Below are 288358 nucleotides of genomic sequence, written 5' to 3'. Positions count from 1 at the left end.
ATTCAATTGCTAGTATTGAAAAATAAATCAATGTGACAGCCAGATGAAGACTATCCCTGCCATAGCTTAGCAAAGCAGTCACGAATAGACTAACCACCCCACCTCTGAATCATGCATAATAGCAGTCCCAATATTTATGAAGTAGGGGATACTATTTTTACAAACCCTATATCTTTTGATGTGAATTTCTTTGATCTCCTGGTATAGGAAGCATTATGGGTGGAATGAGAAAATAAGCACCTTTCTTCTCTTTTCTAGGCTTATTTCACTGAACTGTACACAATGGAAAAAAGTAGATGTCATCTACCATTAGTGGGAGATTCTAAGCTTTATTGCCTCATTCTGAAACATCCCATTCGAAATTAAAACATCAGTTAATCAGGCTACTCAAAACAAAAGTGAACTCAAGAATAAAAATATAAATAATAACAGTATGGATTATTCTAGAGTTATGTATAATTTTCTATATTAAAGTACAAAAATTTGTAGCATTACCTTTAAGTGAAAAACATCCACATATCAACCCCAGAGAGGGTTTAAATAGCTTAACAGCTGAGAAAATACTTCATGCACTGTTTAAAACACACACACACACACACACACACACACACACACACACATAACATATTGGTTCTTTCTCTCTCTCTCTTATTTTTGTAAGTTTATTTGTTTTTTATAGTAATCTCTACACCCAGTGTGGAGCTTGAACTCACAACCCCAAGATCAAGAGTCACATGCTCTTCCAACTGAGCCAGCCAAGTGCCCCAAAACCTGTTTTGTTCTATTTACCTATATTTTATAATAATGTGGTATAGGAAAAAGGATAATGTTCTGTTAAATCCATAGAACAGATCTGTTTCTGTGGGAGCTATTTGGAAAACAAAAACTTGTCTATAATATAAAATATATTACAAGAGAAAGGAGCACATTTGAATAAATAATTGAAATTTCTTTTAAATTGGGGGAAAAAAGCATACCATATGACTTTTTTTTTAGGAAACTGTTGAATGTTTAAACCATAATAAACTTCAGCCAAATTATGTTTAACCTTATCATTTCATAAATGAATTTATGCTGAGTGGCTGAATGATTTGTTCAATATTAAATTATAATCTCTTTAAGGCTAAGGGTTGTACATTACTTTTCTGTTTTTACCCTAATAAACAGTGCAGTGCCTTGCACACAATAGGTATTTAAGTAGCGTGATTAATTAAGCAAATGGAAACTGCTGGAACCACCAATTAGATGCCACTATCCACCTAGAGGCACTTACGTGAGTTGCTGGAAAGTAATTTGGAGGTAAAAATGTAGAAAGTGAATAATGTCCTTGAAAATCCAAATCTATAGACTGAGAGGAAATGGCACATCTGTCAAATGATTAAAGTACAAAAATGAAATAAAATTAAAAAATGAAATAAAATAAAAATTGGAATTTGGTTAGCTGCTTTAATTTATTTAACTGTCAATCCACAGTTGTCTCCCAGTTTAACTGTCTTAACGTGTTCTTCAGTTGCTTCTTGTCACTAAAAAAAAAAAAAAAAAAGTACATCAAAATAAGAATTTGTCTGAAGGAAAAATTTTCTTTGAAGAAACTGAAAATTAACCAAACTCTGTTTTGAAAAAATGATAAAGAGAGAAAGTGATAAAGAGAAGGTCAAGTTGAGAAATGTTGGAAAAGTCTAGCAAATAGTGTTCTAAAGAAAAACCTATGATCCTTTGGAAATATTTGTCTCAGGCTGTCATTTTGGGACAGCTCCCGCCACATATATAAGTTTTGTTGGAAACTGTGTTCATTTCTGCACTGTCAGGAAGGGATCATCTTGTAAAGTTTACAACGTGGACAGGGCCTGAGGAGAGGGAAAGCCTGATTTTTCAGTTTCTGGTTTTGCTTGGCTAATCCTAGCTTACTATTGACTACCATAAAACGTGGACTGTCCTACGAGATTCTGAGCAAAACAAAAATAGGATTAAAAATATATAATTTAGTACAGGACAGGTTCTACTCACAGACTACTCATTGTACAGACCTTTGCATTCCAAAGTATATTCACACCATCTCAATTCAAGGTACTAGATTTAAAGGACTCTTAAGTTGGCTTTTAAATTCCACAGAGTACTAAGATTTTTTTTTAAATCCTTTTTATTCTTTTCTTTTTACTAACACAACGGAAAGGATACATCTTTGACTCTACCCTCACATTATTAAAAAAAGAAAAACACTTTTGGATCTCTTCTATGGAATTGCCTTTGGAATCATTTTGCGAGACATGCAAGAAAATTGGAACTATTACCTTATATTCACATTTTGTTTTTTTGATGCAATTTCACTCAACTCGTTTACTCCTATTTATTCATCAGAAATTGCAGCAAATCGTTTTCGGTAGTCTAAAAAATCTAAGTATACCCTTAATGGCTCTGCCAATAGAAACATTCAATATATTTCAAACAAGTATGCAGTTCAGAAAAAAAAAAAACTGAACTAAATATAGACACACAAAATATTTTATGGAAGATGAAAATGCTCATTTGAATATAAAGTTTCTCATCAGTTTAAAAGAATTTAATGTTGGGGCGCCTGGGTAGCTCAGATGTTTAAGGGTCTGCCTTCGGCTCAGGTCATGATCCCGGGGTCCTGGGATCGAGTCCTGCATCGGGCTCCTTGCACAGCAGGGAGTCTGCTTCTCCCTCTCCCTCTGCCTCTCCCCCTGCTTGTGCTCTCTCTTTCTCGCAAATGAATAAATAAAATCTTTAAATAAATAAATAAATAAATAAATAAATAAATAAAAGAATTTAATGTTATGAAATTCAACATAATATATGGACATTAAAAGAATGCCTTCTAGAACCAAACTTCTCAGGTTTGAATCTTGGCTCTGCCATTTACTAACCACGTGATCTTTGGCAGGTCGTTGTACTCATTTGTAAAACAGGTATAAAAGTATATGCACATAGGGTGGTAGTGAGGATTAAGTGAAATATATCTATAATTTTTTATATATTATGTATTTTTAAAGATATTATTTATTTATATGAGAGAACAAGTAGGGGGTGAGGGACAGAGGAAGAGGGAGAACAGACTACACTGAGCAGGGAGCGGGCTGTGGGGCTCAATCCCAGGACCCCGGGATCATGACCTGAGCTGAAGGCAGATGCTTAACCCACTGAGCCACCCAGGCACCCCTATATATTCAATTTTAAGCATATTATATTAAATATATATATAAGAATTGCTATTATTATTATTGTTTTGCTGTTATTAAGAAAGGCTTTGTTTATTGTTTTAATTATGGACAATCACCCACCCACAATTATTTTTCTGTGACAATACCCTTCTTCATACTAATAAAATCAAAACCTGTAAACCCACTTCATAATTCATTCATTAAACATACATTTACTAAGCACCTTACTTGCCTGGAGCTGCATCAGGTATTAGGTATTTAATATTTTTCAGATTTTATTATGAGATGATTGAAGCTCTCTGCCTAACACTTTTTAGGGCTGAGTGCTTAAATGCACAGTCAAAAACAATTTCTGAGAATATTTTAATTGAGGGAGACTCTCTTCTTCACTCAACCCCGTTCCTTGCCTTTATCTATGCAAATTAGCATTTACAGGCCAATCTTTTTTTTGTAAGAATTTTAAAAAAATTATCTGTTGGATAGCGATCCAAAATAAACAGTTCAAATAGGATAGGCTTTGGGAAAATGTTAATAAACTTGCCTCAGGCAAATTATTTGAGTTTCCTTGCATTTCTTTCATTTGGCAGGGATTTCACTTGGGATTAAAAAAAAAAAAAAAAATGAAGAAAAATGTCACCAGATGGATACTTTTATTCTAAAGTGATGATTTTCTTATAAAACCCACTTTTCAAGATTGAGAATTGGGAGGTCTTCAATTTAAATTTAAATTATATAAATTAGACTGGAAAACAATGAAATCACCAAAAAGCTTAGAATCCTTGGTATTGGATTAGATTCTCAACATCTCATCAGCTGGCAGGTCTTTAGTGAGGGCCCGCTCTTTGAGGTCTGGTGCTAGGTGGTAGAGAAAAGGTGACCACCAGAATAGGCACAACCTTTTCTCCGTGGAGCTTAGCCTTACAGGAAATTAAAATAACTATGAGTGATCAAGTAAATTACCTAAATAAATAAATATACCAGACAAGAAATTAAGCAGTTTGGGAATGTGTCCATTCAAGATGGCCCATATTTGGGCATTCTTTTTCAATACCTCAAAACCCTGTGTCTTACGATTTTTTACCCCAAACTTTTGACGCCCATTTCCCCCCCAGTTCTCAGCCGTTGAAGAGAGAAAATGCGAAGCGTTGCCTTTATCTTTTTTTAGCCAAGGAGAAGAAAATTTAACGGGCACCAGTGTAGTGCTAGGAACAACACGCAGGAAAGCTAACACCATGATGGGCACACAGGTAGCTGTCACAACTGCTGTTGTTTCTTCCCATTCACTTGTCACCCTTTCTTCTTGTGAACAGCCAGGAAGGATTTTGCTAACTAGTATTGGCTGCATCATTAACAATTTGGTGAAGTTCCAAAATCCACAGCCCCTAGAAATTTTCCTGGATCCCCTACTTGGAGAAACACTGCAAGCATCTTACAGCACACTAAATCAAGAAAGGTTGGCCTGGAAAACCATTTATGTAATTTCTCTGCTTTTGTTTTGGGGAATCTTCCAAAGGAAGTGTCTAGAGAATCAGATATAATTTTGAGCAGGGTATGCTAACGTGGCTTCAACAATGATTTTACTTTTCTTGTAATTTTGCACTCGACATCATTTTTTCCAGTGGTGTGTCATGCTGTCCCAATTGACTGTCTGGCCATATTTTGCTCTGTTGTTTGCTATAGCAAAAAGAACAGATACAAAATTACCATTTTTCAACATGGTGTTAATTTCAGTGAAATCTCCCAAGATGCATCCTCTCCCATTTTCCCCTCCTGAATCTACATGATTTCAAAGAGTCCATCCGTTCTTGATTATATTTTGAATAGGAAATAATAACTCTTTGGTATTTAAAAATAATCCAAGAGTCTTATATTAGCTATGGATTTCTTTTTAATTAGCTAGTCATCATAAACTAGCAAACATATTTCTTTCTTTTTTCTTCCTTTCCCCAGCATAAAAATATGTTGCTTACACCACTTCAACTTGGGAGATGGGGAGAATCACGCAATTTTCACACAATCCTACCAGTTTGATCACACACTGCCTCCAGCTCCTAACCTTTAGCTGTTGGCTTCCCATTGCCTGTCACACCCTAATTGAAGTTTTAGGAGTGACTGCTTGAGCTCACACCAATCAAGACTGATATAACCCTGATGCTGAATCTAGGTCAAAGAAGCCGCCCACTTTGGAACTAACCTTGCCCCTCACAACCAAAAACTGGATTCCAATTTCAACACACAAAGGACCTCTTGAGAATACCATTACCCGACTTCTCTATATTCTTCGGCATGCTCAACTAACCAGACTGGTTTCCACACTGCTCCATGGCATTTAAATCAATAGAGCAAACAATATAAAGCAAAGCACTAAACAGTTGTTTTACATTATGTGTGGAGTGTTTGTGTTTGTGGAAGGGAAGGGAAATTTCAGTATTTTGATTTGATATTTTACACTTTTTTTCCTTTTTAAAATTGTAATTGCAAGGAAATTGAGTCAAGGGACGTAAAAGAGTTCAAACAAAAAAAGTGTGAGAACTCTTCAAGTATTTTGTTCTCATGATACTCATTTATACGTCATTTTTTTTTTTGGTTTGTTTTTAACACCCCCCCAATAAAACACATTAAAATTATGATGCGTTTCTAGTTCAGTTATTTAAATTCATTGTGAAATGAACTTTTGGCTTTTCTGTCATTCTCTCTTACAATCCTTGGTAAATTACCTCTTTCTTTCCATTGTGCAAATTACTTTTTTTTTTTTTTAGTGCTCTGTCTCTTACTTGTGATACTTGTGATAAACACAGAGTTTGGTTGCTTTTAATTTGTTTGCTAACCACTTCTATTGTTTATTTTTTCTTATTCTAGAAATAAATTAATAACATCTGGAAGTTTTAAAAATCCATTATAAATCCAAAGACTTCCTTTGCTGGAAAGAGTGACCTTTCTTCTTTCAGAGTGACAGAAACACTGGGAGTTATTAACTTATTGAAAATTACATGGATTCTAAAGAATACAAAGGAATTAGATTACTTTATATGTATTTTGTATATTTTAAATCACATGCCACTTGATATTTATTAATCACCTACTATATGCAAGGCCCTATAACAACTACTATGTGGTATAAAAAGATGAATAAACCTGAATCTTACCCTACAGTAGCTTTCTTCTTAGTACAGGATATAAAAAGCTATAAATCAAAAGAAACTAAGAGCCATGGGAAAGGTAAGGAAAGTTAGAGGAGGAAGAAACTATTTTGACAGGGAATATCAGAGAGATTTCCCGCATTAGGTGATCCGTGGGTTGAGTCTTAAAAATGCAGTAGAGAAAGATTATATAGAGATGCATATTCAGGTAGAAGAAAGATAATTTCAGACAGAAAGGCAACACAAGGAAAGGCATGGAAACAAATAAATATAAGTTAGATATTAGAAAAAGGGAGCTATTCGATTTAAGAAAGTAGCGCCTAAATCAGGATGAATTGCATATCAGAAATTATCTAAGAGTGTTTAGCCTCTTATCAGGGAGAGGATGGAAAATGGAAAGGGTGGATGGACACGAAAGAATAAGAATAAAGTAAGATTCGTCTATTCAGTATCATCATCCAAAGATTAGTGCTTTGCATAACCAAGATGGCATAATTTTTGTGTGGTAACTTTCTACTTGCAGTGGTTATTTTCATTAGTCAGATGTTTGGACTTAATCACCACATGAAATGTATCTAACATCTGTAAAATGGTGAAGGGTAGAAGTGAATTCTTGGTGTGGGTCCTGTAAATTTGAAGAAATATCTATATTATTAAGTGCCTAGTATTTTTTCTACACTTTTATTTATTTACTTTTCAATAAGTTTAAATCCTTAAGGGATGCACCATCATACAGATTCTATGTCCAACGGCCTTAGCAGGAAGATTGCTTCAGAATTTGGCATGAACCATGCCCCTGTTCCCACTGGCACCTCTCCCCAGATCACTTTGGTTTTATTTGGGTGGCCACCAGGAGTCACTGTGTGTCCTTTGTATGCCTAAGAACAATTCTTGCCCAAACAGAAATCAGGTGCATAAGTACCTTGAATTTTAACCAGTGTGTGTTCCCACTGGTTATGGAGACCCCACTGAAGCCAGCAAAATTGGACCACACTCTTCCAGACATACCTGCATTTTAGAAACCCCATTCCCAGCAGGCCTCCATCGGCCTCAAGTTGGCAAGAAAGAGAATGCCTAATATTTTAAATATTCCATTCTAATCCTGTAATCTTTTTTCACATTTACCAATACCTATTGCATTCGAGGGACTGTGCTTGCTGTTGTGCATGATATTAAAAAGAGGGTGAGGTAAAAAATAAGAATGACTTATGAGCAGAAATAAAATAAATACATAAATAAGTATAAATAGAAAGCAAAGCTATTAAAATGGACATTGCCACATGAAAGCTAAGATGCCAGAGGGTGACACGTAGGTCCTTGGAAACAAAAGGAGCCCATTTGCCATAGCCCCCTTCCACCAAGAATTTTTTTTTAAAGATTTTTTTTATTTATTTGAAAGAGAGAGAGTGCATGCACATGAGTGGGGAGGGGGATGGGCAGAGGCAGAGAGAGAGGGAGAAGCAGACTCCCCACTGAGTGCAGAGCCTGAGGAGCTCAGACGCGGGGCTCAATTCCAGGACCCCAAGATTATGACCTGAGCTGAAGTCAGCCGCCTAGCCCAGGTGCTCCCACCAAGAATTCAATGTTGGTATTGTTTCATAGATCAATAAATACCTAAATGCAGAGCTTTTTAAAACTTGATTTAATGTACAGACAAAAATAAAGTCTTCAAACCTAAGACAGAATATTTTTTCATGAACAATAATACTAACTTGAGATGGGTTAGTTGTATAAAATAATAGTCACAATAAGTTAAACGTGGAAAGGCTGCATTTTCATTTATTTTGGGAGAGGGAGTCAGATGGCTCTAAATTTCGGTGTCCTAAAGAATTATTTGGATTAAAAGACCCTAAATCTGGATGCCCCCCCACTGAATATCTGAATACAAAAATATTGATAGGAATTAAAGTCAGTCTCCATTTGAAACATGCAAATCCAATGAGTTTGGCTTTGGCCTATCTACTGCTTCTATCTGTAGATGGTGACTGGGGCCTTCTTTTTATCTGCAGACAGAATTGGCTATGTTTGAAAAGCTATTGCAGCTGTGTTGGATATTGCTGAAAATTCCTAAGTATGACTCAGATGACAAATTATATTTGATATAGAGTCTAGTGGGATTTGCAGAGAAGAGCTTCAATCCTGAGAGTGATTAAGTTAACTGAAGACCCAACAGGGAACTCCTAAACTCCTACAAGATGTTGCATCCAAGCCTCTGTGTCACCTTTGTGGCAAAATTTATAAAGTAATTGCACTGTTCTGGGATGAGCCAATGTGTTAGGTAATGAGATGAACTTCAGTTTTCTATGAATTTTCAAATCTAATTACAATAATAATTATGATGGCAAATGAGTCATCACTGAAACACAAGTATATAAAGATGTCATTCAAAAGGACATACTGAGAATACTTCAGAAACTTCTACAGTTCAAGCGTGTACATTAAGACAGTTTGCAGGAAATTGTACTTGCTCAAATTTTTGTCAATCTTTAAAGGTGTATGTGTGTGTATATATATATTTAAAAGCATACAAATATTTAAAAGTGTATATATGCATATACACACATATGTATACATATAAACATACACACAAACACACATATAAACACACTCAAACACATATGTGAATTCTCCTGCGTGTCCTGAATTTGGACTCCATCATTCAGTATAAATTAATGAGTATTTCAAAAAAAAAAAATTTAAATTACAGCAATACTGGAAATTACGTAAAGATTAATGGTAAGCCAAAAATCAGAAGAATGGTGTTTTTTTTAATTGACCATTAACTCTAAAACTTTGTTCTTTCTCTTCTCTCCATCATTTCACAATCCCCCATTAAAAGACATACAAAATTAAGTGCCAAATTTGCATTCACCCAATTCTTAAATTGCACAAAAATATCTTTACCACAATCAGTGACTAATCCAAGTGGAAAACAGCTGAAAAAAAAATTGGAAACTGTGCTATTTAATTCCAATCCCAATGAGTAATTTGGAGAGTCATGTAACCTCTTTGAACTTGGGGTAATTTTCAGCTGAAAAATACAAGGGTAGAAATGCAGAACCTCAGTAGTCCCGGCACATGATAAAAAAAGAATAGATGGGAATAAAGATATTTAGTGTTTCCAAAATGAGTACACTGTAGCACACTTCATTTTACTAAATGTCAAGGAAATGTGAGTCTTGTCCGAAAGTAAAATTTCTAGGCTAGAGAGAAGTGGTTAGCAATATAGTTCTTTGGAAACAAAAATAAGAAGACAATCAATTCTACCTTGTGGACTAAGAGGAAATTAAAGAAAGGGGTTTTGAAGAATTGGTCATAGTAAATCACTCAAATATTTGCCTATCATGGCCACTACCAATGTCATTGTCTCAATCTTGGATCTGTCTATGGTTAGATATGCCCAAATTTTCTAACTACAACATATTTTCAACCATATTTCTAGCTCAACTACACACATAGTGGTATTTGTCCAAATTCTTTTAGAGGGAACACAACTCTTCGAGCGTGTTTCACACACGTAAACTAAGTGAACTCACCCATTCCTCTATGACTAGCAAAGAAAAGCTGCCTTGTGTTTTACAGTTGTAAATTACCCTATTTTAGGCTGCAATTCTGCTATGGATTCAGTATATGTTTAAGTGAATCTTATCACAGATACATTTTAAAGGCACTTACAGTGATTTGAAAGCATATAGAAAATGTCCATAAAAAATACTGCATCCCCTTGGCTTAAAAAAGAGAATCATACATGCAGCAGTAGAAAGGAGAGCAAGAATTCTCCTTCCATGTGTTTCTCATGATGGAGATAATTGCTTTTCTTACTGCTATTGTAGAGAGCGGTGCTGACATTCACTGGCCTACTGAGTCCATCACAGCTGTGCTCATGCATCTCCCCCAAGCTGCGCTTTCCACTGAACTGGAAAAGATTGCAATTGTTGGTTGATAATTTGCCACACCCTCGTTTTGCCTCATCTTTCCAGTCACTCTCTTTGTGAAAGGAGAGCCAGATTACTCAGTGCTTTTGCTGGTGCAGGTGTGTAGATTTGTGTTAAAACTCCAAATGCAATCCAGAGAGCAAAATGACATGTTGGTGTGAGCTGGTTAACGTCAGGGCAGCCAGGGATGTATAGAAAAGAATAACAAAACACAACAGAAATTATATGTGCAATGGCTGAAATAAAGCATAAAAAGCATTATTTAAAAAATAATCTATCTAACTTTTCACACTGCAAAATGATTTTAATGAAGAAATTCAACAAACTTCAACTTTTATCGACCATCTAAAACAATAAGATAATAGAGATACCTGAATTTTTTTATGCAAGTGTCAAAGACACTGGAAGAAAGACGAATCATATTTCTGGAGTAGTTCGAAAGCAAGGTTTTTTTTGTTTTGCTTTGTTTTGTTTTTGTTTTTGATTTTTAAGTATAGGATGAAGATAATTGGAAGACAGAAAGATGTATGTAACGGTCTTTTCCCCCAACATCTCCACTATGATCCAGTAAAACGGCTTAATTTCATGACTGTCCAATAGTTACTTTTTTTTTTCATCAAGTGGTGACTCCCCAATCTAAAATCAGAAGACTCACAAGAGATTGGTCCAACTGATTCTCTTTTCCTGTCATCAGATGATGTCATCTACATTGAGATATCTTTGTGCTTTTTGTAACTGGGCCCCGGGAAGCAAGCTAACCACCATCCATCCCTACTGAGTAGATACATATACCTGGGAATATGTGCATAACATGTGACTTAAGTAAAAATTGAATAACATGAATTGAGAGAAAGAGAGAGAGGAAAGCAAGTTTAAGGAAGGACAGTTTTGAACTGGGTCTTAGAGAAGTGACTTCCATGAATTGGTGTGAGGCGGAGAGAATTTTCTGTGTACATGCACACATGGAAATGGGCACAGTTGAGTTAATGTGGAAAAAGTGAAATAAATGCAAGTGACGTTGACTAGACTTGACCAGAATTGAAGAGCCCAGGTAGAATACACGGATGATTGAGCAAAGTGTGGATTGATGATTAAGGTGTAAAGAAAGACTGTGCTTACTAGAAATATCTTGTTCTGTGGACAAGCGTGTTTCTCTGGCCAAGATTTATCAAAGACTTACAGATGGTATTTGTCCCTCTTTCAAATATGACCCAGAAATCACTCCTTAGATCCAGAACTACATTGAAAAGCTATGTTAATGTGGCTTGGAAAATATACATATGAACATCTAAATTTATAAATATTTATACTAATCTTTATACCAATCCAGATCACATGAGAGCTTCTTCTGGGACTCATTTGATATTCCATGTAATAAACCCTTTCCCTTCCTGTTTCTTACAAAGCCAAGACATGAAAAAGCTAATTTCTTCTCTAGAAAACCCTGTCCTGGCTTTCGCAAGCAGCATACAAATTTAAAATCTCACAAGAAACCACACTTTGGCTGGCTAAAGAACTTTGCTGAGAAATAGGAATAGCTATTGATGAGTATCTAAACTTTAAGATGCCATTCAAACATAGCTTAGATATCTAGTCTTTTGACATTTGCCTGAAATTGAACTTCTAGGACCCAGAGTGGGTGGATGAGAAGAACAAACAGAGGCTTTTCTTTCAGTTAATCTCTTACAGTTCCTTATTTAAATTGAGTTAGGGTGGATTCTGGCAAAATCCCAATATAAAGAACTTCTAGAAAGATAAGATTTGCAAATTAGCCATGCCCAAGACAAGGGCATCAAGCAATTTCTCAAAATCAAACAGTTGTTAATGTTGTCAGAGGAAATGAAAAATATATACATTTAATTCTTTTATGAAAATGCAAGGCAGAGCATTTTGACATATTTTCTTAAGTTATGCAAACATGAATGTAAGGAAAATATGTTACAAACTTAGACACAAACAGATGCACACAAACTCCAGATGTGTTTTTTCTTACTTTGTGGGTTGTGTCTTCTATAAGGGAAAAAGACATATTAATCATTTCTTTTACTGCTGAGGGGATGGGTGCTGCTCTCATATTTCAGAAAGGGGCTGGAAAGTGAGGGAAGCCAAACTTTTTCCTATTTAAGGCCAAAGCAAAGGAATCTCAGTGGCTGAGTTTTATGACGGGCCCGGTGCTGAAGGGCAGGGGACATCTGATGGTGCTACTTTGAACTGCTTTTCTTTTCTCCTTTTTGCACAAAGAGTCTCATGTCTGATATTTAGACATGATGAGCTTTGTGCAAAAGGGGACCTGGTTACTTCTTGCTCTGCTTCATCCCACTGTTATTTTGGCACAACAGCAAGGTGAGTAGGTCTTGCTTTCAAGAAACTTTCTGGGGTTTTTGTCTTTCCTTCTCCTTACAAACAGGGATAAAGGGGAAATTAGCCTCCGCAAAGTTAATTTCCTCTGTAAGCTCCCAACTGGGGAACATAGAACTGAGTGTGATGGTGTGTTTTGTTTTTGTTTTTTTCACATTTGCATAGAAAGAATATTGTCATTTTTGTATTTGAAAGTTTTCTGGTTGTTTAAGATAAAGATGTTCTTGTACTAACTTGTTTTCATGTTAGCGGCACTGGAAACTTTTTAAATGGCTTTTAAAAAGTTCCCCTCCTAGACTGTTAACATCTTGGAATGCTTTCCTAGGCAGTCTGGAAGTTATTGGTCTTTTGTAACAATTTTATACTCTCTTTTGTATGCTGGATTCTTTGTAAGGATAGACTATTGAGCATTGTTTTCTCAATAAGGTAATGCATTTTAAAAACAACATGAATTAAGGGAAATACACATTATTAGAATTATGGAATATATTTCTATAGAATGGCAACAAGCAGATACCGTCGTGTTCTTTAAATGGATACAAACTGCTAAGAATGTTTCATCGTCCTTATGTTTATTCTGTTTCAAACACTTCCATGGTTGATTAATACATATTTCTAATAGTTTATTGTTAAGGGTCTAGTGTTTTTCACATGTTCTACATTTTAACTGTATTTGCATTAATGAAGAGAATATTTAAAAAGTGTTTCCAACAGGGATGTTTGACTTTTCTGCAAACAAGGTAAAATGATGCTGGTACTGTTTGACTTTAGAAGGTTGATTTGTTGTGTTTTCAAATAACTGTAAACAATGGTTTTCATGTTCTAATTTCCCCCAAACCATGCTTGTTTCATTATCTGGTTATGTGAAAACATTTCTTTTAACTCATATGTTTCTCATAGTCATGAAAATGCCAGACACATTGGAGTACAAACTTTTATAGAAATAAATATTTAAATGTTAAATTTAAAGATGTTAGAAGAAATCATTTACACATCAGTTTCTATTTGCACAGAATCAAAAATGTTTACATTTAAATTCAGTTTTGGCAAGTGTGCCTGAAAATAGTTTTCGTTTATTCATATAAAATCTTTGATGTCCTTTAAGGTCATATATGAGTGGGGGGGTAGGGGGGACACCCACTGACATTGCTTCGGTTACCATCAGCCCATGGCCACGAAAGAAAAGAAACACCCATATTGCTTGTTCCCCATATACCCTCCCCCACATAGTCCTCTTTTCCCTTCCTGTCTCCTCCTTCCCATCTCTCCACCCGTTGGCTCTTTTGAACCTCCTCTCCCTTTTCATTCCTTCCCCCCTCAGCCCCCTTTCTGAGGCAAGCCCATTTCCTCATCTTTCTTCCTCTTCTTCCTCTATCACTCCCTCCCTCGTCCCCAAGTGTCCTCCCTGTACCTCCATCTCTTTTCTTTCTTCTTGCCTCCTCCCACTCTCTTCTCCTAGAACTCTTCCCTCTCCCTTCCCATTCCGTCCCTCCCAGAACATGCTACAACTCCCAGTCCTTGGCTAGGGTACCAAATGCCTCCAGCATACCCGCACCTCAATAAAGACATTTGCCTTTTTTACAGTTTTTAAGTTCTCCTGCTTTCGGGGCGGGGGCGACGGGTAGGGCCAGAGTTGCCATTTATTGGAAAGACTACAAAACTTTGGTGTTTGGTTCAAAAGACTGACAAAATATTTGTAGTTGCCCGGTGGTTACAATCTTTTATAAGCACTATGGCTATTTTTCTTCTTGATCCAACTTTAGAGGGGAAAAAAGTGTTTAATACCTTCATTATTTGTACATTACAGAAGTTCTTTTTATCTTTGTCTTTAGCTATAGAAAATAACAGTTATGAAATTTTGCTGATACATTTGTGTGCTTTTAAACTCAAGAGAAGCTGAGAGGGATTTTGTTCAGCTTACTATTTTCATTTGTCATGAAAAAAGGTTGAGTATTTTAAGATAGTACTTCTTGTGTTCCCTATAAATTTTATAAGGAAATTCTGTAGGCGGATTAACTTTGGAGAGGTTACAGAAGGTGGCTGAATATATAGCACACTAAGAACAGTCCAATATAGTTCTGGGAATGTCTTGAGAATCCCAGAGAGAAATAGCACAGACCTCAGGAATACTCACTTCTAGTCTACGCACACAAGTTTTCTGGAGCTTAAAACACGTCTTCACAAAGTATTCGGTCCTTCTACAGATTTCTGAAAGTTCTATTTAATTCACGTATTTTATTCCACCAATGGAGAGATGTGGTCTGTTTTATATTTCCTGTAGTTTATAAACATGCCAAATCTTAAGCACAAAGACTCGCCACCTAGTGGCTGACAGGGTTACCATTTACACGACCAATGCCAACATAAATGTTACACAGCTGGATTCCATATTTTAGAATGAGATTTAAAAATATTACATGTGTGAATTTTAAATATTAAACACTACTTTCCTAAGGAAATAAGTATATTAGTTATAAAATACTGCCCAACACACATACATACACACAAACACATGGTAACCATATTCAGAAACTTTGGAAATGAGCTTGAATATTATGGCCATTTTCAAAATTCCACAGTAACTATTCCACATATAACATGTAACTATCTGTTTAATATTTGTCAAGTATTTTTATGTAGTCCTTATTTGACATAAGTATTCTAGCCACTGCTTATTAGATAGATGGATAAATAAATAGATCGATATTATTTAGTGATATTGCTTCATTAAGGGCAAAGAGATAAACTTTGTTTTCATTAAATGTTTTGTAATGTTTTTGCTTATATTTTGCTACCCCGATAATTTCACCATGATAATGGACTGCGAGACTTTAATTGTTTTAGAATTACAAAATAAATGGACTTAAGAGAATCCGTTCCTTATTACAGGTCATGAGAGTCTATTTTCCATTATGCTTAAGGAGATAATTTGAAATCCATCAAGTAGCAATCAAGTTTTCGGGTTTGTGTTGCCCCCAGAATTAAACATACTGAATGAAGAAAATATAGCATAAAATCACTGGAAACAATTGTCCCTTCAAGAGGAGAGAATTTATAATTGTTCATGTATTTCAGTGTCAGCACCCCACATGGGTTCAGGGCTTTAGTTGAGATTATACAACCCAGAAGTGACAGCGTTAAGACTAGGACCGAAATTCTGTTAAATCCTAAGTAATTAGAGAACCCAAAACATACACTAAATCTAGAGTACCTGACTTTTCTTATTTTTGTAATTGTTTCTCACTGGAAGGGAATACTAAAAAATTTTTCTATTGTCTTAGAAAATATATCCATGAATGCATTTCTCAAGGTGAGAAAAGGTAGATTTTTCTCTGTTTAACACTCAACTTTGAATTGGTAAATCTGTTCTTTAAACAAGAGAAACAAAATGTTCAGTTGTGATTTAACCAGAAATTATCTTCAGTTCTGTAAAAATATAAACTTTAAGTAAATAAAGTATTGATACAAAATTTTGTGTTTTTCATTCATGATACCTTGCATATTTTACCACCCACAGAGTATTCAACATCATATGATCTAAAGACCTATAGGTAAATAGTTATTCTGATTAAATTCTGGAATTAAACATCCCACTATCATAAATGGAAAGAATAAAGCCACTGGAACAATTCTGGGAAAGAAGGAAAGACTGTGGTCATGTGCCTTTTAACTAATTCAGATTCCTGGGTTGATGCCTGATCTACAGGTTTATTTTAAAAAATCAAGGACCATTGGCTATGAGTTTTCAAAGAGTAGAGTTGAGACAAAGTAAAAGAAAAGTCCCTGTTTCACACCTACAGTCACTTGCCAGACCTTGAGTGGTCACTCAGAGAAGAGTGCCATCTACTGAAACCTCATGGTTTTCATTGTGGATGACTCTGGTGCAAAGTTCCAAAGATTTTGTAGTCCAGTCTTTTATTTTGTAACATCAAATGATATCACCGCCTTGAAGTCATTAAAGTGGATTGCTTAAGAGTTAAAGGTTTAAAGATGAAAGATGTTATTGCCTTTGCTGGACATGAAGAACATTTGTAAAATTTCCAGGTCTGCAATAACTTTTTGGAAACGTCTCAGCGGACTGTTTCTTGTAAAACGGTTTTCCCTGGAAAAAAGCTTAGTCCCATTGTTTTCCACACTCCAAAAAAAAAAAAAAAAAAGGAGAAGGAGAAGGGGAGGAGGGAGGTGTAGTGTAAAAAAAATCCAGAGTTTTCAAAGAGGGAAGCTTTGCCTGTTTTGTATCAAAATGACAACGGAAAAAAATGAGATAGCTACTCTTCCACAAATCATTTGTTAACTGCAGTTTGGGGAGTTACATTAACCACTAGAATGTCTGTCTGTGCCTAACGAAAACACAGCAAAAGTGGATTCCTTTCAGATTAACTAATAAAACCCTTGTATTTTCCATGACTGAGGTCAAGAACTGCCATTTAAAATGTACAATTAATGAACAAAACGAAAAGTTCAAAGAGGAAAGCAAAACTTAGAATGCCCAAAAGATCTAAAAAAATCAAAGACAAAGGATCCAGAACCTATTAAAAATTAAATTCGTTTTGAAAACTTGCATTGAGAAAGTCCTGGTTCAATGAAATGTCATTTACTTTTCTGAAACTATACTTTCTATAATATTTGGTGTGGAAGAAGGCAACCAGGGACTGTGTTTCTCAAGTTAATTAAAATCGGAGAAACACTCTTTGGAACTGCAAATTATGTCCATAATGTTCAAAGTTAGAAGGGAGGCTTCTAATGAAGTTAGAAGATCATTAACATGAGTCATTTAGTAACTAGAACTCCGAAGTCCTTACTACACTATATAGCTATGATAGTTGAAAACCAGTATCTTAGTGAGACATCCTAAATACGCTTTTTTGTGTGTTCAATACCTAAGATACTTAGGTAGATACTTATCTGTTTGTTGTTGCTGCACCAGAGTTGCTATGAGAATCAGGCTTCTCTGGATATAGTAAAATGTATGCTGAGTTTCCCAATCACACACTAATTCTGTCGGTGGTCTGGATGTCATTAGGGTGGCCTTGGAGATATGTCTCTTTTTCATAAGGTCAGGAGAAAATAAACAATAGAACTCAACTCCAGATGCTATCTTCTTGTTTTGAGACCAGATAGAAAAAATATTCTGTAGGCGACTGTTATCCCTTAAGACAACAACCAAAAAAACCCCACTGTCTTTTTAGACTCTGATTCTGAGCTTGCAGGGCTTAGAAGCCCTAATGGGGTAGAGCTTTGAAGTTGGCTTTTTTAACCCTATCCTGACCTCGAAACTGCAGAAAGGAATACAAGGCAGTAAAGTGTCAAATTTAGAGTTAGCTTTCTCAGGTTCTAATCGTAGATTTACTCCTACCACGTAACCTCAGGAAAATTTTTCAACGCCTCTGTATCTCAGATTCCTCATCTATAAAATGAAGATGATGACAGCACTCACTCATAAGGAAGATTAAGTAAAATAGGTGTACGGAGCCTTCAGAAGAGTGCCTACAACATAGGAGACACTCTACCAGTTCTGCCCAGTATTACTTTTACTGCCAGTGCAAAATAAAATTGCTGTAGGGAGTGAAAGTACTTAGTGACCTAGCGATAAGGAAAGTAAGATGTATAGTTTGGTGATCAGACGTAAAATTTTATGTTTACCAACTGCCACAAAGCAGGTAGAATATATTTTCTTCAGTATTGCTACAATTTGTCACTAATCAGTTTATATTATAATGCAATTGCTGATTGTTAGATATATGATACTTTTAATTCTAATTCTCTAATTATTTTTATTTTTCGCAGGACAAAATGTTAATCACCTTAAAGGAAATTTCTAATTGGAGGCATAAAATCATAGATCTATAAAGAATAAAGCAAGGAAACATCTAGACTTGATTCATAAAGTTTTTTGTTTTTTGGTTTTTCTGGTGGGGACAAGAATAATCAGAATCCACCTTGTCCATGTAAAACAACATTTTGAAATTGAAGTTATCCACCTATATAGGTCTACAGATATTTCCTTGAAGTTCTTTTAGTCAATTCATCTAATGTATTTTAAAATATTCTGATGAATATAAGCAGCAGAAATGTATTTAACCAAAATGTTTGTTTTCCAAACAGTGTCATTTAAAAGCAAAACATACTTCAGTTGGAAGCTATATACATTCTATATACTCACACTTACAAAACATTCAACTTCCTAAAGAAACAGGAAAATAATATTATGATAATTTGCATTTCATATCTGTTATTTTTAATTTTCAGATTAAAGAACACCTTTTCCCTGAAAAGGATTCAGTAAGAAGAGAAGAAAAAAAATTGAAACCTATCACTCAGGCCAAATGAACAATTTGATTGGATGCTTTGGGGCATATTATTTTTACTCCAAAAATGGATTAAGACAAACATAATTTATACTATTTTTTAGTCACAACAATAAAATTCTATCAGATCAGCATAAATTAACACTTAAAGAATGGAAACAAAAACAATAAAAAGGAAAGTGTTACGCATATCTAAAAATACTAGATTATGTTACTTGGTTTTATTTTTCTCTGAAGTTTCAAAACAGAGAGCTAAGAAAGAAAAGCTCAGAATGGATTATGTCATAGACTAGCTTCATTTTGTTTTATAATTTAGATCCCAGTGAGGAGATGATTTAGTCTAATGCATTGCTTGTGTGGTCACAAATAAATTTATTTCAGGACTGTACTTTGTAATAAGGAACAGAAACATCAAGTGACATGAGGGGTGGGGTTTAAAATTAATTATGTATTGGAACAGGGAGACTTCATTTTAGCAATAACAGTAAAGGAAGTAATTGGAAAAATCTATTTCTTGTCCAGTAGTAAAAATGAGATTATTTGCCTTTATTTAACATTTTTGAATTTCTGAATCCCATTTTTAAAACCATTTCTAAATGCTGCAAGTGGCAAACTAAAATGTTATTCCTCTTGAGAACAAAACATTCTTCTTCTTGACTTTCCCATGATTTTCCCACAGATCATTAGACTATGGTACTAAAACTGAGGGCCATGAGACATCTGTGTAAGAGGTTTAGCTTCTGGGAGAACATATTGCCAATCGTATTTTGTCATGCACAGAACAAGAAATTAGAGGAAACTGCCTTTCAGCAAAGGTGATTGAGATAGAGTAACAGAGAACAGTCTGACTCTCAACTACAAGTTTCTACAGAAACTGACTTTTCAGGAGAGCCAAACTTCTTTTAAATGGATGTGAAATAAGTATGGCAATAAACAACCTGCATTAATTCTTATTTTTCAAGCATTCCAACTTGCTTCTTTTCCTTAGAACAACATCACTTAAAAAAAGATGTACAATAAAGTGACTCAACCTTTATATTGAGACCTCTGTGGTTTAAGAGGCATAATACATATGGTTTCTAATAAAATTTGGACACAAGAGGCTAAGTAACAATTTTCATTTATGTAACATTGGTTTTAACCCAACTCTAATGAATTCATTTACAATTTTTTAAAAAAGTAAATATTGTGCTCACTTAATAGTTTACAAAACAAATGGAAAACACTATTTCTAGTGATGTGGTGATACTTTCATTGAGACATAAACAGAGAGGATGAATATACAAGGAAAAAATTATGTTAATTTTAGGGCAGATTAAGAACAAAGAAAAGATATTTAAAGTATGAAATACTTGACTCTCCCTTTAACTTTTTAATCATTTGTCTTTAGTAAATCATCAATATTCAATAGCTAAGTTTTGTAACAGAGGTCCTGTGTTAAACGTAGAAAGATATTCCCGACCCAGAGACAAAGAGCTGAAGGAATCCTTAGTATAAATTAGTACTATATTTTCTCCCCCTCCCAGCTTTACTGAACTATTATTGGCAAATAAAATTGTGTATATTTAAGGTGTACAACATGATGATTTGATATACATACACATTGTGAAATGATTACCACAATAGAGTTAACTAATAGTCACCCACAGTCACCTTTTTGTGTGTGTGCGGGGGGAGGGGTGTAAACACTTAAAATCTACTTTCCTAGCAAATCTCTAGTATACGATACAGTATTATTACCTGTAATCAACATTCTGTACCCTGGTGGTATTTTCAGGAAGGCTGGGGAGCCTGAAGTCCACATTATTAATGGGCAAATCTTGAGCTAAAAATAATCTGTTGGAACATTCCCCATAATGTTAATTTAGAGAAAGCTTTAAAATGTTTCATTTTAAGAATCAGAAGCTAATCCAAAGACTGAAGAATGTATTTCATGCAATTTATTAAACTATCTTCCATCTCATTAAAACATTCAGACCTCTTCTGAAGAACAGTGAACTTATTTCCTAAATATAAAATGTCAGTTCTGCTCAGAGAAAAATGAGTTTGATGCCTCTCCCCTCTCATATTATTATTGTTCATAACAATGTGAAAAAGATTGGGCTTCTCTTAAGCATATCTTTCATAATACTGTTTAAATAGACCTACTTCATTTGCATTAGGTAAGCCTTCTGGCATTCAGCTTTTGTGCTCACTAAGTGGAAAGGAATTCTCCTCCGAAAGCTTGGACAGTATTTCTTCCCAGTGTTCTCATATATCTATTTCAAACATGGAGGAAGAATGAGAATAACTTTTTAAAATAAACAAATTCTTGCCTTCTTAAAATTGCAATAAAACAAGCTTTCTTTTATTAGCTGTCGACCACTTTGGGTGATGGTCACACACAGAACAGACTTGGAAACTTCCTGAATCGATGGAGGGTATTACAATAGTGCAAGACCGTTAAAGTCATATCTGTGTGCAATAATGGAAAAGAGGAACAGAGTCCATGCCAGTCTGCAGGTTCTGCAATTACCCCCCTTTTGTGAACTTTTGCTAAACCGGCTAAACGTCTAAACACAAAGTATATAGCATGAACCTAAATCATTGTTACTTCAGATATGAGAGGATATAGAAATGGGAACTTATAAACGTGATCTTCATGGTCATATGCAACCTCCAGATGGAAAAATTTTAGGACCCACTAAAAAGGCCTCTTGGCCACAAGGCAGCAAAAAGTATGGTTATTAAACTCCTTGCTTCCTCCCAAGCAGGCCTCTCTCAGGAGACATTTTAAAGATGTTGGCTCTGAGAAAATAAAATTTCACTGTTTCACAAAGATATAAATACTGAACAGCACATCATTTGTTGTTTACAAAAATTTTTGCAGATGTTTAGAAACATCTTATTTATTTACTCAATTACTGGCAAACTATCATAATAATCCTTAGGAACTAAAGTTGTATTTAACCACAATTCACAGCTAATGCTTTAAGAATTGAGACCAGGTTTTGTTTTGGCAACCCCTAAGCTGATTCATTGTTAATATCTGCTGAAATTTGAGTACCTTACATATAATTAGGAAACAAGTTTAAAATTTTGGTTGAAGCAAATTTTTGACCATGTTAAGCCACAAATACACATGGCCATGATTCATATTTTTCCCTATTATTTTTACTTATTCCCTGCCCGTATTTATTTTTTAAAAACACCATTTATTTTTAGTGATTTGGAACTCTCTTTATATCCATATGGGCTCTACGATATATTATGTCATATCATGTTGACCTACTAATGCCCAGTGGAGCTGACAGTGATATTCAATACATACAGTCAGCTTTGCTAAAGCTTTTCCAGGAATCTGGAAGAGTTTTATGCTGCCAAGAATAGCTGTTTTCCCCTGAATTTCCCAATTAGCTTAATAAAATCCAGAAAGTCTTAAGAGTTAGTGACAAAATCATCATAGTTTAATGCTCCTGTCTACTATTAAAGCAGAGGATAATGATTGCTAGAAAGGCTTGTTTTCAATTACACAATTAATAAATAAATGTTTAAGTGTTGTGTGATTTCCATTGGTGTTAAATTCTTACTATAATTGAAATTAAAATTCTTATTGGCCTTAAGGAAAATTTACTATGGTGTGCCATTTTGAAGCTAATAAACAGATTTGGTATTTTAAGCAAACTTTTACCAGTTAGCAAATTATGTATAGAAAATATGATATTCTTGGTAATTTAATTTGTGGATTTTTTTTTTTTGCATAAGTATGCTTCTAAGAACATACAAATTAGTTTAATAAAAGGAAGAACTTATTGGTTTCAAACTATCTCCACTTTGGTTATTGGAAAGTCATGACAGCATAACAAAAATCATATTTCAGCAAAACCTAAGACAACATCACACCATCTAACTTACTTTCCAGCTGTTGATGGAGGATGCTCCCATCTTGGTCAGTCCTATGCGGATAGAGATGTCTGGAAGCCAGAACCTTGCCAAATATGTGTCTGTGACTCAGGATCTGTTCTCTGTGATGACATAATATGTGACGAACAAGAATTGGACTGTCCCAACCCAGAAATCCCATTTGGAGAATGTTGTGCAGTGTGCCCCCAGCCTCCAACAGCTGTGAGTTTAAAGAAAATCTGTACATCCTCAAGATTTATATTTTAACACATGAATCATTCCTATACCATAGGAGCCTGAAAGGAGAAGAAAGTAATGTCTATCAACTATGTTGGAATTACAAGTAAAAGATGAACATTCTGGTTTAAAACTAAGGATTGGATGTAATTGGGGATAAGAAATAAATATGCAAATTGGGACACACTTCATGGGAAAGTTGCTCTTATGTCTTATTTAATCTGTATCTTTTCCATTTATTAGCCTCCTCGCCCTCCTAATGGTCATGGACCTCAAGGCCCTAAGGGAGATCCAGTAAGTAAACATTCTTCAGTAGAATGAAATGAGTTACTTAAGTAGTCTGCTTTTTTTTTTTTTTTTTGCTTCTTCTAATAGCCTTTTCATATTTGGGCCTTCATCATTCAGACATTTCCTTGACTACTACATTATTTAATGACACAAGAGAACTCAAACTGAGAATCCATAATTGTACATGTGAATACTTAAATTTCCCCAACATTATATAATGTCTTCATCCCATTATTAGTTTGAAAAATAAAATATAGGTCAATCTACAAATAAATAAATCACGCTGAAATTATTCACATGATTTAGATAAAAAATGTATGTATTCTCAAGAAAATTTATCACTTATATTGGTTCCTCATATTATAAAGCAGAGAAGCTACAATTTGATGATAATTCTGAATCACAAGGCCTTTTCACTGTCTTATGAATTTTTGTCTTTGATTCTTTTAGGGCCCACCTGGTATTCCTGGGAGAAATGGTGATCCTGGTATTCCAGGACAACCAGGTTCCCCTGGGTCTCCTGGCCCCCCTGGAATCTGTGAATCATGCCCTACTGGTCCTCAGGTAATAAATTCCAGGACAAAAAGATCCCCTCCCTTTAAAACTACCTACTTTCTTTTTCTTTTCTTTAGCCTATAAAACATTTCACTTTTGTGGATTCCTTATATCTATTCTCTGATTGTATGTATTTAACAAATCCTTATTTAGTGCTTGTAAGTGCTGGACACTATTTTAAGTGCTTTATAAATTTTACTTTTCCTCATAATGCCAATGCTATTGTTATTATATCTTGGCAACATTTCCCAACTTCTCAGCAGACATAGAATCTATCACTATGTTTGAGAAATGAGCCATCAACTCCCAAATGAATTAACCTGGAGTGTCTAGGAACTGTTGTAACTGTGCCTTATTTTACTTATAATCCCAATGGTAGAGCCTCTGAAAGTTTAGACAAAAAGCAGTTGAAGAGCTGTGAGTACTCCTTATTGACTTTAAGTCAACAGGATTATTCAAGCCTAGGCAACTAACTCTTGCCAAGCCTTCAGGGCACATCCTGCTCCTCTTAAAAAGCATGGCAGCGCAATAACCCTGCATGTAAAACAACCAACCGAACAAATAAATAAGATATAATTTCTGCTGCATGGGGTTAGGCGAAATTAGAAGCCACATATCTACAAATCACTCTGAGTTTTAAAAAATGCTATTCAAAAAACAATTCGACAGAAAGCAAAGCATACCATCTAATTTATTCTTATCCTGGTACCAAACATAACCCACTTGTAGGCCTGGGATTCAAAACAAAATAATCTCCAAAGAAATCCGATAAGCACATGAGCTTTTCTATTATTCTTGTGCCTATTTTCTATGCAGATGCTTATTTGGAGGGTAAATTTGTTAGACATATTAACCGGAAGCCAAGGAATACAAATTTCACTTTCATCATTAAATGTTCGTAAAGTAATTTGACTTTTCCATTTTTTTTTTCTGCTCAGCATGACACGATCAGATTATATGATTTCAAGGCTCTTTCAGCTTCAAACAGTCCATGATCCTATGTTTCTAAAGCTGCGCGTATCCCTTAGAAATGATGTTTTGAGTAAGATCATATAGGAAATAATTATTTGGGAATAACATTGCACAGAGTTAGTTGAAGGGGGTGTGTATTACATAAACAAGTATTTCTGTAGAGTATCTACTACCTGAAGCAACACAGAGACGGGATAAGCAAGATGATGAAATAATGCATATACCACATCTTCTGGCATGCAGAGACTCTCCGTCAGTGAGTGGTAGATGTTGCATGCACCTCTTCTAAATGCTTTTGGAAAGAACTATGACATATATATCAAAATGATCGTATCTATTTGGTCTCTTTGCTACAGAACTATTCTCCCCAGTTTGAGTCATATGACGTCAAGTCTGGAGTAGCAGGAGGAGGAATCGCGGGCTATCCTGGGCCAGCTGTATGTACAAGAGTTTCTCAGCATTCTAGAGCATGATGTAGTTTCCAATTTGTTAATTCTTGAATGGTGGTTTTCCTAGTAATATGGTATTATTACATACGCTTACAAAATAGCTTATTCTCCATTAAGGCTGGGAAAGCAAATGGTAGGATTATCATGATCTTTCTTATCCTAACTCCTCTTTTCCTCACCGCCTCTCATCTCACGCCTGTTCTGCCTCGCCTTCCTTCTTTATACAACCACCTATCCCAGGAGCCCACCTGCCTTCGTGCTTAGGTCTCACACCCATATATTCCCTAATTTTAACAAAAATTTGCTATTTTTCACTTCCATTTTTCCTCGTTCTCCCTAAGTTGTTCAGAATCTTCTTTTTTTATGTGCTTTCATCAATTAAGTGCTACTTGCTAGATGACAATCCGAGTGATGAATGTCCAATATTACAAGCTGCCCCACCTCAAACCCTGAAATCAAATACAAATATTTCCAGAATTTATTGAGTCTTTAAGTTTTCCTATTACAAATGCTAGCTATTCACATTGTACCCAAAAGGTTTCCCTTAATGTAAATGACCTAGAGTTTTGATAGAAGAAAATAGAAAAAAAAAATCACTGAAATCTGGGCACCTGGGCATGATGCATGGTGTCCCATGTAAATGACCCTAATTGTAGACCAGGCTCTCGGGAGAAGCAATGTGGGGAAGATTATCGCTTCACTGCCAGTAACAGGTATGTAAGTGTAAAGGAAACATGACGCTGGATTCTCAGGGATTATGGAAGTTTGCCAACCAGATCATTAGACACCATATTTGTGACTTCCGAAACTAGAGAGAACAAAATTTAGCTCGTAGATCCAAATGGCCAGTTAAAGAAAGACCCTTAAAATTGATGTAAATTGTAAAAAGAGAATTTTACAAATCCCTAAAGTTTTCAAATCTCTAAAGATGTGATTTTTTTTCTTTTAAAGCCAGAAGGAAAATTATATTAACAATGTAAATATCTGGTCTTATGCAACTAGATTCAAATTATGAATCTTATTTTTCAATCCTATATACAGTTTTTACTAAAAAAAACAAAAACTAAAAAAACAAAACAAAACAAAAAACCCACTACTTAATATTCCAGAAAAGAGGTTACGAGAGAACATTTAATTACAAACTGTGATTTTATAAATTTGTTATCAGTATGTAGAAACAGCATGCTATAAAATGGAAGATTTTCTAGTGTAAGCTGTATTTCTGAGCAATGATAAATCAGTTGGTTCTAACTGTAATTTATCATCATCCCATGTACGCTGATTTTCTTAAGCACATCTAAATCTTCATGTTAACATAACTCAGTGACATAATTAAGAATTTCTGGGTTGATTTACATCATTGTTTTTAGAAACCGGGATTAACAGTATGTAGATATGTTTCCACAGGAGTTTGGCTGGCAGGCAAAAAAATGCTTCTTCACCAGGACAAATATCATTCTAATTGCAGGGACTTTCATAGCATTTTGCGTGGTTTTTCCAGATTTTAAACCCCTTTTTATGGAGGGTTCAGGCTAACATTTTATAGCATTTACTAATAATTTGTATTGAGTCTGTGGGAATTCCATTTAGAGTGATGTTTTTGTAGTGAGATCTTTATTGTATATCTAATAAAATTAATCATATCTGTGAATAGTTACTACATAATGAGGCATGCTGTTCTCATTTATTTTTTAATGTCAGTATCATTTCTGAACAGAGGCATCTCTTTGATGCCTGAAAAAAGTGTATTTCAAATGCATCTATTTTGTATTTATCCTTTACATTTACGTTCCAGGGTCCCCCTGGCCCTCCCGGTCCCCCTGGTACATCTGGTCATCCTGGCTCCCCGGTAAGTGTAGCCATTAGTGGTGCTTTCTTTTTCATGAATTTTATATAAATTGAGTTTACACAGATCTTGCTGTAATTTAGCCATTCCAACATGCATAATCCCAATTAAGGAGAGAAATCACACCCAAGAAAATTCAAAGATGGAATTTCATACCTAATTCCTTTCCACAAACAACTATTCGTAGTGAAAACCTTGGTAAAATTAAACCATAGACTTAATTTGCATGTGATACGGCTTCAAGTTCAAAACAATTCATTTTCAATGGAATAACGTGGATTAATGGAATAAATTTGCTTTATTCTGATCTGAAAAATTTTGGCTTCCGTGTTTATAAATTGGAATAAGATTTACTGATTGCATTCACAAATCCTGATTTCATGCTGTCTTCAAGAGGTAAATGCCTAATGTGAATATTACATTACTTTTAAAATATTTGCACATTATTCTACTCACTAGGGTTCTCCAGGATACCAAGGTCCCCCCGGTGAACCTGGGCAAGCTGGTCCAGCAGTAAGTAACAATTATATCTGTATTTAATATATTGACAATTCTATGTAGAAATCACTTTCATTTTCTAAAATATCATCATAGGTCCTATAATGTATAGATTGTTTATGCTCAAAATTTAAAATAATAAATAATATTTCTTATGATAATTGAACTGGTTTCAAAGATCTTTTGGACTCTTTAGTGGTTTAGATTTCCTAGAGACACTTGCTATTGAATCTAGGAATTCCCTGGCTAATTAGCCACCATCATAGTTCACTTCCTAGTGTGGATACAAATCTTCTTTCTCTTAAATATAGATTTAATTTTCCTGTAATCACTCAGTTCACCTGCATATCTGCTTTTCTGACATACAATTTTTAAAACTTAATTTAGTAGAAATAAGTATAATTTAACAGAGTCCTCCAAAAAAACCCCATGCTGTATAAACAAGCAAGTGAGGTGAAGTTAGTTCAATTTAATATTTCAAACTATTTGGAAATACCTGTATATTAAAAAATTCAATATCTCACAAAATGTAAAAGTGCCTATGGGTTTATGAATGCATATGATATAAAATATAGATACATGATATTTTTAATTCCTATTAAAAATAAGTTCATTAAACAGTGAAAACTAGATATAATACAAGCATAATATTAACTTAAGGTGTCATTTTCATCATGAAAAATATTAAGAGTATTTTCTAAAAGGAGATTCCTTTCAGGAAAACACGTACTATATAACAATAAGTTGTTGTAAGAGAAAAACCTATAGATACATTTGTTTTTTATTTTCTTATTTTCAGGGCCCTCCAGGACCCCCTGGTGCTCTAGGTCCATCTGGTCCTGCTGGAAAAGATGTAAGTCTTTAAAGATTGAATGGAGATATGGCAAAATCCAAGTTGGAATATACTGTATGCTAGGCTCACGGGAAAACCTTACCAAAAAAATCATTGCTATCCTAATGACATTTTAGCTCATATTAATTTTTGAATGTATAGTGTTTGTATAACCGTAAATACCATAATTTGAATTCCAGACTAACGAAACCCCTAAATGTCCTTCTTCACTGTCAAGAAGGTACACCCACTGAATAGATCACTTAACTGGAGGAGAAACAAGTAGCTTCTTTCTTCCTCTTGTAATGAAGAAATTGATATCAATACTTTATAAACTTGAAAACTTAAAAACACCTTTAATATTGTGTCCTTCTTCCTTTCTCATTTGATTTCCAATGGCAAATTCTTCTCAGTGGATTGAGAGAGCATCATAATATTTCAGTGAAGAGTGATGCCTGTGTTCATAAGTTCATATTGAGATGGGAGAAGTCCTCCCCATTCCTTCTACTAGGAAAGCTGTTCTAACAACTAAATGTTTAGCCTACCATTTTCATGAGTCCTTGACAAGAAAAATGCAAAGTCATTAGTTTGCTAACTAAGTGCAATGTGCTTTCTTTTCCACAATCACCTACGTATTTTTTATTTTTCCACCTAGGGAGAATCAGGGAGACCCGGACGACCTGGAGAGCGAGGATTGCCTGGACCTCCAGTAAGTCTTTGGCATCCAGTGAATTACATGGAGTAGTCATGATGATCTTAGCTTGAAAATTATTCTATAATTAAATTGAATAAACTTAAAAATGGAAGGCATTTTACAACTGGGCTGTGATTCTATTTGAAAATTCATTAATATCTGTTCTATTCCTTATTTTTAGGGTATAAAAGGTCCAGCTGGTATGCCTGGATTCCCTGGTATGAAAGGACATAGAGTAAGTAGAGTTTCTAGATTAACAAAAAGCTATTTCATTTGGCCATGTTTACTTGCCTAACCAATTTTATTGGGCAATTTGAGTATGTGCCAAAAATGGTTGATTTGATTTTTTAACAGTCAGTCGACTTTGTTGACCAAACCAACTAGTAATTTTACAGGTAGTAATGAGACTGATTTTAAATATGTGAAAAGGCTTGGGAAAAAATTATTTAATTTTCTTATCATCATCGCCAGAAAAAAATGAAAATGTGTTATTGAGAGCCATGCGTTATTCACTGGCTTAGTCAATGTGATTTGCAATTGAATCAAGCAACTTAGTCTATGCAAATCATTAGGTAGATTCCACCAACTGACCCCCAAATCTATCAGTTTAATAGAAATAAAATCTGTGAAGGTCATATTTGCTATTGCTAAGGCAACTTCCTAATTGAACTAGATTGTACTTGCTAATTCAGATTTTTTACTATAAAATCAATGTCAAATGTCTTCAATCCATTTAAAAGAGTTTTAAATTATTCACATCAGTGTTGAAAATAGTACTATGTGGTAAAAACTAGTTATGAAAAATACAATGTAAAGTTCTCAATCATTCTGGATTGTTAACAGATCTTTAATATTTTTACTATTTTTATACGTTTCCTAGGGCTTTGACGGACGAAATGGAGAAAAGGGTGATACAGGTGCTCCGGGATTAAAGGTAAATCAAAACAAAAATCATATTTTTGTAAGTAAATTCCTTTAAATGTTATAGCTATATTTAAGATTTATACTTTGGGGTTTAACCTTTTCTGAAATTTACCTGAATTTTGCATTCCAGGAGCTAAATAACAGTAACTAATTCAGATGTTCTATTGGAGCTTCCATGAAAGCTGATAGCTTGAACTGTCTAGATTAGAAATGATTGTGCATCCCTGAGTAACTCACTGATTACTTCTGTTTCATCCTCAAGTTTTTAAGATGCAAAAATTGAGAATTATGGTAAATAAAATGCTACCGAAAATTTGATATTGCTAAAACATATCTTTTTCTTAGGTTCTATAATAGTCTTCATAATGTGCTGCATTTAAAAAACTATACATTCCTCTCTCTGTTCTACAAATGGTAACATATTTTACATGTTTCTAGGGTGAAAATGGCCTCCCAGGTGAAAATGGAGCCCCTGGACCCATGGTAATTACATTTCTTATGTAATTTTCAGTTTTAGTTTATTAACCTCCATCTAACCCAAAACTTGCGTTGCTCCTTCCCCAACTGTTCTTACACATGGCAAGGTTAAAGTTAAGACCATTCCTTCAACTGTGTTCTGTAGGGTCCCAGAGGAGCTCCTGGTGAGAGAGGACGGCCAGGACTGCCAGGAGCCGCGGTGAGTCTTGCTACCAACACTGCATAGTTCCAGCCAGAATCCCAGATAAGGCTCTCATCCAGGTTTGCAGGCTGTGGCAATCGTCAGGAAAATCCTTCCCATGAAATAGCATTTAACGATGCCTCCATAAAAGTGTAGCTATGACTGTAGGGAAACAAATAAGGGTTTATAGTTATTATCTCTTTTGAAAATTTTTTTAAGTGTTAACTTTGCATACGTTACTAGAACGATTAATTCACATTTAGTTCTGTTAAACACAGAACCCAGTTCTTCTACATCAGATCACCGTTGTATACATTGGAATTTTAACAATTTGACTCTAAAAATGTATTTTTAGCAGATTTCAATACACTGGAGGAAAAGTCAACTCAATGGAGTCAGAATTTTAGTCAGGGGGCACTTGGGTGGCTCAGTAGGTTAAGCTTCTGCCTTTGGCTCAGGTCATGATCCCAGAGTCCTGGGATTGAGTTGCTCTCTCTCTCTCTCTCTTGCTCTCAAATAAATAAATAAAATCCTTTAAAAAAAAGAATTTTAGTCATTACTCGTGACTGACTTTTCAGAATTAAGAAGATATTTGAAACAAACTTCTCTTTTTAGGGGGCTCGAGGTAATGATGGTGCTCGCGGAAGCGATGGACAACCAGTAAGTAACTTTTTATCTAACCCTGAGTTGCTTCAGGGTAGTGATTGATTATGTGGTATGGGATGTTGTAATAATATGGATTATAGGCCTAAAACTCAATATTGTCCATAAACATTTCATTCAAACTTACACCAGGTCCATAAACTAAATCTAGACACAATCTAGAAACACTAAACCCATAAGTGAAATTCTGATACTCCTCATTACACTTGGCCAATTACTAACATCTGTATAGTGTTCACTATGTCAATTAATAACCAGTACCGGACATGGCAATTAAAAGTGCTCTGCAAAATAGATAATAATCTTACCTCCATTTTATAAACAAGAGTACAAGAGTTCGGGCTAAGTAAATTGCACAAATCACAGAATTTGTGGTGGAAGGCAGGGGGATCCTACTTTTCTAACTTTAGATTTTACTCTCTTGTATTTTGCCACATCGTTTCTCTACATAATATTCACCCATGGATGAAAAATACTATTTTATCTGCATAATTGTCTTCTGTATTGTGTATGTGCTAACTTATTATTTACTAGTTAGTGTTATGTTAGCTTCTGTTTACTTGATTAAGAACTTTTGAAATTGTCTTTAATTTTTTTCAGGGTCCTCCTGGTCCCCCTGGAACTGCAGGATTCCCTGGTTCTCCTGGTGCTAAGGTAAACATGCATTTCTATAGAAGAATATAAAATAGATCTTGGAACAACAGAAAGTCATTGGATTGTTTCTTGAAAATAATATATATATATTTTACCCATCAAGTAGATATCTTTTTACCTATCAGATCTTTAAAGCCTTATTTCTAATTCCCTGGCATTCAACTATTCTGATATCTCTTCGTCTTTTCCTAGTCTCTTTCTGAAAATCAGATCACATAATCACACACATAGTTAGCCTTTTTCTGTGCCTACGTGATTCATGATTCTTCGCTTATGATAGAGCATATCATCATATTATTCCAGCCTTTGGGAGATGGGTTTAAACTAGCTTAGTGATTAGAAATGGCGAGAGACACTGAGTACTTAGGGCTTTCTACCTTAGGGTGAAGTTGGACCTGCTGGATCTCCTGGTTCAAGCGGCTCCCCCGGACAAAGAGGAGAACCTGGACCTCAGGGCCATGCTGGTGCTCCAGGTCCTCCTGTAAGTAGCAAATACTGCCATTGAGGAGTGTTGCTACACTTCTTTCATGAAAGCATACATTTTAATGTTGCTATCAACTGAAATATTTTTTGAAAAAAAATCGTTGCTTGGTGCTCTGAAATGACTCTACTGTGATAAATACTGATTTGGTTAGCACTAAAATTCGTGGGTCTTGAGGTTTACCCTCTTCAAAATTTATGAATTTTGTGTTTATTTGACGAAGTGAAGTAGAGGATGGATAGTTATCTGATACTTCAAAGAATGTGTTCCAACTGATCACTGATCATAAAAATTCAGAGAAGAAACAGGATTAAACACCTTTTCTATTTATTACTTAATAATTTAGACCAAGTGCATATTATCTTTAATGTATTTAGATAATGATAGTTCTTTTGCCTACATTTTATGTGTTGTGCTCTAATTGGAGGAATCACTGAAGCTCTACAAAACCCGACACCCATCAATAAATTTACTTTGCAAATGTATATTCACTAGTTACATTATTTTTACTAGGCTCTTTTCCCCTTCTAGGGCCCTCCTGGGAGCAATGGTAGTCCTGGTGGCAAAGGTGAAATGGTAAGTTGCCCCACCACCCCCCCTCATTTCATCCACACCAATTATTGGCTTCCTTTGCATTTTGCATGACAATCCATTTGTGAAGTCTAAGTTAGCTCTTCAGCAAAGAGAGTTCAAGTTTAACTAATGTTAGTGTTCTTGGGCTATTTTTAGGGTCCTGCTGGCATTCCTGGAGCTCCTGGACTGATAGGAGCCCGGGGTCCTCCTGGACCACCTGGTACCAATGGTGCTCCTGGACAGCGAGGTGGTGCAGTAAGTTGCATATTTTTTCCCTAGTTGCCTGAAAGGTGTGGCTCAATTTCCACAACAGAAATATAAACAACAGACTTTTTGCACTTGTTCATTTGATTTTATGTTGGTTTCCCTCTGGTTTTATCATTGGATCAGCAGTTGCCACTGCTGATTTTGTTAGTCTGTACTCCCTGTTTTTAAACCAACATTTTATTTCATTTAGGGTGAACCTGGTAAAAATGGTGCCAAAGGAGAGCCAGGGCCACGCGGTGAACGTGTAAGTGTTACCCCAACAGAATGGGTTATTCTTTATTTCCGCTGAAAATTTTGCAACCAAATGTATCCCTTTATTGGCATCCTTTTTAGGGGGAAGCCGGTTCTCCAGGTATTCCAGGACCTAAAGGTGAAGATGGCAAAGATGGTTCGCCTGGAGAACCTGGTGCAAACGGACTTCCAGGAGCTGCAGGAGAAAGGGTACGTTTCCCATAGGCATCTCCAAGGAGAACAGTTATCACTTTCATCTACACAGAACTTGACCTTCAGGGTGAGGAAACCATGCTTTTTCTTAAGCTGAGTACTCAATCCCAAATGTGTTTCGGGGGCATTGTATAACATGAGAACATCTCTATTGTCACTCAGAAATTATGAAAAAATTTTCATGTTCTGGGCTGAAACGTTTGCCTTTCACTATCTCCAGGGTGTGCCTGGATTCCGAGGGCCTGCTGGAGCCAACGGCCTTCCAGGAGAAAAGGTAGGTAACTTTAATTTCTATTTTTGTAAATGCTGGTACTACAAATAGTTATATTCTTCCACGCAGTTTCCCATTAACTAAAACCTAAATATCTGAAGGAAATATATTGGAGTTTAAAAATAATAATAATTCCCAGTACACAACAATGATTCTAGCCCCTGCTCAGTCTTTCTAGCTTTGCAACTAAAGCAAGTCACTTGTCACTTAACTTCTATGAGAATTCATTAACTTATGTGTCAATAGAGAATTATTTATTTCAGCATCATTGCAAGAATAAAGTCAATTAAAATGCCCAAAAGTTCTTTGAAAACTCTAAAGTACTACCCAAATATGATTTTATATCATCAAAGATATTTGACTTTATATGCACTGGAGTATATCGTGATACCCACTGAATATTGCTGACATGTGATGTTCATCAAAGTTGCCTCAAAACACTCCCAATATGATAATCCGAGCTAATAGATAACAGTGATTTTATGGCATGTCAGCAGCATACCAACTCTCTTTAAGAGACAAAAGGAAGTTTTCTAATTGTAACCTAAAGGTGATCAATGTCTAGGTCAATGAAGGTTCTTCTACAACTTTGTTGATTTATTTCACCTTGTAGGGTCCCTCTGGGGAACGTGGTGGTCCCGGCCCTGCAGGGCCCAGAGGAGCTCCTGGAGAACCTGGCCGAGATGGTGTCCCTGGAGGCCCAGGAATGAGGGTATCGAGAAACGCTTGCTTGACACTGCCATTTAATAAGAAGAAGGGCAAATAAAGGAGGATCAAAGACAACTCAAAGCAGACTATACTTTTACAGCCTCCAAATAAAACAAAATACTCTTAGATCACTTAAGATTAGAATTGATTGAAGAAAAACAGAATACTTGACTGAGACATAGACAGGAAAATGTGCACAAATAAAAGGCTACCTATGAAATCTCAAAATTTTACAGATACATATATATATATTTAATTATCATTTTAAATCACCTGACTGACTGACTTCTTCAATTTAGGGTATGCCCGGAAGCCCAGGAGGGCCAGGCAGCGATGGAAAACCAGGGCCTCCCGTATGTACATTTTTAACATCTCATTTTATAGCCCAGTGAATAATGGAATGCACAATTTGGCCTAGCGTTGATTCATATTGTAATATATATATATATATATATAGACACACACACTCACACACACATATATACATATATGTGTGTGTCTATATATATATATATATATATTGCATATTTTGATGAGATCTTTATCAAACCCCTGTTAATGTAATTTTTTTTCTCATTAGGGAAGTCAAGGAGAAAGTGGTCGACCAGGTCCTCCAGGCCCATCTGGTCCCCGAGGTCAGCCTGGTGTCATGGGTTTCCCTGGTCCTAAAGGAAATGATGTGAGTTCCTTCCTTTATTTCATCAATAAATATTTGACAGAAGCCTTTTCTTTTCCATATGTGAGTTCAGAGACGGCCAAAATTTGATCTCCACTTCAAAGCACAGTAGAATATATGAAAATCAAAATACCACGTGAGACAGGGAGTTGTTGTTGTTGTTTGGGTTTTTTGGGTTTTTGTTTTTTGGGGGCGGGGAGTTCTGGGGAAAGAGTGGCAAACTTTATGAAAAACTAGTTCTAGAAAGTAGTTTTGGGTTGTGGATGCATGTATGTGTGTGTGGAAGAGGCAGATCAAAACCATCAGGGAATAAGACAGTGAATGATTTCCTTTTGAGAGTTAGTAAATACTGGCTACTTCTTTAGGGTGCACCTGGCAAGAATGGAGAACGAGGTGGCCCTGGAGGTCCTGGCCCTCAGGTACACAGCTTTCATTAACTTATTTCCAGCTTTCTATAGATGCATTCATTTCCGGCCTATGGCTTCTATTATCTCCGTTATCTCTGTTTCCCTAACTGCTTTTGGTTTTTTTAGGGTCCTGCTGGAAAGAATGGTGAAACTGGACCTCAGGGTCCCCCAGGACCTACTGTAAGTTTGCTCACATAACTTGGAGATGGAAGTTAGTGGGAGTGGGGCAGAGGAAAGACTTTGGGAATCGTAGTTACGTCATCATAGTTCACCAAAGCAGTTTTGAAGCATGGTTACTTAGCTAGCTAAGTGCTGACTAGTTAGAAGTAAAGACTATATTGTCCATGTCTCCGTTGCATCAGTTCTGTAGGCCAGACTCTGCCTTCCTTCACACCATTAAGTTTTCAACTAAGCAATGAGCCTGTTGAAATGAAAACTGTGTGGACTAAATAGGGAAGGATGTTTTATAACAGAACATCTCATTATATTTTTCTACATTAGGGGCCAGGTGGTGACAAAGGAGATCCAGGACCCCCTGGTCCACAAGGATTGCAAGTAAGAACTTCTTATTTAAATATCACTGGGTTTCTGCTTCTACTAGACAATTCAGTCTTACCCTTGAAAGTTGTATTTGTTGAGCTAATTGAGTTCAATTTTCTTGTGACACTACTAAATTATAATTAATCTTAAGCTTAAAATTTGTGGGTCTGTCTTCCACCTTGAAATAAAATGACAGGCAATGCCAATAGACATTGCTATTCCAGAATGAGTGCATTAGTCATTTTTTAAATTCAGCATGCAAAATTTTTGATGCTTATACGTATTTTTATTATAATATAAATCCACATAGCTAAATCCATTTTACCATATTCATCGATTTATTTTTATATACAACAACAGAAAAACTAGAGGAAGAAAAACATTAAGTTTGGAAGATATGATTGTCACATCTCTGTCACTGGATTTTGAGAGCCACAAATTTTCTAGTCTTAAAAAAGACTACTAGGACCAGTTTGAATACCTTGCAGAAACATACATGTGAGAAGCTTTCCTGTAAGCAGTGTTTGAAGTGGTTATACAATCCAAATACGATTTTTTTTTTGTAGGGTTTGCCTGGAACCAGTGGACCTCCAGGAGAAAATGGAAAACCTGGTGAACCAGTAAGTTGCATGCCCTTTTTTTTAAAAAACTCAGAAACCAAAAGAATAAAACGTAATCATTTATTGGTTATTAACTTTTGCATTTTCTCATGCATGGTTTCTGAGTTTTAACACTTAGTTTTTAAATATTCAATAACAAAACAGAGAAAAATTATTCAATCATAGGTATTACATGGAAAGTTTCAATTTTACCATAAAATAAAGAGTACATAGCTCAAGACTGAACAAATTGTACAAAATGCAAAGAAGTCAAATGTGTTATTTTGCTTATATTCCTATAACATGCATTCTGATAGAGACCTAACATATAATGCCAATCTTCTAGGGTCCAAAGGGTGAATCTGGTTCACCTGGAACTCCAGGAGGCAAGGTAAATATTTCCATTTATTTTCTAATTTCTTCAGCATCTTATAGAGCAATTGACTAGTGATTCAGTTTTAGTATATCAAACCAAAATTGTCTTTCTTTAGAAGCACAACATTGCAACTATTTGGTGAATACACTTAGGGTAACTCAAGACATTTTAGTAGATAAGATGTGCTTCATCTGGAAAATCACATCTTCTGACATGAAAAAATACTACAGAAGCAACTATGGGCCTGCAATTGCAAAAGACAAATCTTTCCAGGGCATTGATTCTGCATAGGAAAACTGTGTTGGTAGGAAAACTGTGTTGGTAGAAAAACTTAAAAAAAAAAAAAAAAATGCCCTCGTGAATAAAATAATAACAGTGTCAGAGGCAGCTTATCAGACCAGGTATCAAAGTTTCCTCCTTTACACTGACTCTTTTTCTGTTTCCATCTCACTCCGTTGATCAAATGTCTTTTATAAACTCCCGACATTTCCAAATTGTTCAAAAATAGAAATTCCCCCAGTGACCCGCACCAAAATGAATACAATTTCGCATGTTTTTGTTTTGTTTTTAGCCTTGGGTTGGCTAACAGGGCTGTTCCGTATTCCTACCCCCAGGGTGATTCGGGAGCCCCGGGCGAACGAGGACCTCCGGGAGCCGTGGGGCCCGCGGGACCGAGAGGTGGAGCCGGCCCCCCTGGTCCCGAAGGAGGAAAGGTAACTCCGCACAGTTCAGTTCACCTAGATTTTACAAAATGCACTCCATTTCCTTCTGGAGGTTTACTATTTGTCCTTTAACTTCAGGGCGCTGCTGGACCCCCTGGGCCACCTGGGTCTGCTGGGACTCCTGGTCTGCAAGGGATGCCTGGGGAAAGAGGAGGTCCTGGAGGCCCCGGGCCAAAGGGTGACAAGGTACCAACTAATGTGCTGTTCATTCTAGCATAAAACCAACTTCCTAGGTTAAAGGCAAGAAACGTTGGCGCCAGGGCGCCTGGGTGGCTCAGTCGTTACGCATTTGCCTTCGGCTCAGGTTATGGTCCCAGGGTCCTGGGATCGAGCCCCGCATCGGGCTTCCTGCTCGGCGGGAAGCCTGCTTCTCCCTCTCCCACTCCCCCTGCTTGTGTTCCCTCTCTTACTGTGTCTCTCCCTGTCAAATAAATAAATAAAAGTTAAAAAAAAAAAAGTGAGGCTTAATGTTACCATTTTACAGGAAGTGAAATTTGAGATGTATTGCTAGAGGAACTATTAATGAGAACACCTACTACCTACCCATCACAGCACATCTTGAGTGTTGCTCTTCTTTTTGGCAGAATCTCACTGAGGATGCTTCTAACCTGATGACTCTGGCTTTTGTTTGACAGGGCGAACCAGGCAGCGCAGGGGCGGATGGTGCTGCCGGGAAAGACGGGCCGCGGGTGAGTACTCCCGCTTGGGGAAAGCAGGTCTTACCTGTCGGTGACGTGGAAAGAGTTCCTCATCTCAACTTCTATTGTTCTAAAAACTCATCATGATTACTTAAACCATGTTTTGCCATTTTCTGACCATTAAGAAGACCCAAATGACTTGATTGTTAAAATTCCTGGTTTATATCTATCGTTACCTGATGGTTCAACAGTGATGTGAGCATAGAAAAAACCCTCAAAAGTATGATAAAGGTTACAAACTAAATCATAATGAGTCACTAAAATCCAAGATAATCAATGCTGTTCAGAAAGAATTTTTTTTTTATTTTATAAACATCGTAATCCTGTGATGTAGTCATACTACGGAATACTCCTTCACAATAAAAAACACATGCAACAACTTATATAAACCTCAAGGACACCAGACTGAGTGAAAAAAGTCAATCTCCAAAGGCTACATACTGCATGATTCCATCCATGTAACATTTGTGAACTAACATAATGAGTGATTGCCAGGAGTTAACATGAGGGGAGAGGAAGATGCATGTGACTAAAAGAGGGGGCGCGACGGAGTTTCCCAGTGATCGCACGTTTGAGCACCTTGATTATGGTGGTAGTCATGCCAGGCTACACTTCATAAAGGGGTCTAGAGCTTATACATACACGCTGGCGCAAATGCGTGCATGTATAACTGCTGAGACCTGAATCAGCTCTATGGGTTATACCAATGCCAGTTGCTTGCTTTTGCTATTGCACCATAGTTGTGTCAGATATTAACATTGAGGGATGCCAGGAGAAAGGTGCATAGAATTTTCCTGTATCTTCTTTTGCAACCTCCTGGGAATCTATAACTATTTCAAAATAAACGTTAAAAACAAACCAAATGAAAAAACATTCCCATCAATTGTATTCCCGTTTGCAAACATCTTCCAAGTATGACTGCAGCCAATAAGCATGATAGTTAAGTCATTACACAGATGTTATATTTACCAGAGTTGCTTTAAAGAAATTCATACAAATTTCACTTTTGACAGATTTGATGGGTAGGCCATCATCCAATTTTTTAAAAAAACACCTAATATCTCATTTATGTGACATAGGTAAAACTTTCATATTTGAAAATGTCAATTTGAAAATTTTAATATGGGTATTTATATTCTGAGTAGTTAAATTAAACATTTTGGACTATCAAGCAGTTGAATAAGACAATGCACTTTAATTTTTAAAAAGCTACTACTGTAAGATCTTACATCATATCATTTATCTTCAGCAATGGAAAGAAGAATGAATCGATAAATTGCCACTGACTCTTATAGATTCAGTCCTTTAGAGGCATCTCCATAGAGTCTCATATTTATTAGGCTCTGCAGTATTTATACACCAAGTGAAGCATATCATTCCAGCCATAATAGAAGTCATATTATCTAGTTTATTAGATGAATGCTATGTCTATATACTCTGTTTGACTGATAGGAAAAAGGATGCTTTTTATCTTTAAAATTAAAAATGTATTTCTATTTTCTTTAGGGTCCTACTGGTCCCATTGGCCCCCCTGGCCCAGCTGGTCAGCCTGGAGATAAGGTAACACTTAATACTACTTAGAAACAACAAGAAAGTATCCCTAGTTTTTTGGATGCAGGCAATATTTTTTTCCTCTTTTTTCAGGGTGAGGGTGGTGCCCCTGGACTTCCGGGTATAGCAGGTCCTCGTGGTGGCCCTGTAAGTGTTATAGTCATCTTCAGTGTGCTTTTTAACTCCACCTGGGCAGCGGCTATCCCTGCTTCCTTCTTTAACAATTCTGCCCCTGGGCCCCGGGTCTCAATGGCAGGATGCCATTTTCAGGAATCCTATGACATGCAAAGGAAGGTCAAAGTTCTTAAATCTAAAATTCACAAGAGACCATTTTAAATCATGCCTTCTCTCCTAAATAATTCTGGAAAAAAAATTTAAAATGCACAAATAATATGCGTTTGTAAATAATATTTCTTAAACCTGCAGGATCTTTGCCTGAGGCACCTTCTAGATCTAAAAATTTCTACCTTCAGGGTTTGCAACTCAGGACAGATACATAATAAATGGTCCTACTTAATTAATTGATTGATTTCTTAATTGACCCTTTTAGTATATTTTTAAATGCTTACATTTGTTAGAAGTCATATGATTGCATGTGTTAAACACTTCAAAATTCTCAGATTATTTTTCTTGTAAATAATATCACAATCAGAGGCAGAAAGAACCAAAGGTTCTGGTGTTGTCCACTGCTGATTTTGTGGAGAAGTGGAAAAGTCTTCACAAGTTTCACCGTGTTGGTTAGCTTTGCATACTTCCTGCAGAAGGAAAGATGAGATGATGCAGAGGATGATACATCATTGTCCCTGTGGGAAGGTGTCTTCACCGTGACCAATGAGAATGTTTTTCACTTCAGGGTGAGAGAGGTGAACATGGGCCTCCAGGACCTGCTGGCTTCCCTGGTGCTCCTGTAAGTATGAACACACAGCCCAGAATCACTCTCTTGCTGAAAAACAGACATTTGAATCCGGATTCTAGTCAAGCCTCTGCTGCTCATTCCCTATAGGGTGACTTTACCCACCCCTCCCTTTTTTTCTGTTTTTTTGTTTTGTTGTGTTTTGTGTTTTGTTTTTTACTTCACTCTTACTCTTTAAAAGATGGAGATGAAAACACTTGACTTGCCTTTATGCTTCATTAATGAGGCTCACATGTTACCCTAGATTTTAAAACACTCTGAAAATTTAAAAACTTATTCCACTGTAAGATGATACTAATTAAAAGTTGCTCTAGGTCTTATCTTTCTCCAGTGAATTTACTGGAGCTCATTTTCAAAGCACAATCCTTGGAGAGGCTTTCTCCCTTAGGACAAATAACATCCATTTTAACATTTTCTTGATAGTTTTCTTTTATCACGAAAGCATTTTGATTCACTTTGGTTTGGCCTCTTTTCAGAAAACCTCGTTTTCCAATTTTATTTCAACATCTTGCCACCTGAAGAATTCTATTTTCTGAAGGAAGAGTCTGATAGGCCAAGTGTATTGGGAAGGACGTCAGCTCACAGGTCATTGTCATTTCTGAATGTAGGGACAGAATGGTGAACCTGGTGCTAAAGGAGAAAGAGGTGCTCCTGGTGAGAAAGGTGAAGGAGGGCCCCCTGGCATCGCAGGACCCCCTGGGGGTGCCGGGCCTGCTGTGAGTATTCTCTTTCATTCAGTTTTCAAATGGAAAGCACTTAGATGTATCCATAGTCCAAGACTTCATACTGAGAGAGCCTGTCAAGGTGAGGAGAGTATCCTCTGCCTAGGAGTACAGTTCTGACTTTGAAGCTTGGCTCTAATAGTCTAGATATGACCCCAATCAGGTTGTTCTAACCACTTCCTACCTAGAGTTACTGGTTTGTTGATTTTTGTTTGTTTGTTCATTTGTAGGTCTGTTGTAGTTTTTTTCCCCCAGTTTTATTAAGATACAATTGACATATAGCATTGTACAAGTTTAAGGTGTATGACATAACGATTCGATATATGTATATGTTGCAAAACGATTATCACAATAAGTAGAATTCCTGTTTTTCAAAGGCTGAATGCTTCTTTCAAATTTTGAGTGTGGTGGAATTCTGATGAACCATTTCTACCTCCATTCCATTTAGGGTCCCCCTGGGCCCCAGGGCGTCAAAGGTGAACGCGGCAGTCCTGGTGGTCCTGTAAGTATCCATTCTCTTAACTAGCATTCTCTAAACTGTGATTCAAAAGCAGTAATTAATACCAATCTGTATAAAAACTGCCTTGAAATCACTAGATCCTGAAAGAGAGTATAAAAACTATAATCCCTTAATTCTATGTTATATGTAAATTCTAAAAGAAAAAAAAAATAAACCAAACCATAAATGATCCCAGGGTAGAATGCAGATCACATTTCTTAGCCTTTATATTTGTTTTTAGTAGTTTATTATTCATTCTGCTTCACTTTTGAAATTCAAAAATATATTATCATTTCCCAGGGTGCTGCTGGCTTCCCTGGTGGTCGTGGTCTTCCTGGTCCTCCTGGTAATAATGTAAGTATTTTTTTAAAATATTTTTTCTTTATTCCATAAAGAACATTCAAATATGCATAGGAGGAGAAACCTACCAATTGCTACTTTTCTTTGTGATTAAATCCCATCCAAAATGCAGGTAAAAGAGGGAAGAAATATTCACTTTTCATTATAAAGCACTCCAACTTCCATAAATGCCTTTGTAGGGTAATCCAGGCCCCCCGGGCTCCAGCGGTGCTCCAGGCAAGGATGGGGCCCCCGGTCCACCTGGCAACAATGGTGCTCCCGGCAACCCTGGAGTGTCTGGACCTAAAGGTGATGCTGGCCAACCCGGTGAGAAGGGATCCCCTGGCCCCCAGGGCCCCCCGGTGAGTGGCTGTGGTGCCCTATGGATTGACAATACTCTTTTATTTTGAATTATGAATTCAACAGAGGAAAACCTAGTCACAGAGAGAAGAACTAAGGCTTTCTTATTTGTTCAACAGGGACTTCCAGGCCCCCTGGGAAGTGCCGGGATTACCGGAGCCAGGGGTCTCGTGGGACCACCAGGCATCCCCGGTCCTAGGGGAAGCCCAGGCCCGCAGGGCATCAAGGTGAGTGTGGCCATCTTGCCCTGGACTCTGGTTTCCTTTGATAGCCTTCAGAGATCACTTAACCATAGCAAGCACGTCATGAACAAATTTTCCCGTAAAAGATGCAAATTCTTGATATGTTCAGATTTTCAGGAAGCACATGTATTATCAAAAGACTGCCGAACACAAAAACAATGCACATCATAGAGCAGCCTTGAACATAAACACTAAGAAATTGGTAACACAGAAAATATCTTGCCACCTTAAGTACCTCCGTTAGGAGATGTGTGAGCATTCTTTACTTTGTTGACTGTCAGTTTTGAAGAGGGAAATAGTCAGTTTATAGACCTGTGAAAGCCTTTAATTAATACGAATTTTCCATCAACTCAATTTGTTTCACACTTCTAGTTTTCTTTCCCTAATATTACTGTAACATCCTAACATGTTATAGTTATTTGTCTTAAATATCCATTTAGCAAAAGGGGTAATAAAATTCTGTATCATTAGGGCTCACATTTTGACACTTTGAGCACCTCTTTAAACAAAAGGCCATATAATATTGTAACGAAATGAAGATATAACATTTAAGCATATTCAATTTATATGAACATACCTGGTAAATGTATATTTTTTAGATAGAGCCAGATGTCCAATATAAACTAATTCCAATGGTCACCATAAACCTATAATTTCATGATGGTTAATCATTATTTTTTTCTCACAATGGCCATGTCTTATTTATGTATCTCATATTAGAATGTATTCCTAAATAACAATCATTGTCATTACTTAGCAGTTTTAGTATCCAGAGTCACTGGGAAAGTTGGAAAATCCAAGAAACTGGCTCTTCCTCAATGATAGGGATAGTTTTAGGAACAAATTCAATAGAATTTTTAATAAAACAGAGTTTTTCCACGAAAAATAAGAACATCTCATAACATACTGATTGCTAAGATAAGTTAAAAAAAGTTAAAAAAAGGTAAAATAATTTAAAATAAAATGTCTTTTATTTCTTTATGCACAGGGTGAAAGTGGGAAACCAGGACTTGCTGGTCACAATGGAGAACGTGGTCCTCCTGGACCCCAGGGTCTTCCTGGTCTGGCTGGTACAGCTGGTGAACCTGGAAGAGATGTAAGTACTAGTTCTTAGGAAATATGCAAATATCCTGGTAGTGTTTGGTAATCTATTTAAGCAAGGGTCAAATTGCGCCTTAATATCTAAGGGTGTAAATATTGCCACATGCCAAAGTTCTCCTTCTTTCTTTAATAAGATATCCCTTCTATTACAATTTAGAATAATTTTAAATGTTCTTGTTCATTAATATTTACCCAATGAATGATCATTAATGGAGAAGAATCTGAATGCTAGCTAAAGAAAGACACAAGTTGGGGATGGGGAATGCCCCAATTTATAGCATTCCTCCTACATGAAAATGTGCTGCATGTTATCTGTGATTAAGCCTTTTCTTAAATTGTAGATTTCCATTATCAGCTTAAATTACTGTTTCTTAAGCTTTTATTTGTTATCTCTTCCCGAAGGATTTTTTTAGACATTTTTCTTTCCTAATCACTTCTCCCTCTCTCACCTGTGAAATTTTAGTGCCATTGGTATACTGCTTATCTATTTAGGTATTTAGGTACACAGCTGTTGTAATAGCTAAGATTTTTTAGTCCTAAGAACCAATTTTTATCCTCTTTAGGATGCTATTGCTACCGCTGAGAATACATGGCTTAGCTTATATTTGAATGGTTCGAAAGAGCTTGATTTCTTTTCTCCTTGTTTTTTTAATCAGGGAAACCCAGGATCAGACGGTCTTCCAGGCCGAGATGGCGCTCCCGGTGGCAAGGTATAGTGAACATAGATACAGTGGGTCTGTGTACTTAAAATAATAACTGCTGATCATATTTATGTTGGATTTGTGAATTTGTCCTCAGGGTGATCGTGGAGAAAATGGTTCCCCTGGTGCCCCCGGTGCTCCTGGTCATCCAGGCCCCCCTGGTCCCATTGGTCCAGCTGGAAAGAGTGGTGACAGAGGAGAAACTGTGAGTTTTTCTTTGCTTACCTATTTTCCTCAGTAAAGGGATTAAGAGGTGGAAGATAGGATGTCAGATCTGCTAACCAAATGATCTACTATCATTTCTTTTTGTATTTATGCTACTCTTTCCTTAGGCAACCGGGGTAAAAAAGGTATCTGCTGAGTTTCTGGCAGTAGTTAATGCAGAAGTCATTACTAAATTCAAAGCAGCATTAATCAGTCTAAGTGTATATTCCCTGGGTAAATGCAAGGCTGAATTAGCAAGACTCTCTCAGCTTTCCTGTTTAGACCCCTTGGTAAAGATAAAAACAGAGAAAGCCCTTTGAAGGAGAAAATGGCACTAACTTTCAATAATCGTGTGCATACTATTAGTCCATCATAGTGAAATTAACTTCTAAATAAAACAAAGCTTTATCAATAAATAAACACTTCCCTGTGTGTTTGCTTTTATTTCAGGGCCCCGCTGGTCCTTCTGGTGCTCCGGGTCCTGCTGGTTCCCGAGGTCCTCCTGTGAGTTGTTTTTTAACTCATTCTAGAGTCTAAGAAATGTTCTATTTTCTGGCATGTTCAGGAAAAAGGGATGACAACATACACCACTATGGAGCAGAATTTTAACTTTCCTTTGATGATACAGAAGGCAATTCAGGATCTAAAATTCCTTGGGGCCAAGGACCTACGTAACAACTACTGGGGTTTCATGCAATTATCAGTCCAAAATCAAAACTACAAGAACAATCTTTAGTGTTGCATGTATGCAGTGTCCCTGGAATTTCTAGCTAATAGAATGTCATGGACTGGATTTAATTGCTATCAGTTTTATTTTGTTTTACCAATATGTATGTGTGTTTATGACCTTAATTTGAAATGTGTCTGTAAAGGGTCCCCAAGGTCCACGTGGTGACAAAGGTGAAACAGGTGAACGTGGTTCTAATGGCATCAAAGGACATCGAGGATTCCCCGGTAACCCAGGTGCCCCAGGTTCTCCAGTAAGTGCATCCGCTTTGTTAGAAAATCCCCTTTGGTGCGTGTTAAGTGATGAGCTAGGCAAATCTGGGAGACCAAAAGTAGAAAAGTGCTCATCTTTAAAAGTTTATGTTAAAAGAGATGAGACATGGATTCGAGGGCTTGGTTGAAAGAGTAGTTGGCATGAGGCAATGGGGAGATTAAAGAAAAAGGCAATCATATTCCATCATGACCCCCATGTTTCTTGATTTGATCTTGAATGTACAGTTTCCTAAATCTTTGAGAAGTCTTCCTTCATATTTACCCTTCTTTTCCTCTCAGGGTCCCGCTGGTCACCAAGGTGCCGTTGGTAGCCCAGGACCTGCAGGCCCCCGAGTAAGTGGCATAGAAAGATACTGGAAGATCCATATTTTTCAGACATTCTAGCAGGAAGATATCTTAGCATTGTGATATCATGATCATTTTCTAGGGACCTGTTGGACCCAGTGGGCCCCCAGGCAAAGATGGCACAAGCGGACATCCGGGTCCCATTGGACCGCCAGGGCCTCGAGGGAACAGAGGTGAAAGAGGCTCTGAGGTAAGACCGCACTCACAAATATGCGGGTTTAATTTGCTACAGTCTTCAGGTTTCAGAAACACTTTGTAGGGTTTGGAAGCTAGATAGTGAGTTCAGTACAATACAAACACCCAACTTAATTTAGAAAATCAACAATGACTTTTAGAGATTCTCTACTCTTTCTCCGTCACAGTATAACAACAAGAGAGAAAAAAAAAACCGAAGTTTTTTTACCGTTTGATGAGAGAGCAGTCATTATCCCCAGAATAAAGACAAAAGCCCAATTAACCAAATGAACTCTGCAAGCATTGATCTCACGCTGGAGATCGCACAATTATGACCATTGTAATGACTGGCAAGCATGTAGCACATCTTCTCAAACAGCTTCCAAGATTCCTGTTTTGCGACCAATACCATCATTCCCAATACCTTCCTATCCCACATCTTTGGCATAAACGGAATAAAAACCATTATCCCCACGAGTTACACATTTGGTAATTGAAACACAAATAGTGATCAGCCCAAAGACACAAAGTTAATGACAAATCTGGGATCAGAATCTAGGTTTCCTGATCAGATTCCCTCTGGCATGTCAGAGTTAGAAGTGTTTATATCATTTATTCCGAAGGAAACATGCTAGAGTAAAATTTGTGCTCTCACTCCACTGATTTGTACCCAGGGGAATGCAATAAATTTCATGGCAACGAATTTATTATCATTGGTTATCATTTGATCACAAAACGACTCAAGTAAACCTTTCTTAAAATAATTATGATGACGTATTGGTTGGTTCTGATGCATTGTATTGACCCAGCAACGTATTCTTTCCGCAAAGAGCGAGTACACCTCCGTGACGCCTGTTCTTACCCATCCCAGGGCTCCCCAGGCCACCCAGGACAACCGGGCCCGCCTGGACCTCCTGGTGCTCCTGGTCCGTGCTGTGGTGGCGGGGCTGTTTCCCTGGGTTCTCTCGGAGGGGCTGAAAAAGCTGGTGGTTTTGCCCCGTACTATGGAGATGAACCGATGGATTTCAAAATCAACACTGAGGAGATTATGACTTCACTCAAATCAGTCAACGGACAACTAGAAAGCCTCATTAGTCCTGATGGGTCCCGGAAACACCCTGCTCGGAACTGCCGAGACCTGAAATTTTGCCATCCTGAACTCAAGAGCGGTATGTGGGGGAGTCTTTCAGGCTTATGGCAACAAGATTACAGAGAAAGCTGCTTAGATGAGAATTGGGGAAAGAGAAAAGTTTCACTGTGCATAGAAAATATTTTATAGCAGAAATAGTACTTAAAGAATGTTGGTTGAATTGAAACTGCTTGATATATCCAGAAAGTATACACTGCAGGTATCCTTAAGATGGAACATAAATAACCCAAATATTCCAAATGTAGGAAAATTTCAAGACAGTCTTGTAGAAATTTTAAAATAAGTCAGAGTTTGGGATGTTTCTGCATATCATTCCAAAGTTGTTTGAGTGATAAAGCAACATAGATCATTGTGTTTTCGGGACAAAATTTATATAACTTGATACAGACATAATTTGTAACTTAACTTTTGCAATCTTTATTTAATGAGATTAATTTTTGTGATAAATCTAATTATTAGCTTTTTCATATTAAGAAACAGTTAAATGAAACACCCCAGACTTATATAAAATTAAATCAAATATTGTAATACTGTAAGATTTTACACATATTGGGTTAATTCTTTCTGAAAGGCAAAAATTATTTCAGGCTTTCAGATACCTTGACATGGAACATTGCCTTTGTTAGGAGTCATTTCTGAAAATTACTTAAGAAAGAGAACAGCATCAGTCACGGGGACTTTGGGTTAAACTTACTGGCACAAATCTAGATTAGACAGAAAGCTTACATTATTTAGCAAAACCACATTAAACAGATAATCATCTTAAAAAGAGGGAGAGATTTCAACAAATACAATACACCAATCAAAATGTCTTGGCTAAGTATATCATCATTGTTCCATATCAAGAAGCTATATTTTACTTCAGTATTTTCTAATTATTATACCTAACTCTTTTTAATCTCCACAATTTCAGTAAAAAGTTTCTGTATTATATTGTACTATAAAATACAAATAAATTAGCAAACAACATTATGAATGCTTTACCAGGTAAACAAACAAAATAATTCTGGCCCAAACTTCACTACTGGATTTTGTAACCAATTCCCATTATTCTTTTTTGTGACTATTCAGGAGAATATTGGGTTGATCCTAACCAAGGTTGCAAGCTGGACGCTATTAAAGTATTCTGCAATATGGAAACTGGGGAAACGTGCATAAATGCCAGTCCTTGGACTGTGCCACGTAAGAACTGGTGGACAGATTCTGGTGCTGAGAAGAAACATGTTTGGTTTGGAGAATCCATGGATGGTGGTTTTCAGGTAATAATGGATATACCACTTGTTAACCAAGTCATTCCTACTTACCTAACTTTTTTGATTCCTCCCAGTTTTTCATCACAATGTTAAATTAGTTACTAAATAGGAGAACCCAAATGGCCTTATATATTCAGGTAACTACCTTTATAACTTTTATACCTTCTCTCCCAAAGCTAAGTTAGATCGAATTATTTGTTGTATGCAACCACCTTTCTTTCAATTCTTAACACCTCTTACTCTAGCATTAATATGTTACACATGCAAAAGAACATATTCACATATAAAATATTCATACATAAAATATATGAATAACCTGCATTATAATGACCATACTATACTGCATGAATCCTTCAGGACACATGGTTGCAACGAAGATGTTTGATCAGTTGTGTTTTTCACCTATCACAGTTTAGCTATGGCAATCCTGAACTTCCTGAAGATGTCCTCGATGTCCAGCTGGCCTTCCTCCGACTTCTTTCCAGCCGGGCCTCCCAGAACATCACGTATCACTGCAAGAATAGCATTGCATACATGGATCATGCCAGTGGGAATGTAAAGAAAGCCTTGAGGCTGATGGGCTCAAATGAAGGTGAATTCAAGGCTGAAGGAAATAGCAAATTCACATACACAGTCCTGGAGGATGGTTGCACTGTAAGTAATAACATTTTTAAAGGCATGGATCATAATGATCTTAGCATTTCTAGTTTAATCATGCTATTTTGAAAAGAAGAAAAAATAATGAGGGTGAACAAAAGATAACATTTGGTGTGAGTTATGTAGGATCTACTGGTTCATTGCAGGGAATATTAAATACCACACACAAAAATATATATCTTCTCAACCTCCAGGTGAAAGGAGTGGAAATGAAATCAGTAGAAATTTAAATTCATAATATAAACTTTATCAGATAATCTGGGTGGTTACTATACATTCTCCGTAATAGCTATCATATGGACTCAATCTAAAAATCTCTGCTTTCTCTTTAATTTTAAAGGTTAGCTTTAAATCTTTTCTTTGTTATCATTTATAAGCAAAGGGAGAATTCACTTCTAATATTAGCAAATTCCATCATGAGAGACTTATTCACTTTTTAGTAAACCAACTGTATACCTGGTAGCAGTGACCAGACAGAACCAGGCCTCCTGAAAATGGGCTGGCTATTGGCAATCTCTACTGAATGCACCTTAAAGCTCTATAATGCTTTTGGTTAACAATATGGTTTATTAGGGTGCCTGGGTGGCTCAGTCGGTTAAGCGTCCAACTCTTGATTTCTGCTTAGGTCATGACCTCAGGGTTGTGAGATCAAGCCCCATGTGGGGCTCTGCACTGGGGGTAGATCCTGCTTGAGATTCTCTCTCCCTCTCCCGCGACACCTGCCCCCTCATGTGCACATGCTGTCTCTCTCAATCTCTAAAAAAGCCCAATAGGGTTTATTATCTGGGATGATTATAACTTTAAAATGGAAGAGGTCTCATATGCATGGAAGATAGCATGGCAAGTTGGCAATACCTTTAGGGCACACTATGCTTTTAAACTTGGTCAGTCAGAGGAAGTGTCTAAGTAATTGTAATGTCATGATACCTCACATTTTTTTCCTCTTTTTTACAGAAACACACTGGGGAATGGGGCAAAACAGTCTTCGAATATCGAACGCGCAAGGCTGTGAGACTACCTATTGTAGATATTGCACCCTATGATATTGGTGGTCCTGATCAAGAATTTGGTGTGGACATTGGCCCTGTTTGCTTTTTATAAACCAAACTCTATCTGAAACCCCAGCAAAAAATTTCACACTCCATATGTGTTCCTCTCGTTCTAACCTTGTCAACCAGTACAAGTGACCAACTCAATTCCAGTTATTTATTTCCAAAAGTTTTGGAAAAAGTATAATTTGGCAAAAAAGGATATTTTTTTTTTTGCTGTTACACCAAATACAGTTCAAATGCTTTTTGTTCTATTTTTTTACCAATTCCAATTTCAAAATGTCTCAATGGTGCTATAATAAATAAACTTCAACACTCTTACAATAACACTGTGTTATATTCTTTGAATCCTAGCCCATTTGCAGAGCAATGACTAGGCTTACCATTAAAAGATAATCTTTCTTTCTGAAATAGTCAACATGAAATTAGAAAAGACCTCCCTGTTTCAACTACCTCAACCGGGTCAGAAATACAGAGGAATTCTAGAAGTCCCAGAAGATGAAGAAATTTATATAATTTCCTAAAATATTGGTAAAAAGTATAGTACAAGAATTTGAAGAATTATTTTAAAATCTACAATTATTTTAATCTTGGATATCAACTGCTTTTAAAGGTGCTTTTCTCTTTTCTTGTCATTGCTGAAATGATCAAGATTACCGATATTTGGGAAGGCTTTAAAGACACATGTTATGGTGCTAATGTATTTTCACTTTAAAAACTCTAGGTCAGAATTGTTGCCTTACATTCAAAACATAAATGCACACCATTTGTACATGTCTCCTGTCAAAAAAATCTATTGGTGTGTCACTTCGGGGAACTCTCTCCCTTGATCCTGTAAAAGTCAACAACAACAAAAAACAAATAATGGGGCTTCTTTTGTCACAGTAACACAGAATGTGTTGAAATTTAACTTTGTGAGCTTGTATGTGGTTGTTGATCTTTTTTTTTTTTTCCTACAGACACCCATAATAAAATATCATAATAAAACATTCCTGGTTTTTGTCACTTTAATAGATATAAGAAATGCATGTGTACACTCTAGAACTCTGGTGATCTTCTTGAAAAAAACGTATTGAATTCGAACTCTCTAGCTTAATAATGCAACGACCTCAAGAATATGAGCTATGTTCAGAAGAGAGAGAATGCTCAATGGGGAATCTTGAGGATTTTTAGATCATATTCAGTGAAAACTGAGGACATGCTCTTTGAATCAATCCCTGGAAATAATAACATAGTAAATTCAGTTGTCCCCAAAAGGGGAGGAATCAGGGAGGAAGATGCCAGTAATCTATTGGAAGTAAGCAGTATCTAGCAAAACAATTAAGAAAAATTGCAAGTTGAGGCTTTTCTACCACTGCTACACACTCTCTCATTGCCCTCTTGGCCCTTTTCTACCTTCAAATTCTTATTCTTTTAGTTACTGTAAGTATGGTCTTGCACATCTGACTTTATAGTTTGATGTTTGCTTACTCTGTATGGTTTATAACAATAATACTACTTTCAAAAATAAAAATTCCATCAGCCAAATGTCACGTCAAGACGTCCACTTACCCTCCATGTTAGAGGAAACCAATGTTAACAGCTTCTTGTGCATCTTTCCAGAAATATTACATATACACACACACACACATATGGAGATATGGAGAGAGAGAGAGAGAGATAGAGAGAAAGACAGAAAGAAAGCCAATTTGCATTATGCATTAAAATTAAATTACTTGGAGTTTTAAATTTAGGCATCTTCAAAGCCAGAAATATTTGTCCAAGTCTTCCTCACATTGCATCACACTGACAGTGGCTCTCCTGTCTCCCTCTTTCATTTATAAGGACCTTTATAATTACATTGGATGCAACTGGACAATTTAGGATAATCTCCTCATCTCAAGGTCATTTGATGACCAACCTTAATTCTGTCTGCAACCTTATACCCAAAATAGCATCTAGTGTCCAGTGTTACGATGATTTCACCAGGTTGCTTTTGGGGTATGATTTTGAATATGGCTCTGAAAGTGAGCATTCTCTTCATATATCTTTATTTTATGAGCCTGGGTTCTATAGCTTTCTCTGAATTTCCCTGAACTTAAGACAAAAATCTATATATTACATTTCTACTTAAAACAGCCAATGTTGATTTAGGTGGTTTGTAACAAAGAACCCTGACTAGGCCAGCAACTGATAATAGCAGTAATGGCAGTGAGCAGAAATTCGGGAAAATGGAAAAACTCTGGGATCAAATATTTGTACTGGTTAGGGGTAAATATAGGAAAATCCAATTTGCATTCAGAGATGGGAACGTGTCAGTCTGTGGAGATAGGGCTCACATCTGTAATCACCTGGAATGATTTGCACTGTGAAGCTAAGGCTGAAGAGGATGAGTGACTTCTGCTACACAACAGGTTATTTAAATTTCATGAGAAATTGCAGGACAGCATGTAGGTGTGTCTGCTTTATTGTTGATCCACAGGAAGAGAATGACAAGTTCAGATCCATACCTTCTTGGCTCGAGGTGCAGAAGGAAAGTTATGGCCTTTCCCTGACTGTGCTAAAATAAATATATTAACATGAAAAAACATATTTTAGAACTCATCTCTTTGCAAAGTTTTGAGATAACCAAAGAGCAAATATAGATCTTAATTTATTGCAGATAAGCAAACTTCAACAGAAATCTAAATGGGTTTTTGAATTCTTTGTTTGATTGGTACATAACTAGGAAATAATAGGACCCCAGAAATTTGCATGGGGTTTTTGAAAGAATTCTCTTCAAATATTCCTCTTTCACATTAAATTACTCTAGCCATTTAAAATAGGACCCTTTATTTCATGCCTGCTAATATTTCTGCCTTTCTTGAAATGCAAGATGCCTACAAGAAAAGACTAATTCTCCTCATACTTCACTCCCACCACTGCTTATTGTCTCCAGATTTATAACTAGAGTCAGATCCCAGACTGCATTGTGTAACAATTATGAAGTCAATCTCAGGAGGAGGCTTACACATAAAAAGAATGAAAAAAAATTCATTAAATAATATTTGCCAAAATCTGGGCAATATGTGTGGAAGAATTGTGCAATTCAGATTAGACAAAATTCACCAATATGTGAATGTTAACAAAAAATTCGAGAAAGGCTACATTATTAACATGGTTGGTTGACTGAACCAGGCCTCAGAGGCGGTGCAAATTAAATGAACAAATGATCTGAGACATTGCAAACATCCTGCCAGATGGAAAATTAAAGAAGAATTAAGATAGAAACGTTGGAATGGCTTATCCTATGTGAGACATAACTTACCTTCTAACTATATACCTAGGATGGAACACCAAGGTCTTAAGAAATACATAGTGAGATGTTGCCAGCACCTTTGAAAACTTCTTTGGAAGTGTGTCTTTAGTCTAGAGATGGAAGTAAAAAAAAAAAAAAAAACAGCTGAAATAAGCTTCTTGGTTTCAATGGAGATGACAGGAGTGGGCAGAAGCCAAAGAGCATCTCTAGATCACCAGAAACAAAGTGAGAATAACTATAAGAGACAACAGGGCTAGAATGTTTTGTTTTGTTTTTTTTTTTAAAAAAGGCCTAACTCAGAAATATCATATCTTTGGTGGTGGCTAATTAATAAAGGGTCTACTATTTGGGTCCTGCTAGATGGGCTGACTGTGACAGCTGTACTTAGTTTTTTTATAAACAATAGTGAGAAACAATTCTAGTGCTGGTAGAAAGAGAGCTTGGTTGAACAATCATACAAGACATGACTTTCCCCACAGTTTCCAGTCTATGAGACAGTTCATAGAGGCAGCGCCCTGCAAGAAGTTCAGAGCTTTGGAGGAAGTCTCCTACAATAACAACATAACTGATGAGCCAAGCATTATTAATATGACCAAGCATTTTTCTAGTCACTTTAAACTTATTAATGTACAATTCACTTCAATCCTCTGAGGTACTATTATCTTCATTTCACCAAAAAAAAAAAAAAACCCCACAAATTATGAAAGACTAGGTAAATTGTCAAAGGTCACCTAGCTAGTAAGAGGTTAAAATTTGGGGTTAAGATTTTAACCCAAACAATCTGAATTTAGAGCTAATACTCTAAGCCATGACAGCAAACAGTCTAAAAGTTACCATGTTAAGGATACATCCTCTTGCCAATTATTAGAGTGTCATTAGTCTCCCTAATATCTCCGCTAGACAATCTCCGCTATGTCCAAAACTTCAGTCGGCAATTTCACTCAGGATAACTCTCAAATTTACATCTGTATTTTGTAGAGCAAGCGAACCATGTTTTCAATGGCCTAACTGAGATCCCCACTAAAGTTTCCAAATGTCTTTCATGAAGCAAGCAATATGGAGATCTTGAAGAAGATCATACCAGACAGAGGGAAGAGCAATTGCAGAGGTCTTGAGAGAGGGGTGTTCATGGTGTGTTCAAGGAAGAACAAAGGAAGACTGATTGGAGCAGTTAGCATGCAGGAGAGTAGTACAAGAAAAGACCACAGAAAGAGACAGGGGGATAGATTGTATGGAGTCTTAGAGGAAGGGTGACCATTTGTCTAGCTTTGCCTGGGAGAGCACTATTTATGGGTGCTTTCTTGATGTCTCATGACATTCAGCATTTTAGAACTCTCTAAATATTCTGATTTTATGATATTAAATGGCCACCCGACTTTTATTTGGTCGCTGTGAAGATCTTGGCCTTTGCTCTCAGTGGAATAAGAAGTCATTGAGCAAATGGACCGCATGATCTGGCTTAGAGTTTTAGAGTGTTGCTGTGGTTGCTCTTTTGAAATAATAGCGTAGCTTCCACCAGGATGGTAATAGTGGAAATGATGAAAAGTAGTTGGGTTCTAGATACATGTTGAATATAGAGGCAACAAGAATTGCTAATAACGTGGATGTGTGGTCTAAGAGAAAGGGAGATGTCAAGCATGAATCCAAAGCTTTCGGCCTGAGTAACTGGAAGAAAAGAGTTGCCAATATCTGAGATGGAGGAAACTGTCAAGGTTAAAGATTTGAGGGGTTCAAGATGTCAGGCTGCGAAGGTTACGTTGGGGATACCTCGCAGTCCCCTAAGTAGACTTGCTGAGTTGGCGGTTAGACAAATCTAGAGGTCAGAGGAGAGGTCCAGGCTAGAGAAACACACTTAGGAGTTTCTGCATATGCATGGCTTCTACATCCATGCAAGCAGATGCAATCATCAAGTAAGTGAGTGTAGAAAGAAAGGAGAAAGTGAAGAAGGACTGAACTCTGGGGTAGTCCTATATTTACAAGTTGGAGAAATGAAGAGGAAACAGCAAAGAAGATGGAGATGTAATGAAAGGAAGCCAGAAAAGTACAGTGACCCAGACAGCAAGTAGGAAAAAAGTTTGTTGTCTCAATGTTAAATTCATAGCATATTACAAGGATAAGTAAGCTTAGAGTTGATGTATTCCAAGGCCGCTAATCACAGATTTTAAAAAGTGAGATCAAGTGAGGTTATATCAGTTTTCCAATGTCCTATAAACTACAGACAGTGATGTGATGCAATCCCCCAACTTATATTATCACTTTAAAGCCATATTATCACTTAATTATCTCTTACTTGTTGGAAGATTGAACACAACTCTCTTTACCTTCAATCTGGCATTTGACAACATTTATTTCACTTCCTTGTTTTATTTTTATTATTATTTATTTATTTTTTAAGACTTTATTTATTTATTTGACAGGGAGAGACACAGCAAGAGAGGGAACACAAGCAGAAGAAGTGAGAGAGGGAGAAGCAGGCCTCCCGCTGAGCAGGGAGCCCGCTGCGGGGCTCAGTCCCAGGACCCTGGGATCATGACCGGAGCCGAAGGCAGATGCTTAATGACTGAGCCACCCAGGTGCCCACATTTCCTTGTTTTAAAAAAAAAAAATTATTTTATAAGTCTTGAGGATGAAATTTATACAGACATTATAACATATCTGGAAAATGCAGACAAGTAAGAAGGAAAATTGATTAAGCTTGTCCCATATCAGTGGACACTTCCTTATTCTATGTATATTCTAACATAATTGGTACAATACTATATATGCAATTTTGTATGCCACTTATTTCATTTAATGGGACACTGCTTTATTTAATTTTTTTAAGTTTCTTAATAATTAGGAAAAACAGAAGAAGCTATTTTTTAAAAGTAATGGCTATGAAGTTAGAAATCACACTAAAATATCCTTTCTTTTGTCTAGTTTATATTAAAATTTTACTTGTCTGGGTTCTTTCTTAGAGAAATGTGCTTATTTTTAAAAGTGAGTCATAAACTGTGAAAAATATTTTCCTTTCAGACATAATTCTCCATTGAGTCATAACTCACTAAGTGAGCTTGATAGAATACTGAAACATTCTATATGACAGTGCACAGATGAAAGTTCTCACCAAATCTTTGTGTTCCCCAGTCTGCCACATTATAGTTTTCACAGATCTTATAAAAGAATCACTTGCTGAGGGCGCCTGGGTGGCTCAGATGGTTAAGCGTCTGCCTTCGGCTCAGGTCATGATCCCAGGGTCCTGGAATCGAGTCCTGCATCAGGCTCCCTGCTCCTTGGGAGCCTGCTTCTCCCTCTGCTTCTCTCTCTCTCTCTCCCTCTGTCTCTCATGAATAAATAAATAAACTCTTAAAAAAAAAAAAGAATCACTTGCTGAGTTCATGCCACAAAGAAAAAAAAATGATATCATCCATGGCCAATATTTTTTAAACAAATTCTTCTCTGATGATAATTTTTCTCCTCTTTTTTCTTCTCATCTCTTTAAACATTGACCAAAGACATTTTTCCTTTTAAAACTCCTTAGTGTTTTACTAAGATGTACAGAATTACTTGGCATTTTTCCATCATATCTGATAATGATTCTTATTAACAGAAGTCAGGCTACCCTTTGCGGTCCATAAAATTTATAAATGGGAATTACCATATTTCACACAGTTTAATGATGATGTGAAAACAATGATATGCTCATTGTAATGTTGAAAATGAGACGTTTCATAATGAAATAGGTGGGAGAAAGAAAAAGATTTAAGCTCTGTCTTAGATTGGGTCCTCTGGAATCAGACTGCAAGGTAGCAACTTGTGAGCAGAAGCTTCATTAAGGAGTCATTTCAGAAAATACACAAAGGCAGGTTTGGACCGAAGGAGATGACCCACATGCAATTGACACCGAGGTCTCATACAATCCTATAACAAGTTCTGGAACCGAGATGACCTTTCTGAGTTGTTATAATTCACAGTAAGGGGGATGGGTCTGTGCATCCTTGACTCAGACAGGCATTGACTAGACCAGAACATGCAAGGGGTAGGAGGTACGTTCAGTAAGGGGCCAGGTGAAATCATGAGGGAGCAAAACTTCCAAAGGAAAGAGTCTTGGTGACTAAAAGCAATTCTCAATGAGGGGAATGGTGGTGAATCTTCAATAACAGGCATTCTGAGGGGCTGTCAAAGCTTTGGCTTTGAAGAAAAAATCTGAGTAGAACAACATACTATCTACTATGAGCCCCTACTCTCCGCTCAGCGCTCTACTAAACACTAGAGGGGGATATAATATATAATTGCTCCTCCTTAGAAATGTGTTGTCTATCGAGAATTGGTAAGTTGAACTCATATGAAATAGTACAAAAGCATTCAAGATGGTTAGCAATTAAGTGCCAAATGGTGCTGGACCAACCAAGGAGATATAGATACTACATCAGAAAAAAAGAAATGGCCAATGATGATTATATTGTCAGGACAGACTTTAAGATGAAACTTGAGTTGTGGAATAGAGTATGATTTGGGCAAATGGTGGAGAAAAGGAAAGCCATTTCAGACTAAGAAACAAAAGAAGAGAAATAGAAGCAGGAATGATTAGTCTATGCTCGTGGAATAGTGAAGAATCCAGCCTACCTGAATGCATTCATTTCAATTCAGCGACATTATTGAGCAATTATTGAATGCAAGGCCCAGAACCAAGTGCTCAAGAAAATTCAAGGAGAATGCGATACTGTGCAATTTAGAAAATAACATGTCATGGGACTCACCATGATAACTTGTATTAGAGAGGTATGAGGTACTAGCAAGACACAAGGAAGGAACAATCATGTCCACTTAAAAGGCTATATGCAGAGAGTGGCCTTTGAGGCAGACTTTAAGTAACAACATTTTCAAGGGGAAAGAGACAGGAGGTTCACCGAAAATACTGTAAAGAAAGAGGGGCAGAGTTATGAGGTATATTTGGTGTTTAAATTAGCCCAGTTTCAGACGGAGCATAGGTTTCACCGGTGGTGTGATAAGACAGGGGTAGAAGTATAGTCTGGCCCAAAGAGCTGACAAGAGTAAGGTGACAGGGTTTTTGTTTTTGTTTTTGATCTGATTCTTAATGTAGAGCCATTTAAAAGTTTTAATTATTGGAAGATTCTTGCTTGCGGAGAGTCCAAGGTCGAGGAAAGTGTGGGGAGACAAGGTCAGATTAACAGGCAGTGAAGACATATCCCTTGTGAAGAAGGAAGAATGAATCACCATTTTAGGGAGGAAGTGGATAAGACAAAAAAAACTTGGCAAAAAAATCAGGGCACTTTTTTCCCCGAAGACTAGACTAAGGACTCACAGAGTGGAGATGTCCTTGCTGGGAAAATTAGGTTAAGAGGGGAAAATGGGGTCAGCGAAAGGAGGACATCAAGAGTCACGCAGGAGCTGTTGCTGTTTAAAAAAGGACTGAGTGGAAAGTTACACAACTCCGGTCTTACAGCTTTCAGCTTTCTACGTGGCGGTTCAACACAACAGTGATTCACTTGGAAGAGTGGTTGAACATGATAAAATGTGTGACTGATTGGAGAATACGAGGTCAGGGGCGGCTAAGCAGATCTGGAAATTACCCTTCTACAGATGGTGGATGAAATCATCTGGCTCCAGATGAAATCATGAGGGAGCAAAACTTCCAAAGGAAAGAGGGAAAAGGCCAGCGTGGTGTTTGTGTGGTGGGAGGGAGGCTGTGGAGGGAGCAACGGCAGGAGTCTCATTTGGCATCCTGTAGCTTTTAGTGGCTGAAGAAAGGAGGTTAGTTTAATTTTGAGCGCTGGATTGTGATGACGTCAAGGGCTATGAGCACGGAGAGGAAACTGAACGGAAGGAAGGTATCATTAGCGCTCTTGATAAAAATGATTCGGGCCTGATTTTCAAATTTTGTCTTGAATTTAAACCACCTGGAGACTGTTCTCTGTAGAGGTGGCAAGAGCACAGATGTGAAGGGGTGCAGGCATTCACTGCCTGGGAGAACCCACAGAGCAGAGAGCACAGCAGCCTGCGGGGAAACATGTCGGACGTCCCGGGGAGGAGCAGGGCCTGCAGGGCCACTTCCTTATCTGAATCTTTAGGGCTTGCATTTTGACTACAGATGTGTTCCTTTCCTGTTACGTTGTTCTCACTAAAGTGGCTAATAATTGTGACCATTCTGTATCTCCAGCTGCCTTTCGTTGTATAGCTTATCACCGTTTCAGCTGCTGGGAAAACTGTTCACACTGACGTTACAGTTCTACCTTCCTCTGTTGATTACCACCGAAGCCACCCGATTTACTTTACATATGTACAGACCAATCTCTTATAATACTGATGGCATTTAACCATCATTGCTTATGTGCATAGGCTTTTGGTATGCACTCCCTAAATTGTGGTAAATCATATTCTTTGACAAAAATAAATGCAATTTGGGTTTTTGGTTTTTTTTAACTTGTAAGTAGCCACATGGTAAGGTTCTAATGTGCATTGCATATCATTTGAGATGTTTCTTGATGGCAGCAAAATAAAATCCAGCAGAGAATTATAAGCATAAATTATATAGAATTATGCTGAATTAGTGCAATTTCATCTTTAGGGCTTCTTTTTAAAAAAGATTTTATTTATTTATTTACTTATTTGAGAGAGAGAGAGAGAGAGAGGAGCAGAGGGAGAGGGACAAGCAGACTCTGTGCTGAACGAGGAGCCCAGTGTGGGGTTTGATCTTATAACCCTGAGATCAGGACCTGAGCCAAATCAAGAGTCCAATGCTTAACTGACTGAGCCACTCAGGCACCCTTTTAGGGCTTCTTATTATAATAATCTCACTGGTATCTTTGCCTAGATTGATTTTCCAACCAGAATTTTCATCTTCATGTTTTTTTTCTATTCGTCTCCTTCATTTTAGTCATGAAAGTGTAAAGATGAGAACACGAATGCAGGACAGCATCAGAGGTGGCTTTCAGCTCTCTTTCCAAAGTCTGTGGTTACCTTTAACAACTAAGGTTCAGGATTCTATAACTGAGAAGTACTACTCCTAGTAATAGGAATATAACTTTTCTTTTTCTTCTTTTTCACCCTTAAACATCAGCGCTCCTGGTGATCTGTCCTAGCTCACTGCTCTCCTTTTAATTCCTTCTTGAGAGATCGCATTCCCACTTGAAGCTCTAACAGCTCCTCCATGGGATGGCTAGAATGTCTTTAAGTATAACTCCAACCTGTGTCCAGCTGGATGCTCCACAGGTACTTTCCGTATGTCTTCAGCCTCTCCCCAGTTCTGCTCCCCATTTTAGGAAATGCCACCATCTTCCATCCAGCTACCCAAGCCAGAAATGAGAATTATTTGAAATTGTTTGCTGCCTCACCCCCTTCTTTTTCATCATATTCTGTTGATTCTATTTCTTAAGCATCTCCCCAGTCCATCCCTCTTTCTCCATCCTCAATGGCCTTGACTTCTTATTCCTTGTTTCTTTTTCTCCAACATTGTTATAACTAATCTATTTTCAGTCACACTCACTTTAAAAATTCTGCCAAGGTGATGTTTCTAATATGCAAATCACAATACGTGTCTTACTTGCTTAAAACACTTCATTCAGTATTTTGCGGTAAAAGTCCTATTTATATTTTGGATGCTCCTGATTTCGTTCAAAGGGATTAGCCCTGCATGCAAAATATTCAGCATCTTTGGCCTATCCATGAAACGCCTAGATTATTTCCCAATTTTTATGCTAACCACAAACACCCTCCTCACACATTTCTGAGGACCCTCTAGAAGGTATGGTTACGCTCTCAGCTGAAAACCGAAAATTTCCTAAAAGAAAGTCCTCCAGAATTATTTTCAATCTTTAGCTTGACATACAAGTCCCTTCCTGACACCTCTTTCTGCTTCTTTTATTTACTTCCCTGTAATGCCCTGCATTCAGTCCTAGTGCCCTGCCTTCTCACTTGGGGTTCCCCAAACAAACCACATCTATTAAGAGCTCCATGCCTTGATCTACGTCATTCTTTATGTCTGGTCCCTTGCTCAAGACATATTTTCATTGTTCAAGCCTCAGGTATTCTTCTTTGCTTCCCCTCCTTTCCAAATCCCAGTCTAGTTTAGATGATGGCTCAGTCCTGTGGTTCCACTGTGAATACTTCGTTAAAATCAGTTATCATCACATATTTATTCAATTCAGTTGGTGGTTTGTTCTGTTTTACCCACTAAATGGTAAATATACAAGAGTGGTTTCCTGTAGCATTGATTGGATAATCATTTTACATTCCAAATAAAAAATGCCAATATTCTTACATGAAATACACATGCAAATCAAGCACCCACACCTGATTCCTAGGCTATGGTCTAAATCAATCTGCCACCATTGTGAAATCGGTTTTGTCATGTGTATTTTAAGTTCCACTCTGTTTAATATCTGTTCTTGTAATTTTTACAAATGATATTTTCAGTTACTTGTCATTCTGTAAAATTAATGGTCCTGGAATATACCCCATTATATCTTGCTCTTTCTCTTTCCCACAGCTCACATCTGGTCACAGCCCCTCCTCATACTAATAGGAATCTGAATAAACCAATTTGAGAAAATGACTTTAACTACACCTTCCACATGCAGTGAAAAAAAAAAACAGGCAAAAAATATATGTTTCCTTGCATCTTCTTTTATACCTAATACAATCAGACATTTTAAAATCTGTCAAATTCTGATAGAGTTTAATTTCTTATTGTTTTGGTTGCATTTTTTTTCTAATGATATTAAATATCTTCTACATGTTTATTGGCCTTTATACTATGGCTTCTGTGAATTATCTATGTAGGATTTTCATATTTTAATTTTTTTCCTTCCTGATTCCTAAGGAATTTTTGCAAATAAATCTATTAAACATTTTCTGTCATATTAAATACAAAAATTTTCCCAGTTTGAACATGCTTGTATGATCTAGATTTGAAATTCATTTTAGAATCTGATCTTCCAACATTTTAATTTATTATTTATATATTTGTTTCATTCTCATTCCAAGATTATTAAACTGCTCAAAGTATTTTATACTAATACATTTAGAGGTTTCTTTTCAAATGGAAATATTCAATCCATTTGGGAAATGCCTTGGTACGAGGACTAGAGAAGGAAACATGCTTTAAAATGATAAATGTTTATCAAGTTTCTGTAATATAATTTACTGACTACATGAGAATTAATTATATATTAAATTGTAATATACATGCATAGATTCATTTCTAAATACTCTTCTTTCACCATGGCCAGTAGCTTTTTATTATATTTTTTTCATCTAATTTTATCTAGTAGGGCCGGTGACCCAACTTTACACATTTCTGTTTTTTTCAGGGGCGGGGCATGCTTTATCATTTTTCTTGCATATTTTTTACTCCAATTAACTTAGAATGATTTTGTCATGTTCCACGTTTTTAAGATCCTATAGGGATTTTGAGTGGGGTTGTATTTAATTTAGGCATGCTTTTAGGAAAAAGAATTACATTTTTCAAACACTGAGCTTCCCTATGTGAGAATAAGGCACATTTATTCCCATTTTTATCTTATTTTACATATCTTAGTGAAATGTTATAGTTTTTTAGTCAGGTTCTATAGACTTCTTGTCAGATCTAGTCTTTGGTGTTGTATGCTGTTACTGCAGCACTGGGGATAGAATCATCTCTTCTATTGTGTTTCCTATCCACTAATACAAATAATACATAGTAATAAGGATACATGCTTCACACTAATACATATATCAAGTATTAACACTCTCTAAATGTACTTTTCCAGTTACACAGTATATAATTTCTCATCTTCACTCAATGAATATATTTTGAACAAACACAAATATACCAGGCAGTATGTTGGATCCTTAAAAATAGCCCCTGCCCTTGTAACAAATACAATAGAGAAGACTGACCCTAATCAAATAATCATAAAACTGTGTAAAGCATTGTAATTGTGCTATAAGGGAAAAGTACAGAGAGCCAAGAAAATTTATAAGAGGGACTTTATATAACCTGGGTGGTGGCGAAGGGTGAGGATGTCCTTGAACAGAACTCTAAAAGATGAGTACAAGTAAACTGGGCAAAAGGAATACATACACAAATAGACTTTGGCAGGATGGGGAACCCTGTTTTTGGGAAATGGACAGAAATCCATTGTGTGTGGAGCAGAGAATAGGGCAGACAATGACAACATGAAGCTTCAGGAGTCAGGTGTCAGGTCACGGCAGAGACTCTGAGCTTAAGGACTTTTATCTTTATCCTGGAAGATACCATTGAAGTTTTTTAAGGTGTGTGTGTGTGTGTGTGTGTGTGTGTGAGATGGAGCGGAGGAGAGTGAGGTGACATATTCAGACTCGTATTTCAAATTGACCGCTCTAGCTCTTGGGGAAGAAGGCCTCCAAAAAGAGCAAGAACGGATGCCTGAAAACCTGTTAGAAGGCTATTGAAGGAGCCCAGGAGAGAGGAAATGATAATGTGGACTAGTGTCATGGCAGAGGAGACAGAGAGAAACATTTATTAGGCTCACGACTTCAAAAAAAAGCGAAAGTGCGTTATTGCACCCGCAAAATGAGTTTATTTGTGAATAGCAGAGGCATTGTGATTTGGGACCCGCACACTATGGCGAATCATACGCAAGTCTGGAGAACAGAGGAAAGGGGCTTGCTTTTATAGGTGAAGGGAGGAAGCTGGCCGGGACTGTTGCACTGAGTTCTCATCAGCTGGGCTGTTGCTGGGCAAGGAGAAATCCTACCTCTTGCTGGGGTATGTAAAGTATGCTTCTTTTCTGTTGGGAAATTCAAGTTACGTTTCTTTACAGCAAGTGGTACTTTGTGAGAGCTCCCCCTTCAGGGCTTTCCAACTCCGTTTTAAATTAGGTTTCTTTTATTTTCACAAGGCAAAATTGAAAATACTTAGCCATGCCAGAATTCTGGCATGGTGAGGGAGAGAAGTGTCAAGAATGACTCACAGTTTCTGGCCTGATTAAATGGTTGGATGATGAGACTATTGCCTTGAGATGGGGGACACAGAACATAAACCAGCTTTCAGATAGAAATAACGTACTGAGCTACAAGTACCTTTGAAACTCAAATGAAGATGGTGAGTTAAACATTTATGTATGCATTTCTCGAGCTCCAAGGAGAGATTTGTGCTATGTTATGCATCTTTTTAAGACTTATTTTTTTTTAAGATTTTATTTATTTATTCATGAGAGACAGAGAGAGAGAGGGAGAGAGGGAGAGAGAGAGAGAAGCAGAGGGAGAAGCAGACTCCCAAGGAGCAGGGAGCCCGATGCGGGACTCGATCCCAGGACCCTGGTATCACGACCTGAGCCAAAGGCAGACGCTTAACCATCTGAGCCACCCAGGCGCCCTATGTTATGCATTTTGGAGCTACTGACACATAGTAATTACAACTGTGGGCATGGATAAAGGCGGGTGATGACAGAGTATTGAGTGCGAAGGTAAATAGGAAAAGACTGATCCCTGGGGAATGCTGACACTTAAATTTGGATAAAATGATGCATTGATAAAGGAGGTTAGGAATAAAAGCTGCTCTTAGGTAAGCCACCCATTTTGATAAAAAATCAGCTTACTGACACATCTTGTGCTCCATAGACTTGTGGTTGTCATACCATATCATGGCCTTGGTTTACCATTGTTGGAACTCAGCCCCAAAATTAGTTTTTAAGAGGTTAATAACATACTATATGTTAATTAATCAAATTTAAATTAAAGGAAACAAAAGCAAAACCAGAAAAGAAAGAGATTATTCTTAGTCCCTCCTGAAATCTTCGTAATTTCAAAGAAAAACAGTTAGCTTGACATGCTCTTTATTCATAGTGGGATAAGGACTCTGCAGTATTTCTTTTTTTTCCCCTCAGAATTGTTTGCACTTGCTCCCAGCCATATAACATGATTCTGTTGAGAAGGGATGTTGTCTACAATTTCCCTGAATCTCTTGTCAATTTGGAATAAATTACATTCAACTTGGCCATGATTTGCCAAATTTTATGAGTTTGGGATTTTTTTCAGCATTCTTTATGCTTTCTTTGCTATTTTTCTTCTTTTTCTTAATTTCTGTTAATTTTGGAAGTTTGCATTTGTATTTTTAATAAATTCATAATCAATGAATGTCACCATCCTCCCCAGATGTAGATTATTTCAACTTTTGATCATGTAGAGTTTGAGGTATCAGTTAGGAAGGTAAAGAAGTCCACTAGTCTAGTCTAGTGGGACCTACGGATCTAGATCCCAGACAAGTAATTTGAGGGTCTTTGGAATTGCCTAGGTCAACCTTTCATTCCTGAGCTCCAAATAAGAGCTGGTATTTCTATAGCTAGAGATTATTAGTGTTTTTGACTTAGCAGAATCACCACATATTTCTGGTTCATCTATCTGAACTTGTACAACCTGTGTAGGTTGGACCTTAAGGAAGTTTTAATACAAACCAAACTCACAAATGTCTTCAGGTACATAAATATTCAAATGGAAGATGTGGAGCTCAAATAATAACCAATTTGGGAAAAAGCAATGTTGTGAAATAAATATTGAAAATAAAACACTGAAATCATTTAGGTTAAATTCGTATGTGATATACTTTGAAGCATACATTTTATTATCACAGTTTAATCAACCATGAAAAATCAGTTGCTTTTCTCTTTTTATCAATAATACTACCCTGAGATTTTTAAGGGCATAGACAGTGATAATTAGTGTCGTGTTGCCTTTGCGGGTGATGTTGAAAATTGATTTTCGTTTCTGAGCCATTATATACACAATGGAATGTACTTGTTGTTTTATCCTTTAAACAAATGACAAAAAATGATACTACAACACTTTAATTTTCACCATTGGAAGTAAAATGGATCTAATATGTTCAAAGGAACTTCACAAAACGAAAACCATTGACATGACAAAAGCGTGCATTTAATTTGATGTTTTGCAGAGATACATGACTAAAGTTGTGTGCATGGCTTGGCCTTTGGGAATGTCCCAGCTGTTTATTTTTAAAGAAAAAATAAAAATGGAGCCAACAAATGCAATTAAGGGCGAAAAAAACCTTGAGACACAAGGGGACCTACATGTTCTGGTCTAAGAAACATGCAAGTATCACAAAACATTCCAGATACAGTATGACAGATGAACAATGAAAAGGCACTGGAACAATGCTCCTTCTTTCAGAAATGGGAATTCTAACAATTATTTTTTCACAAATGGTATTGATGAAACCATCTTTATTTTTAAAGAATTTTATAGAAGGAATTTTAGCACCATCATTAGAGGAAAAATAATAATACATTTTAGCCCTGCCTATCTCCAGTCTTGGAATAATAACAGAAGCATAGCACCTTTTAGTATCTAAAATATAAACAAGAATAGTAAGTCCATCCCAGCTTCTAGAGATGAGGTAGCTCATGCTAAGAAATGTTGGGTCACTTTTCCTACGAGAGTTCAAAGGCCAAATGTTCTAATTCCAATCATCACATTTGATTAGAGTCAGCTCCACAACTTGAGTTTCTAAATCTTTTTCTTCATTTTAGGCTTCAGGATGATGAGATTGTACATGTGGAAGACTCTCGACTTTGGGTCCTGGACATATGTTTATAAAGTTGTACGTGTAAATTATTTTGCATTCAATGTCTTCTTAAACAAGAAAGTGCAAATGTATTCAATGGTATACTCATGTAACTTCTATCTACATTGATAGAGTCAAGAGGGAAAGATACCTTTAAATTTGAATGACAAAAAAGTCTGAACTTACCACACTTTACAAAAATTTAAGATCACTTTGTTTTCCAGAAATTCCACTGAATATATATTACTTAAAAATTCCATTTAAGACACTGAGAAACTGATTTTTTTCCCCAAAGTTCTCTTTAAAGAGTTTTTATGGTAGTTAAACAATATCAAGACATGCATGTGGGTTTCAATCACAAGGATAAACATTTTGATTTCATTTTTAATTGATAATCTGGGAATGAGAGGTCACAGAAGGGCACTACTTTCTATTTTTCAAACTACAGCCAAGTGAAATAAACATGTATTGTGGTTTTACATACCCCACTCTTTAAGCTACCTGCCAGGAAGAAGAATTTTCTCATAAATACTAAGCAACTTTGTCATTACATTGAAATAAATTGAAGAAAACGGAGATTCATTTATTCAATCAGTTTACTTTTTTAAAAGGTGGTCATTGTCATTGGTCATCTTAAACCTAAACTGTTGTATTGAAAAATATTTTAAATCAATTAAAACTTGAGGATTGTAAGTAAAATAAATATTCTGAAGGATAAGGAGGCCAGGCACTTAAGACCATATATACAATGCTGATGCAGGATCAGCCATTATTTCAAGAGTCTCAGGATCAGCTTCAAACAGTCAAAATTCTTGTGAATGGGGTGGTCATTGATGGCGGGGGTGGTGCTCATAGTCAATGTATCTTGGCTTGCTTTACACAAAACAAACTGGCCCAATTTCGATGCCAAATTCTTGGTCTGTGCTGCCAACATCCACAGGGGCAAGATCTATGATGGGTAAGCGTGCCACGTTCTGCGTTCTATATTCAAAGATGGTCTTGCCCACATTTCCATTTCGTTTCTGGAATTAAGTGATGCAACAGGTTAATGGTATAGACAAGTTATTCCAAAGATGTTAGATATAAATTTCCAAGCCAAATTTTATAATGTGAAAGTAATGATTTTTAGAGCACTACTTAAAATTAAGAGTACTGCTAACGTCAAATTAGGTCCTGGCATGGTTGGCAGGCATTTCCCTCATGTTTAAATTGAGGAAATGCCTTTTGTTCTTTTACAGCTTCATACAAAATGGTCACTAACATAAATTATGAAAGCCTTTTTGCTCTTCACAAATGAAACTATAATTCATCAATAAATATTTTCCCTTTTATATCTATATATGCAAGTGAGGAGACATACAAATCAGTGATAAAGGTAAAGGGTATCTCAGAATGAATATGTTTTAGAATCGAGGAATTTTAGGCCTGGAACTGAGATTAAATAAAGTGACTTGCAGAAGAACCACCAAAGAGTTTACAGAAGAGCTGGGTTAAATCCCAAGGACCCAGTCCTTTGTTAGTTATTTTGTATTAAAACTTCTACTGTGCTTCATGGACTAACACACATTTATGTTTACCCTAAAGAACAAGTATAAACAAAGTGGGAGTAAGATTGCCCCCACTTCTGCCATGACAGTATTTTTATCAAAAATATATTTCTTCTTCAACCAGATCAATATAAGTCAAAAGTACTTACAGAGCAAGTATCATGAAGAACGATATATCTGAATCTAACATTTCCTTCTGCTTTGATTTCCAAGTCATTTGACCCTTTGAGAACCACAGCTTTCTTGAGGTTCTTGGCTTGATCATCCATGTATCCTACACTGTTTTTACAGATGTAAGTAATGTTCTGGGAGGCTTCTTTTGATAGAAGGCGCAAGAAGGTCATTTGAGTAATGGCTGCATTAGGTGACTGATGATCTCCATAAACAAACTACAGAAACAAAGAGTCTTTGTTATATGGGTTTCATAGTGCCCTCTGTGTGTGTGTGTCTGTTTTTATTTCAGACATCAGTTTTGAGAAATATTACTTTTATTTTTTCATATAACAACATACTTTACCTATATATAAAAATATTTTGGAACTTCTATGAATATTCACAAGGACCTCTGTCCTTACAATCCCAAACAAAAGGTAATGAAACCAATGATAATTATAACTCATCAGAGAAAATCTAAGTATTTTTGAAATCTGCTTCTCTATTTGTTTAAAAATAGAGAGTCTTGGATATTGCTTTTTAGAAGTTATACTTGAGCACTGACTTAATTGTGTATCAAAAATAACTCCCTGTTTTTATTGCTACTTATAATAAGAACTGGGACTCAATTACTGGCTTAAAATCTTTTAAAACCCACTGTTACATACTTAGAGGAAATAAGAATTACAAACTTTCCATTAGCTAACAAAAACAGATAATCAAAAATATTTTCCTACAGGTTCTTTTCTACTTATCTTCTATTTCGAATTTTATTTTCAATGCTCCTATTTAAGCCTTTTATATATTATATTAATTAAGTTATATTTCAACTGGGTATATTTAAATTTTAAAATTTCCTACTCATTAAATAAGGGTAGAGTCTAGTATATCCTATACACATCCATAATGTCTCATTATGTTTGCTATGAACATGTGTTCTGAGGAAAGATCAGAAGCAGAGGTGAGAGGAAAATTGTAGTTAGGCTGCCATAAGGAGATCCAGAATGAAATATTCATATTACAATAGGAAGTGGCAAGGCTGGTTGAGAATCAAAATACAGGACCATGAAAGAAACATAAAGGAGAATGGACTTAAAAATATTAAAAGAATTCATATGCAGTTGACCCTTGAAGAACTTGGGTTTGAACTGCCTGGGTCCACTTACACACCTAATTTTTCAGTATATACAGTATACAGTACTACAAATGTATTTTCTCTTCCTCATGATTTTCTTAATGCATTTTCTTTTCTCTAGCTTACTTTATTATAAGAATATAGTATGTAATACATACACCCTACAAAATATGTATTAATCATCTGTTTATGTTATGGATAAGGCTTGTAGTCAACAGTAGACTATTAGTAAACTTTGAGGGCAGTCAAAAGTTGTATGAGGATTTCTGACTGCATAGATTTTTGACTGATTTTTCTTCCTAACCCCTGTGTTGTTCAAGGATCAACTGTAACTATAAAAATGCCTTAAGTTTAAATAATACAACAAAGTTTACATAGTGATCTAATTATTAAAAATACTATTATGGTAATTATCTAATATTTTTTTGTAGCTTACCAGGTACTAAATAATATATTAAGCTTATTATAGTCACACAGAGACTGTGAGATAAATATTATCACTTTCACTTTATTTTTAAAAATTTTTTAAAAATTTATTTATTTATTTGAGAGAGAGAGAGCATGCATGAGTGGAGGGAGGGACAGAGGGAGAGGGAGAGAGAGAGAGAGATCCTCAAGCAGACCCCCCCACCCCGCCCCAGCTGAGCATGGAGCCCAACACAGGGCTCGATCCAGGACCCTGAGATCATGACCTGAGCCAAAACCAAGAGTCAGAGGCTCTACCGACTGAGCCACCCAGGCGCCCCATCACTTTCACTTTAAAATGGCAAAACTGAGCCTCCAAAAGCTTAAGTGACTTCCTGAGGTCACAAAGTCAGCAAGAGATCCAGGTGCTAGTCATCAAGTTCTCCTGATGCTAAATATAATCCATGTCTTTCAACTGTGGCAAGATCCTTTTAAGTATACTCCACAGTCAGTGTCACAAGCATTAAAAGTACTAATAGTAAAAACAATTACTTTTCCACATTCCATCAGTGGGAAAATTATCATTCAAAATTTATGTTAATATAATTCATAGTAAAATTTATTTATGTAATAATAAACCTGGTCAAAAATAATAGCATAGTCCTAAATAAATAATAAAATACAATAAATAATGAAAAGCAAAGAATATAATTTTTAGAAAGTATATTAAATTACCTGAGATCCTCTATTCATATCAAGACCATACCAAACAGGTTTATGGTCAGAAGACTTGCTGGCCCACCAGGTCTTACGCGGAATGCTGGATGGGTTTGCTGAAATACATGTTTCTCCTGTGTCCATGTTGCAGTAAACTTTGATTGCATCTTCAACAGATCCCTGGTTAGGATCAATCCAGTACTCACCTATTTTCCAAAATAAAAGTACATGCTAAATAAAGAGAATTTCAAACATGATGATGAGTCTCAAAGAATTAACAGAGGGTTTGAAGATATGAACTCACTGATGAAGGACTCTTTTAAGAGAGAGTATCTCAGTTCAGGAAATACTCTGCAGCTAAGGAAAAAGTGTTACACATTTGAGTGCTTTCTATTGCCAGACACTGTTCTTTTTTTTTTTTTTTTTTTTAGATTTTATTTATTTATTTGACACAGAGAGAGACAGCGAGAAAGGGAACACAAGCAGGGGGAGTGGGAAAGGGAGAAGCAGGCTTCCTGCCGAGCAGGGAGCCCGATGCGGGGCTCGATCCCAGGACCCTGGGATCATGACCTGAGCCGAAGGCAGTCGCCTAACCAACTGAGCCACCCAGGCGCCCCGCCAGGCCCTGTTCTAAGGCACTTTGCCACATCATGTGCTGAAGGCTCAAAACAGACATGGGAAGGAAATATCACTATACCCATCTTACAGATTAGAAAACTATACCAAAAAGAGATAATCCACAATAATTACATGGCTTTGCCAAAATGGATGTGTTCTCATTAAATTTAGAAAGCCAATATTTTAAAGGAAAATATAATTGGAATCTAATAAAATAGCATATTGTCAAAATTATGAATAAAGTAAGTAAATGAGTTGAACTATAATTAGAATGCTATAACTTATCTCTGGAACTACATGAAATGGGATCAGTAATAAAGTATGCCCTCTTTTATAATACTTATCATCTCATCCTATAATTTTGCACGTCATTGACTGTCCCCACCACTAAAGCATAAATTCTATGACAGGTTTGCCATTTTACTTCTTGTGTCTGTCACTTAAGTAGAGACTCAGTAAAATATTTAGGGATGCAGTTGAGAACACAATCAGAAACAATGCACCTTGCTCAAATGGGGAGGTGTCTACTCACCGCTCTGCTTTGCAGAATGGCAAAGCTTTAGGTCATCACACGTCCGGGCTGGATGCTTTTTAGAGCCATCAGGACTGCGCATGGTTTCAATCTGACTACTGAGTGACTTCAGGGTAGCATGAACCCCGGGGTCAGTTTTGTTTTTGTCATCCGGAGCCGCCTGATCTTCGGTAAACTCTGGAAGTGGATCCGGCATGCTCTCATCGTAGTGACCCATGATATCTCCAAGAGCAGCTGTAAGGTGGCCTGGGGGACCGGGGGGACCAGGTGGACCAGGCTCACCAGGAGGACCCTAATTTTTAAAACAACCAGAAATGCAGCGAATATATATTTTTTGTTTTTGTGTTTCAACTGGACACAAAGGCACTGATGAGACTTGTATGTGGGGAGTTACAGTGCGATACCCCAGTTTGATGGTACCAACAGATCTGTGACCTCATGACTTTTTTTCTTAAGATTTATTTATTTATTTATTAGAGATAGAGCGTGAACACAGGTGAGTATGAGCCAGGGAGAGGGGCCTCTAGAGGGAGAGGGAGAAGCAGACTCCCCACTGAGCGGTGAGCCCTAATGGGGCTTGACCTTGGACCCTGAGATCATGACCTGAGCCAAAGTCAGAAGCTTAACCCACTGAGCCACCCAGGCACCCCTGACCTCATGACTTTTTTAAAACTAGATGCCTCTGGTCTGCTCCTGTAACTTTCCAAGCATGAGAAATGATGCATAACTTTTATCAGGCAGCATATCTGCAAGCCAGCATCTGAGACCAATAAAAATCAAAGCATAAAATATTTGCTCCGATGTTTATCTTGCAGATGCAATATATTTTATGTTAAGAATGTGTAGATATGTACATTCATTTCCAAACTGGGGCAAGGCAAACTAAAATATGTCAAAAGGACTTAAGGACAGAAGCTGGAGGAGGAGATGCAGAGGAGTTGTGGGTGCTAGTTCTTTAAGACCTCACATCTATGTCAAGGAAATACCCGTAAGAAACACCCTGAATTTTCCCCTACTTCCAAATACAGAGGAAAGTACAGGAAGTCTTTTTATGTGCATTAATTAATGTGTAGATCAAACTTCTCTGTACTAAACAAAATTGAATAAAGTTCTCTTTAGCCTTTTTATTAACAAAAATAAACAGCTTTCTTACATTTCTTGCCATATAAGAACTATTGGAGTAATAGGGACATAAGCACAGAAAGTGCTTAGCAGTGGATCCTCGCTATCAGTTGCTTCCCAGGGAAGAGCTCAGCAACTTGAGGGGATCGGGGCACAGCCTGCAGGGGTGTGTAGTCCACCTGTCAGGTGGGGAGCACAATGCTGGCTGTCAGAGGGCTGGAGCTCTATACTAACCTCACTGTGTTAGGTGGCTCTGAACAAGTTGCTTCACACTGCCAACCTGGCCTCACCCTCAACAGACTGGTAAATCCATTGGGTTTTTTCCCTTTAAGGTCATAGCGTGATTCTACGCATTCCTTTATGCTAATCGGGGGGAAGAGATTTTTTTTTTTCTACTAAGGACCACCGAACCACAGAATAAAGTCAATCAAAAGCCACATAAGTCAGAGGTATTCCAATTCTGCAGCTGTTTTCCATTCCCAGAGAAATAGATAGGAAACATTCCTCTTGACCATGGGAAAAACAAGGCTGTTCCATCCATATAATAAATAATAAATATTTGGTTTAGTGGTAATATCAGTAAAGGGAAGAGACAGAATAAAAGGGGAAAGATAAATAAGACCAAAGAGGAAGAAACAGCACAGAGGGATGCGTAAACTCACATACACACACGCACACGTGTGCATGGCAGAAATAGGAGCATGTTTCCCAAATTCCTGATGTTTCCCAAGTTGATACTATTGGAATTTTTTATAAGAAGTTCTAATTTAAATCCTTTCTGAATGGCATTTTCCTTAGAGCAAAACTTTAATTTCATGCTTTTCCCTTTCCAGAATTTTCCTGAATGACTATACTTATCAATCTCACGTTTAGTATATTGCCATTTAAAGCAAAGTGACATTTTTGTAACTTTAATTATAAATACAATCATAACCTGCTATTTTCTCTCATCGGTGTCACACAAAGTCAAGGCTTCCATAGCTTGGACTCTAATTTAATATGCTCTGAATAATCTGTAAAATACTTGAAATAGTTACTCATATGGACAAGTAAGTTCTTGCGTGACTTCTAGGTTTGTTTCCAGAGTCCTTTCGATCTCTTGTCCACCATGCTGCACAGATGTTCCTTGGGTAGAGTCCAAGCTTTGGCAACCAACAGCATTTCTTGCATGCAAACCCCTGTGATTACCTCAGGTCCTGCTTCTCCAACACTGCCCCGCACACCAGGAGGCCCGATAGGCCCAAGTGGTCCAGGGTTTCCTTCTTTACCTGAGGGACCGACTGGACCTGGAGGACCCTGCCAGAAACAAGGTCTGTATTTTAGATTCTATGAAGAGAACTTTTTACAATGACTGTCTAATCCAAGAACTGTTTTCCTTACAGAGCTATCACAGTGGTTTCTCATTCATTGTCCTGCTGACTAATCAATGGAGTTCTGGTTCCTTAATGTTCACTGTTTGATCACACTTGGATTCTCCAACATCCATACATGGTAAAAGACCAGCATCAGTCAAAAACTTTACTGGACTGATCATCCACTTTTATGGGAAGAAGGCTGTTTCATCAAATCTCATGTATTATAAAGTTAATTAGAAATTTAATTAATTAGGACTAAGAAAATGGCAGAGGTATGAGTGATTAATATAAGTTAAATTTATGTGCTTATTCCCCAGGATTTCATCACGTCCTAGTTATATTAATACTACTCTTCTCAATGTTATGTATGATTTATTTACACTGTATTTAGACATAGCAGAAATTCTTCCCACGATTGTCCTAAGTAATTATGTGTGTCAATTGTCTTGACATTAATGACCTATTGGAGGCAGCACTGATACCAATGCAGAATTTTGAAAAGCTTCAAATATTGGTTTCATTTTATGATTTGCTTCTGAATTAGCCTTACGCAAACTACTTCTGAAAAAGTATCTCAATTACTTAAAGGAAAAAAAAAACATATCCAGCTTCAAAATCTGTTTCTACCTCATAGTAAGTCCTATTATATCTTCTTAAAGAGTTCAGTGAAATTTCAATGAACACAAACTAACAAAATCAAGTAACAGAACAGTATATACATAGTAGGTAAAAGGTTTTAATGTGGGCCCCTGAAGCAATGTTTCAGAATATTTCTACTTAAAGGTAATTGCTGAATGGTTTGTCTCATACATTTGCTCTCAGCTTCAGAAAACCTGGGCCAACTCCAGCTTCAATGCTATAAAAATGATACTCAAGCCCTAGCACTATGTTACCAAAAGCATTGTGGTTATTTACATCTGCAACTTAGTAGCTTTGTTACTTACTCTTGGGCCAAATGGTCCAGGAATTCCAGCACTGCCTTGTTCACCATTTGGACCCTAAGTAGGAAAAAAGTAAAAACTGTTGCCAAAATATTTACACCTACATTTTGCCATTCCCAGCTTTTAAAAATGATTAAAAATGTGCGGTCATTGACTTTAGCAGGATAAACTAATTTCCTGAAGTCATCAATCTCTACGACGTCTACATGAGTTGACTAATACTAAACTGTAGAGTAATGGTACATACGTCCTTTTGCTTTATTTCTTCCTACAAAATTACAGCTGATATATGGCAAATTACAATGGGTAACTGGGTAATTAAATATTCAAGATATGCTTTCAAATTAAAAATAATATATAAGAAGTCCAACCATTTTATGGACAAATAAATATTCCTGTCAAGATACCTGTGTATTTTCACATGGAAGGCAAATAATACTTAAAGGAATAACTTACAGGAGGTCCAGGAAGACCTTGAAGACCAGTGAAGCCCCTGTGACCCTTTTGACCTCGGTCACCTCTGTCACCGTGATCACCTTTGTCACCTCGAGGTCCTTGGGGTCCCTAAAAATTGGGTCAGGACATGGTATTGCTCGGTGAGACTATAATTTACTGCAATGTTAATTTTTACAGTTGTATTTACTACACTTTTGAATCCTGTACAGCAGCCCCCCCCCATCCATGGGGGATGTGTTCTGTGACCCACAGTGGATGACCGAACACTACATACACTATGACTTTTCCTCTACATACATACCTATGATAAAGTTAAATTTATAAATTAGGTATAAATTAAGAGATTAACAGTAATGAATAACAAAATAGAACAATTACAACAATATACTATGATAAAAGTTATGTGAATGTGCTCTCTCTCTCTCAAAATATCTTATTGTATTATATTCACCGTTCTTCTTCTTGTGATGATGTGAGATGATAAAATGCCTACGTGATGAGATGAAGTGAGGTGAATGACATAGGCATTGTGATGTAGTGTTAGGCTACTACTGACCTTCTGATGATATGTCAGAAGGAGGATCATTAGCTTCCTGACTGCAGTTAACCGCGGGTAACGGAAACCCCACAGAGTGAAATGACAGATAAGGTGGGGGGGGGAACTACTGTATGAACTAACATAGTTACTTATCTAAATAGAATTAGACCTAGAAGTTTTTGTCTATTTTCCCCAAGGAATGAAGGTGATCACTAAAAACATAAGATATATAATAATGCTTTCCAAAAGATTCAGTTTTTTAAATGCCTACCCTGCATTCATACTAAAATGATGTATTAAGTTTGATTTAACCAATATGAAACATTTTCCAAAGACTGTATTTCACATACTATGCTGATATTATTATGTAAAAATACTGCCACCATACATAGATTCTTTTAAACTAAAACATGAGTTCTTATTTACTTATGTTACCTCTAAGAAAGGAGTGTTTATTAAATTTGCACATGTAGATAAGCTAACTGGATATGACAGCTGGGAGTATATTAAAGAAGTTGGCCATATTTGAAAGTTGCTAAGAGAGTAGACCTTAAAAGTTCTCATCGCAAGAAAATAAAATTTGCAAATATGTGAGATGATGGGTGCCAATTAAACTTACTGTGAACTTGTGATAATCATTTCACAATATATACATACATCAAATCATTGCACTATGCACTGTAATAATGTTATATGCCAATTATATCTCAAGCTTGGGGGGAGAAATAAAAAATTGGCAAACCCTTGTTTAAGCAAATGGAAGAGGAATATCATCATTAAGCCACTCTCCTCTAAAGAGATGCTTGTTATCCTTATATGTGCAGTATCTGTACCCAAATCCATCAATCCTGATCCTGAGAAACTAAAGAGAAAAGCAATAATTAAGCATCTTCTTGTAGGATAGAAGCTATGCCTAGAGAAGAGGTAGAAATTATCAGATTAATCTGATCAGTCTTGGGCTGCCTTTTTCTCTGTTTTTTTTGTTTGTTTGTTTTGTTTTGTTTTGTTTTTTAAAGTCTTAGAAAATAGGAGCAACTTCAGGAATCCAGTGGTTCACAGTAAACAGACAAGAGGCCTACATAGGGTCAACTACTATAGGGACAGCTTCTGTTGTATTTAGTTTTCCTAAAAGATAATTGAAACTCTATCAATCTGACTTTGGAAAATGGAAAATATCATCAAATAGACTGGCTCTCAGGTTAATTATTTTCTTATTAGTTTCTTGCTTTTTTGTTTGGTTCTCTCTCTATCTTTTTTTTATTTGGACATCCTAATTGTCAAACAGTACGGGAGTCTTTTTATAATAAAAATAAGAGTAGATCTTAGTTACTTTTACATATTTTATATAGTAATGCAAATTTATTTTTTTAATTTTTTATTGTTATGTTAATCACCATACATTACATCATTAGTTTTTGATGTAGTGTTCCATGATTAGTAATGCAAATTTAAATACTAAAATCAGCCTGAATGTTTTCACAGCAGAGAGGTTCTTTTGTTTTGGGGTGTCCTAAAACTTCATAATTGAAAATAAACTAAACCAGAAAGCACCTATTTAAATTACTAACTAAAGTTCACTTAATCATGAAAAATAAACCACCTCGTTTTTGTAACTAGTTAGAAAATCATTCACTTGACATGCCATAGAACTATGAAATCTTCTCCAGTGAGGCTCAAATCAAAGCTGAGAATTATGATTTAATAATAGCCATGAATTTAAGGCTATAATTTTTCTTCATAATATAGCTATTAATTTATATAATGAGTGTGAAAGGAACATGGCCTATTAGGCTGCCATCAGGGATGATTCATTCACAGTAAAACATCTATATGATAATCATTAACCTGGAAGTAATTGCAAATAGCAAAAAGATCAGAACATGAGCAGGGTAGTCTAACTGAAAATAAAAAATATTTGACTAGCACTTTTCAAGTTTACAAAGAGATTTCAAACCCATTTTCCTATGTGATTTCTAGAAAATCTCTGAAAAGGGCACTAAGATTACTATTATTTTGAGAGAAACCTATGACTCTAAAGGTCTTTATTGATTATTGAAAGAATTCACAGTGAAATTCAGAGGACATATGTTAAAATTATAAAAACAAATACAAACTTCTGGATATTAAATTAATATTTTTGTCCACAGTTTGAGGAACTTGCCAATCTTCATTTATGAATCTTAGATTGTGCTTCTTTGAGAGTATATATATTTTATGTGAGAAGATTTTTATTTTTAAAGAAAAACAGAGAACTTACAAGTAAGCCACGTTTTCCAGTTCGACCAGGTGGTCCTATAGGACCCCGAGAACCCTAGAAGAAATTTTCACAAAAATTAGTGTGTAAAAAATATGCATATACTATATAGATACAGGATTCAAAAATATATAAGTTGGATACTTACATATGTTTATGTATATCTATGTGCACATTCTTGTGTCTAATTGATTAAAATCAAGCTACTGTCCTTAGGCATGGGATGTGCTCACTACAACCTCAATGACACTTCTTTAGTCAATTTCATTAACTGACTTCACTGACTGAAGATCCCAAGTGCATCGCACTGACATTATTTGTTTAAATCTACCATGATGCGTCCTGACTACCTTTCCCATCAATCGCAACATCTTTAGATGATGAAATTCAAAGCATCGGGATTTTTGAATATCCATTAGAAGCCCAATGTTTTCCATTAACATTAAAGCAGTTTAAGTCATAAGTGGCTGTTTATCATTCTTTGTTTAGAGTCCTTAACCAAGTGTGCTTGTATGATGCTGTGCGGGCACGCGTGTGGCTCACAACGTGGCACACCGATGTTCGTAACTGTCAGGAGGAGACAGACTCTCCTTACCGCATCTCCTCTCCGTCCTGCGTCTCCTGGGGCACCCACTGGGCCGGGAGTTCCAGGGGCACCCTGAGAGCCTGGCAGACCTGCAGGTCCAGGGTCTCCACGATCACCCTGATGAGGATAACCACGGCATTATTCTTTTCATATTTATCCTAAACCAATGGCATTCTATATACTCACACTATTCATGGTAAGAAAATATATACCTTTTTTAAACCTGATTTTTATTATTCAACTTATATTTTACTTAAATATTTTACTTATATTTACTTATAAATCAAACTGAAAAGAATATTTCCCCCAATTTCAGATGTCCTCCCTCCCCTCACTTTTACCCTATGGCTCCCACAGTCAAGATTACTGGAGTATAACAGTGTCACCTCCAGAATTTAGCATGTTTCTTACACCAAGCAGTCTTCAAGTGTATCCTTTCACTTGGGATAAACACTTTCCAGAGTGTGAAAACTCAGAAAATTTTAAGGAAACCACTGTCTTGATTTTCAACTCCATATGTGTTCTCTCAGAGAACTGATCTGAAGTATCCTTCCCTACTACCTCTTTAATAATCACCCCTCTCCCATTTTATGAAAGGAAAAGCATTCTTATCTACCTGCAATCTTATTATGGTGTAGTGCCCCCAAGGAGTGAACACCTTTGGCCACCAAACTAAGGACTTTTCCAGAATGCACAGTTCACTTGAGAATAAAGCAATGAGGTATTTGGAAAGAAAGAGGCTGCTCCTTATTTTATCCAGGTGACCCAACTATGACAAGGCTCCAAATCTTATTGTCTCCTTAGGAAGTCAGAGGTGAGATTATTGTCATATGAACAGGTATTATCATAATTATTTGACTTGAAAAATAGAGTCAGACCTATTCTGCTGCAGAAGTTCTTATTTGACTGATCAGTTTGGCAACCAGGATAAACCTTGGCAATTAGGCTAGAGAATGGGCATGTAATACACTGGATAAGCTAAATGGGCAAATACAAGATTTTGAAAAAATATATATTGAAAGCACATTTAGAATTTACCAACGATTACCTCCTTCCCAACTATGTAAACCTATGACTAAAATAAAATATGATGGCAACTTAAATTGTGCATAGGTGTTCTTAGATTTTCAAAATTATACCAGGGAATACATCTGCAAAATCTTTGAAGACTACTGCATTGTACAGTGTATACTGACGAAGGGAAAAATCCACATGCCAAGAGAATTTGCATTCCCTGGCTTTATGATAGATGGGGGGAGGGCTTATTCCAAGATTCCTCAAAACTCTTTCTTTCTCTTCTTTTGAGTGCCTACTAGATACTCTAAACATGCTATTTAATGCACAAATGTCCAGTGGAATAAGTAGTAATCCTATTTAAAGTATTTAAAAACTGAGGTTTAGAATATTTGTTCAAGGCTGCACTGCTGGTTACTTAAGGGAATCAAGATTCCAGTCAAAGTCTGTCTGACTTTAGAGCCCATTCTGCTACATGATGACCTTTCAGAGTGAAAAGAGTCATTGTGTCATAATAGACATTAGACTGGGGGACTGATTTTTTGCCTTCTGTGGACTGATATGAGACAACTGTGTGACTAACCCAAAGGGACTGGGACTTCAGAAAAAGTTGGGGATATTTTCACAGTTCAGCATAAGTCATGAGATTTAGAACACATCGTAGGATATACGATATGTAGAAAGCCACATGGTTTATTTTCTCATGGGGCATTCCCTTGAGGAGAGGAGTAGAGAAATTTAGATATCACCCAGCTCTATTTCTGCTTCCATACTCTTGTGAATGAGTTTGAAATTTAGGCTACTTCATCTGTATCCTCATCAAAAGCCTTCATGTTGCACCAGATATGAAAGCAATGTGCTTTCCTACAATTAATAAGAAATGCCATCTCACTTTGCTCTGTACTCAAATCTCATTTCATTGACAAGATCTATCTAAATTATGACACTACAAAAAAGGTAGCTACTATCAGGAAAATCGGGGCTGCCCCAGAGCTCTGAAAGAAAGGGTAAATTTTACTCTTTAGTATTACAAAGATTTCAAATTTACATTACTGCTGATTTTCTAATCAGTGAAACTGCCCTTACACGTTCTCCAACAGCACCGTCCCGTCCTGGAGTACCATCATTACCAGCTGGACCCTATAAAGAATCATGTTTGAAAAATGAGTTAACTGAGTAATGAAAAAAATCTCATTCCAATTGCCAGAAGAATTACAGCATGTTTTCCACCTCTCTTCCATAAAGTATAAATTAGCACTTATGGAAATTTTAGTAGAAGAAAGTCTTCTGCCATGTTTTCTATTACTTGGAATTGCTTGTAAAATTATTAACACGTTCTTACGGTTTTTGGTGCCAATTTTAATACAGTTTTATAGAAGACACTGCATTTTCCACTTACAATCCAGTGCTTAGAAAGTGCAATGTTACTTCCTTGCCCTGTGCACATAGTCCGTATTCAAGCATTAAGAATGCCCGGTTATTTACTATGGCAGCTCAACTTTAGAACTATCATGGAATTTGCTATAAATTTGGGTCCTTCAGTGCTTTGGTGGAACAATACTAAATCTATGCTCAGGTTGGCTTAATCAACCTCTTCAATGGTGGGCCCAGACCAGGCAGCACCAGATGGAAGAGTCCCACCACCAGGGAAGCCCACCCCAGGCACTGCCAGAATGTGTCCTGCATTTAATCTAAATTCTTCATTTCTATTTTTTATTTTAAAACAGGGGGAAAAAATCCTCAAATCCTTTGAAATACATAGGCAATAATTTTATTCTTCGAATTTTATGTTTTGTTTGTATCACCAGTGAGTGGTTTTCCTCCCTTTCATATCTTAAGCTTATCGAAACAAAATTCTTGAAGTTTAAAAATAAAACAACTGGGTTTAGATATGAAATAACTTTTTACAATGTACATTCTTCTCTTCCTGCATTACTTTGATTTTTTTCAGAACTATGTTTTTATCATTTGATGAAAAATTGCCCTGAAAGGTATTGATTATTTCAAGAAAATGTGACACTGTCCGGTGATTTACCCATGAAAGCACTGAACGGAGGAGATTCCAATGTATAACTTCTCAAATCACTTTTCAAAAATTGATTTCCTCTCAAATGAGACTCAGGGAACACGACATGCATAATGTTACTTCATAGTGATATTTAAGTAGAATGATCTCTCCTTACGTTTCTCTTTTCACAAGCTGTAATTGTCATATTAATCCTATTACCACAAAACTTGGCAATTTTGAGAAATATGCCATTATAGAGTGAAATAACAAGGAAGAAGATGGATGAACGTGTCCTTTCACCTTCAAAATAATTTGGCAACAACCTAAATCAACTAAAATCCTTGGCTCCAGACTAGATGAAGTCAGTGCTTATTACCTTCTCTTTCTGTCCTCACGTAGACAACTCTCTGGGGAAGTAAAGTACATCAAATAACATCACTGAGAAACTTCCAGTCAAATGCACCATCGATTTCTAAACTTCTAAATTTCTAAATTTCTAAATTGATTTCTAAAAAAAAAAAAAAAAAAAAAAAAAAAAGCTGTTCCCATGACACCCAGATGACAAGAGGAGAGTTATTTTGACTCACTTCGGGTCCAGGCTCCCCTACAGGGCCATTTGAGCCCGGGGGTCCCACGGGGCCAGGTGGACCTTTATCCCCTGGTGCACCAGTAGGTCCTACTTTTCCTGGTGTGCCCTGAAATAAGCATATAAATATGTCAACCACTTCTGAAGAAATGTAAGAAAGCCAGTTTACATAAAGTCTACGTTTATTCAAATGGCACCTCAGTCCCTCCTTCTATAATATTAATTATCCATTATCCCACAATACTCACTTTATTTCTGTATCCCGGCACTTGGGTTTCACTATCTCATTGGGAGATTGTACTTCTGGGTGCTGGGCTCACTTCTGGTAACAGTAAAATCTTCCCTAACTCCGAGTTTGCTGGTTTCAGATCTCTACCCACATTACCCCAGTTCCAAGGTCCCAGCAGTACATCTCTCTGTCTACATTCCGTATAAAAACATCATTCCCCCCCCCCCACAAGCATGTAAACTTTTAGTGGTAAAATTTAATCTCTTCAAAGCTAAGAGTAAGTCAAACTTTTATCCACACTCCAGGGAATGTGAGGTTCTTAGCACCCTCCAGGGAACAGGAGTTTACTTTCAGAGTCTATCTTTATCGCTCACCCCGCTTTCACCTCCAATATTACTTTGGCTCAACTACTTCTTCCCTTTGATGATTTATGAAAGCGTGCCCTCTGAACTGTGAAATATGGATGTTTTGGTTAGGCATGTTTATTTAAAAAGAGGCTACCTACTCACCAGAGGAGATTATCCCCTTTCTCTAGCTCCATGGGTATTTTTAATCTTTGAGGAAAGATTTTGAATCACCCAAAATCCATATCCTTATTTGTCTACTTCTCTGGTCCCCGGGTTAAATAAAGATATTTTTCAAAGACTTTGCAAGGTGCTTAAGTAAAGAATTTGACATTCAAAGTCAAAGGTTTTTATGATACTCAGAATTTGTGTCTAAAAAAGACTTTAAATCTACTAAGAAATAAGAGATAAATTCTCTCTTTCCAAATTATATTGCACATAATCAGATGAAATGTTGACCGACATGGCCACGCACCGCTGGGCCCGGCAGGCCGGGCATGCCTCGCTCTCCACGCTGTCCTGGCATGCCCACAATTCCTCTCTGTCCAGTGGTTCCAGCTGGGCCCGGGGGACCGTCAGGACCCTAATTTTGAAGACAAACTATAATTAGAAATCCTCCAGGATAAAACCATATGCAAGGACCAGATCACAGCTTTATAGGTTTTTCAGACCAAAAAAACAATTCTGTTTCATAAAAGCATACTACATAGGAGTAGTCATAATTTATACTCCACACAGAGCCTCTAACATTGTTTAAAGGTGAAAGCAGCTCATTGATTTCCAAGAAACTTGAAGAGTAATGTGAATACTGAAGGAATGAAAGAGGTAACTATTCAGGCAACTATTTTTCCTCTTTTTAAAAAGACAAAGAAACTTTTTAAATAAAGAAAAGAAATAGTAACCTAACACATTAGTGTTTCGAGACATTTAGATATCAAATAAAATAACGTATTTTAAAAAACTGTCTTTATGCAGCACAGATGTTCTCTTTAGTTTTTGAACACCACGCCCATTACTGTTATGTTTTACACTTCTACAAATACTTTTTTTTTTCTAGAGCAGAGAAGTGTAAATTTAAAACATATAGGACCTAAGGATTTATGAAAGCACCCAGGTTAATGTATACAGTTTCTTTTCAGCAGTGAATATTATGGATTTCTATCAGTAAATATCTCTAATAGAGGTGGCCGCAAACCAAGATGCCAAACTTACAGGTTGCCCATCTTCTCCTGGGTCTCCTTTATCTCCTGGGCCACCAGGGGGGCCAGCTGGTCCTCGATCTCCCACTCGCCCATGAGAGCCAGGGTCCCCACGAAGACCTGGCGGTCCCTCCTTCCCAGGTTCCCCTAAGGGCCCCGCAGGTCCTGGAGCTCCCTAGTAAAGACAGAAAGAAACCCAGGATGGCAGAGTGGAAGCCACATTAGAAGACGTGATGCAGTGGCCTCTCAGGTCCATTTTTCCTGTTAGATAATCAGTCATTGAGTGGATTTAAACAAAATTAAACAAAACACAGCTGCAGATTCATTTCCCAGGAGGAAATCTAAATTATTTGCAGACAATTACCTTTGACTCAATATCAAAAGTGTGTTGAAATTAACTTGAATTTTTAAACTTCTTAAGCCTCTGCTCCATCAGTGAATATATAACATTTTATTCTGTCTGACCTGATCTTATCATGAAAGAATAACATTTATTAAACAAAGTTTCAGAGATGCTTCCTAACTGAAGGAAATGGTTATTAGCACACAATACCATTAGAATTTAGTACCCAAATGGAATAATAGTCAAACACTGGGGCTAAAAAGGACTTGTAAATAAGTTCCTCCAGGAAACACTGGATGATTAAAGGTGAATTTACTTTGACAGGATACCAGTGTGTATGAATTACTAGGATAATGGTTGTTAACATGGGTTAACAAGTCATTAAGAGATTAAATAAAAGAATAAATAGTAACTCAAATATATATGTGTATCTATATAATGTGTATATATGTGTGTTTGTGTGTATTTTCATGTGTTTGTATGGGTGATTACTCCACTACCAATGATTTGAGTTACTGAATTGACTTACAGGAGGGCCTGGAGGTCCAACTCTGCCAGCAGAACCAGGAAACCCTGTAGCACCCTAGAAATACAATATCATATAAACAATTTTAAAATAACTATTAATTACATATACTTTCTGGGATCTATTTTTTTTCACAGGGATGCTTAGGCTTTAGATTCCCTTCCTTGTTATAAACAATAGATTTTTTTTTTCTTACATACTATGTTTTTGGGAATGGATCTGCATTAATCAGTAGGAAGGATGCTATTTTTCTCTTTCTACTTTCCATTTATCTTGAACACATACAAGTATGTTCAAGGCTCGTGCTAGGATCACATTAATCTTTCGCATCACAGAGTCCTGTAGAGTGGTTCCCCATTATTCCTCACCTCTTCCATAGGTAATATATTCTTTATGTTATATGGGAGGCAGCTGGGTCTCCAAGATCATAAAACTAATTGTAACCCAGATCTCCAATTAAGTGCCCTTTCCACGACAGTTTACTTATACAAGTAAAAACCTGTTGTTACAGCTTCAGATTAACTTTAAAATGGCCATGAAGTGCCAAGTGTCTATGACTAGCTGTATGTAATTCCCAAAGTTTCAAAGCAACTTACGGGTGGACCCTGAGTTCCTCGGCCACCTTTGAGTCCAGGAACACCATTAGGACCCTACATAGAAAGACATGAACAAAAGGTCACTATAAGGAAAGCAACATGGGCTAAACACAAAGTCTCACCATTGGGCATGTGACTCAGGTTATTGGTGTTTGCTTTGCTTTCCACTTACATGAGGGCCTGGGGATCCTGCTAGACCTTGTGGCCCAGGAGAGCCTGCGTCTCCCTTCTGTCCTGGCTCTCCGGGTTCCCCTTTTACTCCAGGCTGCCCATCGGGACCCTACATCAATTGTTTAAATAAACAATCAATTATAACACTTATAGACAAGCTATTCGACAGTAATTATTACCAACATATCATTTAACCATATATTGTTAAATGGTGCTTTGTGTTCAGTATTAGAGCACAGGAGAAGAAAATGCCCTAATGAGGTCTTTGAAGGCAGTCTGAGAAAATAAGTTATCCTACCACATTTTTATTATACCAAATAAGTATAGAATTTGAAATAGTGTGAACCCATCCATTTTAGTGCCAGTTGTGGAAGAATGTATGAAAGAATGTATTGAAAATGAGAATATTGCCTAGAAAACTATAAACTTTCCAGCATCTTTAATATACCTTCAACACACAGGACAATGATAATTAATTAAATTTATTGCTATCACAAGAAGAGTGTTCACTGTAAATTAGAGATATTTGAAAATTATACCTGAGGTCCAGCAAAACCAACAGCCCCAGTGGGGCCATTTTCGCCGCGAGAACCCTAGGATAAAACAAAGATTACTGTAGCTTTCACACTTTATTCTAAATGGGAACAGTATTTAAAAATACAATTATGTAAACCTACAGTGTTTTGAAATGTAGAGATAGATGATTAGATGTATTTCTTGAGGAAGACTTTTAAGGGTGATATAGAGATAAGGGCCATAGAACAAAATTTCCAAGGTCTGAAGTCTCTAAAAAGTTTCTTAATTATTTAGTAAATGAGTTGCTTACCAAGATTTAATAGGTTGCATACAAATAACAAGACTGGTAAGTGTTTGAGTTTAATGAGTGAAATAAACTCTGAAAACTAAGAAGTTATAAATAGCCTGAACCAACAGGCATGGTTTTATATAAATATCAGGACAAAATGATGAATTGTTTTCCTGCTCATTGCCACTCTAAAAAAGAAAAAACAATCAAAATACTGCCACTTACAGGATTGCCACGGGAGCCGGGAGGGCCAACTAAACCTCGAGGGCCAGGTTCACCCTAGAAAGCAGACGTTAGATGGTTATTGTCCAAAGCAGGAGCAAAACATAACGCACCTGGAGGGCACTGAGTGCTATGTGTAGGGCAGGTGGTGGGGAGAACTCTGAGATGATCTTGCGCAACGACCACATGTTATGAAAGAGAAAACAGCATGAGAAAGAGCGATCATCCAGACTTCCTGACTCGGAGCCCACATAACATCAGTTTACCTTTTCTCCAGTGGGACCTGCAGGACCCGGCGGACCCAAGGGACCTGGAAGACCCTGTCAATGAACAGAACATAGACATACTGAAGAAGAGAAGGACTGAAGTCCTCCATGATTAAACAAATAAGGTACCATTTTGTTATAGCTTAGCTGCTTTTGCAAAACATTGTCTATAATAAATGATATAATTTGTATATTCTTAAGATTTTTCTATTTACTCTAAGACAATTTCCTGGGTGTTCTCCACAAAATGTTCTAAACTCTTTCATCCATCTCAACTCATCCCTACATGATACTGTCTTCAAACATTAGTTCCAAATTAATGCTACTCTTCTACAATGTTTCTATGTTTCCTGGCCTATTTAATTTTGAAATTCGAGTGTTGAGTGAAAAAAGCTTTTCTTCTTTTGTATAGAATATTATATTCTTAAATTAGATGAACGAAGTACCACTCTATTTTTTTTTAAGTGAAACTGTGATAGAGCATTGAGTTTTCTACATTCTCTTAAGATTACAAGGAGTGTGACTACCCAACTACACTGAGGTTGGGGTTCCTTATGCTCAGAGCTTAGGGAGCTATCACATGGGGGTTCAAACTGGGTCTTCTTGACATGTGGTCACAATCTTTAAACTGGACTATAGTGGAGTCTTTTCTGGAACAAATTTTCTATCTGATATTTGTGCACGGCCTCTTCATATGCAGCCCAACTATTCTTTTGTTACTTAACTTTTGTATGTATTATGGTAGGAATTTAAGGAACAAAAAGGACTTCTGAAATTTATATTCTTATAAGAACATGAGAAAACTGTGACCATATATTCTCTAGATCTATAATAGAACAATATTCTTCCAATAATTTATCTAATATATTTCCTTAAAGAATCAGATTAAACATAAAGATCACTTCATTAAATTCACCCCCCTTTTTTTTTCTTACAGAGAAAACATGTTATTCATTTTTTTTCCCTTTACTATGGGATTACAGCAAGTGGTCTGCTCTGCTTCCTCCTTAAAGCAATGTACTGTCTTTACTGAAAATAAAGCAGTCATTGCTCGAGTCCTGTTTCTATTACACTGCATTTTAAAGTTAGTTCATAGGAACAACAGATACGTATTTCAGATTTCACCTTAAAATAAACTGTCAATGCAACACTCCCTCAAATAGCACTGCACTACTTTACTACTCGCTACAGACCATCTATGACAGAAGATACAAACAACCTGCCAGATTTGCTTAGACCTTTCTTGAAATACAAAATCAAATATTAGAGCTAACTACAAGGCAAGAAACATCTCATGTTCATAATTTGCTAAGTTAAGCATGTCACTCTTAAGTAGATTTTCAGAAAAAAGAAAAAAGGGATAATTACCACTCAGACTAAAACTTTTCTTTATTTTACTTTATTGTCTTTATCAAAAATTAATATAATCAGTGCATTAACAGTGGCTCAATGTGCCAAATCAATATGTTAACAACGGTTCGATGTGAGCTCTTTTTTATGGTACAAGTGCTCTTACCAGGGCACAGAATGACAACTACCAGCAAACCATGTCACACTGAAACAGAAGTTATTCCTCAAATATCGGGAATTATTCCAGGAAATGCTGAACGTCTGAGCAGCTGTATCTATCTGCTCTTACATGAGAGAATAATTTCATTAACGTCTAAAAAATTATATCCAGTCTGTCCTTAGAACTGCAAATGTATTCTATGCTCGAGAATGAAAAGCTTGTTAAAGGTCAGCTTCTGCCATGACATTAAACAATGCCTTGGGGTCGACCATCCTTCTTTACATTTCACTTCTTCATCCTCTTTACGGATGAAAGCATTAATGACGATTCATCGTGCAGTAATTTTCTCACCCCTAACGTCCAGCCAACTCAAGCCTCAACTTGGCTACTCTGCAAACCTCTACATGCCTGCCCTGGAATGAGGTCTAGAACAGCTCATCAGACTAACCCTCAAACAAAAATAAACATTGCATATGAAATAAAAAAAGAAGATGGAGAAAGATAAAGAGGGCCCTACTGCTTAAAGCACTGTTCTCATATGCGTGGTAAAATGTGTTCTATTTCATTCCCTCAACAATAACCACATTTTGGCTTGCTCTAATTCAAAGTAAGCAAAATGAGTATCCGTGATTGATCAACATCAAAGCTCCAAATTCATCATGTTCCAAACCCTGACCATGTGTGAACACAACGAACTTTATTTTGGAAAGTTCCAGCAAATTCACGTAAGAATGATGATGTTGATTCCCAGCTTAGCCGGGAAAAGAAATGGTCTCACTTACTCTCGCTCCGTCGTTTCCAGCTGTGCCTTCAGCACCTTTCTCTCCCATGCCACCCTGGGGAGACACACAAAACGCCATTCATTCACTTAATTATCTTTTGCTCCCACTTTGTGGAAGCTTTGGGAGGCCAGGGGCTGATCTCTCTTCTTCATAGTTATATCCCCTTGAGCCTAGAGCAGTGCCTGGCATTGTGTATTTTTTTCAATAAATACAGATATTGAACAAAAGAAAGAGAAAGAGAGAGAGAGAGGGAAGATTGACTTGTGACTTAGGATGGTAGATGTAAAAGCCTGGCCAAGAAATAATTTTCAGGAGGAATTGAGAAAGCCTAAATGAATGAACTAAAACAAAACAAAACAACAGACTTACTCTGTCACCCTTAGGGCCCGGAGTTCCTGCAATTCCTCTCTCTCCTGGCATACCCTGAAGTCCTGGTGGGCCTGTATCTCCAGGGGTCCCCGATGGCCCTGGACTGCCCTAAAATGAACCAACAATAAGTGACCTCACCAATACAGTATTAAGACGGAGCCATATGAAATTTCTCTGCTGGTAAGTCAAAAAGAGTGGAATATCAGCGATTTCAAATGGTTCAGCTTAGTGCTTATATTTTTCATTTGTGAAAATTGCCTCTGAGGTCATTTTTTGAAATAAAAACGACTTGGCCTTTCTGTTGGTTGATTTATGTTTTCAACTTTTTTCTTTGGGGAAATTGAGCATCAATTCAAATAATAATAATAGTTGCCTTCCTTTTTCTTTGACAACATCATGGGGATCCTGATAAAGTAAGAAGACATTACTTTTTTTTAAATTTTTTATTGTTATGTTAATCACCATACATTACATCATTAGTTCTTGATGTACTGTTCCATGATTCATTGTTTGTGCATAACACCCAGTGCTCCACGCAGAATGTGCCCTCCTTAATCCCCATCACCAGGCTAACCCATCCCCCCACCCCCCTCCCCTCTAGAACCCTCAGTTTGTTTTTCAGAGTCCATCGTCTCTCATGGTTCATCTCCCCCTCCGACAAGAAGACATTACTTTTAGCCAGTATTTCACTCTCGCTAATGAGAGTTAGTGATATTAAGCTTGATATTAAGCTTGCTTATAGGCTAAGTCAGTGATATTAAGCTTGCTTATAGGCTAAGTCAGTGATTAAATTGAAGCAGATACTATGTAATCACTCTGGACCTTAAAAATGGTATGGGACCTAAAGTTATATGATCATGAAAAATTCTACTTTGTTTATACCGAAATTGACCACCCTGTCTTCTACCACTCTTAAACGGCACCCAAAGGAAATGGTACTGATATTTGCCTTATGATGTATTTTACTTTCCGATTTCAAAAATGACATACTTTCTTATGGTTAGTAAGCAGAACCTGAGACAAAAAAAATGGAGCGTATAATTAGGAATATCTCAATAAATTATATGGTTTTCTATTTACTGCCTCTCCTTATTAATGGAATTATCCAATTGTCTATTTATTGCCTCTGCTTATTAATGGAAGTCACTAGTAAAAGTTGTATAAATAAATATTAGGAATGGGTTTCTATATGAGAATGTATCATTATGTGCACTAAACCCTAAATCCCATCACAGAAAAGAGACTTCTTTTCAGCTGACTCTTAAGTGCCAAGGAGAAATCCTAGTAGATGTTCACTGAACCCTTGTTGAAGAAGAAAATTATATAATCGAATTATCTTGCAACAACAAGAGAACTACATTTTAGTTCCATCATGTGTTTATTGGGTTATAACTCTTGGAACATCCTGAAGCGCCCAGCTCACCGCCATACTCACTTTTGGACCATCAGGGCCGTGGCCCCCAGCCATTCCCTTCTCCCCAGGGAGTCCGGTTATTCCTGGTTCTCCTCTCTCACCTGGATTTCCGCGTTCTCCCTAGTGCAACATTGGGATGTCAAGCAAGCTTAGCGACTGTTCGGAAAGTGGGTTAAAATGTTTCTGGAAATCTGCAAAACTGCTTCTACTGGATAAAAACTGAGAAATTAGCCACTAATGAGGCTCAATTTTCTAATTTAGTGATAAGAAATGAACTTGAAATAAGAATATACTAGTTTCGCAGCACAGGATTTTCTCACAAGATTTATTTTCATCAAGGGAAATAATTTCAATTCTTAAAGCCCAGTTTATGATAAAAGTTTTTGTGTTTTTTTTTTTTAAACTGAAGGCAGTGGAAACAAAGTTAATGATGAAGGAGAAAGTACTCACTCTAGGTCCTAATGGGCCAACTGCTCCAGGATCTCCAGGAACTCCCTATAAAATATAATTTAAAAAATTTTAAGAAACACTTTGAGCTAATTTTTAGGTATTTATTAGAAATCTTTCCATACCACACACCTAATTTCTTTTAATGTACTATTAGAAGTTTGAATAAGCCCATAATACTGAAGAAAGAAAAATACGTATGCTTTTATAAATGAGGAGATATCCCATACATGGATGGAAATTATTTTTTCAGAAAAAAATGTTTATTAAAGCTGAATCCTTGATTTTAGGCAATGAAAACATGCAAATGAAAACATGCAAAGTATTATGTCAGAGTGCGCTGGTTTTTTTAAAGACAACAAAATATATAGTAATTTTATTTCTTAATGTGAGAACATTTTAATAAAGGAAACTGTAATAAAAAGCCATAAAGAGCTGATCTCAATTCAATTTAGTAAATATTTCTTTTTTTTTGACCATATACTATGGACAGTGCAGTCTACCAGGAATTGTGGGTTCTAACTAGTGCAGTCATGGCTATGTTACAAGTTTCAGTTTATTCTTAACTAAAAGAAAGTCTGCCAAAAAGTTCAAAATCTCTCTGTTTGATTAAAAATAATAACTAATGACAAAGAAAGCTGTTGTGTAGAAAGTCATGGTCATCAAAGACTGGGATGAAAACTAATTTAGACTTTGGGTTGGTCCTGAATGTCAAGTTTTAAGAATGATTTAATCAAATTATTTACCTCTCATTTTCCTTTTTATTTATGCTAATGAGTCATATGTGGTTTAAAAGAAAACCTAAATATAAATATATCCGAGAGTTCTTTCAATAATATTTTATCTCGTAAGAAAACATCGTGGTAGCTTTATCAGCATCATGTGGTGTTTTGTAGTGATATGTAAGTAATGGTACATCTTGCAATTTCTAAATATGATGAGGCTTGCAATTTTGTGGCAGATAGTGCACTATTCACAGTGTCTTGATTTGCACTATAACACCCTGCAATATTCTGAATAGAGTATATTTTCGACAAAGTAGCATATGTCTGATAGTTTGGATGGTAACAGATAACAATGAAACCTAAAACCACTACCGTCTATGTTTACAAAATCACAAATGTTAATCTCAATATACTCAATAGGTTTGCTTCCATTGTAATCCTCCATCATGAGAAATTTTCACTAGCGTGATAGAAGAGTTCTCTTGGGCACATGGATACATGTCTTCACTTTAGAGGCATCAGTGTCTATCCTCCATCCCCAACCCAGGATGATGCCAGGGGAAGTGAAACATGAAGAAGCATGTGCTGTCCTTGGACAGTAATGTCACGTCCTCTAAAGTGGAGGGCTAGCATTTCCTCTGCATGTAGCACCTGCACACAAGCTGGTGGCAGTCACACTAGAACATCACTGCTGCTAGTGACTTAGTGACCCACCTTTTATGTCAGTTCCTCAAATAAGCCTTGCCTTTTACTAAAAAAAAGAAACAAAACAAAAAGTGTATCAAGTGGGCCTCCAGTTTTCTCCCCTGCAATGTATTGTCCTCCACATGGTGTGATCTTCCTAAAACCCAAATCTAATTGTACTACTCCCTACTTAAAAGCCCTTCATCATCTTCCGTTAGAAGAATCTGAACAGGGGGCCTGGGCAGCTCAGTTGGTTAAGCATCTGCCTTCAGCTCAGGTCATGATCCCAGGCTCCTGGGATTGAGTCCTGCAGGCTCCCTGCTCAGCGGGGAGCCTGCTTCTCCCTCTCCCTCTACCCCTCCCCTCTGCTTGTGCTTGCTCTCTCTCTTATGCTCTCTCTCTCTCAAATAAATAAATAAAATATTTTTTAAAAAAGAAGAGTCCGAACAAATTACACTCAAATTCAGACTTTCCATAATCTGACTCCTGATTCACCGTCCAGCCTCACCTCCACATCAACCTATACTATGCATTCCTGACTTGCCAACTTTTTCAGTGCCTTCATTTGATCACAAAACCTTTGCACCTGCTGTTCACATTTTCTGGAGTATTTTACTACCTTCCTTCCTCCCTCCTTACTCATAAAAGATATTACTTTGTCTGGGAAACTTTTCCTAAATCTCCAAGTCTGAATTCGGTGCATCTTCTATGTTTCCACACACACAGTCCCTCCCCAGAAACTCTCTATCTCCTACTATGATGTAATATAAAGGCTAGGTTCGTGTCCATCTTGTTCAATTGGTTAGGGCCAGGGCTTAATACAGCTAAGCACAGAGTGCTCAGCAAATATTTGTTGAATGGTCAAATGAATGAACAAATCACTCATAGAAAAATAAATTAACTGATGTCCTGGTAAAATAATAGAAATAAAACAGTATCTGTTTATAACCATTTATAAAGCCTCCAGTAAAACTCTGTAATTATAAGAAGATATATATTTAGTGATTAAAAACACAGTCTTGGGAAGCAGGCCACCAGGATTCAAATTATACCAGCTGTGTGACTTTGGGAAAGTCACCTAACATGTCTGTGCCTCATTTTCCTCATCTGAGAAACAGGCATCATACTAGTACCCAGATATATAGGGTTGTTTTGAGAATTAAAAGAGAGACCATTTATAAAGCAAACCAGGACAGTACTTCACATGTAATAAGTGATGTAATGGCCCAGCAACTTTTATTATTGTTATTATTATTATTATTTTAAAAGAACTCACCTGATCACCTGGCTTTCCACCTTCCCCAGGAGGCCCTGGAGGACCAGGAAGCCCCTAAAGGAAAAGGAAGAAAATGAAATTGTGAATTGGTGAAAGTTTAATAGGCCACTAGGGTTAATAGTTTACCTTTTATAATTCATAGGGCCTCCATGACTATACTTTCAAGCAAAAGATACTGTTTAAAGACAAGCAAAAAAGAATAAGAAAACTCTATCTTCTACCATAATGCAGCAACCGGTCAGTTTATAGGTTTAGATTTTCATTTGGACACCACTTAGCAAAAAGAAAAAAAAAGATAAGAATCTAACTGGAGATTCTTAACATCTGTCAAGTTTTTATGGGTCTGAAAGCAATATTTTAGGTTGCCAGTATAGTACTGAAAGTCACTCCTGAAAGTGTTTTTCTTTTTTACCAAATTATCATTATCCATTATTAAATAATTTCCCATACAATATATTTAGATAAATCTTAAAAATTTGTTTAACAAAAATTTTAAGATATTGTGTCTGTAAAACTAGATAAACCTTAAAACAGTTCAATAAAGCTTAACAAAAACATTTTATAATTTTTAATTTGTTAATAATTTTGGATTTTGATCAGTTTTTCAGGGAAGTCTGTTCCTTCTCTCTGAACAAAAATGTTGGGTTTTATCCATTTTATCTATTTACTAGAAGAGGGATGACTTTTTTGAAAATTGTGGAATTTCACATCATTTGACCATATCTTTTCATATTTTAAAAAAGCAGTTTAATTAATGGTAGAAGAAATGGAAAAATGAATTTGTGCATACCTGAAAGCCAGTGGGGCCTGGAGGCCCCTGTTCTCCTCTCTCCCCAGCTAGACCCTAAGTCAGGAAGGAAAGAAAATCATGAGTAGAACCAATCTTTATACCTGCTTCCTGCTTTTGTGACCTACCAGAAGTATTGATATTTGCCTTTTTTCTAATCACATGTTTTCACTTTAACCAGATAATGAACTAGCATTATAATGAAATAGTTGAATGGTATTGGTGGAAGTCCCTGCTGGTGAGAAAATATCTTCCAAAGCCAGCAAAGACACTGATGACATATGTTTATTTTTGATCCAAACAAAATGTCTAGAGCCAACCATAAAATTGTGGGAAATTGGATAAGTTGAACATGGAAAAATTCATTACTTTCTTATATCTAATCTAAGCAGGTAATACAAGTATCCCCTGCTCTTCCAAAGTTCGTGTTCTAGCACTTCACTTTTATGGACGGTCAATATTAGCTTTCTGCTAACTGTAAGGAATCTGAAGAGAATTTTTGCTTTCGTGAAAGAAGGCAAAAAGCAAAAAAAGCATTCAGCATCTTTTTGCAGTGAGCTGTCACAGAGGCAGTGCACCCCTAGGACCAAGAGTGGCCGGTACAAGCTCCTCCTTCCTGGGGAACCACACTCAGCATCTCAGCATCAAGCCACCAGAGCGCTGACCTGTGTCTGTGAGCATCTGTGTTTTACCTACATTTATTTTGTGCATGTGTTAGAACAAGATACGTCCTAAGGTATTAAAAAAGCCTAGGAGAGGTTCTTTTTGGAGTCTGGGAATTTTAAGAAAATTTTCCATATAAATTACTGATAATTGCTTCTTTGCTTTATACCATTTCAGCTTATAAAAGTTTTCCCAGGAACACTCTACTTTCAGATAATGGGGGAAACCTGTATTTCTCTTCCAATTTATTTCTCAGCGTCGTAAAAAGTATTAATCAAGGTTTCAAGCACTACAACAACTGAAGAAAGCAAAGCTAACATTTTAGAAAGATATCTAAATTGCTCCATTGCAAACAAATAAGTAGGCCAAAATATTTCTGATAAATATTTCATTTTCGAATCCTCGGATGCAAATGTACCTTAAAGGATAAAAAATTTTCATTTTTTAGTCCTCCAAAAAAAAATAAGTCAGCTTAAATAAACTTCTATAAGACATCACTAGAAGAATATAGGTATAATTCAGTATTTGTATATTATTAATAAAAGACAGTACAAAATATTTGTCAAAACATTTGTCAAACTGATTTTCCTCAGTTGACATATTCTTCAACACATAAAGATGACGAGGTTGCTTTTACCATCAACATTTTAAATAAGTTTAAAATAAAAAGTCCAATCACTCCATTTAAAAAGGCAGAAGGTACCAGAACAGGAATCAAAAGAAAAGATTATAACTGAAATTCTTCAATCCTGTACTTTCTTATTTACTTCCCCTGAAACTTACTCAAAGTCAGGCTGTAAACAAACATCAATGAAAAATGCAATGTGAATACCTTCTCGTTGAAAGATCACCTACCGGGGGCCCCACGGGACCAGAAGGACCAACTTCACCATCCTTTCCAGGAGCTCCCTAATATCACACAGACATAATATGTGAAGTGAGGCCACAAGACACTTGGATAATTGCATACATACATACATATATGTATATTTCTTCCTCTTGGCAGAAAATGTATAGTTACCCTCTGCCCAGGAACACCAGCATTTCCTGCCTCTCCAGGTTTTCCAGGGTCGCCCTAAAGAAAAATTAGAAACTATTTTAAAATTCAATCAATTTGCTCAAAACATGGCTGCTTCAAGTGAGGATTACGATGAGATAGCAAACCTGTTAGACACTGTACTCACACTGCTACCTTTGGGGCCTGGAAGACCCATACTCCCAGGTTGCCCTCTGATTCCTATGGAGCCTGGAGGACCCGGCCGGCCATCCTCCCCTGGAGCACCCTACAAAATTCACAGGAGCAAAGGAAGTTTTATGTGAATTCTCTCTGAATATCGTATCGCCCAAAACATCACTTGCCTTTCCTTACTTTTATACAAGTTCCATAAGTTTTAGATTATCCTTCACCTTTTACTTAGTGCATCAGAATAGTTGAGGGTTTAAAAAAAACTGCTGAAGTATTTTGAGTACTTAGAACAGAGATTTCACTCTTTCTCTATACACAAACCTCATCTTCACAACTCCTTACACTCTCATATTCATAGGGAAAATTTTCTTCTTTAATTTACTCGAGCTTGTGATAATGAAAATTTGGTACTTCTGTTTCACATTTTTGGCATAAAGGAAGGGCCCAGAATATATGAGCTGTCAAAAGTCATACCTACCTGTCTCTTAAACCTATACAATTGGGAGGACATCAAGAAATGAGAATGTTTCTAACAGACATATTTGACCAATACTGGAAGAATACATAATTTCAACTTTTGCCACTGATATCAGAGAAGCAATTTCAATCTGAAACATTTGTATCAATTAAATTTGATCAATTTTTGGTGAATTTTAAAATATGAAGATCCTATGAATTTGCTTTGGCATTTTAAACATGTATATATCATCCACCCTATTAAAAACATTAACCTCAAATAAACATCTTACCATTTAAATTGTAGGTCTACTGAGCAATATTAATGGTTGTGGAGTTGTGTTTATTTATTTATTTTAAGTAGGCTCCACGTGGGGCTTGAACTCATGACCCTGAGATCAAGACCTGAGCTGAGATCAAGGGCTGGATGCATAACTGACTGAGCCACCTAGGCACCCTAAGGAGTTTTATGTAAAATACTTACCAAAGGCCCAAGTTTTCCTTCAGGACCTTGAACACCAGGATTTCCCGTCAGACCCTGAAAATTAAAAGCAATTGTCATTTTGTTACTGACTTGCAACTGAAGTAAAGATTCTAGAGAGTAAAAATAGTACTATGTTAAAAGGATCCAGTTCCACTTTGCAATGCCCATTCTCAGTGGCCTTAGGCTCCTCTAGACAAACTCAGGCCAATCATGGACCTCAGCTAGGCTGGCTTTGGAAGGAATGCAGGGCAGAAAACACAGCGTACCAACAGACAGCACCACGTGGGACTCTTCACTTGGTGGGGGGAGCCCTCACAGCACAGCCTCCCACACTGGAGAGGTCACATGGGAGGAAATGAGTCTACATGGTGGGCACAGGAGCCACTCTGGCTGAGAAATCTCATGTAACCAGTATTTGTGAGAGTACCTTGAATGTAGTATACTGATCCTGGCAAGGTGAATGTGCAGGTACTAGTTACTCCAAACTCATGGCACCCAAAGCTATGCCTCCTACCAGGTTTTTATAATTCATAGTCCTCCCAGTCCAAATGTGGTCTACAGTCAGGTGTCATTTTTTATTATAAGCAATATTGACTGCTCTTTCAGCTGGTATACAACTTTATCAGGTATCTAGGGAAGAATTTCTAAGAAAATGTTGGTTTCCTACGTAGAAGGAGGAAGGGCTATAATAGACTTTTACTCATATATTTAACACTGTGTTCAAGATTATGTGGAGCCAAATGTACATTTCCATCCAACAACTTTTTGTATAATTCCTTTCTCTTTGGGGAGCATTGTTGACAACTGAATATGAGTGGAATTCCACAATCCAAATGAATTTTTAAGTGACATTTGGTCAAGAGGAAATTTATCAGGAATTCTCTCTGCCAAAACCAATAAATTATTTGTCAGCAAGTAAAGAAAAAAATAAATATTGACAAACGGGATTTTCTTTCATGTCAAGTGGCAAAATGATTAATGCATACTCCTTTGAGAAAGGGAGACTAGAAATGGCTGTATTTTATAAACATGATAAAAATAACAAACCAGTATTTTAAAAATAGTGAGTCAGGTCAAAATTGTAAAAACAAAGACATGCTCCCACTTGTCAAGACTAGCTCAATTAAAAAAAGTCCTTTCAATGAGTTCTCAGGAGCAGTTCTCTTGGGTTGATGTAGCAAACGGCTGTGTTCTTACCCGAGCACCTGGCAGCCCAGGTTCACCTGGCCGTCCTGGGTCCCCCTGACCTCCTTTAGGTCCTGAAGAACCCACAGGACCCCTTTCTCCTTGAGCCCCCTGTTCCAATGCAAAGCAGAATGTGTCAGAAAACAAGAAAATAGTGCAGGAAATAAAAGCAAGGAAATATAAAATTTATGTTTTACAAATCAAAGCACTAGTATACCATACAAATACTTTATCAAGTAGTTACAAAGTTACAAAAAGTATCACTACATATTCTATTCTCATTTGTCTTTCTTAAAGAATAGTGGTTTTTCATCATTAACTAATGAAAATTATGTTTAGATTACCACTCCGATAATCTAAATTTGGGGAAAAATACCAAAATTTTAGAGTCTAAATTTCTAGATAAAGAAAATTCTATATATCAGCTAAAGGAAAGGTGTATGACCTTTTCTTCTCAGCACTGTCCCTAGAAAGTCTGAAAATAAACTTCTACATGCTTCCAACCATTATCCTTCTTCCCTAGCCCTCTGTAATATAAACTGCACAAGAGGTATTTGACATTAGGCTTGACGTCTGTGTTTGACTCTTTTCTGGATCTGCCCCCATGTGGACCAAAGCTAGATCGCTATTCTGGACAATGGCATCTTTTGGACCACCAGCCACATGAGTATCAGCGTCGATGGGATAACCTCACCTTTGGTCCAGGTAAACCATCAGAGCCTGGAAAACCACGATTGCCAGGAGCACCCTATAAATGACCAAAATGTGATTCTTTATTGTTGTTGATGTTCTTGAAATGTATAATGAGTGGGTAATTTTTAATTTTAGTATTATAAGGTTTTAGGAGCTGTGATCAAGCCAACATGGCAACAAGTATGTATAAGGGGGGAAAAAAAACCTACCTACATGGAAAGAAATTTAAAATTTTGGAGAATATATAAGTACTGAGCCAAAAATTATTCAAAGTAAGAACTATACTAACAGTTCATTGTAAAATTAAACATAGAGGAAAACTGATATCTAGATATGAGCAGCAAAGAATGGCACCATCTACTACGATAAAAATGTCAATGATAACATGCATCTGTATTGTCTTCTATGTGAAGCACTTTGCATTCTCTGAAAGTCTCTACAAATGTAAGGTGATAATGCCATTGTCCCTTTGAGACCTGTTTCATTACATTCCGGCCACAGCAACATCTTCTAATCTCTGAAATCACCAATCCTCCTGGCCTCCAGCCTTTGCATTTCCCATTTCTTCTGCTGACAATGTTCTTTCTCCCAAGTTCTCTTTCTGGCTCATCCTCATCTTCAGATGTCAGCTAAAATGCCATCTTCCCAAAGAATCCTACTTCCTAATCACCTAATCTAATGTTACACTATTGTCATATACTCAAAGTTACTCTCTACCACATCATCTGTTATTTCCTAAGTATATACAGCACTTACTAAAATGTATAATTATATTTTTGTTTGCCTGTTGACTACTGTTTACCTCCCCACTAGAACAAGCTATTGTTTACTAGCCCCCACATGAAGGCTGGCAGCCTTCTTTTTCACTGAGTACCAATATATCAACTATATATCAATATATTAATATAGCAAACTGGCAGAATGTAGTTGTTCAATCATTATTAGTTGAATGAATGAATGAATGAATGAGCAATAATTAAACAGTTGGCTCCTTGAATTCACAGACAGCCATACTGGACAATGCAATGCACTTGCAAGCATTTCTTTTAACTGCTCTAGCTTTCTTTACTATCCCAAAACTTACCCATGTAATTCCCCCACAACTCTAAGAATTTATTTTATTATTCAAATTTTACCCTTTCTCCCATTGGGCCTGGAGGACCGACTGTTCCTGGATCACCTCGGGGACCTCTTTTGCCTTCTTCACCAGCTGGGCCTATTGGACCCTGAATACCATGTGGCCCCTATTAAAAACAGAAGGAGGTTACCAGAAAGAGCCAGAGTACAAGGGAGTTATAGTCAAAAGCTTCATTCAATGAAGTCAGTTACAAATTTGAAACTATATTAAACTGTTTCCATCCAAAGGTATATTACTCATTGTTATTATTTGAAACACTTGAGCGTTTTGACCTGTCCACTCCTGGACAATATTTATGCTCTTCTTAATCATTTAAACAAAAATAATGAAGGCTTACTGGTTCCCCTTTTGGGCCAGCTTCTCCTTTGAAACCTGGAACTCCTGGATCACCCTAAAATAAAAGTATGAATAGGTATGAGAACCAGGACTTTTGGCCAGTCCAACCTGCTTTAATTAATTACAGTAAATGGGTCTTGAAAACTTTCTGCAGCTGAGTCTGTATTATCATTTTTTTTTAAATTTTGCAAGTCTTGTAGAATGTATGTGAAATTTTATAAAATCTAGTAATAATTAGGTAGCAGTTTGTCTATTTTACAGTGGTCTTCAAGAGACTTATTTTTGAAATCTTGTTTGTTTCATCACGCATACTAGAAAAATTAGAATTATTCAGTTTTTCCAATTTGCTAATTAAAATTAGAACTAACAATGACAACTTCTACAGATAAATCTATTTCAGGTTTATTTTAGGAAATAGACTTATTTACCCAGAATCAAAATAATTTTATATTTATGTTCTCTTTGTTGACAGTTTGACAACTTCAAATAGGGCATTTCATCTTGGGAGTGTTCAGAGGTTTTATGTATGTGTGTCTTTAAACACCAGTTAAACTTGTGGGAAGCAGATTGCTAAATTGAGAACATGATAACATCGAATGTGAAATATCAGCAACACTCGTGTTTTAATAAATCTGTCACCAGCATTTAAAAGGATTTGTTAGCATAACTAAGTTACTTGGAACAGAATTCTAAGTATTTATTTTAGGTAGTGCTAAGAAAGTTTTAATTTTTACATATCAAGCTAAAAATATATACACACAACTTCTCAATGTGTTTATTTCTTATGGGCTCTTCATAACTTTTTCTAATAAATAATTTCACAAAATATGGAAATTCACTCAATTTGAACAATACGGTGGGGTCACTCTTCATGATGACTCTCAAGAAATGGCTGTTGAATCCATTTTTCACCGAACTGTCATTCTAACCTCCACATTTCTTCACACTGGCTTGTGAAAATATTTCCATAATGGTTATTATTCAACTACTGATAAAATTCTATGAGGAAAACCATCAAATCACGACCTTATTATTTTAAATAAAAAACCCACTAAAATCCAAAAACAACACAGTAATGTTTCCCTTTGAACTTAAACCCCTAAACTGTTCATTAACAACATTTGGCTTCCACTTTACAAAGATTTCTATCTTCAACTGCCTCATGCAGATAAGTCACATTATCTACGTTTCATTGCATCTCACTGAATATTATTTTCCTTGGTGATCTCAGGTGGATTATGCTAATGGACGGTGATTACTGTAAAGGACATTACCGGTTGGCCTCGAATTCCTGGAGGTCCCGTGCTACCTTGAGGTCCCGGAGACCCAGGGGGCCCTGCTAAGCCAGGAGGACCCGAGGTACCAGGAGAGCCCTAGCAGAGTGAAAGAGTGACATGATGAGCACAGACCTTTGTAGAAGTCTATGGTCAATGTCCAAATGATTATGTCCATTGGAGCTTCTCGCAGCATGAATGCAGTTAGTTACTTACCGTTGGGCCTTTGGCACCAGGTGTCCCATCAGTTCCTACCACACCCTAAAAGATATATGAAAAGTTTATAAGACATTAAGCCATGTTTAGAGTGGTCTTTGGATGTCCACCCATATTCCAAAAGGAGGCAGAAAATTACTATAAAAACATCAACCACCATTATATCATAAAACTCACTTTTATAACTAGTTCCCTTTCCATAAAAATAGACAAAATGTTGCAGAGTTGACAAGAGAAATATGTTTTTTTTTAAATCAGTCGCAAGCATTCAGAATTCAAAGAAGATATATTAAAATAGATTGTCTTCGTTCTGATGTTATACAACATGTCAAGCTTTCTGTTAAGAACATCATTCTTAAATGTGCTAGCAACTTACAGGAAGACCCTGAGAGCCAACTGGACCCGGTGGCCCAGTTTCACCTCTTTGCCCTTGGGGACCTTCAGGGCCTCTTGCTCCAGTGGGACCTGCTTCTCCCTAACGGGGCACAAAAGAATATTAACTTAAGAAAAATATAAACGTGGTGTGGTTCAAAGTTTATTGCTTATTTGGAGCTTTACATTTTATCCTCCAGCATTTAAAGTGGTCATGAGCACAAATTGGTCTACAAGGGATGTGTGCCTAACCTAGCTTAAGGAGTGGACTCACTTTCCTAACCCTTCGAGTGTGAGGATATCTGCAGCATTAACAGCAGAGCCAAGTGGTCAAGGTTACCTGATAGCTACTCTTATTTCAACCCAAGAGAACGGTCCAGATAGTAAATAAAAGTACAGATGCCGAGTTAAATTCTAATTGACATAAATAACAAATAATTTAAGTATAAGTTTGTCCCAGGCAATATTGGAGCCATACCTGTATGAAAAATTTTTCTTTATTTATCTGAAATGTAAAGCTAAGTGGGTTTCTGTATTTTACATAATATATTAGGTCCTTATGTAGATCTAATCCTAGAGGGACCTGGACCTGGAATTTTAGAACTAAAATTCTAAGCCTTAGGGTGTTCATTAGTGCCAATAAGACATATAAAATCTCCCTTGAATCCTTGAAATACAAAGAACTGGATGTGGAAGTTTATTCTTCATTTGGAAAAACAGAGATCATGGAAGAATTTAACAGGTATAGCAGAATCCTGGCCAAAAACAAAGATCTGGGAATTTTATGCTTGGGGAGGTGGGGAAAGATTAGGCAAATAATTTCTGAGAAAAACAGTTTTGCAAAGTGTTTGACTTTTTTAGCAGTTTTCAGTAGCCAACAGCCAGTGCTAGAAAACCCCAGGAGGAGAAGCAAGTATGCAGAGTGAACTGCTGTATAAATTGTGATTCTAAGAGTCTTATCTAGATGCCACAGTAGGAGCAGAAACCACTTTCTGCTAAATCTTAGTCCTGGCCATGGTGAGTATTCTATCCTTAATTCTCTGGCCAGAGCTCAGTTTGAGGGTAGAGGGTCTCACACGAAAGGGGAAGGGATTTTGCATATTTTGATCAGGGGACATAGGGAAGGTGGGCCCTCCATGGCTAGAGTCAGGAGCAAAAGGATTAGAACTTAGGGGAGCAGATCAGAAACAGAGGGGGCCTCATGAAGGTCCTAGGAGACCAAGTGCACAGAACAAAAGGGACTGGTTAGTGAAATGACTTAGGGCATCATTTTAAAGCAGCCACATCTCTGTGGCATAGAGTTTAAAGACAGCATTACAGAGAGCCTGAAGGATAATTTGACTTGATGGTGCTCACATTTCAGAGTATTTGAAATTTTGTTGTTGGTGGTGGTGGTTTCAAACAACAAGTTCAAAGCCCATTTGAGTAGCACTCCTCACAAGAAGCCTGGGTCTATACTGAGGGCATCACTTAACCTTCAACGAAATTCCATGAGAAGACAAGGTTGAGAGAAGTGAGGTGACTGCCGTAGCTACAGTCGTTTTTGTACAGCAGACTCGTGGGAGTAAACCCCTTCTGTGAGATGAAGAAAATTATTGCGAGGGGGAAACGGGTGTGAGGGGTAGTCAGGTGTATGTACAGCAGACTCGTGGGAGTAAACCCCTTCTGTGAGATGAAGAAAATTATTGCGAGGGGGAAACGGGTGTGAGGGGTAGTCAGGTGTATTGTGTTGTTTAACATTTGAAAGAGGTGTTCTGAATGTATTCACTAATTTAGCTAATACAATCTGAACAATCTCCTACTTTAATCCTTGCATTTATCATCCAAAACACTGAAAGAACAAATGGTGACTCCCTACAAATGGAAATCATCCCAACAGAGTACTTTAATCCATTCCCATGTGGAAAGCCAAATAAGCCTCCCTGACTATTCCTTTAATGGGTTGTGTAAATGGTAGGGGCAGGGGGAGGAGTGAAAGCCAGCACTGCGTGAGAGAACAGCCTTTTGACAACCTCTAATTTATTTTAACCTCCTCTTGTTTAGAACATTCTGCTATTTATTACTGCCAGGCACTGTATCCAAGAACAGAGTTCCAATTCAGATTAAGTTCTTATTCCTTGCAGCTGTTACAATTGTCTAGCTTAGAGTTCTAACACAACAGATTCTTTGATATTACAATTGTATGATTATCAGTAATTCTCCTTTAATTACATATCGTTTAGTAATCTCATTTTTAAGTTTTTACAGTTATTTTTTTCCCTACCGTATTAGACACTGAGAATGCTCTAGGCTTTTTCCTTAGGTAAGCAACCTCCATACAATTAATGAAATGTCATCCTTCACTTCAGGATTCATATAATCAAGTAATTCTTATAATCAAGAGCTAAATATATTAACATTTTACCTTCATCCCAGGATTTCCTGGAAAACCGGACGATCCAGGTATCCCAAGGGGACCCTATTAAAAGAAACCAGAAAAATGATCAGACATGTTTTTTAATCAATATCTAATTGAGTCATCTTTCATTCTTTGACAACATTCTGCATTTTGACACATAGGATTAATCCACTTAGTACTTTCAAATCACAAAGATAATGTCATTTTATTATAAGTACTTTCCAACGTTGGTATGGAATAGTGCTAAAAGCCACGTCCAGTGGTATTAAACACTTGTTGTAGTGTATTAGAGAATAAGTCAGTCACAAATACAAATTATTTGAAACAATTGCTTCTTGAGAGATGTACTTTCTTTGTGCTAACTAAGTGATATAGTTTTTAGAATTAGGTTTTGTACCAAAATCCAGGACTGCACTTTATAAAAATGATGCTTAAGAATCATCTGGGTATTTCAGAGTGATTTTTTTTCAGGCTAATATGTGGATATTTGTCACTATCCCATATTTGGGAAGGTGTGCATAGAGTTTAAACCATTAATTTAAAGGCCAGATTTAAAGGAAATGAGTGAGTGTAAGAGGAATTCCATTCCAGGTTATCCTGATTCTTCTTTGAGGACTGTGTTGTAATTCCATCTGTTTTACAGTAATAAAATCCCTTTTAAACTATTCTTATTTTTTCCTCCTATCTTTTTGTTTCCTTTTTATGAAGAACAAGGCGGGAAAGATCCTAAGGGCAAATAATTTTAAATCTGATTTACCCTCCTTGTATTTTCCTGAGCTCATCATGTTTTTTTTTAATCTATCCATCCTATAGACCATGCTATATTACTGCTCATTTTATATACTCATCTTTCAAGACTTAGCTTGAAAGTTGTTCCTCTTTAAGTCTTCCTTAATATCTGTATCTCACTATAGGTGTAGGTACAGGTAGGTTCCCATACTTGAACTTCAAGTTACACTGTACAGCATAGCACTTATGGGCAACAGCATTATGCTACAATATTAATTGATGTATCTCTCCTTGATAGACAAGGCAGTATCCAAAGATAAGTACTATGCATTTATCACTTTTTTATTCCAAGTATCTGGGACACAGTGAGTGCTCTGTAAATGTTAACAAATGTACAAATGGAAGAATAAATGAATGAAGTGAATATGAAAGTAGTACAACTCACCATCGGCCCAGGTTTTCCAGGCATACCATGTGTACCTCGTTGTCCCTAATTAGGAGAAAAAGAGACAAGATACAATTACATTTTCTATAGTATTTGCTCCTAATTCATTTGTTTTATAAAAATTTCCATGTTAAAAACTGAAGAATAAATATTAACTGACAACAACCTTAACTGGGTCAATAGCAATAAAAATACATTTTTGTACAACATTGATAGGGTAGTAATAAACACACCCATCCTTACAACAATAACAAAGAAAAATCAAGATTGAGAAAACAATGGAACTGATTAAAATGATCCTTTTTATTTGAATGTATGATTTGCAATCAAATGAACTCAAAGACAATGAAATTTTATACACCTCAGTCTTTCTAATAGGCAGATTAACTCAGAGGAGGAATGTCCTCCTCGTAAAAACAACAGCAAAATAAAGTACACACACACACACATACACACAGAGGAAATTAAGTAGTAGTGAATGCTATGGTGATCATCTAGATCTTCCTTCAGCACTGAAGTAATCATTCTACCACTGCTGGAAGTGTTGTAAGCCGATGGCTCATAGTTAAGACCCTCCCACCAACTGCCCTCAGCAAAGGAGTTAGCACTCCCAAGGTTATGCCTCTTCCAAGGTCAATGCGGTAGTACAAAGGATTGGCTGCCCCCCACCCCTCCATTCAAGACAAGTCTGATGAGCCATCCCAACCCCACAGTTCTCATGGAACTGAGAACTCATGGAGACTGGGCTCTTTGTTGTAATTGTATACAGCTTAAATTCTCCTTGTGACAAACCCTGCTTTTTATTCATTTCTTCACAAATGTAGCTTCTGAGAGCACTCCCCAATAAATTCCCTGCACACAAGTCTTTGCTTTGATGCTGTTTCCTAGGAAACCTGATCTGACACCCTAATACCATTGGTGCCTGAAGAAGTACAAGAAAGCAGACTCTAAAATGGGAATTTAAAGCTGGATTCCTCACTGACTATCTAGATGAAGCATGACTCACTCTTGACATCCTGGGGCAATGCAGCAATAGATATTGTCTCCAGTGGCAAACTGAGATAGGGACAAGTGTAAGAGAAAGGGCTATGGGCACATAGCTCAGACGCTCGTGAAGGATTGAAGAAGTAGCAATTATCAAGTTGATGGAATTGCATGGATCTTGTTGAATGAATACATTGGAGAAAGACATTGAAAGGCTAATGGTGATTTATCATCAATATAAGACTCCTTGGAAGCACTTTAAGATATTGTAATCTTCTACAATCAGAAAGAAGAAAAAGCTGAAGATTGGACCCAGGACTTGATAAAGCTTCAAGAGCTCTTGACAAGGTTGAATTCTCAACCACAGAAAGTCTGTTACGCCCTATGGTCAGGGCCCTTGATTTGAAGGAATGAAATTTGGCATCGGGAACCTCGAAATCTCAACTCCAAAGTCTGTGGGCCTGTAGAAATTCCCACCATTAACAGCTTATTCTTCCTCACTTAAAGATAATGCGGAAGCCTCTACTTTACCAGACAATATATACTACCACCACCACCACCTGCCCCTGCTGCTTAGCCACCAGATCAATAACTAGCATCAAGTCACAAATTAACTGAGTTGAGGAAAAGCCGCTTCTGGTAAAAGAGGAAAGAGACACACCAAAGGAGCTATGAGTCCCTTACATCATGTAGAGGCAGAATCCAAAAGAGAATGTGTGGAAGTAGGTCCTGAGGGTACCAGATCGTGAGGGAAAGGACATAAAGTGGAGAACTTTAATAATATGGAAATACTCTCCCATGATACATATTTAACACTCTGATAAAGACTCCGAAAAAATGGTGTTAACATGGGAGATGGTTTAGAAAGAGCAATGGCCCACACTCAGTGATGGAGCATTGCCAAAACTGCCTTGGCAGATAGTAGAATAAAGCACAGAGAAGTGAACATACGAGATCGGATATACTGTGTAAGGATGGATAAGCAACAGCCGACTACATTCTACAGTAGTTTCTACGTTTCCAGAGGACACTTTATCTTCAAAGGGTTACAAGAGCCTAGTGAGAGGGTCTCAATTCTCCCCAACCAGGGCTCTGACTTTGGTACTATTGAGAAATTCTAAGGTGGCTGTCTTCTGTAGCTAGGGGTAACAGCAGGGGATGCTGTAAACCTGGGGTTCCTAATACTAAGAGGGATGATAAGATCTCGTCATAATAGAAGCTAGGTGCAGTCCTTAACTGTCCAAATTAAAGTGGGTGCAGTATAATTAACTGCAAGGTTGAAATATTAGCAAGTACAGCCTAACCTTCAGAGAGCTGTGAAGAGAATCAATGGAATATGCCCCCTACCTATCTAGGTTCAAGATACATAGGCAGACAGCAAGGGCATTCCTCAATCTACACATGTAAAATAAATCACAGGGGTGCTTGGGTGGTTCAGTCAGCTAAGTGTCTGCCTTCAGTTCAGGTCGTGATCTCAGGGTCCTGGGTTCGAGCCCTACATCGGGCTCCTTGCTCAGTGGGGGGTTTGCTTCTCCCACCCTCTGCCCCTCCCCCCTGTTCATGCTCTTGCTCACATGTTCTCTCTCTCATGAATAAATAAAAAATATTTTAAAAATAATAAAATAAATCAAAGACAGATGACCAGGAAACTCAGCTCTTTAAAAAGGGGACACTCATAGTACTTACCTTTTAGGATTGTGATGAATATGAAATAAAGTGTGGAAGAATGCTTGGCATATAATAACTGCTTGATAAATGGTACCTATTATCATAAATTTACTACTATTCCAAATTTTATATTTTTTCCATGGACTACATTCCGTGCTGCTATAGTTTTTTTTATACTTTTCTTAACTTTGGTATTAATGTAAGTAGGCAACAAATGTACAGTGGTTATATAAGATGTTAACATTAACAGAAGCTATGCAGAGCGTGCACGGGAACTCTCTATACTACCTTTGCAAATTTTCTGTAAACATGAAATTATTTCAAAAGAAAAAGCAAGGAAAAAATTGAAAAATTAAAAAGTAGGCAACCAGTACTATCTTCTCATTTAAAAGACATATTCAGCTCATCGGAGTGAGTTGAGATACGCATACTTACCGGAGCCCCCTGCGGCCCAAGCCTCCCTCTTTCTCCCGGCATTCCCCTTGGGCCCTACAGGTGACAGAGAAAAACACCTTTGAAGCATCTTATTTGAATTCTAAGGTAGTTTGACTACCTCACTCAATTCGACTGAGACTCAATACAATTGGCTACCAAACAGTAGTATTTCTAGGGGCAACTTTGGGTTTGAAAAAATCTCTACCAGGGCACCTGGGTGGCTCAGTCGGTTAAGCGACTGCCTTCGGTTCGGATCAGGATCCCGGGGTCCTGGGATGGAGCCCCGCCTCGGGCTCCCTGCTCTGCGGGGAGTCTGCTTCTCCCTCTGACCCTCTGCCTGCCACTCGCCCTGCTTGTGCTCTCTCTCTCTCTCTGACAAATAAATAAATAAGATCTTAAAAAAAAAAAAAAAATCTCCCTGTGGGGATATATAACCTACCACCTCTTACCAGAACAGATTTCACTTAATGTAGCTAAAATGGGCTAAATCTACAATAGTCCTGATTTGAACACTAACTATAGGAAAAGAATAAGAGCATTAAATCGTTAAGAAAAACAAACAAGGGCAAGAAGTCTTTTTTATTCAAAGGGTGCAATTCTCTGGATGTGCTTGTCTGTCAGCTGGTAAGCAAGATTACTTCATCAGCTAACATACTTTCTCCACATCATTTTGTTTTCCATTTAAACATTCTCTTTATACAGCCTAAAAAGAAAAAAAAAAACCAAAGAATTAAATTGATACATACCATTGGACCCATGGCACCCATTGGACCAGTAGGGCCAGCTTCACCCTAAAGCAAAAATGAGATTACATTATAGTACAAAAAACCTACAACTGATATTCATATCACTGTTTCCATGTGTGTGTCATTTTAAAAGTGTATTTTCAAACTGAGCATTTGAAAGGCATACTTGAAATGAAGGAACTCAAAATTCTGTTGTATTACTTTTTCTTAAAATGCAATGGCAATTTAATTTCTATAGAAAAAAGTATAAGATAAAAGTGAGGATGTAAACAAGATTGATGAAACTATCACATCTGTTCACATTAATTAGTATCAAAAAGGTAATTATATGTTTATGTCTGATAATATTTTAGTCCAAGTAAAACTTCAGAAAGCTAAAATTGACTAATATTCCTTTAAGATTATAAGAAGTTTAAAAATAAAATAATTAAAGCTAATGCATATATAGATACACACACATATATGTACACATACATATATCATACATACATCACACTTATATACGTGTGTGTGTGTATACACACACACACAAATATATATGTATATATTTTCATATATCTCACATGATGCTTCCCACTAAAATGTCCTCTGTACTTCTTTTATGGTCTCTTTCTTTCTCTAGGAACATAAACACATCTTGGGAAGAAACAATAGCTAGAAGGCCCTGGAATCAAAAGGGTACTAAATAATGGAGCTAATAAATTATTTAAACCTCTCAGATATTTTTGAAGAAATAAAACAGTGACTGTTTTAAAAGGTGAATTCATAGTACCATCTTCATGTGAGGAAAGCACCCATCCTACATTGGCAGAAACCCAGTGCCATGATGTCTAATCTTGGTGGCAAAGTTAAGCCATGTCATGTATCCTGCCAAATCTATTGCCACTCATCTATGAAAAAATATATTTATCTACTCAACTATCTCTTTTTTTATATTCCTCTTTCCTCCAAAATTTAAGGGGGTTCTGAAAAGTTGGTAGGCACTTGAAGCAAACCAGAAATGCAATGGTGATGTCAGATTTATATTTTATACAGTTACCTTGGAACCAGTTGCTCCAACTTCACCTTTAGGGCCTTCAAGACCTTTGTGTCCCTAAGGAGAAAAATATAAATTTGTATGCTACTGCTTTTTTAATTCTCAGATATATAAAAGAAGAACCAAAAATAAGCTCACAGAAAGTGTCTTATAAAAACGGATATTTAAAGTTGTTACCCAGAATGTTTTCAAATTCTCAACATTTTTTGAAAGCCTATTCAAAGAAAATTAAAGTACCATTCTTAACTTGCAATGTCCTCACCTTTCAGATTTTTGTGATTTCACAGAAATTTAATCTATAGCTACAAATGAAAAATCTATGGTGGTTTTAGAGAAGACAAGTAATTGTGGAGGTTATACAGTTATAGAATATGGGCTATAGCTGGGGAAGACATTCAAAATAATAACTAGTACAGCAGCAAGCATTCTAATCAGAAGTTCAACTACTCAAAACAGAGGACAGCCAGTATATACTTATCAAATATCAGCCATGCTTTCTGATAGATAGATGATAGATTGATAGATGTGTAATTTTTTTTTCGGGAATTTTGAGATCTAGGAGTAAATCTTAATGCTATTAAATTCACAAATATGCTAATCCAAATACCCAATTCTATTTATCTAAAACATATTGCAAACATACAAATATTTATTCTCTCCACATGTCAGAGCCCATTCATTTCATGGTTTGGAAATGTGGAGAGAATAGATTTCCCTTAAACTGCAAGTCAGCAAGTATTTCTTTACAGTTAATTTTAGCAAAATTCATACAAGATAGTAATTAACAATGATCTTCTTTCCTTGTTAACTCACAAGGAAACACCTTCAAAACTGCATTTTGTTAAAGTTTCTGTACTATAATGTAGAAAAACTGAACTACACAAATATTGAAAAGTTACAAATCCTTCAACTTTTTATTCCTGGCTCCACTACCACAATTTACCAGGCACTATACCTGATGTAATGAAACGAAAAAGCAAAAGCTATAGCAGATAAAAGACCTCATATAATTGACACTACATTGCATTAATCCATAGCTACACTGTTTGCAAACTGGGGTGATGACAGTCCTGAGCAAGAAGGGGTTCCTGTTTAAGCTGTAGTAACTTCTCTGACCATGGATCATCGTTCCTTCTGTGGCAGAGTTCTACAGTTCCTCTAATGCATTTAGGACGACTGTCTCAAAGTAACCTACAGCTTTTCTGACAACTCCTCGCTCTCTCTCCTGCTAAGAACTGTAGCCTTTTTCGTCTGAGTTTTTTTAGAACCTTCTGCCACCATATCCATCACTTCTACCACCAGACCCATAACCACCACCACAGGGACTGCCTGAGCTTCTTCCACCAAAACTGTCCCCCTTCATCAGTCCATAATTTGATTGCTGTTGTCCACTGTAATTTCCAAACTCATTATGGCACCCACCACCACCATAGTTATCTCCAAAATTTCTTCCTTCATTGTAACTATCATATCCTCCACCACTGCCACCGTATCTGCCATATCCTGGTCCATATCCTGGTCCACCACCACCACCATAGCCTCCTCTACTGCCATAACCAGGACCACCACCATCGTTGCCACCATCACCTCCTCCTTAGCTACCTCTGCTACCACCACCTCCACCACCAGAGCCTCATCTCCCATCAAAGTTTCCTCCACGACCCATAAAGTTGCCAGATCTACCTCCATGACTTCCTTGTAATCCAGCAGACTGCATTTCTGTAGAAAGGGCCTTTTCCACTTCACAATTATGCCCATTAATAGTGTTGTATTTCTGAACAACAATTTTACCAACTGCATCATTATCATTAAAAGTTACAAAAGCAAATCCTCCCTTTTTTCCAGTCTGCCTTTTCTCCATAACTTCTATGGTTTCAATCTTGCCATACTTTTCAAAGTAGTCTCTCAGATTCTATTCTTCTGTATCTTCTTTAATACCACTGATGGAAACTTTCTTCACTGCTAGATGGGCATCAGGCTTTTTTTTTTTTTTATTATTCATGAGAGTCAGAGAGAGAGAGGCAGAGGCAGAGGGAGAAGTAGGCTCCCCACCTAGCAGGGAGCCCAATGCGGGACTCGATCCCAGGACCCTGGGATCATGACCTGAGCTGAAGGCAGATGCTTAACCATCTGAGCCACCCAGGCGCCCGATGGGCATCAGGCTTTACACAATCCTTTCTAGAAACAGCTCTCTTTGGTTCCATTACATGCCCATCAACCTTGTGTGGTCAAGCACACATTGTTGCTGCAATGGAGGTTTTACCTCCGTTTTGAGTGATATGTAATTTCTATATATGTACATAACATATAATAATTACCTATTAATTATCTTGAGTTATAAAGAGAGAAACATTCTATGGCCTCCCCAGTTTGGGCTGACCGGACCCCTCCCATGATCTAGCGCTCTCTAGTATCATTGTCACTTATTCCACTATGTAGTCATTATGTCTTTTTGTAACTGTAACCCTCATTAGCCTGAGGCTGAAAGCTATGGATTTTTCTTGTTCATCACTGCGTCCTCTTTTGTAGTACAGTATCCAGCATATAGTAAGAACACAAAATATATTTGTTTATAGAATCAAATGAAATTCAAAGGAAATATAAAAAAGTATTGTGAATTTGATAACCACAGATGAATACTGAGACCAGAGCCAGCTAAGGACAACTGACAAACAGAATTGTAAAGATTTTGAAGGTAATGCTCCCCAGACCCTACTCAATAAGCCATAGTATCTGAAAGGATTATGAAGGATTGAACTTACTCGGTGACCCTTCAGGCCTGGAAGACCAGGAGCCCCAGGAAATCCTCGAGCTCCCTGTGAAAAAAAACAGGTAAGGCATTTGAGAGTTATTAATAAGAATAGGAAATTGTTTAACATAATTTTGTTCCCCAAAAATCTAACACTATAGTTTTGTTTAGCAAAATACCAAAGAAGAGAAAGGATCAGTATACTTTCATCTGTCAAAATACACCTACGTGATCAAAATTAGCAAAGCAAACTCACTGTTAGGAATGGAAACATGACTTACACAAAGACCTGGATTAGTGCCAGGTATTGATTTGATGACATTTCCAAATTTTTAAACTATATCACTGTATTAGTAGCAAAAAACAAAACAACACAAAAGCAAACAAACAAAACCCAAACAGACAAAATACAGGAAAATAAGTCAGAGTCAACGTGTTCAATGTCTGAATCAACTATATCGATTGTATGTGGAAAAAAATCAGGGAAGGAACTTAAGGAAAACTATGCTTTCTGTATATTGTGCTTTACTTGTGGTAGAAGAATAAATATGTCTGTACACATCAAGGTATTTTATTTTCTCTGAACTACCAAATATTGGCAGCAGAATAGGATTAGAAAGATCACATTAAAAAGTGATCAAAAATTTATTTTAAGTAAAATGTTCAGGAGAAGTTTTATGGATCTATGATTGTTTAAAAGATTAACTGAAGAAAGGAAATATCCAACAGAAGGGTTGGTCAAGAATTATGGAGAGAACAAGTTGGATCCTAGACTCAATAATTCCTTTATTTATGTTAATTTTATGCATCCTCCACCTAAGCATAGTAAATTAAAAAAAAATAGGAATCAAACGGAAAATTCAATCTAAATGGTATGACTATTTTGAAATGATGATGCAACTTTTTCCTTATACCCTCTTAAAATAGGTAAGGACCCAGTGACTTAATTATTCACTTATTCTCACTGTCTACATTAATTTGGTTTTGAATTGAATGCCATTACCACTGGCACCCACAGACTGAGGACATTGCTAGTGTAGATTCATGTATCAATTATTATCAATCATTACTATTAATCTGCATATCCCTGGCACTTAGCCTTATGCCTAGTGAGTGGGCATTCAGTGAATAATCACTGAAGAAACAACTGAAGAAATGGTTTAACATTTGTCTTAACACTCATAGCACTTCTCCTAAACCTTTCCTAAGGAACTTCACTTGTGCTAACACAATCTCAGACAGATGGCAAAATCTTCTGTTCTGTACATCATTGCCTTCATTCACTGTGTACTAACTACTCAATAAATGAAATTCATATGATAAAAGCAAAGCAATCATTCCTCTGTGACCTCTTGTAGGGAGAATGTTTCTGTAGTGTTTTAAGGAGGGGTTTTAACAGTCAGGGCACATCAAACCATGTCTCTCTGAACAAATAAAGTTCCACTAATTCCTCTGTTTACGCAGCCCTGCTTGGGAATTCCTCACTTCAAGCGTTTCCTGTAGGTCTGTCCACTGGAATGCTCCCCTTTACTGATATTTGTTCCCCCTCCTTCCTGAGCAGGGAACTCCGTACACTCAGCCTATAGGAGAATTACTGAGCTATGCTATTTCAAATAATTAGTTAACTGAGTTTTTGTGGTCTGTAAGGGAATTCTCATGCGATTACATATCTCTAATGCAACAAGAAAATGAACCAGATGTACTAGTACTCATAAAATTTTCTCTTTCTGCTGACCCGAGACTGTCATCATACCCCAATCACGTGTGTCCTTGCACAGAACTTGCCGGGTGCATCTGCAACATGCTGGCAGGGCCTGCTTCCTCCCCACGGAGGGCCCACACCGAGAGGATGTGCGAGAGCACAGTAGGAAGGGACGTTCGAGCCTGTGCTGGCTGACGTGGACATCTGTGCTAATGACTAAACCTCACGCCTTGGTCTGCACTGACTCCCCAGGCTGCTGGGGGAGGAAAGGGAAGAGAGAGAGCAGGGAGCTGGGGAACTGGTTTTATATTTGAAACTAAATAATGCTTGGAAGCTCTGTAAGTTCCCTTAAAAGATGAGCACTCATTTGTTTTTTACAAAAAAATCCCAGCATTGAACTTCATCAATTTTCAGGAAGTAAGTGGAGAATAATTCAGTACTGTTGGTTGTATTGAGGGGAAGGAACATTAGAAGAATATAGGAAATGTAGAAAGTAGAAGGTTGAATCCGTTTAGGGGTTGTCACACAAGGAGAAACTTTAAGAGCAAGAACGTTAAGAGGATTTTTGCTTGCTTATCTCTAATTTTCCCCATTGCCGGTGTAGCATATCCTAGGAGAGGGCCTATCAAAGTAATCTGAGTGAGGACAGAGAGGTGGGTTTAGAGTATGGCCAAGTGGCCCAGGTCCTGAATTCTGGTGGAGTGTGTTACCAGGGACAGGTCCCTGCAGTAAGCCAAGGGGAGAAGTAGCTATGTTAGGAGTGCTGGCCATCAGTGTATCTTGTCATAAGATTTTAGGGTCCAGAACAACGAGTTTCAGCCAACATGAGGGTTTGAGGAGCAGCCAAAGAGGCATCCTGTCCATAATTTATTGTCCCTAGCATATAAAAAAAAAAAATCAATAAACGCTCAAGCTGTTCTTTTTGACAATATTAAAAAGACAAATGGGATTAGGAAGTTGTGAAATAGAAATAGTCAGGTTGGTGACTTTGTAAATTTGACACTCGGTTTGGAGAGTATCCATGTTAGGTTATGAAATAATTATTTAGCTCTAGGAGGCTTATTCATATGGTGCCAATGCAAAATAGGAAATTGGAATTAGCTATCATTCTAGCAAAATATACTGTTTCACAATGACAAAAGGGAACATATCTTGGTGATAGTGTCTAGTGCACATGTATATAATGAATTACAAGGTAATTTTAATGTTCTTTCCTTTGCAAAGTTTGCCTCTCTGGCATTGTATTGATAAGTATAAACTTACCGGAGATCCTGCAAATCCCACTTCACCGGGATTTCCATTTCTACCAGGTTCACCCTTTAAGGTTAAAAAAAAAAAACAAAAAAAAAACACACACACAGACACAAGGTGAGGGAGAGGCAAAGAGGATTAAAATGCTCCCTTCTGAGACTAGACGACAAGTCAATTGCGGATAAAGGTCTTTTTTAGAAAGCTCATGCCCCCACCCCCAAAAAAGAAAGCGCATGCCCAATGCTTTAAACAGTGTAAAAGTGAGATTGGGCTCTATTTCTGATGGCAATCTATTATAGCAAGTCAGTGTGAAGGTTTCACTAATTTATCCAGAAGAAGAAATTAATATAAATTATACTCATCTGACCTAGCTCACCTTTTCACAATCATCAAAATTTACACATACATACAACACACAGGTACATGCTATGAAATTCTATATCAACATGTGGCACTGAATTAAAACAGTTTCTTAGAACACGACTTGTCATTTCTTTTCTTGTGATAAAATAATTAAGAACTACTAGACATACTTTCTTTACTACCAAATTCAATGTAATCTGCTGAAATAAATCTCTTTGAGACACAAAGAGAAAATATTTACTTGTTTTAGTATCACATAGAAATTAATAGTTTACCCATGATTTTATCCTCAACTTTGGTACAACTAAGAAAAAAAGTCCAGAAAATCAAATCTGTTTTTGTATCCTGTTCTTAGATCACATGTTATCATTGTTAAAACCTGAAGTTGAGTCTTAACTTTAAAAATCTAATTGAAGGGGCGCCTGGGTGGCCAAGTCGTTAAGCGTCTGCCTTCGGCTCAGGTCGTGATCCCAGGGTCCTGGGATCGAGCCCCACATCAGGCTCTCTGCTCAGTGGAGAGCCTGCTTCTCCCTCTCCAACTGTCCCCTGCTCGTGTTCTCTCTCTCACTCACTCTCTCTCTCTCTCTGTCAAATAAATAAATAAAATCTTAAAAAAAAATCCAATTGAAGAAATGGCTTTTTCAGCATTGGAGAGCAATATCGGTGCTATACTATTAATACATTAAAAAAATTCCATTTAATGAAGACTTCATAATGATGTTTTGCCATCAGAGCAATGTATTTTTCTTTAAGTTCACTTCAGAGGTTCCACCAGCAAAAGTTGTGGCTATTGTGACAGCAATTCTAATATCTTATGGAGAAATCACAATGGAAAACTTGGGGGGGAGATGCAAGAAAAAACCAGAACCTAATAATACAAAACCATTGAAATTAAGAATGCTTTTAGATTTTTATAGAACTACACTCTGAGTTCTCCAGTTTTGCGTGCATTTAATAAAAGCTAAGAGTGAAGAAAGTACATTGGGAGTTAATGAATAATATCCATGTTAACACTGTAGCTTCTTATTAACCTCTTCAAAATTGCAAAGCATAATGAAGGCAGGCAGCTTACATCTTCACCAGGTTTCCCAGGAGGGCCCTCTGGTCCACGTGTACCTATTGGACCCTAATAACAAAGCAAAATGAAAGGAAAAAAAGAAGATTTACTTATATTTGCCTATACCTACCAATGATATAATCTAAAATATTCTTGAGACAAACGAAAAATATCAGAGAAAACAGCTTTATTTATATTCTGAATTTTATGTTGCATGCCTCAGATCATGTACTCAAAGGAAAAAAATTTAATTTCACAAATGCAAATATCTTGGCGTGGTCTGCTAACCATATTCAAAGCCTCTGAATTTAAATACTCTGCCACAAGAAACATAATACTGGCCTCCTGAACTAGACCCTAATTTCTCACTGCATTAGGAAAGGGCTGACAAAAGAAAGAGCTCACATCATTATAAGGGTGGACCCATCTTTAACTGGGTCTACATGCTTACTCGACATTTACCATTGGTCCAGGTTCGCCAGGTTCACCAGGAGGTCCTGTAGGGCCAATGCCACCCTAAAATTAAGAACAAATTATGCAAATAAATATAATTATATGTAAATTACATATACAAACCAAAGAAAACAGAATACTAAATCATATATTTCTGAGGATAGTGCAGTTGCTTAAACTGCTGGGTCTCCCACATTCCAGCTCTGTGCCTTTGAGGGAGTTACTTAATCTCTCTAAACCTCAATTTCCTAACCTGTGAAATAAGAATAGTAATGCTACCTACTTCATTAAGCTGTTACAGCTCTCTTGATAACAAATGCACGTTAGGAACCTAGAATAGTGCTGCACAGAGGGGGTGTTCCATCGGTGGTACTTATCATCATGATCCTGACCGTCGTCTTCCTCATCACCATCAACAACTACAGTTTTCTATTCATCCAGGGCACTAATATAAAATGGCTTGAAGTAAGACTCCACACACATGATAATGACAATATGAAATCTTTGACAGAGCTAAGAATTCTTTTTTTTCCCTTTCTTTTGGAAAAATTATTTCCTACTGCCCGTCAAATCACTACAAAAATTAAAAAATATCTCTACACTGCTTGATTGGTATTTGATATGCTACAGAAAGATAGTATTATACTCTTTTTAAAGATCCCATGGAGTGATTGCCTTGGCTGTGATTTCTAATACCACATGGTGGTAGCCTTCAATGATCTGGTTTCACAGCCTCAGAGTTAGCACATAACCAATTAGGAGAATTTTCATTATGACATGAGATAATGATCTGTGATTTCAGAAGCAAAAGCATATAAAAATCCTTTGTATCGGAGGCCAGTCACATAAAGAAACCAGATGATAAATCTTTAGCCGCATGAAGAAACTCTGAAAAAACATGCTGCATGTATTTCTGAATAGAAGTTAACTGAATACAGCCTGTTCAAAGTGAGCATTACAATATGAAATTTAAAGGCAAGCCAAAAGCACGCATGTCACAGAGACCTTATTTGTATTTGTTTTTATTTTGCTATAGTATGTAGGTTAATTATAAAAAGACTTACTTGCTGCCCTTGTAAGCCTTGAGGTCCCCTTGGGCCAACAGGACCCTTAAAAACAAATGAGAAGAAAAGTTGCATAGTGTTCATCACAATTAGGTCAAATGTTTCAAAAATGTTGAATCAGGCTTAGAATCTGGAAAAGCAAAGCTTTGACAGTGAAAGATGATGACATTCTTCATTTGTACTCATCTGGAATGCAGCTAAATTCAAGAAGATTAAAGTTTGGGCAACATTTGGGATGATTTTATACATACTTTCACTCTCATAAAGAGAAAAAAGAATATGCCCGTATACACCCAGTGCCTCTGGGACAAGAACATTTGCATGCTTAAGGGGTGGTTCTGTTAAACCAGAATATCCAACGAAAGAAAAATCTTGGCAGGCAGTTAAGTAATTCTCAAACTGTCTATTGAGTTCTTTAGCATCACAGCAGATAACTCTTACAGCTTTAATGAGCACACTGAATTAAAGACTTAGGAAGCTATCAACAATATTGACTAGATTATATTAAATGTAAGTTTAAAATTATCTACAGCACTGAGATTTCTGGATTATTTCTTTCTTTCATAACAAACATTTAAAGTATCCACATAGGCTTTTTCCATTTAAACATGAAATGATTGCACCAAGGCATGACAAAGGGAAGGAAAGGAAAATGCCATTTTAAAAATTGTATTAATCATATATCCATATAATTTTTGAAGTGTAAGAAAAAGCAAAACCAATTAAATCAAAATCAAGTTTGTTCTTATGGCAAAAATTTAAATTTTTATTTTGAATTGATCAGGGTTTTAGCTAGTAAGAAAACAAAAGCTCCATTTAAAAAATAAACATATTTGCAATTTGAACTTCAGATGGGTGGAAACACATATATTTCAGAAACATATCCCACGGTAATCATTGAATGAGCCCATACTGCTAGTGATTTAAAAAGTAGACAGACAGGCAGTGTTTAAGGATGGGTAAAAGATGTGCTTATGTATGTAGTCTAACTTTACACTTGCTATTGCCCAGAATTCCATTAATCTGGGATGACTTTGAATTATGTTATGAGCAAAAAAGCATGGGAAAGTTGGTTGGATAAGTGTTAATTTGTTCAGTGAGATTGTATTCTCCAAATACCCAGGTTAAAGTACTTGACCAGAGAAAATGGGACTCTTTGGCAGTTGAAGAAATTCAAAAGACAATGGGAATGGGGTTGCTAGGCCCAGTCAGGAAACTTTAGAGCTGTTGGCATAGGCAGCCAGAGGATATTAAATAGGAAATAATGAAAATTAAAATGGCAAAACTTCCCATGTCAAAGTTTTGCCAAATCACTGTTTCTAAAAACACCATCAAAAGTATGGGTTTTGTGTGGTGGTTATATGTTTTAAAATCCTTTATTTTCTTCAAATATTAAATGAAATATACAGGCAGCCCTTTATTAAAGTCAACAAATTCTTTGCACAGTTACAAGTGGAACACCACTGGGCTTTTAATTGGGACACGGCAGGGTTTGACAAATAAACTGAATGAGTTAATGGATGGATGGATGGATTTGTTTAAGAAGACACATATTACTTCTTAACTAGCTAATTCAAACCTTGCTTTATATAATGTTATTTTCCACAAGAAACTTTGATTATCAGTAAAATCTGCACTTACCACAGAGCCAGGCATGAGGCCTACTTGACTTCCAAGTCCAGATTTTTCATCTAACCCAGCCATCTGAGCTGAAAATGGCTGTAAAAGCAATGTGTTCATGTTATTTCCACAGCAAAAGACATAGATCAACAAACTTTTAGATTGAGAAATGCACATTCTCTGGGATTCTCATAGAATGACTCTTCTGAGAATCATTTTATACTTTTGACTTTAAAGCGCAGAAAGATTCGAGTTCTTTTCCATTGTACATGTTTTTGATTGAACAATCTTCCTCAGAGTATTTTACAACTAAGTTCCTTCAGAACAACTACTGCAACGGGCCAAATGTCTCCTCCTTGGTAAAAGCATATACCATTCTGCTGGTCTAATCGTTTTCAGCTTTAAATCTCTTTATCTGATTTTCTCCCACAATTGGAGCATTCCAAACGTCTGAACAAAGCCTAAAAGCTGCTTTTAAAACATTTGTCCTGCAGATTCCAGTTTCCATTTCAGACTATTTTACTTAGATGGTATTCTTGTTTCTTTGTTCATGACCAGTAAACTTTAACTGTATTTATGTAAGTTGATTTTATCATCCTTTTAATGACTCTCTGACTGTTCCAAGAATTGGCAACGGTTTTATCTATTCCCTTTCACATCACAAAAACTCTGGTAACCCAATTGACCAAAACTGTCCATATATATTCCAGGAGTTCGATTAATTTCCAGATTTTAGTAGGGGAAATGTGCATACTGTTGAAAAAAATAAATTGGCAATTCCTTCTGCAATCAGTTGAGAAGCAACTGTATAAATTATAATAAAACAAAAATCCGATTTCAGTCCATATGTTCCCTAGCTTTGCTATGCATCTACTCATAAATCCCCTACGTCTGCCACTAAGAATTCAAGGAAGCATATATAGAAAGACATTTTGTTTTATTTTATTTCTGGCAGGAAACTAAAATTGGGAAATCATCAGATAGGATTTTTCATGTCAACTCAGTGGCCCATTCCATATACATCATACTGGATGTGTCATCCTCCCTTCTTGTGGAGGACATGACACAGATTTTGTGAGCATTCTGAGCCTAGAGAACAGCAGAAGAAAGATGTCGCTCTTTTCAATTTATATTGGGGACAGTATTTGTAGCCCTTTAGAATCAATGGAAAGAATAAAATTGCAGAGTCCAGAACTGGCATTGAAAAACACAAGTAATTTGAAGCGGTACTTTGAAAAATGCTATTTTGAATTTTCCAACAATTCTCTGTGGATTTCCTAGTTTTATTGTTGCTCCATAGTAGCACTGCATTCACTTAGCTGCTCTTCCAGTCAAGGGCCAACATGTGAACTAAGACAACTTAAAATCATAATAATAAATCAAAAACTTAGGTGGGGGGATGGGCAAAGTAGGTGAAGGGGATGAAGAGGCACAAACTTCTGGTTATGAAATAATAAGTCACAGGGATGAAAAGTAAGTACAGCTTAGGGGATACAAACAATAATATTGTAATAATATTGTATAGTGGCAGATGGTGACTACACTTACCATGGTGAGCATTGAGGAATGTATAGAATTGTTGAAACACTACATTGTACACTCGAAACAACTAGAACATTGTATGTCAACTATCCTTCAATAATAAAAATTTTAAAATTAACATATTATCTAAATATAACATTGAACAATGCATAGAACTCACCCTGCTCATGCCATCAGGTCCTGGGTGGGATGGATGTCCAGGAGGCCCTGGGGCACCGGGCTGACCAGGAACACCTGGTTCTCCATCAATTCCCTGAGGACCACGAGGACCCTGGGAAAACAAGCCAGCACAAATTAGAACACATTGCCAAATATGTACTTAGTAGAAAGCTAAAAGCACAGACTTCTTGATGGAGATGAAGTGTTCATTATTTTAAAAAGGAATAGACATACTGTACGCTTCCGATTCTATGACATTCTGGAAAAGGCGAAATTATGGAGATTAGCAGTGGCCAGGGGTTGGGGTGGGAATGGGGAGATTAAAAGGCAGAGCACAGAAGAATTTTAGAACAGTGAAAACACTCTGTGTGATACTATGATGATGAATATGTGCCAGCATACACTCGTCCAAACCCCATCAAGGGCAATTCTAATGCAAACTATGGATTCTGATGGGGGATCTTGATAATGGGGAAGGCTATGGATATGGGGACAGATCATATATGAGAACTCTCTGTGCCCACCTTTAAATTTTGATGTGAACCTCAAACTTCTCTAAAAAAAAATAAATAAATAAGTCCTATAAAAAAAAAAAAAAACCAATAGCAATCCAGCCACCGACAGTAATTTCATCAGCTCTGCTGACACTGCTGATTTCAGCACTGGTCACAGCCCCTCCATCAGGGCATGGTTGTACATTCTGGTCAAAACTTGGCTCTTGATGTATTAAATCCCCAGTATGAGCCTTCTTGGAAGAATTATAAAATTGCATTCAGTTCACCAGTGTTCTAGAACAAGCTTCCCTATTTGGTTGGTTTTGTGGTGTTTAATAAAAATTTCTAAATTCACTTGTCTGTCTTAGATTACGGTTAACTATACAGGTGTCTACTTAACCTCCTCCCACCAAAAAAAACATCTGAAAGCCCCTTGACTGGGGTTTGTGGCTTTTTTTATTTCTAATTTTTTTAATGTTTTGTATAGTTCTTGGCACATGGCAGACACAATATATGCTTACTACATTTTCACATCTCAATCCTCTTTATTCTCGTCCCTCAAGTCTGGCACACTTTATTTCCTTTACCATCCCCAAAGGTAGACCAGACCAATAAGAAACAGAGGGAAAGGCACAGTGACCCAGCCTGGGTCAAGTAGAACTAGCCAAGTCTAGTTCTCAGAGAAGTGAGCAATGGTTTCTAGCTGCCAAATTCCACCCTCCTCCCAACCCACATTCTGAAGGCAGCTTGGTGAACAGCCACGTCCTCAGTGCTGGAAATGCTCCATCCCCCAACCTCATCATTCCCACAAGCCTTGTGAAGCATTTTCTGACTTTTTAACCCTGAAGAGTCCTAACGGACTTTCAAAAGAAAGAAGGGACCAAAGAACTCAAAAGTCAGTATGACTGTTATAATTAGAAGCAGATCAAGAAAAATATAGTAAGGGAATTGGAGTTCAATAAAAGGAGCTTCTCATGCCTAAACATGAGAACACCTCCTGGCTTACAATAAGTAATTAAAATATGAGTTAATACAGCAGAAAGAATAAACATAAAACAAGCTGAGATGGGAAAGGGGGCAGTTTGCATATAACGGCTTTGGGGAGGGTGGCATAATAGCTATTCAGTAATTTAATATATTCAAACATTTATATAGATTCATATAGATATGTTTACTTCTTGGAAGACTAGAATATAAGCAAACTTATCTATTCAAATAGAAGTAGATAGTCTGAAAAACTTCCACTTTAAAAACTAATTTCTCAGAAAATTATTCTCCTCCTTTATCAAGTCAAACACTTTCTGACTCCTAGACCACTGTCAATTCACTGAACTCCTTTAATTATACTTACGAGGCTGATTCTAATTGCTATCTAGGACTCCTGGATCATAGGAATGTGAGCACCATCAGCTGGAAGTTCATATTGTCAGTGGTAGTGCAGAAAATGTAGTAGTCTGATCTACTCAAAGAGCCTTGTGTGGAAAACTTCTCATGTCGTTTTGAAATGTGAAATTGCTAATTGATAACCAGGTATTGTTATACAAAAAGTGAGCTGAAACATCTCTGCTCCCAAGGGGATTTCTAAAGACAACACCAAAAACTACATTTAGTGTCAATGAGAATAGAGAGAATTTTGGGTAATATTAATCCTCAAAAATTGTGTCCTTTCTCCATCCCTCTGTGATTAATAATCATGTTTTAAAGTCCACTCTGAAGCCAGCCCACTTTTCTATTGACTTCATGATGCATTCTGTGCCTCCAAAGCATCTACTCTAAATAACCTACATGATTTACTCTCATGCAAATTGAGATTAAAATTAATAAAAATTTGTAAAAATTATCCAAAATTAAGTGAACATAATTGTAAGTGAAAGTAAGAAAAATATAGTATATGAGCAGTTTTACTAAGAAACACTGAAAACAAAAACTATCACTTGGGAACACATTAAAATATATACCTTCATATTTCTAAGTGAGCTGAATTATATACATTTTATATTAAGGTAAATATTCCATTTATCATCATTCCCACCCATCCCCCAGGATACTCTAGTACTAATCTTAGACATCTACAATAAAAAGTACTTATTGTGTAAGACTGATGAATCACAGACCTGTACCTCTGAAACAAATAATATATTATATGTTAAAAAAAAAAAGAAGATAGTAAGAAGGGAAAAATGAAGGAGGGGGAAATCGGAGGGGGAGATGAACCATGAGAGACTGTGGACTCTGAGAAACAAACTGAGGGTTCTAGAGGGGAGGGGGGGGGGGGGGATGGGTTAGCCTGGTGATGGGTATTAAAGAGGGCACGTACTGCATGGAGCACTGGGTGTTATACGCAGACAATGAATCATGGAACACTACATTGAAAACTAATGATATAATTGTATGGTGATTAACATAACATAAAAAGTACTTATATATTGCCACTAGGTGGCGACCTTTAAACATCCACAAATAGAAAAGACTAATAAATTACCTCAATGGTCAAGAACTTTATCACCACACACACACACACACACACACACACACACACACATCATGAAATGTTAGAGTTGGTGAGATTGTCCCATTTTACAGATGAGGAAACAGATCTACAGAGTTTAAGTGTCATGTGCAATTAGAACTCAGCACACCATTGTCCATCTTCTGACAGACAAATTGCTAGTTTGTCACTATGAAGTTATCAGGTTAACTTAGTTAAAACCAAGGACATATGATGAGAGACAGTCCCGATGGTCATTGGCCAGGAACGAAGGCTTCGTGAGAGTATCTCTGTAGCAGTAGTTCTTGAGCCTGAGCACTGTTGCTCTCTTTCCCCAGGGGGACATTCGGTAACATCAAGAGACATTTTTAGCTCTCACAATTGTATGAAGAAGGAGGACAGGTATTGCTACTGGCATCTAGTGGGTAGAAATCAGAAATGCTGCCAATCATCCTACAATGCATAGGAATTAAGTGGCCCCAAATACCAATAGTGTTGAGCTTGAGAAACCATGCTTTCCATCGTGAGATTTCTGTGTGTTTTTGATGGTGATGGAAGCAGAGGGAGAAACTGGTATTTAAGATGGCAGTAGCAGCCTACATTGTGCCAGCCACAGCTTTTGTCTGGTAAGCGGCTTCTCCATGTCTTGGGACCTGAGGCAAAATACTCTACCTACAGGTATTTTGTGACATCATGCCAGGATCTTGCAATTGGCCATGTTGGAAGCATTTACACCAGGGAAATCAGCAAAAGTACAGGCACGTCTTTTTTTAATGAGTCAGTCGTTAAACACTTACCATCACACCAATGCTTGCTAGGATTAAGAGAACAGATTTCCTATTTGGGCATCTGCCAAGATTGTTTTGCTTAATTCCAAATAAATAGCTACTCCTCTTACACACACACACACCCCTAATTCTCCATTGATTGTCTCATTGTTAACCAAGATAGGAAGTGGAGCATATCACACACTAAGTCAAGTAGAGAAGACGGGGCAAGAGTAGACTCACTGAATCCTAATAAGGAATTCTGAAAGTCCAACCAGTATTTCCATAGTAACTTCCACCTAGACTTAGGACTCAGTGTTATCAATTATTTAAGGGCATGAGTACATTGATGCACATTATTTTCTGCATGGTCCCCTGCACTTCACCTAACTGAAGTTATCTTCTATCTGTTTCGGTCATTCTAGATCCTGGGCAGACATCTGGAGAGCCACTAACAGTGTTCATGCTACCAACACTGGTGAGGTAGCTCAGTAAGCCCAACAATGAAGAATGAAGAACAGCATGGAGTCATCAGAACACAGCCTTCCTACACACCTATAGGACTATGCCCTGTTTCCTTGGGAAAACTGTCATTTACCTGCACGCCTGCCAATACGATCTATAACTCCAGCTCCAGTTTGGAAAAAGTATTGTCAGCATGCTATACTTGGTCAAATGTGTGCAAGCATAAAATAATATCAAAGATGAAACCAGTGGCAAGAGCTCCTAGTGACATGATCTAAAATACATTTTTCCTTATTTATATATTCAAGGTTGTTTGTTGCTTCCTTGCTCATCTATTTCTCCCATCTACATATGGATAAACACATATTTAGAAGGCTAAAAATCTAGAGAGTTAAATTTAGTAGATGTCATTAGACAGAAAATTAAAGAGCACAAATTTTTCTGATTAAAACGTAAGATACTGATAGCAATACAAAAATTAATCCAGTTATTTAATATATGAAAGACATTAGTTTCTGAGGGTGAGATCTAAAAAGAAAAAGAATTGCTATCCTAGGACTTGGTAATAAGTAAAAAAACTCTGGCATATATTATATAATATGTTGATGTTTTATCTCAAGGGTATAAAGTTGATCATTTAAATTTAAAGGTGTTCCCTTTGTTCTGGTAATGGATTTGTTGATTTTTTAAAATGACTCCTTTGATAACTCTGTATCAGCTGTGCAGTGAAAAAAGATAGAGTGTTACTTGGGAAATAAATTCACTGTACAACCACTTGAAAGAAAATTTAGTCCTCTAATAATTTTTTCCTTTATCCAGTTTGGTTATTCCTGTAGCAACCACAGATCACAGAACTAGGGTGTTTTATCTCAACAGGACATTCCTGGCATTGTTCACTCATGATTTACAACTTCTGAAAACAACATGAGGTATTCATTAGGTTTCCTTAGGTTCTACTTTATTTTAGTTTGGCCTCCTGAGGGACGAAGAGACGCCGTTTGTGTTACCTACGAAGATAATAGGTAATTATTACCATGTGATCATTTCCTCTGAATCAGAAGAGACGCACAATCACTTCACGACCTGAATTCTGTCCCATTTGATAGAAGTGAGAGAGAAACAGCGCCACCAACTCTTTGCCGCATCCTGGGAATGTGGTCTCGCGGTGCTTACTCAGTACAGGGTACAATTCACAAAAAAGGCGACTCTGCTGTCAACTTACAGGTTTTCCCTTCGGGCCCCTCTCTCCTCTTGGTCCTTGTGAACCAGGAGGTCCCTGAAACAGAAAATGATGATTATGCCTGCAAAACACACATACTTCAGATGTTCTTGTTTTAAATGCTTGCTTGATCTAAGAAAACCGGAAAACAGAAGTATTGCTCTTCTTTTCTAATTCGATTCAACTGAAGACTATAGAAAATAAAGCCACGTGCATATAAAAGCCCTGCGTACACAGAAAGGCTGTTTATGTTAGCAATGAAGCTTAAAGGCCTGTAAAGAATTAAAGAATTAAGTGCTACATCAGAGCGTCAAGGAGCCCAGTGAGCTGAACATATTACTTGAACGATAATTGCAAAATTTATAAGGATCATTTTTGCTGTCTTGTCCCATGCAAACCTTTGGTACTAAATGATGGCCACTAAAATACAGTTCGGATTTTTAGAACTACATAGATGTGTGAAACCCAAATTATCGGTGATCTGAGGGAACATACGTGTGTGTTCTCCATCTAGTTACCTAGGAATGCTACTACTAATCCAAACCTGAAATCAGTAGTCTTCTGTGCTAAACCAGTAATACACTATTCTGATGTGTAATTTCTCAAATTCTATGGAAATATGATTTAATTTCACTAACAGACGAAATTAACAGTTTGTTTCATTAAACAGATAAAAGGAGCCTACCTTTAATCATTGTCAAACAATAGACAGGTGTGCCCTAATTTCAATGAGTAAAGCTAATCTAAAATTAACAATGTAACAACAGATCGCTTTGCCTTTCATATAACCAATAGGGACACTAGAGAAATAACAGGGTTCATCAATTTCAGAACGAAATGATCTTTTTTGCATCATTCATTGCTGCAAAGGAACACTTGAACTTGAAGCTGTTTCAAAAACAAATGTTTCAAGAAGCCAAGCATCATGGTTTTGCATTCTATTGTCTTTTGATGGGTATAATATTTATAAGGACTTTCAGTATCTCTAAGAACTTAAGAGTACCATGAATGTTGGAGGAAACTACTTACTGCTGGTCCTGGACGCCCACGTATGCCTGTTACCTAAACGACAAACAAGATAATCTGTAAAGATGAAGTTTTGACAGAGTTTTAGAAAATCAATAGTCAAACAAGTAAGAATAACCGCAAAAATCCCAGTGAAATTTTTTGGAGCAAATGGATGTTGTCAATTGATGCCCATGTCCAGCTTGCTTATGTGTTAGGACATTACCTAATTTACACTCTAATACAGGGAGGCTCTACTGTTACAGTGAATGAGAGCACCAAAGCTGGAGCCACGAGGCCTGGGTTCAAATCCTCACTAACTCTAATCCCTTCCCAGCGGTATGACATTGGACTTAAACTCTCCATGCTTAATATTCCTCCTTCTGCAAAATGGTGATGATGACTATAAAATTACCTCCCTGGCAGAGTTGTGAAGACAAATAAATAAATATTTGTAAAGCACTTAAAATAGCACCTAAGGCGGAGTAAGTACACGTAAGGGTTTTTAAATGAAAGATAACAAATGAATGATTTACTTTCTAGGTAATCTTTGTTAAAAACAAGCCAATTTCAAGGCAAAGCAAAAATGCAAACACTGCCAAATAAATCAACATGCATATACTTTTTGTCTTGACAGAGTGATGACAACTCCTTTGACATCAATGAGACTGCTGGTTGAAGAATTTTCATCCTACTTAATAATATACTTTTTGATCATGTACAGGTCTAAATAACTTAAGAATTCTTATAAAATAGGGAATTTCAATCAGGATAATGGCAAAACATATTTCCAGAAGTGTGGAACATTAAATCATGCCTTTCTATTTAGATTACATGGCTATTTATACTGTAAAAAATATACATCTTAACTATCACTTTACATCCATATATAATGTGCTTAACTTTGTAAGATCCTGATGTTCACTTTCAGTCATGGGACAATAAAATTCAGGAATATTGTAATAAATAAACATTAAATATTATATTAAAGAATCAATCTCTTGGTTTGCTTGTCTTATACTAAAACTTGGTTATAAAATAACTAATTTCCCTTTCTATGAGAGTATGTATGTAAGCAATAATATACAACTATAACTAAGTTTATTAAAGACACAAAAACGAATATATATATATACATATATATATATATATACTTACAACAGGCACTAATCCTGGTTCTCCTTTTTGTCCCTATGAAGCAAAAAAAATATTCAATTATCAAAATATAATAGCTTGTTGTGCATAATCATGTCACACTAGAATATTCCATATAAACACTGGGAATCTCAATGTAAGAAATGTAAAAAATGGGTGCCAGGTTGGCTCAGTGGGTGAAGTATCTGCTTTTGGCTCAGGTCATGATCCCAGTCCTGGGTTCGAGCCCCATGTCAGGCTCCCTGTGCAGTGGGGGGTCTGCTTCTCCCCCTCTCTCTGGCCCTCCCCCCTGCTCATGTTCTCCCTCTTGCTCATGCCCTCTCTCTCAAATATATAAATAAAATCTTAAAAAAAAGAAATGTAAAAAACAAAAAGATGAGAAAAGAAACAATATTTACAGTAGTCAGACATTATTGATGAAAAAAATTACCATACGAAAGACACAAAAATATCAATCCAATATTTGAAAAGCATAAAGTTATTTCACCTTAGTTTTTATAGTGAATAAGCCTAACGAATTGACTAGATCAGGAGATACTTGTCATGAAAAGCTGTAAAGTCGAAGCACCATAGGAACACTACTCAAAGTCTGAAAACTCAAAAAAAAATCCAACATTTGGATATGTCTGAATTTTCACACTCATACTACATGCCACCTAGTTTTTAGTAACTTCCAGATGCCATTTCTAAAACTCCTGCCATCTTTTTTATAACTCATGGAAGAATCTGAGAAATAACAAGAGGTAAGTTTGCTTATCTACCAAAAAAGGAAGAAAGAAAAGACATAATATTGGTTAGACAATTAGGAAAATCTAGAAAAAATATTAACTGAATAGGAAAATAAAAATAACACAAGAAACAATCATAACTTAAAGGAAATAACATCAGGCAGTTTAGTTGGCTTTTACAATAGATGCAGCAAACACAACAGATATAGATGGGATCCTTTGAACTTCAGTTTCTCAAAAATCATATTCTCATAGCATGATTTCAAGTACATAGATTAAATAATATTGGATGAATTGTACGTTATATGGCTCTATTTTACCATATATTTACTTCTATTATTTATTTTGGAATTTGTCTTCCAACAAATCTTGGTCTCCCCAAGGTCATGATCAAGTCAATTTTATATCCTCAGTTTGACATAGAGAAATCCTCAATAAATTTTTGAATATATTAATTTCCATTAATATAGTATGAAGTAATGCTTTTTACTGGGCAATTGCAGATGATGAATACATTAAGTATTATATCCAAAATGTAGAAAAAGCTAGAGTAATGAGTTCTATTTTATTTAATTTCTCTTTTCACATGTAATGCTCTTTTATCTGATTATAAAAATAATATGGGTTAATGGGGAATTTTGAAAATAGAGGAAACTTACAGAAGAAACTAAATATCATACTCAACACCCAGGAGAAAACCGTTTTTAACATTCTTGTATTCTTAGTTTTCCATCATGTACCCGAACTTGATTTACCTCATCAATGCCTCAGTATTTTACTCTTAGAATACAGTTTCATTTTTACAATTAAAAATAACTACAATGAATATCCTTGTTTATAAATATTTGTGTAGCATCTCTAGTTAATACCTTATGATGTATTTCTAGAATTTAAAGTTGTGGGTTAAAGATCATACATATTTTTCAGGTTTTTGATCTAGATCACTGAAGCATACTCCTGAAAGGTACAATGAAATTATATCCTTTCAGTAGTATCTCACATCTGACAAAATTTTGTGAAGTGAAATTTTAAAACTATTTTACAATCCTCATAGTCTTAGTAATGGATTCGATGGCAGAACCATACCCTGATCACACCTGCTGATTCTAATGCTCAGGTTAGAATTCGGCAGTGGGAGATGGTTCTACAGAAGCAGGATGGAGCTCTATCTGAGTAAGTTCAAGGTAGGACACGAGACTAAAAGACAACCTACAAAAAGACTAGAAGAAAGGGATCAGCACATACGGGCAGCCAAACAGAGCAGGCTTATTTCTGCATTTCTAAGTCTCCTAACTTCTAGCCCAGGCCTTCCTATTTTTAACATAACCTGAAAATAATAAAAAATAACCTCTTAAGAGCTGTAAGAGCTTTCTCTGAGATACTGAAAGAATTTGAATTATTTAGAAAGGGTAAATAAATCCATGCCCAATACCTAAAGGACTTTATGAGAATAATACTGAAAAAAAAAAGTTCCTTTCTAGAACAAATCTAGAAAAACAAGTCAAAGGGAAGAGGAATTATTTCAGCCAAAAAGAGAAAAATGGGATAGTCCGCTAAGAATGGTTGAGAAATCTCCATTTTAAGAGACCAGAAATTAAAATGCAGCCTTGGCTCTTACTTTATGTTTAGGAGAAATGGAACTCGCTGATATCTTTCTCAGCTAAATTGTAAGGCTTCTGATATCCTATTATGAACTTTCTGTTGTTCCACAATACTTGATATGGGATTAAGTGCTCCATTATCAGTCTGATAATACATTTTTCTAATGATTCAATAATGATTCTTATTTTGGAAATAAGCCACCAGTGTAAGTATTTGTTGCTTTTTTTTTTTTTAAATATCGGCTTTGAGTAAGTTAATTTGCATGGAATGATCATTTGTCTAAGCTTTTGCTAAATTTGATTTTCAAACCCACTGGGAAACCTAAAATTCAAATACTCAGATTCAGATGAGAATTATAGCTTAATTTTGCTTCTTGTCTATTATTCATCACTTAATGCCACATGGACATGCCTCACCACTTTTACAAGATGGCGTTACCATGGAGACCATCACAGTGTTTTTCCCATCATTGCATCATCTGTATCCTTTGCCTCATACGGGGATATGACAAAGACTCAGTACTTATTTGGGGGTTAACATGAATGAACGAATATGTTATAAATAAAATCAATATTCATATAAACCAAGCACAAAATACACTTTTATTACATTACACTTCTGCTCTGATAGTTCTGATGGTACTTGATAATAAATGACAGAGTCATGAAGATAGTGGCACATAACTAGAATGTGGTAAATTGGCAGCTGCTTTGAGGGTGCCCTCCCCGCTGCACTGCCTTTGGGAAATTTCAGATTTAATTTCAGATGTAAATTAAATGTGAGCTGGTATTCGTAGACCTACTCCTTTGACATCTATTCAAATCTAAATGGCTTCACTGATATTTGTTCCAAATAAGACAATTTATGGTATTGCCCTTTTAACTAAAAAGTGTAAAAGTAGCCAGGACCTCCCCTTGATAGCATCACTTTCATTTACCATGAAGGTATAGCATTGCTTTACCTGATTATCTGATTTTCACCTTACTGAAGTTCTACTGTATGCAAAAGTAAAGACAGTTTAAAGTTGGTGGTAATCTGCCTAATATCTGCCATGAAATTCAGGATGACTGCCTATTTCCATTCCTGACCCCTGAGTCCATCCCATCTGGATAAGACTGAAGCAAATGCCACCGTTTTCAAATTAACTAGAAAACTGAGAACAATTCCAAGAAAATGGAACTCTCTTCACTCAGGGGGATTACCCATATCCAGAAGACACGTGGCTAAACTGGCCAGGTATATCTAGGGTCATGGCTGAATTGTACCACTGTCCTCTTGAGTGTAAGGATTGTTTCTGGGATTATTAGATTATAGGCTCCTTGAACCGGGGGGAGGGGAGAGAAGAGAAGGTGATGTGTGTCTGGTAAAGTGTTCAATTACTTCTTTTAAGTGAATATTTACTTTCCAACCAATAGAAGAGGGGCCACAACCCCACTGAGGGTACAACCATCACCCCCACCCACTCTTTCTTCCTTCCTTCCTTCCATCCATCCTTCCTTCAATTAAGCAGTAACTGAACTTCTAATATGTGTAAGGTATATACTAAGCACAGTGATAAATGCAAATAATTTGTTCTTTTTTTTTTAGAGAGAGAGAGGGGGAGGAGAGTCAGAGGGAGAGGGAGAATCATAGGCAGGCTCCACACCCAGCCTGGAGCCTGACAGGGGGCTCCATCTCATGACCCTGAGACCCTGACCTGAGCCGAAATCAAGAATCAGTCACTTAACAGACTGAGCCACCCAGGTGCCCCAAAAATGCAATTAATTCAAAGGTTAATGTGGAATAGTCTCAATCTAAGGGATTTACAACCTTCTAAAAGAAACATCTATAAACAAAAATTAACCAAGGGAATAAAATAGAGGCAGCTGTAATCTATAAGCAAAGTATTTCAGATATTTATATTTGGTAATTTGTACTTTACAAAAGGCTTTCAAGTACCATAAAGCACAGTCCTGAGTGGACAGTATTAGAATGAAAAAGATATTTTATGAAAATGAAACTATGCAAAGTAAAACTTACCTTTCTTCCTCTACCTATAAAAAGAGAAGAATAAATACATTAGATACGTTATTTTAAGGACAAACAGTTATTGAGGATCTCCTAAATATTTATTTTCAGTAATAGGTTTTTGCGGTGTAGAATTTAACTTAAACAGGTTTCCTTATTACCAGTAGGCAGACCTCAAAAGTTGTTTTAGATCAATATTTCCATAACAGACAAAGTAATACATCCCTTTAGAAAATTCCGACATTATGTAAATATTCTTCACACCATTCATATAGCATTTAAAGTCCATTAAGTTGTAAAATTAACTATTAAAATTGTAATGAATTATCTTCAATCAATATTCTATATTTTTGTTTTTTATACTTTTTTTGAGTAGGCTCTCCATTCATACAGCTAAAAAACCAAAATACATTAAATGTACACAATTATAGAGTGAAAAAAAGCTTCTTCTATCCTCTCCCTTTCCCCTATTTCCCATATTTCAACCCCCCGGAGGGGGACACCATTACTGATTTTTCTATTACTGGTCTTCCCAACCAAAAATATAACGGGACATTCCATTTTTTAAAGTTAGCATTTGTGTTAGCAGTGTTTTACAGTTTTTTTCAGGTAGATCTTATACATTTCATGTTGCTTATTCTTAGCCATTTTATCCTATGTGTTGCTATTACACATGAGGTATGTTTTATTCCCATTTTTTATTCTATGGGGTGATTGTTGGTATATAGTAAATCTACTAATTTGTTGATTTTACACTGCATTGTCTTACTAAATTAATTTTTAGTAGTTTTTTACTCCATTCCCTTTAAGTTTTATAAGAACACAATTATATTTTCTACAACTAATCATTTTACCTCCTCTCTTCTAATTTCTAAAACTTTCATTTCTTTTTCTTATCTAATTGTTTGTTCAGGTACATTCAATAATATTAAATTGTAGTTGTGATGATGGATATCCATGTTCTATCTCTGAGTTTAAAGAAAATAAGTCTAGTACTAAACATAATGAAGCTTTTAAGCTGAGAAGTAAATATTTTATCATGTTAATGAAATGCCATTTGGTACTAAGTTACTAAGCATCTTTATCAAGAATATTTATTCATTTTTGCCAAATATCTTTATTTCAATTATGAGGAAAAGCAAATGCTCTTTTTTCATAGTTCTGTTAAAATAATTATTTTTTTTAATGACAGTGTTGATTCTTCCATGCTTCTTCCTCTGTCATCTTCATTTCCCTATGATGGTTTTTGGTTTTCTTTCTACTTCTTTCTTCATCATTAATTATTTTGTATTTCTAATGTAGGCCTTTCTTAATAAATTACTCCACTAAGTTTTACTTAGTTTATGGTGAAATGGTCATATTTTTTATCAGTTCTGTGGTAATATATTTACCAGTATGTTCTTTATTTTGTAAATGTAGCTAAACTCTCCCATCTTTTTTCTTAAAGTATCTTTGCATTAATGCTGTTGCTAGCTCTGTTTTTATTATTCATTTTGGGACAAACTGGACTTTCCAAACCCAGCTATTTGCAGAAGGTCACATATTTTGCTATTTTTTTTATTTGCCACTATTGTCCCAACTTACTTATCCCCACAGGTTTAATTTTACTTTGTTCCTGGAGCTTCTTTGCAGATTGCATCAGCTTTGGGTAGCCCTTAGGTGTCATATTTTTAATTCTTCCTATTATATCTTTCTGATTATTTAGCAAATAATTGAGTTTAGGTATTTATTCAAGGCACACTGTTACTGTTGAATGATATCCAAGAGGAGAACTGGTAAATTACTGTCTAATACTTCATGAAAGTATGGTTGAATACCTCATTTTATTTGTTGTTACTTGCAACAGAATTTTGAGCAGGAGAGAATAAAGCCTTAACACTATTTCGACAATGATGCACACACCACTAAAACATTCATGACTGCTAAAACAAATAACCTAGTAGTTTAATATTAATCTTACCTGGTTCATTAAAACATATAAATATGAACTTGTTTCTCTAATATGTGTCTTTAACACAGGTATTCAAATACAGTCTATATTAAACACAGATATTTGTCTCCAAAAAAAGTTTTAAAAACCAGGAATTTATATCATTCTTTTCTTCAGGAAATCCATCTCATTCTTTTGTCTTTCTGAGCCATCATTAAAAGCATTCTGCATTCGTGAGTCGATGTAACAGAGGGTGCTCTGGCATTAAATTATATTAGAAATAATTATTCCATTCCCAAGAGCAACCTTGGCACCAGAGAAGACAAATGTGTTTTCTAAATCTCTTCTTGGACATTAATGGACCTCACAGAATACCAACAAATATTTTGGAGGCATCCAGCATGGACAAGATAACAAATGACAATCTGAAATGACTATAAGAAATTCTCAAATTAGACATAACCACATAAAACTCAGCCCCAAATTCCCCTGGTTTTTAAGAAGACAGGAAATTATCCTCTCCCTCTCACTAATGTTAGATAAGATGGGTGAGCAAAACCATTAACCCCAAACGTCATTGACGAGTGGCTTCATTATTCTCTTTGGTTGCTGAATTCTGAGAGCAAAAACCACTGCAACTATAAAGATGAGTCATTGGATCAATTCTGGGTTGGCTTTAAGCTTTCTTACCAAAATTCGTATTGCCACCTCCAGTTGTGTGTGGGCAGACAGGACAGCATTCTCCAGGAGGAGTTACAGGGTCAGCACATTCAAGTACATCCTGGCACTGTATCTTGTCACAAAGAATGGCTCCATTGTCACAGACACAGATCTGGCAAGGGGCAGGTTTCCAAATGTCTCTGTTTAAGTACATCTGACCATTCTGAGTACAGGCTATTTCTTCACCATATCCTTCTAGAATAAGAAGAAAAAGGGGGGCGGGGGTTAGTAAGCTTCTGAAATTTTGGAATCTGGGAAATAGTTAAGGTGAGTCATCCTGTGGGTTCAAAAAATTCTGGGCTAAGCAGTAACCTACCAAGGAGGCAAAACACAGATGAAGTTACTTCATTGGTATTTACATACTAAGTAATATGTAATTCACAATGAAATGATTATGATACTTATATCCTAGCATGACAGGGGAAGGGAAAAAAAGTGATCCAAAGTTGAAAGCAGGTAATGTTTCCCAAAAGATTTCATTTGTGAAGGTTTAAATAACCAAATATAGGAAGATCAGTAAGAAGAGATTAAAAAAAAAAATCTGAAAGGGGGAGAAAAAGAATAATTCAAAAGGGAATATATAATTTCCATGTTTGGTGAACCATATGTGATTTTCAATCACTAGAAACTTTAGATTAATAAATCCCGAAACAACAGAAGACAATATGTATTCTTGTTCCATGAAGAAAAACTTAAAAAAAAAGTGTACGGGTTTTTAAAAATTAGTTTTAAACATAAGGTAGAAAAGAATAACAGTATCTCATTTCATGAGATGTATTTACTAAACTAAAGATGCTTACTAAACCACAAAGGACAAGCAAAGCTTAAACAGGCAATGCATTATCTTCGCATCAAAATTAATTAAAGAAAGTCATGACCACAACAATATGGTAAGCTATTATATAATATCTGCCAAATACTTTTCTACATTTAGATAAAAATGTAATGCAGATTTAGAAAATATATACACACATTTATACATATAACAATTCTATTATACAATTATTATAAGATAAATATATTACTTCTTTAACTTTGTGACTTTTAAGAAACAAAACTATGGTATTTTAAAACACAATGTGGATCATAGCAACCTTGCTTAGTTCCTTTAGAATCCTCCAAACTACTTAAATTCTGAAGCCCAAAGATCCCCCTTCCCAGTCCTTGCACAAACTCCCCTTCCCCCATGCCAGGCACACAGAGCTCACTATTACGGTTTGCTTGTCACCTGCCCCCACCATTCTGGCCCCTCTACAAAAGCAGACCTCCTTTATCCAACTCATTCACTCATCCACCCATTCATTCATTTTGTATTATATGCCAGCTAATTAACCAGTTTCTAAAATGTGGACAGGCAAAAATCACTGTCCTCATAAAACTTATCATAAGTAGTATCAGTTTACTATTTTTATTTATTTCCTTATCTCCTTCACTAGCCAGTAAATTCCATGAAGTTAAGGACTAGTTTTTCTTGTTCATCATGGTATTTCTAAAGCTTGACTCCAGACCTTGCAGGGAGCCAACATTCAACAAATAGTTGTTCAATGGATAGATGGGAATGCGTGAATGAGTCTAAATTATGGTTCACTAACTTAATTGCACCGGTGTTAACTTTGTATTTTACAAAACTAAAACTAAAAATAAAAAATGCATTTGTGATTAGTATATAAAAGAATTTATATTTTTTCTTTATTTTTAATTGAAATGTAGTTGATATACAATATTATATTTTCAGGTGTACAACATAGTGATTCCACAATTACATACATTACAAAATGCTCACCACAACATATGTAGTAACCATCTGCCAGTATACAAAGTATTATAATAGAAAGAACTTATCATTTACCAATATACTCAGTGCAGAGCTACAGATAAAAATTTCAGTTCAGGGGAAAGACATTGACCCAAATATCTATCCTCCTAACTCTAGAAAGCTTTTCTTGGGTAACATTCTTCTCATTGCCCCATGGAATGCTTTCGCTTCACGTATCTAGTCCTTCATCCCAGCTATGTGGCAAATGGAGAGTTGCTTTCAAAGCACAACGCCACATTCTGGTTTCTGTGCCATTCACAAGAAGATAACTAAGGCACTAAGTTTCTAATCTGTTTCATCTTCAATAAAAGAGGTTTATCACAAAACACACAGCTGACCAAAACAGTAGTGACTCAGTGTATTTTAGGAATTTTAAACGGGGGAGAAAATAGAACTCATGCCTTAACATGCTGTAATGCAGGATTGTTTTGAAGTAAATTAAAAAATCTATACATCAAATAGCCGTGTTACTTTTAGAGGGAAAATCACTGTGAGACAATGTAACTCCATAACGAACATTTCCACAAAACACAACCTATCCAGAAATGGACTTATATCTATAGTCCATTGGACAATTCAGTTAAGTAAATAATTTAAGAGTAACTTTGTTCATTAAGTTTTGATTGAGAAAGAAATATCCAATCACAAACACTAAATGCCATTGGCTGAAAAAGAGATTCACGGTAAGTTCAAGTAGCTTGCTTCTCCCTTTCCATACCCTGAGGGGCAAAAGTGTTTGACATAATTACTGAGAGTTAAGTGGGTATGCGCCTAGTACTGCGTGTGCAAAATATTGCAAGTTCTGTTCTATTTTCAAAAAGTATATATTATCATTACCAGTTGCACCAATGAAACAATTAAATATGTGGAAATTAGAGAATATGAAAAACAAAAGAAAATCAAGATGCCGTGCAATAATGTTGTCAATTAAATATCATTAAAATGTGTGAGAGACTCTTTGGGGGTGAGTTATCCTGTTCTCTGTGGCTTCTTTGGGGTTAGAATAAAAAGACACATCCTCTCTTTTGTGTTAACTCATAGAAGGTCACTTTCTTCCTGGAAGTTTAAGACAGCATGACCTCAAGTTGCCAAGGGGCAAAGAAGTAAGCCACTGTATGACTTTCTTTAAATGACAATGTTAAAAGCTAGTTATATACTCTGAGTCATCACTGGTCCTATTCCCCCTGAGAATTTATAATTAAATTTAAAATGATGTGGAAAGTTAGTTGGAATACTTTTAAATGGCGAGGAGATGAAAAACCACATTTGCTGCTAAACCCTGTCTTCTCTTCCCCCGCACAAGAATCCACACACATTACAGAGGGCACAAAAACTCAGTGAACTCTCATTGTTCATGTCTGAATGAAAGACATGTACAAAGAAACATCGAGTAGAAAATACAGGGTGGCTTGCCGTTCTCGGGTTTGTACATGGTAGTTGTGTGCCTGATGATTAGGTTGGCCCTGCTGTTTTCTCCATAGATGTTTACTTCAATGAGAAGAAAAGTAAAATAGAAAGCAAAATTGTAGACAATTTGCAGTGAAGTTGTCATGACATATTATTTTATAAATGACAATATTATAAAAGAAAAAACAAATAGAAATGTTCATACGACATTCTGAGAGGTTCAATACTGTCCTGATTCCTCCACAGAAATCATAAAAATTAACCCAAGTTAACATGAACCTTGATTTAAGGCCTAGAACTTAAACAGTTACTGGTCTTAAAGTACATGGGTAAACAATTTTTTTAAATAAAATCTGAAAGAAACATTCCCAAACTGCAATATTGTGACACTTGTAGTTTGCTATTTATGTTTATCTTTCTTAAAATTGAGGAGGATTGGTAGATATCTGATAATATTGCCATTATTTTGTGATCTTCTGTGGTGTCGCAACTTCCAAAAATTTTGTCTTCCAAGCTGCAGGGTTCTTTTACGCTTATCATATTCCAACAAACTGAACCAGTTCATTGTGAAGCCATTACCACAAACGTGCTGGCACTGATATCTTAGACAGACAAGATGTATTTTATCTGACCACATTTTATTCCAGAGTAACTCAACTGTCCTGTGTTTCTCATATATCCTCATAGATGTGTCTTCTCATAAAGCTTTGATGTGCTTTTAAATGTAGTTGTAAGAATTCAGTTTTAATCACTAGATGGCAGACCAAATCCACTATCTTATTACAACAGATAATTAGAAATTCAGTCATCAGAACTGCTGCTCACCTACTGGCCATGCCCTAGGTCCACATTCCTTTATAGAATTATATTTGTACAAAAAAGCCTGCATAGAAATGGCCATATTGAAACCTTTGACTGCCCAGGAAAGATGTGATTCTCTTTGTGTAGGAAATTATTGGGGTCTACTTAAAAACTTCGGGAAATAGAGGAAATAAAAGTCCCTAAGCCTATGCTGGACATTCCCTAGACACTAACTGAAGTTCTTCCTTGCAGAAATAATGTAAAGTTCTCACATGTCACACAAATTTTATCTCTTATTCAGACAAGTGTTTGCTCAGATAATTTTCCCCACTGGACTGTGAGCTCCTTGGGAGCCAGAACTATGTTCATCTCAGTAACCTTCACACCCAGTGTCATATAATTAGCCTTTGATGAACATTTTTGCAGGGTGGATGAATGCATGAGTGAAGGAAGGAAGGAATTGTCCATTGATACATTTATTAAAAAGACAGCACATGAAGCTGTCCTTCTTTCTTCCCTAAACTTCTCAGAGATGATATACCCTTTGGGACTCCTACTTTGAATGAAAAGGAAATAGGTCACTTGATGGTTCCTGCCAAGTGTGTCCCTCATATTTAGACCTCTGTGGGGCCAGAAAGGAAGAAGACCGTGTCAGTCACAACAGCTCATATTTTGGAACAATTTTCAGAAAGCTATAGCAGCCCTCCCGCCTTCCTAACCCAGCTGGCCTCGGTGCCTGCCGGGGTTATGAAGGTCTGGGCTAACATTATTTAAAGTTTCTCTAACTGTACAAGTCTTTAAAGGACTGCAATCAAGGCAGTGTCAGCTGCCGCCCTCATGAAATGGGCAAAGACTGCCTTAGGGCATTCACATTCACAGGAAATAGCAGCAGGGCAGTCCCTTGTGGCCCCCTGGACCGAACCACGGATGCTGCCTTTTCCAGCAGCACACAGCATCGCCCCAGCTGCTGGCTTTCCTTCCAGAGAATCTTCCAAGGAATTCCCTCCCTTCCCTCTGCTCTTGGGCATTGTTTATCACCAGGGAGAGACAAAGAGGTTAGAGTATTCAAGTGCTTCCTTTAGACTCTTCTGAGTATATGCCAACAATTTCACATTCATCATTTCTCTTTCCTCTTCTTTCCCCATTTAAAACATTAGATACATAGGAAGCCATCAGGGAGAGTGGAGGGGGATCTGTCACGTACTTGGACAATATTTTTCCCCCTCAGCCTCAAGGTCCCTGAGAGGGTAAGGGGGTAGGTGAATAAGGAGTAGGCCTATGGAGTTTGCATCCTTTGTTCTTCCATCCACTATAGACTTTCACTTTTCAAATTTAAAATCTCCTTTTAGGATGGTTATCCAAATTGTTACTTTTGTTGTGCCCACCTCCTCTCTTTATTGCACCAACTGAACAAGAATAGGCATTCAATGATTATTTGAGCTGAGTTAAATTTCTATTTTGTGAAGAACAATCATATTTTATATTCTAAAGCAATGTAATAACAATTAATTTTGAAAAATGACCTTAAAATCTGAAAAAGTAAACAGAAGACAACTCATATACAGCATTTCAGTGAAGTATAGAAATAAAATGAAATTAGATGAACTGTCTACAATGGTGAGTAGTTTCTTCAGTGCAACCAGTCAACATTTCTCAATCTCCTTTGTAAAGGCTTTTCAGTTAAATAAAACTGCTCTTTTCACTTTAGTTAAAATGGAAAAAATAAAAAGGAAAATCTCTCATGTTAGGTACTACTTAAGTTTCTTTCCATGTATCATTGGGAAATCTAAATGATCGTGGCCAAAATGTGAAACTAAAATTACACATAATGCACACGCAATGCTCATCTACAGTTTCGTCTGGAAAACCAACTTACAGTCTGCTAATGCATTTGACATAGATTTTTTTTTCTCTGAAAACACGGCTCAAGCTATTGAATAGCCTGTAAGAACACCACAACGAAAATTAAGCCTGCCTTATATTGAATACACTAGAAATTTCAGTAGTAATTTCTAAGCAAACCCTAGTCCTTTTCTCAGATGGTAATCCTCAGTGAATGAGTTCAATACAATCTGTGCTATGCCAAATGTGCTTGCCTACCTAAATGCATGAACAGTTTTGAATTGTTTTGAATGAAGTCGGTCTACTTAATCTCTCTCCAGCATGATACTGCTTGAAATAAAGAGGACAACCAAAAATCTGCCTAGCTATTTTTCTGTCAAATGGGTGGTATCGTGGCTTTTATATAGTCTGGAGATAAAGTAAGTAAGCAGCAAATTCTGAGCAACATATGGTACTTGCATTCCAGATTTCCATCATTTCCTTCAAGTCTTAGCTCAAATGTTACCTTCTCCATAAAGCCTCCTCTAACCACCTTACAAAAAATTTGAAAATTAGCGCACACACATACACACACCCACGTCACTCTCAGTCCACGAGTTCCTGCTCTTTTTTTTCCTTTTAATTTAGTACTTATCACTTTCAAGCCTCCTATATTATTGTATTTATGTTTATTGTTTGTCTCCCCATGATAGAATAATAGCTTTATAAGGATGAAATTTATTCTGGCTTGTCCATTAATATATCCCAATATCTTATAATAGTATCAGGATCATAGTAGATGCTCAATAAGTATTTGATGAATTAATTTGTCAAATATCCAATTATAAGAATACCAAGAAAAGATCTAGACCGTATTGGATATAAAACTATTGGCTTTGATCTTGGACTTATATAATTTTTAAAAATGTCTAATTTTTCACTACTATTTAAATGTGGGCCATATCTACAGGGATTTAAAATACCTGGCATTGTAAAAAAATAAATAAAATAAATAAAAATAAATAAAATAAAATACCTGGCATTGTGGGAATATCATGTATTCATGTTATTTATTCCAGGTATTTTGTCCTGAAAAGGACAGATTCATTTTTATAATGAAAAGGTTATTTTTGTATATTAAGAGAATATTCAGTATGGGGTAATCAGATCTGAGTGACAGATGGCAGCTACACTTGTGATGAGCACAGTATACCTACAGAGCTATTGAATCACTACGCTGTACACCTGAAACTAATGTAACATCGTGTGTCCACTATACTCAAAAACAAAAGATGGGTATAAAATTAAATACTTTATATGATGAAACATTTTTAGGATGATTTCAACTCTGTATCTTATGATTTCTTTGTGCTAAATTTTGCTTTCTTTTCTTGCGTTCCCTGACACAGAAGAAGATTTAGGCCGCTAGAGAAAATCCAGACATTGTCGTCAGTTTATTTCTTCTAATTTATTCTTTATTGGCTGATTCTTTATTCACTGCCCTTGCCCTGATCAAACTGAAATTTCTTTTACAATCAATGAAACATTCCACAGTTCTCAATGGCTCTTTGATTCCATTTTACTATCAAGAATTCTAAAACATCTTTAAGTGTGGAAAGGGGACCTAAAGTGGCTGTCTCTTTCTGCACTCCTCCCTTGGGAGTTCACTTCTGCAGGAAGGGGGACCTCCTGCTTTCATCCTGAAGGCACAATTTCTAATTTTCTCCATATGGGTCTACTTCAGGACTTGAACTAATACCCGTAATACCCACTTTTGTCCTGATCTGCCTAGATTGAATTTATGTCTATTCTGTGGCTATTACAAAATTAGAGGGTGATTTCACTGAAGAACAGAAATGAAAATGGATTTTACCCTTCTTTCTGGCATTCCTTACTCAAATCACTTCTAGAGCAGGTAACAGATTATTTAAAATAAGACTAAAACCATTATTTCAGAATCTAAATCCATCTCTTCCTCTTCATGTTCAGCTTACCTTCTCTAATGCACATTCATGACTGTAGACTAGCCACCTTATTTGTTGCAGTTTTAAGATCAAGCCCCATTATGCACCGAATCTCAACGCCAGACAAATGCCACAGTAATATTCAGGGGGAGAAAGAGAAGCTGTGCCCTTACTGAAAAGTTATATTAATAACTTTCTATATGCACAGCACAACTTTCATTGGGAAATTTCTGTGTTTGTAAGGGGAACAATGGAGAAGGAAAGGAAAAAGCAAAGAGAGAGAAGGAAGAGGAGCAGGAAGGGGAGAAGGGGAGGGAGGAGGAGGGGAAGGAGGCGGAGACCAACCAGGACAACTTTTTTTTTTTCCTATATACTTTTACTACACTGAGAAGGAAGATTTGCAAGTTTCTTCAGCAAAACACAGAACTCACCTAGGGATATTTCCTTATCCTACGTTTGGATAAGAAAAATACAAAAATGGAATCCAAGATTTTGACCTGTAAATCTATGTGCTTTTGAGAAGTTACTTCTTTTAATAAGTAAATGAATGGAGCCCAAATTAAAACACCCTTTTGTGGAAGTAATATGAACATGACAAGCTTTATTGAATTTCAAAAGCTTTAAATTATTTACAATTATTCAGAATTATTCCTATTGGTTTTGTTTAAACTGAATTTTATCACTGCTGTTTAATTCATATGCTAATTTCTAAAAACATGGTGGCTATGAATGTATGTAAAAGAAGAGAACACTCATTATTTTCTTAAAATATCTATAAGAAGATTTACAGTTTTCAAAAACTTTTAATTATTTATTCAATCCCAAATAGTGATGGAACACTTATTTTGTGCTAATGTGGCTAGCAGTAGGGTTGAAATCAGAAGGATGTAGGACACTTGCTAACCTGTGGTATGTAAAATTTAGGTTGGACAAAAAGACAGAGTAGCTAGGTTGTTTACTTTAGTACATGAAAAACAAGTCTCAGTGTCTCTGTTTATTACTGTATAGGAGAAAATAAAATATTTTCTTTACACCTTTACATTCAGGTGAAATGAAATATTCTAGGATATCACAAATAAGTTTGGCTCTAAACTGTTGCTAAAAGTTAATCTAAATAAATTAGTCAATCTGGCAAATGGAATGGAGGCATTATTTAATCCATTTAGTCAATATTTATTTATATAGCAAATTTTACCAAATACTTATCTAATACAAGAGTAACTGTGGATCATGAAATGAGACATTTGGAGTCCAACTTCCTTGCCAAAAATAATCAAAATATACAAAAACTTCAAAGGGTAATGAAACTTTCTTGTAGGAAAAAATAAGTTTGCATATACGTGTATTCCAATTGTACATTCTGGAAAATTTGCATACACATTGAAATTTTATAAACTCAATTCCGGAAATCTCCCTCTGTTTTGAAAGGTCTTTGCCTAATGTGATTTACTTTAATCAACTAGAACTAATTCTCGGCAATGTCAACCTGAGGATTTTCTAGATTCTAAAACAAAAACAATCTTCAATCATCTGGGGGAGAAAGTTATGTTTATAAAAGCAGACTTCAAGTAAGCTAGGAATAAAGAGAATATAGAATTCCAAATGACACTGAATTATCTTAAGAGCAGATTGATCAGCTATTTGACTGTCCTTCAGTGTCCAAATGGTAATAAAGTGTATTTCAAACTCTAGAACAGTCTGAATTCCTATCAGTAGGAGAGTAGAAACCCACAAACACACATCATCCAATGAGTTCTCATCTTATGCCAAGGCCATAGTTACAAGATCCCCTGCATGGGTTTCAGCCTTCTTTCTATGTTTTAGTCTTCCAACATCTTTGGCATTGAGAATCTTTCATATGAGGGCGCCTGGGTGGCTCAGTCGGTTAAGTCTATGCCTTCAGCTCAGGTCATGATCCCAGGGTCCTGCCACATATCAGGCTCCCTGCTCAGTGGGGAGCCGCTTCTCCCTCTGCCCCTCCCCCTGCTCTGCTCATGCTTTCTCTCTCTCTCTCTCAAATAAATAAATAAAAATCTTTAAAAAAATAATGCTTTCAAATGATAAAGTAAATGTACTTACTCTTGAAGCAAATATCAAAATAACAGAATGAATGCATTTTGGTAATACAGTTTATTCAACAAATGTTTATTATCTGTTACTTTGCCAAACATTGGGAATACAGAGGTAATGTAATGAATTACCTCCCCCCCTTAAGGAGCTCACTCTCTCTATTAGGGAACCAGTCCAGGAACAGACTATTAGAACACCATTCTTTAAGTATAAAACTAGAGGCAAACCCAGGTTGAATAGAAATACTTAAGAGGGATACTTCATGTAGGCTGGAGGTAAGGAAAATCAAAAGAGTTCTGTGATTCAAGTTCTGTTATTTCTTTATTTCCCTTCTTTAATTTAATACATTTTTAGTTTTTCTTTTTCTTTTTTCTTTTTCTTTGAGTGAGAAAACTAAGATCCAAAGTGGTTTCTTCCAAAAACTCACTTCCAAGTTGTATAATATTGACACTCCCGGCTCATTGCTGGTAATTGGCAATGGAGTCCTCTCTACCAACTGGCCAGGATGGATCTGAAGGAGTACAGGCACTTCCTCTCACTCATTACTTCCTTATTTATTTATTTATTTATTTATTTATTTATTTATTTATTTATTTTTGCCATCTCTTCTCTTGCCTGAGGGTGAAACAACAGCACTCTTGTTTCTAAACCTCCTAGTGCCTCCATAGGTAGGTGCCTCAGAGAGGAGTGAAAGTGCAGCTCGTTGGTCACAGCGCCAACCAGCTGTGCAGAGGCCAGCAACATGGGAGGAACCAGTTGCCCCGATGACTAAGTCTGGCAATGCTGGGATGAAGTATAAATGCATTTTTCCAGGTCTAATTCTACAACCATTTGTAAATTCGGCAAAACCCAATTTATTACCACTTTTCAAATTTAGTACAGAATTCTGGATTATATGGCCTTGGCATTTTAGGAAGTCAAACATAGTTGCATTATATAACATCTACTTTGAAAGACCCTGAATTTCGTCCATAGATGCAAGTTTATAATTTAGAACATAGCACAAAATAAAGGATCAAATACCTGTGCTAGAAGTTCATTTATTTTATTCCTAGCAAATCCATTTATATCCATTTTCACAGATTCACAAGTTGGCAAGTCCTTTGTGTAAGATACTAGGTGTGAAGAATTCTATGTAAGAGGTTTGAAAAGATGGGATCACTGTGAGCTGATATTATCTGAGGAGGGATGAACAGAAGTGGGCTCTAAAGTAGGTCTTAAAAAACGCAAGCTGTTTGAGATGGTGAAGGTAAGGAAGATTGCCTGAGAATGGAGCAGAAACCGCCACCACCACCAAAAAAAAAAAAAAAAAGGCATAGAGAGGAGGGCAAACATGTCGTATCAGAAGGGGATGGTTCCATTTATAGGGAAAAAGAGTGTTGTGAATTCTGGGAAGAATAATACCTCTGCCTCGAGAAAGGATTTCCATGACTTGCCCCTTTCCCACATGTAATTTGGCTGCTCTTTTCTCTGTACTCTGACTTCACCTCCTCCGTACACCTAACGAAGTACCTGCAACAGTCTTCAAATGTACTTGTTTGTTTACATGTAAGCGTTACCAGGTTATACTTTTATTGAGGGTAAACAACATTTAATTTATCTCTGTATCATTAGTGCTGAATAGTGTCTGATAAATGCTTGTTGAGTAAATAAGTGAATAAATAGAAGGAAGTATAAGTAACCCTCAGGAACATTAATCTAACAACAGAATTGAAAATGAACTGGAAGCAGATAGGACTAAAGGCTACTAGTTAAAAATGTTATACTGTAGGAAGGAGAAATAGTTATTCTGGGAATGAAGAAAGAGGGGTAAATCCATGAGACACCAGATATAAAATATGCAAGGTTTGATTAACTACAGGTGGGACAAAGTATTAGAAAAATTTTAAAAATGACTTTCAAGGCTCAGGAATGAATACAGGAAGTAACATCTACCAGATATGGTTATGAGTTGAGTTATGTGCCCTAAAATAATATGTTGACCTTATTTGGAAATAAGTCCTTTGAAGATGTAATTACTTTAGATGAGGTCATACCAGAGTACAGTGGGCCCTTAATCCAATGTGACTGGTGTCCTAAGAAGAAGAAAAGAGAAGACACAAAGAGACAAAGACTCATGTGCTGGAGGCAGAGACTGAACCATAGCTGCAAACCCAGGACTGTGGAGAACTGCGGGCAAGCACAGGGGGCTAAAAAGAGGCAGGGAAGGATTCTCCCTCTACTGAGTTCAGAGGGACTATGGCCCTGCCACTATCTTGATTTGAAACTTCTAGCCTTCAGAATTGAGACAATACATTTCTGTTGTTTTAAGCCACCCAGTTTGTCATACTTTGTTACACAGCAGCCTAAAAACAAATACAGACATCTACAGGATAGGAGAATGGTCCAGACACTGAATAGAATACAAGTTTTGGAAAGATAAATAAACTTGATTAGAAAAATTCTAAACCCTATTTAAGGCACATTAGGATGTATATTAAGGAGGAACAATCCAGTATAAATACTAATAGCTACTATTTATTGTGTTATAAGAGCTATGCTAAGTGTCTTACATAAATTCTATACTTAATCCTTCCAACCACTCTGAGAGAGACTTGGAGTCAATCCTCACAAAGTGAGTGAGTGGCAGAGCCAATATCTGAACAACCACACACTCCTAATTATTACATTCTAAGTTAGACAGTTGGACTGCTACTTTAGAGAGAGAATAAAGGGAAGACAAGTTTATATATATACAATTTAAAATTTACACTCTAAGTGTATATTTTGAGTAAGTGACAGTAATAAACTGACAACCCATATGAAGAATGAAGAGCAAGAGAAGTCTGGATTAACTTGAAAGGAAAAAAAGAGTAAAGCATGGTTTACCTTAGAGATAGGAAAAGAGAGATTACCATGGGTTTTTTAAAAACTGCATTTGTTATCAAGGGGAAGCGAGTGAAACATACTAAGAATGTGAACTCCATTCTTTCTTTCTATTCAGCTCCCAATTCAAAACAGTCAATATTTCATTTCCTGACGTTATGCCTGTGTAGCCACCAAATGTTACCATCCTAATATCCTGTGAAATTTCCCCTAACTTTCCTGAGGCTTCACAGGATATTGATGGGGAAAAACTATCTCCATGACAAAAATAAGCCTTCAGGCATCTTGATGAGTATGAATAGTAAATGACTGCATACCAATTATTATTTAGTCCTTTGTAGATTAGTTTATAGGACACAGGAAATGAAATTTTCCTCTAGAAAATTCAGCTTACACTATATAAATATGACTCCCCTAATAACAAACAATATACTTTATTCTACCTACTTTAAACTAAAGAGGTGATGCTGAAAAACCCACTGGGGAAAATCTAATAAAATTTGACATTGAAAAATACAATTTAAAGCAAACCAATAACCAACTGCTTTTTAAATTGCACCTTATTCAGGTTTCCATTTCCTTTCATTTTTCCAAAGTCTAAACTAGTCTTCACAAAAGTTCTTAATTGTTTTTTCTTTTTTTTTTTAATTTAATCTTGTGTTAAGAGCTTTGAAAATAGAAACCTCCCTCCAAGAATTCTTAATCTCAGGAAACAAACTGAGGGTTGCTGGAGTGGTGGGGGGTGGGAGGGATGGGGTGGCTGGGTGATAGACATTGGGGAGCGTATGTGCTATGGTGAGTGCTGTGAATTGTGCAAGACTGTTGAATCACAGATCTGTACCTCTGAAACAAATAATGCAATATATGTTAAGAAAAAAAAAGAAGAAGAAGATAGCAGGAGGGGAAGTATGAAGGGGAGTAAATTGGAGGGGGAGATGAACCATGAGAGACTATGGACTCTGAAAACCAAACTGAAGGTTCTAGAGGGGAGGTGGGTGGGGGGATGGGTTAGCCTGGTGATGGGTATTAAAGAGGGCACGTTCTGCGTGGAGCACTGGGTATTATGCACAAACAATGACTCATGGAACACTACATCAAAAACTAATGATGTAATGTATGGTGATTAACATAACAATAAAAAATTTAAAGAAGAAAAAAAAAAGAAAGAAACCTCCCTCCTCGGATCAAGGTACAATTTCCATTTTCTCCTGTTTAGTAATGACCAGTTCAGTCACAATTAATTTGAATGACAATAATGATGAGAATATAAAAGCAAATAATGGAATAAAAGTGAGAACTAGTTTTGTTTTAAAAGAGGGCATGTGAACTAATAAAAAAAATTTAAACATGATCCATTTGCATACTGATTTAATGGGAGATAATTGGGCGAAACTGGATATTCTTTTTTTTTCTTTTAAAAGATTTTTATTTATTCATTTGACAGAGAGAGACACAGCGAGAGAGGGAACACAAGCAGGGGGAGTGGGAGAGGGAGAAGCAGGCTTCCCACCAAGCAGGGAGCCCTACGCGGGGCTCGATCCCAGGACCCTGGGATCATGAACCGAGCGGAAGGCAGATGCCTAACGACTGAGCCACCCAGGCGCCCCTGAAACTGGATATTCTTATGATGTTAATGGCGTAACAGTGATTAAGAGTTACTTAATGGAATTTTATTAGTTAAATATCAAGTACAAAGGTTGATGGGATTTATTGTGAGCTCAGCTGAACTTTTCATGATTGGACCACATTACCAAATGAGATGACAAGGTTGGGTAGATACAAAAAGATACTTAAAGTACGACTCCACCAATAGAAATCTCTCTGGAGCTGTAGAGGTTCAAACATAGAGGAGAAAGGCCATTCACGGCAGCTGCATTGCTGAACAGAATAGTAAATTTAGAAGCATTTCATGTCCATCTACATTTACCAATTCTCTGGGAGTTAGGAATTCTAGAAATAGAAAAATCATTCTCTATATCCATACCAAATTACAAGTACAGCAGAATTCATATATGCAACATTATTCTACCACTCATAAAATTATGGGCCCTCAGGCTCTGGATTCCTTTAAGTATCTATGAGTGACGAAAAAGTTTACCAGGAACTTAGAGGAATATGAAAATACACAGTGATAAGCCTTGTCCAGCCATGACTTAATGCTACTTTATGCCTGCCCATGTGTGATGAATTATAAATTCTGTTATTTAGTGTGCTAAAGATGTCAGAAACTTAAAAATTTGTTTTTATATAGGAATTAGATTACATTTAAAATTACTTGGGATTAATTTATCCTAATCATTCAGTCTGTCCATGTTAATAGTTTAAAATTATAAACTTAATAGTTTAAATTATATAGCTTAAATAATTAAAAAAAATTTTTTTAAAGATTTTATTTATATATTTGACAGAGAGAAACACAGCAAGAGAGGGAACACAGCAGCGGGAGTGGGAGAGGGAGAAGCAGGCTTCCCGTGGAAGCCCGATGCGGGGCTCGATCCCAGGACCCTGGGATCATGACCTGAGCCAAAGGCAGATGCTTAATGACTGAGCCATCCAGGTGCCCCAATAATTTAAAATTTAATAAAGAAAAAAAGCCAATGTGACAATAAGGTAGCAAAGGGTCTATTATCTATTAGTTTATGTGGATTCTTTATAATGGAAATATTTTGTGTGATGAAAAGAGACTATAGCAAATTTCTCTCAGTTATCATTGCTAACACTAAATTAATATTTCTTATTTTTAAGAATATTAATAATAACTCTTTTACTGTCAAAAGAAAGTACCTCCCAAATATTTAAAAAATTATAAAATTTTATTTCTTTTCATGTTGCTAAACAAGAGTCGATTTCAAGAAAAATGATTTGGCACTTAGAGCACATTAAATAGGAAATTCTGCAGAATTTCCTAAGAGGAAAGAGGAAATCGGCTCTTTGGCAACTATACCAAAAGGTCAAAATGTCCTAAAACTCAGGAGGAAGAACATGTTTTAAGTAAAGGGTGTGCAAACAAAATAATGTAAATCAAATCTAATTTGCCCTGTTAAATGACATTATTTAATAAAATGACATATATAAAACCCAGTGTGCTATGTAGGGGCCTTGAAAGGTCTTGAAAAGGTAAAGAAATGATTTAGAATCTCCAAAGAAATATCCACAGAAATACTCCAAGGAATACTAAGGTCATGAGCAGAGAGAATATGATCTTTATCCAACCAACAAATACTGAGCACCTACTATATACCATTTCTCCACTAGGTACTAGAGCTGAACAAAAAAAAGGACAGCATTCAAATTCCAAGTAGCTATAGCCCAAAGAGGCTTAAGACAGTCAGTCAAGCAATTAAAGTACATAATGGTAAGTACCCTGATAGAAATAAATATAGGATGCCAAGAGTGCATGCGCTAACATTGTTTAAGGCATTTTGTAGGAGGAGTAGGTTAGTCTTTCTGGTGGAAATGTTGTGTCAACTGAGAATCAAGGAAGAAGTAGAATTTAACCAGGAGCCATATGTAATTCACTATGGTTAGAAGGAAGAGACGGAGAGAAGAGAAAGCAGAAGGAAGAGATTGAGTGGTGGGTAAAGGGACAGAGCTGGAAGAGATGGCAGCATGGGGGGCTGGAGCATAAATTTCTGGTGCATTTCAGCACCTCCTACTTTGGCTTCACCTTCAGGGTAGGTAGCACTCTGCCAATTTAAGTCAAGAGAATGAGGAATGGGGAACTAGCGGGCAAAATGCAGCTTTAACTCCCAAGCCTTTCAGATGTATTTTCACTCTTAAGCTAGTCACTGGGAGCCCCTAAAAGGCAAAGTGATGCAGGGGCAATGGACCTTAAGGAGTCAGGAAAACCTGAGCTTTTCGTTTGAGTTTGCTTTTTTAACTCTGGCGCTGATAATTACTTGTTATGTAACATTTGGCAAATGACAACTTATTTGATCCTCAAATTTTTCCATCTAAAAATAGGGGTAATATACTCCCCCACCCCAAGGCTGTTCTGAGAATCAAATAGATGTGAAAGTGCTCTGAAAAAATCAGTATGTTATTTAAACACAGCCATTATTACTTAGCATAGATTTTCCCAGACTCCTCTTGCTTGTCTCAACCCCATTTACACATATATCAAAAGCAAATTCATGCTCACTTCTCTCCCCAAAGTGGGGACTTACCAGCATCTGGAGTAGGGTGAAGGAGGAGAGATAAATCATGCATTACCTTATATTGGCAGAAATCCATTTGTATGGGGCTATGATGACAGTGGAGGAATCCTGTTTCTCCCACAAAACACCCTGAGGTGAAGTATTTAATAGCCAGGCTTTGGGTCTGTCCACATAAATAAGATCATAACACAGGAGTGTGCTCAGATTTCAGGAAGTGCAGTGATAACACAGAAAGAGGGGAAAAGGTGATTTCTGTAGGGCAAGAGGAATTTTTCTGAGTTGGCATATGATAGTGGACAAAGCCATTGTAGTAATTAGTATGGCCCGTTAATGCCACAATACCTGAGCCACTTGCCCACAGCAATACACCTGTGTTTAATATAATTACAGCCGGAAAGTTTTTGAGACTAATTATATGGTAGCCTTGACAGGAGGCTTTTTAAGCTGTGACAGAATATTTTGTGACTTCAGCCAATATGACCCATATCTTACAAGATAAGTTTTTAAAAGTAGGTGGCACTGAGCCTGCAGGGCTGGAAGGCAAACCCCAGTATCATCTTTCAGAGCCATTTAAAGTTTCAGGTTATTTTATGACTATATTTTATGATCTTTCAAGTCTTCCTTCATTCAAAGATTTCACCCAAAATAAAAATTGTATATGTTTTGGTACTTTAAATGCCATGTATCCCTCAAATTGAAGAGTTTCTTTTTAAATTTTTTTAAAGTTTTCATTTAACTTAAGTTTATTTTATTTTATTTTATTTTAGATCTCAGCCTGGATTCTGTTTTAAGTACATGCTTCTCAAATCTGGCTTTGCAAAAGAACCACTCAAAGAACTTCTTTTAAAAAAATCACCTCCTAGACCCTACCTCTTGTAATTCTGATTTTGGTTTGCAACTGGAACTCTGTAGGCTTCTTAAAGGCGTCTCCAGTATTTTGATGCCAGATTCGGGTATAATTACTTTAGTCATCACAGTAAGCACTTCCAGTGATGCACTACTTTCTTTAAGTGGAAGAAACAACAAGAGAACTATTGTTTCTTAGAAAGATCATGCCTATTTGGGGCCTTTCAACTTCCTTATGTCCAGTTGTTAGAAAAGAATGTATTTTCTGCTCCTTCCTTAAAACAACACAGAGGAAAGGTAACTGGCACTCCCCCCAGCCCCAGTAGGAAAATTTACCACTAGAAATTACCACAAACCTGAAATCTCAATAATCATCTCTTATTTAAGGTGTAAAAACTCTTAAATTAAAATCACTTTAATTAGTATGACTCTTGGGTATTTCAGACATCTATCTCCCTGGAAAAGTATCAAATTTCGATCAGTCCAGTGAGATTGTGGTGTGAATATCAGAAGTTACAAAGCTCCCCCAAGAATCCATTTGTGCCTTTATGGTCGACGAGTGAGTAGTATCACTGGGTAGAATTCACAGACCAAAAAAAGAAATCTCAAGAAAAACATTTCACAGGGAGAATTTAACAAGAAAAAACAACTACCTTATAGAAAACAGATGGCTTGTGTTACTAAAGCTGGAAGGCCGCTAGCTGTGGCCTCAATTTGTTTTCTGTGCTTTTATAAGTTGGCAGGAAAAATCCCTTACATTTTACCAAAAGGGGTCCAGCCCATAAATAATTCACTAGAGAAGTAAAAAATCCATATTTTAAATATGAACTATGTAAAATGATTGAAGAATGACCTTTTAGTTCCTTTTATTTTGAGAGATGATTTTGAGACATTCCTTAAATATCCAAGAATAAAGAGAAAATAATGTGGACCAAATAATAGTTTATATGTCAAATGATATTGTTTTCATTTTTTAAAACCATTTTAAAACCAAAAAACTATTTTACATCCAAAAACTACTAGGTGATGTTTACTTTCATAAAGCACCTATTTAATCTAAAAATGGACAAATTATAGTATGTGGTCTAGGAAATTATTTTCAAGTCAGGAATCGAAAAGTGACTCAACTGTATTACGTGCATCCACTCGAACTTCATATATGCTAAAATTTGGAGGGAGTGGTTGGATTATAATTTAGCCACCTATTATGTGGCTACATTATAGAAAATAGTGTGCTAGGAGGTTTATAGTGATATCAAGTTCATGGCCTCATGTGGCATGAACACTTTAGTTGTTTCAACTTGTGCTCTTTCAATGGTTCTGTCTATAGCAGTTACGAATTTTATGACCATAACTGACCCCTAAGCACAGAGAGATTCCTTTAAAGAAATGAACAGTTAACTGAAGTAAGATGTCTGTGTTGTGATATATTAGAGATTGTTTTGGCCACAGAACTAAAATACTTTTCCTCCTTATATTCCTTCAGTTCAATTTGACAAAAATGCACTTTCTGTCTTGTTTGTGCCGGACACTTTCCCAGACACTAGTGATGGAGTCATGGGCAACGCATTCCTGAATACTTTTATTTCTGAAAGGAACTGTCTCGCCTGATTTTGCATGAGAGTTGTCCTTCCTCTAGTAATTCATAGAAAGATGGCGGTATCTTGTAGGTAGAATCTCTGTGTGTGGTTTGGACAATTTACCCCCAAATCCTATTAATCACAGAGGAATTGTGAGAGGAGAATCTATTAAAAAAAGTTTGACTTTCCATGTATAGAAATAAGTTAAAAGAGATCAAATTCAGATTTAGAATTTCTTTAAAGCTTCATTTTCCTCATTTATTTAACAATTATTTGTTGAGCACCTCATCTGTGCTCAATTTCAAAGGGTGCTTACTTCTAAAAAACACTGACCAGATTCATCCTAATTTTTGTTCTACCACCTCCTAGACTGCACCCTCCACTCTGTCTTGGCTAGCAAGGCAGGGTATCTCTGTCTTATTCATATCTATATCCTTGACATCTAGTAGGGGATATGAGACATAGTGGGTGTTCATTGAGCTTTGTGAACTAAAAGGGAAGGAAGGAAATAAAATCAGAGGATTGCTATCATATTTAAATAGCCACTTTGGCTCTGAGAAGATTTCACACATACTTATCACCTCTTCTACAGGGATAAGTGTCCATTTCATTTTATAGATGAATAAATATTCAGAGGATAAAGTAGTCTACAATTCTACCTTTGGCACAAGTAACCATGAATTACAAGTCCAGTTTTTAAATCCCAAGTCACATCAAAAAGTTCAATTTATTTCTCTTTCATTCATTCCATACATAGATATTTGAGTACCTACTATCTGTTAGGCACCAGACCAGTCTTAGGAATGTTAAGTGTGAACAGAACAGAACAGAAAAAGTCTAGTCCTTAGGGAGTTTACACACTAGTGGAGGGAAACAGAAAATAAGCAAATAAACACATAATCATTTAATATGCCTAATACTGACAAATGTTACAAAGAAAACTGCAGAAGGTAAAGACAGAAAGTGCTAGGAGAGACACAAATTGAATGGGGAGGGGAAACTAGGGTTAATTTTTAATAAACAGGGGTAATCTCACAGAGATTTTAACATTTTTGAATTACTATTTTTATTAGGAGAAATGTCATCTTTAAGTACTATCATCATGAACAGCAATCTCAAGTTCTTTCTTGGGTTACAGGAAATGATTTTGATGGTTAAATGTATTGCAAAGTTTATATAATGGGACACTTTGCCAATGTAACTTAATAGCAAATATAACACAAAGCATCAAAAGTATCCCTCTTTGCCCTTAAAATGTTCATGCCATTTCAAAAATTTCATGAAAGTATGGCAATATGTCAGTGAGAAAATTTAACTTTTGTTTAAAGAGCTCTTGGCTGAAAAAGAAAGAAGCTTAATGAGTTGGATTGTCTTAAGACACAAGATAGATGGTCTTAGGACACCTCGTTGGACAAAAAACTTGAGTCAAAGGTTGGCTTTGAACTGCTATTGGACACTGAAGGCAGCTATAAACATTCTGCTTAATTCATAGAGAAAGGTCTGTGTCACGACCAGTGGGTCTCTGTTGTGCAGAAACAATTAAGCAGCTAGGGTTTGGAACTCACTGATGAGACACTCAGCCTGTCTGGACCTGGGGGAAGGAAAATATATGATGATTTTCAATGCAATTTGGCTTCAGGAAAGCATAATGATGGTACTCTCTTTAGTCCAAAAAACTGAAAATCTAATGACACTAGTGAAATGTGAATTTAAGAACTACATTGCTGGGCTGACTTGGTCAGAAGAGCATACCACCCTTAATCTGAGGGTCATGAGTTCGAGCCCCATGTTGGGTGTAGAGATTACTTAAATAAATAAGTAAAAACTTAAAAAAAAATAACTGAATTGTTGACAAGGATGAATACTCAACTATGATTCAATTTGCTTTACAGTTCCTCTGAGAGAATTTCATCATATACATATATAACTTTAGCCAAACTCACTTCTTGTACTAGGTAAAACAATTAGAAGAGAAAAGGAGAGAGTCTATGTGTTAATAATTACATATTTCTCATGCTAAGATTTGAATATTCTGAAAAAATAATGCTATGTAATGTAATTGATAAAAATTTTAAAAATGAATACTAAGTTTTCATTAATTCAGAGGATAATAGATTTGATTATGAAGTATCTATTAATTCATCCACTGAGGTTTATATTTTGATTGTCTTTTATTAAAACATCTGTTATTTGAAATATTAAGTCACTGAGATGTGCAGACATGTGATTAAAGATGCTCATGGCAAGGTTCTCTGACCTCAAGAGGCCAGAATAGCCACGTTTTACATCTATTTTTATGATATATAATCATAGCCTACTTTTTAGAGACCTAAGTAGAAGTTTCCTACCACATCAACATTCCAGAATAACAGTATCATTTTGGTACAGACAGCTTCAGAAAATCAGAGAAAAAAAGAGAACTTGTTTTAGGAAAGGTTACAAACCTGATTGTACATTAAAACAATTTTTTAAAAGAATGCCTTTAGTTAATGAGATAAAATTAATTTTGTGTGCTTAAGGGAGTTGTACAAGTGTTTCGGACCTGGCTCTATATATTAAGCAGAAGCTATCTTAACTTTCTAATAATTTGACAGTACTTTTATTCAAACTAAATACCATAAATTGTTTTTAGAAAAGCATAATAGAATTGAAAAACAGTGAGTGAAATTCAAATAACCAAACCATAATGTATCTGAATAAAAGGTGTATAATTTTTAACTATCCATCTCATTTACTGTCAAAATGTAAGAAAACAAATTAATTGAGCACTCACTGCCTGTGAATGCCTGGCTAGGAGTTTGGCAATAATAACTGGGGAGAATTTAAGCAATTACTCAGAGATGAGGAGTTGAAGATGGGGTATGCTTGGGGAGCATTCTTGTATTTGGTCTGCCTGATACTGAGTATTCTATCTGGGGAATAAGTGGAAGAAATGCCAGAAAGTGTCAGTTGCTTTCGATCATAGCAACCCTGAACACCAACCGACAGTGTAGTATTTAACTTGGTTGATGGTAATATGATAGCATTGAAGTCTTTTCCTTCATTGAGCAGCAAAATGAAAGAAGGAAGATTGAATCCTCTGAGATTGTAGAGTAAGCTGAGAGAATCATAGAGGAGAGAAAGATTCCATGCAGCAAACCAGATAGGTGGTCATTATTCTGGTCCTAGGATGAATCAAGGAGGGTTCAGCCTAAGGACAGAAGGGAAAAAGGAGAAAGAAGTTAGAGAGGCATGTGAAGACTGATGTTGGTGACAAAGTCAGAGGAGTTCAGTTCTGTTTCTTACGAGATGAAGATTTTTTGGAGTAGTTTGTCCTGCCTTGAAGAGTGGAAAGACCGTTTCTTTCAGTTTTCTCTCAGGTGTCTATTTCGGAACATACTGGTAATCACTACCCTGCCCCTCATGGACCTTACAGACTAGTGAAGACATAGCCGGATAGAATTGGTTCACCATTCCTGAAAGCTCTTCTTTTGCCAATAAAAAAGTAACAAATATCAGAAATGATAATGCTGATCAATGTTCTTTGGTATCAAGACAGACTCCTAGATCTAACATCTTCTTCAGGCCACTCTGAGAGTTATTAGTACCTTGAGCCCTCCATTCTGTTCCAGTGTCAGTTGCTTCGCAGATTACCTTCTCACCAGCCAGGAAGCCTTTACAGAGTTGATAGTAATCATAACCTGAGCCTGAAAATTATTCTATTAAGGCAGTTGACAATATAAACATGACAATCTCTTGGTGGTTTGCTGGACTGTGTTGGAGTACATAATTTTCAACAGTTTTGCATAAAGCAAATTCAAATTTGATGAACTATAAAGTAAAAAAAAAAAAAAAAAAAAAAAAAAGACTTTGGAATTTAGGAAATACCAGACACCAAGAAATAAAGGGCAAAGTCCAGGAAAATGAGAAAAATCGTATCATAAATGGCAATGCAAAAATTTCATTTCTACCTCTTAAGCCTGGCTAAACAGAGGGAGATGGGGTGGATAATTAGTTTTAAGACTTACAAAATGAAATCCCCCTAGTTCCAATTAATCCATCATTAGTGAAAACACTAGCTCCTACATGCCTTATTAACCACATGAAATTAGTACAATCTGAGAAGTTATAAGAGGCATTTCAAAGCTTTGGAAAGTCATCTTGCCCTTAAGAACAGTATCCATATCTCTGGCTTCACAACCTAGGGTTAGCTGGAATATATATAATATATATGGCAAATCTTCAATTTATGTCATAATTTACCTTCTATTTCTGTTTTCCATTTCAGCTTACATTTATGGCCAAAGTCAAATAATAATAAAGTACTAGCTTACTTTAGAAACACATAACTTCTCATTCAAACCAACCAAACAGTAAAAACAGAACCTACCACAGATGGTCATGGATTTCTAGATTATTATCTCAACCCCTTTAGCAACTTTCTTCTTCCCTAACCTGCATAATAACATGTCATATGTAATTTATAGTGAAAATACTTTACGACCAAATATTGCCAAATACTAACAGTAACACACACATTTCCCATGCTCCATGAAACTGTGGAGTGCCTATCTGGTAAGAGAAACATTACCTAAGCTTGCAAATAAGATACTGCAATGATTTCTAGCAAATCCTACTCATTTGTGTCATAAATAGTGGTTACAAACAGTGAACTGAAAAACTGAATGTACTATTCCACTTGACAGTTTATTAATGATAATCTGCAGGCTCAAGCATTTCAATTGCTTCAGTTTCAAACAGTTGCAAACATTATGGTCAGACCTACACACTCAGGAAATCTCCACATTGATGACGATGAACTGGTGACTCACAAGTTGGATGTTGTTTTTTTTTTTATTTTATAAGAGTTATTAAAATAGAAGACAATTCAGTTTAAAAGGACTTTCTTTAAATTGATAGTAGTAGCCATAGAAGTAGCAGAAGTAGCCATAGAAGTCAACTGAATACTTTATGTGCTAAGTACAGCCCAAAAGTTTTATATTCTTGATCTCATGTAATCTTCAACATCGTGTCATTCCCACAAGGTGACAGTAATAGCTCACAGCGATTAAACAGTTTGTCCTGGGGCTAAGATGCCCACTCCTCAGAAGTGATAGGCCCAGATCTGAAACCAGGCAGTATTATTGCAGGGGTAAGCTTTTCCATCAGGAAAGAAGATCAGCAGAGAAGCAAGGCCTTGTTAATCACACATTCTTCCTCTATCACATTCATTCCCTGGATGGGCAGTGGTCAGGGAGGTGTTAGAATAAAATGGCTCATAGCATAGAACCTGCTGAGGTAGAGTCCTGATTCAATTTCTGGCTTCTCAGCACTGAAAGTCAGGAATCTTAATGGTTAACTCAAGCTGTATTCATCAGTTTTTCTGAATGCTAATTTATGTGGCAAATGTTCCTAAGACATTATGTGAAAACTCAACATATTCTGCAGACCAGGAGTTTCCATTGAGTTTATTAGCTTTGTCTAATTGAAACATTAGTGTTATGTATGTAAATATATATGTATGAAATATCATTTCATATGTGTGTATTGTGGTTGTAGATATGTTCTTTTATAGAAATGGTTATGCACACTCATATTAGGCAGCTGCAGATTTTTTTACAAATACATATATAGACAAAAATATTACATATGTATAAACATGGTAAAATTATGTGTTTTTATACTTATATATACGCATGCAAATAGACATGAATAAACATGATAAAATCTTACGATGCTGACAATTATGCAGTGATATTGGGGGAAGAGGGAGATGGTCAAATTGCTAAATGTAGTTTATTTCTTATACTTTTAAATTTTATTTTATACTATATTTATTTTTATACTTAAAATTCTATCTAAATTCACCTTTATTCCAATAATTACAACACTTTTTTTCTTCTTGCCATAAATTCATTTTCTTGACAAATATATTGAATTTGGTTCAGTCAGTAAAACATGGGAAGCTACAAGCTTGCTTCCCTTCCAGCTACTTATAACCTAGATTTTATTTTCATTTAACTACTAATGGCTCTGACTTTTTACTTCCTCATAATGTTCATCATTTTGAAAACAAAAGAAAAATGTCAAATAAAATGCTGAATCCATATTCCATATATTTAGCGACTAGAAATCTATATTCTATAATTAATAACATTTTCCTTTATTCATGTTCCTTCTGAATAAAACTATCTGGACTCTGTAGACAAAATTACAAACACAGTGCTTTAAATATAGCAGAAAAATGTACTTTATAGACCTTGGATAAATTATTTATTATTGGCCTTTTATACAAAATAACGTGGTTCAAGATTTATAAAAATTTTCATAGAAAAAAAAGACATAGAGATGTCTTCTAAAGATTTAAAAGTAGGCCATATATTAATGGTATATACATCAAAGCCACGTCAAAATCCGAACTCTGTGTTGGATCATATTACTTTATGAAGTCATTTTGTAGAAGTGGCAAGAAGGCTTATGTTCTGATCCTTATTGGAGAATGAAGGATTAAGGCAGACATCTAAATTTACTGGTCAAGGGTTCATTTCACATTGGAATTTTAAGTAGTATTATTTTGATGCAGTCACACTTTGCATATTAAGCAAATAGGAATATTTCCCACTTGTGTAGAGAAACATGCTTTCTCTCATTTTACTTAAAAATTTATATATATATTGTAGACAACCTTCCATTTTCCCACTGTGTTAGCCATGGATTCAAAAAATATTTTCCTTTCCTCCTTACCATGGGAAAAACAACAGCACATGTGGGATGGACCCTCAGCTGGTTCTTCAGTATCCAGGAGAAAATGAGGTGGGGGTGGGGATGGATAGCCTGGCTTATGGTGGACTGGAACTTGTGCAGTCCTCACCAAGATGTGAACTACTGTTCAATGCAAGGCGATTGTTACATGAATAATGAGGGTCCAGAGTTTCTCAGATACGATAAACTTTAAAGAGAATCTAGAAATCAATATTTGTATTTGACATCTCTCACTTTTTTAATGTTATGTAATTCAAATAGTTTTAAAAGCACTGTGTGCAACAAACAAACATATGTGCAGGCCCATTCGGCCTGGGAACTCCAGGAAGGAAGGTCTGGTTTAGGGTATACTTTTATGATATGTTTCGAGCATTTGCTTAGCTCTACCTTTATGGTATTTGTTAATGTGTCCTAATTTGCATCTGTTTTATATGATAGCCCACACATGGAAAGCTTGGGGAGAATTGTTATAAAAACCAAGGCTACCCTACTCCCAAGGTGTCCTTGCTTCTAAAATATTGTAGATACATAATTCATTAAAATATTTATAGGTGTATGTATATACACCTGTTCGTATACATGCATATATTTCCTTGCTCTATCAATTGGGAGGGGTAAAATAAATGACTCCCAGTAGCAATGACGATATATATCTGGCCTCAGATTGTGGTTTCTACTACCATACTCCAATAAAAGGAGGCTCTTTGAAGAAATGGCTGATTCTATGACTAAGACAGGAAATATTCAAGATAAGCCTGGAGCATCTTAGAACGCTATAAAGTAAGATAGTACTAAAAAAAGAAAAAAGGAAAAAAAAAAATCCCACAATGATGGGGGTATGTCAAAGAGACACCAGAGCCACCTGGAAGAATTCCCAATGGTCAAAGTAGGAACAATCTAAAAAGGAAAGTAGCAATGAATTATTACCCAAAGTTTAAAATAAATATCCACAAATCCACATTGATATACATAAATGAAAACAAATGAACGAATGAATGAATGGATGGAATGTGCAGAATTCCAAATAAATTATGGATGGAACATAACTCCTTCTCCTTAGGTGTGGGCTGCACACAGGGACTTTCTTCCAAAGAGTGCAATATAGAAAGGAAGAACAATAGTAAATTTACAGTGGAGACATCTGACAAACATTACCTCGTGATGAGAGTTGAGAATGGCACTTTAGGTTGTCCTCCTGACAACCTAAAGGTTGTCTGAGGTTGTCCTCCCCAAAATCCACCACCTCAGTCTAATCTTTAAAAGAAAAGTTAGAAAAATCCCAATTAAGCAACATTTATAAAATAACTAACCAGTACTCCTCAAAACTGTCAAGGTCATGAAACACAAGGTAAGTTTAGGAAACTCTCATGGCCAAGAGGAGCCTATGAAGATGTGACAACTAAAGGTGATATGGTATCCTGGATGGGATCCTGGGACAGAAAGAGGTCATTAGGTAAAACCCAAGGAGATCTGAATAAATATGGATTTCAGTTAATAAGAAACTGTCAATACTAGTTAATTAGTTGTTAATAGAAGATGGTAAGAAGAGGGGAAATTAAGTCTGGAGGGCATCTTTACAATTTTTCTGTAAATCTATAACTTCTAAAATAAAAATATATTTTAAAAAATGACCAGAAGTTAAAGTATGTCAAAGCGTAATTGCTTAGCATTTCTATAATTATCTAGTATAAAAAGCAAAAATGAAAACAAGCATCAAAGTTAAGAAAATCATTTATACTAACAGAGAATTCATTTTACCATATATACATACTCCATATAGCACCATACAGAGAAAAGAGCAAAACAAAAATTTCTCAGCACACGAAAACACAAAGAACATGCCCAAGGCTTCAAAGATGAAGAGTCCTCTGATTCCCACCCCAGAGCTCTTGCCTGGGGGCCAAGTTGCCTTCTTTCCTTTACTCTGTCTTAAACAGATTAGAGAACTGTTGTGAACATCAGTGCATTTTTAATCCGGGAGGCACACTGGGTACCTGATTATGAAACAAAGATATGTGTATAGACCAGGAAGCTCAACACAGAGATACCACTGTACTCCAGCGAGGCAAATGATAAGGATACAGAAAATGTATGGATATGTGTGTATAGAGAGAAAGGGAGAGAGAGAATGGGAAAGTTTATCTTTGCTCAAAACGTATAATGCCATATTTTCAGAGCTTTAAATCTCCATACTCCTTTCCGTTTAGGCTATTATCTTTACCCTTTCTGATTTTTGTATTAAGTCTTATTATTCACTGTAGAAGTTTAATATACACTAGGAAAAACAGTGTCTGGTATCAGAAGAGCCAGCTCTACTAATTACTGGCAGGGACACCTTGAAGTTCTTTCTTTTCCTAAGGCTCGATTTTTCCAATTTAAGAAGTAGGTTTAATAATTCTCACCTCAAATAAAATGAGATAATCTACATTAAAAAGTGTAAACTGTTAAGCATGACATAAATATTTCTTGTTGGTTGACCTAATTCAAATATTCTAAAATGCACTAAAAAATCACACCTTGCCCATTTGAGATTTAAATATATTTTTAATAACAAATAATTATTCTTTTATTGAATGGAACTATAAAATAGCCAGATGTATTCCTTTTAATAGAGACGTGCTGAAAGTAAGGTATTCTGGGAATTAAAGCAGGATTGACAGGCAGAGAGAGGGTAGACGAGTAACATGAGCTAAGGACTCCAGATGGTTTAGTGTGGGTGAAATAAGCTGGAAATGTAGTGTGCAACAGATTATATTGCATAATTAGCATGCTTCAGGTCACCAGTAATAATAAGAACCATTTATTAAGTGTTTATTCTATACAAGGCATTTTTCGGATGTTATCTGATAAATGCTCAAATTTTTATTTGAGGTAGGAATTATTTTCCTATTTCCCCATATTACAGATACAGGGACTGGGGCTCACAGGGGCCAACGATTTCCCCAAAGTAGTGAAGAGTCAGTTGTCAAAGCCTTATTTATGTGACTGCAGAAGGTGTGTTCTTCATATAACCTCAGCCAACAGCTATGTAGTTAGTATATAGTAGAGTGCCCTTCTGACTAGGATGATTTATTTGTGGCTCTGGTTAGAGATCTCCTCTCACCCAATAAATAAAATAAGTTTATACAGTCACATGGGTCACACGGTTAAAGCAACATTTAAAGTTAACAAATTCTCTTCTCTCAACTCTCCCCTGAATTCTTGAAATTCACTAGTGCTGCAGAGAAAGACTGAAATGCCCTGCTAACTTTCCTCTGGATTCTTAAGGTGTATTCTGACCCATAAAAAAAGTTAACTGGCCAGTTAATTGGGTCAGAGTTTATAGGATTTAGTAGTGAAGCTATCTCTTTTAATTTAAAAATCCAGTTGTCCAATAATATTTCAGTTACTTAATTTCATAATGAAGTTTTTATGTCAAGGATCAAAGACCAAAAGTTAAGCTTCAGGATACTAAGGAAAGAACTTGAGATATTTTATGGACAATCATTGTACAGATAGTATCAAACTCTTCTCTGGAGTCTCTTACATCTCATGCTAAGTGATAATATAAATTTGATGTAATTAATAGCTAGAGTTTTCCCTAATCTATGTAAATATTAAAAACATTTTAGATGTTTTAGAAAGTATTTATTTAGATGATTTAGATAGAATAGTACAGACTATTCTAAAAGATTTAAATTAAAACTATATTTTGATGGTTAAAAATAATTTTAAACCAAAAATCTCTTTAAAATAGTAAAATTCTTTTGACTACTTTCCAACTAAATATGTCTAAATATTTATAATTCTCCCCAATTCCTTTTTTTTTTATTTTTTGAGATAAATGCTTGTAAGTAGACTGTAGATTAGGATCTTCCATTTGGCATCAACGAGCTCACCATAATTGTAATTTTTCTGTATTTGTGTATATCGTGTACCATTATTTATGTGTATTTTCCATTAAAATCTATTTTAAGTTGACTCTTCCATTTTTTAAGCTTTAAATTTTTAAGCTTAGTTCTAAACAAAGCTCAGATTTGATAAGCTATATAGTTTTTCCTAACATACATGTCAACACCAAACTTGCAAAAAATTAAATGTTGTATACTACCTAAAAGTATCTCATGTAGCACTGGAGACTAATGTCTTATGCTTTGGGAAACATTCTCATAGATCATAGAATTTTAGAGTGTAAGTAATTTTTAAAGTCAGCTTATAACAAATAATCCTTTCATAAAAAATAATACTTTAAACCTATACTGAGGAGATTATATTTTTTAATACTACCTCAGCACTATATACTTGCTTTACTTATAATAATGCATGGGACCTAGGCTTAATAACTGAGTGCACATATTAGGAACTCAATAATAATTATTGTTATATTCATAAATATTCACTAAGGAATTATAACTTAAATCATTATTATACATTCCATTTCCTCAGCTTTCAGAGCACTTATCCTCAGATTTTATACTCACATAGAGTCAACTAGAAATTTTGCTCCATACTTCACCTTGTTCATTTTTCCCTTTCTTTCTGCTTTCAAGATCACAGACATCCTGCAGATTTCATTCTACTGTTGCTACCCTGCAATCTATTTTAAATGTAGCTACTAAAACTGTCTTCTTAAGTGGCACTTCAACCCTGTCACCTTTCTCAAACCTCAGCAGTTGCCCTCACTATGCTCTGCCCCAACAACAAATTCATCCACACCTTCAGAACTGTGTCCTTTTCTTCACTCTGATCGTTCCTCACACCTTACAAACTTCATCTACCGTTCCCTTATCTGTCTGTGAACTGGCCTCTTCATTCTCTTAAATGTTATTTTGTATGCTAATTAAAAACCTAGATTAAATAGGGGCACCTGGGTGGCTCAGATGGTTAAGCGTCTGCCTTCGGCTCAGGTCATGATCCCAGGGTCCTGGGATCGAGTCCCACATCAGGCTCCCTGCTAGGCGGGGAGCCTGCTTCTCCCTCTACCTCTGCCTCTCTCTCTCTCTCTCTCTCTCTAACTCTCATGAATGAATAAGTAAAACATTAAAAAAAAAAAAACTTAGATTAAATAAATAAATAAATCCTTTTCACATCAGCCACAACTACCCATGTCTCTCTCACAGTTTTGTGACCCATAATATTCCTTCAGTTCTCAGCCTCTGGCTTCATGCCACACAGAATATGCCTAGAGTAAGTACTTCCTAGACTACCAAGCTTCCTATTACTTGCATCTGCACCACTTGTTTGGAGGGCTGCTGTATATTGTTGCAGCTTGTACACTTCACAAAGTCTCCAACTGAGGGAGCCAGTGGGAGCGACATTCATTCCAAGCTCCGCACCTATTGGAAGGAGGGAGGACTTTTTGTTTGCACAAGGGTACTACTCTCCACTTGCCTAGGGTCACGCAGAGGTGATGCCTTCTCCAATTCACACCAAAGCTATGTAAAGGCTAGACTTGACCCTGGATTCAAGGTTAATACTTCACACTGTAGAATTTTCCCCTAACTTAATCGCTTCCTAATCTAGTCTCTCCCACATTCTCTATTAGAGTGAGGCTTCTTTGAAGGCTTGAATGCAGTCTTCATTCAACAACTAGGTCCTGAATATCCATTATGTCCCTTATACTTTACAAAATAAAACAAAAACAAAGAATCTTGTTATCAAACAACTTAAACTCTAATCAGAGAACCAAAGCACACAGGCGAAACATTCAAACCACCATACACTTTGATTTCCGGTGAAGACTAGTGCTCCCGGCAATGAAAGAGAGATACATGAATATTAGATTAACCAGGAAAAACTTCACAGAGGAAGCAGGTCTTCAACCAGCTTTTGAAAAAAGAGTAAGATGTGGCCAGGCTAAAGAAAAGAATGAAGACATTACAGCACCATGGAAAACATCCCACAGGTGGAATGTCACAGGTACAGTGTGTTCAGTCTTTAAAAACATATAGCTGGAGAATGCAATTCTTAAAGAATTTGACATTATAATGAAGATTAATATATTAGGGATCATCAGGGTAGAATTTTAGGTCCAATCTGTTTCCCAGATCTTTAGGGGAGGGAGAAAAAAAAACCCTAGTGTTTGTATTTATCATCTGCAAACCAGATGGTTATGGAAAGGGGTGCGGGCTCTCAAAGACATTCTTCCCCTGTAAGAAGCATGTTGCTATGATGTAAGACTCTTGAGCCTCTAAAAACAGTAAACTCAAAAGCACTTGAGGGCTTTCCGAACAATTCAAAAAATCAAGAGAGAGATAAAGAAAAAATATGCAGTGTGACACAGACTGAAAAAAAAGAATCTCAGTTTCAGTAAGTGAGTACCTAGTTGGGAATTTGCTTACTTTTACCTAGTTAGGGGAGCAAAAGCTTTATTTTTGAGCAAGAGTTTTCTTAAAGGGGAGGAAGGAAAAACAAATAATGAGTGCTTGTTTATTGCAAATGTTGAATTAGAAAACTGGACAGTGATTTTATAAATATATCTCTAGCTTCATAAGGACTCAGCAGGCTGCAATGTCCTCATAACTCCACAGTGCTGAAAGACTGGGACCAAAAATATATAAACAAATATAATATATAGGATTATTTTTCAAATAATCTCACTGAATGAATTCCATGAGCCATCTTATTAAATTTTAAAAATACACACATTTCTTATCAGGTTTTTTTAAATCATAATGAACTTGGAAAATGGTAAGTGGTTATAATTTCAACAAATAATGTGAAACACTAGATACACTATCGAGTCTGGATGAGTAGAATATCCTGAGCAGTAAGTACAGTTTGAACACTGAGCAGCCCTGACATGCTGATGTGAAAGAAGAATTCTCCATTTGGTTCTGAGTAGGAACAGATGCCTCTTTTTCTTTTAGAGAGGAAATTACATTCTACATAAGAGGAACTCTGCACTGCCAAATTAATAAGATAAGAAATTTATTTCACCATCTCCTGGAATACATTAGCATGCAATTTCCCTACTGTTACTCTTACTAAACTAGCGCTTTTTTGAGTTTGGAACCTCATGGAAAGCTGAGCTAATCTAGTCCACAATCAGCATTACCTTCAGAGCATTGAAGAATTCTTTTTAAATCTCTACATTATGGAACAATGGAAGCCATGCACTTCCTTATCCCAGATTCTGAATAAGTGGGATATAAGAGGACTTAAGGATTCTTGCATATAGAAAGCATTAGAAATACTCCAAGGGTACTATAAATTCAATAGATATATTACTTAAGTGAAATAATGTGAAAACAAATCACATCAGAAATTAAGAATAACTTATTCCTTGAGCATCTTTTTCTTGTTTGATATTTTTCCATAGGTTCAAGGCAGTGTTCATTGAAATTCTATATAATAGTAAATATATAGTAATACACATATTGCTCACTAAAATCATGCAACTAAGCTGAAAATATAAAAGATTCTTTCCTAAAACCCCAAGTATTTATTGAATATCCATTACAGTAGAGCATACTATGTAGGTGCTATACTGAATTCCATGAACACAAAGTGAATTAAGACATCATCCCTCCTTTGAGATTTACAGGCTAATAGAGGAGGTCAGCTCACAAATAATCAGTTATAATAGTGCAACGGTTACATGTAGGAATAGAAGTATGTACTGGATGTTATGGTAGCTATAGGAATGAGATTCAAATCAAATAGTTTGCAATTATGCATAGTTATTTGGATCACATACTAAATTAGAAACTCTATGAAGGCAAAAGTTTTATCTGCACTTATACCACTGTAAAATCAGTGTCTACTATGTTGCCTAGATAATTGCAGGCATTTAAAAAATTATTGTCAGGTAATGAGCTAAAGATTTCATTCCGTAGGATTTCTATGGGGCAAGTACAATATTTTAAAGAAAAGAATATATCTGATAAGTTACTGATCAGAGATATCCTGTATGAAAGGTGAGCTCAGGCTATAAAAATGTATAAGATAAGGAAAAAAATTATTTTTTTCTCTGAGAAGGAAGATAAGGAAGAAAAAAGAGAGATAGAGATAGGGACACAGAGACAGAGAGAGAGAGAGGGGAGAGAGAGGAGTGAGGAAGGATGGGGTAAGAAAATAATTGAGATCTTAGTCCTTAATAATATGACCCTTTTTTTGAAACCCTAAATCTTCAATTCAATTATGAAATCCTCAAGACTTGGCATGAATGGCTTTTATTGGGTATATGAGTGAGGTGCTGACTCTCACATCTGGACTCACACAAGGCAAGAGAGTAGAATTACACAGAAGGCAAAGGATCATGGACTTAGGGGAAGTTAACATGCAATTTAACTGGAAAGTGGCTGACAGCTAACATTTTGGTTATAGTGAAGACATCTTCATTACATTTGAATATATATGGAAGATGAAGAAGATGGGAAAAAGTCTTCCAGAAAGATCTGGGAGAAGGTACAAAGTTGTGAAATGATACCATTTAGGAAGAATTATACTGGGAAAGAAAAGAAAAAGCTCATGTGGGGAGTAAATGAAGACAGCGTAATTAGGAACCAAATTATTAAAATCCTTGGTTGTTAAACTAAAGAATTTGAACACTATTCTCAATGTTATAGGGGGCCATTTTAAGCAAAATAATCAGAATAGTATACAACAATTAAGAAAGTGAAGATATCTAATAAAGTAATAATAACGTGGATTTATATTGTCATTTTCACATAGGCAGATAGTATACACGTTGGAATGCAAAAATACAGGCCATTACAGACATCTGCTTGCTAGACCTGAATTTTCAACATCAAGGCAGATTTGAGCAGGAACTGATGCAGGCTGTATCACGGCTACCCATTTCTGTCTACTAATTGTTTACAATTCAGCTCAGCATTTGGGCAAAAGAAGGAATGCTATATAAAATCATTTAATTTTAGGAAAGGGAGCTTAGGAAAATGTGGTCATTATAAAAAAGTAAAAAGGAATAGTTTAAAATAAAATAAACCACAGAAAGTCTGGAGACTATTTTAAAATACACCATTAGAAGCCCAAGATGAATTTTTTGTCATGAATCATAAAAACAAGCCAGATGCAAAAAAAAAAAAAAGAAAGAAAGAAAAAATGCTTTCACAGCAAATTGGTACAGTAAAAGCTGACTTCGCAGAGAGAAATTGGCATAAACTTTAAAGATTTCCAAATCTAAGGGAAAAAAGGAAGCCTCCTAAATGTGACAGATCAGATACAATTAAAAATTAGGCAGACCAGAAAAATATTTGCAAGACTATCTTACAAGGAACTTCAAAGCCAATAATGAAAAGGATCCTTAAAAATGTTAAAGAGAAAGAATCCAAGTGCAGAAAACAAAGGAATCCTAAATATAAAAATAGTACATTGGGGAATACTCAAGGAATGTTTAGCTATTTTCTGTTTTGGTTGGTTTAATCATTTGAAGATTTCAACACCTAAACTGTATATTGAGGTAGGCATGTCAGAGGTGCCAAAGTCAAATTGCCAAAAACACATTAGGTGTTTCATTTATTAGGAAATATGGCACAGAAAAAAAATCTGTGATGCTATAATATCTACACAAAAACTATGGAAGAGTTAAGAGTGAAATGTTGAATATGGAGTCAAGACATGTTACCTGTCAATAACAAATTATACCAAGCCAGAGAAGGTAAGTTCTCATGACTCCATTCATAAACACAGAATCCAGTGAAGACCTTGGAAATCTAAGACTCATTTCATCCAGGCAATTTTATGGAATCTGTTATAAAGTGGAGGATAACTATGTACTTCATTAAGGACTCACAGAGGAACCACGGTCATGGAAGAGGAAATGATGCTTGACTAACCTATTAGAGTTGTGAAGCTAAGTAAGCATTTGGACAGGAGAGAACTGGTGGATGTAATTTATTTGTATTTTCTAAAAGTCTCTGACAAAGTTCATACCAAAACTACTTGAATGTTGAGTCACCATGGGATTTAGGAAGATGTTCTGACATGCATAAAGAGCCAGCTTAGAGTCAGGAAACAAAAAGTAGGGCCAAATAAATATCTCCTCAGGTAGAAAAATTCAAATGCTAGAATCTTCCAAGGAGTGGAACGCTATAACTTCTCTAAAAAAAGCAATGCCCATAGAATTCCCTAGACTTGGGGGCACGTGGGTGGCTCAGTCAGTTGGGCATCCAACTCTTGATTTCAGCTCAGGTCATGATCTCAGGGTCCTGGGACTGAGCCCCACATCAGGCTCTATGCTCAGCTGGGAGTCTGCTTAAGGATTCTCTCCCTCTGCCCGGCCCTCCCTCCCCCATGCATGCTCTCTCTCTCTAAAATAAATAACTAAATCTTAAAAAAAAAATTCTCTAGACTTATATATAACATCAGAGTGATTTTTACCTTTGAGTCTGTCCACAAGCCTTCGCCAAAATTCTAGTACCCCAGCAAGTTCTCATGAGTAAGGGGATGAGAGAAGAATAGGAGCGGGTCGGGAGGAGAAGGAGAAGTTTCATCTCCTCTCTGAAGATTTTTGGGCCTCTATCAAATGAGCTGCTGGGGAATTCTTGAGCATTTTATCACAAATCCTTAGAATCACTACTGGGCAATCCTAAATCCTTCTAGGAATTAAAAAACCAAATTGTGAATGATTATCAAAAAGTTCTATGATGCTCTTAGTAGACAAACAAAGGACTAATGAACTTCTTCAGAGAAAATATACTTACATTCATATGAAAATAAATTTCTATTCATTGGGTGGTGGGGGAATCCAAATTTCCCCTTAGATGACATGCTACATTATGATGGGAAAGACTCAGAAAAATAATCTGAGTTTCTTCATAGTTCACCCTGAAGATAATCTGGCAAGATCTTAGTTTAAAAAGCCAACATATTCGCGAAGAGAGAAATATACATAAAGTAGTCTTTGATATTTAATGAAGTCATAATATAGCTGAGCCTAGAAAACGTCATGGGACTTAGGTTGCCACTGCTAAGGAAAGATACATAGAGATAGAAAGAATCCAGTGAAAGGCAAGCACAAACCCAAGGGAGGTAAGCAATCTGAATAAATCCACAGAGAAGATGTGAGGCTTCCAGGCTGAGAAAATGAAGTCAGGAAGAATGTGATAGGCCAGCGAAGTGTACTAAGTCTTGGAGGGGGTCAACTGAGACTGAAAAGATGTAAATAGAGGAGTAAAAAGAAAAGAACATTACAGAGTTGGTATTAAACATAAAATCCATATTGCCTTCCAATATGGTGATAGAAAATTATAAAATACTGCAATGACCAAGATTTAGCTAAACCTAGGAATACCAGACAAGGTATAAATATATTTGGAAGTACTTTTAAAAGTCTTTTACCCCTACACATTCTAGAGTCATAAATTTAGCTGAATCTTTATTTTTCTGCAAAGAATCTTCACTGCACAAATTTGATCCCATATAAGGATTACTAGTTCATATAGATCATGGTCTTAACTAAAGATGGAATTCCTAAAGTGTGTGAAGTTCCTTTTAATTGTGATATGGTCTTCTATAAGAAATACTGATTGCACTCTATAGAAGTTTGAAGTATGGAAAATGTTACGCCTCCATCAAGGCAACTTCACTCTCTTCTTATCAAAAAGAAAACTTGATACTAAATTTTAGGTAAAGATTTTCTCATCATCTTTTATTTTACGGTATTTTATGAAATCTTTTTTTGTTGTTTCAGAAACTGGTGATGAAGACAACTAGAACTAAATTTCTACAAACTTCAAACAAGATTGTTTTAGAAGTGAAATAAATGCAGTAATACTTGCTGATTAATAACCTTGTTAGATTGATATTTGATTGATTACTAAAATTTTTGGTTTTCCACAATCTAAAATAAATTACTTACTAGTATATTTAATTCTGGATCTAAATTCCATTTAGTTCTAAAAGTCTGTGATTCTTTTAATAGATGAAATGCAATATCATTTGCAGAGGTCTAACAGAATAAAAACTAATATAATCTTTACATTTAAAAAATAAGAATGAATCTACCATACTATTAACCAAAGAAATAAATCACAAATGATAAGAGTCAATTACAAAATTAAATTGGATTTGGCTAAATATCAACATATTCTGGAAATACATAAAATGAAGAAACTATAAGTACATTAAAAATGACTTTTTTTCCAGTAGGTTAAGATCTACAATCTATATTTCCCCTTTGCTTTTTAAGTATTTGGTGGTTTCAAGATAGTTTGGAAGGCTAGCATTAGAAATTTCTATTATCAAATCATTAACCTTCAGAATAAAATGTGGCCTTCTATGCCAATATTCCTCTTCCATAGTCAAATTTTTCTAGAGAAAAAACTCCATGATAACGCTTATTGAAATAGAACCTTTTATTCAGTGTTCTTTGTAAAGTCTTAGTAGAAACTTAAACATACACTTTTCCCAAAAATGATATATGTCCTATATGGCCATGTAATTTCAAGCTTAGTGCAATGCAAGGGCTTTAAAATCCCTCTGTGAAGTATATTTTATGTGTATCCTCAGTTGTTATGGTTTGCTTTAATTTATGTAATTATGTATGAGGTCAATATGGAAAACTAGCCCTCACTCATTACTGGCAAACATTCCTGAACAATGTGTGTGCCTCCAGGAATCAAACTAACAGGCTCACAGAACACAGCAAGGTCAAATGAAAGCAACCAATTGTTCAGCCACTAAACGGTTGTGATTGTTTCCTATATTACAATTGTACTTTGGAGATGGCTTAACAGGCAATAAATTACATCCAAAATGCTCTCAGATGACAAGCAAACAGCAAAAGAGTTCAGCTAACTGTCACATATCAGACCACAAACACAAATCAGATTCTGTTAGGTCAATATAAAAATCTTGAGACACAATGCATAGAAGGGATTTCTATTTGAAATTTAGTCAAATAAAATCCTTTGGGACAAAAATATTTGAAGATGTAAATTTTAAAGTCCCATAAAAGTTTTCAAAGATTCAAATGTTAATTTTCAATGTTAGTATCTCTGTCGTCTACCATTAATTTTCATCTTATAAGGAAATCAACCTAAACCAGGCTTGTATTTCATCACCTCCATTAAAAAAAAAATCTTTGAAAGATAAAGAGTTTCATATATATAATAAATGTTTCATGAGATTCATTGAAAACTCTATTCTCAGATCTTTGTTCTGGAATGAACTTATGGAGCTTGCCTTTGGCTTCTTGAACATGAGATTCATTTACACAGATCATCAGAAGAAAACAAGAAGCTATTTAGTCCAATGTCTTACGAATCCCTTCTCTAGCATCCCTGACTATAAAGCTTCTGCTTGGTTACTTCCAGAGATGGAGAATTTCCCACCTCGATGGGAGCCCATTCTATTTTCAGTTAGGTCAAATGGTTAAGATCTTCCACAGGGAATTCCACATGGCATTTTGGAGAGTGTGTCTATGTATAAATACCGACCAGTACTCTTTACTGTAATTCAATCAACATATCATGGATTACCTGGCAGCCAAAATCGACCTACCTACACTTTCAACTATATGGAGCTACCTTGGTCTGTTGGAGTTATAAGAAATGTCTAATTCATTTCCACACAGAAGATTCTGTCAAATATTTTAAGACACACTAACAGGGGCCCTACCCTCTTATCTTCCTTTCTTATCTTCTGTGATATGAACTCAATTACTTCACCCATTATATTACAAAAGAATGATCATATTCTCCCCTGGACATACTTCCAAAATGTACTTTCTTTAAACTAAAAGGATCTCTATGGCAAATGGTGTTGGAGTCAGTCCCAAAATTGTTTTATGGTTTACATTTAATAAAGGCATAATGACAAATGAAGCAATCCTCAGACTGAAGACACTTATAATCTAGATAGCAGATCCTCTCAAGAAAAGCAATAATGAAAATAATTGTGCTTTGACTGCCTTATTTTCTATTATATCCATGACTAAAGACATGAATGCATGGCAAAGGCTTAGAGAAGTGATGGTCTAGATAACCTGCAAATTAAGTAAATACCTGACATTGAGCTATTGCTTTTATAAGATTCCATTTCAGTTAGCTTACTCCCCTTCCACAATGAGTTGCCAAGGTGTGTTTAAATTAAAATCTATGATTCAACAGTCTTGCACAATTCACAGCGCTCACCATAGCACAATTGGAGGGGGAGATGAACCATGAGAGACGATGGACTCTGAAAAACAAACTGAGGGTTCTAGAGGGGAGGGGGGTGGGGGGATGGGTTAGCCTGGTGATAGGTATTAAAGATGGCACGTTCTGCATGGAGTACTGGGTGTTATACACAAACAATGAATCATGAAACACTACATCAAAAACTAATGATGTAATGTATGGTGATTAACATAACAATAAAAAATTTTAAAAAATTTAAAATCTAAATTAAAATCAAGGTGTGTTTTAATTAAATTAAAAGCAAGACCATAAAAACACATATTCCTCTATAACTGTTTCTTACGTTCTCAACTTCAAAACCACTAGAGTACCTTCTCAAATTTTACTCTCTATAATTATTTTCAAAGCTCTGCCATAACTGAGCTTTTTCAACTGACTGCACACATCTTACATACTTCTCAATGGCTTTGGTAAAACTATACCCCGGTAAGAATGGATAGAACAGCCATTTTTATTTTAAAAGCCACTTTTTTTTTTAATCACGTAACTATGGAGTCCACCTGAAAACTGTATTGTTGGGTATGTGATCCTTGTATTTACTTTAGAAAGAGATCTGTGATGTTCCTTTGTTTGCTGAAGAGTCTTGAAAAGACAAAGCCTTATAATTCAAGGCATAAAATTGTTTCCAAACTTCTAGGAGAATAAAAAAGCATAATAATCTAGTATAGAAGAAAATTTGTATTAGGTAAGGAAAATCTCATTGGGTACATTTATTTAAGTATCTGTAGTACAAATAAAAGCTAAGAAATTTTGTAAGCTTAATCCATACCACACATTGTGTTAAATGTTTTAGGTGCTCTCTTGTTTGAGAAAGGAAGTAGGTAAGCGGTGACTCTCATCCCATTTTACAGATGAGGTAACTGAGGCTTGGTGAGGTTAATTGTCCTGCTCAAAATCACATAGCACGAGGTAGCCTGAGATATGGATTTGTTGCAACAGGACTTTAGAGGCCCCACTCTTAGGAATGTTCTATATACCTCCCTCCCTTGGACCAAGCAAGTGCGGGTACTGGGGCTGAGACAAATGCACAGAAATAAAAGTGATCTCTATCCTTTAGTCACTAAGGAGAGAGAGTCAAGTAATGACAGTGCAATGTGAACAGAAAAATGCAAAATTTCAGAGAACTGACATAGGAGTCATTTACTCTGTTTTATGTGCTTTGACACACATGATCTCATTCAATCCTCACACACCATGAAGTAGTCAGAGCAAGTATCTTACCATCTACGTTTTATAGATTTAGAACCTGAGGCCCAATGGGTATGATTTAAAGTAGAAGATCAGGCAGCTAATGGATGGAGGCACTAGGATTTATGCTGAAAACTTCCAACTCCAAGTATAATATTATTATAAAGTCAGCATACTAAGATTAAGCCAGGACACCAAAAAATTCTGAATTGTATCTCTGTGATGTTTCTTCAGAGAAAATAGGATGACAAAGGGCAGGGAAGCTAATGTGCTAATTTGAAATGGCAGGGAGATCAACACACAGTGTAGCTCCATTGAAAATTTAGACTTCAAAGCTTCCCCAGTAAATTCACAGTGGAACACAGCCAGATGTCCAGGTGTGGAATGAGCTAGTTCCCCACAGGGATCTCTTCCTGTTATCCTGGCTCCTATTACTCTGCCCCTTGGGAAAATAGTTGGGAGTATGAATTAGGTTTTTAGGTTCCAACTCTTGCAGGGGTTGGCCTTTTGGAAGAATCTGGCTTTTTCTGGTCCAGGGCCAGGCTTAGCACAGAGATTGGAAAAAAAAAAAAATCTCTATTTCAGAAAAGATCTGGGGCAGAGAGTGTTGTAAATGGAAGGGGGAGAAATCAAAATGATTTAGAAATGGAAGTCCAGGACACCTGCGTGGCTCAGTCAGTAAAGTGTCTAACTCTTGGTTTCGGCTTAAGTCATGATCTCAGGGTTGTGAGAAGTGAGATGGAGCCCCTCAGGGGGCTGTTTGGTCAGTGAGGAGTCTGCTTGTCCCTCTCCCTGCCCCTGCTTGCACTCACTTGCATGTGTTCTCTCTCTCTCTCTCAAATAAATAAATAAATAAATAAAATCTTAAAAAAAAAAAAAAGAAATGAAAGTCTAAGATCTGACCAAGATGTGGAGGCAGATGGAGAATTTCATTTATCTTCAATTGCATGGAACTGGTTGGGTAGTTTGTGATGACAATTAATAGTCTGCATTTTAAAGATTTTATTTATTTGAGAGAAAGAGAGAGAGCACTGTGGGGAGGGGCAGAAGGAGAGGAAAAGAGAAAGAATCCCAAGCAGACTCTTCACCCAGGATGGAGCTTGATGGGAGGGCTTGATCTCATGATGCTGAGATGCTCAACAGACTGAGCCACCCAGGCATCCCTACAGTCTGCATTTTAAAATCAACACACAGGTTAAAAAAATGTTGGAGTAAAAGAAGCACCTTGGATATTCAGTGTGCAAAAGAAAATATTCCATTGAGGATGGATGTTCATTTTCGCATTTTCTTTTTTTTTTATTATGTTATGTTAATCACCATAGATTACATCATTAGTTTTTGATGTAGAGTTCCATGATTCATTGTTTGCATATAACACCCAGTGCTCCATTCAGTACGTGCCCTCTTTAATACCCGTCACCAGGCTAACCCATGCCCCCACGCCCCTCCCCTCTAGAACCTCAGTTTGTTTCTCAGAGTCCATAGTCTCTCATGGTTCGTCTCACCCTCTGATTCCCCACCCTTCATTTCTCCCTTCCTACTATCTTTTTTTTTTAAACATATAATGTATTATTTGTTTCAGAAGTACAGGTCTGTGATTCAACAGGAACAAATAATCCTAAAATTTGTATGGAACCAGAAAAGACCCCGAATAGGAATGTTGAAAAAGCAAAGCTGGTGGCATCACAATTCCGGACTTCAAGCTCTATTACAAAGCTGTAATCATCAAGACAATATGGTACTGGCACAAAAACAGACACATAGATCAATGGAACAGAATAGAGAGCCCAGAAATGGACCCTCAACTCTATGGTCAACTAATCTTCGGAAAGAATGTCCAATGGAAAAAAGACAGTCTCTTCAACAAATGGTGTTGGGAAAATTGGACAGCCACATGCAGAAGAATGAAACTGGACCATTTCCTTACACTACACACAGAAATAGACTCAAAATGGATGAAAGACCTAAATATGAGACAGGAGTCCATCAAAATCCTAAAGGAGAACACAGGCAGCAACCTCTTTGACCTCAGCTGCAGCAACTTCTTCCTAGAAACATCACCAAAGGCAAGGGAAGCAAGGGCAAAAATGAACTATTGGGACTTCATCAAGATAAAAAACTTTTGCACAGCAAAAGAAACAGTCAACAAAACCAAAGACAACTGACAGAATGGGAGAAGATATTTGCAAATAACATATCAGACAAAGGGCTAGTATCCAAAATCTATAAAGAACTTATCAAACTCAACACCCAAAGAACAAATGATCCAATCAAGAAATGGACAGAAGACACGAACAGACATTTTTCCGAAGAAGACATCCCAATGGCCAACAGATACACGAGAAAGTGCTCAACATTGCTTGGCATCAGGGAAATCCAAATCAAAACCTCAGTGAGATACCACCTCACACCAGTCAGAATGGCTAAAATTAACAAGTCAGGAAATGACAGATGTTGGTGGGGATGCGGAGAAAGGAGAACCCTCCTACACTGTTGGTGGGAATGCAAGCTGGTGCAGCCACTCTGGAAAACAGTATGGAAGTGCCTCAAAAAGTTGAAAATAGAGCTGCCCTATGACCCAGCAATTGCACAACTGGGTATTTACCCTAAAGATACAAATGTAGTGATCTGAAGGGGTATGTGAAGCCTGATGCTTATAGCAGCAATGTTCACAATAGCCAAACTGTGGAAAGAGCCAAGATGTCCATCGACAGATGAATGGATAAAGAAGATGTGGTGTATGTATGTGTGTATATATATATATATATATATATATAAAATGGATTATTATGCAGCCATCAAAAGGAATGAAATCTTGCTATTTGCAATGACGTGGTTGGAACTGGAGGGTATTATGCTGAGTGAAATAAGTCAATCAGAGAAAGACATGTATCATATGATCTCACTGATATGAGGAATTCTTAATCTCAGGAAACAAACTGAGGGTTGCTGGAGTGGTGGGGGGTGGGAGGGATGGGGTGGCTGGGTGATAGACATTGTGGGTATGTGCTATGGTGAGTGCTGTGAATTGTGTAAGACTGTTGAATCACAGACCTGTACCTCATTTTCGTATCTTCTTCACCTTTTAGGAAACAATCCCCAGAGAGTGGCCGATATGTAAACAGAATCCCTGGTTGCCTATGTGATTCTATTACAAGAGCTCACAAAAAGTCCACCTGGCTAAAAATATCTGATCTATCAGTTTGTCAACATTAGATTCAATTCTCAGATATCTTCTGACAATGTATTTTTCCTAACTGTACAAAAACATGTGAATTCTGGAGGTTTGTCAGAAGGGGCAGATGGGAAGAAAAACTCATTTCTGCATGCACTTCATATACACTATTTCATTTGATTTTCACAACAGGACTTTGGCAATGAGATTATAACTTCCCTTCTACAGATAAAAAAAAATTGGACTATTAGGGGCTAAGCAATTCAGTCAAGGTCATCCTGGCGGTAAATAATGAACCCAGAACTGGAAGACAAATCTGTTTGAGTCCAGCCACGCAGGTTTTACTAACCCCATAATGTCTAACAAACATATTACCTGGGAAGAGTTTCCCTGATTTACATACTGACATCAATCTTTACAGGAAAGATAATGAAGGTAGAGGAAGGGGTGAGTGGCACGTAAAGCAGTGATAAACATGTGTGTGCATCCCATGACAGAGGCAAACATGCTTTCATGACATGCAATGAATTGGGGTTCTGAATTTTGCTCTCTTGGCTCACCCATCTTCCCTGTATCTATACTTTCTGGGTTCTGTTTGTTTTGCCTGCCATGTGCCTGATCCCACTTACATCAGTGCTTCACATCCCTTCTGGTTGTTCTGGCAAGACATGTTTCAGTTTTCTGTAGCAGTAGCCAAAACAAGCATTTCAACATCTGGAAATCATCCTCCATCACTTTCACTGGTAAGATACATTTGCCTTAAAAGGTAGTTCCCATACAGACCCCCTGAGATTCCACATTACCTTTGAGTAAGAGCTCTCCAATATTCTCTGGTTACATTGGAACCCACTGACTGCAAACTCTGGCACTTTCTATCATGTTAGTAATGACATATTTTATGAATCAGTGTTATAACATCCTGAAGTTAAAATAGTTTAAAAGGAAAAAATTAAAACAAATGATCAAGCAAACAAAAGAGCACACACACACACATGCACACACACACACACACACACACACAAATTCTCTGGATTCCTTAATGGAGACAACCATACCGGAAACTCTATTTTTTTAATCCATAAGATATGATCATTGAAAATCAATACCACTAATATAAACTGCAAAAGAACAACGAAATGAATATATAGAAAAAACAACAAACATACACTATCAACATAAAGTTCTAGTTCAAGACTTATCAGTAGAAGGACTTAAAGTTTACTAAAGATGAGCCTCTTTTGCTAGGTAAGCCATAATTCACGACGGCTACCATTACTTCTTCCACTGAAGCGAGTTGTGTTTTTGCCAGGATGAATCAGTTCCACAAAATGACCAGAGACTTACTGCTTTGCATTTTGCTCCTTCTACCTGCAATGCCCCTTCCACAGCCTTTCACATACCCAATTCCTTCTGATCCAGATCTTCACACAAATCGAATCCCCTTATGTAAAGTAGTCCACTCTCCAGAACAGCACTGTCCAAGAGAACTTTCTGTGATGATGGAAATGTTCTACTATCTAAACTATCCTATTCAATAGTCACAAGCCACACTGGCAGCGCTTAGATTTTAATTAATTTAAATTTAATTTAATATAAGTAGCTGTAAGTGGTTAGTGGGTATTACACTGGACCACACAGCTCCAGATCTTACTTTGTTTTAATTCTTTTATGCCAATTATTATAAAAAATTATCTATTTTTTAAAATATTTTGTTTATATATTGTCTTATCATGTTGTATTAATTTTCATTTGTTGCTGTAACAAACGGTCATAGACTTAGTGGCTTAAAGACAACACCAATTTTTTATCTTATAGCTCTGGAGCTCAGAAGTCCCAGATGAGTCTCACTGGCTAAAATCAAGGGGTTGGCTTTCCTCCCATGGGTGTTAGTACGGAATTCATTGCATTGCCTTTGTCAGCTTCTAGAGGCTACCTGTATTCCTTGGCTCATGGCTCCATTCCAGCTTCAAAACCAGTGACATCAGGCCCATCCATCTCATACTGCTGTCTCTGGTTCTTCTATCCAATTCCCCCTCCCACTTTTATATTGTATTCATTTCTTACTGCAGTTGTAACAAATTACTACAAATTTCCTGGCTTCACACAAATTTATTATCTTACAGTTCTAAACATCAGAAGTCTGAAATGGGATACAATAGGCTAAAATCAAAGTGTCAACTGGGCTGCACTCTCTCTAGATGCCCTAGAAGAAAATTCATTTACTTTGTCTTTTTCGGCTTTTAGAGGCCATTTGCACTCCTTGACGTGTGGACCCTGCCCTAATTTTTATAACCAGCAGAGTAGCATCTTCAAATCTCTCTCTCTGATTCCGACCCCTGCTTTCATTGTCACATCTTCTTTTGCAACTGCATTTCTTCTTCTTCCTTCTGATTACATTGGGCCCACCCAGTTAATGCAAGTTCATCTCCCTCTCTTGTAGTCAGCTGATGAGTCTCCACAATGCCACCCATAAACTTAATTATCCCTTGCCGTGTGAGGTAACACATTCCCGGTTACAGGGATTAGAGTTTGGACATCTCTGGAGTGCTGTTAATTGCCAACCACACCCTACAGGAGAATTCCAGTTTCATGTGGTCAGGGGCCTGCTCACTGCTACAGCCCCAGAGCCAGGGAATGTGGCTGTCACATGGCACTTGATAAAATACTTGTTAAATAAATGAATTGTAAGTTTCCTTTTTTAGGGAAATAATTCTTGGCTATGGATATTGAAGACTGTAGAATTTTAAAAATAAGAGGATAAAAAACACCATAAAATTATAATTTATATTATATTTGAAAACAAACCAATATATTGTTTCTTCTTTTCAACATATTTTTCCTTTCAGAAGGACTTGCCAAGACTTGGAAGTTCCAAATATGCTCAGTTTTCTGATATATATTGATGGCCTTGCCCCCATATATTAATTTTATTTTTTTCCTTTTTTTTTTAAAAAAAATTTTATCTATTTGTTTGACAGAGAGAGATAGAGAGAGCAGGAAAACAAGCAGGGGGAGTGGGAGAGGGAGAAGCAGGCCGCCCGCTGAGCAGGGAGCCCGATGCGGGGCTTGATCCCAGGACCCTGGGACCACGACCTGAGCTGAAGGCAGACGCTTAATGACTGAGCCACCCAGGTGCCCCCCATATATTAGTTTTAAAAGAGTCTGGTTATCCTGCTTTGTTGGAGAGATTGCCCCAATGAGACATATGCATTAAATGAGCAGAATTTTATCACACACTGATGCATTAATAGAAAAAATTAATGTTATTTTCGTATACCCCAAACATATATTGATTTGTTTCAACTATATTTTTGTGCCAAATATTTGAATCTGTTATCTAAGAATAAATTCCATTAAAGTGACAGTATAAAATCTCATTATCATCTGTAACTTCCAAAACAGCTAGTACAAAATCCAGTACTAATTTACATGAGGAATATAATAAGCATATGCTCTATTAAGTTACTGTAATAATTTGCAATAAAATAGTAAAAATATGATTGAGGATTAGTTGCCATGGTAGCTAAAAAATAACATCTGGTAACAAAATGGAAAATTCGGCCTAGGCAACTGTTAATATGACTACGTAATGGCTCTGACTACCTTCTAATTTTTCACCCATCTCCCCAATGGACAACACTCAGCACTCAGGCTATAATGAAGCAAGCAGTTAAATATTCTGTACTATTTAATGAAAAGTATATATAAATATATAGATATCTCTCTGTCCCATATATATAAATATATGTATACATATAAAGACATAAATACAAATAATGCTAATACGTTTAGATCACATTAAAAGTTGTCCCAATTTGCTAACTTTTAAAAAAATTTGTTTCTTCTGTGTTTATTAAAGCATATACAAATAATAACACATCCAGAAGTTTAACCCAAGACAAAAAGCAAAAAAACGACAGTGGTAGAGAAGAATTGAAAACATGCATTGAGTTAACAGAGCATGTTAAAGACGTTTCAATAAAAAGGTCCAAAAAGATTAGAAATATCATTTCTTCATTCATCTTGAACTTTAATCACACAGTGTTCTGTTATCTTCTTATGCTAGAAGAGGTGATATTTGCACCACTTTGCCAATGTGACTGGACAGACTGGACAGCAAAGAACCCCAACCCAGACTACTGTCTACTTCAAAGTGTATCTCACACATGCCAGTAACAGGAAGTCTGGAATGTAATGTGCTTCGGATGACAAAAATAAAATGTGGGCTAATTCTTCAGTGAACTAGATGTTTTGTGGTATTCTGGCTTGAAATAAAACTTTGCCAAGAGTTAGGTCAAAATGCCCTATTCTCCCTGGTATGTCCTGGTTTGAAGAAACAACTTGCCATTTTTACAATCAAAGAAATGGCTGAAATAATAAACTATTTTTTATCTGATATTAACTATACTATGTGATTATTTCTTTACCTAAATAGGAAAAAAAAGTTTATTTGAGACAACTAAATTTTTAAAACATTCCCATTCTGGGGGCACCTGGGTGACTCAGTCAGTTAAGTGTCTTCCTTCGCCGCATGATCTCAGGGGTCCTGGAATCCTGGAATCGAGCCCCACTTTGGGCTCCCTGCTCAGTGGAGAGTCTACTTCTCCCTCCCCCTCTGTCCCACCCCCGCTCATGCTCCCACTCTCTCTCTAATAAATTTTTTTTTATTTTAAAAATCTTCTAAAAAATTAAAAAAAAAATTCCCCTTCTATATACTTGCTTTTCCCTCTCTCTTGATAGACTGAATTCAGTGAGGGAAGGTAGTGTATCTTACACTGGTAAGTGTAAGTGGTACTCCCAGAGCCTTGCACAGTAGCTGGAACACAGAGCATATCCAATAAATATTTGCTGAATTTTAATTAGAAAGTCAAAGTCTTTAGGTCATCATACCAGTAATTAATAGAAGGGTCTCTGAGAATCTGCACTGTAATACCTGACGCGATGTGCAATGACTGACTCCATAGTAATGGCTTTATTGAGTAATTTATGGAAATCTGTGTCATTTTTTATGATAACAAGTATTCTTATCACATATGGATTAAATATCACCAAGCCAAGGTGGATTTTATGCAATTTGCTTATATAATCCACTGATCACAGTCCTCCACTTTTGTACAATACCTCATCAGCACTACAAATTATTTCCTAGCACTAAAAATATTCACACTGCAGAAACACCAGCAGATTGTATCCATCATTTCATTAATAACATCCAATGAGTCCTTTACAAAATAATATAGAACTAAAATTGGGTGAATAGAATTTTACTTAAATATGTGACTTAAATAACCACTATATGAAATTAGTTCAGAAATCAATATATTTGAAACATATAAGAAATCTAACCACTGGCAATTTTGCTTTAGTTCTTAACTATTTGGACAACTATTCTCTCAAAGACCTTTGAGAAAGGTCAGAAAGGTCAGAAAACTCCACGCTCCAGTACCTTTCTTCTATCGCCCTTCCCTTGGATCTCTGTGATAAAATTACCATTGATCTGAGAAACTTTATTCTTTTTTTCAGATTTTTAAAATTTATTTATTTGATAGAGAGAGTGCAGAGAGTGAGACAGAGAGAGAGCACAGGTGGTGGGGGAGCCACAGGCAGAGGGAGAAGCAGACTCCCCTCTGAGCAGGGAGCCTGATGTGGGGCTCCATCCGACCCCAGGACCCTGGATCATGACCTGAGCCAAAGGCAGATGCTTCACCGACTGAGCCACCCAGGCGCCCCAATCTGAGAACCTTTCTGATGGCTTCCACAACACCAAATTCTCCTGCCCGCTTCCTCTCTGAAATCTTCACTCATTTTCTAACAGCTCCAGCTAATTTTCCCCTTTCCTAAATTTACTTCAGGCTTATTCTCAAGAATTAATGTACCTCTGTTCAGTGTTTATATATCCTATTTCTTAGCTTAATTATTTCAAGTGTTTACTTTGCCAACTAAATTAGAAACTTCCTAAGGTGAGGAACCATGGCTTCTAGTTCTGAATTTATTAATAAATACATAGATTAAGTGTACCACAGCACTTGGCTTGTCAGACAAATATTTTTTATTGTAGATTGATTCATTATCAATGGGCAGCATTTACATAATGTAAAACACTTCTGCAGGTGATTAAATCTTTAACTCATTTGTAACTACCTCCATGGAAAGATGAACAAATGTTTTGATTAAAAAAATGTCAGTACAGAAGGAAGAAAATATTTTCTTAACATTTTCATTGGAGATCCTCCTACTGAAAATGTTTGGTGTAGGTGTCTGGTTTTTGTAGCTTTTAACTAATTTATAGACCAGCTTCAGCAGATCTGCACGCATGCTGTTATCTATCTATCAGTTTTCTTTACAAATATTTACAGCTCGTTGTACCTCTCATACTAGGACTCTATAAGTAAGAAGACCATTTCTTATTTTTCTTTCTACTTCCAGTGTCTGACCCGGAGCTTAGAATCCAGGGATTGAAAAAGCACACAATAATATTTGACCAGTGACTTTTTTATTAATTTTATAATCAGCAGAGTGTAGAAAGCCGGGACAGAAAACCTAATAATTAAAGGTGTCTCACTGAGTGCTAAACCCGCATAATTTTTTCTTTCCAAAGTAATTTTTGGCTTTTACCCTGTAACACATCCTGTGATTGCATCTGTTTTCAACTCTATGCAGAGTCCTGCTTACAAGGTTTCCTATTTCATCTCAAGTAAAATTTTTAGTTGGGTAAATTAAAAGTTGCTTGTTTATTTCCTCATTACAGCTCTTCATGATAATTCCCAATTTTCATGTCTGAAAAAAAATCTAAGCCTCTACAAGATCAAATGATACTTTCCCTAATCATTGCCTGCCACAGGTTTGGTCTCACTGAGGTCTCTAAGAATGCAGCACTAAACAAACACGATTTTCATGTAGTGTGGAGTGCTTTTCTTTTGACTAAAACAGTCTTGCTCCTTTCCTTTTCTCCCCTCTATAAGATACAATAGAAAGAGCTATGGATTGGGAGCCTGAAAACCTAAGTTCTATATCCCTGTCCAAAATCCACTGCATCATTTATCTTTTGTGAGTCTCAGTTTCCTCATCTGTAAACTAAGGTTCTTAGGTTTTATGCGTGCATCAAATGAATAAATGTACTTTGTGAACTGTACAATCCTACCTAGAGGGTGATATTATAGAGGCAGCAAACTCTACAAATAAATGTCAACTGAATATAGACCACTGGCCTATAGAGAAAACCCTAGCCTTACCTCTGAGAAAGGGAATCTCTTCATCATTGTGATTTAGTAACATGTGGTGGGGGTGAGGCAGGGTAGTTAGGGACGGATGGAAAGTTGAAGCTGACTGTCCAAAAGAACAGCATACCACCCAGCTGAAAAAAGTAACATTATGTATCATGATGCAGAAGCATTTTGAGCAACTGTCTGACAACCAACATTCTCAATAAAAACAACTAATTTACTGATAATTTAATCTCTGCATCATGTTAGCCCAAACAGACCAATAGTTAGAACAGTTGGTCTCGAGGGCCATTCCAAGATATGCAATTAAATTAATTACATTAAATGGATTTAATTTTGTATTGAATTGAAATTGATGCATTAAAATAACTGAAACATTAAATTGAAGCAATAAAGATAATGAATTCAAGCCTGAGCTAGCACAACCTTCCACTCCTGCCCTTTGGACCCCAAACAGACCGCTTTCACCTGCAGCTACATCTGCATCTTTGCCTCCTTGTTTCTAGTGTCAAAGATATAATAATCCCATCTCCTCTTTGAGACTAACCTCTCTACCTTTACACACAACGCTGTGCCTTTCTGAATCGTGGTTAGTCTTTATTGCCCTTTCTTTCTGTATCTTCAAGATCTCCCTCTCCCTGGGACACGTTCTCTCAGACTATGAACATCCCATTCTGTCATCTGAAAATAAAATAAAGCAAAAATCCTTACTTGACTCTACCTCTTATCCCAACTATGGTCTTGTATTTCTTCGACTTCACAACTTAGCTTTCTAATGGATAGGGGAAGAAAAATAATAATCTATACTTGCTATCTCTATGACTATTAAATACAGAATTTATAAATAATCAATCAATAAATTGTCTAGAAAATCATGTTTCTGGGGTGCCTGGGTGGCTCAGTCGTTAGGCGTCTGCCTTCGGCTCAGGTCATGATCCCAGGGTCCTGGGATCGAGCCCCACATCGGGCTCCCTGCTCGGCGGGAAGCCTGCTTCTCCCTCTCCCACTCCCCCTGCTTGTGTTCTCGCTCTCCCTATCTCTCTCTCTGTCAAACAAATAAATAAAATCTTAAAAAAAAAATCACATTTCTAATAATGAATGAGATAATCCTACCTTCCCTTCTATGCTCCAAGACATTAAAGCAGCTAGTAGTTTTTTGCAGTTTTCCTGCAAAACAATGCTGATTAATGCTCCTGAGTGTTTCTTCATGTCTTTTTCCCTAACTGGATGCCGTTGTACTCTTGCTCCTCTCTTGTCTCCTTTCTGCCGGTTACCACACAGCCATCATTTATGTTCAGGGTCACTTGCTCTCAGAGGTGAGCTGCATAACCCTATGCACTCTTTTTCATTGTATTCATTATATTGTGTTTTACTTTTTGGCTCATATGTCGATTCCCCTCATTACACATGTCCCTTAAATACTGGATAGTGTGTTAATCATCTTTGTGTCCCTAAAGTCTGACTAAAGTCACTATAAATAAAATAGATAAATTATAAAATTAACTTTTGTTTCTATTCTGTACCCAATTTGTGTGCTTCAGAGTATATACTTTTATGAGGCTTCACACAAAGAGGCACATAAATATAGCTAACCTTTACATAAAAGCTGATTCAACTTTTTTAAGTTTGCTATTGATATAAAAACTTCAGCAAGATTGAGTAATATAATTAGAAAAGAATCTGATAATTAACTGAGAAAAGCCACTTGGTTTTGAACCATCAAAAATATATTTTGCTTTAATTATTAATCACAAACATTTATTGAGTATCTACAATACGTGTAGCACTGGAAATGCATTGGATTTTCTGGGCTTGAGAGATGGTCTTTTTTTGTGCATTTTTATTTAAATTCCAGTTAGTTAACATACAGTGTACCATCAGTTTCAGGTGTCCAATTTAGGTGTGTACATCCAACACCCAGTGCCCATCACAACGAACGCTGTCCTTAACACCCATCACCTATTTAACCCATTGAGAGATGGTCTTTATTCTGAAGGAGCATATGATAAAACTAAAATATCAATGACATTTATTGATAAATGAAACTAAAACAATGGACAACACAGAAAAGGTTCTCTCGAGTGCCAAAGGTGTCATAGAAAGGGGAAATGTTGTCCTTTAGACAAAAAGAACAAAGACGTCTGGGATCATCAGAAAAGTTTTTAAAAGGAGGCACATCAGACCCAATTATGATGTGAAGGACTTGGATGTATGAAAGACAGCATGGGAGGCAGATGAAGGAGATAATGGAGTGAATGCAGGGGAATGACTCTGCTCTGGTGTTTGTTCCTCTCAGACCTTCCCTGACCTCCCATCCCAGCCCTCCACCTCTGAGGCAACATGTGGCAGGGATGTCTTCTGGTGCCCCTAGGATCCTCTGTCTGCCTCCATCTCAGCACAGACCACGCAGTATTGTCCTTTATTTTACTTGTGCCCGTTACATGATTAGCTCCTTGGGGGTAAGGATTAAATGTTTGTTTCTGCAGCAGTCAGTAAAGTGCCTGGTCAACAACAGGTACTCGGTAAATGTTTACTGAAGTAATAAATAAATGAAGGAAGGCAAGTAAGTGCCTCATAAGTGTATACTGGGACTATCTTCCTCTGTAGAGAAAAGCCAGTCAAAATTACCATCACTTGAGATTAGAGCATTATTTCCTTTAATAAAAAGTCAAAAATTTCAGAATCATCTGAGTTAAATTCCAATGTCACTAACACAACTTTATAATGACCTTGGAGGGGGATTTACATTCCCCCCACCAGGAAGTAAATTATTACCAAGGGCTATAAAATGACCAAGTAGATCTCACTTATTGAAGAGTACATTTATCTAGAATCTGACAGTTTTCTCCCACTGGCATCTCTGATTTGAACATGGAGGTGAGCATTTGTGAGTAGTATTTTTTTTATTCTTTTCAGATTTTTAATCTAAATTTTTCATGCACCTCAATTAGATACATAGTTGTCGTAAAGACATTAAAAAAAGGCTGTTCTCTACCCCCAGAATGTCTAGGAGTAAACTTCTAGCAGGACTTGGGACCACAAATGTTTAGAAGACTCAGTCAGTATTACTGAAGGAGGAAAATTGGGGAAAAAAGCACAGAAATGGAGTCTCATTTCCCTGAAGTAAAAGGAGGGCAAGCAGTATGTTATAACAAGTTCTGTGTTTAAGAAATATTAGTGAAATAAATCAAACCTTCTAGATATTCAGAGTAAACATGTACATATCTTCCAACAAACATAATTGTGAAAAATAATGACTCAAGAATAAGAATAAAATATGGATTGAAAAACAAGTATGACCATCCCATAATCTACTCCTCACATGTAAGCCCATAACCTTTTAATTCTCCTTTTTCTCCTTTTTTTCTTTTTTCAAAGTCTGGACAGAATAGCAGTTTAGTATGTCCAGGCGTCAGGAAAAGTAAACAGTGTCTCTGCTACAAAGACAAATCCATCAGCTATAAGGGTGAGAGCCTAGGATGCTGCTTAACTCTGACCACCCGCCCCACCAAAAAATATCTAGAGAACATGGTGTCTTACGGTTGTAATGGTGTAATACAATACATGATATGTTTACACATTTTCTCTGTTGTTGTTAAGTTCGAAATTATCTGAAACCTACATAATTTGAGGCCACATACTGTAAATTTTTTTCATAACCTCCTCTTAGAAATTTTGCCTAGCTCTGTCGGTTAAGCGTCTGACTCGATTTTGGCTCAGGTCATGATCCCAGGGATGTGGGACAGAGCCCCATGTTGGGCTCCATGCTGGGCGTGGGGCCTGCTTAAGATTCTCTCTCTCCCTCTCCCTCTGCACCCCCCAAAAGAAAGAACTTTTGCCTAGAAATTTTGTCTCCTTTTAGAAACTTCTCTAGAAACTTTGTTGTAAAGCCATTCACTGAAAAGCAGATCATTTTCCAAAGTTATATATTGGAAGTTGTAGTCCTGAATGAACCAGAGTTGGGTCAATAACTAGAAACCTGGATAAAAATTTCAAATACTAATTTAAAAGTACAGAAACACATTATCGACAGAGATTATGCATGATTCCTCAATCTACCAAAAGTGTACATGAGATTCTTCACAGGAGTATAGCACAAATCTAGCCTACGTGGAGTAAAGTTTCTGTAATCCTTCTATAGTCACAGACTTTCAGAGCAGGAAGAACTGCTCTGGATAATAGATCACAAGTTTCACCAAAAAAAAAAAAAAAGAAAGAAAAGAAAAGAAAAGGAAAGAAACTGAGGGCCAGAGAATTTAAGTCACTTCCACAAAATCACCCAGTTATTTCATGATAGAACTGCAATTAGAATGCAGATTTCCTGTCCTGCTCCAGTTTTAATCTAGAAGCTTTTCTTTAAAATTATTTCAACAATTTATTCATGAAAGAAAGTAACAGTCTATTTAGTTGAAGCCCTCATCTCTTTAACTGCATGTTTCTCTCCGTACAAGTAGAGAGTCTTAAAATATACCGGAAAGTACACAGGCCTGAGGGATGATGGAACCTTTGTCTAAACACTTGGCTCATATTGCTGTGGATATTTGTCACCAGTTTAAACTTTTAGCTCAAAGTCACCTTCTGACCTAGGGAAAAGGGATACCATGCTACAAACAGACCCTCAGAGCTTCACTTTGATTTTGAGACAGGCTTCCTGATGAGAGATGAATAGGGGAAAAGTAATGATAATAGTGGATTCAGCCATCTGCCAGGAAGCTACGTTTTTGCTTGTGGAGAGACTACAGTCCAGTTATATCACAAAAATCATGTTTTCTTTTTCTGTTTGTTCTGTTTATCCTCTAGTCAAAGCCTCTGTTCTAATTTTTTCCTATTTAATTCCTATTTGGGGGCTTTGGGATGTTCCTAGATAGTTATATAAGAAGGTATTTTACTTTCCTCAATTCAAGGTTTAAAAAAACACCCTAACTTGCTTTCTTTCATGTCGACGGAGAGTCTTATATTCCTTTGGATCACTAACATTATTATTTACTTAAAAGAAAACATTTAGTTTGCATTCAGCTAACTGTTCCTCACAGCAAAGGCATGCTAAGATAATAACGCTATCCCTATATTGGCCTTTATAGGTATCAGGATTTCCACACATATTATGACTTCTTTATTTTGTACCTGTGAGATAATAAAATAAAAAGTATTATCCCTATTTTATAAATGAGGAAATTAAGGCTCTAGAACATTGTATTTATAAGGAATTTATAAGGAAGGAGTCCAACTTTATTCTAGTCATCTGCTTGGGGCTAGTGCTCTCTAGGTCCTATTGCCATGTTGAGTTAGTAGAAGCTGAGTGAGCTCACACACACACACAGCGCCTTACTCTCCACTGACCACCCAGGAGGAGGTTACCTGCCATACTTCACAAAAACGTTGCCCAGGGTTTAAATAAGTCTGCCTTGACATCAGTAAAATATGAGGAAGGTAAACAGAAGTTTTCTATATGAAGGAGAGTTTCACTTTTCTTAAACAACTCTACCTGAACCAAATGTGCAAACAGTTGCTAAAATCATTATATTAGAAAAAAAGAATAAAATTAAATGAGTAAATGTACTGCCAAGTTGGTGAAATGCATCCTAATACCAAGGTATAACCTTCAGGGGTTTTGCTTGTTTGCTTTTCCTAACTTGCTTTGTGAATAATCAAGAGTTAGGCAGAGGCCTGGCTCAAGGAAAAAACATGAGATAAATAAAAATTATTTATTGCCATTTCAAACCTCCCAATTATACCTCTCCCTCCAAACCTCCCATTCTACCCCTCATGCCTAGAAGTCACTGCTCCCCCATTCTTCCTCCTATCACACCTAGTAACTGGGAGAGGATTGATAGAAATTATTTCAGTTATGGAGAAATAAATCCACCAGTCCATCCTACCAGAAATTCTAGCTCAAAAATTAGCAATAACAGGGACACCCTGGTGGCTCAGTCAGTTAAGCATCTGCCTTCGGCTCAGGTCATGAGCCCAGGGTCCTGGGATCAAGTCCCGCATCGGGACCCTTGCTCAGCAGGGAGCCTGCTTCTCCCTCTGCCTGCAGCTCCCCCTGCTTGTGTGTGTTCTCTCCCTCTGACAAATAAATAAAATATTTTTTAAAAATTAGCAATAACATGAGAAAGATGATTTCTGAATTAAACTGTAACTTAATTACTTCTTCAATATAAAGCTCTGCAAAGAATGAGAGAGAAATGGCTTAAAAATAACTTCAAACTAGCATAAAGGAATCTGATAGATTCTTCTTCCTCAGAAGCAAATAATAAGCATATGACTGCTATTTAAGATAAATGAAAATATTAATGGAACTGGAGGGTGTTATGCGGAGTGAAATAAGTCAATCAGAGAAAGACATGTATCATATGACCTCACTGATATGAGGAATTCTTAATCTCAGGAAACAAACTGAGGGTTGCTGGAGTGGTGGGGGGTGGGAGGGTTGGGGTGGCTGGGTGATGGACATTGGGAGGGTATGTGCTATGGTGAGCGCTGTGAATTGTGCAAGACTGTTGAATCACAGATCTGTACTTCTGGAAACAAATAATGCAATATATGTTAAGAAAAAAAAAAAGAAGAAGAAGATAGCAGGAGGGGAAGAATGAAGGGGAGTAAGTCGGAGGCGGAGAGGAACCATTAGAGACGATGGACTCTGAAAAACAAACTGAGGGTTCTAGAGGGGAGGGGGGTGGGGGGATGGGTTAGCCTGGTGATGGGTATTAAAGAGGGCACATTCTGCGTGGAGCACTGGGTGTTATGCACAAACAATGAATCATGGAACACTACATCAAAAACTAATGATGTATGGTGATTAACATAACAATAAAAAATTTAAAAAAGATAAATGAAAATATTAAATCTCTATAAATGAATTTATTTGCAATGGAACCCATCCATATTTTTAGAATTCCATGATGAAAAAATCTAAAACTGATGGCCACAGAGCCAACATATTGAATAATGCAGATTTAATTAAAAGAATTATTAGCTACAAATAACCTGGTAAGTTTCCACATGCATACCTCCCCTCTAAGTCAAGCCCATCGTTTTGTTTAAGTTTAAAAAACTCAGATGAAACAAAAGTGCAGCAAAGTAAGGAAAGTGTGGGTGAGTGCGAATAATGTACCTACTTCGTACACCAGTTTCTGCTTTCTGGAGTAATCCTCCCAAAAATCTCCTGGGAGTAAAAAGAGTGAAGAAACCAGCAGCATTTGGAAAATGAAGAGGCTTGCTGAACAGTCTGGGAAAAGATGGTCACCCCCATGACTGCATCCAAATAGTCCTGGGAGCTGCCTTGTAAATCCCTGTGTTATGAAGCAATTCCTCTCATTCCAAATGCAACCTGGGGCAATGCAGTGTGGAAAATAAGTTTCCAATTTTGAATAGAGACTTTTATGACTATCATATTTTCAGAAAATAAACTCTGAAATAGACATAGCTGGTAGACAGGCATGAGGTAGCACTGGGGCATAGAAGGAATCGTGCTTGGCTTGCTCACACACTGGAAACCACTGCAGAGAATGAAATGTGTGTGTGGGGTGTGAAATGGGAGAGGCGGGGTGATGCTTCAAACCACATGGCCTTGAGACAGTCTCCAATGGAAAGATGTTTTTGTTTCTTTTGTTATTTCCCATAGGAAACCTACACAAGGAGCCAATACAATAAAGCTCTACTGTTTGAAGAATAACATTTTAAAATGGGTTTAAAATATAGTCCAGTTAGAAATTAGTTACATATTTTGATGTATTATCAAAATGACCATAATACAATGGTAGGTAAAATTTGCATTTTAAGTTTTACACTAGGCTTTCATCTCTTTGAGAGCAAAAGTTGTTTCTTTTATTTTTCCATAATATCTAATATTTTCATTCTCATAATCACCTAATAAGCATTTATTGTTATTGCTATATTACTAAATAGTAATGGAATAATAGTATCAACTATCATCTAATGAGCTCCTGCTATTTGTCAGGATCTATACTACATAGGTGGTTTATATACATGACAGTCTTCATAATAATTATTTGAGGTAAATATTATTATTCCAATTTTGTAGATGAAGAAACTAAAAAATAGAGAAATAAAAAAATTGCTCAAGATTATGCAAATTTGCAAAAATTGAGTTTGAAGTAAGTGTGCTAGTACTTGAATAAATGGTGGAAATTTTTTTTAGATTTTCAAGAATAATATTCAATTGGTATATATGCATGGAATAACTATAATGTACCTAATACATAAAATGAATTCATAACATGGAGTGAAACCTGGAAAGCAGAGGTAAGTAAAAGAAGGAAAAGTGCATGTGTGTATGTGCAGTGGGAGTTGGAAACTACAAGCAATTTCTTATTTTGAGGCAGAGAGTGACAGCTGATCTGACTAAAGTTCTAGAAATGAGCCAGATCATAGAAGGTCTTGTATGCCATGCTTAGGAGCCCTGAACATTATTCTTTATGGGAGCCAGCAGAAGGTTATAGGGCTGGTTATGACGTGAGCAGATTTTAGTTTTATATCACAGTGGCAACAGAGAGGGTCTATATACATGTGAGTGGGAAGTGGCCACATACGAGGCACGGCAGGGAATTGAAATGTATTGCAATAATCCAGGGATTTGATGCGGGCCTGAACTGAGGCATTTGTAGAAGAGAGGGAGAAGAGGTATATTTGGGAAGTATTTAGCAGATAAAATGGTAAAATTTAGTAACTGATCTGAATTTTGCTTGAGTGACCAGGTAACATGATGTTGCCATTAACTGATATAAGGAATACATAGGAAAGATGGTCTTGTCTTAAAAGGACGATCATGAGTTGAGTTTTAGATACACTGAACTTGAAGCGGTTACGGTCCATCAGTGGGAAGCTGGGGAAGGTCAAGATTGCAGAGAGAGATTTGAGAATTCTCAGCAGTTAGCTGTTAAGCAAAACCCTGAGTGAGTCCAAGATGATCTAAGAAGAGACAGGGAAGAGCAGTCAACTAAATCCTGTGAGGAAAAAAAAAAAAAAAGGCAAAGGGAAAAAGGAGAAGTTACTCATGAAGCTATGAGGAAAAGGTTGGGTAGCTAGAGGGAGAACTTTCAGAGAATACTCTTTCAGGAAAGCCCAAGTGGTCATCTGTATCAAATAAAGGAGATAGGCCTGATAAAACAGATAAAAGGGGCCCATTGGAACATCCCACATTTTAATCCTCATTGTACTAGATCAGCTTAACTGGAATGGAGGGGGCAAAAGTCAGAGTGCATTGGGGATGAGTGAGGGGATGAAGGCACAGGCAGAAGACTATACTACTCTTAAAGCAGCTGGACTAAGAATTAAGAAAGGATGGGATCCGCCAGACACAGGCCTTGGGAGAGAGTTGAGCTTATTTACCAGATAAGGGGAAAGACGCCAGAGAAAGGAAGTGGCTGTAGTTCTAGCAAAGAGAACATGATTGATGGAGCAAATTCCCCTGGGAAATGGGAAACAAACAAAAATACAGAAGGAAACAAATCCAGAAGGTTTTTCAAAACAAATTCAAAGATTGGGTAAAAGTCAAAAATATGCCATTAAGCTTTGTATCTGTGATGACTGAAATCAGACTGTAATATCACTTTCTGTGTCTCATTTAAGTGTTCTAAAATTACCTTCAGGTAAAGTTCCCAAATGATCTGCCTAAGAGTCCCATCAGACTGACAGGAGTGTGTATATTTTCCCAATTTTAGATGAGGACCCAAAGGTTTAGTGAGGCTAAAACATTCCTTGCAGGTTGCAAAACTGCTAAACAGCAGAGCAAAATCGGGTGTTTTCCCAGTGATTACTTGACTGGGCTTACTTTCCTTACTAGAGAGAGAGAAAAGAACTGTGAGATGTCTTTTCTCCTTCCCAGGAGAAACTTAAAAAAAAAGCATGTAAACATTTTTGAGTTTGAACATTATACCACAGAACTACAGGGACAAGGTTCCATTAATTTATTAATTAATTAATATTGTTAACATTGCTACCTTCTTTGTAGAAGGCATGTGGATAAGAAGAATCTTGCACTATTGTGATTTCTCTTATACACTGGTTCCTTAGTGAATATATTCGGTATAAGATGAAAACACCTTGATTTCTTCTGAAGGGCTTAGTTTTGAACATATCAATAAAATATAATAAAAACACTAAAGTTGCCAATGTGGCCACAATTTTAAGGCAAAATTTTCCATATGATAGTCTGCCCCCTCCAGCAAATGCTAAAAGTAGATACTTTAAAAAATATTGACTATCATGACTCAACAGTCTTACAGGAAATTTAGATGAAATCTACATGGAAAGAAATTAAGAGAAAAACTGAATTGTCAATATCTTCCCAACTCCATTGTTTTATATAAACTTGCACAACTTGCCCAAATTTATACAATGAATCAACTAATAACTAACAATTTTAGTCTCTTCTCCTACCATTACTACATCTCTCATATGTAAATCTAAATTTTTCAATGTTGTGATCTCAGAGCAAAAAATGGTAGATCAAAAAATGACTGACCTTTAAACATTTTATAAATGTGATAAAAGGCCAAGTGATGATGTATGGACTGTCCTTCAAGTAGGAGCACATTGTTTGATTAAATAGATTTCTTTCTGTGACCATAGATTAACATGATTCCAATCTTATAAGTCCAAGCTCCTCAAAACAAAGCTTTCTCTTCCTGTTTCTACCTCATTTCCAGCATTGTGTGCATTTCTGGAATGATCAACACAATGAATTGTAGGTCTGCAGTGACAGTGCTAAAAGTATGAAGAACAGGAAGTAAAAGAGAGAAAAAGAAATATATTCACCTGAAAATATATTTTAAAAACATGTGCCCACTGTATAGTAGAATGATTTACCTAAGCTCCTATGAAGAGGATTTGGGCATCGAGTTATTTTTCCAGAATTGACAGTGAATTTGCAATGGTTTATCTATAAACTTTAATTAGGCAGACTTGTAACTGAAAGGAATAACTGGAGTAGCAAATTACTACCAAGTCACAGTTGTGTAGTCTTGAAACAAGAAGCCAACTGGTCTACATCAAGATCAAAAGAGTGTTAGGCAGAGATGTAATACAGTGGTTAACCAACATGAATCAGAATCACCTAGAGAGCTTCCCAAATCCCATCCAAACCTACTAAATCAGGGTATTTGAAAATGAGAGGAGCCTAGAATCTATACTGGTAACAAGCTCTTCAGATGATCATACAGCCAAGCTCAACATGGATCTGTGGATTGTTTACCTACTAACCTAAAGAGTCATGGTCAAATCATATGTTGTATTTGTCAATATAAAAAAATTATCTGTATCAAAGCACGTGGATGACACAGTCTGTTGAACATGGCTGACTCTTGGTTTTGGCCCAGGTGGTGATCTCAGGGTCCTGAGATTGAGCCTCCCATCAGGCTCTGAAGCTCAGTGCTGAGTCTGCTTAAAAGACTCTCTAGCCCCCTTCTTCTGCCCCTCCCACCATGCTCTCCCCTCGCTTTCTCTCTTTCAAATAAATAAATCTAAAAATTTATCTTTATCTCTTGATCTACAGTCTACATACATAGAGATATACTCTTCAAAGTAAAGCCTCATTTTAGTTTGAATAGAAGTTATAGGTACTTCTAAATTTATCTGGAAAGAATTAGGAAGCAAAGAATTGCAGCCTAATAAGTGCCATCCAATGTTATTGGCTTACATACTACTCAGAAATGAACAATAACCAGGGTAGATCTAATCACACAACTATATCCTGTCCATTGAAACTAGAAGATCTGTTCCACTTAAAGTGGCTGACACTCATTGTGGTTGGGACTATAGTTGCTTCCTAACAGTTATTGTCTCTTTTATATCCTTCATAACATAACTCTATTCAGTAGAGTACATAGCTAGTGCTACCCAGCTAAAAGGCTACATTTCCTAGCCACCCTTTTAGCTTTGTGTGACTATGTGAGTAAATTCCAGCCACTATAAGTAAGTTGAAATGGAATGAAGACCTAATTATCTCCATGAAGAAAGAGAGAATCACCACCTTCGTCTCTCATCCTCTATCCAGATGCCTGGAAAGGAAATGTAATGGCTGGAACTCCAGCAGCCATCTAGGAGTATAACTTCAAGGATTATACCCTAGGGATATGAGAGTAGAGAACTAGAAAGAGATTGAGACTTTTGTGACTTTGTAGAGCTAATATACCAGCTTTTCATTACTTTACTAAAAGTTTCTTTTAAAAAGAGAAAAAAAAACATTTTTTTAAACTATTGCATTCTGCTAGATGCAGCTGAACCTAGATTAAAACATCCACAATAAAAGAAAAGTTTGCATGTCCTACATGATCCAAAGTACTTATTTCAATAGTAATGTGTTTAAAACAATTTTTGAGTGATCAAGTATCTTAAGCTATATATTCATATTCTCTACTTCCTTTAAAATGATCTGATCCAAGTCATACTAAGCAATAAGCATTTGTGTCTTCAAATTTGTATTTTCACGATGAGATCAATGGCAGATATAGCATAACAAAATGCAAGAGACCATGATATAAAAAGGACTGTGAGCCCCTCATCTCTTAGTAATCAGAAGTTGGGTTGGGTCCAGGATATCACTGTAGAGTTGCAACAAGAGGGTTGCAAATTTATGGTCCATGAGCCAAACCTGGCACTCAAATATTGCATTTGGCTTATGCAATGCTTTCTGAAAACATTAATTTTGAATGCCTTAAAGTGGACATGCATCTTCAGTTCTCCACTGGCCCATCATTCCCTGTTGATGTACACTCATTTACTTCACTTGTTTATGTTACCTGCCTGGCCTCTGAAAATAAAATGGTACATTTCTGCACCTTCCCCTCTCTCTGTTACTTCTCTGTTGTTGAAATCAATGATTCATACCAAAGATGATTTTCTAAGATTAAGTCTGTCCATTTCTAATAGCAAGAATGTGTATAACTCACTAGGTGTTAGAACTTCGTTTAGGAATGTAAAAACTACTACAAATGCACTAGTGTTTTCTTCTACAAAAAACAAATAGGAAATCTTTTAAAGCACCCCACCACAACATCACAAACACACATACCCAAAAACTCATGAAAAGCTGATTTTGCCATCTTAACTCTGATTCTGGTTACTTAATAGTTTCAACTAAAGTTAGCCCAACTTCCTTTCAGTTTTTAGGAATTTTATTTTATTTTATTTTTTCAGTTCTTAGGAATTTAAAAAACCAATTCAGTTCTTAGAATTTATTAACACGTAGCAATGTTTGGGCCTAAAAGGCCTAAAACTTGATTTACTTACTTTTATCTCATCATTCATAAGTATTTCTATCAGGCAGGCACTATGCTCATGTTACATTTCTGGTAAATAACCACAGTCAAATAGATGAAAAATATGAAAGTTTGTAAATATCCACTTACATGTGATAACATGTCTCTCCATTTCAAAGGGGACATATTTGTACGCAAAGTCAATACCACATTATATGACTTAGTTATAACTAAAATTTGAAAAACATACCTGTTTTGCATGTGTACCTTAGATATTTCTTTAGTTTAAAGCATTTACCTGAACTTACTCTTCCCCAAACTTAAAATCCTGTGGAGTTTCAAAATTCTGACACGTTTATTAAGCTTGTGTCAAGCCTGAACAGGGGAAATAAAGTATTGCCAAGTATCCATTCAATATAACTGAAACCAAAATATGCACAGTAAGTTACGAAATTCTGAGTATACTGGATTCTGGAATTCTTTTCTAGATTACCTTTAATTAGGGCCATACTGCTTTCTTCTGCTATTGAATTTTTATCACATATACTCTCCTAGGTTGAGTAATAAAACAGAGGAAATTATTTTTTGCAATGTGAATGCAAGGAATTATACTTTTTTCTGTAAAATCTGATATTTGGGATTCCAGTTGCTGTGCTGTTTGGTTATATTGGGGGAAGAGAGGTTGGTATGGAGATGGGGACAGTTTTGCACCAAATAACAAATTTCTAACATTTATGTAAATTAATACTAAGAAAAATTAAGCTCTCCTTATTTTTCAGAAACACCTACAGAGTAATTACAACTATTTGGGGAAGTCTGTTAATATATGGCCTATTCCATATACCTTATGAAACACTCCTTTTGTTTATTCACATGTTCAATTATTTCCACACTTTATAAAAGTAAGTTATCTATTTTAAAATATATTAACCAGGAACGTTGTGTTAATTAAGTTTTAAATTAAAGTTGTTGATTGTTTTGGTGGGTGAGGGGAGTGAACTGTCCCTTTTAAAATTAGATTTGCTATTTCTATTGTAATTCTTCTGTGTTTTTTTCTCTCCTCTTTCCTGACTTCTACTTCCCAATTATTTTCCCCACCCTTCCAAACAACGGATGTTTTTCACACCATTACAAAAAAACTCAAGAGTTTTACCTTTTGTCAATTGCTTCATTTTTGAAAACATAAAAAGTTCCAAGATTTTAGAAAGTGCACCCTCTATGGGACTCTGGACAGATTGTTGGGTATTCATCTCACATTCTTATTTTCACTCTGAAAATTATTCTTAGAACCTGTGGCCTCTAGATTAATTTTATGATCTTCTTCAGAGCAAAAGACTCAGTAGTAGGTATTAAAAAATATATACATACATATATGCATATATCTGCATATACACATATACACAAAAGTATATATGAAAGACAATAACAGAAAAGTTTAAATGTGCTAAGTTTTAAAAAGCTTGAGTTTGATGTTAAATAGTTATGAAAATCTATAATGGCCTATGATGAAAAAGAACATGTCTGGAGAATAAGGATTTAATAATCAGTGGAACCAAATTAAGTATTTTCTTATATTCTATAGCGGCCAGGCATTTTTGCTCAACCATACCATACAACCCAACCCTCACATGAGCAAATTGCATAGGAAAAAAAAAAAAAGTTGGTAACCAGGCAAGGTTCATCTTAAAATAGAAAAAAAAAAAAAAAAGGAAAAGAAACTTGCGTCTAAAGGATAATGCCCATGCAAATACTCCATGATAAATACATTCTATATATAAGGCATGCTGATTTGCTGCCTTCCGCCATCCAGCAGGGAACCACCACTGTCCTGATAATCAAGTCAGTAGGGTGGGAAAATACCACTGTTGAAGAAACCTGGCTTCTATCAGCCTCTGTCACGGAGAAGTAAACGAGACTGGCTCTCAGTAAGCAAAAGTGGTTTTAAGATCACAAATGAAAATGGGAAAGAAGTAAAAGTCTGTAAAGAGAGAAGAACAAGGAGCCAAAGACAAAGAAAAATCAGTTATCAGAGTGGCTGCAGAGGTTTTTCTAAACAAAGAATTGTATGAAGCAGCTGAAGTTCAGTACAAAAAAGACTCCACCCTACCCAGCTTCTGCTGCGACTTTTCCTCGCTCTGAAAACTCCAGCCCACAGAACAGAACTCCTCTGACTAAAAGTGCCTTTAGTGCTCCGTTTTAAGCACTCTTCTTTTAAACTTCCCACTCTCCACATTCAGGCAAAAGGACTTATCCTAGACTTTCCCAGAAATATTCAGTAGTATACTCTGCTCCATGGCAAATGTAGAAGCTCCAGATTTACAAACAGCCTCACTGTCTTCAGATCCGTTTCCCAGGTGCAAATCTGTCAGCCCCCTTCTCAGCTTCAAACCAGAACTTCCTCTTCACGCTCTTCCTTCCCTAGGCTTAACATTCCACCTATTTCCCAAACCGTGCAAGAAACACCACAAGCAAAGCAAACGGCAAACTCACCATCCTCGCCTTCTTCCTGGGCTTTTATTGAGACAAACTGCCCTAATAAAACAGTCAGAATGAGGAGAAGTCTTGCTTCCACCCAGTTTGCCATCATGTCTAAATATTAGACATGTGGGTTCTCCTGGGAGTGAAAAGTAGATTCTAAGGTTATTGTAGCACCATGAAGTCAGCTGCGGGCTCTTTCAGCACCGGCCCCGGGGCAGCCTTTGCAAACCCCCTTTTTCAGCACCAGCTCCAGCACAGTCTGAGAAAACTTTTTTCAAGCGATGCAGCTTTAAATAGGAAGAATGCTGCCTCCACTTCTTTTCCTGCCCCTTTTCAGCTTGTTCAGGCTCATAACCATCCAGTGTCTGCCAAGCAACGGTCTGATTGATGGTAAACAACCAAATCAGAACACACGCCTCTGTGCCTTGAACTGTCCCTTCTTCATTTATGTTTTAAACATAAATGGGGGCTTCATCACAGAAACAAACGTTTATTTCTTTCTTTTTTTTTCTTTTCTTCTTCTTTTTTTTTTTTAAGACAGACTGTTAGAAGAAAATAGTCCTATTCTCCCCTCCCTAATCCTTCCCCCAGACACACACCCCTTCACTTTTTCCCTATAAGCTGAAAAAGACATTAGGGAGGAAATATAGCCTTTTAGCCTAGTTTTTAGAGTCTAGATAATCCAGGACTCTTGTCCACCTTAAACTTGTAAAGGATCAAATTTTAACCCTTTCTTTTTACTGAAGAGGAAGTATTCTTGTCTCCCTGCCAGATTCTGTTTCTTTGCCCAGATTTTGGAAGGGGACTATTAAAACTGTGTCCAATTCAAGTCCAGGTGAAGAGACTGTTTCAGAAATATAAATTTGTGATGCGTCATACTTAAAGATTATCTCTGGATTTCTCCACATCTCTTGTTTAGGGGAACACATCTGCAGGTCCCTCCTGTCCCAGACAGTTGTATTCTGTTGAAAACTAGTCTACTATGTTCGCATAAAGGGATGGGAAGTATGCTGCATTTGGACGCAGAAAGTCTCGCTTCAAACAACTCTGCCACTTAACCAATTTCATAAACACAAACCCCTTTATCTCTGTGCACTCTTATTTTCTCATTTGAGAAAAGGGCTTTGCCCTGACCAGTGTACAGGGTTTAGTGACACTAAAATGAGTAATATATTATTAACTAAGTTCCAAATTACAAAGAGCTACGTAAGAGTAGATGGTGGTGTTATTATTCCTACGCTAGTTTTTCAGGAACTGTGGCAGTCCCAGTGACACATGCTACATAACAGCAATATTCATAAATATTGGGGCCACTTCTCATGTTTGCTAAGATCTTAATGACCTCAGAATGTTCTACATAATCTAATACATTTGCTACCTTGAGTCCACCTAGAATGGCTATGCTATACGATACAGGTGAGTCAACGGTCTATAGTAACTCATCAGTGATCAGGCACCTTGCACTGTGCTAAGCACTGAGGGAGACAACGACCCAAAAGAAGTGAAAGCCATGCCCATTGCCTTTAAGGAACACATGTAGATGCTAAAAAAAACAAATTTACATGAAACAAAGAAATATAAGCTGGAGCATATAAATATGTGTGGGTGCATTAACCCCAGGAGAAATTCTGAGAAAGGAGAGATTATATGGTGCGATTAGGTAAGTAATGCCCTGTCACTTTTAGTAGAAGAAATCCAAGAACCTTTGATTTTTAGCTTGGAGCTAGAATCTCTGGAGAAATATTCCAGAGGGGGTCAACTTTACAAGCAGCTCTAACGCTACACCTCTCAGTTTAATTTTTCACTTTTATAAGAAAGATTAAAAACACAATTCAACCTCGCACGGTTCCCTCCAGTTTCAGCCTCTTCTTCCTAACAAACCAAAAGCATATGGTATGATAGGGATGCAGCAAATATTTTCAGGACAGCTGTGATAAATTAGCTCGTCTTTGCAAGCTGTGTGACTTGGGCTTTTCCTCTATGATCGGCTTCAGGATCCTACATTACAACTTGGAAAAGAGTAAAACGTACACAGGTGTTGACCAGGTGTGTTGGTTACATTCAGTATAGAGGACTCAACCATTTCTTAGTCCTTGAAGAACTGATTCTAGGCCTCAGTGCTTAAGTGGGGAGCTCAGAAATCCATCACAATTTCAAGGAAGCCCCTCCCAAGTGTACATATTATAATAATACACGCCTCCTGGGTAAGTTTGTACCAAATCAACTTTCACAGCAATCTTGAAAGTTATTTATTATTTTTCTTAAATCATATATAAGGATTTATGGTTCAAAGAAGTTTACCTGCTCAAGTTTGCTCAACTACTAAGTGGTAGACTTAGGGTTCTATTTCAGAAATATCTGACTCCAAAGTGAGTATTCTCACTTCTTCCTAGCTCTTAGATCAGCCTGACACCAATATTTCCAGTTTCCAAAGAAAAGATGTCTCAGCACCTTCAGGGTCGGTCCTTCCCTCTGTGCTCTTTATCCTATCCCTTCTCGTCTCCTTCAGGACATTACTCTGTGTCCTCCCCTCCATCCTCACAAAAAGAAACAAAAACCCCCAAAGATTTCCCCTAACTACTCACCTTCTATAGTCTCCTTTTTTCCTTCTACTTCCTCACCACCCAGTTATACTTCACCATCCTCATTAGAATATCATCACCAGCACTGCAAGACACATCCATATCTCTTTGTTGATAAACCCAAAGACCTTTTGTCTTTTCTCCCTGTAGTATTCGGTATTCTGACTACTCCCTTCTTACTCAAACTCCTTCCTCCCAAGACTCCCTGGTCCCACATACTTCTCTTATGCCCCCTGCTTTTCTGGTCAAACTTCCTTTTCTAATTCCTTTCAGAGAATTCTTGTGCTTTCCAGCATTGTCCTATCAGCATTTTACCTTCCTTGCCCATTCTCTTGGGCTATTTTGACTATTAGATCCCTGGACTTTATTTCCATTTACGTGCTAATGATTTCCAGTCAAGGCTTTCCTCTTCAGTTGTAGATCTGCAGACCTGTATTTCTAAGTGTCTGCATTGAACACCTTTCTCTGCACAAGTCCATGAAACTCAAAGAGTCCAAAATGAAACCATTATCTCTCATTGTTCTTTATACCCATTAACACTGTCACCATTATTCTAGTCCCAAAGATCAGGAACATAGAAAGACACCCTTTCTTCTCCCTCAACCTACATCCAATTGATAGCCAAGTCTTGTTGATTTTGTTATGCATTTCTTCACTCATTTATTTCTCCTTTCTTAAAAAACTAAATTAACTCCCAAGTACTTACAAGATAAAGTTGTATGATATCTTAAAAGAAGAAGTAGGGGAGGAGGAGGTTGGGGGAGGGGAGGGAAGAGGGGAAGAGGAAAATGCCCATTTCTTGGTTTCCATTTCTTTCTGCTTTCCTCTTTTGGCTTCAGCCATTGGAAACATAGATTTTTCCCAGGCACATAAGCAGTTTCACACCTTGGAATTTTGCTCAGGCTCTGACCTTTGCCTGAAACAACAATTTCCCTGGTCTAATTCAGTCCCTTATTCAAAAAGATTTGTTGAATGCCTATTATTTGCCAGGTTCTACTCAAGGATCTAAGGATATATCTGTGAACAACACAAATGAGGTCCCTGATGCTGTGGAGCTTACAACCTTGAGTGGAAAAACAGCAATAAGTAAGCGAGCAAATATGCAAACAGGTAATTTCAGACAATGATATGCTATGAAGGAAATAAATAGTGTGTTGTTTTAAGAGTTGTTCAGAAGTTGGTGGTAGGAAGAATGCTGCAGACTAGGGCCATCAGGGCAGACCCACTGAAAGAGGTAACAGTGAATCTGAGACCTAAAATTCGAAAAAGTATCTATCCCCAGAGAACTGGGAGAAAATGGCATTCCAAGCAGGAACAGCAAGTGTAAGTGGCCTGGAATGTAAGTGGCCTTTCTATGGCTGCCATAAAAATTATCACAAACTTAGTCCTTTAAAATAGTACAATGTAGTACCTTACAGCTCTGTAAGTCACAAGTCTGGGTCTCACTGGGCTAAAATCAAGGTGTCAGCAGGCCTGCATTCCTTTACAGAGGGTCTAGGGGAGAATCTATTTCTTTGCCTTTTTAAACTTCTAGGGGTCACTCACATTCTCACAGCCTCTTTCTCCATTTCAAAGCCAGCAACATAGCATCACACTGACACTTTTTTTCTGGCCACAACTCTTTCTCTGACTGCAGGCAAGAAAGGTTCTCTGCGTTTAAGGATACAGTGTGACTGTACTGGTTCCACCTGTCTAATCCAGGATAATTTCTGCCATCTCAAGATCTTTAATCACATCTGCAAAATCCCTTTTGACATGAAAAGTACACAGTTTCTGAAGATTAAAACATGGACATCTTTGGAAGGCCATTATTCCTCTTTCCATATATGGGAATAAGCTTTGAATGGGCAAGAATAGAAAGAAAAGCCCTTTCTGGCTAGGGTCAGTTACTAAAGTCTTACAGGTCATGGAGAGGACTTTAGATTTTTTTTTCTAAATGCAATGAGAATCTAAGAAAGATCCCCATTGGAATAATGTGCTCTAATGTGCTGATTTTTAAAAAATCTGAATGGCTTATGAGACATGTGTTCTACCAACGCCAAGAATGGAAGTGAGGACACAAGTTAGGAAGCACTTTTACTCCAAAGGAGACATGATGGTGGTTTGGACTGGGGAAGTGCAGTGAAAACAGAAAGAAGCAGAGGGATTCCAGATGTATTCTGGAAATACAGTCACTGAGAAGTTCGATAAAGGGAAAAATTGAGGAGGCCATCTCGGCCAACTAAGAGGATGACAGAGCTGGCGAAGCTTAAGTTTTACCAGCCCACCTTCCTCACAGACAAACCAGCCTGTTCCTTCACAGAACCGAGGGACATGTTCTCTGCAGACCTCGCTAACATCACATGATCTTTACATGTCTGTTTCCCCTATCAGACTGGAAGCTCCCTATGACTACAAACATTGTTTGGTTATTTATATTTGCCCAAGAGTTATTTGTTGAACACATGTCATTTGGTGAAGAATCAGTGGAACTTGATGACTGAAAGGCCATGACAGACATGGCAGTGAGCATAAATAAAAATGATTCTAAGATGCCAACCTAGAGGACTAGGAAAATGATGATCCTGGTGAAAGAACTATCTCGGCTAGGAAGAGAAACTGGTAATAGAGTTGAAGAAGACCACATAACAGATTAGGCACATCTCTGCACATCTATGCTATGAAATAGCATAACCATAATTTCTGAACAGAAAAAGCCTGTGTATTATGAATATACTCTCTTTCTGGCAGAAAGCCACTGTGAAAATAATAACCATAAGAATAGTAATAATGGGTAAAATATATTAAGTACTTACCATGCATCAAATGCTATGTAAGCATTTTCTATGTATTAATTACTATAATCCTTAAATCAATGCTATGGGATAAGTGCTATTATTTTCCCTGTTTTACAGATGAAGAAAGGAAATTGAGGCTCATAGAAGCTAAGTAAATTGTGTCAAGTCATACATCAAGAAACTACCAGATCCAGGTTTAGAATTCTGGCTGCATAGTCCTCTCGTAACAAGGAGTTGAGGTTCAAAGAAAGTATGTTTATTTCCTTAGCTTAAACTCCATCACCGATTTTTTTTTAATAAATGACAATATTGGGAGAATCCCTTGAAATGCATTTAGCATAATATTTTTTCAAGTAAACAAATATATGAACCAATGAATTTAATTACAAATACTATCTATATCCAAACTTTGTAAATACAGGTTACTTCTAGCTGAGTATTTGTACTAAAAATATATCTTTCTACATCTAGGCAAAATTAGAAATAATTTTTTGTATTAGAAATTGTAAACTTCTTAAATTACAAACTTTCATTTTAATCTATATATGTTTCAGAATAAGTCATATTTTGAGAAAAGTTTGTGATTTTACATTCCAAAATACTATCTTATCTTCTGAGGCAATCAACAGTCACATTTAGAAGTTATGAAAAGTCTTGTGAGCCAAAATCATAAGTGATCTGATAAATAATATTAGCTTCTGTAGCACCCTCTTCTCTACATACTGTTTGAGTACACCATAGTCTTTGAGACTCACTATAACCCAGTAAAGTAATATGGTCAGGATGATTATTTCCATTTATACTGGGATTCAGAGAGATTAGTGACTTTTCAGAAGTTACACAATGCAAACAACAGTCTCAAACATAGGCTTCTAAGTCCTAGCCCTCTATCCATTGTACCTCACGATAACTAAACTATAATTCAGATTTTATTAACTATTGTATACTTGAAATTTGCTAAAAGAGTAGGTCTTAAATGTTCTTACCATACACACAAAAAGGTAAGTATGTGAGATGATGGTTGTGTTAATTAACTTGATTACAGTTATTTTTTCACAAGGTACATATATATCAAATAATCACTTTCTATACCTTAGCTATACATAATTTTACTTATCAATTATACCTCAATAAAGCTAGAAAAAAACTAAAATAATAACTGTAACAATAAAGTCTTCAGAATTGTAGTGGCTATGAGCACAGACTCTCAAGCTAGACAGAGTCCAAATCTTGGCCCACCACTTACCAGCTGGTGACTATGAAAAAAATTGCATGTCTTTCTGCAGCTTAGTTTACTGTCTGCATAATGAGAATAATAACATTGCCTACCTCACTGGGTTGTTTTGGGGATTAAATAGGTTGATATTTGTAAAGCTCTTAGACAATGTCTGGCATAAAGGTAATATTATTATATATGTTTTGGTTAAATAAAAACAAGTAACAGCATTAGTGCTTCTTTTAAAAAACATAATTTGTCATCAGTTTAAAATTTAACTGTTAATATGTATACAATGGAATATTACTCAGCCATCAAAAAATAAAATCTTGCCATTGGGGACAACATGGATGGATCTAGAGGGTATTCTGCTAGGTGAAATAACTCAGACAGAGAAAGACAAATACCATATGATTTCACTTACATGTGGAATCTAAAAAAATAAACAAATGAACAAATAAACAAAATAGAAATAGAATCATAGATACAAAGAACTCGTAGTGCCAGAGGGGAGAAGATTTGGGAAATAGGTGAAATAGATAAAGGGGATTAAGAGGTACAAACTTCCAGTTGTAGAATAAATTAGTCACTGGGATGAAAAGTACATATGGGGAATATAATCAATAACATTGCAAATAACAGTATATGGTAACTTGTGGTAACTACACTTACCATGGTGAGCATTATGTAATATATAGAATTGTCAAATCACGATGTTGCACACCTGAAACTAATATAACATTGTATGTCAGCAATACTTCAATAAAAATTCTTAAAATAAAATTTAACTGTTAAAATTTACATAAAGATGAAAACCTAAGGTAACTAGAAGGAAGTTTAATTATCTACCACAGTATGCTCCAGTAATTCCCTCACTGTGTTTTTTTATATTATGTTTATTAAGGAATGCTTTATTTCCTTTCTTTTTTTTTAAGATTTTTTTATTTTTAAGTAATCTCTACATCTAATGTGGGGCTTGAACTCACAACCTGAAATTGTCTCATGCTCTACTGACTGAGTCAGCAGGTACCTCAAGGCATGCTTTAAATAGAGCAAAATTCACATTTTTAGGTGTAGGGTTCTTTGAGTTTTGACAAATGCATACAATCATGTAACCATTATCACAATCTAGAGGATATTTTCTTGCCCCCACAAAGTTCCTCCATTTTGAGCCAATCTTCTCCCATCCCATACCTGGCACCATTGATCTGATTTCCATCCCTATAGCCTTGCCTTTCCAGAACGTTATATAAATGAAATTTGAAAGTATGTAGTCGGAGGTGCCTGGGTGGCTCAGTCATTAAGCGTCTGCCTCTGGCTCAGGTCATGATCCCAGGGTCCTGGGATCAAGCCCCACATCAGGCTCTCTGCTTAGCAGGAAGCCTGCTTCTTCCTCTCCCACTCCCCCTGCTTGTGTTCCCTCTCTTGCTGTCTCTCTCTCTGTCAAATAAATAAATAAAATCTTAAAAAAAAATAAAAGTATGTAGACTTTTTTGTCTGGTTGTGATTTCATCCATGCTACAGCAGTTCATTCCTTTTCTTAAATTTCTATGTTTACATGTTTAGATTTATTCTCTCATTCTTAACCATTAATCTATTGTTTATTAAGCCTAAAAAATCATAAAACACAGATGATTGTTTGTATTGGAATAGACAATTCTCTGTAGCTAAAAATGAGAGTCCATGAGTCAGGGCTTCCCCTCAGGGAAACTTTTTAGATGGCAGGACTAGGTACAGGCTACAAAGGAGAAATTGTCTAGAAACTCAATGACACCAAGGCCATTTATACCAAATGAGCTTGTTATGCTCCATATACTGCTTTTAAAAAATTAAAAGCCTAAGAGTCTTAAGTTGTTTCTCAACAAAATAAGGAGTGATTCAGTTCTGTTGACAATTATGTGGCAGCCAGAGGTCTGGAAATTGTGTCCTTGGTATGGAGAGGGAAGTAAAGGGCAAGGAAATGAATGGGATGTATTTTTTTCACATTTCACAAGCCCATCAGTACTTTGTTTAATATTTTAAATTTTCCTATACATTGGGGCAAACTACTCCTTCAGCTCCTCTAATAACTTCAGTTGTTTTGTAGAGCTGAGGAATTCTCTGCCTTTGAGAGACTATGCAAGAAGATTTTATAAATTGGTTCTTAAGAAAGGATAGAATTCTATGTAAAAGAGCCATTTTTAAGTGTCATTTATGTTGTAGTTTTGTTTCACATTTCATATTTGTGTCCAGTGTTTGAATAAAAATAATTATACCAGGCATCAGTTATATCAGAGCATTGAATAACAATTTTTTAAAATACTTTTTTAGATAATCTATGAATAATAAAAAGATGCAACCCATCTCCCTCTCCCCAATGCAGACATATCAAATAGGAAATGACCATCAGTGGTCAAGTCTTAATCACTGTGGGAAAACAGGAACTTCTGTTCACAATACCTATTATCACAATTCTTTATAATATTCAAGTACTTAAGAAGCTAAAATGACATTATTGAATGAAAAATATATGATGCATTTGGATTATAATTTCTTATTTAAATGTCTTCAAGTAATCAATAAGCTCATTTTGGTATAAATATACAATTATGAATTCAGAGATGTTCTGACTACAGTAATTGAAGACTTAATTAAATATTAAAATGTGTGGCTCAGTCAGTTAAGCATCTGACTTTGGCTCAGGTCATGATCCCAGGGTTCTGGGATCAAGCCCCGCATCAGGCTCCTTGCTTAGCAGGGAGTCTGCTTCTCTCTCTCCCTCTGCCTGCCGCTCCCCCTGCTTGTGCGCTCTCTCTCTCTCTCAAATCAATAAATAAAATCTTATATAAATAAATAAATAAATATTAAAATGTGTCACTACATCTAAAATTTTTTAGAATCAACTTTTTTATATTATTATTTTTTAATTTTATTTTATTATGTTATGTTAATCACCACACATTATATCATTAATTTTTTATGTAGTGTTCCACGATTCATTGTTTGCATATAACACCCAGTGCTCCATGTGCCCTCTTTAATACCCATCACCAGGCTAACCCATCCCCCCCACTCCCCTCCCCTCCAGAACCCTCAGTTTGTTTCTCAGAGTCCATAGTCTCTCATGGTTCGTCTCCCCTTTCGATACCCCCCCTTCATTCTTCCCCTCCTGCTATCTTCTTCTTCTTCTTTTTTTTTAACACATAATATATTATTTGTTTCAGAGGTACAGGTCTGTGATTCATCAGTGTTACACAATTTACAGCACTCACCATAGCACATACCCTCCCCAATGTCCATCACCCAGCGACCCCATCTCTCCCACCTGCCCACCACTCCAGCAACCCTCAGTTTGTTTCCTGAGATTAAGAATTCTTCATATCAGTGAGATCATATGATACATGTCTTTCTCTGATTGACTTATTTCGCTTAGCATAATACCCTCTAGTTGCATCCACATTGTTGCAAATGGCAAGATTTTGTGTTTTTGATGGCTGCATAATATTCCATGGTGTGTGTGTGTGTGTGTGTGTGTGTGTGTGTGTGTGTGTGTACCACATCTTCTTTATCCATTCATCTTTTGATGGACTTCTTGATTCTTTCCATAGTTTGGCTATTGTGGACACTGTTGCTATAAACATCGGGGTGCACATACCCCTTCAAATCACTACATTTGTATCTTTGGAGTACTCTCACTCTTTGCAGATGATATGATACTTTATGTGGAAAACCCAAAAGACTCCACCCCAAAACTGCTAGAACTCATACAGGAATTCAGTAAAGTGGCAGAATATAAAATCAATGCACAGAAATCAGTTGCATTTCTATACACCAACAACAAGACAGAAGAAAGAGAAATTAAGGAGTTGATTCCTTTTACAATTGCGTCCCAAACCATAAGATACCCAAGAATAAATCTAACTAAAGAGGCAAAGAATATGTACTCAGAAAACTATAAAATACTCATGAAAGAAATCAAGGAAGACACAAAGAAATGGAAAAACGTTCCATGCTCATGGATTGGAAGAAAAAATATTGTGAAGATGTCAATGCTACCTAGAGCAATCTACATGTTCAATGCAATCCCTATCAAAATACCATCAACTTTTTTCAAAGAAATGGAACAAATAATCCTAAAATTTGTATGGAATGAGAAAAGACCCCAAATAGCCAAAGGAATGTTGAAAAAGAAAAGCAAAGCTGGTGGCATCACAATTCCAGACTTCAAGCTCTATTACAAAGCTGTAATCATCAAGACAGAATGGTACTGGCACAAAAACACATAAATCAATGGAACAGAACAGAGAGCCCAGAAATGGACCCTCAACTCTATGGTCAACTAATCTTTGACAAAGCAGGAAAGAATGTCCAATGTAAAAAAGACAGTCTCTTCAACATATAGTGTTGGGAAAATTGGACAGCCACGTGCAGAAGAATGAAACCGGACCATTTCCTTATACCATACACAAAAACAGACTCAAAATGGATGAAAGACCTAAACATGAGACAAGAGTCCATCAAAATCCTAAAGGAGAACACAGGCAGCAACCTCTTCGACCTCAGCCGCAGCAACTTCTTCCTAGAAACATCGCCAAAGGCAAGGGAAGCAAGGGCAAAAATGAACTATTGGGACTTCATCAAGATAAAAAGCTTTTGCACTGCAAAGGAAACAATCAACAAAACCAAAAGACAACCAACAGATTGGGAGAAGATTGGGAGAAGATATTTGCAAATGGCCATGCAAAGGGCTAGTATCCAAAATCTATAAAGAACTTATCAAACTCAACACCCAAAGAACAAAGAATCCAATCAAGAAATGGGCAGAAGACATGAACAGACATTTTTCCAAAGAAGACATCCAAATGGCCAACAGGCACATGAAAAAGTGCTCCACATCGCTCGGCTTCAGGGAAATCCAAATCAAAACCTCAATGAGATACCACCTCACACCAGTCAGAATGGCTAAAATTAACAAGTCAGGAAATGACAGATGTTGGTGGGGATGCGGAGAAAGGAGAACCCTCCTACACTGTTGGTGGGAATGCAAGCTGGTACAGCCACTCTGGAAAACAGTATGGAGGTTCCTCAAAAAGTTGAAAATAGAGCTACCGTATGACCCAGCAATTGTAGCTGTTTTTCAGTGTTCTTTTCTTTCTTGTTTCAAGTTTTTATTTATATTTTAGTTTCTAGAGTAGAATTTAGTGATTCATCACTTATATATAATACCCAGTGCTCTTCATAAAGTGCCCTCCTTAATACCCATCACCCATTTAACCTATCCCCCCACCCATCTCCCTTCCAGTAACCTTCAGTTGTTCTCTATAGTTAAGAGTCTCTTATGGTTTGCTTCCCTCTCTCTTTTTTTTCCCCTTCCCCCTATGTTCATCTGTTTTGTTTCTTAAATTCCACATATGAGTGAAATCATATAGTATTTGTCTAGCTCCATCCCCGTCATTGCAAATGGTAAGATTTCATTCTTTTTGATGGTTGAGTAATATTCCATTTTCTGCTCAATCTATTAAAAATTCTCCAAATTACTTCAATTATTTCGGATATGGAAATTGTCAGTAAAAGAAAGAATTAAGAAGTTATTGTGTTCCTGAGGCATGAGCATCAGCCACCCTTGTTTCAAATGTACCTTGAACATCCTAATATATCCATCCTACCTACTTAAGGGTAGGTTTGAGGGTTCTGGTTTCAAAAGTTATATGCAATTCAACATAATGCACACTTATTGAGAGATTACTTTGAGGATGCAAATATATATAAAATCACATATCAATCACATCTTCTTTAACCATTCATCAGCTGATGGACATTTGGGCTCTTTCCAATGTCCTAAACACCACAAAGACCCAGTGGCTCATTGATTATACTGCTTAGAAATCGGAAACATTCTGTATATTTAGATCATATTGCCCTAATTACTACTGGATTAAAATATGTAGATATCCACATACAAAAACATATACCCGAACAAAAAGAGTTGGTGAAAAGGTAATTCATAAACTTGATTATGAGTATGATCTTAAGTTAATGCACCCACATAAATCTGAGTCCTCCTTGACACCTAAAGATGAGAAAATCAAAGCCTCCTGTGATCACTCCTACAAAAATTGGGTTGTTATTCCTAATACATAGAAAATACTAACACGGGTTTCACTCACCAGTTGGAGTATATTATTTTAATGGTTTTTTTAAGTATGTGAGTGATATTGTCTCCTGAGATTTGGAAGAACACATGGACCTCATTTTCTTGTTTTACAGAGACTTACTTTTGTTTTCTCTGGAATAATTGCAATCATAAGATATTATTGGATGAGTGAGATTTTATAAATGTGCGTTGTCTTCCTTTCAACATCATCTCCACTTCCATGATTTTGGAATGAGAGGAATCTGGAAAATTGTCCCTGGAACATCTGAAATCTCTTTTTCCATAAATATAATACATAGCTAAAACAATCAAGGGACACTTAGAGAACTTTGGCAATTTCTCTCTCTGTTACTTTAACTATAATCAAATTTATACACATTTAATTGTAAGAAGAAATCCTTTATTAATTTGCAGTTTATAGTTAATCTTTAAGGCCCATCAGTTGGCTCCAGAAGCCATAGTGTACTTAATTTACTAAATTTATTTTGAATTTTGCTCAATTTTTTATGAATCTATTAAAAACTCTCCACGTTACTTCAATTATTTTGGATATGGAAATTGTCAGTAAAAGAAAGAATTAAGAAGTTACTGTGCTCCTGAGGCATGAGCATCAGCCACCACTCTTGTTTCAAATGTACCTTGAACATCCTAATATATCCAACCTACCTACTTAAGGGTAGGTTTGAGGGTTCTGGTTTCAAAAGTTATATGCAATTCAAAATAATGCACACTTATTGAGAGATTACTTTGAGGATGCAAATATATATAGGACATAGTCGTTGCCCTCCAAGGGCTCACCTGGTTTGGTGGTAATAGACATAAGCATTGATATCTATAATCCACATACTACCAGGATGAGTTCTATTATAGAAGTGCACAGAACCACAGAAAAACAGAATAGGGTAAAAGACATAAAGTCACAGGGAATCTAGAGTTTATGGAGGTGGTAGAATTTAAGCAGAGCTTCCAAGAACAGATAGCTTTCCAACACAGATTGGCTAAAGGAAGGTTAGGGAAGACAGAAAGGAAAATAGTCAAGTGGCTTAAAGAAATTGTTAATAGCCTAGCAGAATTAAATCTCAATGGTACAATACTGAGGCCACTCAATAGTATAAAACATGAAATATTTAAGTAAAACTTAAATACTTATTAATAAATAAAAAATATATAAACAATAAATAAATTAATACCTAGCAATTTGTTAAGTAAAACATAATATTTGGAAAGCATAAAGTACTTACATTAAAGGAAATGGGAAGAGGGCCCAGGAAATATTTAAAAGCCAACTGCAATCCCAACCCTAACAAGAATTGCATCTTTTAACAGTCTAGTCAGTATTTCAAGATAATATCTATGCTAATTATTCTACCTCATGGTACTATGGGTTTTTTAATGATTTTACTAAACTAACATACTACTGGACTATATTCTTCAGAATGCTCTGTCACTGGAGAGGGACAGAAAGACATCAATAACATGCCTACATCTTTATTCATGCAGAAAAAAAAAAGTATTTCTAATACTCTGCATGGTTTTATTTCTTGTAGAACCACACCCACATCTCTCTTCCAAAAGAAGACATAGCTCAAGAAAAAATGTGCATGAATCAGTAACCATACATAGATTTGAATGCTGTTTTTCACATAACAACCTCATCTCATCTTCTAAGTTCAATCCAAAATGGTTTTTCAGCAGCCTGAGAGTCAACATAGCAAAGAGAAATGGAAAACATATTTGTAAGTCCCTCTCAGATGTAAGTCTGTTAATGTTACTAGCCCTTTAAAGCATTTAGAAAGAAAAATACAGCTTCAAATTCCAAATCCTGAAGAAAGGGAATGAATAGCTAGTATAATCAAACTAATATTAGGTTAAAAAAAAAACAAAACAAGGAAAGTAACAAAAACTCCTTTTGCGTCATTAAGAACTTGAAGTGTGATCTCTCTGAAAGGACTGTTCCACAGAATATTATCTCTGATAACAGTGGGCCATAGGAAATATGAGCTCTGGTCCCAGGACAGCCTCTGACTAACCACTTGACCTAAGGAGAGCTCCATAGATTGGCAGAACCCAAGTCCTTGTTTGAAAAATGAGACAGTAAAAGCCCCTTCATATTTCCAAGTATTATTAGAGGAACCATTCATGAGTGAGTTTTACAAATTCTAAAAATTAATAAAATATAAGCTATCATTCTTATTATTCTTACTACATTTGAGGGATGATTAAATACAAATAGGCTGTTTGAGAAAAGCTCTATTCAATTCTTCACTTAATAATGGACAGTGCGGGATCCTGCACTTATTTTTAGCCATTTAAAACATTTTCAGTGGATAAAAGGACAAGACAAGTGAGCAATGCCTAGTTTGGCAGGATTCCCGTCAGGCTGCCTGAACTCAGAACTTCCAATTTGAGTGTTGATCTAACAGAATGAGCTAAAAGGAGAGTATAAGTGTTTGGAAGAGAAAAGATGGGAAAGAATAATAAGAGAAAGTATCTGATATCCCCCTGGAAAAAACAGACTTTCCATTTGCTTAAAAGTAATGTACATAAGCTAAATATTATTCCTTTACAATTTATGACTATGAGAGTTTCAAACATAACTACTATAAAAGATTTGATTTGATTACATAAAGAAAATACAAAAATGACATGCGGGGAATCCCGTTTTTTTTTGATACTGTGAAGGACTTTCACGAGGACACCCCATTGAATTCTCTCAACCATACAGTGGGTTGAGAATCTCATGTTATAGGTAATTAACATTAAGTTCGGTAGGGTTAAATGAGATGCAAAAGTTACACAACTAGTAAGTAAATCATGCAGGAAACCCAGATCTGACTACCAGTTCATCCCCTACTTTAGAGGGTCTAAGCATTCCTAGGTGCACACAGGATCTTCTTTTTGGGGAGTTAAGGGCGAGTCTGTGAAGTTTTCCCTTTTCCAAATACATATCTATATAATGCCAAATTTTTTCATACACTTTAACCATTACAACAAATGGCAACAGCTTGAAATTAGATGCAAATATGAGAATCCTGCTGCTTTCTATTAAATCAGACATTAAAGAGATTTGCAAATATGTAAAATAATGCCACTCTTCTCATTAACTTTTTGTTTTGGTAAGTATTGCTACTTTCATAAAAATACACCATTATGTTAACACAAAATGGGTATATTATTATTTTAAATAAATTAATAAAAAATTCTCAGTTTTATTTCTAAAATGGTGAATATCAATAGGTATAATCTACTAAATTTTATTTAGGGTCCTCAATAATTAAAAAAGTACAAAGGGCTCCTGAGACCAAAACGACAATTTGAGAAACATTTATACCATAGCCCAAGCATGTCCATTTCCCTTCTACATTTTTAATACAGTATTTGATTTTCAAGTCTACAAAGTAGAACAGGCTTTTCCTCCCACCCATAGAGAAGAGAAAATGAAGAAAATATTTTAAAAATCATTTCACTAATAAACCCATCCCCTTGATGTAATCATTGGTAACATTTACAACATCTATTTCTCTTCAAAGATTTTTTTCATTTGAGAATACATTTTCAATATGTAATATCTTGCTTAATATATTGCTTTTTTCCCCAGTTAACAGAGATAAAACTTTCATGCACGCTACTAAAAATTCTATGAACAGCTCTCTTAATGACTGTATAATAGTCTATCATATCCACTCTATAACCTATTGAGCTACTCTCCTATTGTTAGTTACTTGAGCTGTTCCCAATTTAAAATATTACAAATAAAGGAAAGCAGAGAGGGTTACTAGTAAGATTCTTTAAGTTTCTGAGCGGTAAATGAAGGCACCTGGAGGCACACATATCCTTTGTTGTGGTTAAGGAAGGCTATGTTACAGCTGCTGAATTAGCTTTATGTTTATTTAGGTTTATTTATTTAGTTTATTAATGATATTTAAGCTGAGATTCAAATGACAAAGTAGCTAGCCATGAGAATTTCCAGGGGAAGAAAACTCCAGGAAAAGCTCATACAAATGCAGACTATCTTTGCTCAATATATTTAAGGAACAGAGATGACCAATATGGCCAGAAACTTCAGATTACTGTTTTTCTCTTATGTAGTAAAAATTTTCCATAGGCCCTTGTTGGTTTTTATTCCGCTATCTTAACCTTTAATAACCTTAGTAAGATATATATTTAGATCTAGGAGTTTATTATTTCTACCTCGAAGAAGTGTATATTACACTTTTCCCTCCAATTTTCCACATGGAGGCTGGGAGGATGAATATATAAAGATACATGTTATTTTTATATAATAAATATAAAGATATATAGCTATAAAGATAATTAATGGGTTTATAAATATATAATCTAGTCTGTCAATCATTCATATTTTGCAGTACTGCTGGAATAAAGTGAGATTTCTTACCACCACTCTATGATTATTTGATTATGAGCAAAGGACCTTAGGAATACAAAACAGTATGAAGTTTATTTTTTGACTGGATGAGTTGTGGATAGTAAAAGGGAGAACATATGGTAGGAGATATCAATTTTGGAGAAATCCAATGGTAAAGAAAGACAGAGTAAAAGGTTTACTAGAAAGATGGGCGGGACAAGAAAAAGTTTTTTTGTTGGTTTGTTGACATATGGGAGGCATATACCAACCAGAACCATTTATCTGATACTTTCATTAATGATATGACTCAGAAGTCAATTTAACCATCCAGAAATTGCTTTCATAATAATAAATGAAAAGCAAATTAAAGGTCTGAAAATCAATTCCTTACCTGCCATTGTAGAGCATATATATGTCACTATTTTGAGGGATATAGATAAGTAATAATAAGTAATCATTAGAAATGGTGGTAAACATTAGGCCAATTCTACCCTAATTTATAATTTATTCATCAGCTATTTTATCTAATCATTCATTCATTCAACCATGTTAATATTTTTCTTTCTCATAAGTCCTATACACTTCAGGGTGCCTAGGTGGCTCAGTTGACTGAAGGTCTGAGTCTTGATTTCAGCTCAGGTCATGATCTCAGGGTCCTGAGATGAACTCTGTGCCAGGCTCCCTGCTCAGCAGGGAGTCTGCTTCTCCCGCTCCCTCCACTCTTCCCCCAGCTCTGTACAGGCTCACTCTCTCTCTTAAATAACTATAAAATAAAATAAGGTCCTATACACTTATTAACCTGAATAGTTAATTCCCCACATGTAATATACTAATGTGTATATGTATGCTTTCAAGTGATGTTTTAGACTAGTAGACTACGGGTAGGAGAAGAATTAAGATTATTTTTTTTAACCTTCTATGAGCTGGATTCCCATATATATGAATTGTTGGGCAAGTCTATGATCCAAAAGTAAGATTGGATACTTTATTAATTCTGTTCTTATTCAGCAAGGATCTATATAATCCACATATAAGTGGTCATTAAAAACTTAAATGTAAAAGTATCTGATTAATGCTAGCAAAAAAGATGAACCATGAGATAATGCTATAAGTAACTACAGAGTAAGATTTATTAAGGTAGCATTTTATTTTTTCTCTTCTCTTTAAAATCTAGAACAACCCTCAAGTTCTGTTTGTTTGAGTTCATCAAATCACAAAGCTATAGAATGGCCAATAAAAAAAAAATAGAACTCTAAAAATTCAGTTGATAAAAGTTGTTCAATTTAAAGTCTAAATTATGTACAAATACAGCTATAGAACTTTCTACAGTTAGACTTTCTATCGTAATATAATAAATTTCCCAAAGGAAGCAACAGATTACTTGGTTTTCTCCTTTTCCCACTTCAGATTCACTCGCCATCCTTTTTCACATCTCTTTACCCTAAGATGCTGACATTTACAGGTTGCATCAGCAGAAAATCTTGTCCTCTGACTACTTGTTGTGGCTTGGCCATTGGGGAGCACAGTGGGGAATTAGAAAGCAGGAAGAGAATGAGGTCAGAGTATTTATTCTCCTAGCCCACTCCTGCCAGGTTGTGGTTAGAGAAAGGCTGTATTCCTGAGGAGTAGTTTTTTCCTACAGCAGTACCTCCCCAGGTTCCAGGAACTGCTCTCCTCTCTCTCCTTTAGACCTAAGGATGATAAAGTCAGGTCCTGGGTGCTTTACCATGTGCTGTTGGTCTTACTTTCCTTCCCACACCTTTGTAAAGAGTGACTGTGTTGTCCTCCTTTATCTCTACTGAGGATTTCATCTCTTTCGGGCCAGGATCCTGATAGATATAATCCATCAAAAATAGAATGCATCCAAGTGTTGGATACAGAAGAGTGTTGGTTAGAGACATAGAAAAAGATAACTGAGAAAAGATGAACCAGGTGAAAGCAAGGCAGATATTTGCTTCAGCAACTTGTGGTTAAGGAATTCACCAATTTATGAGTAAGAATTAGTACTTAAAAGTAAAACCATATAATAAAAATGAAGAAAAATTATATTTATTGAATACTCTGTGCCTGGCATTCTACTAAGAGCTATCCAAGCATTATATCATTTATTACAAACACCATCTTGAGATAGGTTCAAAGATAAGAAAACCAAAACTTAGAATGGTTAAGTATAATCAGAGAAAGATAGTGATTGGAATTGGGTTTCAAACTCCAGTATTTTTGAATCCAGAGTCCATTCCCTCAACTACAACCCAATGTCATCAAATGGTAATTATTTAGGCATATAATTTCTACCTGTTTCAATTTTTACATTTTATATATATATATATATATATATATATATAGTCATTTACATGAGGAGGTAGCATAGCATGTTAATCAAATGACCTGTAATATTTACCAGATCAAACTCAAAAAGTCTGTGGGAAGAGAATAGGCTGGCAGAAAGGAGAGCTTCACTATAAATGTCACTGCCAGCCATGCCAATCTCATAGATGCTGAGAACTAAGTGAAGGTGGACATTAAAGGAATGTTCAAGAAAATAAATCTCAGTCAAAGCTACAGACCTTTCCACCTTGTTTCTTTGCTACTTTTCTTTCACCACTTTACTTTTCAGCAAATTTCCAGCCCCATAAACTGCCAGCATGGAAACTAAAAAGAGAAACTGAAAAATAAAAGGAGAAAAGACATTCAAGGAGAAGGCAGAGGAAGAACAGCACAGCACATAAGAAAACAGAGGCATAGTTTACACAGAGTTTTTCAGACTCTCAATAAATTAGTGTGTACTATTTCTATTAACAAATCACAAAAATAATAAATTGTGAGCCAAAAAGTTTATATATCAGTAGGAGATGTAAAATAAGTTTATCAGTGCTCAAAAAAGAAATGGAAGATAAAATTAAAAATATTTAGAACAAAAGCCATATGTGAACATAAAAGCAATGAAATAAATATTCCTGAAAACAGAGAGATAGTGAACAAGCTAGAGGTACTCACACAAAAATCAAGTGGAAGATAATACAACCATTTAAATATACAAAGGCAAAGATAGATATTGGATGACTAAAGAAATCAGAGATTCAATATATACATAATTGGTACTCTTGAATTAAAAAATAGAACAAAAATGGAACAGAAAACATATCCAAAGATATGAGAGAAAAAACATTTTTAATGAAAGGAAAGAACATCTTGAATATCCGTATAGAAAGAGTACATGTATCATAACAAATTGTTACTTGGATGATCAACACCAGGTCATATCTTGTTGGATTTACTGAACTTTCATGATTAATAAAAATTATGTGAATATTGAGGTAGTTGAAAGTCTGATACAAAGGAGAAAAATCAAGTTGGCTTGGAGATTTTTTACAGTAATATCCAGCACCAGAAAAAAATGGAGTAATATCTAGAAAATACTGAGGGAAAAGTGGCTCAATAATTATTCTTAAAAATAAAATCTGCAGTGATCAAAGTTAGCCAATCAAGAGACGGCTTTAAGTACAGTGAAATGGAGGCACAAATGTGAAATGATCGTGCTACAAACTGAAAAAAATGTGACTAAAGGAAAAGAAAAAACATGTGTTAAGCTTGATGGCCTAAATAACAAACAAAGTAATCCAAATTAAGAGTTGGAGAAGAGGAAAGGAAAAGGACAATAAAATGTACTGATTTTCATTTTTTTCATTGCTAAAAGTCATTAGATACTATCTCAAAATGAATTATGGAATAAAAGGACATCTAGCTTCTAAGTAGGAAGTAGAAAGACAACAAGTGCATTTTTCCCATCCTAATAATAAGTAAAAGCCAGATAACCTTCAAAATCATGATTTTTCTTTACCCAAAAGAAACCTGAGGCTACAGGGCAGCCAAGCAGCATGGTATCCAACAATATAAAAAGATGGGGTTGTAAAACAAATTGAAGAAGAAAGAGAGAATGGGACAAAAGTAATATTTGGGGAGATAGTAGCTAAGAGTTTCTCTAAAATAATAAAATATATTAAAGGTACGGTTTCAAGAAGCTCAGAGAACACCAAGCAGGATAAATAACAAAGAAGAAAAACAAAACATCATATTCAAACTTCTGAAAACCAAAGATAAAAAAAAATATTTAAGGCATCTAGACTAAAAAGACAAATACATAATATATAAATAATTACACCAGATTTCTCATCAGAAACTTTGCAAGACTGGAGACAATAGGATATCATTTTTAAAGTGGTGAAAGAAACCAAAAATTTTTTACACAGCATAAACATCTTTCAAGCCCATTACTGGAAGTCCTACACTATAAGAAAAGTTAAAGAAAATTATTCAAGTAAAACGAATATGATAGAAACTTGGGTCCACTCAAAGAAATAAAGATCTCTGGAAAAAGTTAAAATAAAAGTAAATATAAAAGATTTTTATTATTGTTTTTACTCTAAATCATAATTGAATTTCCAAAACAGCAAAAGTAGCAATTATAACATATGAAAAAGTAAACTATATGATAAAAGTAGCATAGAAGTGGGAATGAGAGAGTGGAATTATACTGTTGTAAAGTTTAACACTGCATGTGAAGGTTGATTTTGATTCAAAAATGTGTATTTTGAACCCTAGAGCAACAACGAACGAATATTAAAAATAGGTATTATTCATAAATCCATATGGAGATGAAATGGAATCATACAAAATATTATCATTCAAAGGCAGACTAGACATAGCTAAAGAGAGAATTGATGATTTGGAAGACACAACTTAAGAAAATATCCAGAATGCAACATAGAAAAACAATAAAATAAGAAATATAAAAGGGACATTAAGAGATATAAAGGTTAGAGTAAGAAACTATAACATATATCTGATTAGAATTCCAAAAGGATGAAGTCAAGAAAATGGAAAAAGGGCAATACTTTAAAAGATAATGGCTAATAATTTTCAAAATTGAAAATTAACCTGATCCTCAAAGTTAGAAAGTGTAAAAAACAAAAACAAAAACCTAAACAGAATAAATAAAAAGGAACTCACATATAAGCACATTGCATTAAAACTACAGCACACTAAAGACCAAACAGTATAAAAGAAGAATTGGAAAAAGAAGGGCAAATAACTGAAAGGAACAACAAATAAGCTAAAAACTAGACTTTCTAACAAGAAAAGAAACCAGAAGGCAGTGTAAGTTACTTTAGGACTACACTTTAGGAAGGAAACAAAAGTCATCTCACAAAAGAAGTCTGAGATGCAAGCAAAGAAAAATGTTATATATATGGGTAAACCTAAACAATCACTGACCATATAAAACAATTTCTAAAAAATCAGATGGGTTAATAAAAATAATACAAAACTAAAATTGTATATATCTGTTGGGTTTTGGAAGTAAAGCATTTTAAGTGCCTGATTTAGCTGGTAAGAAGTTAAAAATATTAATTTTAGATTATTAATTTTAACATGTGTATGAAAATATCTAAGACAATAATTAAAAGAAAAATTAAATGCATAAAATATACTGTTGCTGAGGGTGGAAGATTAAAATGTGAAAAAAAACTAAAATCTATTAACCTCTTCCCTGAAAAAACAAGAATGGAAAAAGCAGAAAAAGTAAGATAAATCAGAAGAATAAAATGCAATGTTAAAAATTAAGTTGTAGTAAATGTAAATAAACTGAATTATGCAGTTAAAAGCCACAGATTATCAGACTGGGTCATGAGGAAAGGTAGCATTTGAATGAATGGGAGAGAGGTGAGAAGAATAAGAGCAAGGAAAGTGTGGAGGATGGAATAACTGACTTACTCAAGAGGTGATAAGTGAACTGGCCAGAGTAGGCAGAGGCTTCACATTCAGAAGCAGGAAAAATTCATTTTTCCAGGTTTAGAATTCATATGGTAGAAAAGAGAGCTGCTGAGCAAAATAAAGAAATTATAAAAGTAGTATATAAGCATGTAGGGTAAATGAAGGAGAGAGATTAGAATATGAGATTCCACCATTCACTTTGAGGAATGATTCACTTTAAGGAAGATTCACTCTAGGCATAATGAACTTGAGAATCATCATTAAAATCATTATCTTTGTTGGAAGATTTGGCCAGAAAGGAGGAATGAGGATGAGGATAAGAGAAAGTGGGTCAAAGATATATGCTCATTTATTAACCTTTTCTAGAGAACAGTTTCAATCACTCATATTTCACTACTTGTTATACTTAAATTTATCAATTTTTAAATGAAATTACTTAACTCTTTAAAGAGTTTTGCTTAATAGCTCAATATCTGAAATGCAGTTTTTTGAAGTATAGTTTGAAAACAAGAGAAAAGATGTGTCCTTCAAACATATGTACAAGTCAAGGAAATAAAATGAGGATATATCATGACTATAATATAATTATTCTGCCTTATTTCTTTGCACCCTCCCAAATCTAAAAGTGGCATTGCTTTCAAGTTCTAACCAAAAAAAAAACAAAAACAAAACAAAAGAAAAAAAAATAGAATGAACTTAAGTACAATGTAGTCAAGAACCAAACACCAGAACTCTAACTTACAATCAACACACCCATCCCATAAATACAGGAGAAAGTCTGGTGGCATAATAGAATTACAGGGAGCAGACCAGTATTTGCTTTGGCAGATGTGGAGACTGTGCAAATAGGAACACAGCTGTATGCTGAGTATTTTAGTGTTTCTAAAACTGCTGAATCAGACACAAAAGAATATCCAAAGTTGCAATGTATCAGCAAGTTTAGAGAACTGAGTGCCATTCTATTTTTTAAATTTTTATGGAATAAGTGACCTCTATTAAGCGTTTTTGTCACCATGTCAGTTGTAACACAGTAGTTCCCACTTCAATATTGAGGGCCATATCTTACTTACATGGCTATATTTCTTGTTCCAATTTGGATATTTTACTATTTGCCACAAATGTAGCACAGGAAAACTCCAGAGGAGCTGGTGACCCTTTAGCCTAAAAGAGACTTAACTGAATATATAATTAGTTACATATGTGTGAGAATTTTAATAAAAGTGAAATATCTCACATCGAAATTCTGAAGAGTAATGCTAGAAAATTATTGAGAATAAAATTAGAGAACTTGATCCAAAGCTATCCCTGTATAAGAATGAGGCTTTTTCACATAAGCCTTAATTTCACATAAATGTTAATTTTCCAATTTAATAATTTATTCTATTTTATGGAGAAGTTTAGGTCTTTAGCATTTCAAAAATGAAAGTGAAAAAAAAGCACCTTTTCATTTACCAAGCAGGGCTTTGCCCAAAGACGTTTCCTGAATGGATAATGACTAAATGATCCCTTAGTGCCTTACTTGTCCCATTCTTGGAAATTTTTAGGACTTCTTTCTGGGCCAATTAACCACAACCTACTACAACTTACCTTGTTTCTAAATTATGTGTTCATGTGTGTCTGACTTCCCTACTGATTTAGTTTTAGACCTATCTGTGTTTCAGTAACTGTTGTTGAATTGGCCTAGACTTACTTTCAAATTATCAAATCCATTTCATCTTTAAAGTTTAATCTCAGCACCTAGAATATTTCCCTGCTTTATTTTCCCTTTAGATTTCTTGTCCCTATACTATTTTTCTTAAATGAACATTTCACAAAGGCTGCAAATAGACTTCAAAAGACTTCAACCTGTGGGTTGACTCCTGATTGATTCAGAGTGATTGCCTGGAATATTTTACTAGGAAGAGCTTGAGGACAAATCTCTGCATTAAGCAGGAAATAATATAGTGCTGGCTTAATTACGTCTGCTATGGACTTGGAATGGCGGAGTGAAAAGTGGTAGAATACTTGCCATTTATTTTCTTTTTTTATGGAAATCAGCTTTCCCTTTTATTGAATTATGTTTGACCTAAGACATTATATAAATTTAAGGTGTACATGTGGATTTGATACATTTATATATTGTAATATGATTACCTTTGTAGTGATCGTTAGCACCTCCACCACAACATATAATTGTTTTTCTTTTTTATGGTGGGAATAACCAAGATCTTACCAAGATTGATGATTATAATACGATATTGTTGTCCATATGCTGTATACTGTGCATTGGATTTCCAGGACTCATCTGACTATTGGTTGCAAATTTGAGTCTTTAAACAGTATCTCTCCTATTTCTCCACAACCCAGCCCATGGTAATCATCTTACCCTACGTCTTTGTGAGTTTAGCTCTTTTATATGCCACATATAAGTAATATTATACGGATTTGTTTTTCACTGTCTGACTGATCTCATTTTGCATAATGTCTTTGAGGTCTATCCATATTTTCACAGATTGAAGAACTTCCTTCTATCTCATGGGGTTTTTTTTATTTGTGTTTTTTTAATCTGGTATTTTAATTCCAGTTTAGTTATATACAGTGTTGTTTGTTTCAGGTGTAAAATATAGTGATCCAACAATTCTGTACATCAGCTGGTGCTCATCACAACAGGTGCACTCCTTAATCCCCAACACCTATTTCACGCCTCCCCTGACCTACCTCTCCTCTGGTAACCAACAGTTTGCTTTCAAAACCTAAGAGTCTCTTTTTTGGCTTGTCTCTCTCTCTTCCTCTCTTTTTTTCCCCCTTTGCTCATTTGTTTTGTTTCTTAAATTCCACATATGAGTGAAATCATATGGTATTTGTCATTCTCTGACTAGACTTACTTCACTTAGCATTACACTCTCTAGCTCCTTCCATGTCATTGTAAATGGCAAGACTTCATTCTTTTTATGGCTGAATAATGTTCCATTGTGTGTGTGTATATATATAGAATATATATATATATGTATATGTATATCCATTCATCTATTGATGGACACTTGAGCTTCTACCATATAATTTGGCTATTGTAGATAATGCTGCTATAAACACAGAGGTGCATGTATCCCTTTGAATTAGTGTTTTTGTATTTTGGGGGTAAATACCCAGTAGGGCAATTATAGGACTGTAGGGCAGTTCTATTTTTAACTTTTTGAAGAAACTCACAGGAATGTGGAGACCGCTGCCTCAAAAAAATAGCTTTTTCTAATTCCTATTTTGTTAGCCAAAAGAGAAGAAAGCTATTTTTTTAAGTCAAAATGTCTGAATTAATAAAAGAACAATTACTTTGTGTTTAGTTTACACCAGTCACCACACTAACTGCCTTACATGGATCGTATCATTTAGCATAGACAATTCTGGAAGAAAGGAACTACTGACATCTTTACCATGATCATCTCTAATTTAGAAGTAATTAAACAGAGCTTGGGGATGTGCTCAAAGCCTCAGCTCTGGTGGATAGCGGAGAAGAGATATGAAACCCAGGAAATCTAATTCCGATCCCTGTATTTTAAGTTACAATGGGAGGCAATGTCTCTAAATGAGACAATAGGCCATCTCTAAGTCCTACTAAAATAACTGAACTGAATGTTAGTGTTCAGAAACAGCACAGTTAGTATTTGGTCTTGCGTTAGATTCCAATGTCCATGCTGTACTTGTTACCTAATCCTGTCTCTATGAGCCACTCTTGCCTGTATGTAAAATGGAGGTAATGCTCCCTAAATGGTGGAGTAAATTACAAAGATTAGTAAAATAATTGCATATAAGATATCTGACCAATAGTAGATGTCAGTAAGTGTTGGCTGTCTACACTCATATTTTAATTTCTTACAATTACTATAGGTAATCAGATCTTTAGGGTTAAAAAAAGGATTTATAATTCACTGGAGAAGCAAAAGTAATGAACCTTTTAAAATAATTACAAATTTGTGTAACACACTAGAATCAAGATATCACATTTATGAAGAAAAATTGGTAGAGTTTTTAAGTCCCTATAGGACCAAACTCATACCACCCTGCCAGATTCCTTATTTCCTAAAATGATGTATTTAAAGTAGAAGAGCAAGTACTCCCTTCCCCTGCAACAAAATATTCTTAGCCTCTCCTAAGTCTACAAAAAACTTTTTAAATGATCATTAGGTGCATCTGTTCCATCATGGCTTACGAGTGGAAAAACTGCGTAGGGAGTGGGGAGGGGATAAGAGATGTGTGGAGATAATGGGCCCCTGACATGACTGACTAGGAATAGAGAAAAAGCTGATTCACAGGACTCCATGCTCACTGATGGACTCCATAAGAAAGGCAAGTGGTTAGAAATATGTCGAAGCCAGGCAGGTGACTATAGCCACAAAAAAGATGGCAAGAGCAAGAATATCCAACCTTAAACCAAATGCTGAAAGGAGCCTCAGGGGAGTAAATTCAACAAAGGCATACAGGTACAGAGGCCCAGGCCAAATTCCACTGTCCTTATCTATTATAGCACTCAGAATCCTAAGGACACGCAACACAGCTTGACAGAGAACACAAGTGGATTCACGTTGGATGCATATGCCCTCCAGGCCAGCTACATACAGAGGCAGAAATAGTAGCTGCCTGTATGTTGTGATCTGAGAGGAAATAAGCTTTTTCTCTAAAAATATCATGTGACGAATAAAAGTCCTTTGAACTAAGGAGTGGTTCCCTGTTAACTGAAGAGTTAGAGTCAAGCCTGAATAACCCCTGAAGAGGAAGGAAAATCCACTCATCTTTGTCATTTACAACTCACCTGAAAAAGTATTTGCCTAACATATTCACCCTGCCAGCAATTTTGTAGAAGTTGTTTGAGATGAATAAAATGTAGGAGGCAGAGAGGGAAAGAAGAGCCACAGGGCACCACAGGACTATGAAAGGTGACATTAGAAGCCTTTGGTAACAATGTCACATACTTGTAAAGTTTATGTAGAATTATTTTCAACTGTATTGTGAGCAGCAATTCAATAAGAATGTCTAGGTAATATTAAATTTGGAAGCCTAAATTAAAATTCTTTGACTAGTAATATTAGAGATGATTTTTACACATAATTCAATTTATACTTTTAAAAGTAGCAAAAGTGATTTTGGAAAAATATCCTTGGATTTTATGCAAATTCAAGACTAAAAAATGGCAATGTGTGCTCCTACAATATTGGAGAATATATGTGAAAAAAAATAATCAGTACTACTGCAGATCAAACAAAAGCTTAGTTTTCTTCTTGTATATGTTAAATTGGAATTAAACTAGGGTAAATGTAGGACTTTTCAAACTTAAACAAGACTGTAGACTAGAGTTGTGAACTTTATGAATGGTGGTATTTTCAAAAATTGGCTATATTTTAATTGGTTCCTCTAACCTCTATTGTTAACTATGCAAAATATTTTTGCATCATTAAAACATATCTTCAAAATTAAGCCAATAGTAACTCAGGAAAAAAATAACAAGCATTTCAGCTTCCATTCTATTAAACCTAAGCCAGAAAGAGCTTAACTCTGTGCTATGGTCTGAATGTTTGTATACCCCCAAAATTTCATATGTTGAAATCCTAACTCCTTTTTAAAAGGTGATGGTATCAATAGGTGGGCTCTTTGGGAAGTGTTTAAATCATGGGGGTAGAACCCTGACGAATTAGTGCCTTATAAAAGAGCCTCCGGAGAAATCCTTAACCCCTTCCATCATGTGAGGGACACAATGAGAAGTCTGTAGCCCAGAAGAGAGCCTTCCCCAGAATGTGACCATGCTAACACCCTGACCTTGGACTTCCAGCCTCCGAAACTATGAGAAATAAATGTCTGTTGTTTATAACCACCCCGTCTGTGGTATTTTGTAATAGCAGGCCAAACAGACTAAGACACTCTGTTATCTTACAGTTTCAATTAATCGGCTTTAATGACCTGCATCAGTCATACAACTCCTTTACCAAGCATCTAGTAGGTATCAATTTCTGGTCTAAGTGCTAAGGTTGCAAAGATCAACAAGCTGCCCACAAGAAGTGCACATTCTAGTGGTTTAGAAAAGCTGATAAATAACCATAATAGAAGGAAATAAGTGCTCTGGGTCACTGTTTTTTCTGGCCAGATTTCTATAACAAGTTCTCTACATTATCTGTCTTCACTTTCACCTCCTCATTCTTCACTCTACTCTACGCAGCAGGGCCATCTTTCCAATGAAGAGGATCCCTCTGTGATCACTAAGTCCCGGGCAAAAGTCTGCATGCATGGTTACCTTACCAAACCCTGGCAGCAATCAACACTGTTGCTACTCCATCTTTTTGGAATTTTTCCTTACTGGTTCTGTATTTAATGCTGCTTCTCTAATCACTCTTTCTCTCCTTTTCGTGTCATATTCCCTGACTCAGCCTTTACTTGTTGCACTTATTAAAAACTTAGGCATTGTCTTCTTTTCTTTACTCCCCTCTCTCTCCAAACCCTTGATTGGAATGTCTATGCTAGACAGTCTCAATGTACTTTTCTTTTACTCTTGAGCTACACACTGATTTATACATCAGTGTTCTTAATACTCCTCTTGGTTGTCTCAAAGAAATATCAAACTCCACTTGTCTGAAACCAAACTCATTACCGTTCTCCTCCAGTCCACCCTGCTTGCTTACTTACTTTTAATCCCAGTTCAAAAGTCACTTCCTCGGGAAATTCCATGCAGTGGAGACCAAGGGCATTTGGCTCACCACGTAGGTACAGTGCTTTGCACAATATCTATAACATAATAAGGGATTAATACATACTTGATTTGAATGAATGAACAATCTTTTTAGGAAGTACAGAGGAACCAGTCATTAATTTTATATGGAACTCAATTTAATGGAACAGTTTACTTTTGAAGGATGAACAGGATTTTGTCAAGATAAAAAGGAAGCAGAGGAGGCAACAGAAGTAAAACAATGGAAGTATTAAATGTTTCAGGAGAATGAATTGAGGATTACAGAGCAAAGGGCATAGTGAAGCATGCACTGGAAGTTGGGAGGTGGGTGGGGACAGTCATAAAGGAGGAAAGGGAAGACTGGAAAAAGAGACGAAAAAGTAGATTGTGGCCAGAGTGTGAGGAGTCTTAACTTTATCCCATAGGCAACTAGGACCCATTGACAATTTCCAGGTTGAGGAGGAGAGATGATCTGTGTTCAAGAAAGCATACTGTATTGGTGATTAAGCTATTGATGCTTATCTCCAATCCATCCATCTATACTCTGTTCTAGGATGCTAATGCTGACACTCTGCAAATCACCGTCTTGCCACCTGGTTCTGTTAGATTCTGTCAATAGGGGACTGTAAAGGGAAACTAGAAGACTGGTAAAAGGGAAAGTGGACTCCCTCTTTCCTGTTTGATTCATGTTTTTATCAGAATCACCCTACCATGGCCCTTGTCCTTCTTTTGGCCCTCCCATGACCAGTTATGGAGGTACCAGTAACTTCCAACCTCGTTCCTCCCCTCAAGTTTGAGTTCCCCTTCATAGGGTCCTTCCTCTAACTTTCTTGCTAAATACTCCAGCCTCATGTCTCTGTTCCCTCAGTCCTAGGAGAAGTAGCAGCATCTACAATTATTCCTCTGGTATTCTTTTGTATTTTTTCAGTCTTCTAATAACTTATTGTTCGATATATCTTTAATTCTCCATGTGGGACTTCTATGGTTCTTAATGGACCCTAACTGGCATAAACACTTCCCCATGGGTTATAAAAACAGTGGTAAAAACTGAAGTTAGAAGATCAATTAAAAGACAATTTTAATATTCTAGATAAGAGATAAATCAGAGAAACTGGGAAGAGTGAAGAGAGTGATGAAAATAATAATAGTTAATACTTACGGAGCACTTATAATACACCAAGCACTGTTCTAGAACCATAATTCTTATGATATAGATACTAGACTTAATTCTATTTTATAGACAAGAAAATTGAGGTCCAGGGCGGTTTTAAGTAACAGGCCCCAGGTCACACAAATAGTAATGGTGGAAACAAGATTTAAACCCCAGTCTTCTAGTTCCAAAGTCCTTCCTTTTAACAACTAAAAAGGGATAGAATTATTGAATTATTTCTGAGAAAGAAGCAATAGTATTTGAACTCTCGTTCAACAGGAAAGATCATAAAGGAGAAGTAAAAAAAAAAATTCAAAGACATACTTCAGTGAATGGGTGGATGATAAAGTTATTAATGATAACAGAAATCTTTTTAAAAGATCAACTTTGGGTGCCTGGTACAAATAATTAATTCAGGTTTGAATATTTTAAATTCAAGGTGAATGTGGGAAAGGTGAGGAGTGATGTCAGTTGAAAGCTGAATTTGAGTTAGGTCATTTAAATGGCTGACATAAAGATACAGATTTCAGAGTTCTCAGAACAAAGATGCTAGATAAAGTCATGAAAGCAGATGGTAATGCCTCTTCTGAAAGGGAGACTACAGAAAGAGAGTGAGGAGAGTTTTCAAGTGGTTAAGTATAAATCTTATGACTCTTTTTTCTACATAAAGAATAGCAAACAGCCTTCAGAAGAAATATATATTAAGCAGTGGAATGGAGACACAGAGAATGAAAGGAAATGTATGTGGTATGACACACAAGAAAAGTATGAAATGATTCAAGAGGTTTTTGGTATTTTTTTTAAAGGAAACATGAAGTAGAAGGGAGATAAAGACAGTTTAGAACAAAATGCTTTAGTTCCTGCACTAAAATGCAGGATTCCTTAGATTGATCATATGTCTTAGAATGATTTGGCAACAGAGAGTGGGATGACATCAGCAAGCCAATCCCTTAGCCGAGTAAAATGAGTCACATTTTCGTCTGTTTCCACTTGATTAAAATATTTTACATTTGTTGAGCTTGAAAAAAAAAAAGACAGAGGAAGCCATTGAAAGTGGAAAATTGAAAGTCCAAATATGGTTTGTTTCTGACTCACCAGAATTGCAGCATCATAGGAACTAACTTTGACTTAAAAAGACTTAAAAAAAAAAAAATCTTCTATTCAAGAAATAATTCCCCAAGTCACATAAAAATGTTTTATGGCTTTCTTAAACTTACAACTTAAAACCAAACAGAGAAAACCCTAAAAACAATTACCTTCTGTAATTTTTTTTAAAAATATAAATATCAACTATAGAAAAAATAGGTAATATTTGAATATCATCTGGTCTTTATAACTTATCTTGTTCAGATTAGTATAAACTCTTAGTTTGGATGATTCAAATGTATCTAAACATTTGCTTCTTTGGAACAGAACAGGCAGGAAAAGCAGAGTAAAGAGGTGGGAACAGATTTGCTTCTTTACAGGGATCTATGCCAAGTAATCTGCAAACAATCCATTTCCTGGCAAATGTCTGCTAACTGGTTTGTCCATTTTTTTTTTTTTTAACTGTAGCTGCTAATACTGACCTTCAGATCCCTTAACAACAAAAAAGACTTAGAATTAGGCAGAATTCACTTGGAAAAGAGATCCATTGCTGCTGACTTCAGGCAGTTATTTTTCTAAGTACATGAATTATTGTAAGGCCCAAATTATATAAGTGAAAGAAGTCTTTAACCTATAAGGCACAGTATAAACCTTACTTATTATGTATTAATAGACCAGAGCATGTAGAGATCATCTATGAATGGGAACAACTCTATTTGATATCATTTCATATTAAGACAATGTGCTGCTTCATTGTTCTTTGTTCTGTAGTGACATTAATTAAATCTTTCTCATCAGTAAAACTTATTAAACTTATTAAACTCTTCAACAACCAGTGGATAGGTCTTTCTAAATATAACCAAAACCACAGAGAAAAAATATTGAGAAATTGATTCAAAGTTCAAAACTATGTTATGTCAAAATAAATTTAGATGACAAATGCCACACCATTAAAAATTATTGTTGTTGTTACTATAACATATGATAGACAAAGAATTAAGATTTATATCTTAAGTAGAGTTCTTTTGTTTTTTTTTTAAGATTTTATTGATTCATTTGACAGAGAGAGAGAGACAGAGAGCAAAGCAGGGGGAGAAGTAGAGGGAGGAGAAGAAGCAGGCTCCCCAATGAGCAGGGAGCCCAGTGTGGGATCAGTCCCAGGACCCTGAGATCATGATCCGAGCCAAAGGCAGATGCTTAAGGGACTGAGCCACTCAGATGCCCCTTAAGAAAAGTTCTTATGTATCATTAAGTAAAAGGCAGACTCCAATAGAAAAATGGGCAAAACTATGAAAAGGCAATGTAGGAAAAAAAAAGGCCAATAATAAATACATACATAGGAAAATAATTATCAGAATTACTAAAAATCAAGTAATGAAAAGTTAAAAACACTGAGGTACTGAGGTGCCTGGGTGGCTCAGTTGGTTAAGTGTTGCCCTCAGCTCTCAGGTCATTATCTCTAGGTCCTGGATCAAGCCCTACCTCAGGCTTCCTGCTCAGCAGGGAGCTGGCTTCTCTCTTCCTCTCCCTCCGCCCGTCCCCACTGCTTCGTTCTCTCTCTGTCTCAAACAAATAAATAAAATCTTATAAAAAAGAACACTGAGGTACCATTCTCACATTTCATACTGACAAAGATTAAAAATGAAAATACCCAGGGGGATCCTGGGAAAATGACAAAACTAGAAACATCATAGTTTTTGGGTTTTCCAGCAAACCTACATAAAAATGGAGGGAAGAGCTAGAGAGAAAACTAAAAACCCATGGACAACATTTACAACAAAACTAGATGGCAATATACAAATGTGTGGGGACAAACCACTAACAGCCTCAAACCTGCGTGGGATGGAAAGCTGTGCAAGGGAAAGTCAAGAGAAGCCAAGAGGCATCTAATGACTTGAGAAACAAGACAATCCCCAAATAGCTGCCAGCAAGTATTCACTGAAAAATCCAGTAGCCTGGTTTGAGATCAATTGCTTGCAGGGGGAGGTGGCACAATGAGAGTAATCCACCCAGGTGGAGAGGATTATTTTGTCACTGACATTGTTTAGAATGGCCAGTGGAGGCTGATAACATAAAGCAGATCAACTTTCAGTAGTTCCGTTTTTAAAAATTCTCTATAGACTATCTGACCTCCCTTTGAGTTGAGCCACTAATCTCTACTGTATGTTGTTATATACATATACAGTAGAGGTTGTATATGTCACTAGGATGTATTAATCAGGTTAAATAAGTCACATTGGAGAGCAGATAGTAAGATTCTAAAGAAAAAATAGTATAATAAAATGCTTAAGATTACAAACTCTGGAGTCAAGCAACTCTAAATTCTAATTCTGAACACTGTCACTCACGAGCTGTGTGAAACTGGGCAACTGGGCTTCCTCAGTCTCTATTCCTTCAAAAAGAGGAAATGGTAATACCACCTCAGAATGTTATTAAGGAATAAATAAGCTCAGTAATACTCTGAGCCCTTAGAATTCTCTCTGATATATTCTGTATACTCAAAAATGTACATTTTTTTATTATTGAATGGATCTAATAAAATCTAAATTTGCTGGAGAAAATGGTATGGACAGACCCATGAATATTTCATTGATTAGTGGAGGACCAACGTGAAGAAATTGCAAAAATTTACTTTGAAACAGAGTACAAAAAAGGAGGGGGAGGGAGGTGACAGCAAGTATCCATGTGACAATATTGTATTGTGCCTGCCTGATTTAATAAAATAATTCTTAAAAAATTAATACTGGTTCATTATTTATGAATGAAGACTCATTAGTTACAAATAATATTGAATAGCTCCATTCAGTCTTTGCATTTATTTGCTTCCTGAAGTAAGAGCATCAGCATCTTATTGTCACAGAAAGATATCAACAGCGGTGGTGAGAAATTCCTTAAAGGGGATCAGGACTATAATCAGTGTAAGAGTTGAGTAGATTCACTCTTCTGAATTGTGGCAGGTGCCCTAACAATGTATGCACATAATCATATTTTTTGTAAAATCTGTAAAAAATAAGATATTTTAACTGTAACCAATTAAGGTCACTTTCCATGCTGACTTCTTTGTCACACTTTCCTTTATGGTCCAGTACTGTTGAAGCAGCCACAGGCATTTTGGGAATCCAACTAAGAAGCTGAGTTGGGGAAACATTTATTGTTGATTTGGTGGGATATATGTAATCGGCTCACACTACCTTCCACATACAGTTAAGATGTTACTAGGAGGCCCAGTATAGGCATGACCTCAGGAAATACTCCTGCCTGTTGTGCTGACTGGCCCAGCAACATAACACAAAGGCTCAGGGCTAGAATTTATATATTAACATGAACATGTCCTACAGTGCCTTGCAAAAAAAAAAAAAAATAGGTAGGTAGTGGAGAAAATACAAGATTTGAAATGTATAAAACCAGAAACTAGTCTGGAAAATTCTTCCAATCAACAGCTGTGTACGATTGAATCACAGTGTTAGGCTCTCATTTATGTAGTCAAAGTGAAAGTTCTTTCCTCTCAGCAATATACTTGATAATTCAATGCACACAATTGTAAATGAACAATGCATTTTTTGGGGGGTGGGATTGGTGGGAAATGCATTAAATGGAATTGTCAGTTACCTCTATTTGTAGGACACAACCCATAGCAGTAGTAAAAATAGGAAGTATCTCAAAATGTGAAAATGCTTGTTTTGTATGCATTTCAAGATATTGGATTATATTTTAGTATATCTATTTCATCTTATTCTGACAGCGTGGAGCAAACAAAATGCAAATTCCACCAATGCAGAAAAATTGAAAAAGCTAGTGTTCCAGTAACAAAACTAATGCACACATACACATCAGTCAATGTATAAAGTACAATTGCATAGCTCAATACAAAAGAACAGCCATTTAAAAATACACTTAAATTGCTCTTCCTTATGGTTTTAAGTTAGTTTTGTATATTTTTCACAATTTTTGGTTATATCAAAATTCAAATATAACAGTATCCTAGCAGAAGCCAAAAACATCAACTAAAAAAGACTGGTTAAAATTCAATCAGAAAACTCCTACATATATGGCATTTGTCAAGTTTTTATATTCATATTTATTATCATTTTTTTCTCATTTTAAGTAAATATTAACTTGCATACCAAATTTGTATTTGTAATTTTCTATTCTTTTTCTTATAGAAGTCTTCTCTCAAATTGGGTAAGAACATACCTCATTGAAGGGCAAAAAGGAAATGGATGAACAAAAGCATCACATTCATGACTTAGGTAGGAAGGTGGAGAATATACTGTAAAACATTTGGATATAACGTATAAAACAGAATGACAGATGCCAGAGTTGTTCATGTCATGGTATTTAGAGCTACAAGTGAACCAGCAAAATACAGTTTAAATTTTTCAGTATTAAGTATTTTCTTGGTTACACAAGAATGGGCTTGGCATCCAGGTTGAACTGCAATGCAGTGTAAGCCACATGATGCCTTGGCCAAGCACGGAGGTGCTGTGGAGCCAGGGTCCGCATTATAAGCTACAAGGGCACCTGTATAGGTGCAATGGGCTCCATGCCTAGAGTGCCCCATGCTTGTTCATTATTCTGCCATCTTCTTGAACTTCGTAGTAAGTTTTGAACATGGTGGTCCACATTTTCATTTTGCACTGAGCCCTGCAAATTATGTAGCCAGTTCTCTGTAGAACACACATGCCTGTCACGACAGCCCATGTGGAGCTGAAAGGGCACTTTTAATGTCTGGCTGGCTGTCACCAGCTGTGGGCTGCCACAACCAGGATGTGACTTCAGGGGAGGAGACGTTCTGCAGTGGAGGCCCAACCTGCAGTTGCTGATAGCTGGGAAACAGGTCGTCTGGAGGGGGCCCTAGGCAGTCTGTTTCCATTTCCACCATTGGCATGATGTCCATTTATTGGATGTTGTGTTAAGATCTTATTGCAACACTTTAAAAGATAACTTCAGTTGCCCAATTTTCTCTTTTCTCATTATAAGTATGTAAAGATTCCCAGAAGTGTAAGTCATTTTCCTAACTCTTAATGACTTAGAAAATTTCACACTCAAATTTCTTTCTTACTGAGAAAATTCCTTAGTGAGAGAACTCAAATTATTTTAATTGCATTTTAATTTTAAATTTATAACTGTAACATAAATTCAGTGCACTAAAGAAAAAAGACAAGTACTAATTTTCTACTGGGGTTTAATATGCCAACTCCTCCCACATTAACCAATACAATTTTCAGTCTCTGTCTTTTTATTGTTTTTTAATGATTTTATTTATTTGAGAGGGAGAGAGAGTATGAGCAGGGGCAGAAGGAGAGGAGTGGGTGAAGCAGATTCCCCATTGGAGCAGAGAGCCCGATATGGGGCTCAATCCCAGGACCCCAGGATCATGACCTGAGCCAAAGGCAGATGCTTAACCAACTAAGCCAGCCAGGTGCCCCAGTCTCTGTCTTTTTAAATTAAATTTCACTTAGCTAGGGGTGCTTGGGTGGCTCAGTCAGTTAAGCATCCAACTCTTGATTTCAGCTCAGGTCAGGATCTCAGGGTTGTGAGACTGAGCCCTGCACTGGGCTCACATGCTGAGTGTGGAGCCTGCTTAGGATTCTCTCTCTCCCTGTCCCTCTTCCTCTGCCCCTCCACTACTTCTCCTTTTCTCTACAACAAAACAAAACAAACTTCACTCAGCTATACATTTCAAGTAGACTATTCCAAATAAGGTCATATTTTAGGATGATTTTATATTCAGCGGATTCTGGAAACACATCAGTAACCCTGGTTATAAATTAAGAAATAAAACACTGGTAGTTACAGTATATAAAGCAAAAGAACCAATGTAAACAATATTTAGCATCCCAGTGTTATTTCTGATGCTCTGTGGTATGTAAGCAAGATCATAAGCATGAAGATCATCACCCAACCCTTCCCACCCCTCTTACCCTGCTCCTTTTTTCCCCATAGCAATGATTTCTTTTGAACTTACATTCGTATTTGCTATTTTCATTGCCTATCTCCTCCCTCTACAAGGTCTATGAGGTCAGAGCTTTTTGCCAGTCCTGTTCACTACTGTATCCCCAGTACAAAGAAGAGTGGCTAACCCACAATCAGCACTCTAAAATAAGTTGTTGAATGAATGAATGAGTACATAGAAATTTATAAAACCTTCCTAAAATTATAACTAAAAATATAGAATCTATAAATCCACATTTGCACAATTAGCAAAAGCAAAGTGCTATTATACTACAGCTCAATAGAAATCAAAATGGAAATGATAAAGTAATACTCAAACTCTTAAACCCTACAAATTATTAAAAATAATTACAGCATAAACCAGTTTGAAGTTCAGTTTGTGGATGATAGGCTTTTGGTGCAGTCTAAAAGTTACCTTAAATAGCCAAGAGATGTTATTCTCATTCTTTTTTTAAAATAGAGAAAAATCTAGAGACTAGTATCTGGTACTAGTAATAAAGCTTGGTTTCTATTTGGCCTATCAGGATATAATTAAGATCTTATCATGCACAGAGACATAGGAACTTAAATCCTCAGGGTAGAAAGTAGGAGCAAGAAAATAAATGTTAAAAAGAAAAAAATTATAGTCATGCTAACATTAACACTGAAAACACATGTTTGGTATGAAGCCTATATCCAAACATTACAACTTCTTTACGAAAAGATACTTACTCAAGAAATGTAATTAGATAAGCTTACATTTAGGTTGCTAAAAAAAGAAGGCACATGGAATTTAGACATTAGCCTCTCTTGACTCTTGTATATAGGGATTCCCATTTTAATAGATCATGTCCCCCCAAAAATGTCATTTTTTCATTCTCTTCTCTCTTCATCTGCTCCTCTACAGTAACAAGAGAGAAAAATAGTGCATAGTAATGTTATAAAAGTTGGACTAAAATTTAACAAATTAATTATGCTGGGCAACAAAGCTTGTCCTGGAGGGAGACCTGGGCAGCTTATCTCCATGGCCACCATGTGTCCACCATAACCTTATTTGTCTATGGAATGAAATATTCTATAATGTGGATCTATTTAAGACTCAAAGTGAAGGGAATTTAGCTTGAGTCCATTCTAAGTGATAGCCCTGAGGCCTTGAAAAAAAAATTCACGGTTATTACTAGAATTAAGCACTTAAAATAATTCTTAACTATGTCAATTGATTTAGGTAAATCACTATCATTTCATTGCCACTTAAATTTCCTCTTATTCTCAAATAGATTCTAACTAGTAAATTCATCTGAGTGTGCTTTGGAGTTTAAGCCATATAGGTCTTCATATGTTAGTGTACATCAGAATTACCTGAGATGACTGATAAAAATGGACATCTATAGGCCCCTTTCCCAAAGATTCCAAATAAATAGGACTGGAAGTATGGTCCACATATTAAGAAACATTGGAATAGATACCTATACATTTCCAAGTTTTTGCTAGATTTTTGTGGAAGTTTCTAACATTATTATGTGAAATGGACAAGGAACACTTGATGGATAAAAGTTTATTAAGTATTATTTTTCATAATATATTCTCTAATACATCTAGGTCAATAAAGAATATTTTGTATCTCCTACCAGTTGTATCCTCCTATCCAGGAAAAGTGCCAGTTCAAGTTTGTTCTCCTACAAAATCAAAAGAAACATCTGTGTACTGGTAAATGCCAGAATAGAAATGACTGGGTAATTTCCTTCTTGGGCGACCAAACAGACTGATCCTCAGAGAACCTAGACTGGGCAATTTAAAAAGCACTTAAGGGCTTGACTCTGGGCCATCAGACTTTGGCCAAGGCAAACCTGTCTCTCTTCCTCCACAGAAGGGGCAGTTGTGTTTGTAGTTTAGGAAAGGAAATAACTGATGCCCAGTAGAAAGCCTCCCAGAATTCCCAGTTCTGCTGCAGGTTGAATGCAGAATATCACTGAACATATGAAAAACAGATCTCAAAACAAGAGTAAGTCAGCATTGGTCCTGAGAGCTACTTCACATGAGATTGCTCTAGTCTCCTATGCTGAGAAATTCTCATTCACCCAGCACAAGTATTCCCAGGATGTATGTCAGAATAACCCATGGACAACATTGAAGGACTATAAATAAATAAATTCTAAATTTTAGTCAAAATGGACAAATATGTGGGTTTTCTCTACATGAGCCCAGCTAAAAATGTGCTCCGTATGAATTAGTTTTATACTAAAATATCTTACTAGCTTATGTTCATTAGAAAAAAAATTTCTCCAAATGACTTAGAACATAAGAAACCTCCGCCACTGGGTTTCTGTGAATACTAGAACAATGTAGGCAGTCTGTAGGTCAGAAATAAGCCAGAAAATCTAAAAAAAAAAAAAAAGCTAATCAGGTTGTAATGATATTCTCCAAAAGACATGTATAAGAATATTCATAGCAGAACTATTCCTAAATAGCCAAAAATCAGTAACCACCCAAATGTATACCAATAACAGAACAGATAAATAAATTTATGGTTATGATCAAACAGCAATGAGAACGAATGATCTATAATTATGTACAATTATGCAAACATCTTATAAACATAATGTTGAGCAAAGAAAGTCAATATTATGTTGTTGGTACATACTGTATATTTCATTTATATAAAGTTCAAACTCAGGAAAAAATAATCTGTGGTGTTATAAATCAGAATAATGGTTAACTGAAGGGAGGAGGAAAGATATTGATTGGATGTTGGTAAAGGAGGCTTTCTGGGTTTTTCACAAGACCCTGTTTACTTATCAGGGTCCTAAATATATGGGTCTGTTCACTTTGAGAAAATCTATTGTGTGTGTTGTACACAAAAAATATGCATACTTTTCTGTATATTATATTCCCATAAAAGTTCATTAAAAATCCTATCACATTGTGATACCAGTGAGGATAATAACATGAAAATGAATTAAAAATGAGAGTTAAAAGCAAGGAAAGTTGGTACCAAGGAGAGCTAGGAGAGAAAAGGAGTAAGATGGAAGATCTATCTCATAAAGTAACTGCCTGTCTCCTAAAGAGGAGAGGAATGGGGATTGAGAATAAAATCTAAACAAAAATGCTTAGAGAATATCAAATATCAAACCAAAAATGACCAAAAACCACTTTTTCCCTTAATGAGAAAATACAAAAATCAAATATACCCAAGAAAAATAAATGGCACTGGGTTCCCCGACTAACAGTTAAAAAAATAAACTGAGCTCCCTAGCTCATACAATGTAATCTCCCCAGAAGTCAGTTGTCCTTTCAGTTTAGACGAGATAAAGCATAAAATGGGAGATAGATAAAATATAAGAGAAGAACCAATTTTTTAAAAGCTAACAAAAATATAAGCTTGAAGCAGGAACTACTCTAAGCATAATATCATAATTTTTTCAACTTGAAAAATCAGAACCATCTATGCACCCAAAAACCATAACTGGAAGTGAGAGAATTTTAGAGATTTGGGGAAATATTTGCAAATTATTCGAAAGGCAAAGAGTTAATATATTTGATTTGCTAAGAATCCTTACAAATCAAAAAACAAGTTTTAAAGAAAAACAAAGGACACAAATAGGCATGCCACAAAAGAATACAAGTAAATGAAAAATCAACCTCAATGAGTATTAAAACAATTACAGCATTCTGAAATTATAAAACCGATAAATATTAATGACCAGTTTGGTATAATACAGAAATATGATGGAGATATAAATGCTAAAACCTCTTAGAGGACAATTAAGCTGAATCAAACACTTCACTGTACATACCAGCAGCTCAAGTTTGACCCTCAGCTATCTTCATAGAGAATCAGGAAGAGGTGGTTATGTGGGAATAGTGACCATAGGACTCTAGGATTCAGAAGCTTGCTGGGCTGCTCTAAGGTATAGCAGATTAGGGAGCAAGTGGCTGGGCTTCTCAGGACTTTTGATATTAACAGGAGCTGTTCCATGAGGACGTTAAAAATGAAGAAAACTATTCATGATAATCTGACCCAAAAGGATAAAAACCTCTTCTATCTTGAAAAATAGTCTCTAATATTGTTTCAAACTAAAATATTCTTGCTACATCTCAATTATCACAGACTCTCAGGGAAATCTGTATTTGAATTTGGCAAAACACCAGTTGTGTTCTCTTTGCATTATTTTGCTAGAAGATAAAGCTATTTTTTCCTATTTACAACAAAGAGAATATGATGAATGTTTTAAAAATAATTATTTTTAAACAAAAAATACTTTTCAACTATGAAAAGTAAAAATAATTAACTGTTTAAAAACAAAGCCAGAGTGGAGCGCCTGGGTGGCTCAGTTGGGTAAGCATCCTACACTTGATTTTGGCTTAGGTCATTATTTCAGGGTCATGATCTCAGGGTGGTGAGATCGAGCCCCATGCTGGGCTCTGTGCTCAGCACAGAGTCTGCTTGAGATTCTTTCCTTCTCCCTCTCTTCCCCCTCCCCCCCAAAATAAATAAATAAATAAAAATCTTAAAAAAAAAACAGAGCAACAGTAAAAACAAACAAATAACAACAAAAACCCTTCGACATATAATACATGTTCCAAGTTGGACACTGAATTTTGAGGATTTTATGGATTTTAAAAAAATTTTATGTTATTATATTGTTTTGCTTTTTCCTACTGTTTTCTACTTCTAGAACAACCACTGAGTTGTTACACTGCCTGGTTTAATTCCCAATTCTTCTACCAATAAGTGGTAGAATTTTGGGCAAGTTAAATATTTTCTCTGTGCATAAGTTTCCTCCTCTATAAAATTAGGAAAATAATAGTAACATCTATAATGCTTTTGTGAAAATTTAATATCATTGTATAAACATTTAGGATAGTTGTTGATGCAGTAAAAGTGCTTAATAAACAGTGTCTATCTTACATCTATATCTCTTACCTGTTTCCTTTAATTCAGATAAGAAGCACAGAGCATGATTAGTTGGCAATCACATTTCCAAGTACTCAAACCATAAAAGCATATGTAAATAACAAGAACTAGTACAAAACAGAGGAATGACAGAGGAGTAATGACAGCAAGTTGGTGGGATAGGATGCCCCAGACCCTCCTTCCTCCTACAGAAATAATGACTCAACAATATGTGGACCAATTCCCTTCATGAGATATCCAGACAGTTCAGAAGCTCCTGTTCCCCAGGAGAGCACATAGGCAAAGTGAAGCCAGTGGGAAAATTCATGATACTGTCTTGCCATGATCCCTCTTCCTGGCAGAGCATCACACAGTTGAGAGGAAACTCCCACGTCCTGACTTCTCCTTGGGAGGCATAAGAGAAGACCAGACCATAAATCTAACATTCTGTGCTTATAGTTAACAAAACTTCTCACTTAAAAATTTAAGAGGGTAGATCTCATGTTAAACACTTTTTACCACATTTACCACAATGACAGATGGTAAATAATAATAATCCTAACAGAGGTAAAGGAATAATAACTCTATCAGAAAGAATAGTAACATATGAGGATGGAGTGAAGAAAGAAAAAGGAGAGCCCCTTCTGAAAGGTAACCTCACAAAAACCTGGGATTGTCATCCACACCCAAAACTTTTGATCCCTTCTCTAAAAACTGTTCACTTTGTAAAACTGTTGTAAAACAAAACAACACTTCTACAAAATTGCATTTAAGATAGCCAGGTACTCATTAATGTGGATGCCTACTATGCACATACAGAACTGGCTTGACTCTCTAGCTACCTAAAATGAGTCTTCCATTTTGATTAATAACTTCTTTTTTCAATTTTTTTATGATAAAATGCACATAACATTAAATTTACCATTTCGGCCATTTTAAAGTGTACATTGTGTGTGGTATTAAGTATATTCATAATTTTGTGAAATCATCACCACCTTCCATCTCCATAGCTTTTTTCATCTTGTAAAACTGAAACTCTACAGTCATTAAACAATAACTCACCTTTTCCCTCTCCCACCACCTCCTGGCAACCACATTATACTTTTCTGTCTCTATGATTTGACTACTCTTAAGTATCTCATCCAAGTGGAATCACACAGTATTTTTCTTTTTTTGACTGGTTTATGTCACTTACCATAATGTCCTCCAGGTTCATCCATGTTCTAGCATATATCAGCATTTCCTTCCTTTTAAAGGCTGAATACTATTCCACTGTATGTATATACCACATTTTGCTTATCCATTTATCTGTAGATGGACACTTGGGTTGCTTCTACATTTTAGCTATTACGAATAATGCAGCAATAAACATGGGTGTACAAATATCTCTTTGATACTACTGTGCTTTTAGTTCTTTTGGTTATATATCCAGAAGTGGAACTGCTGGATCATATGGTAATCCTATTTTTAATTTTTTGAGGAACTGCCATACTGTTTTCTATATATATGTATCATTGGAAATGCAAGGCATTAGAGACATTGCTGTCAACAGCTTCAGCAGTGATGGGAGATGGAGCCAATGGCTTTGGCAGCAGTAAAAGAAGATGGGGATGATTCACATATCAGTGACCTCAACATCAGACATCAGCAACAGCTCACATGTAGACTGCAGCAAACCAGTGGCAGAAGGCTGATGCAGCCATAAGCAGTCAACTCCAGAGAGCAACTGCAACCTCTCTTGAATGCATCCACAGCAATATCTTGAATGAGCATGAATGACAAACTTCCCTGCTGGGAACACAGGAAACATTACCACAATGAAGTAAAGCAGGAGGAAGAAGAATAGATGATTATCTTGTAGTTGATGGATTTGTGCCTGAAGTAGAGGGGAAAAATACCTGCTGAGCAAAGAAGTAGATGGAAGAGCATTTGTGTTTCTAAAGAATGGGTGGGAGCACACCTGAAAAAAATGTGTTCTTTTGTGTGACTATTATTGAGACTTAGTTTATGCCTCAGTGCTGGAATGGCCTGGGAATACTGATATATCAGTAAAATTTAAAAGAATAAGCAGCTAGATTTCTGGTACACCAAGTTTGCTATTTCAGAAATTTCTCCAAAAAAAAGGCAAGAAATTTCAGTCAAAAGAAAACATGTAGAAACAATTGTCTCCACACCAAAGATATATATGATTATTACACTGAGTGTACAAATTATTGTTTTCCTGCTGATGTTTGTACCTTTATTCTTACTGCCTTCATTTTGTTTCTAGGTAATTAAAGGCTGAGATCTAGGAAAGATAAAGTGTTTTAAATGCTTCCATTTAAGAATAAAGCTAGTGCTACATTCTAAAGCAAAACTACATGTAGTCACAAGTTAAACAGAGATGATTAAAAATGAGACATTACCATTTCTAATTCATACTGCTGTTTGTCAATGAACATAAACATATTAAATAGTCAACAATATTTGAGACCTTAAGAACTATGAAAAGTAGAAATGAGAAAAGTATATGGATTTAGACACCTTGGAGTTATTAAATATAACTGATACTACAGCTTTACTTTTGTATTTGGGAAATAAAATCTAAGAGTAACATGTCTATATCATATTTCTGCTCTTAATCTTCTTTCAACTCAATCTTTATATTTTAAGTTTATCTCATTTTCTTTCACTCTTGGGATAGCTATATTTGATCTTTCAGTCATCTTATTTTAAAGATTCTGTTTTACTTCTGATTCTGTGCTATTTTCTTTCCTTTCTCTCTTTTATTTTATAGTCTATGTTTTCTACAATATCATAGAAAATATCTATTCTCAGTATATTGTAAGTTGTGAATTCTGTTTTTAGTTCCATTAGTGTTTACTTTTATATTTATTAATGACATTTCTTAAGGGCATAGTTGGCAGCTTACCAAGTTCAGGAATGAAATAAATTCTATTAACTTCCTCCAAAGAAATTATTGAATTACACACTTCCTTGACCTTGTCCCACCTCTCTACACACACCCTAGTTTTTGCTTTTATGCTTTTTGAAATCACTACTATTGTTACATTAAAAAAATATTTAAAAATTATATCTTATTCAAGGAATTGTATTTATCTCTTATAATTCTACTTATGATAATAATTAGACTCAGTTCTATGCTTAAATAACTCAAAACCCACCATCACCCCTTTCACACTATGAATTCCTTATTCAAGTTCCCTAAATGGCTGAATTGAGTGTTTAGATGGAGATTTTGGTAAGACAGATATGTAAGTAATGTATTTCCTGAGCCTTTGGTTGCATAAGAAAACTTTTTTGTCACATTTTTATGGGAATAATAGCTCAGTGAGATACAGAATTCTTGAATCAAATTCATTCTCTCTTGAAAATCTGGTAGGTAATGCTCCCCTATCTTCTAAGAGTACAGCACAGAGGTGAACAGCACAGGACCTAGAATTATATATATATGTAATTTTGGCTCTGCTAATTACTTGCTATGTAACCTTTATAAATTACATACCCTTTTCTTTATATCCTACATTTCTTTATACCTACATCCCATATCTGTAAAATGGGACTATTATCCCTCAGGATTGATGTAAGAAATTAATGAAATGATCTATATTAATGCCATCTAACAGAGATATAACATGAACCACATATGTAGTTTTAAATTTTCTAGCCTCACATGTAAAAGGTAAAAACAAAAAGGCAGGGGTGCCTGGGTGGCTCAGTTAGTTAAAACAGCCAACTCCTGATTTCAGCTCAGGTCATGATCTCAGGGTCCTGGGATTGAGCCCCATAACAGGGTCCATGCTCAGCAGGAAGTCTACTTGAGGATTTTCTCTCCCTCTCCTTCATCCCTCCCCCAGTTTACACACATGCACATGCACATGTATGCACACACGCACTCTCTAAAACAAATAAAGTCTTTTAAAAAAGATAATATTAATTTAAATAATATATTTTACTTAACCCAATATTGTCAATAATACACTGTCATTTCAATATGTAAACAATATAAAAATATTCTTTTTTACTACGTCTTCAAAATGTGGTGTATATTTTATACTTATACCATACAGCTATAATACGCATTTATAGCATAAACATATAATACATATAAATTTGGACATGCCACCTTTCAAGTGCTCAGTAAGCACATATATCTAGTGGCTACCATATTGGAGAGTGTAGAGCAATATAATATAACTCAATAGGGTACCTGATACAAATATTCACTAAATTAATATATTTTTATTGTTTTAAAATTATACAGAACTTTTATTTAATATTATACATTAGTACTCTCAGAAAACTCTTTTATTTGTTTTTTAAATAATTTCTTCTGCCTAAATATATGTAGGAGTCTTTTTTTTCTTTTAGCTTAAATCTTTCTAAGTAAAGTTTGCATTGAAATATAACATAATACAGAAAAAAGCACAAATTATAAGTGCTGACCCAAAGAATATTTACACAGTGAAGATGTAACCTCCACTCAAATCAATAAAACAATACCTGTACCTCAGAAGTTCCCCTATCTATTCCAGTTATAACCTCTCTAGGTGACTTCAATCACTATGGTGTTTAATTTTACCTATTTCTGAACTTTATACAAATACAAACATACAATGTGTATCCTTTTATGTCTGGTTTCTTTTGTATGTTTCATCCACATTGCATAAGAGTTTGGATTATACTTTTCATTGTTCTATAGTATTCCATTGTATGAATATACAAAAATTTATTTATGCATTCTTCCATTCTACTGTTGATAGACTTTTGAATTAATTCCAGTTTAGAGCTTGTGCAGAAACAAGTTAACATAGCAGACATGACTGCTATCCTTAGACAGGATTGCACATACTGTTGGCCTTTGGCTGGTACCTGAGAACTAGGATTTTAGAAGGTTTCCCACCATCCTAATTTTAAGAAAGACTCATTGCACCCAAACTGTAAAAATAATATGGTTTATGTGAACATCTGCTTTCCTTCTGGAAGTCTGGAATTCTGGTACATGCCAGGGGAGGCTGTATACTTGACCAACACCAACAAAAAACCTGGAGTACTGAGTCTCTCATGAGGATCCCAGAAAGACAGTATTTCACAGATGTTGTTACACCTTGTTGTTGGAAGAATTAAGCATGTCCTGTGTGACTCCACAGGGGCAGGATTCTGGAAGTTTTCCAGGTTTCCTCAGGACTTTGCCCCATAAGCTTTTCCCTGTACTGATTCTGCTTTGCTTTGTTACCCTTTTACTATAATAAATTACCCTGATGAGCATGACCCTGGGCTTGTTGAGTCCTGTGACTCCTATAATGAATCATCAAACGTGGGGGGTAGTCTCGGCAATCCCCGACACAGGGCTACTATGAATATTCTTGTATATGCCTTTTGGTAAAAATATGTTAAATACATACACAAAGGAGTGGAATTGTTGATTCATAAGATATATATTCAGCTTTATTAATACTGAAAAATCATTTTCCAAAGTAGTTACATCAGTTCACACTCCTAGCAATATATGAGAGTTCTAGTTATCCACATCTATCCTGTCTAACGCTTGGCATTTTCAGCTTAGCCAATTTGGTGAGTGCAGAGTGACATATCATTTTGGTTTTAATTTGCAATTTCCTTGATGATTAACTAAAGTTGAGTTTTTCATATGTTTATAGGCTTCTTGTATATCCTCTATCGTAATATGTCTGTTCGGTCTTTGCCAATTTTTCTACTGGGTTTTTTTTTTTGTTATTGATTTTGTAGGCATTCTTTATGTATTCCATACATAAGACCTTTATTACTTATATATGAACATCTGTATATTTATTTATAGTATGACAAATATTTTCTCCCACTCACTCTCCTCATGTTAACTTGTAGTAAGCAGAAGTTGTTAACTTTGATGTAGTTTATCAATTTTTTTCCTTTATGCCTAGCAGTTTGTGTGTCTTGTTTAAGAAATATTTACTACCCCCAAAGTCATAAAGATGTCCTCCTATGCTTCTTCTAAATGATTTACTCTTTTACCTTTTACATTTAGATCTATAATCCACTGGAAATGATTCTTTGCATGTGGCGAAGTCTTTCTTTTTCCTTGAAGTCAAATAACCTCTCCAGATTTTGATTCACAATTGATTACTATTTATTTTCTCTGTGATAAGTTGTACCCTTTTGATCTGTAGGTTTACTGTTTACATCAGTTCAAGAAAGCTTTTCTTTGTAATTATATATTTTAATATTTTCCTGCTCCATTTCTTCTGTCTTTCCTCTGGAGACAGTATTGCTTCCCACTCTAATATGCTCTATTTGTGATCATTTCTTTAGAGTTATGTTATCTTTCTGTTTCATTCTCTTTTACTGTTCTCTCAACTTTTTCTCTTATTTTATAGAGTTCACAAAGGAGAAAGAGAATAAGATCACAGAAATAATTACCACTGCAAGACAATAACTGCAAACAAGGCAGCTGGGCTCAAGAAATGAAATAGAAGTTACTATTACAGTAAAAATGTTTTTCCTTAATTACATATAAAATAATACACATACTAAGTAGCATAGGAATTCAAAGGAGTGAGGAATCACATTGGTCCAGGGTTAAAAAGGAATGTACCTCAGAGAAGTTGGTGAGTTTGATGAGGTAATAATAAGAACATTACTGTGGTAAGAGCCAAAATATGTGTAATAACTGGTATTTTAGTTATCTTGGCAATATATGGACCATACAAATTCACAATGACAGAGTATAATGTATACTATTAAAAATGAACCAAAATCTATATTTTTATTTGGCTCAAATGTTCCATTTGTTCATGGAAGTTTATGAAAGTCAAGAAATAATTAAACATGACATAGAAATTATAATTCCACATTTGATGGACTTTGGGTTTCCTTGGCACTGAATATGGCAAGTTCCAATTATGAATCAAACAAATGTAAACATCACCATGTTACTTAAGTTTATGTATTAAGCTATTAAGTCCAGTCTGATGCTTTCATTGAACCAAATGAAAATAAGAACTGACCTTAGTCAGGCTTTTCATAGAAACTAAATATCCTCATCATAACTAAAACTAGCAATGGGATTCAGGAATAAAATACACTCTTTGTGAGCTATTATGTCCTGCATTCAGAGTTGAAATATATATGCATGTAATAAAAGTTCATTCTAATTTCCAGAATATTTCTAGTTACATTCCTTTTTTTATTTCTGCTTCAGAATTTGCATTGCTCCATTATTAGACCCCTTCGCCTGCTCTGTCATAAACATGATTTTTTTTTTCCTTCTGCTGATGTTTCAAAATGCAAGTAAGGTGGCCAGAAGGACGTCTCCAAAGAATCTTACTGAGTATCACCATCTCACAATTAGTTAATTGCTGACCAGGAAATGGGCCTCTCATTTGCAGCCTCAAAGACCTGACTTTTCCTGTACATTGTCAATGGATCCTAATCCTGAAGTATGAATTCAAAGTTCAAATGGATAAACATTCAGTGAGAAATAAGATCCTAAATAGAACTAGAATCTTTGTATCTCTCGCTAGGAAAATGTACATGAGAAACCAAATATAATTAGAGATCACTTTTTTAGAAAAGGTAATTACTTAGAAAAATTAAATATTTACTAGATCCTACTGTAGCATTACATATCTTTTTGCAACAGAGAACAAAATTTCAAATACTTTAGAGGTCAGGTAGGTAATATCAGTTAGCAAAGGAATCTCAAATGAAGACTTTGGTGAACTGAAGGACCATAGGTTCTTAACAAAAGAGCTACCAGAAATCTCTAGTTGATCGTTGTAATGAGGGAGTATAGATCCAGTGTTGACAGATCTTCCGATTTTTGTATGTTCTTTTTCCGGTTTCATTGAGAAATAATTGACACACATCTGTGTAAATTTAAGGCATATAACATAATGGTTTGATTTACGTATATTTTGAAATGATTACCACAATAGGTTCAGCTAACATCTATCTTCTCATATATAGATACAATAAAAAGAAAAGAAAGAAGAATAAAAGAAAAACTTTTTCTCCTTGTGATGAGAACTCAGGATTTACTCTCTTAACAACTTCCTATATATCATACAGCAGTGTTAGCTACAGTCATCATGCACCTTGCATTCCTAGCACTTATTTACCTCATAACTGGAATTTTGTGCCTTTTGACCACCTTTCTCCAATTCCTCCTACCCCTATCCTCCACCTCTGGTAATCACAAGTTTGGGGTTTTTTTCTTTACTTTTTTAGACACCACATAAAAGTGAGATCACAGAGTACTTTGTCTTTCTCATTCTATGTCACTTAGCATAATACCTTCAAGTTCTAACCATGTTGTAGCAAATGGTAGGATTTTCTCATTTTTTATGGTTGAATAATATATATGTATATGTGTGTGTATATATATATATATATCACATATATATCACAAATTCTTTATCCATTAATCCATTGATGGACACTAAATTGTTTCCATGTTTTGGCTATTATAAATAATGCTGATATAAACATGGGCATGTAGATACTTTTTCAAGTTAGAGTTTTCATTATCTTTGGATATATTCCTAAAAGTGAAATTGCTGAATCATATTGTAGTTCTATTTTTAATTTTCTGAGGATCCTCCATATTGCTTTCATAGTGGCTGTGCCAATTTACAATCCTACCAGTAGTAAACAAGGCTTTCCTTCTCTCCACAACTACACCAGCATTTGTTGTCTCTTGTCTTTTTGACAAGGGCCATTCTAACAGGCCTGAGGTGGTATCTTTTTGTGGTTTTCATTTGCATTTTCCTAATGACTAGTGGTATTGAGCATCTTTTCAGGTACTTGTTAGCTTTTCATTTATCTTCTTTGGAGAATTGGGTTATTTTTTGCTATTGAGTTGTATCAGCTCGTTAAATGTTTTAGATAGTAACTTTATCAGACATATGGTTTGCAAATACTTTTTCTAATTTTGTAAGTTTTTTTTTCCATTTTGTTGCTGGTTTCCTTTGCTGTACAGAAACTTTTCATTTGATGTAGTCCCACTTGTTTATTTTCTACTTTGTTTTTTGTGCTTTCGATGTCATGTCCAAAAAAATCATAACTGAGACTAAAGTCATGTTTCCTTCTAGGAGTTTTATGATTTCAGGCCTTGTGTTTAAGTCTTAATCCATTTCAAGTTAATTTTTGTGAGTGGCATAAGATATAGGTCCAGTTTCATTCTTTTATATGTGAATATCCAATGATCCCAGCACCATTTATTGAAGAGGCTGTCTTTTCTCCATTGAGTATTCTTGGCTCCCTTATCAAGTGTTAGTTCACCATATATGCTTGAGTTTACTTTTGGGTTCTCAATTCTGTTCCATTGGTCTATTTGTTTTTATGCCAATACTGCATTGATGACTATAGCTTTATAGTATATTTGGAAATCAGAATGTGTGATACTTCCTATTTTTTCATCTTTCTTAGGATTGTTTTGGCTATTTGGTATGTTTTGTGGTCCCATGTAAATTTTAGGATTGTTTTGGCTACTTCTGTAAAAAATGCCATAAGAATCCAGATAGGGATTGCATTGAATCCATAGATAGTAGTATGGATATTTTAACAATATTAATTCTTTCAACCCATGAACATGGAAAAACTTTGCATTTATGTGTGTCTCCTTCAATTTCTTTCACCAATGTCTTGTAGTTTTTCCATCTCTTCATTCTGTCTATGAGTGTCTTTAAGGCTAAAATGAGTCTCTTGTAGGCAGCATATTTTTGGATCTTGGGGTGTGTGTGTGTATGTGTGTGTGTGTGTGTGTGTGTGTGTGTGTGTGTTTAACCCTTAAATCATTCTATGTCTTTTGATTGGAGAATTTAATACATTCATGTATAAAGTAATTATTTACAGGTAAGGACTTACTATCACTATTTTGTTCATTGTTTTCTAGTCCTTTGTAGATCCCTTGTTCCTTGTTCCTTATCCTACTGTCTTTTTCTGTGTTTTGATGTCTTTTGGTATCAGTATGCTTTGCCTTCTCTATTATGTTCTTTCTGTGTAATTACTACCAGATTTTCCCTTGTGGTTCCCATGAGGCTTACATGAAATATCTTAAACTTGTAACATTCTATTTTAAACTGGTAACAACATAACCTCAATAGAATTTATATACTTGACACTATTACTTCTCTTCCTCTCATATTTTAGGTTATTGCTGTTACAATTTACATGTTTTTTATATTGTATAACTAAAAACAGATTATGTTATTTGTGGTTATTTTTGCTACATTCTTTTTTTAACTTATAAACTAAAGTTGTGAGTTATGCACCACTATTACTATATTGCAGTCTAATCATGACTATATATTACCATTACTAGTGAGATATATGCTACCTTTTTGTGTTTTTATGATGTTAATTAGCATTCTTTTATTTCCACTCAAAGAACTCCCTTTAGCCATTCTTGTAAGGCAGATCCAGTGGTAATGAAGTCCCATAGACCCTCTTCACTCTTTTTCATTCTCTCTCCTCTCTCTCTTTTTTCCTGCTCCTCTGACTGGGTAATTTCCAATGTCCCACCCTCCAGGTCACTGATTCTTCCCCATGGTCAACTCTACTTTTGAAACTCTCTATTGAATTCTTCAGGTCAGTTATTGTATTGTTCAACTCTAGAATTTATTTTTTTATGATTGCTATCTCCTTGTCAAACTTCTCATTTTGTTAATGCATTGTTTTCCTAATTTCATTCAGTTGTCTGTCTGTGTTTTCTTATAGTTCCCTAAACTTCCTTAAGAGAATGATTCAAAATTCTTTGACGTTTCAGGGATATTAATTTCTTTAGGGTCAGTTATTGGATCTTTATTAATTTCCTTCAGTGGTATCATATTAACCTGATTTTTTGTGATCCTTGATTGTTTACATTGGTATCTGCTCATTTGGTTAATGGGCTCCTCACTTTACAGGTTTGCTTTGGCAAAGGCAGTTCCTCACCAGTCAGCTCAGTTTGGGTTTCTGGGTTTGTCTGTTGATAATGTCTTTGGGCAAGACGAACCTGCTATTATGGTCCAATTTTGAGCAAGGCAACTGTTTGAGTTCTAAGGATGAGGATGGGAAGGTGTTCCACTGGCTGAAAACAGTTGGACAGGACTGCTGGCTGAATTCCCTACCCACGTGAGGCTGCAGGATGGGTTCTGCAGTTGCCTGAATTCTCTGGTCAGGCTTACATATAGTTGGGACTGGGTACTATATTCAGTGGTGATGGCATTATGAATTGGCTTCTCTGTACCAGCAGGGCAAGCGTCTAGGGCCCAAGGCTTATATAGCTCATTGTTTGGGGACCTAAATCAGGCCTGAGTGTACACTTAATTCCCTGGTCAGGTGAGGCCATTAGTTTTGCTCTACAGACAGGGGAATCCACAGAATGTGCTCTCTATTTAAGTGCCACTGTAAGCACTTGGCAGTTGAGTGGGCTATACAGCTTACCATGTGCTCTGGTTAAGGTTCCTGTTCGGATAGGCTGAAGGGTATGTTCAGCAATAAGCAGGGTTACAAATTAGATTCCCTGCCTGGGTGCAGTGGGAGAAGAGCTCTAAAACTGGTAAAGCTCTTGTCTTACCTCAAGCCAATTTGCATCCCAGCTTCCTTGGATGAACAGGGCCACCGGTTTTGCTCTGTCTGAGATTTTCTTGGCTCGAACACCCCTAGGCTGCAGAGTTTTCAGGTGTTTTCATTAGCCCTTCTGGTTAGATGGGACTGGGAGGCACTCTCCACAATGGGGTTGTGATTCAGCACCTTGCCCATGCATGGGCAAATATGGTGCTAGGGCATGCAAAACTCCTCATTTGAGGATCCAAATCAGGCAGATCTGTACCCTTCCAAGTTCCCAGGTCAGAATGCACCCCCAACTTATTTCTGCAGATGAACAGTTGGAATTCTGACTTGGGCACTTCAAGTATGAACTCAGTCTGCCAAGAACTGTGTGCTGTTTCAAGACTTTCCCCTTCTCCATCACAGTCAGACTCTCAGTGGCTGGACCCTGCAGAATCCCCTGTAAATCTCCATGATATGAGATCAGAATAGGGACTCCCAGAAAGTGACCCAAAATGCTGGGGGAGGCTGGTTGTCCCGCCTGGCTTCTCTTTTCTCACTGGAGGAACCAGAGGCTCAGGGGAGACTTCTCCACATGGTGTTGCACTGTCCTGGGGGAGGGGCAAAGCAGTCAACATGTAGCCCCTTCTGTTACTCTTCTAATGTAGTCTGTCTTGGACTCTGAGGTGCTGATGGTGCTTCAGCTTCACCTTCATGTTCTAGGATTTTCTCAGTGGTGTCTTATTCTTGAGCAGATATTAGTTGCTCTTCTTATGACAGGAAGCAAAGTCAGAAATGATCCCTGTTGACATCTTTGTGACTTCGTCTGATCTTCTAATTTTTCAAGAAACTCCAGAATTTCAAATCTTAATGTTTATCCTCATATTTATAAATGTTTGAAATTGTAATAGAATAATGGCCTTGCAACTATACCCATGAATCCTCAGAAGCTATAAATATATAACCTCATTTGGCAAAAAAGATTTTACAGATGTGATTCAGTTAAGATCCTGAGATGGCAAGACTATCTTAGATTATCCAAGTGGGCCCAATTTAATCATAAAGGTCCTTAAGAAAAAGGAAGAAGCAGGGAAGGAGATGTGATGACAGAAGCAAGGGCCAGAGTCAGAGAAATATTTGAAGGTACAACATTTATGGTTTTGAAGATGGAACAGGGGAGAGGAGACAAGTAATGCAGGTAGCTTCTATATGCAAAAGAAGATAAGGAAACCCACTGTACCCTAGAGCCTCCAAAAGGAATGCAGCCTGTCCACATCTGTTTTTTAGCCAAATAAGATCCATTTCACACTTCTGGTTTCCAGAAATATAAGATAATAAATTTGTGCTGCTTTAAGCCACTACATGTGTGATATATTATTATGGCAGTATTATGAAACTAATGCAATATTTTAAAAAAACTCTAAGCAAGCCAAGTTAATCATATATGTGGGCCAAGTTCTAGCCTTTAGATTATAAAAATAAGTACATTTGAGAAGATATTAAAGACAGCTTTACCAACAGGATAGTAATGTTTAAAGTGTTAACTAACTTAAGATGAACTCTTCCCTATAGAGTACAGGGTTGCATACTATCCGTATTTTATGGCTTGACGTTCCTTTCTTCTTTTTGTGTTTCTCTACCCAACCAGTGTCTCCTGTGATTGGTTTATCTGGGTTTTACTCAGTCCTGTTGGTCCAGTAGTCAGCCAGTGTCTTTAGGATAGCTTTGTAGATCTCTTCTCTAAACCTTTGTGTGTTGTTTTCATCATATAACTCCCACAGGACATCTTAACTTCACTTCCAGATTCTCAGAGGAAGCTTCACAGTAGCTCTCAAGTGCAGTCAATGCATGATAGAACACATAAATATTAGTGACATACAATAGGGGATTAATGGATTAATCAGTCAATAAATCTGTGGAGTGAAAATCTAAGACATTAAAATATGTTCAGAAATACACATCATGAACAAAACCATATTCATAGTATTTTGCCTTTCCTATCCATTGGTATTTATTCCCTCAAATGGACTTCAAATTCCCAAGTCTAGTCACGTATTGTTTTTGTTTTATCATTAAACCCAAATACAGTTGATCCTTGAATAACATAGGTTTGAACCATGCGAGTCCACTTATACATAGATTTTTTTCCCATAAATACAGCACAGTACTATAATGTATTTTCTCTTCCATAAGTTTTTCTTAAAAACATTTCTTTTAACTTAAAGAATACAGTACATAATACATATCACATATAAAATTTATGTTAACTGACAGTTTATGTTATTAGTAAGCCTTCCAGTCAGTGGTAGGTTATCAGTATTTAAGTTCTGGGGGAGCCAAAAGTTATTATGTGGATATTCAACTGCATGGGTGGGACAGTGCCCCTGTGTTGTTCAAGGATCAACTATAGCTTGCCATTCAGACAAAAAGATCTACTAATCCCTCTTTGTATACTCACATTGTTTTATATAACTTTCATTTTCATTCTTCAATCTTCTATAATGTTCAGTGGTGACCTATTTTCTTCCACATCAAATATAATCACCTTATCCCACTATATATTCTTATTACTCTCTGACACATTATTCAATTCTTGAAACTGAAACTTAAAGAGATGCATTGTCTTGCACAAGGCTATATAACTAGTAATCAGCAGATCTAAGATTCAAATACAGCTCTACCCAACACCAAGCCCTCCTTCTTTTCACTGTATGCCTCACAGATAAACATGCCTTATTGGGTGCTACTTCACTGGGTTCACTTCTTACTAAAACCGATCTATTCAAACTTTACCCATTCTTTACATCTGATTCAAATTTTGCTGGCTTCCATTCAAAGATAATATTTTTTGTGAGAAAAATCATTAACATAATGCTAAAAATGTCAAATTACAATATATTAACTTCAAAATACACTTTCAAACAGAAAATATAAAGCAGAAAATTTGAAAACTCCATGAAGCAGGTTGAACTTGATATATGGGAAGAACAAACAATGGATAAGCGAAGAGGTTACAGAGAGGAACCTGTCAAATGATCCTGGAAAAGCTGGAAAAGTAGGACACTGACCTCTCAGTTCCCAGCAGCTTCCAGTAGGATGGAGTGGCCTGACCAGCCCAAATCCCTCCAACCTTAACATTCATGGAATCCAAGAACTAAATGGAGACCCAAGAATAGATGAGCCAAGAAAAAAAAAATCACTGTTATGAGAGCCTGCCCTGTTTTGATGGATTGGGATAGAGAAGCAGATAATAGGAATGCAGTGAGCTCCCAAGTGGATCAGGAAAATGTCAGCACTCGGGAAGAGAAGACCAAATAAATAGATAAATAAATAAAAATTAAATGAATGGAGGGCAGAAGAATACCAGAAGTTTACAGGAAGGAGAGGAAAGTGAGGTAGATATGTCCGAGAATAAACATAGCCTTTTCTGTCAGGCCAGATTCATCGGTTTCGAGGGGTAAAAACAGAGAGGTAGGAAGGAAAGGAAAGAAAGAAAGGGGGGGAAATAAAAAAACAAAAGGCAAGGGAAAGAAGAAAGAAGGCATTTGTCTTTTGCTATTGCTTGTATATAAGTTCAATCTAGCAAAAATCTAGCATTGAAGTATGGGATTCATGACTACAGTTTCTCCTAATTTACAAGAATTCCAGGTTTCTTGAGAGCTGTTATTCATGCCTTTTTTTTTCTATTCAAATAATTCAAAAGACCACAATAGAACCACAACAGCAATATTTTATAAAGGATGCTACTTCCTTGGTATCACCCACTCCAGACACAGAAACTTAATTGCAATAATTAGATAAAATTTATACCTGGAAGAGATGCTTTAAATAAAAACTTAAATGGATTATTTGAGATGATGAAGTTCAAACTATGGTATGCATGCTATATGTGTTTTACTCTAAAGTTAACTTAAGGATACTTGAATTAAAAGAAAACAACTAAATAATATACAGTTGGGATCCAATATGAACTTCCATTTTCCTCCTCACCAATCAAGACAGTTTCAATTCTTAGCCAAGGTACAACTTTCTCTTAGGCAGTCTAAAGAGAATGCCTCTTCCTGGGTTTCCCAAACACTTCCTCTGTGTGCACCACTCTGTCCAGTGAAATACAGACCTTGTAGGTTGTCACTTGTGCCTCAGACATTCTTTAAGACATTTCTAAACTTAAATATTTATCAATTGACCTCTTAAAATATTAGCCCAAAAATATTGCACAAGCTATTGTCCAAAAATCTAATCCCCCAAAGACCTGTGCATTTTTCCTAAGTTCTCTATAGATGTAGTTTTTCTCTCTGATTATTCTTTCCTCCCTTCCATTGGTTATGTTTTGATCCTTCATATTCTTAACTGCAATATGGTAAAGGGACACTTTTAGAATTAATTTTGCTTAGAAGAACAGTTCACTATTTTGGTAGAGTTAGATAGAATTGAAGCTGTTTTCCTTATCAATGCCATTACCATTACAATTTGTGTTTAGTATGATTCCTCTAACTGGAGAAGCTCACGGTATGTGCTGTTGAACGATTTCGTTGCTAATATTATGGAAACCACAAAAGCATTAACCTATGATGAAAATAAATTAGACTTCAATAAACAGAAATTTGTTGATGTTGTCAATTTTACTTACAGACCATTGCAAATACTTATGATGATATATTTGGTTATTTTAAACAGGCATATATCATTTTATTTTTGATAAAAATTCAATATTTCTAGAAAAAAGTATATCATATGAAACTTTCCATTTTCTCACAAATACTGGAAAAATCTAGTTCTAACCCAGAAATATAATCCAAATTATAGCATGTCACACATTAACTTCTCATTAGTTCTAGTTTGATATCTTTGTTTCATAGAATAATTTATCAAAAGAGTTGTCCCAGCCATGTCACAGCTGAGGCTGGGAATTGTAGTAAATGAAAATAGGTGACAGTCCAATAGCACTTAGCTATCTGCCTTGGCTACATGAGACTGGGGAACCACATAGAAAACTGAACCTGTCCACATTTGGGCTTTAATTATATACAGACATGTGATAGACTGCAGTGGGTAAAATGTACCCAAAGCCAAATAACAGGCTGATAGAGAGTGAGGCTCACCTGAAAGAAAAATCATAAGCAGAGAATATGGAATATATGGAATATGGAATGGAGAATATGGAATAATGGATAAAAGCATAAATGGAGAATAATTGGTCCAGTGGGCCAGATTTGGCAAAACATCTCCTTAGTGAAAGAGGCTGGTGGTTGAAAATAGAGCATAAAGAGATATTTGAAGCCATCAGATCTGGCCTTCTGGAATGGGGAGGGCTACCTATGGTCATTGAGAAAGAGAAGATTATGGGGTAAATGTGAAACAACTCAATTGCTTCCTAGTCAAAGAACTTCATCAAGCCAATTCTTCTGAGGAATAACAACTGCCCTTCCACTTATAAACAAAACAAAAAAGCAAGCCTGAGATGAAGGAAATGTTTCTCTGCTGGCCTTGATCTACAACAGGTCAAATAGTGAAGGGGTCCAAGCACAGGTAGAGAAGCTGGTTGTCTATGAATCTTAACAAGGGATCTGGGCAGGTCATGGCTCCTGCAGAGATAGACCAAGATGATGCCGACAACATCACAGATGGTACAAGAAGCATCAAAGTGAGGAGCAGAGTAATGGACAACAGCCCAGAAAGATGGCATGTACAAAAGTAAAGGTGCAGGACTATTGAGTGAATTAAAGAAGAGATTAAAAAAAATGAACCTTCCTTTGGAAAATCCCAGAGAGCCAAAAAAAGAGAGAGAACTATTAGAAAGCTGGGAACTGTTTAACCAAGTTTATTTAGTGTCCACAAGTCAGTGGGTAATGATTTAATGGGGGCTATGTACCCCATCCTCTCTCCCCAGAGAGGTTCTGTGGTTAAACAGGATTGTGAAATATGCTCCCATAGCCCCCTTCCAGATTCACAATATGTATTAGAGTCTGAAAAGTTCTGCAGTAGAGAAACCTAAAATGATCAAATTTATCTGCCCTTGGGGCAATTTTTTTTTCAACATCCCCATTTTCACACTGAGGTTTACATGGCACATAAGTTTAGAAAACCTAGCAAATTTATAGTTTTTAAACTAACACAACATAGCATGCAACCCAGTGCATCAGTGTTCAATGATAGAGTTCTGAAGATGTATTTGATGAATGTTCAAAACCTTTAAAATCAATACATATTCTCATTTTTCTAGAAGTAAAATTAACTTTTATAATTCACTTGGAAATATTTTATTTTCCAAATAGTTTATCTGGACTTAAAAAAAAAACAACTTAGTTTTAGCTAGTTCTATTAGTTCCAAAATATTAGAAAAAGGGAATGTATATATTTAATCTACAAAATGTCACAGTTTGTAACCTAATAGCATGTGCTTTTATCAATGTCCAAATTAGTTGTTTTCTGTCTCAAGATATGGCTGTGTATGTCATGATTTATGTTTGTAAATTAAGTCTGACATTTCAGAGAAGTTTCCCTTATCTACAGCTATTTCCATGTTTTAAAAAATTGGAGAAGAAACAGATGTTGAGTAGTGATACATATTTCAAACTATTTCAAAAATATTTGGCAGCAAGAGCTGGAGCATTAGTGGAAGAACAGCTCTGTATAAATGGCAAGTTTATTTTGCATGTACTTTTCTTGAAAAAACTAATTTGAAATGAGACAATAGTGATGTGTATTATATAAATCTTTATTAATATGAAAACCAATTTCTGGAGAATATTATATTTCATCATAATTTTCAGTCTCTATAAAACTCTATATAGCTACTCAGACATGTAACATATTGAAAATATTTCAAGTTCCTTTGCTTACTATCATCTGTGATTTTTAAAATTAACCCTGATGATTTTACCCATCCTTTCTACCGTTTAATTTCTACTATAGCTTGTAAACTAACACTTGCTTGAGAATATAGACTAATTCATGATCTACTACTGTTTCACAATAATTTCTGAGAGATTCTTGTGGTTGAGTAATAATTCAGTTTCTGGGCATATCTGGTCATTTTGCATAATATGTTCATTTTATTTCTGGTCAAGCTATCCTTCCACATCATTAAAATAGCTTTAAAGTATCTTTAAGACTCTTTTCGTGGATAGATTAAAAGATGATTTCACTAAAAAGAAGGTTATTATAATATTTCAAAGGATTTGAGGAGGGGAAAAGCATTAGTTGGCTTAATTCAAAATTTTGCAATGAATTTTCTTAAGCATTTGTCACAGGGATAGCCAATTCTGTAGTTTTCTTTGGCATACCAAGAAAAATTTTATTAAAACACACTTGCAGGGGATGAAGTTTAGCAATATATAGAATAGGCATATGTTATATCAGATTATTTTTCCCTTTGCTAAAATTCTCTAGGATGGCTGCTGAAATTTGTTACTATTTTTATCACTAATTAAATCATATATCAAAACAGTCAAAATTCAGAGACTGTCTACATGTCACATCAAAAGAAGGTAGCAGCTTTAAAGCAATGAAACTGTCCTTAATGCAAAACTTATATTTTTTCTCCAGTTGGCCTTGAACTTTAAGCTTTACTGTGTATGTTATGGCCAAACTCCAGCAACTTACTAATTTATGACTACGTAGTAGATTGGTTATAGTTTCCTATGGTAACGCAGGATCCAAAATTTCTGTATTTAAAAATAATCCAGAACTTATTAGGTGTTTTAGCATACTTGAAGTACAATAAATTGTCTTTGTCATTTTATTACAGAATTCCAAATTAAGGTTTTAAAAGCAGTCTTTTTATCTATGGTCACTTTTGATTGAATACTCCTGCTTAAGTAGTTAATTAAAAATAAGACAATTCAAATAACACACCACTCAGTCACAGCTCTCAGCTGGATTAAGGCCAGGGTGGTTATCTGTATCCCATTCCATGTACATGAGTATGGTTGTATAAGTGGAGAAAAGAATAGCACATTTCACTTCAGTCTACAGCTAAGCCACACCTTCCAAAGAAAATATATACTATATGAAAAGGATAAACAATATTCAAGATGCTTAAGGTAGTAGGGAACTGGAACAGCAGCTCTCACTTATTTTAAGGCTTACTGTATAAAGAGTACCATTCCTAGGGGCGCCTGGGTGGCTCATTTGGTTAAGCGTCTGCCTTCAGCTCAGCTCACAATCCCAGGGTCCTGGGATTGAGCACCGCATCAGGCTCCCTGCTCCTCCCTCTCCCTCTGCCGCTCCCCTGCTTGTGCTCTTTCACTCTTTTCTCTGTCAAATAAATAAATAAAATCTTTAAAAAAAAATCAAGAGTACCATTTCTAGAGCTTTAGATATATTAACTTATTTAATTCGCACCACAAACCTATAAGGTTAGTACTATATCATCCCATTTTATAGATGATGATTAAAGCACAGAGTGATAAAGTGACAGCTAATGATCATGCGGTTGGTAAACAGGAGCCATGGTTAAAACCTACACAGTTTGACTTCATAATCCATTCTCTTACCCAAGTAATGAAGTTTAACCAGGATCTTTAGCATTTCTAGAGACAAATATTTTAGCCAATTGTTCCAAATGTTCTGTGTCCAACCAATTTGGAGTCACTTTAGCTAGAATCTTCAATAGAATGTCTCAACCTGCTGATGTGATTTCCTGCAACTCCTTCCCTCCCCTACTTGAAAATTCATCTTAGTGCACTGTTTTCTCTATTTCCTTCCTTCATTGAAGGAATAAGTATCCCTCTTCCTTCCCAACACTAATTCAAGGTTCCACTTTAGTGCTTAATTCCATGTCCTACCATACTCTATAAATTATCTTGATTCGTAACTGTCCTCACACTACTGCACAATATTTCTTCCTTTGCCCAAGACTATAACATATTCACATCTCTACTTCTTTCAAGAAAATAATCCCTCAACCATGCTCCCCTCTAAAACTATCATCCCATCTTCATTCCTTTACCTCTTGCAATTTTTATTTTAATTTTTAAAAGGTGGTTAAGTCAGTCACGGTCATTTAGTCAGAGACCAAAAAGAAATCACAATATGAATTGTTCAATTGCTCTGGTGTAAAGAGATCAAGACATGAAGACAGAAATCTACCCTGCTTAATGGTATGGATTCTTGACACCAATCAGTTGCAAAATGTGAGCAATGATACCCATCCCATTGGGTTCTTGTGAGAATTACATGAGATCAAGTGTGAGAATACCACTCAAACTCATCTTGGAACACAATAATTAGGAAATACTTGCTGACTGTGAATTATAATGGCTGTAGTAATAATTATGTTAGGAAATTATCCTTTATAATAAGTGAGGAAAGAGATCAGAATGGATGAAAAGGAGAGAGCACATTTGTGTGAAGGAGAAGGAGAGAGAGAGGTCAAAATGGAGAAAGAGAGAATGATACTGTGTAAGCACTAATTCCTAGGAGATGCTCTAGAACTCATTCATTCAGCAAATATTTATAGAGCACCTACTATGTTCCAGGCATTGTTCTTGGCACCTGGAATTCATCAGTGAACTAAGCAGAGAAAAAAAACCCTCTACTGTCTAATTTTGCCCACTCCAACAAATTAATCTTTCTAAAGAACCACCATGATAGGTTCTTGCCTCCTTTGAAAGTCTTCAGCAGTTCTTCATTGTCTATTTAATAAATTTCAAACCCCTTAGCCTGTCATTCAATGTCTTTTTTATTTTTTTTAACTTCAATCTGTTTTTTAGTTTATTTCTTACTATTTCAACTTTCCCATACATGAACTCTCAGGAGACATAAAAAACAATATTTTAAAGGGACTCTAAAGCTCCTGCTGAGTTTTAGAATTGAAGCATATTTAAGTATGGCTGGGATATTTGAGAGACTTGAGGAGAGGGTGGAGTTGCAGATGATGGGGCTGTGAAGGAAAACTGGACTAGGGTTAGATTATAAAAGAAATTTTACGCCACACTAAGAAGTCTGAGTTTGCCTTGTTTTGTTTTTTTAGAAAGGGAGGGTCAGTTTCGGGCAGAGGGACAGACAGAATCTTAAGCAGGCTACATGCCCAGCGTGAAGCCCAACACAGGGTTCTATCTTATCATCCTGAGATCATGACCTGAGCCAGTCAAGAGTCAGACACTTAACCTACTGAGCCACACAGGTGCCCCTGAGCTTGCTCTTAAAGGCAATCAGACATTATCTGTTTTAACAAAGGAGTGATATGATCAAATCTGTATTTTCCAATGTTCTGGAGGCAATGTTAGAGTAAATTTGAAGAAGAGAAGTAAGACAGTAATACTGTAAGGATGAGAGGTGGTGATAGCTAAATAATGCAGTGGAGCTGATGGAGTGAAGGATCTCATTCCTAAGAAATATTTCAGTTAATATCAGTAAGGTTGGCGGAGTGGTTTAATGGTTATGTGGCTCCGGAGTCAGACTGCACTTGTCTCAGCCTGTCTTTCCCACTTACTGTCTGATTTAGGTAAATTAACATACCTCCCTTAGATCCATTTTTTTCTCATCTGTAAAGTAGAGATAATCATAATATCTACCTCTAGAGATGCTATGAGAATTAAAGTCAATAGTTATACCAAGATTTTGGCACCATAACTGGCTAACTAAGTGTTCTATAAATATTAGCTATAAAACTGTATCCCTACAATGTGGAGAGTTAGATGCATTGTTTGGACTATAGGTCTTCCCCCCAGCTTTGTGTGCTCTCAAATTTGCTAAACGTCCTTATATTCTACACATAATTGCATTTTTTTTAACCTCTAGTAGATCATTCTTCAGGCCATCTCTTTCACTTTGATTTCCACCTGCCAAAATCCAAGCTAATACCACAGTCCATGGTTTAGTCATATCTTTAAAATTCCCAGCACTTAAGTTCATAAGGTTTGAATTAAATTCGATCAAAATTCTCTAAAAACTTCACCAAACAAGCCCCTGAACTTTCATAGGACTTTGGGTCATTTTGAAACTTATCACATACAGTCTTGCATCTAAGGGCTTAATGTACATAATTCATCTCCCCTCATTGCTCCATGAGTCACTTCCCCACTGCAACTCTCCTGGTGCTTCATACCTGATCAGATTGACGTCTTAGAAGAATAAATCTAATGCATAACTATTTGATGAATCACTCACTCATGCAATGGCAAATAATTCAAAGGAAGGCCACCAAAGAGATATAAATTCCTTATTGCTATAAACTTACTGTCCTTGTAGTCAATACCAAACTTTCATGTGTCATCATTATGGAACCTGTTGCCAGAAAGTAATCTGAAAAGTACTCATTTAGTAAACTTGAGTTCACACAATTTGGTCTTCTGTTGATTGCCCTTGAATATTTTATTATCCTCACAAAGTCTTTCCAAAAATGAAACTCATATCTTCTCAATTAAGATAATTTTAACTTTTAAGCATATGCTATACTATAATTTAACAGAGATGATAGCTGTTTATCCTCCTTGGGTCACATTACATTTTATTGTGTGGGCAGGCATCTGAATGTTTCACAAATAGCAGTTACGAGGGGTGTAAATATTGGTTGGCTTATATTTAGTTTAGAAACTTAAGGCTTTTCTGGCCAATGATTTAAGCCAGTATCAATGTTCCACTAAAAGATCTTGGGCAGGGCTTACAAATGTCTTGGGAGGGCAGCCAGCCAAACACATGTGCCCTCCAGATTCCCAAGTCTGGGTCTGAGAAGGGAAAAAAACCTGCCTGACCAGGCTCAGGGCAAACAGCATCCTCATGGCCACTTCTCCTGGCCTCTGGTGCTGTGTTCTGCCTGGGCCCTTGACAGCACTCCCACATAACTGCTGCCACTCCAGGCTCTGTGTGACACAGAACATTTCCCCTGACATTACACTGAATACAGAATCAAGCTACCTCTGCCTGTCACCAGAAGCCAAAAGACAGTATTTCACTGCATTAGAAGCAAATGCTGCTGAGGGATGCCAGGAAATATGTGAACCTCGTGCCAGTTTGGGAAGCAAACCACCTCACAGATTCTTGCTTAATCTAGCAACAAAAGTCTTCTCATTTGAAAGTATCAGTACACATACCTCTTTCATTCTGAAGACAGCATAATCATTCTGTGTCTTATAAACACTATCCTGTCACCTACAAACAGTTGTTACGCTATTAATAAAGTGCACAGAGAAAGTATTTTCGCACTCCCTCTTACATCCCTTCCCAAGAAGTAGACCTTAAGTCATAGAAGGCAAAAGTGATGTATCATTCCTCCTTCCACCAATCAGAAAATAGGCTAGCCAGGTTCTTTCCCACATATTACAAATATGTGCCTCTGATCCAAAGACTTCGGTTGATATGAGTCTAAGAATCCAAACATAAACTTCAAGTGTTGATTAAGTGAATATGTGATTAAGTTAATTTAAAAATAGTTAAAATCCAAACATATCAAAAGTCTAGTTCAAATATAAATTCCATGTGAGTCAAAAATTTGTACTCCCCAATTAATTATTAAAACAGTCAAATTTGTGTAGTCATTTGACATTCTTTCCAGTGTGCAATAAAATTTATAAGGTAATTTTAATGCCATCTGTACTCTTAACTTTTCTCCATCCAAATGGCCACCTTCTTCTTCTCAACCCCAACTCCCCAAACCTCTGTTCTGAAACCCACTATAACTTGGATAAATGTTTGAAAAATGCTGATATTTTCACAAAACAAACTAAATTTATATTGTCCCTGATATAATAATTCTTTGTGCATCAAAAGAGTCACTGCCAAATGCACAAATATTTTATGTTTTTTTAAATTTTGACATGATTCAATTTAAAGTTATTAATTGTTACTATAGGTTGGTTCCAATGTTAGGCACTATATATAATAAAATAAGCTCCCTCAAAGAGCTTATAATCTAAATGGTAAAATATATATAAAATTATTCAACTACTAGCCCTTTATCTGATATGTCATTTGCAAATATCTTCTCCCATTCTGTCAGTTGTCTTTTGGTTTTGCTGACTGTTTCTTTTGCTATGCAAAAGCTTTTTATCTTGGTGAGGTCCCAATAGTTCATTTTTGCCCTTGCTTCCCTTGCCTTTGGTGATTAACATAACATAACAATAAAAAAAATTGTTCAACTACAACATACGGTAGAATGATATAAGAACTAAAGTGAACTGCAAACATGTTGTAAGAGTAAAGTAGGAGAAACTATTCATCTTGATGAGGGGAATCAGGTAATGTCTTATCAAGGAAATGGCACTCAAGCAGCCTGAAACATGACTGTGATAGAAAAGAATTGGCAGAGGGGCACCTGGGTGGCCCTGTCAGTTTAGCAACTGACTTTTGGTTCCAGCTCAGGTCATGATCTCATTGGTTGGGGGACTGAGCCCCATGTTGGGCTTCTCACTCAGCAGGGAGTCTGCTTGAAAGATTCTCTCCCTCTGCCCTTCCTCTCTCTCTCTCTCTCTCTCTCTCTCTCCAAAAATAAATAAATAAATCTTAAAAAAAAAAGAATTGACAAAATATTTACTCTCTGGAACATCATGCCTTGAAAGTACAAGGAAGATGAAGGGACTGACAATGTGGAATGGCTAGAGTATATGGGGAGTTGGAATAAGGAGGTGGGGCTTTAAAGGTGATTACAGAATGATTTTGACCTTCAGCATTTATTTGTTACTTATTTACTATACATTTGGATGTATTTACTGCATGTCTGTTGTATCCCAAGCAGAGCACTTGGTACTGAGTATTCAATGGGGATTAAGAGTCAGTCCATGCCTTCCTGTCTAGAAAATCTGGAAGGCAAATTTAAAATTTTATTACATTTTTGGGCAACAAGAAGCTTCTGAAGGTCTTTGTGGAAACGACAGAGTAAATGAAACTGTATTCTGAGAGCACTCTTCAGTAACATGTTACATAGATTGGAGGGACAAAAGATTGAACATCGGAAAATGGGTATGTCTTGAGGGACACTTATTTCCCTCCTGTGCTGCTTCCTTCCCAGCAGAATGAGGGCGAATAGGAATATTACCCATGGTTTCTCTTCTCATCCTGAGTTGGAAAAATGACTGACCAGATTGGCAAATTTCAAAGGATAAACCAGGCATAGAGCCCTGATCATTTCTCTTCCTGCCCTCAGAGAACTCACGTTTGCCTCAGCTTCTCCAAGTTGTCCATAGTTGACTACAACTGGGTGGGTAGGGTGGCTAATTCAGGACTTCATAATTAGGAAAATTTGGAGATCTTTCCAAATCTGTGCCATCAATATTTTTTACATGCTTTTGAATGTACCATAATGATTTAATCAGTCTACTGTTATTGGAATTTAAATTACTGCCAAACTTTTCTATTACAAACAGTACCACAGTTAGTGACATGTACATTCCTCATTTCACACACCTTTATCTTTAGGAAAAGTACCCAGAATCAAAGGTTATTTCCAGTCATAATTTTAGTAGATATTGTTAAATTGTCTTCATAGGAGTTGTACAGCAACATATGAGAGAACCAATTTGTGTCCACTATGTTTACCAAAACACTGTTTAGATTTTTAATGCAAGGTTCCTTCATTTTTAGATGTCTTCTATAGACCACTTTTAACATGCATGAAATGTAAAGAAATAGACCAGATCTTGAGAATAGAAAGAAAGATAAGAAATGGTTGCTCCTGCCAGTTACCAATTATCATAAAATATATTTTTAAAACAATCGTTCCAAGTATAATATAACCCCAAATGGAGATGTATATATTTTATCTTATCCATTTAAAAATCGTTTTACCTATACCATACTATCTCTTATTAAAATACATGTAATCCCTCTTGTTGTGAAATAAGTATATTTAAGTTTATTGTAAAAGTAAGTTCTGTTGGGTAAATTCCTGTTATTTCTGTTGTGAATTTATTTCTGTCATGAACTTAATATCCGTCAATGTAAGAGTATAGTTCCAGATGATTAAACAGATAATACCACAAACTTTGGCAGAGTAAACACATGCCAGAGTAAACACATATTTTCTTCCACTGTTCCACAAAAACTAAAATGTTTGGGCTATTAATTACTCTAATTATATCCAATTTTGTACCCAAAATAATTCATTATATTGTTGTATTTTCTCTATAATTTTAAATTACCATCTTTTTCTGAACAGATGAACAGATGTCTTAGCTTATGACACCCTATCATCTCATCAGGAAGAGGAGATGATAACCAATTCAGTAAAAAATGAAAGCTTCCAATTTTTGTTTAACATAGTAATTCTGGGCCCAGTATTGCAGAAATGCAGTATGCATTTGCATTGCAATATGGAGTTTCTTAATTAAATCCTACCTTCAAAATGGAAGATTGTAAGGAAGGTGATATGTGTTTGAGTTTGTGTGCAAAACAGGAGACATGTAATACTAAAAGGATTCTTTTTCAGAACACCTGGGTGACTCGGTCAGTTAAGCCTCTGACTCCTGATTTCAGCTCAGGTCATGATCTCAGGGTTGTGAGATCACGCCTCAGGTCAGGTTCTCCACTGGGTATGGAGCCTGATTAAGATTCTCTCTCTGACCCTCCCTTCCCCCCTCCCCCTAAAATAAGGATTCTTTTTCTTTCTTACAGAAAGAAGAAGGATAGGGAGCTGTAGCTGCCCAGAATAGCCTAGTGGTTAGGGGGCAAGAATAGTGACACAGGAAGAATATACACCCAGGAGCCAGGATAACCAATGTCAACGTCAGCTCTGCAGCCAAATGAGCCAAGGCAAATTATCTGCCAAACCTTGGTCTGTTTCCTCAGCTGAAAAGTCTGACCATATGGTCTCCAAGGTCCCTTCCTGGTCCAATATTCTGTGTATGTTCTGATAATTCCATCCTTATCCAACCCTCACCCTCACCACCCAAACACAGCAGTTAAGAGAAGTAAAGTTTATCTGAGTTAGGAAAGGAGTTAATTGTGACTCCTTTTACGCACATCAGTCAAGTAATCTGTAATGAACCCTTGGTCCATTTTAAATGATAAATGTCTTTGGTGGCAGATCAGTTGCTATTCAAAGAAAAATGTGCACTAGGAGATAATTACACAAGCAAGAAATGTGTATTAATTTCCTTCTCAAAATGTGAAAAAAATGTGTAACTTAATGTTGTAAGCCATTCTAAGATTTTCCATTTATAGAGTCTTATAGTAATATTCATTCAAGTGTAATTTTCCAAGATTATTTTTAACTTCACACAGTAAAAATGTGATTGTTCTTCTTCACTATGGTAACCATATGTCAGCAATTTTCCAAGGCAGCCTCAATTCTAATCGTTTGTTCCAAATTTAGAACAAGCTTTGGACTTTATCTCTCTTTTTTTTAAATTTAGGGAATATGATTACATATATACTTAATTATTCCCTTTCTGTGTCTTTCTTCCCTGATTATAATAACAAACTTGATCTGAGAAGAAGAGACTAAGGAGAGACCCAGATTTTCATATTTCACATCTTTGTATTTGGCTAATAGCTTCACAAGCTGACGTGGTGACTGAAGAAGTTGGAAACTGACGTAAGATTTACCCTTTAGGTAGACACAGATACTAGGAGATATTTGGCTACAGTAACTGACCTCACAGAGTTAAGAAGGGCTGGAAGAAAGCCTAAGTCAGGACTGTTCTATTGTTAATGACATTTCCAAGTGGAGATATTAGGGTCCTTAACCAGAGAAAAGAGCCAACTAAGTTTAGGAAGCTAGATAGGGCAGTTGTCTTCTGGGCAGAATATACAAGGGCCAAAGAACCTTGACAACTGGGCTGAGATCCCAGTTACTACTAAAAATCTACACAGGAATGAGACAGATAAGGGCAATGTGGGTTATCAGGTACCAAAGAAAACACCCAATACTGGGCACAAGGACATATGGATGTAAGTAAAGTATTTATTTCTATAATTTTATTTTATATTGGCTGTAGATATGATATTGCATTCTTAAATCCAACATATAACTCTAAAATATAAGTTGTTTATAAACTTTGTTGTATTACATACCTCTTTGAGAAACTACTGAAACATACGGTGTCAGAAAAAAAATATACATGTGATGTCTTATGGCAATTTCAGGGGACTCACAGCTTCTTAGAAAGTTACCAATAGACTTCAGTGTAAAACCTCTAGCAAAGAGAGATGTGACTTTGTAGGGTGATCTAGGAGTTCAGTGACAAGTAAATGCCAAATCTAGTTGGCAACTAAGACTATTTGGATAGCCCACTGACCAGTGAGGAGGCCCCAGTTTCTAGAATTGGGAGGATAATTAATAGAGTTAGCCTCCATGGGAAGCTAAGCCTATTTATTACCACTTTCCAAGTGTCCTGTTTCATTTAGAAAGTGGAGCAGAGCTAACTTGTGATGTGAAAAATCAGTGGGCCCAGCTCATGGGAACTGAGTCTAGCAAAGGTTGAAAAATCCAATGAGGCTGAGACAATCAAAGAATCTGCTGCCTGTGCACCATGCCCAAACAACACAGACAAAAATAGTGGGATTTTAAGGGTCAGACTTGAATAGTAAAGGTCAGAGGACAGGGTTCTGCTAATGGCTTTGGCAAAAGGTAAAAAGAATGAAAGAAAGAAAGAGTGACCAGATGTTCTCCATTTAGAATCTATAAAAGGGAAATTACACTACAGTAGGAAGAATTCAGCTTATATAAAAGGAAAATCTTCCATCCAATGAAATTTGTAAAGCATGAGACATAGTGACTGATGAACATTGTTATTCTCCTTCAATGAAATATTTAAAAATAGAACAGATGCTTGTATGTTTTCACTGATTTGAAAATAAGGGTTGTCAGAAACAAGTGATCAGGTCAGACATATATGGACATATTCAAATTCTCTGAAAGACTGGCTTACCTATATTTGATATTTATTTAACAATTTTTATAATTACTTTTGAAATCCATTGAATTCCTCTAATCTGACACTTCACCCAAACATTTCTACACAAAATTTTTGAGAATAAAAATATGCTTAACATAATTCATAGTCAACATAATCTCACAGAATCCATTCATCATCTTCAGTATTACTGTTAATTCAAATTAGTATTTATGAATAAGAATTAAGAGTGAAAACATCAAGATATAGCAGTCCAATTATAACTTTTGAAATTATGTTTTTTAGGCAAAATAAGTCTCATATCTATATATACATACATGTTGAAAATAATATCTTAAGTAAAGTACATTCTGGAAAACTATGCAGAAAATAATGGAAAAGTAAATACAAAAGAAGTTCTGGAAAGACTGTTAGGCAACTAATGAGATTTACAGACTGACTAAAAAAACCACGAAAACCTCCAAAGGATATTTGACATTTGGTCAGTCAGTCAGAAAAGAGAGTTGGCAGCTGGTCAGGAAAAACTGTGAATCATAAAAGTCTATCTCCTTCATCATACAGTGTATCTGAATCAGACGTCTGCTAGCTAGTTCTTGGTCTTACTTGTAAGAGGCAGGAACTACTTTATGTATTTGGCTTCATAACCACACTTAGATTTCCTGTTCTTTCATTTGAAATATACATTGCTCAAACTCACACAGAATTTGGGGTACAGTATCACAATCCTCCCATCCATTCACACCATCCTTTATTTTGGCCAATTGCTAAAGCAAAATTGCCATGTCTACCACCTCCAGTGGAAGTTTGACTTTCTAGTCAAACATTAGGAAGCACAGTAGTGACTGCTATAGCAACAGACTAAACAGACAATCTAAAAGGCAGAGTTAGAGGAAAAGGTAAGCAATTCCAAATACAGAGAGGTATGAAAGTAGTTAAAGAACTTTCAAACACAACCCCAAGGCATAAAAACTAAGAGAATCCACATCACAGTTAACAGTATTCTTCATAAAAATATAACTATTTTATATCATTGTTTGCCTATATTACTATCTAAGAATTTGTTATATGGTTTAACCTCAATTTCTAATGAACTACAAATTAAAAGAACAGTTTCAAAATATGAATTCTAATCCAATGTTTCCAAATGCTGACTTTAAAGTAAGATTATATATGAATAATTTGAAATTATTCCATTCCTTTAGAGCTGTTTCCAGCTAGTCTTCCAGTGGAAAAGGAAAATATTAGCAACACCAAATGTAAGCCACAAAGAAAAAAAAAGACACCACCTGTCCAAACTCTACTTCCTTCACTTTTTTTCTCTAAAAGTTTTATGGTTTCCTCAGTCCTTCCATTATAAACTCACACACACACAACAAAAAACTCCTGGAATTAATAAGTGATGATAGCAAAGTTGCAGGACACAAAATTAATATATAAAATTCAATTGCTTTCCCATGTACCAGCAATGATCAGTTGATGAAATTAAAAACACAATACCACTTACATTGGCATCCCCCAAAATAAAATATTTAGGTAGAAATATAACAAAATATGCTTAAGATCTGTATGAGGAAAACTGAAAACTAATGCATGAAATAAAAAAAACTATAATAGAGATATATTCCATGGTGACAGACAGAAAGACTCAATCAAGATATCGATTCCTCCCAACTTGATCTATAAATTCAATGATGTCCCAATAAAAATCCCAGCAAGTTATTTTGGGGATATTGAGAAACTGCTTCTGAAGTTTATATGAACAGCAGAAGATTCACAATAGCCAACACAATATTGAAGAGAACAAAGTTAGGGTATTGGTACTACCTGACTTAAAGATTTACTATAAGGCTACAGTAATTAAAACAATGTGGTATCGGTGAAAGAAGAGACAAACAGATCAATGGAGAATAGAGTCCAGAAATAACCCCATATAAATATTGCCAACTGATCTTTGACAAAGACAATGCAATAGAGAAAAAACAGCCCTTTCAACAAATGGTCCTAGGATAATTGGACATCCATATGCAAAAAAATTAATCTAGACACAGACCTTACATCCTTTACAAAAATTAATGCAATATGGATCACAGACTTAAATGTAAAACTCAAAATTATAAAACTTCTACATAACATAGATAACCTTGGGTTTGGTGATGACTTTTTAGATATAGCACCAAAGGCATGATGCATGAAAGAAACAGTTGAGCACTGGGTGTTATACACAACTAATGAATCACTGAACACTATATCAAAAACTAATGATGTACTATATGTTGGCTAAATGAACATAATAAAAAAAAATAGTTGATAAGCTTAGCTTCATTAAAATTAAAGATTTCTGTTAAGAGAATGAAAAGACAACCCAGAGAAAGAGAAAACCTTAAAAAAAAAATATCTGATAAATGAGATACCACTACACATCTATTAGAATAGATTATATAAAATCCATACCAAAAAAAAATCTCATGGGACTATTTTCTGTATAAATTAACAAGTTAATTCTAAAATTTATCAAGATAATAAATAAGATACATAGTATTAGTTCAGCAAAAGACAAATGATGCAATGGAACAAAATTAAGAACCCAATGACAAATTCATGCATATATAAAAACTTTAAATATAAAATAGGGAGCATTGTAAAGTAGTGAGGAAAAGATGAACTATCTCACATGAACTGAGAATTTTTTTAAAAAGCATTTTTTAATGGTAGAAAAAATATAGAACAAATTTCTGATTTCACTCTTCTTAAACACAAAAATATAAATCGTAAAATTAATTATGATGAAAATCACCAAAACACACTTAAGACAAGCCACACTGGGAGAATATATTTGAAAAGCATATAACTGACAAAGGGTTTGTGTAGTATAAAGTGAATACCAGGACACATGCACAAGACTGCTTCAAAGCAGCAAAATTTTAATAGCCCAAATTCAGAAACAACTCAAAAGCCCATTAACAGTAAAAATGGATTAATAACTAGTGATATGACTATTACAAAGGAATACTATGCAGTGATGAAAATGGACAAACTATAACTATTTGCATCACCACAGATAAATCTTAGAAACATAACTTTAATAAAAGACAGGCAGACTAAAAAGCATATTTACTGTATGATTATATTTATAACAAGTTCAAAAACAGAAAAAACTAAACATGTTGTTTAGTGATACATAAATGGGTAGGGTAACTATAAGAAAAGCAAGGAGATATATACAGTAAAAATCAGAATAGTAGTTAACTCTAGAGGGAAGTAGGTTACAAGCAGGAATGGTCATGCTGAGGGCTTCAATATGACAATATGCATACAACACAATAAAAAGTAAGCAGAAGATATGAATGCTTAGACTCAGGAAAAACAAAAAGAAATTGGAATTCTCACTATATACCTCATAGTAAGGCTGAAAGGATAAAGATCTTGAAAGCATTCAAAAAGAATAGACAGATGACCTAAAAAGAACATTTCTCACAAGGTCATATCTTCAAAGTTCTGAAGAAGAGTACTGTCTAAAAAGAATTCTCTACTAAGCTAAAATATTGTACAAATTGAAGAGGAAATGAAAGACTGCAGAAGTAGACCTAGTAGAAAACTCATTGATTTAAGCAATCACAGTGGTTCCGAGGAACATACTGAATTTGTATCAGTGGCTTGAACATGGTAAGGGGCACACAGAGAGATAGATACTTCAGAACAGTTGTAAAGGGCCAAATGTTATTTTAAAAACCCCTGTACACTAAGACCACATATAAAAACTAATTCAAAATGAATCACAGACCGAAATGTAAGATGAAAACTAAAATTCTTAGACGAAAGCAAAGGAGTAAATCTTAGCAGACTTGGCTAAGGCAAAGGTTTCTTGTATGACATCAAAAGAACAATCAACAAAAGAAAAAAACAGATCCTATTTCCAAATGAGGTCACATTCAAAGTATCAGGGAGTTAGGGCTTCAATAAATCTTTTCACGAATCTATAGCAGATGTGAACAGACAGTTCTTGAAAGAAGATATACAAATGGCTGCTAAGCACATGAAAAGATGTTCAACATCATTAGCCACCAAGGAACTGCAAATCAAAACCACAATGAAATACTGCTTCATATCCACTAACACGGCTAGAATCAAAAGATAATAACAAGTGTTGGCAAGGAAGTAGAAAAACTGAAACCTTCATATTCTGGTAGTAGGAATGTGAAATGATGCTGCCACTTTGAAAAAAAGTCTGACAGTTCCTCAGAAAGTTAAAAAAGAGTTACCATATGACCCAGCAATTCCACTCCTAGGTATATACACAGGAGAACTGAAAACATATGTCTACATAAAAACTTGTACACCAATATGTATATCCCCATTGTTAATAATAATAATAATCAAAAGATGAAAACAACCCAAATGCCCATCAACTGATCAATGGATAAACAGTCATATGGATAAACAGTCATAGGGTAAATCCATACAACAGAATATTATTCAGCCATAAAAAGAAATGAAGTACTGATATATGCTATCACATGAATGAACCTTGAAAATTTTTGCTAAGTGAAAGAACCAGACAGATGCAAAAAAGACATATATTGTATGATTCTATGTAATGAAATGTCCCAAACTGGGGGGAGCTGGGTACAGGGTTTCTTTTGGGGTTCATTAAAATATTCTAAAATTAAATACTAGTAGTACTACTTGCACTCTGTGAATATACTATAAAACACTGAACTGTACACTTTAAAAGGGTGAATTTATAGTATATTACCTATATTTCAATAAAGTTATTAGAGAAAGAAACTAATATATTGCTCAAAAGAATTTCCTGTCACTAGTCATATGAAGTATACAGATAACCTACAATCCAGCCATTCTACTCTTACCCCTGTGTGTGTGTGTGTGTGTGTGTGTGTGTGTGTGTATCTCCAAAAATTCTTGGAGAGTTACATAATAACATCTCTGAAAATGTTTATAACAGTGCAATATGTAGTGCTGGGAAGTTGGAGGCAACCTGAATTTCCCTCAGTGAAAAAGTACAGATAAAATATGGTAGATGCACACTGTAGTATTAAGCAATCATTCAAAAAACAAACAAAAAAAAAACAGATTAGATGCACATATTTCAATGTTTCTATGTGGGTGAATCTCAACAATATGATGCTTGGCAAAAAATGCATATATTCATTATATAAAATTAATGCACAAAAATATTCATTTTGCAAGAATACATATGAATTTTTACAACATAATACAATGAAAGATATACATTAAATACATTTAAATGGTTGCCTAAGGAGTAAGGAAGAAAATAGGAGTAATGTATACAGAAATAAAAGGGAATTAATTCCTATGTCTTGTGCCTATCATTTTAAAATAGCAATAAAATAAGAATGCCAGGGAATTGAATAGTCAGAATAGAATGGAGGTTGTTGCCTAAGTCTGTATAAGCACCTAGAGACATGATTCACAAGGGCAGGCTGACTCCATTTAATGGACCAGCACTGAAGTAAATATGGATGATGTGTCTTACATTATATTTATGTTTACGGAAATGTTTTTAAGGTCAAGAATAATTACTAAAAGTCATTTGGTCAACTATGAAAATGACTTTAGCAAACTAAGTAAGCCAACCAAACTCACAATAAGAGTCTTGTCATTATATATTTTATTTTTTTAATTTTTTTAATATATTTTAGTTAGTTTCATAGCTCAGTGCTTTTTATCAACCCGTTTGTTCTTTTTTATATACTTTTATATATTATAATTCCTCCTATACTGTATTGAATATTTAGTACAAAAATATATCCTCATATATGTAGTCCTCATTTGTCTCCCTATCCCCAAATTGGCATTAAAGTATTCCACTATTTTTTTTTACATTCAGTAAATATTATTCAGATAAAGTTCTGGTTTATTTTTTCCCACACCCTTTGGGTCACAGAATTTTTTTAAATCATTTTAAAACGGAAGTTCTTCATTACTATGGCCTCTTCATTTAGTGAGTCTTGCAATCACCAAACTAAAGATTCTAAGAAAACTGGCATTATGTCCACAAGAAACAAAATTTTCATTTCATTTCTAAGATATAACATTCTCTTCTCTTTGAATAAAACTTCACTTTGTTGCCTAAAATCATCAGTTCCAGCACCATTTCTCTGGCTTATTGAATATGTGGCAGAAGTTTAAATTATTTCCAGACCTCATGCTATTTTTACATTAGTCATATGAACAAATTCTATTCAGCATACTCTTCACTTAGAAACAACTTTTCAGACAGACACCCTACCTCCAAGGAGTGAGAAGCAATGAGAATTAATGTGTCTGAGGTACAGAGAAAATCCATGTCTGACAAGAGTAGATTTGCTCATTGCATAATGGTTTAAAAGAAATTTCTCAACTTTGAATGAGCATATAGAGAACAATATGCTTTTTCTGGGAATAAATTTTAACGAATACGCAAGGAGCACTTTACCAATTGGCCAAAAGATGAATCATCTCTTTTTAACAAACAAAACTCTACAGGAGACAAATGCCACTATTTGTGGCTACTTTGTATAAATTTAATTCTCCATTAAAACAATACTCCCTTTACACAAAGGTACACATTAGGGAAGACCAAAAGGTGTCGCTTTTGGTTAAGACAATTTTACACAAATCAGATTTGGGTGTTAGCAACTACTCAGCAGTTGCTTAATCTCTAGGACCCTTAGTAAAGGAAGGATAGTAAATAAGACGATTGCTTGTGTCCCTAAAATTCTGTAATTCTCTGAAACGAAAGTCTAGCCTCGTCTTAATGGAATGAAATGAGAGATTCCAAACATTTGGTTGGTTATCAACTGCAATACTTAACCATTTTCATGATCAGGAAATTCTTCTTGAATAACCTAAATCTTAAGCCTTTCCAATAATTCTTTCTATAAGGTGGCTAGAAAATGGATAATTACTTTCCCTTGTATGGAAAAAACTTAATTCCATACTAGAATAGAGCTAATAAATCATACCTCACATTTTTTTCCAGTTGAAATAGTCCTAAACTTTCCTTAAAAATCTCAATTTCCAACTATTTAATCATGTGGTGGCTTTCCTGTTATTCTACACCAAGTTTTCTAGATTTTAGCTATGGATCCTAAATCCAGACAACAAAATGCATAGAGGATCTGAAAAGAGCTCTGTGTAATTCTCTACCAGTTGTGCACATGGACAAGGAGCACAGATATTTCAGGAACGAAGAAAACCTTCACTCCTTGTGTATCAGGACCACCAATTTTTTGAAATGATTATAACCCACTTTTTGCCAAGAATGCCAGTGTAAATGACTGGGTGGTTCTCCTCTACTATCCACAAACCAGAAGAAGGTACAAATAGCTTTTCTTTATAGTATTCTATGGAGAGACACATTTCAAATTAGGTGGATCAAAACACTGACTATTTTCTGATCTCATACAATAGCAATGTAGACATGTGTTCTGCTTTTGTACAAGAAGTATCAGATAAAATTAAATTGCTAGGATGAAAGGCAATATGATGACAGAAAGTATAAAAAATTTTAAATGTGAGATCTGATTCAAAATTGTGTCACTATCAGCTCCTGACAGCCTATGTCATTTCATAGGTTATCACTTACTTTCCCCGGGCCTTAAGTTTCCTCAAAAATAATTGAGAATAATAATATGTACCTCCTAGGATTGTTGTGAGATTTCAGTGAGATAATTAAGGTACAACCCAGATGTCTATTACCCTCATGTCCACTCAGGCTAACTCTTGTACAATCCTGACACAAAATTAGGATCTGTCACAAGCAACAACAGGAAATCCATTTATAGCAAGCATATTATAATTTGGGTATTTTTCCTGAAGATTTACAAGGTCTCGGGGGAATACATACATTTCACTCATAGTTTTCTTCAATCTTCCCCAGATTTTGGCCACAAGGCCTGTCTTTTCCTAATCTTGAGTTCAGCATTGCAGGTGCTCATCTTCTTTCTCTTGAATCATCTTCATCACTTTGTCTGTCCTGTTCTTTGTTATGTGAACAATTCAGCCCAGTCCCAGGTTCTGTCTGAAAACATAGACCTTCCCCTAGAAAGTGCCCAGTAAATGACAGAAGGCACTAGAGAATTATGGGTACCTGTTTTAACTACCACAAAAGCAAAGACCTTTCCTGATAAGGTACTTGATGAACATTACCTTTCTTCTCTTATCCTTGTGGGAAACTGCACCAAAGATAGTTTTTATGTCATGCTAAAAACGGAAAATTATAAATACTGAATCATGATAAGTATTTTAATCTTAAAATACTGCTGTTTCCTGCTTTACAATTTGTAGTTTCAAATATTTCTAGTGTCCATGGTCAATGGTTGTAGTTAAAAAATCAAAACCAAATGCACTGATACTCTTCAAAGCAAGACCTAGGGGGTAGTGATTGAATAGGTACTGTTATTTTTTTAAGCTAGCATATAATTATTTTTATCTTACCTAACTCGTGTCTTATCTCTACTTATGGTATTCCAGTTTTGCGCTGCTAAATGAATTATTTCTAGAAGAATGGCCCTTGACTTGGTAAGCTCTTCTGTGATTTTAATTCTTTTGGCTATAGTAAACCAAACTTTGGCCACACAACAGTAAATTTTACTACGGCTCTTAGATCATTAACAGGAAAATCATCTTTAAGACTATTTATTTTTCTATTACAAATCTTGCCAACTTTTGCACAGAAGTTATTAAATTGTATGACATTTGGTTTCTAAACCTCATAATTTAAATGTTAGCAAACTTTTTATTAGCATTAAATTCTTCTCATTAAAGAAACAAAATGTTGCCTTCTAAATATCTGCAGCATATTTTTCTATTTTGTCGTTTAAATCTTTTTTCAAAATGTTATTTATATGGTAAATCAATAATATACAACAGTTGAAACATGGAATATCCCTTTAATTATACACATGTATATATTTTTTCAAATAAAAAAGAATGCTTACTTCAAAAATTCCAACCTCTTCGGGGTGCCTGGGTAGCTCAGTCGGTTGAGCAGCCAACTCTTGGTTTTGGTTCAAGTCATGACCTCATGGATTGTAAGACTGAGCCCCCTCATCCGTCAGGGCTCCACATTCAGCAGGGAGACTGCTTGAAAATTCTATCCCTCTGATCCCTCTTCCCTCCCCCTGCTCGCTCACATGCTCTCTCTCAAATAAATAAATACATCTTTTTTAAAAAATTCCAACCCCTTAGAACTAATGCTGGAGGCAAATCTTACAGATTACCATTAATTTGCTTTGTTTTATATTTTAAGCCTTTCCTTCAAATACTACCAATTAATCTATTAGCTGCAAATATGTAAGAATACAGAAAGCTTTATTTCCAAATAACAATATTCTTCTTTTGATGATTTATGACAAGCCAACATGACAGACC

General features: G+C 36.1%; 2 protein-coding genes and 1 pseudogene across 2 annotated transcripts; 1 reads left to right on the top strand and 2 right to left on the bottom strand.

The window, feature by feature from the left end:
* The first annotated feature begins 12417 nt into the window (after positions 1-12417).
* COL3A1 (collagen type III alpha 1 chain) lies at positions 12418-51423 on the top strand. The gene is made up of 51 exons (XM_025848800.2): positions 12418-12600; positions 22825-23027; positions 23286-23336; positions 23781-23894; positions 25214-25294; positions 27102-27155; positions 27612-27665; positions 28450-28503; positions 29138-29191; positions 29358-29411; positions 30057-30110; positions 30539-30583; positions 30723-30776; positions 31374-31418; positions 32022-32075; positions 32458-32556; positions 33088-33132; positions 33286-33384; positions 33587-33640; positions 33730-33837; positions 34061-34114; positions 34725-34823; positions 35119-35172; positions 35400-35498; positions 35861-35914; positions 36029-36082; positions 36404-36457; positions 37009-37062; positions 37388-37432; positions 38032-38130; positions 38218-38325; positions 38775-38828; positions 40344-40397; positions 40482-40535; positions 41242-41295; positions 41910-42017; positions 42472-42525; positions 42823-42876; positions 43062-43223; positions 43341-43448; positions 44452-44559; positions 45221-45274; positions 45363-45470; positions 45920-45973; positions 46342-46449; positions 46748-46801; positions 46896-47003; positions 47859-48156; positions 49209-49396; positions 49802-50044; positions 51002-51423. The coding sequence occupies exons 1-51, from the start codon at positions 12522-12524 to the stop codon at positions 51146-51148; spliced, it is 4401 nt and encodes a 1466-aa protein (XP_025704585.1). The 5' UTR covers positions 12418-12521; the 3' UTR covers positions 51149-51423.
* A 17071-nt stretch (positions 51424-68494) lies between these two features.
* COL5A2 (collagen type V alpha 2 chain) lies at positions 68495-207363 on the bottom strand. Its single transcript, XM_025848785.2, has 54 exons — positions 207053-207363; positions 139533-139757; positions 136925-136938; positions 132579-132611; positions 131445-131477; positions 130419-130472; positions 124984-125094; positions 123303-123380; positions 121662-121706; positions 120607-120660; positions 120160-120213; positions 118737-118790; positions 115785-115838; positions 113026-113079; positions 111987-112031; positions 111241-111294; positions 108154-108198; positions 106986-107039; positions 104586-104684; positions 104210-104254; positions 103994-104092; positions 102721-102774; positions 102382-102489; positions 101247-101300; positions 100565-100663; positions 99368-99421; positions 98426-98524; positions 98263-98316; positions 98097-98150; positions 96582-96635; positions 95792-95845; positions 93110-93154; positions 92681-92779; positions 91246-91353; positions 90877-90930; positions 88585-88638; positions 88322-88375; positions 87831-87884; positions 87293-87400; positions 87121-87174; positions 86528-86581; positions 85669-85830; positions 84932-85039; positions 83885-83992; positions 82376-82429; positions 80285-80392; positions 79693-79746; positions 76898-77005; positions 76445-76498; positions 75334-75441; positions 73024-73315; positions 71892-72079; positions 69613-69852; positions 68495-68938 (listed from the first exon to the last, which is right to left on the bottom strand). The coding sequence occupies exons 1-54, from the start codon at positions 207147-207149 to the stop codon at positions 68792-68794; spliced, it is 4500 nt and encodes a 1499-aa protein (XP_025704570.1). The 5' UTR covers positions 207150-207363; the 3' UTR covers positions 68495-68791.
* On the bottom strand, positions 114284-115247 carry LOC112806509 (uncharacterized; annotated as a pseudogene).
* Positions 207364-288358: the final 80995 nt, after the last annotated feature.

The sequence above is a fragment of the Callorhinus ursinus genome, unplaced genomic scaffold, assembly GCF_003265705.2.
Source record: "Callorhinus ursinus isolate GAN/ISIS: 27379988/994484 unplaced genomic scaffold, GSC_fseal_2.0 scaffold2, whole genome shotgun sequence".
NCBI lineage: Eukaryota > Metazoa > Chordata > Mammalia > Carnivora > Otariidae > Callorhinus > Callorhinus ursinus.
Note: the sequence above shows the minus strand (reverse complement) of the source record. Positions and strands in the feature narration are given on the sequence as shown.

What these genes read in the sequence shown, in the direction of transcription:
- COL3A1 (XM_025848800.2), top strand. Translation starts at nt 12,522, where the DNA reads ATGATGAGCTTTGTGCAAAAGGGGACCTGGTTACTTCTTGCTCTGCTT. An exon ending in GCGGAAGCGATGGACAACCA is followed by an intron (nt 31,419 to 32,021) that starts GTAAGTAACTTT and finishes AATTTTTTTCAG; the next exon opens with GGTCCTCCTGGTCCCCCTGG. An exon ending in CCGGGCCAAAGGGTGACAAG is followed by an intron (nt 38,326 to 38,774) that starts GTACCAACTAAT and finishes TTTGTTTGACAG; the next exon opens with GGCGAACCAGGCAGCGCAGG.
- COL5A2 (XM_025848785.2), bottom strand. Translation starts at nt 207,149, where the DNA reads ATGATGGCAAACTGGGTGGAAGCAAGACTTCTCCTCATTCTGACTGTT. An exon ending in CTGGTGCCAAAGGCCCAACG is followed by an intron (nt 104,093 to 104,209) that starts GTAAGTAACTAA and finishes TCACTCTGCTAG; the next exon opens with GGCTCTCCTGGTACCTCGGG. An exon ending in CTGGAAACGACGGAGCGAGA is followed by an intron (nt 88,639 to 90,876) that starts GTAAGTGAGACC and finishes GTTCATTGACAG; the next exon opens with GGTCTTCCAGGTCCCTTGGG.